Genomic DNA, 215,916 nt, shown 5'->3' on the forward strand with positions numbered 1-215,916 from the left:
TTAAGTAAATGAAACACCCATCTATGTTGTGGTCAGGGAGATATTACAAATTTCGTTGTAAAATATTTAGTTGTATTACGGCAGAACAAGCATGAGTGCGCGCTACACAGAAACCAAATACACAGACAGAACTGAATCATAAACTCAGAGGTCAGATCATTCGGTAGCGCTGCCTCATTCCACACTCAGATTAATACGGTCAACACTCTATATGTGATCGACCTGATAAACTCTATTCTTTACTGCACTCTTAAAATAATCATAAAAATCAAACAATGAGTTTTCAAATCTTTTAAATCATTCGAAAGTCAATTCAAGTCAAAATTCTAAAGAATGTTTAAAATAAGAACAAAATTACTTGAGTTTTTTTTTATTTTTATTTTTTATAAAATTAGCTTGTTTCCTTATGCACTTGCATGCTGGATTGATGTACTTTCACTGAACCAAAAATGACTCTAAAGTCTGTATAGGGCAAAAGTAACTCTACTAAAATGTGTGTAAAATGCAGATGGGTTACATTTGGGATCTAAATTACACTTTGTGAACTGAATAGTTCCAAAACACCTTGTAGTTTATTTCCACAGAAAGGGGAACTAAAGTAAATTTAGGGGAATTAAAGAATTTGACATGTTAGTTTGTGTAATCATGCTAAGTGGAGTTTATACCATCTGGCAAAACATATTCTTCTTTAGTATATTATAAAACAGGTTTAAAAGATCATTTTATTGCTGCCTTTTAAATTTCTTTATGTACCTTATATTGTTTGTTTCTGGTGTGCATTTTTTTTCACATGTTATTAACATATACATCATGTTAATTTAACTCTTTTTAGAGTTAAACTCTTTTTTTTATTAAACAAGCCCTTTTGGGTTTTCTGCATCTCCCAAAATAGTATCATCAATTTTCTTGCTTTTTATTTTATGTATTTTAAATTGTGCAAATAAACTAAACTGAAATAAAAGAATTTTATTCTAACCTTACATTTCATGTAATTTAACAATTAAATACTGTTAAAGTGCCTTTTTTTGCAGTAAAAAGAACAATCCATCTTATTCACAGTGAAAAGCTGTAAAATGGCACTTCCAGAATTCCCTGTGTGTGCCATGCTTCAGGTCCAATGAAGATGGTTATATTCACAAAATAAAGTAGCTATTTATTAAACAAAAGTCATGTTGAAGACAGCTGTGCTCGTTAAATTTATCGCCATTGATAACCGATAATGGTGGGAAACTAGAACAAAGGAAATACATGAAATTGGGGAATACAAACTAAGTTCATGAAAATGAAACTAACTAAAAACAAATGTTACAGGACGCCCCCTCCGGGAAGGAGTTGCCTCATGCTGAAAAAGGCCGAGGAAGTGGATCAGGGGACAAAGGGTTGGTGAAGGAGGAAACCCCGGTGAAAGGAACCAGGGTGAAGATAAGGGTGGTAGCATCCAGGGAAGCAAAGATGGGAGTGGGCAGGTGGTGACCCAAAGCACAGCCAGGATGAAAGCCTATGTAGGAGTCGATGGAGGGAGGAGTCAAGATGAAGTCTTAGCTGATGACATCCGGGGGAAGACAGACAGAGAAGAAGCTGACGGAGGTGGAGCCCAGGGCAAAGACGGAGAGCAGATGGGACCGGCCGACACGATTGTCCTGGAGGCCGAGGCGGAGCCACAGCAACGAGCATCCGAGGTGGAGCCAGAGTAGCTGAGGACTGAGGAAGAGGCAGAGGAAAGGCGGAGCCTGCAGGGGCCGAAGGGGTGGAGAGACAGAGCGCAGTGGATGGCTCACTAGTCCATGGCGCAGGCAGGGTGACGCCTGACCAAGGTGGAGTCGGAGGGACGATGAAGCCTGGTGGAGCCGTAAGGCCGGAGGTCTCTGGTGGAGCAGAAGGAGAGAGGCGCCTAGGGGGAGCCGGCAGGTCGACGGGCCGAGGTGGAGTAACATGCCAGGGCTAAGCTAGCGACCGCAAGACCAGAGGCTTATCCATACAGAAAGGCATTAGGGGAGAAGATGAGGAGCTGAAGGAACCTGAGGTGGGGCTGAAGACTTTTGCAGTGGATAAGGGAGGGGTCAGCGATGATAACCATGTCCGTACAGGGTGATAAAACCATCTTTATGCTGGGTAGGACCAGCGGTGATGAGGGCACAGATGATTCAGGGCTGGGTCGAAGTACTTGCATGCATAATACAACGTTTTTAGTTTTTTCCGCAGATCTGTGTGAATGGGAAATAATTTTTATAACGTTTTCATCTCTACAGGGGAAAAAAACCTTGCCGTGTCGGTGAGGCCTTCACAATGGATAGTCTAGTTGATACGGTCTCTGCTGACACTTCAGGGAAGTGTTGTGGTCGTGTCCAGGCGCAGGTCCTTCTTCTGATCTGGATACAGCCCTGATCCGCTGATTGCGGTAAACCTCGTGATAAACAGAGAGACTAATATTAGCGCAGATCCCATCGCTCTTATGATGTGACGAGTACATCAGGTGTTATGGGAAGTATTCCTGGTTCCGGCTAACCTAATTTATGCAGCCTAATAATCAATTTTACATGATTTGAATTATAAAAATTGATCATGTGTTATGTGTATGCCATGGTTAAAGAGATGTGTTTTAGTCTAGATTTAAACTGACAGAGTGTGTCTGCTTCCAGAACAATGCTACCGCCAGCAGTTGATTTTGATATTCTAGGTATTATCAACTGGCCAGAACTTTGAGATTACAATAGACGTGAAGGACTATAATGCGTAAGAGCTTGCTCAAGTACTGAAGGAGCTAAACTATGTAATGCTTTGCAAGTAATTAGCAAGATCTTAAAATGTAAAGGATGTTTACTTGGGACCCAATGCAGTGTTTACAGAACCGGGCTAATAATATGGTCATACTTCCTGGTTCTGGTAAGAAATCTAGCGGCTGCGTTTGGACCACCTGGAGTTTGTTTATTAAGCATGCAGGGCGAATGCTCCCCGTCCGCGGTGGGTTCTGGTTTGTGATCTGTTATCAGCGTGGGAGGTTGTTGGCTGGTCTCTGGGCCTAACTGCGTGACATGTGTGAGATGGGGCTGGACAATGGCGATGGTCTCCTCTGCTTTACCCACAGTGAATGAGGAACCATCAATCCATAGCATGAAGTATATGTGTTCTCCTCCTGCCTCCAACAGGGGTCTCCTCAAGGCAAGACAAATCGTACCTCATCATCCAGCCTGCTTTGGTGCAGGCTAATCTCTTCATTAGGGTGAGGTCATCACAGGCAGCGTGGCGGCAGATGTTAATAAACTCCTCTACATACCTCCCCAGACAACAGCCACCCTGAAAAATAAAAAATAATCCTTCCATTTTTCTGCCCTTTAAAGTTGATAGGTGGAACATTGATGGACACTGTATATCCATCTTCTTCTCTGGTTCCAGTATTCTGTCACACTTCAATTAACACAAAAAAAGTAGATATTTATTAAACAAAAGTCAGGTAGCTTCCAAACACAACAGGCAGCGTGTATCAAACATAACACGAACAATACTGGACAAGGATTGAAACAAACTGAGGGACTTTGAATCGCCATGATAACAGATAATGGTGGGAAACTAGAGCAAAGGAAACACAGGAAACAGGTAGCCGAGGAATACAAACTAAAAGTCCATGAAAATGAGTAGTAATTTTAATATATGTTAAAAGTACAAAACAGATTTAAGCAGCAACATGGTCTTGCTAATTCAGAAGAAAGTGCTGTTTGATTTACCGGCTTTGTGTGTGTAAATTACAGTTTTAAACGGGTAAAATTTACAAAAATAAATGTAAATATGTTTACATTTTTACTGTATTTTTTACTGAAAGAATATTCTGTAAAACCGACAGACACTTTTAACAGTGAACCTATTGTGTGTGTTTTTTTTTACACCATTTTTCCCCCCCTGTTTTACATGGTTAGATAGTACCAGAAGCTTCAGAAAGTTTGAGTCTGTGGCAAGAAGTATGTTTTCATCACAGGCTGTGACTGGCTTCAGAACGCCATCTGGACACGAGCGGAGCCTGTTCTGCGGCAGCATGCCTGAGAGGAGGAGCTGGGACAATCATATTCATCAAGAGTGTCATAAATCCATCTGGAGAACATGAAATGTGAGAGCATTGATAAAGCATACACTTTGTTTAAGAACTTGGTAATAAAGGCAAAAGTTTGGTGTCGGTAAGATTTTGTAAATGTATTTTGAAAGCTATTATGCTCATATGCTCAACAAAGCTGCATTTGTTTAATCAAAAATACAATTAAAACAGTAATATTGTGAATTATTATTACAGTTTAAAATAATATATTTTAAAATGTAATTTATTAATTTGATGGCAAAGTTGAAAAAGTCAATTCATTCTAATGTGCTGATTTTGTGCTCAAGAAATGGACAGTTGGAAATAGTTTACCTGCTTTTATATATTGTATATAGTGTATAATATATATATATATATATATATATTGGAAACCGAAACCTTTTTTTTCCGGTTTCTTTAATGAATGGAAAGTTCAAAGGAAAGTTTATTTTAAACAATGAAAAAAAAGTCTTTACTGTCACTTTTAATCAATTTAATGTGTCCTTGCTGAATAAAATTAATATGTCCTGCTGACCCTAGACATTTGAACGGTATGTATATTGTGACCAGGTATTAGATTAATTTTTTTTTTTTAAAAACATTCGATTGTGATTAATTTTAAGATAGTTTTAATGATCAATTAATGACTAGCTTCCTGCAAAAATCAAATTTCTTAATGGTAGGCCTACATTATTTAGATTTCATGGGTAAATAGTTTATCTTTATTTTTTTATTCTGTTATCTTTTAAGAGGGAGCATAATATTCATTCTAGTATTACGTTCTTGTGCATGAACCAGGATTCTTCCAGATTACTGTGAGTGTGGAAGATTTTCACATAGGAAGCATATTATTTTTTACATTTCTGCATTGTCCTTGTGTTGTACGTATTGTGAACACCTTCCAATGTGTTTAATCTTTGGAAAGGTTATGAAAGCGAATTTCTCAGATGCCAGATGGTGAACTGCGATGTGGATTGAACATGCCGGCTCAGCTGTGCAGCTCGTACCTGTTACTCCCCAGGGTGAGATGCACAATTCACACCTGCATCTCTGACTGTCTAGGCTACTGCTAAAAGTGCTGTTGTAACAATTACACTGAGGGAGTACAGTATTGAGTACAAAGTTCCAGATTAAAGCCAATAATTTCAAAGACTATAGACTGAAGATGTTTCAGTTAATACATGCATATCGTTTTGACCGAGGTCATTCTCATATGATCAACACCAACTGCTGATTTAGAATATGATTTGATTTTGACAGCAGCAACATTCCCGCTTGTAGGGCAATGGCTCCATCATGTGGCCAGTTGTTAATTTGGCTCATGGTACAGTCAGTATCTACCAATTTGAGCTCTGCTAGGACATCAGATCCAAATTTAGATTGTAGCACCAAAACTTTTGCAAACAGGGAGAATGTGACTTTAGCAGAATATCCACAGTCAATTTCAAAGGCCTTGCTATTTAAAATACATCTATGAAGAGGCTGCTAAATCTACAGACTTGAATTGCTGAAATTGTGGTAGTTGTTCTAAACATCTCCATTCGGAATATTTTATGAGCGAGAAGATTTAACACTAAATGCTGATACATTATCAGTTATGTCAAACACCAAAAATATACCATTGTGCGAAAAGGTGTGGTAAGATATTAGTCTAACAGTGTTATAAGCGTTTACCTGCCCTGCCAACTATTCTCGAATATTTCATGGTATCCCATTTGTCCCAGAATCAGAGATAAATTGTCCCACCTTTACGAGAATGGTATTCTAAGGATAATGAAAATGGTCCATTTTTTTAACCGTAAATAACTGTTTATTCCAACGTTTAATTCAGCAGCTGCTCTTTAAATTGAATATATTGTGAGAATATGAAGCTCATTGTCATTTAGATGGCCAGAGTACAATTAAATAGCTTGTTATTTTTTATAAGTGTAACAGACTATTTACATAATATGCATATAAATACCAGTTGTCATTCGGTTTCCCAATGTCCCAGCTCAGGACAACACATGATTGAGATATGAACATGTAAAATATTAACACTTTTCTTATGCAGACTTAAGGACAAGTTCGGTATTTTACAATTAAAGCCCTGTTTTTAAGATCGTTTCTGATGAAATAGAACGGTTAAAAATTGAAATTTGGACACATGCTGCTGTCCCGAGAATTTTCAGTTTCTGTGTTAAGCACCCTCCCACCTCCATAATGGTTTCATAGGGGCAGTGAACAATCATTCATAAAACATGTTAAACTTTAGTGCTTTAGTTAAAATCGATTTTTGTGTGAGCATATCAGTGAACACCCCAGACCACTCGGTGAGTTTCACGTCTTTGTAAACTAAAGTTTAATGCGTTTTATGAATATTGTTCCAGCTGCACCTATGAAACCATTGTGGAGGGGGGTGCTACCACAGAAACCTAAAATTCTCGGGACAGAAGCATTTGTCCAAATTTCAATCTTAACAATTCTATTTCATCAGAAACGATCTTAAAAACAGGGCTTTTTAACAGACCCTTTTAACAAAACTAATGATTTTTAGAGGGCTTAGAAATGGTAGGTTTATAGGACAAGTCAACTTCTTAAAATTAAACAAAAATAGACAAAGAAACAGATCACGGTAAGACAGTTTTATTTCCATCATTAAATATAACTTCAGAAATGACCAGCGATAAAGATACAATTTGTTTTTTGAATGTGACGTTACAAACCAAGTGCTTCTCCCTTTCATTCAACCTGTCCTGACACATTTAAACAGACTCATTTACGAATGCTCCTCAGCCAGTTTCTCTGCCTTCAGGACGACCTCCTCGATGGGGCCCACCATGTAGAAGGCCTGCTCGGGCAAAGGATCATACTCACCTAGGAAAAAACAAACACTATGAGCAACACTGAATAAAAACAGTATTATAAATCTACATTTTCTTTATAGGTACCTTATGACACCTTACAAACTATAATACAATCAACAAATACTCATTACAGCCTGGATATATTCCCAAAAGAGACTAATAAAAACAGCCAAGACAAACGGAAGGACCTGACTTACCATTCAGAATGGCCTTGAAGCCCTTGATGGTGTCTTTCAGGGGCACCAGCTTGCCCATGTGTCCAGTGAAGACCTCAGCGACTTGGAAGGGCTGGGACAGGAACCTCTGGATCTTACGTGCACGAGCCACTGTGAGTTTATCCTCCTCAGACAACTCATCCATACCCAGAATAGCAATGATATCCTGCAGGGACTTGTAGTCCTACACAGAGAAGAGCAGGAACAAGGTCAGGGGTTGGAATTCAAAATGGAGTGAAGTGCTCCGATGAAGCCTTTACTCGTTGGCGCTCACCTGAAGGATCTTCTGGACACCACGGGCTACATCATAATGCTCAGATCCCACAATGTTGGGGTCCATGATACGGGAGGTGGAGTCCAGTGGATCCACGGCGGGGTAGATGCCCAGCTCAGCAATGGCACGGGACAACACAGTGGTGGCATCCAAGTGAGCGAATGTGGTGGCAGGAGCAGGATCAGTCAAGTCATCAGCAGGCACATAGATGGCCTATGAGAAACAATGACATTGAAGACCATGAAGAGATCTAGGAAGCGGGAGTGTGTGCTGTGCAAACAAAAGGAGGCATACCTGCACAGATGTGATTGAACCCTTCTTGGTTGTGGTGATTCTTTCCTGCATGGTACCCATGTCAGTGGCCAGAGTTGGCTGATAACCCACAGCAGAGGGGATACGACCCAGCAGGGCAGACACCTATGAGAACAGAAATAAAACCCAATCTATAAAACGCTCATTTCAGACTAACAAAATGAAAGTTTAAACCTCAAAACAATCCCAACACTGACCTCTGATCCAGCCTGGGTGAAGCGGAAAATGTTGTCGATGAAGAGCAGCACATCCTGCCCCTCCTGGTCACGGAAATACTCTGCAACGGTCAGTCCAGTCAGAGCCACACGGGCACGGGCACCTGGGGGCTCGTTCATCTGTCCGTACACCAGCGCCACCTAGCGGGAACCAAGACCACCTCATAACTTAGTTCTCAAGATGGACCAAATTTAACTACAGTATCAGAGGATATTTATATCTACAAGTTACCTTTGAGGTGGTGTCCTTCAGGTTGATGACACCAGACTCAATCATCTCATGGTAAAGATCGTTTCCCTCACGGGTTCTCTCTCCCACCCCAGCAAACACGGAGTAACCACCATGAGCCTTGGCAACATTGTTGATCAGCTCCATAATCAATACAGTCTTTCCCACACCAGCTCCACCAAAAAGACCTGAAAAAACGAGAGGGTGCCTTTAGTCCAAAATCATAAAACAAACATCTTCTGCCACAATATGAATAAAAAAAAAAAACACATTCAAAAGTTTGGGGTCAGTAAGATCTTAAAGGTTTGGAAAAAAATAGAGATGCATTTAAATAAAGATGAAAATCACAACATTGTGAAATTTTACTACAACTTAAAATAACTTAATATCTTAAAATTAATTTATTCCTGTAATAAAGCTGAATTTTAAGCATCATTACTCCAGTCAGTGTCACATGATTCTTCAGAAATCATTCTAATATGCTGATTTGCTGCTCAATAAATGCTTCTCAATGTTGATAGCGGTTTCCACTTAATTTTGTGGAAACGGTGATACTTTTCTCATGATTATTTGACAAGAAAATCTTTTGTAAAGTTTCATTAATAACTTTACTCTCACTTTTGATCAATTTCATGCATCCTTGTTGAATAAGTCACTTTAAGAAAAACAAATACACCTTGCAGACCCCAAACTTTTGTATGATAGTGTAAATATACACATACCAATCTTGCCACCCTTGGCATAGGGGGCCAGCAGGTCTACAACCTTGATTCCTGTGACCAGAATCTCCTGTTCGACACTCATGTCTGTGAATTCTGGTGCCTCAGCATGGATGGGGGCAGTCCTGAAGAATAGATCACAATATTAAACTTTTAAAGACATTGCCACAAATAGATCAGCATCTATTTGAATGGACAAATTATACACTTTACAAGAGGCATAACAGCCATAAAATTAGCTTGCAAAAACAATGAGGTTGCTTTAGTGCTCTTCATTAATACTCACTGTTTTGTGGAAATTGGTCCTCTTTCATCAATGGGCTCACCAATGACATTCATAATCCTGCCAAGCGTCTCAGGTCCCACAGGGATTCTGATGGGGGCACCAGTGTCCAGAACCTTCTGACCACGCACCAGTCCCTCAGTACCATCCATAGCGATGGTACGAACAGTGCTCTCCCCTAAAGAACAGCAAAAACTATAATTTGCATGTACAAATTCATCATGACATTCATATTTTAGCATTGAACGATCAGTTTCAGTCAAGCTTTAGGCATGTTACCCAGATGCTGAGCGACCTCCAGGACTAGCCTGCTGTCACGGCCAGCAACTTCCAGGGCATTGAGAATGGGGGGCAGACCCTCGTCGAACTGGACGTCCACTACGGCACCGATGACCGCAACGATACGCCCGCTGGCGGTGGCAGCAGCAGCGGCAGGAGCAGCATAATCCCTGCCTGAAGGGGAGGAACAGAAACAAATGACATAGAAAGTTACCCATTTGTAATTGAAACCCAAATTACAACAAAAAAAGCTCTTCTGAAAGTCGTGTCGATGTAGTTTTTGTTTATTGGCCTGAGAAATCAAAACAGGCAAATGAATGCACCTAAACAAGTCGATGTTCTAGAGATAAAGCCGTTAAAAATCTGCTGGGACCCGCCTCCAATATGCACTTAAAACTAGTGAAGGGTCATATATGATATTGCATTAACTCGTGATCTTATTCCACGTTTATCTGAGCCATGACCTCGCGAGCTGCGAACACTAGCAGCGCGAGCCTCCTCTCCATGACACATAAAGGTCATTCCTGTTTTCCTACCAATCAGAATTAGTTGTTATCATTAAATGGAGTATTCCATTATAGCAGCATATATCTACCACAAATCAACTTACATGCAGAGCATCAGGCGAGAGCAATTATTGAAAATATTCCAGTAAAAACTTTGCGGCCTGCACTTGCTGTCCGCATGCTGCCATTTAGCAGTCTCGCGCTGGCGGTGACGTTTGCTGTCAGAAGAGCTGCGTTAAAAATAACCATTCTAAGAAACAATTATTTCTACTTACGAGAAAATAGTGCTGCTGGAGCTCCGTTGAGGGCCTTCAGGGGGGTCACCCCGGGCTTAAGAGCTTGCAAAGCCCCGGTGCAGCAGCGTCCCACAGCTCCCAACATCGTTAAAATGGCTGAAGGTGGAATGGGGCAGAGGCTCGCGAGTTTATATACGGTGCCGCTTGCGCCTCACACTGCGCATGCGTTTTAGACATGGCGACAAGGGAACTGAGCGTCTACGCATGCGTCAGTGCTGAAGGACAGACTGGGCATCGTTACAATGAACAGAATTAGCATTACACTGTATGTGTGTAGTGCATGGTGTAGTGGGGAACCATTGAGCAATGATTTGGAACATTTTGGCCAAATGTAGTACCGTAGAAGCCTATAAATATATAAGAGTGCATTTACACAAAATAAGGGATCAATAACAGACCGCCTTGGTATTATTATTATGATCTAGAATGCGTTTGTTTAAGACTTAATATCCACAAGTCTGTTTGCGTGCTCCACCCACATCTGTTTTAGAGCACAATAAACATGCAATGCTTTTGAGCAGATTATATATAACCGTAAATCGAAATATCAGTTTCTTACATACACACGTCAGTGACGATTCATAGCCTATGTTAGCTAGCTTGTGGCCTCTAGATGTCGTTGTTGTGTAACTTAAACGTTTATCGACTGAACAGTTTTTAGAAATTTTGTCAGAAGTTGTGTATGAGTGACAGTTGCTGTCTTATTAGTATGTGAATGGCCAATAAGCCCATTATGATTTGTTCTGACAACAAAATAAAACTATAACATAAAATATGGGAATTTAAACATTTTATAAAATAATTTTTGGTTCGATTAGATAAAAAAATATCTAATCTGCAATGCATGACTCAGGGTAGTTAACCCTTATTCATATCAAGGGGAAAAGAGGGTTACAAAAAAGTATTACAAAAATGTGAACATTTAGAATGTTACCTAATTAGGTAAGTGTACACTTAAGTGTAATGTTTAACGATAGCTTAACCTGACAGACAGGACAGACCTTCTGTGAGCTACAGTAGGCTACGATGTTTTATGGATATGTTTTTATTGAAGTCATCAATCCACCTCTTCAAACTTAAATATTTGTATGCACATTTTGCAATACACGCAAAATATGTTTATTTCTGTAGCTATACACAATCAGCATCTTCAAAGTCATTTTAATTAGATTATGTCACTCACAATGCTTTGTGGGTTTGTTCCATCATAAAAGCAGTACAAAGTTACAAAGTATTTTTTTTCAGTTCAGTGTTGCTCACAGTTTTGTACGTTTTGTCTTTTTTTTTTTTTTCGATTTGCATATACTTTTTTTGGCTTCAAATAATTATTATTTATTTTATTTTTTACAGAACACAAAAATCCTATGGTAAAAAAACGAATCACGCATGCGCTCGTTGAAGGCTGTAAAGTTTTTGCTGTCAATAAATGGTACTTTGGTTAACTTTGGTACCATTTATGTCTAAAATACTAGAAAAAGTTGTGTCCGCTTAATTTGGCTCTTTTTTGCAAGAAAATTATATCTATGAAACATTTCAGTCAGGATTCAGACCGCATCATAGCACAGATACTGCGCTAGTTAAAATTACAAATGATTTACTTTTAGCTTCTGACCAAGGCTGTATCTCAATACTAGTTCTACTCGATCTTAGCGCTGCGTTCGACACTATAGATCATAAAATACTCTTAGATCGACTACAAAACTACACTGGTGTTCAGGGACAGGCATTAAGCTGGTTTACATTGTACTTATCAGACCGTTATCATTTTGTCTGTTTAAATGGGGAAAAATAGCGTCAGTAGACTATGGAGTGCCGCAAGGATCGGTGTTAGGTCCTCTGCTATTCTCAGTATATATGCTGCCACTTGGTAATATTATAAGAAAACATGGAATTAATTTCCACTGTTATGCTGATGATACTCAATTATATATTTCATCACGGCCAGATGAAAACACTAACTCATCTAAATTGACAGAGTGTCTCAAAGATATAAAATGCTGGATGACGTGTAATTTCCTGCTATTAAATTCAGATAAAACGGAGGTATTACTTATTGGTCCAAAAAACTACCCACAAAACCTCGTACAATACAACTTTAATTTAGAAGGATGTCCTGTTACTTTTTCCACTACAGTAAAAGACCTGGGTGTTATACTAGACCGCAACTTGTCTTTCGAAAATCATATTTCATATGTTACAAGAACAGCCTTTTTCCACCTTAGAAACATTGCTAAGCTACGCAACATGCTATCTGTTTCTGATGCAGGAAAGTTAGTTCATGCATTCATGACCTCGAGACTAGATTACTGTAATGCTTTATTAGCTGGCTGTCCTGCATCCTCAATAAACAAGCTACAGTTAGTGCAAAATGCAGCTGCTAGAGTTCTTACTAGGTCAAGAAAATATGATAATATAACACCAATTTTATCATCTCTGCACTGGTTACCTATTAAGTTCCGTATCAATTACAAAGTACTATTACTGACCTATAAAGCCCTAAATGGTCTAGCTCCTGTGTATTTAATGGACTATTAAATTCTATCGCCCTACAATCCATGGCGTTCTTTAAGATCACTAAATTCGAGGCTTCTGGTCATTCCTAGGATATCTAAGTCCACTAAAGACTAAAGGAGGGAGGGCGTTCTCGCATTTAGCTCCTAAACTCTGGAACAGCCTTCCTGATATTGTCCGAGACTCAGACTCGCTGTCCCAGTTTAAATCTAGATTAAAGACGCATCTCTTTAGCCAAGCATTCACTTAATGCTTAACTTTTATACCACTGTTGAATCAGATCGAATGCATTAATATTATGAACAGCAGCTATGATAATTATTTCCCATTTGCTTTTCTGCTGTTATCTCGGGACGCTAGTCCCGAGGTAAATGGCGTTCGTCAGCTCCAGTTTGTATCCAGCCTCTCACGGAGACTTCAGATCCCCCAACGCCTGCGATGAGAAGACTAAACGCCTGTGAAGAGACGACTCAATGCCTGTGAAGAGACGACTCAACGCCGGCGATATGTTATGCCCTAAATTAATACATGATTAGCTAACTGTATTTTTCTATGTACATTTCTGAAATGCACTTTCTGTAAAGCTGCTTTGAAACAATATGTATTGTGAAAAGCGCTATACAAATAAATTTGAATTGAATTGAATTAACTAAATATACGGAAGAATTTACTGTATGTTCGTTGAAGGCTTGATTTCAAAGATAATGATGGCGAGACGGAAAATATGAATCATTTAAATTAATTTATTCATAGCCTACTGTTTATGAAAAAATATTATTATTGCAAGATTATTAATATAACACTAACAATGTTTTTAGAAGAGGAGTAAAAATGTATAAATAATATTGTTGTTGATTCAAATCCAATAACTGTATGAATGCTGTAAATCGCTTCAGGACTCAAGCTCGAGTCATCAGGTGAGTTAAAACGCTGAACTGTGCAGTTATGCGACCACAACTAATTTCGAAAAATAAATAGAATAGTCTCTGTGCGCTTTTTAATTAACCCAACCAGCAGTATACCTCCGATAATAACATAGACCATGAATAATAATGTTTCCAAAAACTTTTCCAAATACATTCACAGTATGACAGCATATTGTAAACATCCGAGTATAACTTACATCTGCAAACAAATGAAGTGAATGCAAGTAATTTAATAATGTTTTTAATTAAACATACAAATGATCTTAGGCCTATAAAAATAATTGTGTTTGTATTTGTGCACACTATACACATATACATATAAAAGTGCATATAGCTTATTGTCACGGTGTGGGTTCATGTCTTGTTCCTGTCTGTTCTGTGTGTCCCTTGTCTTGTGTGAACTTTAGTTATTTCCTGTGCTGTGTCATTTTTTGTAGTCCTTTGTAGTTTTTCTAGTTTATAAGTATCCCCAGGTGTTTCTGATTAACCACGCCCTCTTGTTAGCTCGTTTACCCCTTTATTTAAGCCCTGTGTTTCAGCCCTGTCTTTGTGAGTTGTTTTGATGTTGCTGGTAGCTGTTCCGTGTTCCTGTCCTGAGTCCATTGGATTACCTGTTTGTTTTATTGAAGTGCTTGCATTTGGATGCAACAGAAAAACTACAAAACATGAGACAGCACAGGAAATAACTAAAGTTCACACAAGACAAGGGAAACACAGGACAGACAGGAAAGAGACATGAACCCACAGACACTTTTATTCATATAAAGTCTAGTCATGTCTTTATTGTCTTTCTCTGTCCTTCTAGATGTCTGTTTTCTTTTCTTTTTTTTCTTTTTTTTTTTAGATGTCTGTTTTCTAAGTCATTCTGTAGCATCCATTTACATCAGTAATGACAGGTAAGTGGTGCTCTACACTCTGCTCTTTTTCTCACTGAAGAAAGGTTGATGATTTCTTAACACAAGTTTTCCTATTCTAAACTCTTTGATAACCAATTAATTGAACATTCTATGCATTGCTGGTAGATCACAACCAGGAAAAGCTGCAGGTCGATATAATGTTTAAATCTGAGTGCTGAATCCAGATTGTGAGTCTAGCAGAGACATTGAGGGGATAGTTTAGTAAAAAAAAAAAAAAAATCCTTATTTACCCACCCTAATATCATTCTCATGTATGACTTTCTTTCTTATGCTGAGCTCAAAAAATATTTTTGGAAGAATGTTTCAGCTATTTTTGTCCACACATTGAAAGTCTAAGAGGTCCAAAACAACATAAGACCACTTTGACTCAATATGGACAGTGTTGGGTGACTGATCCGTTTGTATATTGTCTTTTATCTTGATTCATAAAAATATATAAAATATTATCAGACATTAGAAACCATACTCAGAAAAATAATTTTAATAGCCTACAATTTACATTTTTATTATTTTATTATATATGCAGTCAAATAACGACACTCTAGCAACCCACAACACAGGGCTTTTATAGTTTAACTTCTGATATTGTCAATATTTGGCAATATTATTGACTTGAATGCACTGACACAATTGGATGAGAACTGATCTGACACCACGGTTTTCTCCAGAGCTGCTCTATAGCTGAATTGAACTCATTCCATAATTGAAGAATTGTACAGAGTTATTGAACCGAACTGAATCAACAGTTAACTGATTGCAGATGAATAATGACTGTCTACTATTGTATTTTAGAGCAGCTTTACAGCAGAAATGAAGTCTGTATGCATCACTGAATTTTCCTGTTATCACTGTAAAGCTGCTTTGAAACAATCTGTATTGTATAAAGTGCTATCTAAATAAAGGTGACTTGACTGTAGATTTTTTTGCCTGAGATAAGAAGTGATTTATCACACACATACAAGAATATTATATAATATAATATAATTACAGATTCTTCAAATTTGGTTGGATGAACGCTGTTACAAGTTGAAGAACGAATGCAGCCTTGTTGTACACCTTTACTAACATTAAACCAACCTGTGTTTCTACTTTCTTTTCAAAGGGTTGCTTCTATCAATCCATCAATGGCTTCCACTTATATAATCAGACAGAATTTTCTTCAATTTAGGTAATTCTGATGTTGTCATCACAAGCCTGTGATCTTCTGCCAGGAACATCAGGCCAATCTGCTGCTGTCAAGAATCAGGTGGTTTTGTCTTTTGTCATTCAGTAGCAGTAATACAGGTGTACACTACACTGATTTCTACTCGCATAGACAAATTTCTTCTAAACTTTCTTAACAACCTATTAATTTTACGGTCTATTCAAAACTGGTAGATCATGACCCTGAAAATCGATTGCAGGTCGATTATCATGGTCAAAACTGGCTGCTGAATCTAGTTTGTGAATCAATAGCAGACCACTCTTTAAACTGGTCTTCAGGAAATCAAGGTCACAGACATTAAAGGGATAGTTCAGGCAAAAATTTAAATTCTGTCATTATCAACTTACCCACATGTCGATTCAAACTTGTATGTCTTTGGGGCTTTTCACATTTGTTCCATAGGCTATGCAGGGACAGACAGTCACAGAGCACCGCAATCGAACAGCAGCTGTCTTTACAGTTCCTCCTTAACCAAAACAACAAGCTCATGATGCTTTCACGCCATGTCGTAATTACCGTGGTTAAGAGATGAAAACCTGTGACGTTCTACACGGAGCTGTTCACGTCCCCAGACTCGAAATTACGCATTTCTATGGCAACACTATCAATGGCGAAATTAATCTGTAGCAGTCAGGTGGTACAAGTCAGAGCTCTAAGTTGTTTACTTTCATTATTGTAATGTTATGTGCTTTGAGACGTGAGGTATTTTAACACAGTCTCTCGTGATGCTTTGCAGACTCTGCTGTGCTGTCATGTTTAGGAGGTGTGGTTTTGGAGACGCTCTGAAGGGAGGGTGGGATCTTATGCTTTCAAAGCTAACATTAGCTTGCTATTGCTAGCCTCTCCAAAGTTGACTATCCTGCAATACTTTTAGGCCGTGTGTCCACCAAAGCGTTTTTAGCCAGCTGAAAATGCTAGGTGCTTTGTTGAAAACACCTAGCTGTGGGCGCTTGAGAGCGTTTTGGCAGCGCAGCGTTTTTTTCAGTTGAGACTCTTTGCTTTCTATGATACTGAATATCCGCAAAAGTGTTACTAGTAGTATTTGATTTCACATAGTTTGTTTCTGTGTTGCTTCTATATAAAAATGTCGATACATTGTAAAGTATTTGCTTTGGCTATTTTAAATGATTTCGTTCTGTTTTTAAGCTTGTTGTCATCTGACGTTGTACATGCAGAATGTGACGATTGGTTGGTGTGGTATTTTTACCCCTCCTCCACTGTGATTGGGCGGTTGGGTAAAAAGTGACAGTGATGAGCGCTGTGTTTTACCCAAAGTTAAACTTTCTTCAACTCTCTGCGACCGATAAAAAAGTGCCCTGTTACACATTGAAAACAATTGGAAAAATACGCCTGAAAAAACGCATTGGTGGACACAGGGCCTTAATATGGACAGAAAAAATACAATTTTGTGTTGTCTTTTGTGTTGGGGAAACGATCCCAACCTGACTAAAATTTTTTATAATATTTAATATATTATATTAATACATATTTTATCATATTTATAATTTTGTTCAATTCCTCAACAACATAACGCTTTGGCAACCCACAACACAAGGTTATTAAAGTTTTAAGCTTCTGATGTGGTTTATATAGTTTTCGTAGTGTGATTTGTTTGTTTTGGTTTAGTTTTTTTCAGTGTTTCATAGTTTAATTTTTTCCAATATATTTTGTATTAAAATGATTTCCATTACACAAGAGTAGAATTTAAAACTTCATGCTGATTTGTACTCGGCTTTCGCCAAGATAAGCACCAACTAAGACGTAGCTTTACAGTAACCTATGCTTCTCCATCCATTTACGCTTTCCATATGGTGATGTGAATCTTCTTCTGTCTGGTGTTAATAGCTGCAGTGTATTTTACGCGTCAGCAAACACAACGGCTGCAACCACAGTGCGGTCTCCCCATGACAACCGTCTGGATTGAGCTGAGTAGGGAACATCTCTAGGGTCTTCAAGTGGGCACCTTCCGTCCTCAGTGTTTCGTCGACTAGCCCACGACACCTCAAGAGGGCTCGACAGTGACTCTGGCGTCCAAGAGTCACCCCCCTCCGTCCCCCATTCAACTCAGCCCAGCTTACTGACCTTTACATCCCTCCTGCTGCTGAGGTTACTCCTTCCTCGTAGTTCACATGTGATCAAACCACAATCTCTCCGCAACCCGACCATACGCCCCAACCCGTTTGACTTAGGCTGTCGAGCCCCACTGCCGACGTTAAAGCAGGTCAGTGGCAAGGGTTCCGTATGGCATACTACCGCAAAATCTATCCAAACACCAATTCTCATTCACGCAAAATAAACAGGAACGTAATAACTGTAATAACTATGAAAACTATGCAAACTATACAAATAAACCAACAGACTTTCAAGTTTTTCAAGAATTCTTCGAAACCGTAGCGTGGCGGCCTGTACACTGCCAGCCAGAATCTTTCCGTCTCAACCACAGCCAGTTGCTGTTCCTTTCTGCTGCTTCAGATAAGTTCTTTACTGTGCGACGTAACTCTTGGCCACTGAATCCGACGTCTCTGGGGAACCGGGTTGTGGAGTGTGAGTCCTCCGACAACCCACTTCCACTGTATAAACCCGGAATCTCCATCCTCGCTGTTCTGCTTCAGTGGCCAGCTAAGCATACCACAGTTTCTTCCTCTCATATGCCTCATCTACAGCATCCTCCCATGGCACTGTTAACTCTATCTGTTGAACAATGCGTGCTGATCCAGACCACAAAACAATATCTGGTCGGAGGTTAGTGGTGGCAATCTCAGGTGGAAAAATAAGCCGTTGATCAGGATCAGCCAGCATCTTCCAGTCCCTAGCAGCTTCCAGTTGTCCTGGGCAAAATTGGTTTTAACACCTTTTCTTGGTGGTTGCTCGCCTGGGAGGAGGAATATTGTCTTCTGTGTGTAATGTTTTGATAGTACAGGTGGCAACATATTGGTCATGTTACGCTTGTCTTCCAATGCTAAAGCCAAACAACGGAGTACTTGGCCATGGCGACAAGTAAACCAACCTTGGCTAAGAGCCACCTTACATCCTGTCAAAATGTGCCTTAATGTGGCAGGTGATGAACACAAAGGACAAGAGGGATACTCTCCTACCCAGAGGTTTAGGTTCTGCGGTGATGGGAGAACATCATATGTTGACCTAATAAGGAAACTGATCCTACTCTCTTCCATTGACCAAAGGTCTTGCCAGCCCATCTTGCGTTGTTCCACACTCTACCATCTCATCCACTCTCCGTGCTTGGCCTGGGAAATGGCCTTTATACACCTCATCCTCTCCTCCTGCTTTCGCACCTCATTGACTACCAGCTTCCACCTTTGAGCTGGGACTGCCTTGTGCCATTTAGGAGGAGCTAAACTGAGCCCAAAACCCCCTCTTCCATGCTGTACCTGTCCCACGATATCACCAATTTGAAGGGCAGCCTTTGCCTCTTCCACAGATTTCTTTGCTGACCACTTTCTACCAGTTTTTAACACAGGTGCTGCCTCCCTTACACATTTGTCGCGTGATTCTACTAAGGTCATTTCCAGTCTGACCTTGGCACACTTAAACTCCTTGGTTAAAGAAGAGAATGGCAGCTGCAATATTCTTATACTGTAATGTCCCACTCTGCTGAGGCAGCATGGAACTCCCAACCATTTCCTGATATATGAACTTATTAACGCTTTCAGCTTATCCACTGTTGTCAAAGAAACCTCGTACACAGTCAGTGGCCACAGCAACCTCGGCAGTAGACCAAACTGAAAGTACCAGAGTTTTAGTTTGCCTGGTAGAGGCAGCTGTTTACGCAGCTGTTTATGCTTTTCAACCCTTCCACTGCTTGTCGTCTAAATTCTCCCACTTGAACTGTGTCCTTTAGATCCCCATAGTTTTAGCAAGGCTTTTAGGTTATGTACAAAAGTATATAGAGATTCTGATTCAGCACTTTCAAAATCTGCAATTAATCATGGTGAATTATTATACAAGCATTTAAAAAATATATAATATAATTACTGGTCTTCAGATTTGATTGACTGAATGCTATTACAAAAATACTGAAAAACAAATGCAGCCTTGTCGTACACCTTTGCATGCAGGAATATGTAATAACCATTCTTGTTACCTCGTTATGTTTGAACGGTTGCTTCCATCCATCGATGACTTCCACACATAACCAGTTTGAATTTTCTTCCATTTAGATAATTCTGTTGTTGTTGTTTTCACATGCCAGTGACTGGCAAGAGGCAGGAACATCAGACCAATCTGCTGCTTCCATCCATCGATGACTTCCACACATAACCAGTTTGAATTTTCTTCCATTTAGATAATTCTGTTGTTGTTGTTTTCACATGCCAGTGACTGGCAAGAGGCAGGAACATCAGACCAATCTGCTGCTGTCCAGAATCAGGTGGTCTGTCTTCGTCTGGCATCTCAGCTGAGACCTGTCCAGTATGGGTGACCCTACCACTAGTTGTGAAGTACCAGTGGCGTAGCTCTCAGCATCACCGATACACTCAAGCCCTCACAGCACGTCAAGTTGCAAACCATGTGAGGGACCTTAACCTATCCTAACCCAACTGCTTAATAGCAAATGCATTTCAACAAACCATTCAAGACATCCTAACAACCACATTGCATTGCATGAAAAACCACTCAGAAGAGTCCTGCAACCACAGAGAGGTTAACAACCTCGCAGAAAACCTTGGCAAACAAGCCAACACACGGGAACCACCTAAAACATACTGAAAACCACGTAGCAAGCACTAGAAACCACTCAGAACAACCTAGGAACTGCAAATCAATGCAGTGACAATCACTAACAACATCCTAACAACCACACCGCAATGTGCGAAACACTTAACGTTACTCAACAAAATAAACACTTAACGTTACTCAACAAAATAAACATTATACTCTATAATTATAAGCTTACTCTATAACAGTGGTTTTCAATCCTAGTCCTGGGGACCCACAGCTCTGCACAGTTTGTATGTCTCTCTCATTTAACACACCTGATTCAGATCATCAGCTTGTTAGGAAAGAGCTCTATGAACTGAACTGGGTGTGTCAGATAAAGGAGACATAAAATGTGCAGAGCTGTGGGTCCCCAGGACCAGGATTGAAAACCACTGCTCTATAACTATATACAGTATTTACATAGACCTACGTAGGTCCCGCTGTGTGGTACTCCGGGCTCTACGTGACACTAATGCCTCAGTGTCTGTGCTTCTTTCTTCTGGGTTCCTCTGGCATGGGCTCTTCACTGATGTCCACGTGGATGCGAGGTGCGAAGCTTCTGCTGGTTGTGGAGAAGCTCTCGGTGATCAGACGCGTCCGTCTCCACCAGTGAAGGGCAGTTGAGTGTCTCCCACAGCCGCTGCTTGGTCTTCAGTCCAAGTGTAAGGCTGTAGGGACGGTGCCGACCACAGCGTGTCTTTATCATGGGCTCAGCCACAGAACGGTAAACGTCCCGGTAGCCCTGAACGCTGCAGCCGTGGATGAAGACAGTCTCTTCCTGCTGACACAGAGGTGCCGGATACACATTCGAGACTGTGGCTGCTGGAAGAATGTTGGGAAGGAGAGTAGCGTTTTTCAGGTAGCGCTCTTCCAAACCGTTGGGTCGTTGAGCTTTCTCAGAGATACAGCTGTAAGTGTGATCCAACCTGATTACACTTGCCAGCTGTGAAAGCTCACACTGGTCTTGAATGGAAGAGATGCCCTCCACCAAGAATCCTCTCAGGTGTGAGGGAAGAGCCCTGGTTCTTCTCGGGCGACGCTGCTCCATGATGGCGACTGGAGAAACACTTTCCAAATAGGACAAATTGATAAAACTTGTCAAATTGTACAGTTGTGAAGAGCTTGTATGTGATCAGGATTCAGGGATAGATGTGTTGATTTCAAATATCAACTCAAGCTGCAGTACTGACATAGAATGCTGAGGCTCATTTAAATGTAAACAACACTTGATATCAGCACTAAGTCAATTAGAGCAGCATGAACTCTGTTACATGTACTGTACTATATGCTTTTCTATTACCATTATCATCTTCATTCATTTATATATTTCTCATCTGTGTCTGGATATAGTGGTGTCTGTTAAGGCCAGCATCACTGATAGGAACTGCTATATTAGTGGTTCATAAATGAATCTGTGTGTTGAAAGAATCTTTTAAGGGTACGAATCATTCTTCCACTGATTCATATCTTTTGTTCCCTGATGTCTCTTCCATTCGAAGTGCACAACTGCTTTGGTGTCTTTTCCTGACTACAGCACAAGCCGGAGTGCGGCCTCTGAAGCATTTCAGGCTGTGAATCTACTAAACCAAACTGTGTTTGTCTGAATTAATCTCGCTTGTCAATAAATATACATATGCACATACATATTTGTTTACATTTAAAAAATGAAAATTCTTGTACTTCCTTTCTGTCCTTTTTCTAGCTTGGTTTAAAAAAAATTGTCTGAAAAAACAACAACAGATCTGCTCATATTATGTAATTAATTCTGTTTTTAACTTGTCTTGATTTTTGTAGTTGCAGACACCAAGGATGAAAAGTAGCATGAGGTTGTGAACAGCTTGAAGAAACTTTAAGTTATGAACTAAATGCATTGAGCTGCTGAAAAGAAGAAAGCCAAGTCAAGTGACCTTTATTTATATAGCTTTTTTTTTTTACAATACAGATCGTTTAAATACAGCTTTACATTGATAACAGATAAATAATGATTCTATGATGCAAACAGAGTTCAATTAGGCAGTAAAACAGCTCTAAAAAGAAAAAAGTGTCACTGTTCAGATGAAGTCACTTTTGTTTTATATGGGAGAGAAGTACCAACTTGGTGCCCTAAAACAGCTCGCTCGCAGGAGCCAACTGAATTTAATGAACATTGCGTATGAGTGAAGACGGGGCGCAAACCCCACCATGAACCTCCGCTCCCAAAGCACCAGACGTGGCAGGGGACGTGCTTTGCTTCCGGCTGTTAAAGGAGTAAATGTTAAAATTGAGTGTTATGTTTTTGTTTACTCAAAATTAATATAGGGGGTGATCTGTTAGCTTAATGTTCTGTTATTCTTTAATTTAAAAGGGTTTCTGTTATGTCTGAATTTTGGGACATTAGCATTGTGGAGAAGAGTAAATGACCAAAGGCACACATACAGAGAAGCCTGTTACATTGTGTGTACCCTGATGTGGAAGTAGCAAATGCTGAGGTGTCTCAGCAGCAGCAGTAATTGTGTTGTGTGCACAGATGGTACAGCAGTGCAACTGAACAAACACGCCTGAGCTGTTGCTAGAGCTGCCTGTACATGTTTGCCCTGTACGATAAGAGATTTCTGTAATCTGTGTGATATAAATCCAACTTGCTCAGATTGGCCTTGATCAATCACTAGTGTATCTGAGGCAGATTTTTACAGTGTTGTTGTGATTTGTAGCTCTTGGACCAGTGTGAGGGGTTTTGTCTGTTGTTATCAGGAGGAACAGACTGTTGAAAAGCAGGACAAATTATGCTGTTTGGAAAGTGTTGACAGGAAGTTGTCGTATTCTTTCCTCATTTAACATTGTAAATATTTGCGCTAATTTTTGAATGTGCTTGTCATTTCCCTCCTCACAGACTGTTCAATCAAATTTTGCTATTGATGTCACGAATGAGACTCATTTTCCACAATTACTGACGTCAACTAACAGACAAGAAGAACAGAGAATATGGAGATGAACGTGCCATCATACAGACACAGTAAAACAATAACTTAATGCTAACTTAATCTCTAAAAAAATTATTAATTTAATAACTCTGTTAAATGTCATCTTTAGTGAATCTCAAAAGCAATGTGCATTTTTTAAATTACAATGTTGTGATGCTTAAATTCACTTCTGTCATGACAACTCTGAGTGCTTTGGCATGGTAATGGGAATAACAATGTTGATATATTTGGTGTTGGAATAGGAATAGATAGATATAATAGATCTGCAACGCTGCTGCTGCAGAGCAAGGGACTTACTAGTCGTGTTATACACGACACGATGCTGTGCGCCAGTTGGACATGCTGCTGCTGTACAAAATAGTGTACATGAATGACCCGTTGCAGATCTATATAAGTGGAGCTGGGGAAGGTGGAGGGTTTCTGAAAGTGTTCTGCACTGCTACAATAAATTCTGACCTATTCGAAGTTTGAGCCGCGAGCTCATTGGCTGCTGATAAAACACGAACCAATCAGCTGTGCCCTATAGAGAATAATGTGATTGCAAGCAGGTTGAGTTGAGGACCTATAAGCCTACGCCATCTTGAGATTCACGATAGAAATTTGGATTTGTGGCATTTTAAATGATTGATATTAGTAACTCTTTTATTTTTAATTTATTAAGACTAAACAGTATATACATTTTATATAACATCACTGTAACATGAAAATAATTAGCAACCTATGCTAGGTATCTGCCAAAAATTGAATATCTATGCATCTAGTTTTATGCGTTTATGGATATACTAATATGATAATTATGTAATATGTACGACTAAACATTTTTAATGTCAAAAACAACCCAATCAGACCACAGATAATAACATTCTTGAACAGAGACTCAACAACGTGCGATACACATTGCAAATAAAAAGGTTTCACGTCTGAAGATTGTATTAAATAAGTTACATTTTAAAAACTGTAATAATAATAATTTCCACTGCAGTCTTTCAGAGTAAGGTTGATCTTTTTCTGCATGAACAAAATTCATCCTTCACCAGTCAAAATTGTCCAAGATTTTCTATTTCTATCTTCAGCTCAGACAATTTGCCAGATTTGATTTGCCAGAAAGGACTGGAGCGCTGGATAAAACACTTTCAAATTGATCCTGCATTAATCCTGTATTCTTCCTTTTCATGTTATTCTGAGCCTGAGATGATGAAATGATGATGTGCTTTTTTATATTTCACCACCAGTCTTATGCCAAAGGTCGGACTGACCCTGTCAGCTGATGGCAAGCTGAAATTCGTCCGTGGTCTATTACATGTCTGCTCATGAAACTTCTTATTTAAAGACCTTGGTGTGACTGTGGATGTTTGCAGAGTCAGACAGGCAGTTTGGAGGGTTGAAGGGTTTGATTTAGCACAGCATGGTCCAAACTATGAGTTCTCTCATCATTTCCCTTGGAGAACTCATTGGTTATTGAAGGGTGGAGTGGAGCACCGGGAAGGTGGGCGGGGCTGCAGCGGTGCGAGGAGCTTGGGGAGTTTGTTGGACTGAGCTGAATGGCTGTTGTGTCCTGAAGAGTGTGCTCGCTGGTCTCCATCTCGATCACGGCTCCGCCCATCCTCATCAATGGCCAGCGGTCCCGTCCGGATGACAGCCGAGAAGTTTGTCCGATAGGTCGTCGACTGCAGATGCAACACGCTCCAAAAAATGAAAAGGCCACCAAGAGGAGGATGGGTCCGATGATGATGGGAGGGTTGTTTAAGGGGAGGAGTTTAGTAAAGGCAAGAGCACCAACCAGGGTGATGTTAATGCCCGCCAACATGATACAGAGCCCGCAGGCGCAGCAAAGAGCCGGGGACGGCAACCCTGGAGAGCGGAGCGCCCTCCTCTCACCTGACTTCTTAAGTCCAGTGCGGTCATGTTCATTACTGAAAATCATCCTCCAATACCGTTGACCTTCTCAGCCACTGCATAAAAAGGAGAAATGAGAGAGAGAGAGAGAGAGCAGTAATGAGTATTATAGCAATGTGCTGGTCCTCAAACATCCGCCTGCCTGTTTGTGTGTCATGTCAGTACCATGGCTCTGGGCCGAGCCAATTCAATTAGTGCCGTCAAGACCATAGAGTCTGATGATGTGAAAGCTTTGGCTGTGAGGAAATTACACTGCCATATAACTTTATTACTCAAGACATGTTAATGTTTGCATGACAAGACTTAACGGTTATGCAAATGTTTTAATAGGCTATGTTATCTGCATAAGGAATTTAATCTTGAACATCATATACATATTCCACAATTACAATTTCATAAAGTAAACATTCTTATACATTTATGCTTTAAACTGATATAATAATTTAATTTAAATTTTGAATATGACTATCCATATCTATCCATCCATATATCTGTCACTCAGTTGCTTTAGACGTTCAGATGTATATAAAGCAGTGACCTACTTTATATACATTTAATCTAAAACAACCTATTATATTCAATCTATATACAAACATATTTAAAGTCAGTAATTTAACTGCGGGCTGTATTACTCTCGTTTATCTTGCATATTGAGCATGAACGATTCCCAGCTCTTCAGGTCAAAATAAGTTCGGCTGACTTTAAACTCACCAGAAGATGAGATTTCGAAGGGTTGCCCGGGGTTTTCCTGTATTTTAATGAATCTTCATGAGTTTCAGGTAATGTTATTTCGCTCTTCGAATACTATTGACCGCTGGAGGAGCGCATCGCTTGGCTCTTGGAGGTTTGTGATGGAGCGACTAGGCTGAGCACTTCACAACCGAGTCATTCCGCTCACCACCGCACGGGGCGCTCTCGAGCTCCTCATCATGATTACTCTAAAGACGATAGGCTACATGAAACCTGTTATTCTCCTCCTCCTCCATATTAATCTTCAACGCTTTCAGGTTTGGCTGAAACATTACAACTTACATGATGCATTATGTCTGCTCAAACACGACTAGTAGAATATAATTCACTTGGAAACAAACGTTTCAACTCGAGGTATCGTGATTGACACTTGTATTCAAGGACTCACATCGGTCTTCATCTCCACATGGCAGATGAGAAATGATGAGAACACGCTCTTTTCAGTGCAAGAAAGCCTTGAGGAAAGGTTTAAAGACAGTTTACTCCTTTGTCTTCTGTGCTTTTCTTCATTGGGTTTATTTGCTTTCAGGTGCTAACAGTGAAAATAGCAGTGACTGTTCATTCAGTTCATTTACATTAGGTACATTTTGCAGGGAATCATTTAAAATAATTTACAAGAAGGACCATAATGGTCTCTGGCCCTGTTATTGAATCTAAAAATTGGACAAACTTATTCCATAGAAGTACACACTTAAAATCCATCATCATATTTTTATACTTTAAAAAGAACCAAATGTTTGCAAAGTTGACAAAGTTTTGAGCAATTAATTTTTCCATGAGACTTGTGATTTCTGGATGGTGATTTTTAAAAATCATTTCATTGAAAGCAAGTGTGACATACTATATCTATCTAAGGCCCAGTTTCACATACAGGGCTTATATTACGCCAGGACATTTTAGTAGCTTTTATAAATGTGCCTTAGGAAGAAAAAAAAACGTATTTGTGTTGTGTGTCTTGAGATGTCTATTTCAAGTTGCTTTCAGTTAAAACAGCTTAAACATGCATTTTAGTCTGGACTAGGCTTAAGCCTTGTCCGTGAAACTTGGGGCATAACTATTTTAAACAGCATTTTGTTTCGCTAATGGTGATGGACAACAATCATCTTTTATAATAATATGTAAAACGAACTAGTGGTGGCAAAAAGTGATTCGGTATGGTAAAAGAAACGATTAACAGTTACAAGGTCTAACAAACACTTTCCTTTACAAAAAAAGAAAAGAAAAAGATTTTAACCTTAAATCTTCATGATTGCCAGCTTTTATCAGTGTAACCAGTATCATCAAATTCAAAATAAACTATTTCTATTGCTATCCACCCTACAGTGTTTAGCACCCCACATAAAAGCAGTTAAGTGATCATTACAGTGTAAAGTAAGCGGGTGTATGACATCTTAAAGACTCGAGTATTAGCCAGGTTTCAGTGCAAACTGCTTTATTTCTCAAAATTGGAAAACCAAATGAACGCCTCAGATCTGTTCCAGAGTTCTTAGGGTTTAAATGGCCATTCCATAGACATCTGAATTTAGACTAAGAAACTACATTACAGTATCATACAAGCACAGAGTACTGAGAACATGGCCATTAATATGAGGTAGCGCCCTCTGGTGTCATCCCTGTAAATGTTTCCCAACACATACTCATAAATCTACATGCATGGATAAAGACAACGGAGAGGTCATTTAGTTATTTTGCGAATTAGGAGCTCTGCCCAAAATGGCACAATTTCCACTGAATGCAAACTAAAAATATAAAACTTACTCCACCTAATAATGGAGTCGGCTGCAGAATGGGCTCATTGCCCTGATGCATAGAAAAATACTTCACATATTCAACAAAATAACGTTTCAACACTGTAATGTAAAAGACACAAGAACCATGCAAAAATATACATTAAATGAAAAAATATAATCATCTGAAAAGACAAAAATACAGTGCAATATTAACTAACCGTTTGAGCTGAAAGTAACTGGTCAAACGTCTATAATACCTCATCAGCACCCTCATTAAAGCAGCATACCTCTCGATGGTGTTTCCATACATAATGATACACTTCATAATGTATTTCTAAGATATGTTACTGTCAGGCAGCATGGCTTTACATAGCTCAAATAAACCAAAACATTATTCACTCAACAATAACTATAAACGCTAGACTTTTGATAACACAAAAAAACAAACAGATAGAAAATAATAGCAAAAAGTGGCAAAGCAAGAGGTCCAGTGCGTTAGAGTAACTTAAGTGTTTTTTAAAAAAAATGTTAAAATTAATGCTAATATAGATTAAAAAGCCTCACTGATGTTGTTACATTAAAATTAAAACATCTGTTAAATCCCTAAGAGCTGATCACCCTCTTTATATCTAACTAAAACACCACCAGCCATAAATATTGGGTAATAAATATTTAAAAAAAACAAATTCTGATGCTTCAAACATTCAAAACTCACATTACACAGAAAGACAATCAACCCGAGCTGTAAATTAATTAGAAACATTTGCATGTTTTTGGTTTGTATACTTAAGGTTAGTCTGTTCCTGTGCTACAGGTTGATAGCACTGAGCTTGTGGTGCATACACACGTGCGTTTGCTTTACGGTTCGTTCAAGAACCCATTCCGTCTGCCAGAGAATGTACTTGTATGAAAGGTTGTAACGCCGGAGCACCTGTGGAGTGGGAAGGCATCAGGTGTTGGTGCGTAGTGCTTGAGACTGTGCTCGGCGACGGGCTAATCTGGAGTTGGAGGGAGGAGAGAGCCTCATGGAGCAGACGACGGCACAGAAGTCCTCCTGCTCTTCCTCCTGCTGGGACAGTTGTCGATTGAATGCGATGGCTTCAGCCGCGAACTGTGTCAGGTCTTTAGTGCTGCAGTTCCTATGGGATTCCAACCAGAGCAATGGTTAGAAACATTACAGAAACTGAAAAATATACTTCAAATCAAATCAAATACGGTACCTTTGTAGAACACGAGGAGTTGAAAGAACTCTTTCAGGTGCATTCTGTAAAATAAAATACATAAAATATTATAATTTGCATATTGTTACATTTTGTTTGTATAATATACACTAGTTTAAAAGTTTGTGGATGGTAAGAATTATATTAACACTTTACAATAAGGTTCATTAGTTAACATTAGTGCGTTAACTAATGTTAACAACCTTTGATTTTAATGTATTAGTACATGTTGAAATGAATATTAACCAAGATTAATAAATGCTATAAAAGTATTGTTCATTCTTGGTTCATGTTAACTAAGGTAGTTAATGAACCGTATTGTAAAATGTTACCAAGTTATGTTTTTGAAAGAAGTCTCTTTTGCTCACCAAAACTCAATTTATTTGATTAAAAATACAGTAAAAACAGTAATAGTGAAAAATGAATAACTATTTCTATTTTAAAATATATATGTGTATAATATAATATAATATATGTATATACATGTGTGTGTGTGTGTGTGTGTGGAATTTATTCATGTGATGGCAAAGCTGAATTTTTTCATCATTACTACATTTCCTTCAGAAATCATTCTAATATGCTGATTTGGTGCTCTAGAAACATTACTTATTATCATCAATGTTGACAGTTTCTTATATTAGAGTCAATGTTGACAATTAAACAGTTGTGCAGCTTAATATTTTGGTTAAAACGGCAATGAATTATTTTAAGAAAGTTCAAAAGCATTTATTTTAAATAGATTTTTTTGTTACAATGAAAAAGTCCCAATTTTGATTAATTTAATATGTGGCCTTTCAGAATAAATGTATTAATTTCTTCTTTTTTTAAAACTTCTATTTATTATTTATTTCATTTAATAGGTTACAATGGACAAAAGTAAAATGATTGTATACCACACACAAATTCCATATTGTTCATGCCCATTTAAGTTCAAAATCAAAAAGGCTTCAAGAAAAATGAAGAGAGCAGAAGACTCACCCCCTGCACCCAGGGATGCTTCAGGACCTGGGCGGCACTCAGTCGCAGAGTGGCATCTCGCACCAGCAGCCGCGAGATCAGATCTTTGGCACTGGCTGAGATCTGAGCCCAGACTCCATCCCCAAATTCATATTTCCCCTCGTGAATCCGCTCAAAAAGGTTGTTCTGAACGGGAGAGAACAACACTTCAAAGGTCTCTACATGGATAAAGTGAATTCTGTACATATATTGCAATTAGCGTGTGCCTTACCTGGCAGGCACGACACGTCTCTCCACGTTCCCAGCCGCAGTTGGTGCCGCAGTGGCCAGTGAAGGGGGGGCTCCCACTAAGCAGGATGTAGAGAATGACCCCAAGGCTCCAGAGGTCACAGCGTTTATCATAGAAAGAAGCCTCATCCGTAAAGACCTCAACCACCTCAGGAGCCATGTATTCTGCGGAGCCACACTGAAGCAGAAAACACACCTCTCAAACAGTGCTACTCATAACACTACTATAACACAGTTCCAGCATGCTAAAAGCATTGAGAACAAATCTGATGTTGTTTACTGGTGTGGTGAGCTCAGGGGTGGTTATTGGGGTACAGGCACTGTTCAGCTTTACTCCACTCCCAAGGTCAAAATCACAAATCTTCACAGGAGAAACCTGAATGGAAGCAACAAACTCATTACAATTAAGATTTTAAACATACATATGCTACCGTTCAAAAGATTGGGGTCAGTATAAAAAATAAAAAAAGACAATACTTTTATTTAGCTGCGATGCACTAAAATTCAAAAGTGACAGTAAAGACATTTATAATGTTACAAAAAGTTCTTTTGAACTTTCCATTCATCAAAAAAATCCTAAAAAAAAAGCATCACGGTTTCCACAAAAATGTATTTCAACATTGATAATAATGAGAAATGTTTCTTGAGCACCAGATCAGCACATTAGAATGATTTCCGAAGGATTGTGACACTGAAGACTGGAGTAATGCTGACAACAGGAATAAAATACAAATATATATTCAATTAGAATACAGTTAATTTAAATTGTAATGTTTTACTGTGTTTTTTATTAAATAAATGCAGACTTGCTGAAAGCATTCAATTGTACTGACCTCAAACATTTGAACAGTTTGATGTAAAATAATGCATTCACTAGTCTCTGTAAGAGAAGTATTATTTTCCTGTGTATTCAACGAATGCTACTGCTTATACATGATTCATTTAGCATGAGGTACAGATATTTCCTTAAATAACTTTTTAATCATGAAAGATACACGGCTTGACATATACGCATATATTTATATGTTAAATCAATATTTTGAATGTATTGAATATTGCTACTCAATATATAATGCATTTGAAAAGAGAGATTAGGGGAGAAGGACAAAGTAAATGTTTCTAGAGATTGTTAACTGCTTTTTAAGAATGTAAGAGGACGAACTGAAGGTTTCAGGCAGGTCTCTGCTCAACAGAGGTCATGTAGATTTTGACTGATAAGCTGTTTATCTGAGGCACTCAAATGCAAGGCCGTAGATAACTACTGAACACAGGCACCCTCTTTTCATCATACTCTTGGTAGAAGAAAAAAATGTTCTCTCTTATGATTCAAGTTTAATCTGCAAATGCTGTGAGAAGTTGTATATATTGCTTCTTTCTACAGTCAAGGTCGGTAGGCCTGGGAAGAGTCTAGGGAGTCAGATAAAATGTTTCCAATTAAAAATTATTTACGCATGTAAGGTAACCATATTATGGGATGAGGAAGAACAATTTGAATGAATATGAGCCGGAAAGCCTTATGACAATCTGTTCATTTATCCAATCAACGTTGAAAGTCTTTGTTCTATGATAAATGAATGATTTTACTGAATAAATACTCTTTTATGCTTAGAGATACTTGTTTTTGTGGCTCTCTGAGGTATGTTTCGCTTGTAAGAGAGACTGCCCTGGATCGCGATTTCTGAATTTTACCATTGAGAGGCCTGACTTTAAATTTTACTGTTGAATTTGCACCACATCTCTCAGGATTCTCCAAACCCTAACGTAGCCCTGCAGACTATACAAGAGGGCTTTGTCATACTGCACTTAACCTCGGGTCATCGTCGATCTAAGCCCTGACTATAACCCCGGGTAAAGGAACGTTTTACATTTCTAATTTAGAAGCGGGGTTAGCACTGCTTTTTCAGTTCACACATTGTCGTTCACACAAGTTTGGCACTGCACGACGATGTGTGAAACGATGCAGCAATAGAATATTACAACTAGATGCTTAACAACAGACACCCATCACATGCCTCATATTCACATGCTTTGGACAGTCACAGAAACACTGCGTGTTGTATAAACCGTTTCAGAGTTTGAGGGGAAACATGTCAAATGGAGTGAATAAGAGACTGTATCACTGTTACAGTCTGAAAAGTCCATTCAGGAAAAACTTGATAGTAGTCTGCAATATATAATGAAGATGCGCAATGCTAGAGCCTTTATTTAAACGGGTCGAGTGCAGCGTCCGTCCAATCAATGACACTGACACCGCAAATAAAAAATAAGGATGTTAACCCAGGGTTTAGAAATGTATGTATAAGTGTCATCTTATAAAGAACCAGAATTAATTGTAAACCCTGGGAACATTTCGAGCAGATAATAGGATAACCCAGGGTCTGTTTACCCGGGGTTTAGAAGACAAAATGGATGCATTACCTTATCAGTATATTCACACAGGATATTTTCAGGCTTAAGGTCCCGGTGAGCGATTCCTGTGGAAAAACAGAAACATGTCTGAAGTAAACCGATTCGCACGAGTCATGGTCAGTGGGCCGCAGAGAAAATCTATAGTATTTACCTTTGTTGTGCAGAAAGTCCAGTGCATGTACTATATCCCTGACCACATGACTAGCCTCTCTCTCATCAAAGTATTTTCGTCTCTGGATGTGTGTTAAAATGGAACCTGAGAGGAAAAGAGAAAAATAATCAGAAAAAAAAAAACTAACTGAGAATGAGACTGCATTTGTATTTCTCTACAATATAACTGTACCTCCACGTAACTTCTCAAACACCAGATAAAAACAGCTGTCCTCTTCAAAAAACTGAATTAGCTCCAGAATGTTCCTGTAGAACATACAATGGATGCAGTTGTGCAATTGTGTATACTAATAACTACAATCAAGTATTTATACAGTAATTTTAATATAAAGTACAGTATTTTCTTTTTAAGTATAATGACTATCCACTTGTTAAATCTGACACCACTGTTTCCGAGAAAAAAAGGCTTCAGATTCCAAAAGCAAACACAAAACGTGCTAATATACACTCAAGGCATGCTGTAATACTATGGGAAAACTCATGATCCTAACCTTTATCTCCATAGATCTTATTCACAGCAGCACCATCTTTGATTTTTTACGGGAATGAAAGTGCGGCTGCGAGGGATAGACATACATCTCTACAGTGGGTTGCACTGTTATTTAATGTGTTTTTGGAATGTTCTGCTGACGAAACACTGCAAAAATATCTTTCCAAGAAATTTCAGTAGACAAAAAAAACTCAACACAACATGAGCTGTGGATCTAGGAGCTTTATACATCGGCAAGTCTATCCCTCACAGCCTCACATTGCTTAAATTTATGATTTATGTATGAATAGTGCTCATAAATGGCTGTTGAGAGTGATCTCACTTGAAATGGAGAGAATTAGAGAATTGGATACGTCAAGAATTAACAAGCGAATAGTGGAATATGATCTTACTTATTTCCTTGACACTGGTAAAGCGTCTCCACCTCTCTGAAAACTCGGCTGCGACTGTGACCAGCTTTCTTCTCAATTATCTAAGAAACATAACCACACAAGGTTAATTATGTTTTTTTGACATTGAACTAATGCAATATTTTTTTTTTTTTAAATCCTCTCACCTTCACAGCATATTCATTGCCATTCTGTAAACACACACAGCCCTGGACTTTAGCATAAGCGCCCTGACCCAGCAGCTCATCCGTCAGCCTATACAGATCTACAACACACACACTTCTGAGTTGACTCATACCTTACCCAATCAGGAAATGTAGTCAGGAAATGCAATCAAACATCCTGAAGTTATGATGATTCATGATAATTTTTAAATATTGAATAATGCTGAGAGTAAACCAAATAAAGACCAGGAACACAATATGAGGAGTAATACTTTTTTTTGGTAACGTTCTTATATGGTAATGGTGGTATAATACCGCTAAATTTGCCTGTGAAACTGTCCGCGGCCCGAGTTCTGCGTTTCTTCTTCCGGCGTGTAGCCGCGTCTGTGATGTTGATTGCCTGACTGATCTCCATACCTAATCCTAAAGTAAAAAACACAAAACCGCAGATGTTAAATGACAGATCTTGGGCACTCTGCTAGAATTTTCTTTTTGAAATGATTTCAAGATTTGAAGGATATGTTTTTAAATGTTTAGCCGTAAGCAGCTGTACCTGCGGGGTTTTGGGAGGCACTGTTGGGGGCATGAGAAAGCGGACCACGGTTCTCCACTAGGCCAGATGCCAGAGTGCTATTGGTTATCTGAGAGAAAGGAGAGAGAAATTTAAAGAGTAAAAAGTGAAAGTACACAACAGCAATGTTCCAGTGCTTCTAGAGACAAAGTGCATTTCACACACTTTTTCATTATTAAAAATTCAATAAGCCAAATTATTCATTCTGTTTAAAAAATACATCCTATAAATCTTCAACAGGCAATTTTTGGTCCATTTATTTTGCTTTACAAATTCAGTGGTTCAAATCCGACAAAAAATTCATCATTTCACATCCGGGAACTGCAGGAATAGCAGTAGAGTGGCGACGCATAATCTCCATCTGCTGTTAGTCGACCTCACCAGAAGGTCCGGAAGTAAAAATCCCATTCATTTTCTCTATAGCGGAATTCATTTTGAACGATAACAGACCTATTGTGAGCTACACGGCGGCTAATCAATGATATATGCTTTTGTTGAAGCCATTAGTCTGCATTATTTCAACTTATTTATTCATGCTTATCAGTGGAATCCTGTAAATAAATCTGCACCAATCAGAGAATGAGCAAATCATGCCAAAAAATAACTCTTTAGCACCTATCCAATCCAATGAAGCACTATGATTGACGCAATCGAGTCAGTCTCTCTACACTCTCAAACTACTTACATTTTTGCGTGCATAAACGCATATTTGCAAAAAACATGAAATGTATTGGTTTTAATTTGATTATGTTGTTTGCAATGGTTCATGGGACTGTAGTTATTTCCCTGCTGTTATAGTAAAAATGTCCATTTTCAAATATTGTTTTGCCTTGGTTTAGTTTAGTTGGAGTGAACAAGAGCCAGAGTTTATCATTGACAAACATGCATGACAATGTGTGCGCCGATCTTCTTTTTTTGCTTTATATGCTCCTCCACAAATATTTAATGTGTATGACTAAATTATTATATATTAAAGTAAGTATGAAACTATTGTGACGTATATCCGAGTAAACCAGCTTCTCAAACAGGAAATAATTTAGGGAGGGCTTGATTTTGTCCATAGAGAATTGATTGAATCATTTGATTGTGGTTAGCTGTCATTGCAAGAGGAAGTGGGAAGCTATTTTGCTTAAGGATTATGAGGGCACATGTTTTTTTGTTGTTGTTTTTTTATTATTATGATGTGAACGGATAAATCATAATAAATACTGGAATATTCCAAAAAAAAAAAGAAAGAAAAGAATTGTTCATTTTAATTTCATGGTGACTTTAAGTTCACTTCTATCTTCTATCATTGAAAGGAAGTGAACCCAAGCTCTAACACTTCAGTGTGCTCTTATCAGATTTCTCACTCTGAACAAGCCTCGCATGACTAATGCGTTCCTAAACATCTCCCCATTTCCACGACTACGAAATACATGTGCAGGCTCTGCTTTACAGTTTGAGACTCACAAACAAGTCAAAAAGCCCGTTTTAAGGTAAGTCGCGATACTTGTCAGTACCTGGCGGGAGTAGTGGAGCGCCTGAAGGTCCGCGAGCTGAAGGAAAAAACAGACACGATCATTCCAGAAGCCGCGCGAGACGGAGCCGTGACAGCGCTCGCGCCGCAGTGAAAACTCGTGACGTCAGCTGTCCATCGTCAGCAGAGTGCCACATACTGAGGCGTACGTTTTTCTTCTAAGTAGTTGTGTGAAATCATGTCAAAGATATTAGTGTCGTGACATGTGGTCAAGTTCTTATCATCTGGCAGCTGAGTGGGAAATCCAGCAAACTTAACATGATATATTAATTGTATTACATAAATACAGAGAAATAATGAGAATAAAGGAGTATTAAATTATATTGCATATATACGAAATTATATTAAATAACGCTGATTGGGTAATAGGCGGGAGTATTGATTAGAGTAGCAGCGGGCTGGAAAAATTTGCATATTTAAAGCAACAGTAGCTGCTAGTCAAGGCATATTGATCGTTCATTCAAAAATTCTAGCAAATCCTTATGACTTTCTTCTGTATTGCAAAATAGTAGGTAGTATTATAACATTGATCACCATTCACTGACATTGTTTGGAAAAGAGATGCAATGAAAGTGAGTCTGAGGTTAACGTTACCTTTATGTTCCACGGAGAGTCAGTTTGTGTGAGCATGAGGGTGAATAAATTGACAAATTTCGTTTTTTGAGTGAACTAGATCCCTTTAAGAGAAGAAGAACATGAACTAAAATGAGTGTCGAAAACAAGCAACAAGTGTCAGAGAACTGAAATAATGCAGCAATGTAAGCAGAATTGTGACAGTGCTAAGTTAACCGCAGAAATGTTCTTTTTGAGTAACTGAAAATAATAGTTTTAATACATATAACTCGCCCTAACGATACAAACGTTTGTTTTTGCGACCTGGCGCGAACCGAGCGACCCAATCGATGAAGCCGCTTTATCACATGACCCTAGATAAAACACCATCCATTTATATACATATATATTATTTATATTTAAAAAAAGATTCAAACCTGAAGATTGCGGCCGAATGAGTCTAACGTTGGCTGTTCAATGAGTGCCTCCCCGCTGTACAACAGCAGCAGTGAGAGTGAGTGAGTGAGGAAGAGGTGGAGGAGGAGGACAACACAGAAACCACAACAGCACCACCCCAATCGCGCCAAACTGCCCTCCTACTGATGGTCACTGAGTGAGCCTGCGTTGCATTTGCGAATCACATGGTGACGGGTTGGGTCATGAATATTAATCAGGTTGCGTGACTGGACGAGCGAGGGAGATTACGAGATGACGCAAGCATGAATGAATATATTCATATGCTACGTTGCTGCCACCAGAGGGCTACCGCGAACCTGATTTAAGAGTTTTGTGGGAGTATTACAGGACTTGTGTCGGACAAATTAAATAATTAGACTCATACAGTGAAGTGAATAAAACTATTTTAATGTAAATGCTGACTACCGTGTCCGTAGGAGAGAGTCACCATAAAGGAGTTATATAGCATAATTGGATGACCTGGGGGATTTATTTATTAATGTTTATCTGAATTCTCTGCCGTGAATGTTTCCCACTAGGGAGTTTGTCAGCCGTGATTTCCTTTTTACAGTGTTAATTTATAAATAATTCAGTTCTTTTTAATCCTAACCCTGCATATATCAGGGTTGCCACAGGCTAATCAGAAACCTGGATATAGCCTATCAGTGAAATAGCCGAAGCCTGGAAAATAGGCTACATGGAATTTATGAATATTTTATTAATTCATAAAATGTTATACGGAATATAGCAAGCAATAGTGAATTGTCATTTGTAACTCGGCTCTTTTTGATGAATCGGTCAAACCTTACTCGTACAATTGTACTTTAATTGGCAAGTATTTTCATATTTCAACCAGTCTATAATTGAATGGATATTGTGATGAGGATGATATAAGTGAAAATAAGCAGTAGCCTATACTAAAGCTAAGTATAAGGAATGTCTGAAAATGATATTTCATTGTTTTGAGAAACTTCTGGTTTGTATTTTCCCAACCAGTTTAAAAAGAAAAGAAAAAGAAGAGAGTAATTTAAAATGTTTGTATTTTAAACTTGCATGCAAAAATACAAAAGCAAAAACAGCACATGTCCTGAAATAAGAACTACTGTGGAGTAGCCTACTATTCCTCATCATTCACCAGATATGGTAGTTTCTTTTTACTGCACATGCCCTGGTTAAATAAAAATACTAGCAAAGGCTTCCGCCCCTGCACACTGGCACAAACTCGACAGAGCAATGTAACATCTCAAGCTCAGTCAGCAGAAGTTTAAGACATGCCATTTCAAGACAAGTTTCCCTCAGGGACAAATATTTTTAAAGTATCGTTGAAGTCACATTGCGAAATGCTCAAAACTGTATGCATACCACTAAGCAATCAATGCATCATTTCATATCAATACTGCACAATCTGAGATATATAATTTAAACATGTACTGTCTCTAGAACATGTATTGAATTGCTGGACCCATATTTCAGAAATATTGAAATATTGAAGCAAGTTGCATTGCAGTTTAGCACATTTGTGGGTCTCAGATCTCGCCTGATCTTAGATCAGTAAATAATACATAATTATTTTGGACTGAATGATTGAAGTTTTTTGTGCTTTTGGATGCACATCCATTCTCAACATCTTTCAATGGCAGATCCTCTCTGTCATTTCTTTCTGTAAAGACAGAAAAAACACAATTATCAGGACAAACATACCACATTTGCAATGTGCTGTCACAGCATGCAGTTGTTCATTAAACTCACCAGTTAATTGCCACCAGTGTTGGGAATTTTTTTTCTTTTTTAATACGTTAATATTGTGTTACTCCCTAAAAAAAAAGTAACTAATTGCGTTAATGACTTTTTATGGAAAGTAATGTGTTATGTTACTTTTGTGTTACTTTTCTTACCTGGGCTGGGCTTGTTTGGGTTTTTTTTTTACAACAAAAGCAAAAGTTCTATTTTTTTGCAAATGTAAAAAACCATAAGTGAAATGAATAAGCCTCAGGCTGAAGGAAATGCAAAATCACAACTGTACAGTAGAGGTCGCAGCTCAAACTTTTCAACTGTGCTGCCATTATGGATCACAGAATGATGCAAGAGAAGAAGAGGAAAAAAAGGAACACAAATGTGATGTTTCTCTAAAGTATTTTTTTTTTACCTATTGGTACGGTTTCATTGGATCATTAAAGGTCAGTAGCAAAGACATTGGTTAATAAAGTGAGACTAAATACTTATTGGTGTAATTTAACATTAACTATTGTAGGTTTGCATAATTCTCTGCATTTCACTGTTTTTATTCATTTTAAGGGATACTGAATCTGTTTTTGTACATGATGAGTAACTGCCTGCTCACATTTAGTCTAGAACTACAATAACCATCACGTTTACACATCTGCATTTGTAGTAAGTAACTTGGGTTTCTTATTTGAACAAGTGACTGCATTTGAGAAAGTAACTGCATTACTCATTACTTGAAAAAAGTAATCTGATTACATAAATCGAGTTACTTGTATGTGCCACTACCTCATTTATTATTTTGTGTATAATAATATTTATTATTACTACATTGAGAGCCAGTTCATAACAATAATGCCCCTCTGCTCTATAACAGTAATGAAAGCACAGCTCTCTCACCAGTGGCTCCAGCTCCGAGTGGTCGATAAGGCTGAACTCAGAGATGAAGAAATAGTAGTGTTTGTAGCAGGTGTTGATGTGAGCCTCAGCCCCCATACTACAGATCATGTCAAAGTGATGGATGTACACATGTACAAACACCCGAAACAACCGACTCAGAATCTTTTTGCACACCTGCTGAAAGTTCTTTGGAAAAGGGACTCCTAGAAACAGAAGAAAACCAGTGTCACCCTTATCACATTGTATGATAAACACATTTCAAAATGGTAGACTTGAGCTGCATGATTTTCTTCCATGTGAAAATTCAAATGGTATTTAAGGAGAAAAAGCCTACTGAGTATTTCTCAAGGGTTTTAGCAAATAGGTCAGCCTTTGGAATTATGAATTGTTGGCAGTGCTAGTATAGCTTCTGTAACTCTATCCAGCAATCTTTTTTTTCAGACAGAAGTATGTGTCTAGTGTTCCCTGGCCCCAAAGCATACAGGAATTCCTGAGAAACCTAACTGGATATTTCGGCCTAAATATTTTTGTCCTATTTCTTTTCATTCGCATACTCATTTATTAATACGCAAAGGTTTTCAAAGCTTCTTACTGAAACAATAAAAAGGTCATAAATGCAGGAGTCTGAAAAGATAGGAAAACCTTGTAAAAATCTAGTTTAAAACACAAAGAAATGTACTCTTGGTATTCATGTTGGTTTCATATTTTGAAAAGTTTTATGACTCTGAAAATGTGGTTTAACCATAAAGAAGTAATAACATATTTTCCCATACTGCGAATAAATGTGATGCATATATTTTAGGGTATTTTTATAAAACGAAATATTAATTCATAAAAATATCATTATGTTAGGGTCATTAAAAAGGTTGAATAATTTTGAGGGACTTTGATCTTTTTATGTTTTTTTTTCCTGAAAATGTTTGCATGTTGGTTGCACTATAACTCAAAGGTTTTTCAAATATATTAATAAGCAGTGAAGCAGTGATGAATTATTTCTAATAAATAATAATAATTGATAATGCCAAACTAAACCAAAAGGTTTTATTTTCAAGAATTTCATTGTTTTAATGTCATGTTTCCTCATTATGATATTAGGACAGTTATGCACCCTGATATTTGTTGTACTTTATGCCCCCTAAAAATATATCAAATGATTAATTTGGCAATTAACAAAAAAATAAATTAGCATCACGTCATTAACAGACTGCACTAGTAGCCCTATCCCAGCAACGAAGATGTCAGGAAAACACATTTGACATCACAGACCTACTCGTGTAGGAAAGATGTCCTCATTATTGATGAGTGACTCGATCCAGTTCATCAGGAGGTTCATGTATATAAGAGCGGGCAGTTTGGTGGGCCTCTTGTATTGATCCCCATCCTGCCACCTGTACTCATAACGTGGCCCTCCAGACATGATGGGACAGCTCTTCTCAGTGCAGAACTCGCTCACAGTCCCGTAGATGAGATTGATTCGATTGAAGAAATCCACCACGTGCACAGCTATCCAGTCATTAATGTTCTCCCCATCGGGAAGCTGCACCACTTTCCTCAGGTCAAGGCCTGATTTCAGAGATGCTTGGGCTCTTTTGTACAGCTCAAAACGCTGGGTCCCAGGTTCAAAACGCTTTCGAGGCCGGAATGTTTTGTCTTTGCTGAAAACCTGACCCAAGCACAGAGCCATTGCTGAACTGAGCAGGGTGACGGAGGAGTCAGATCCAGCCAGGATCCGGACAGTTGGGAATGTTGACTCTTATGATTCCCTGGGCCCTCGTCCCATCCGATAAGGAAGTTTCTAGAGAGAAGAAGAAAGTAAAGCAATGCCTCTCTTATACAGCTCTGGAAAAAATTAAGAGGCCACTGCAAAATTAGCCGTTTCTCTGGATTCATTATTTGAGTAAAATTAACATTTTTGATTTATCCACAAACTACTGACAACATTTGTCATTGTCATTTAGAGCATTTATATGGAGAAAATGCAGAAACTGGTCAAAATTACAAAAAAAGATACCATGTTTTCAGACCGTGAATCATGCAAAGAAAACAAGTTTATATTCATTTTTAAACAACACAATACTAATGTTTTAACTTAGGAATAGTTCAGAATTAACATTTTTAAAAGCTTCCATGCGTCTTTGGTAGCGAATCTAGCGATTGCATCGTCATCTACATTAGCGCAGCTGATTGGTTGCTCTTGCATCAGCGGCAAATGAGCTGCAGCTCAACATTAAAACAAATACCGGTAGTGTTGCTGTTAGCAGTCTGCAGAGCCTTTACAGAAACCCTCCACCTTCCCCAGCTCCACCTGTATAGATCGGCTATGGGTAATTTATTCTATATTATACAGCAACGTGTCGTGTATGCATCGGCATATGCAGCGTAGCAGATCTATTCCACCAAGACCAAATACATTAACATCGCCGTATCCATTACCATGCCGATCTCTCCGAGTTGTCATGACAGAACAGCATTTATTTGAAATAGACATCTTTTATAACATTATAAAAGTCTTTACTGTCACTTTTAATCAATTGAATCCTTGTTGAACAAAAGTATCAATTTCTTTTCTTTTTTAAACGTACTGACCCCAAACTTTTTAATGGTAATGCATATAAACTCCATAAATGGACCACTACAAGCAAACAATTCATTTATAATTCTCTCTATGCATTAAGTTTCCATCTGCCTTGTTTTATCCACATCACCATTTTCATAACTTCCTGTGTTTGTTCGAAGTGGCTGAAATGAGATGCGTTTTGGAGGGATTTTAAAGTGTCTCTTCAGCCGTACAACCAAACCCTGCCTGTTTTCATTTAACGTCCCGGCTGAGTATCCATGTTTGAGTCCATCCTTTTTTTGTCTATTTTTGATAAGTCTTGTTTTTCTTTCCCTCTCTCTTTCTCTCTCCTCCCATAAATGTATTCACAGAAAGCCTGGTTACAAGATAAACTGTTAAAGTTCTCATAGCCCATGTTGAGATATATTTTGCAGGAACATTTGAGTTCTCATAAGTCTGTTTCTGCCATTTGTTGCAGCTGATAATAGATATCACAGTATTTTCACACAATTAAAAGGCACTTAAAATAATATTTTTCAATTCTATAAAATAGGCATATCCCCGTTTCTAACCAACGTGTTATATATCCTTTCACTTTCTCAAGTAAAGTAAAGACTTTATAATAGACACAAAAGTACTCAGTTGTGGAGGTTGGATTGAACTCAAGTCATTCAATATGGAACCAAAGGACAGAGGAGTTATTTGTCCACCCCTCCAACAATCACGTCAAACACTGACGTGCCTGATCACGCTTTCTCTGAGCCCCCACGGCACATGAGCTCTGACATTACTACATTAAGATCATGAAAACAAAAGTAGCATCTTACTAATGAAAAGAAGTTTTGAGGTCCCTACCTAAAGAATCTGTCTTTAGTCCCGCTGTAGACACTTGGAATGTTGTTTCCCTTTCAGACTCATCAGCCGGTCTTATCCCTGCAAAACTCAGTTAAGAATACAGTATAGAGTAAAATCAACAAGCTGAAAAGTTACTTGGCTTGCCTTCCTGTGTATGATGTCATATCCTGATTTTGTCTGGTAGGCGCTGTTGTCTGTTTTTGTGTGCCTGTGTGTGTGTGTGTGTGCGTGTCATGTGTGCTCAGGGGCAGTGTGAAGTTAAAAGGAAAGATTTCATTGGTGGTGGGAGGAGTATCAGTCTGTGAAGTCCAGTCCCACATCAAGCCACATCCTTTTCCCTGGCCAGCACCACACCCCCCAAACTCCATTGTGCTTGAAACTTCAAACAAGAGGACTGTAACTTCACACTTTCTCAGAACATCTTAATAGAACATTTGGACCATATTTTTCACAAACTCACAATATATTTTAAAAATATTCAAAAAAACTCAATGTAAGTTTAATATTACATTTGTTCATAATAGTTTTTTTTTTAAATGTCTAAAAGTTTGGAATTCATTGTGAAGACGCCAAATTTAAGACGGCAAGTTTGCTGCAGATAATTAGGTTTTATCTTTAGATTTTTTTTTTTTACTTAAAATTGATAAATAAATAAAATCAGTTCTGGGTGGATTACTTACAAATTGTCTATAACTAAATACAAAATGATAAAAATTGTAATTGTAAAATGTAATCTATTATGTACATTACACATTTTTAGGTAATGTAATCTGACTACTATATCGATTACTTTTAGATTAATTTTGACCTAACTTGTTTATAACATTGATATGAATTGTCCAACTATGGATAAAAAAATACAAAGAGAAAGAAAAATTATTCACTTTTTTGTCATCAACAACATGAATTGCATTAGATATTACATTACATCAGGAACTGCAGAGGGATTATACATTGATTTAAAAAGCTAATAATTCATTAAATCGTACTTTTATAATATAAACAATCAAAATAAAACACTAACTAACAAAAAGATTAAATATTTTATTTGTTGATGCTGTGTGGCCTGACTAGTCTGTGTGTGCAATTCCACAAAACTGGAAGACTTTCTGAACATATATAAGCAAAAGTTTATATATATATATATATATATATATATATATATATATATATATATATATATATATATATATATATATTTGTTTGTTTTTTAAATATATATTTTCTTTAAAAAATTTTTTTATAAAAGAACATTTAATAGAGATAAAAACAACAATTAGGGAGAATAAAAGGTAAATGTCTTAAAACATAATATAATCTAATTACAATAATTTAATGTTTGAAATCTGATTACGTAATCCAGATTACATATAATCAGTTACTATTAGAACTAACTAAAAACTGAGCACAATTGTGATGTAATTACTATTAGTGACCACTAGATGGAAATAAATCTTTTACAAATTATTAAGTGGCAAAATCATTGACGTTGGGTTTAATTTCTTTTAAAGTATAAAGTAAAAAAATAAAAATAAAATAAACATATATTATGAAACTGATTAGAATGGCTTTTTAAATAACTTGGAGTACCTTTATCTCTTAAGTAATGAAAATAATTGGGATATGCTTGATGAATATGATTCATGGAAATATACATTAAAAATGTTTGTGTGTTTTTGTTTATGCCTATATGAGAGTAGTTGTTTTGCAATTGTTTTTCAAAAAAGTAAATAAAGTACAATGTTTTCACATTTACTGAGGCATATAATTTGTTTTATTGGTTGCTTTTCTAAATCTATTAGCAAATTATATTTCTACAATTTACTGAGTTTTTTCAACAGTGTTGTTTGTATTTGTGTAATAACTGTGTTGTTTGTATTTGAAATATTTATGTTACAGATCAAAAACTAGATCTTCAAGAAATCTGTGCCAGTGACTTTTGCAACGTTTGCAATATTTATATGCATGTTTGTGACGTAGGCAGAAAGTTCTTTGTTCTTTCTTTTCAAGACACCCTAAACTGAGCCATAGCTGGACAATTTATGACCTGAAAGCAGATGTTTCAACTAAAACTTCTTTCATCAAATGTTCAATAAACTGGGCTGGGCTTTGGTCGCCAGGGCATCATTGTCATGAAATAACTGCCCCTGAGGCTATAGGTTAATTTTTAGTTTTTAAAATGTACAAATTATACAGTTTGTCAACTTGTGGGGTTTATTTTGCAATATTACTTGAATATGAACAAGTACAAATATTTTACTTTTTTGGGTGAATTTAAATAAAAATGAAAGGAATTACAGTTTAATTAAACAGGCCCCTGAATGATGTCGGTTTATTGGCCTGTGTTATCCTGCTTAATTCAACTATTGCCCCAACATCGTTTCAAGTGTCTTATCTGTGCTGTTCATCGTACTTGTCATACATAGCAATTACCCAGCTTGTGTATGCAGTTTTGGATATTTTGTCTATGTAACATGAATGACAATAATAAAGTTAGAAAAAGACACATGTTTTACCAATCATGAAGAAAGTGTACTTTGTGGTATAGCCTAAATTAGATTTAATCAGGGAATAAAGAGCAAAGCAGTGAATATAGTGAAAATAGTGAATGTCTAATGTTCCACTAATGTATATTTCATTTTCATATCAGCTGCAGACATTGTGTACCACAGCTTTCAGTAATACTCGAGAATGTGACTCAGTGCCTTAAGGAACGAATAGATGGACAGGACAGATGGAAAGAACAGACAGATACAGGTCAAGCCTGAAAGTAGATAGATAGATAGATAGATAGATAGATAGATAGATAGATAGATAGATAGATAGATAGATAGATAGATAGATAGATAGATAGATAGAATCTATAAATATAATTTCACTCACCTAGTAACGTTACTTGAAGCAAAAAAATCCATTCTACTGTCCTTTTAAATGTCCGTATTAAAATAGTACGTTTTTCCGTTAAGTGAAGCTCATTTCTGTAGCATATGGACAGTTAGGCATGGTGTCTTCATTTTTAATTTGTAGTTTCTGCTCAAATTTAAATATTCAAATTCAATATCTCTACTCTCCATCAGCGCTGGAAGTTCAAACTATTATCACGTAGTTTACGTCTCTACAATGATTGGTTGAAATACCAAGGGAGGCAAGCCTCCTCTGTCATGTGTTTTTCTCAACACTCTAACCGCTGAAAGTGGAATACTCGATGGTGATTGGATGATGTTATCAACAACGGAGGCTCTGGATTTGCATCCCCTCCCTCTCCTGCTCCTCAGACTCGCTTTATGCTGGGTACACATAGACAGTAGGGTACACACACACAAAATATTTTTTACATCTTATAAGATTTTCAAAAAGTGATAGACCACAAACATGAGGACAAAAAATCCTAGATTTAACCGTTTTGCTCCTAGTGTGTGGTGTGCCATGATGATGGTGTGACAAAGACAGCACACCAGACATTAACAGATTTTCAAACAGAGGCTAGACTGTGAACACAGGAAATCTCGCGAGAATTCAGAATAAGCATTGCGGACGATATGTAGGAAGAAATTGCGATGATAGTGTTTGGAATGATTTTGATGGAAAAAAAGTAAAGGGTTTGGGTGAAGTCGTGGAGATAGCAGGAATTTAGTGAACTTCTCAGATATAGACTGGTAATGCACACACGCTGGCCCTGTCTCTCTCCCCTTACGAAAAATTGTTTTTTTACTACATTTTTTTTTACTGTTTTTTTACTACAAATAAAAAATAAAACATGGATATTGGAGTTAAACCATGATAACACAAATGAACCATAGTTTAGCTAAAAAAATCTAAATATAGTATCTATTTGGTTATACAAATGTTCAATACGCCTATAATACAACCACAGTTAATTTTCCGTCTCTTTCTCTCTCACACACTCATCATGTGTACTGGTACACCTATCCTTATATGGAATGGTTTTTATACTGAGCTAATTACATTTTCTAAGCCACAAATCAACAAGCTGATCCTCCATCTTTGCTGTCCACATCAATTCAATTTCACTTTGTGCCGCGCCATGACTGCGTTTGTTATGCTTCCGTCTTCCATCATCTCGCTTTCTGATTGGATATTGTTTCGTTTCACGTGATAATCTCCAAAGCGTGCGCGCGTTTATCCTCGGGGTTCCCCCCACACATAAGGATTTCTGATTGTAAATATTCAATATGTTGATAATAATAACTGGGAGTTTTATTAACTTTAAATGGTTTTTCTCCCATTGCCGCCCCTCACGAGCCGCCACTTATGGATAGATATTCAATGTAATCTATATTTATAATGTAGACATACTTAGCCTGTATATTAAGAGAGTGAGAGTGACATGATAGTTAATCTCACTGTCTTGCCACTGTATGGTTGTGTCTCAAAACCTTGTGCCGCCTACCTAGACCGAAAGAGACGATGCCCAAAAATTCCAGTCCAGTCAGTAACTTTGGTCTTCAGCATGCGCTCTCTCTCTCTCTCTCTCTCTCTCTCTCTCTCTCAGAGGGCTGGGTGGAACACCTGAGGGAAAACACGAAAGTAAGTGGTTTTCGAGAGCAGGGCAGGTCGATAGAAACATCATCCCCACCTGAAGAGGACTGTAGCCCTGCTTCATCATTTCAAAGGGTGGTCGGTCTCGAGATATGTATTTAGAGAAGGATGGGAAAATTAGTTTAAAAATCCCACCCCCCTTTAATTCGTGCAATTGACGTTTCGGTTCCCACGTGGTTTGACGCAGAACAGTGACATTTTGAAGAAGTAACGTTACAGCAACTTCTGTTTACTCCGCCTCTGAAAGGCTGCCATTGGTTTAATTTCAGCTTCGCGTTGTTTCCTGTCTTTTGTTCAAGGTGTGTCGCAAGAAATCGAGATCCGAAGAGCCAAAAGCGTTTAAACGATCTGCTTTTAGAGCCCGAGCACTGAACCCGTTACAGGTGAGTCTTTCCATACTTCAATTCTACTAAACCACATTTGTTTTGCCAGCATAACTTCGTACGGTGTCAAATTATGCAATGTAATAATATCAGTGCATATATAAATAAGTAATATTATTATTTAAGTAATATATTATTAAAACAATAAAGTAACAGTGTAGAGCACTGAGAAAGGAGCAATTCAATTTTAACAAAACAAATAAATTGCAGTAGTAATATCAAGAAAGATAAATGATGAAGTCTTAATGTACTAAAGTGGTTTAGTGATGGAGACAGACTCAAGTTTATTCACCATTCATCATGTTCGCAGACTGACTCAAACATGATCAAATAAGTAGTGTTTCAGTTTATTCATATCCACATTTTTTTTCCAAAGGTGTTTGTGTATATTGTGCATTCTGTCAAACCATAGTCTTGATTTTACTGTGATCGCAGAGTGGACACAAGCTGACTTCCTGTGGTGGCCTTGCTCTCCTGTGTCTGCTTGTTTCTACAGGGATTGTGTTTTTTGAGTCTGTATTTTGTCAAGCTTCCTGTCAGTTTTTATCTGAAGCGACATACAGTGCATTCGAAAGTATACATTATAATGTGTTCCCTGGAAATCAATCCCCCTTACTAGACCCATACGGTTGAGCTACAGAAACAAGCACATATGTTTTGTTTGAAACTGATATTAGTGAAACAAAGACACTAAATCACTCTTCTTTCAGTTCTCCTAAAGTTGCTTGCATCAAAACAATAGACTGTTTAAACAGATTACAAGTTCAATTTTAAAGGGATAGTTCACCCCAAAAATAATCATTTACTTAGGCTCATGTCATTCCAAACCTAAATGACCAAATTTAATTTTTGGGGGTGAACTATCTATTAAAGCACCACTTGTGTGTATTGTAATAAATGATTTATTCTACATCCGTAGAGGTGGCATACTTTTCCTCTTGTTTACTTTTCTGTAGACATTGGTGATCTCCCTTTCAGAAATGTTTAACCTTGGGCAAAGGCAAGTGAAGGTGACCTGTGAGTGTCCCTCATGGTAATGCTATGTAATGTTAAAATAAGAAGCTTGTTTACTGACTTGTTTACAGTGTAAACTTAGGTGTTAACTATACAGATAAGTGCTGTGCCTTGTAACACAATGCATGTTTAGTTTAGTTTAGTTTTCCATTGAATTGCTTAATGAATGAACTGTTAGACCCCGTACACTGCTGTATTCTCCTTCGAACTGCTGATAATATTTTAATCGAACCTAAGAGAAGAGCTCCATCTTAGCTGTTAGTGTGTTGAAAGATTGTTTCTCTTGCTAAGTGTTATGCAAGTTTCCTCTTCAGAGTTCTGTTAGTTTCCGCCGAGGAGATGAATGACACCTTGCCAAGTTTGTATGATCAGTAAACACCCATTAACCTTTTGCATTCTCTTTGTGGGCTGGTAGGCGTTCGGTTGTTATAAGAGGAAAGATCACTTAGGAACACCTATATTAGTCAAGTTTCACTTGATGGTTTACTGTTGTATGCATTGTTGGTCAATGACATAAATTAACTTTGATAAGACTCACTAGAGTTTTTTGGAACATTGTGTGTAAGGAATGCAATTAGTTCATAAGATTAATCTTTAAAGTCGGCATGAAATGAATGTTTGTTCACCCTGTCGGTTTTCTAAATTCATATTATAAGTCTTATTGTTAATGATTCAGCAATGCATGTGTTTCATTCATTTAATAATGTCTCATAGAATTGTCATACCTGGCCCTTCCAGTGAAACAACATACACTCTGGTGGCGTATGCAGGACTACTTCAGTCATTTAGTCAAATTTTTTGATAATCCATTACACTCGGATGTACGTCACATTACGGAAGAGAATTTCTGACGCTTCTTCCGTTGCATTGCAGTTTTAATGCAAAATCCCAACTTCTCTTTTTTTGCCAATAGTTCACAGAATAGAGAGAGTGGGAAGTTCTGGTTTGTAATGATTGTAATGAGATTTTGGATAGTTTTGTGTGATACAAAATCTAATTTAAACCTTGCAACAGAGAAGTTTTTAGAATTGTGCAGAAGTGCACAAAGTCATGTTTTAAAGTTGATTATCCAAAATGAATAAGAAATATTTAAGATTCTGTACAGTTTCTAGATCAAATAAGTAAAACTGTGACATTGACCATGTGAATTCCTTTGTTTGTACAAAAGACCAGATTTTCTTCAATTGAAGCACAAGATTCTCTTAGAATCATTTTGAAAATTATGCTGGAGAACATTATCAGCAGCTTTTAGACTTAGAGTTCATCCACTGTGAGAGAAATTACCTTAATTAATTTTCACACAAATTATGTTGTTGATAATTTATAATGATTTTTGTTTTATTAAATTAAAAATATGCTAAATATGAGCATTTTTACTAGTGGTCTCAGACGTTTTAACCTCATTGTATATGTATTTTGAATGTGTAATTTGATTTCAAATGAGACTATTAGCATTGTCATTGTGACAATCATTAATTGAAAATTTATGTATTTGCCAACCTGAAGTGACATTGCTGTAATATTTTGTGGTAAAGAAATAAGCTTATTTAAGAGAGCAGTGTGAATGTTTGGTGCATGCGTTATTGACAGTGTTTCAATGCGTGAGGTGTAAACGCTGACTCTCTACACTCCAAACACATCAGTCAGCCTTGCTGAATCAAACAATCACATTGTAGTTTAATTCCATTCATTCCTGAAACGAGGCATTCCCCTGTGACATACTCGTTCCTCACTCATTCCTCTCGTAAAACAGCGCTGAGTAATGCGCACCAGAGCTCGTATCTGATGTGACAGCTCGCACACTTCTTTTCAATTAGTTTTTCAATAGTCTCCACCAGTAGTCTGGAATCTAGATTATTTCAGGAAGAGCACCTGTTTAAATATTCGTGAGTAGTTTTACTGATTTGATTGATACAGATAATCAAAATACTTCCTTTTAAAATAAACAACCTTAATAATTTGGCTTCAGTTGTAAAGGAAAATGGTCATTTCGTTTAAAGGCATAGTTCACCCAGAAATGAAATGTTTTTCAAAATCCTATGTCTGACTGACTTCTGTGGAAAACAAATGCAAATTTATCGCAAAATGTCCAAGCTGCCCTTTCCCATACAATGAAAGTGAATGATCACTGTGGCTGTCAATATCCTTTTTGGGGAATAACTTAAACTTAAATCTGTTCCTTGCACAAATCTATTCATATATTCATTGGCTTCAGAAGACTTTGATATATCAAATCAATCAGCTCTCTAGCTTCCTAGGTCATGAATCAGTATATTGTGTACATGAATTCGGGCACTGATAAGGCTCACTAGATGGGCACACTGATCAGATTGGGACACTGATGACTGTATATTCGGCGAAGTGTTAACATCTCTATTATACAACATCACTACTGGAACAACAGCAGAACTGAAATCTTTCTAAAAGGGAAACTGTTGAGACACACCCTTGGAATATATAGGGCCCTATTCACGTTCATTGTCCGCACTGCATTAAATAAATAAATAAATATTAAATAATAAATAAAAAGTCAAAACACATTTAGGGTGAGTAAATGATCACAATTTTAATTTTGGGTCAAGTATGCATTTAAGCTTCCATTACCAAAAAAGAGGGTATTGCACTGGCTGTTGGATTGAGCGCCTGTCTTGACAGATTCGTTTTGTGTTTTGGAGGCCTGACAGGGGCCATGTATCGTACTGGTTAGGCACTGGGTTATTTTGGTAGAGTGATGAAGTTTAAATGATGTTTTTTTTCTTGTGTACCGCAGAAAACGAAGAAATAGCTGTTTGCAAACACTCTTGGCGCTGTATATGTTCATATACCTGCCACTGACAGGCTAATTTAACCTTCTTAATGCAACAATCTTTTTTGAAATGTCACCAGACCCTTCATTGCCAAGATTACAATAAACTTTTGTATCTTGGCATTAGCATTATTCAGGGGTTGCCATGGTTCCACGGAGCATTGTTATTAGATGAGCCATTTGTTGTAAAAGCCCTCAGTTAGGTACAAAGGGAGTTTGTGAAATGTGATAGCATTTTTTCCCCTGGTTGCTGGATTGAGACAAACACACGTTCTTAACCTCTTTTAAACCAGCCTAAATTGTTCTATCTGGTCACCCAGCATGGATTTACCATGTGTTCCTCTGGTTTAAGCTGGCCTGGCCTGTGTGGTCCATGATGTATGGTTTACAGAATAACATTGGCTTGATTCTTTCCAAAACGAGACAGAAAATTTCCGAAACCTGAGCTACAGGAAGCTGAATGGGGTCTTTGATGATGCCATTTTGTGCGAGTGCACAAGTATTTACTGTACTCACGTTTTTTTGCCGTATAAGCAGTCAGGCCTTTTTTTCCACCTCCCCCTGTCCTGAACATTGTCCTGTAGAGCAGCACATACTGAAATAACTTATTACAATTACCTCAACAACACCATCTTATATTTATTAACCACTCTGTAATCACACACTCATGCAGTGTGTGGATTATTCAGTGTCCTTCAGAGCAGCTGACATTTTAATCGACTCTTTGTCATTAATTTTGCAGAGCATTCGTTAGTGGTTAACCTCTATTTAGGGCTACTTGATTTATGGATTTTTAAAAAACAGTTGTGATAATGATTTTAAACTAATTTTTTTTAATCTCTAGGTTTGCTGTACTTGTATTAATAATAATTATAATATAATAAGGTAACAATTTATTTTACAGTGTTACATATGTTACATGTACTTACCGTAGTAATAACCGTAAATTATGCATAATTACATGCAACTAACCCTCAACCAAACCCTAATCCTACCCTAACCCTATAGTAAGTACATGTAATTAATTATTATTACTCAGTACTTAAATATATATAATTACACTGTAACAATGACACCTTAAAATAAAGTGTAACCTGTAATAATAATAATTGTAGTATAAAGTTTTATTGAAGTATTTTTTATTATTAAAACAAATTATAATAATAATCATTGTAGTATAAAATAATAACAACACTTTTTATACCACAATGTAACACACACCGTGTAACGCCGGTAACACCCGACTATCGCAGCAAGCCTAGAATGTAGGAAAAGTGAAAGTTTCCCAAAATAAAAGTTCTCTGACAAAGTACAGATACTTAAATGTAACCCATTAAAAATGATTTGCTACTGTCGTCCACTGTTACTGTTACTGTCGACAACATACAATACTGTTCCTAACGGAAAACAACTGTACAGTATTTTGCTTAAGTCCTCAGGTTACTCCTCAGGTGAAGTTCACAGAAACCACACCCTCACCACAGCAGATCTCTCAACACAGAGGACATTTGTAATAAGAGAGTCCCAGATTTCCATTCATTCCGAGTAAGAGAACATGAGTGGAAGGCTGGGAGTGTTTGTGTTTCGAAAGTTTGTATGGAACAGTTTCTAGTTGGCCTAGTTGAGCTAAAAAAAGGAATTTACAGATTGACAAACTTGTCATTTACCGGCAATAATAAGCCAAGTGCGTAAGCTGAGAAAAAAACCTGAGTAATGTCTTTTCTGTCAAGCATGTTAAGTTTTTGGTCTTGACTAGCTGGAATGAAAGTAATTTCCTTGTCTGTGTACGTTGTTACTGATGTGGCTCTTGATTTACTTCTTTGAAGAAGAGCTGTTCTGTCTTGTTCTTTCTCGCAGATCGAATATCTGATAGAAGTTTTTGGATTGTTTTGTTCAAAAGATGAAACTTGTAATTGTTGTAACTTATTATCAGGGTTTGATTTGAGATGTCCAGGAGGGTGTAGAATTCCTATAATTCCATATAGTAGTTTTGCAGAATTTGTGCCTCACTGAGACTGCATTTATTCAATCAAAAATACAGTAAAAACTGTAATAATGTGAAATATTATTTCAATTGAAATAACTGCTTTCTATTTTAATATATTTTAAAAATTGTAAATGGCGAGCTGAATTTTCAGCAGTTATTACTCCAGTCTTCAGTGTCATATCATCCAGAAAGCATTCTAATTATGCGGATTTGGTGATCTAGTAACATTTCTTAATTTGAAAAAAATTATAATATGATGTTGATAAAACTTGATGTTACTGCGTTTTGCTTTTCTAGGGCAGAATATATATCTTTATCACTACTGACTATACTGTAGTAAATATCAGGTTTCTCTCTTATCAGATGCATTGCTTTTGAGATGCTCGTGAGCAGAATTTACCAATTAATATTGTGTCATATGAACAGATCGTTCAAATAAAGTTGTTTGCAGTGTGCATACATCTGTGGATGCATCGGTGTTTGTGTGCCAGTTACAGTAGATATAAAAATAGGGTAATAAGAAATCAGGACAGACCCAAGAAAAGAGAAAAAATTAAATGCTTAAACCTTATCGTTCTTCTTGTGGCCTAGTTCTGTTCTGCTTCAATTCACACACTCTCAGCAGTGCCAGTGAGGCGAATTGACCACGTTTTAGGACTTCTCTGAATTGACTCTTAATGAAAGTCATGTCCAGGACTCCAGGTGCGGAGGTGGTTAAATTCCATTTGTTGTGTTAACATCTCGTCTCTTCTCTCATCAGCATTTAACAGCAGGAGGACCACAAATAACAGGAGGACCACATTTTTTCACATCTCCTTAACTCTTAGCAGTCAGATTACACAACCAAGTGAATTTTTTATATAAAAAGAAAAGAAAAAAAAAACTCACCATTGTTTTATTTAAATAGTCTATTTCAGTGTTCGCTTTAAGCTTGTTCTGCGGAGCACTATCAAAAAAACCTCCACCTCCCCAGCTTCACCTGTTTAGATCTGCTAAATTATTGAACCCCTTCTGACCTGCAAGACATTCTGGTTTTGTAAACAAAAACACTTCAACTTAGGTATCAGTAAACCATCATATAAAGTTTATTAATACACATTTGAGTGATTCTGAGAGTTACTGAAAAAATCAAATTGGCTCTAAACATCCATGTACAAAGTTATGCAACACTCAAGAATCAAATTTTGTTGAGAATTCTTTACTCTTCATAACCTCAAATAAACATTGCCTGTAAGTGCTCACAAGCTGCTGACACTTTCTACTGGAATATTAGGCCATTCCTTGTGTGCAGAACTTTCCAACTTATTATATTCTTTGGTTTCCGTGCTCACTCTGTTTCTTTCAAATCTCACCAAAGATTTACAAGCAAAAATAAATCTGGTAACTCAAGAACATTCAGAACTGATCCCTTAACCAAGCTTTGAGAGATTTGGATGTATATTTGGGATCATTGTCCTGCTGTAAAGTCCAGTGATCCAGTAAAGCTTTAGTTTACACACTGAAGGCATCATAATCTTTGCCAAAATGGCCTGATACTTAAAAAAAAACCATGACGCCGGTCATATGGTCAAGATTTTCACTTCCTGCTGCAGCAAAGCTTATGATCAAATCTTATTCCCCTTGATGAAATTACAAACACACACTCACGCACTCACGCACGCACGCACACACGCACACACGCACGCGCAGGCGCACACACACCCACACACCCACACACACACACACACACACACACACACACACACACACACACACACACACACACACACACACACACACACACACACACACACACATATATATACACTGAACAAAATTATAAATTACACTTGTTTTTGCCCCCATTTTTTATGAGCTGAACTCAAAGATCTAATACTTTTTCTATGCACACAAAAGGCCTATTCTCTCAAACATTGTTCACAAATCTGTCTGAATCTGTGTTAGTGAGCACTTCTCCTTTGCTGAGATAATCCATCCACCTCACAGGTGTGGCATATCAAGATGCTGATTAGAAAGCATGATTATTGCACAGGTGTGCCTTAGGCTGGCCACAATAAAAGGCCACTCTAAAATGTGCAGTTTTATCACACAGCACAATGCCACAAATGTCGCAAGTTTTGAGGGAGCATTCAGTTGGCATATTGACTGCAGGAATGTCCACCAGAGCTGTTGCCCTTGAATTGAATGTTTATTTCTCCAACATAAGCCGTTTCAGAGAATTTGGCAGTACATCCAACCGGCCTCACAATCGCAGACCATGTGTAACCACACCAGCCCAGGACCTCCAAATCCATCATATAATAATGATAATAATAGATATATATGATAATATTATTATTATTTTGTTTTATTATTATTATTTTAAGGTTTTAAAAGAAGTCTCTTCTGCTCACCAAGGCTGCATTTATTTAATTAAAAAAAATGTAATATTGTAAAATATTATTACATTTTAAAACAGCTGTTTTCTATGTGAATATATAGTAAAGTGTAATTTATTCCTATGATCGAAGCTGAATTTTCAGCATCATTACTCCAATCTTCAGTGTCACATGATCCTTCAGAAATCATTCTTATATGCTGATTTGATGCTCAAGAAACATTATCATTCTTATCAATGTTGAAAACAGTTATTTACATTTTTATTTCAGGATTCTTTGAGTAGAAAGTTCAAAAGAACAGCATTTATCTGAAATGGAAAGTTTTTGTAACATTAAACACTACTGTTCATAAGTTTGGGGTCAGTAAGAATTTTTTTTATTTTTGGGAAAGAAATAAAATAAATCAATACTTTTATTCATCAAGGATGCAACGATTGCAGTCTAATCGTCAACTGTGCAAATGTGAAAATAATGCGTAACTGCATTCCCAAATGCATGCTAAAATCAGCACATGTGTTTACTCTATGGTGTGTAGCAGCATTGGTTGCTATAGGATTGACTTGGGTGTTAGTGGGTTTTTTTTTTCACCATTATAACTGTGCCATGCTGGTGGAAAGCTGAGAGTAGAGATTGTATGTACTGTAGATCATCTAATTCTTTCCAATTATTTCATGTGGTTTATAATGCGAAATATGCATCACTTCATAAATGACAAAAAAAAAAAAAACATGCATAATTATGCGTTTGATCAAATTTGGTTTCTACACTGTAAAAAATGATTGTCGGTAAAAGATTGTAAAAATACGATTAAAAACAACATAACAACTTTGTATTACATAAAAAAACCATAATTTACATAACTAGTTATTTCTATGAAAATACATCAAATGTGAAGTGTCACCCAGGGAATTCTGGGAATGTCAATGTACTGTTTTTCACTTTCAAATTATACAGTGACTACATTAACTAAATGTAACAGTAATTTTACTCTAAAATTAAATTAAATATAGGGTTAGATATATTAGTTATTTACTGTGTAAGGAATTATATGAATTACTGTAATAGATCTAACCTTACATTTACACCAAACCTAACCTTACTCCAAAATGGTGTTTAAACGTAACACTTCAAACTTATAAAAAGTATTGTAGAAGTGTTTAACTTTAAATTTTATTTTAATATTTTAAACAAATTTAAATATTTAATATATATTTAAACAATGATTTAGGATGTTTACACTAATAAAATGTTTTTTTTTTACTTGATTGTTGCACCACCTTTTCAAAAGGTTGTTTTAAGGGAAAATGTATTTAAACACATGTCCAAACAAAGTGTTAATGGTGTATAGTGGTACTTCAGGTGCTGTCAGTGAATCCACTTTGGTTTTGAACAACCTATACCACAAATGTTAGCTTGAGGAGCCCTGTTGAGTTTCTCTACCAGCTTAGAGTTGCTTTTTTTTATTATTAATATCCTCGCAGCTTTACTAGTATTCACTGGAGCACGCCATCCATTTATAAATCTTTGCATGAACTAAAAAAATAAAGTATGTTTGACATTTTCTAATGATCTGTCCAAATCATTGGTTTATGTGTCACAGTTTATGCAGATTTCTTTTTGACTGGACATAGTAGTTTACATTATTTGCATGAACATGACAGCTTAGCTTTTAGATTTAGGTTATGCAAAAAGAACACAGGGTGTTTTTAATATGTGTATGGTCACTGAGGCCTGTGCTCTTGTTGGTCTGGAGGAGGTTTTTGTATTTATGAGGGTTAGTGATGTTATAGATGCTGGCTTTGTGTGGCAGGGTGTGTTTCTCTGTTGTCCTTCTGGTAAGAGCGGGTGGCGTACAACAATAGCCCCCTTCATCATTACGGAGTTGCACTGATTTCTCGCCTCGGCTTGTGAATAATATTATAAATGCAGGCCGGGAGGTTCAGTTTTCAGTTCTAGAATAAACACACTATATCGTATATTCAGAAGGATTTTACTAGTGATAATAGGGTTGAAAATAATTCATGATTTTCTTAGCCATTGGCTTTCCCAAAAAGCGGGTCAGGTAACAAGTTTTTTTTTTTGTCTTGTGCAACTCTCAATGAAAATGAATGATGTCTGGTCACTTTTTTGCTGCTAATCACTGTGTGTGAACCCCCTTAAAACACTTCTTTAAAGTTCAATAGTGAAATTAAATCAGCAGTAAGGGCTGTTCACACCAAGGATGACAACTATGACAATAAAGATATTCAAAGATTTTTCATTGAGTTTGACCTGCCGATACTGATTTCAGCCGATTCCTTTTTTCATTTTTTTCTATCCACTTTACAGCACAAACAAATATTTATTTTCTCGCTTTTCTTTAGTAGAACATTTTACATAGAACATTTTTTGAACAGTAATCGCTATAAAATAGAACTATATAAATGACTCCTGGTGTGGGAAATTCACACACATCTAAAGTGCAGTGTTATGCAAGAACCATTCCCTTCTTTTCACATCCAATATCCAACTAAAACAATTTGTTCATTTCAAAAAGAAAATTAATTTTCTTTTCTGACATAGCCTACTCCAGTTCTTGTTAAAACACACCAGCCATGCAGATTCTGTGCATTTTGGGAACTTTTTGTGTGAAATCATATTTATTTTGTCCATCAAAAGTGTGCTTTCACTTTAATTGAGCGTGAGCAGTGCAGCAGAAATAGACTTTGCACAGAAACTCCCTCTTCACTGCTGCTCACGTGACGCTCCTGCTCGATGCTCATGCTCTGCTCCTGCTCCCGGTGTGAATGCACTCATTGATTAACATGCACGCCGGAAAAAATTTGTGAAACGGCCGTAATCCACGCGGTTTCCTACATGTGCGTTCCGTGTGCACGTGTGATGCTGATGTTGCGCGATGTTAATCATGCGGCGCCAGAGTGCATTTGACTTGCATAAAATCGGCATATGTAAGACTGACCGGCTGGTCGCCGGTCATGGCCGATCACGTGAGAATCGGCCAATTCCGGTCCCCAGCCGATCAATCGGTGCATCTCTAGACGTGACATCTCTGTTCCCTCCTTCAGTCCAGGGTTTGTACGGGTGCTTGAAATCCTTGAAAATTCTTGAATTTTGATGTTGTGTTTTCAAGGTTTTGAATTTTAGATAAAATGCTTGAAAATGCTTGAAATTGTAACTGTATTTCTTTCACAACAAATACCTATCTGATTAAATAGTTTGTTTATTAAATGGAGAAATAAAATGTAGCCCTTCAGATACAGAGCAATTTGCGGTACGCTGGCCAGAGCAAAAGTAGGTGGAGTTTTCATTTTGATTTCCGCGCATGTTTGGATGCCACGTTTTTATTGGCCGCGCAGGTAATCATCACAGAGCGCTGTGGCAAAAGTTGAACTATTTTTCACTTTGACCGCAGTGTGCGCTCGAGCTCACTAAATGCTGCGTACCGTTTTGGTCGACTCGGCAACAAAACGTCCTTGCGGGGCGCAAGCCATTGAAATAAATGGGTTCCACAGCGCAGCGCATTCCGCCTCCTGTCTGAAAGGGCCATTAGTGAATGAAAGTACTTGGTGTGATAATGTAATGTTAGTATTGCATGTCCGTTATGGCATGTTCATTTGTGGAATATGCAGTGAACATAATCAAAGTTACAGCACAGTAACTGTAACGTTAACTACCCGCAAATTAAAACCTGCAAACGTTAGCCCAGTGCACAACAACAATCGTTATTGCTGAACAGTAATCGTGTCAGATGGAGTGTCATGCAAGTAGCCTACTGTAAGATTGAGAATGGCCTTATGCAATATTTACACTGCTCTATTCCAGTAGATAAATATATGTCTTGGCAATGAAATACTTTTTTTCTTTTCTTCAATTAATATTGGCCATTTATCAGGCAGGTGCCTGTGCACTGTCATAGTCTTCTGAGTTAAAATTTAATTACAGGTTGTTGTTGCACTGATCTCAGATTTTGTTCAAACCTTGTCTAGCTATATCAAGAATGTGTCCCAAAACCAAGGCCTGTAAAATATTTCTGTTCAAATTCTGTCTTCATATTTTCAGCCCTTGAAATTTCTTCAGTTTTACAGACTGAAAATCATATTATCTTGGAAGCCATATTTGTACATTAATATAATGAAAAGTATTATTCATAGGCATTATCTACTTAGACAGTGATACATTTTGAAAAATAAAACTTAAATATCTGGTCCTTCTGCTATTACGAAACACAATTTTGCCTGTTTATAGCATTATCTCTTTTAATGTGATAAAAACACTAAATAATAAATTTGACTATGTATTGGTATGTAATTTACGGTGGTGTAAGGTGCTGGAAAAAGCTTTAAAATGGACCTTGAAAGTGCTTGAAAATTGCTTGAATTTGACCTTGGAAAAGGTGTACGAACTCTGTCAGTCAGTGAGGGTTACACATGTAACCGCGAGGTGACGTCTCCATTCCCTCATTCAAGGAAACAAGGATTACGGGTTACATACGTAACCGAAACGTTCCCTTTCAGTCACGCCGTCGTACCGACGAATTGGGATTCCTGACAAAGCGCCACTATTGCTGCCCCTTTCAGCACCCTCCTGGGGCAGAAGTTGGAACAGGGCTTACGCAGAGAAGGTCAATCATTGGTGTTCTGCATGGCCCATACAGCGAGACTATTGGATTACACTGGGAAAGCTTACCCATTCAAGTTTTGGAAAAGGACGCTGCGGAATCCACATCCTACCCATAAGGATGGCAATTAGGGCAGTACCACATATGGAAGGTCTCTGATGTAGCTCCGGCCTAGTTGGGGGGAATCGATACCCAGTCAGAGCCAGATAAGTGGACTCTGCCAAGGGAAAGACACAGGCTCGCCGTTAGGGGAATACACATATGGGATCAACGTAGGGATCAGAAGTCAACCAATGGGGTTACTTATGAGTCCTAGGCCTGGCTTCGGACGCTCCGCCAAGTCTGACGGCCGAAGGTGGTGGTAGAGGAACTCAACAGGGCTCGTCAACTGGGGAACTCTACTGGAGCAGAATAGTGCACGCATTTGGTCCTAAGGAGGGGAATGGTGCAGCAAGCTGACACTTAAGCGGGGTCTCCGGTGTTACTGGCTATGGGAAGCGAGCACATGGGAGGATACTGGCTCTACACAAAGGCTATAGAACCTCGCAAATTATTTGGGTGTCACCCAGCTTGCAGCTCTACATATATCTGTCATCGAGGTGCCGTGCAGGTTCAACACACCTGGTTCCTGTAAGGAGTTGTGGAAAGCTTGGGCAAATATCCGGGCTGGGGTCTCAGGATAACGTGAGAGTGGCCGGCCCATATTCCAGGCACGCTTTGTCGACCAGAAATGCTTGCATGTCCCCTACCCTCTTGATGTAAGCCAGAGCAGTCAGGAGCACTGTCTTCATCTACAGGATTTTTAACTCGGCCGACTGCATTAGTTCAAAGGGGGCTCTCTGCAATGCCGTAAGAACCAATGAGAGATCCCAAGAAGGTACAGAGTGAAAGCGAGGAGGAATTAGCCTCGCTGACCAGGTCATGCTTACCCACTGATTTACCATTTACTGCATTGTGACGTGCTGCAATCGCGACAACATACACTTTCAGTATAGAGAGAGACAGCCTTTGTTCCAACCCTTCCTGCCAGAAGAAAAGCACGGATCTGATCAGGCATCTCTGGGTGTCTTCCCGACGAGAAGAACACCATTCAACAAAGAGGTTTCATTTCAGGGCGTAAGCACTCCAGGTAGAGGGGGCTCTCACCGAAGTAATGGTGTCAACATCCGCTTGGGGTAGATCAGCTAAATCCTCTACGTCTTGTCCAGAGGCCAGACATGGAAGTTCCAGAGGTCTGGCCGCGGGTGCCATAGGGTGCGCCATCTCTAAGAAAGCAGGTCCTTCCTCAGAGGAATGCACCAGGGAGGGGCTGTCGTGAGGAGCATGAGTTCTGGGAACCAGGTCCAGTTGGTCCAATTCAAGGCAACTAGCAAGACGTGCTCCTCATCCTCCCTGACTTTGACAGTGAGATGTTGATGGCAGAAGAGGCTGAGACTGGTTTCTGGCAGAAAAAGGTGCCGTCCACGATCTGGTGACCTCTTCATGCACTTCCGGAAACAAAGGTGCAAGGGCGTGTGCTGAAAACCAGCACGAGCCGCCCCAAGAATCAATCGTCCAACCTTGAGGGTTTAGGACACGGTGGAGGCCTTAACTCGAACCCAACTCTCTCTCCCGGGTAAGCATAGCCGTCAGTTCTGGGTCAGGCACGGGCAACGCTACTCTCCCCGTAGGGGGCAATGTTGCTGAGTTTTCATCCCCGGAGGACTCAAGCTCACCCTCCGATGCAGCAATCGACATCTGATCGTCCAGCGGAGCCCCGAATGAGACGACTGGCCCCCCATAGTAAGGACTGGAGGCTCCACATCTTGCCCTTACTGTGGACCTCAGGTCACCCTGGCTATTCTGAAATATATTGCTCTTTCAGGGAAATTTAGCTCCCTGTAAAGCGCTGAAGTGCACAGGGGACATGGCCACGGCACAACTAGCAGGAAATAGTGCAGCCTGCAGTGTGTACTCAAGGGCAACCTCTCTCAAGCTGAATGAACAGCACTCTCATGTAAGGCACAGCGCTTTCAAAAGCTTTGAAAACAGCCGTTTAAATGCTCTCCGAGATCGCGACCACTGCTGTTGCGCCGTCACACCAAGAAAGGGACAGAGGCTTCTTCCCGATAATCTAGATAATCTAATTAGATGCAAATCTTGCATGCCAATGTCCATTGGCTCGTTTAGTTTACATTCAAAGGTGATTGGGCTCTCTGGCAAGATCCCAATTCGTGGGAAACATCATTGGAATCACTTTGAGAGATTTTTTTTTCCCAGCTGATGAACAATAAAATCAGTGACAGCCAATCAGAATTCATTCCACTTTAAATAGCTTGAGCATTTCTTGATTTGACACATACATGAAATCAGATAGATAGTTATTTATGCGTTTTTGGCGTGCTGTCCGGGAGAGGGCTACAAGCTGGGAATTTGGCCCGAACCCAGAGTACTCCTCCCTTTTGACTGGGATAGAAAACCAGTCAAGAGTGAGGTGATTGGCTGGTGGATGGATGCTCTGACACTTACATGGGACAGAGGTGAGAGAAGGCTACATTTGTACCAGCTTCTTCTTGTGCTGATTGGTTGATTACCTGAACGTGCTCCTCCCGAACTTTGTTGCATGAAACTTAGTAGACAACCAAAACTGCAGTATGTGCTAAGAAAAAACAGCGTTATTGTTTATTGGTGTAGATGCTAATGTAGTTATTGTTATGGTTATCTTTATAGTTGTCGTTCTTGGTGTGAACTGGCCTTTACCGTTGATATGTTTCATTTATGTCGGTGAGTCAGTTCAAATTGTCTGATTCAAATATTTGTTTGCATCCTCACTCAGAAAAGTTAATTATATGTCCTGATCGGTAGTCAGTAGGTTAGGTCGATCTCACGAACCCATCGCAATTTGATGACTTAAAAACCGTAAAAAGTTTACAGATGAGGCTTTTGCACCACATTCTGCTTTTTAATTTTGAAAAACATTACTAAACCATAGTAAATCGCACAGCTTTATTTAGAGCAGGTTGTATCGATTCAAACAAGCCCACGCATAATATAACATGATGCGTAGATCTTGAGAAAATTCTCACAGTATTACATTACATGCCGCTTGGCTAAAGCTATAGGACTTCCGGGATCCGATCGTGACGCAATTATTACACAGTGACATCCAACGTCATTTGGAAATGCAGCCAATGAAAACTGGATCTTAGGTATGTTGAAAACTGGAGGTGTGTATATTGGGTGGGGACAATTGCCCTCATTTATCATTCTTGCGTAGAAACGGGCCTATATGTTGGCGTAAGATTATGCTTACACTCCTCTCACCGCCTGATTTATGAAGCTGTGCGTACCTTTGAAATCCAGGTGTACGCAATACCTGCCCATGATAAATGCCGCGGCTGAAAACGATCGTCATTAGAATAACACGCCCCTATATATTCAAGTCTCCGCTTCCCCCACGCCCTCATTTTACGCCATGAACACACGGAAGACGGCAAAGAAGTTAAACTTCTCCGACGTGGAGATCGAGGCCGTTTCTCAATACCAAGTACGCAAACTTCGGACTTGCGTCCTTGGTAGTTCAGACTTGCGAAGTTCGACTCAGGAGAACGAACTCCCGAGGACGAGAGGACGCAAGTCCGGTTATTCTGCAAATGCAACAGCGGCGTTCTTGATCGCGTCACTCAGCACGCTCTGGCTACTCTTATCTCTTTATGTATATTTTAGGCAACAATAAAACGAAATATGGTATAATACAACTCTGCCTCTTTTCATCAACAATAAAACAAAATATGTAATAAAACACCACTCTGCCTCTTTGCATTTAAAAAAAATCTTAAACATATTAATGGCCACACAAATGTGGTTCAGGCAACGTATATATTTATAACAACACGAAATATAAAACACAACCCTGCTTCTTTTTGTTTTCATTTTAAAAATATTAAACATTTATCATTAAAACTGACATCTAACTAACAGAGACAGGGTTGTGTCATTTTATTTGATTATACATGTAGGCTACATTGAAGAGAATGTATAGTAAAATATATATAAAAAATATTCTTTATATTTTAGAATATATAAATTTACACAACCCTGTCTCTTTTTGTTAAATGTCAGAGGAGCCAGAGTCAGACTGGGGGTGTCAGGGTTATATCATCCAGATCACCATCTCCGCCCACTCGTTCCCTTTCACCCAACCAGACTTTTCCCCGTTCATTATCCCCTGAGTACTAATCACCGTCACCTGTGTCCCATCAACCATATGGACTATAAAACACTCACCTTCACTGCAGTCACTTGTCTGGTCTCGTCTTTCCATGGCTCACAGACTTCCCGATCACTTACCTTCTACTTACCGTCGCTTCACTCATCTTGGATCAACCCATCCGTACCAGCCATCGCCACGCCACCTGCAAGAGAGGGAAAGAAAGAGAGAGACTTAAAACCACAGCTAAGCTTCATTGAACTTTCTATGTTACTTCTTCTCCCCTGTTATCTCCGACCGCAATCCTTCTGCAAAATAAACACTGATAACTTACCATCTTGTCTGATTCCTCTGTGATCCGTGACAGAAGACCAGACCACAGAAAGGAGTAATTATGCAGAATCAGTCGGATTTAGAAGAGGATTCCTCAGCGGCTAATCCTCCGGTCGCCGCGGCACTCTTTCCACCACCTCCACTTCCGCAACCTCCCGCTGCTTCGTTCACTGCCTCTGCGAGTCCCATGGCCCGGCCAGCGCCCTACTCTGGTGAGGCGGAAAACTGCAGTGGGTTTCTTCTCCAGGTATCCTTGTATATCTCCATGAATGAGCATCAGTTCCGTAGTGATACCGCCCAGGTGGCTTTCATTATCTCACTGTTATCTGGTCAAGCACTTCGATGGGCACAGTCATTGTGGGATTCAGATGCCCCGGTGGTCAAATCCTTCTCAAGTTTTAAACAGCACTTTAAAGAGGTTTTTGGGCAAACAATATCAGAACTGTCCATTCACGACCAACTCTATTACCTCCGTCAAGGAAATTCTTCAGTGAGTTCGTATACGCTTCAGTTCCGCACACTAGCCGCAGCTAGCGGCTGGAATGAAACCGCCCTGATCACCGCCTTTCGTCATGGTTTGAATTCCAACGTCCGCCAGCTGTTGGTGGTGTATGAGGACAGCATGGGGTTAGAGAATCTGATCCAGCAGACAATCCGTACAGCCCAGCGTCTCACCGCTTGTGATAGGTTTGTACCCACTGTAAGTTCTCCGCCTCCGGCGCCTTCAGTCACTCCTCCAGCACCAGTTCCAATGGAAGTAGACTCCACCCACCTTTCTACAGCTGAACGCCAGCGCAGATTTCAACATTCCCTCTGTCTATACTGTGCTTCCGACAAGCATCTCCTCAGTTCTTGCCCTGTACGACCTCCGCGACAGGCGGTAAGTGCCATTCAACTCTCCCCGAAGATTGAGCCTCTCACACGTACCAGAGTACATGTATTAACCTCCAGTGTTTGTCTCCCAGCGCAAGCCCTCATTGACTCCGGGTCTGCGGGGAACTTCATATCCACCCAGTTTCTCCAAAAGTTGAATATTCGGCGACGCCGTCTGTGCCGAGATCTTCCCGTCCAAACCATACAAGGCAAGCCATTAGGTCGTGGTCGAATTCGCCATTATACACCCACTCTAACTCTTCGTATCGGCTGTTTACACTCTGAGGAAATTTCTCTTATGGTGCTGGAGGAGTCCACCGCGGATATCATCCTGGGACGTCCCTGGTTAGTACAACATCAGCCGGTACTCCACTGGGGAACTGGAGAGGTACTCCGTTGGGGTGAAGATTGCCATAGATCCTGCCTCAGTTCCATCCAGAAGGTTCATTCTTCGTCCCGTTCCAAGTCACCCGCGGGGGAAACTAGAGTTCCTGTCTGTTCTACTTCGGTGGAAAGCCCTGAAGTCCAAGTTCAAGGCGAAATCCCAGTGGAGTACCAGGCGTTCCAGGACGTATTCAGTAAGGAACTGGCAACCAAACTACCTCCACACCGGCCATGGGACTGCGCCATCGACTTGCTACCCGGAGCCACCCTTCGCAAAGGTCGTATATATCCTCTGTCCATCCCGGAACAGAAGGCCATGGAGGAGTATGTGAAGGAAGCTTTACATCAGCAGTTTATTCGACCATCTACCTCCCCTGCCGCTTCGAGCTTCTTCTTTGTGGCCAAAAAGGACGGAGGCTTGCGGCCCTGTATCGATTACCGTCATCTTAACTCTCAGACTGTCAAATTCAGCTATCCCCTTCCTCTGGTACCTGCCGCCCTGGAACAGCTGCGTGGTGCACACATTTTCTCCAAACTGGACCTTAGAAGTGCTTATAATCTGATCCGAATCCGGCATGGAGATGAGTGGAAAACTGCCTTTGTGACCCCCTCGGGCCACTACTAGTATCAGGTCATGCCTTTCGGACTGTCCAACGCTCCTGCCGTCTTCCAAGGTCATATGAATGAAGTCCTTCGAGAGTTCCTCAACCGTTTTGTAATCGTCTACATTGATGATATACTCATATACTCTTCTTCTATGTCTGAGCACCATCAACATGTCATCCAGGTCCTCGAGAAGCTGAGAGCACACAGGTTATATCTGAAGCTGGAGAAGTGCGAATTTCAAACCTCTACCGTTCACTTCCTGGGTTATGTCATCAACCAACAGGGCATCCAAATGGACCAGAGGAAGGTGGAAACTATCCAGAACTGGCCACAACCCTCCTCCGTAAAGGAACTGCAACGATTCCTGGGGTTCGCGAACTTCTATAGACGATTCATCCGGAACTACAGTCATATCAGTGCTCCCCTCACTTCTTCCCTCAAGGGACGGCCCAAGTCTCTGTCCCTATCTCCCTCCGCAGTACAGGCCTTCCAGCGTTTAAAGGAAACTTTCATCACTGCTCCCATCCTCATTCATCCAAACCCGGACCTTCCGTTTGTGGTAGAGGTAGATGCCTCATCTACTGGAGTAGGAGCAGTTCTCTCTCAGCGGCAGGGTGAGCCACCCAAACTCCTTCCATGCGCCTTCTTCTCCAAGAAATTAGCCCCGGCGGAGCGAAACTATGACGTCGGTAACCGAGAGCTGCTGGCCATCAAACTGGCCCTTGAGGAGTGGAGGCACTGGCTGGAGGGAGCTAAACATCAATTCACAGTAATCACCGATCATCGCAACTTGGAGTACTTAAGGGAGGCTAAAAGACTGAACCCTAGACAAGCCCGCTGGGCTCTATTCTTCACACGCTTCAACTTTGTGGTGTCATATCGTCCCGGGAGTAAGAATTGCAAGGCTGATGCACTTTCACGACTCCATCACACCTCTGTTGAAGATCTTCATCCCGAACCTATCCTCCCTCCAGCCGTAATCCTCAGTCCAATCGTCTGGGAGGTTGACCAACAGATCGCCCAGGAACTGACACGTCAACCCGCTCCGCCGGGAGGTCCAGAAGGGCGTATTTTCGTACCTCCACATCTATGTACTCCCCTTCTGGACTCCGCTCACTCCCTTCCGGGCTCTGGACATCCGGGTAGCAATCGTACCCTCTCGCTCCTCAGTCAACGGTACTGGTGGCCGTCCATCTCCAGAGATGTCTCCAGGTTCATCCGCGGTTGTTCAGTCTGTGCCATCACCAACACCCCGAGGAGAGTCCCAGAAGGCAAGCTCGTGCCGTTACCTCTTCCCAGGCGACCATGGTCACACATTGGTGTCGATTTCATGACTGATCTACCCAATTCAGAAGGCTTTACCTGCGTATTCGTTGTTGTGGACAGGTTCTCTAAAGGTTGTAAGCTGATTCCCTTACCTGGTCTTCCCACTGCGTTACAAGCAGCTGAAGCTCTATTCCACAACGTCTTTAGGAACTTCGGCCTCCCAGAGGATATCGTCTCGGATCGGGGACCTCAGTTCATCTCAAGAGTATGGCAAGCCTTCTTCAAACTCCTCGGGGTCACCATCAGCCTTTCCTCAGGCTACCATCCGCAGACTAACGGCCAGACTGAGCGGAAGATTCAGGAGATTGGACGTTACCTGCGGACGTACTGCCATCAGTACCAGGACAGCTGGAACCGTTACCTCCCATGGGCTGAGTATGCCCAAAACTCTCTGCGGCAGAACACCACCGGGCTCACCCCCTTCCAGTGTATCCTTGGTTACCAGCCTCCACTCTTTCCTTGGTCGGGTGAGCCCTCGGAGGTTCCAGCTGTCGACTTCTGGTTCCATCAGAGCGAGGGGGTATGGGACTCAGCTCATGTGCATCTACAGCAGGCAGTACGGAGACACAAGGAACAAGCGGACCGTCACCGACTCGACACCCCTCAGTATCAGCCAGGTCAAAAGGTGTGGTTGTCGACTCGAGACATCCGTCTCCGTCTACCTTGCCGTAAGCTGAGTCCTCGATTCATCGGACCATTCACCATCCAGAGGCAGTTGAACGAAGTGACCTACAGGCTCAATCTTCCCCCTCATTTCAGGATTGCTCCTTCATTCCATGTTTCCTTACTTAAACCCTTCACTGACCCTGTCACCCCTGTTCCCTCAGATAACCTTCCCACTGACGTACCTCCTCCCGTTCCCGTTGAAGAGGAGCCCATTTATCGAGTCCGCTCTATCATGGATTCTCGGCGGCGAGGTCCTCGGCTGGAGTACCTGGTGGACTGGGAGGACTACGGACCAGAGGAACGTTCCTGGGTCCTGCGAGATGACATCTTGGATCCAACGCTACTCACCCAGTTCCACAGTGATCATCCGGATCGTCCGGCTCCCAGGGGTCGTGGTCGACCTCGCCGCCGGCAGCGCCCGTCTCAGGCGTCAAGAGCCGCCTCGGGAGGGGGGGGGTACTGTCAGGGTTATATCATCCAGATCACCATCTCCGCCCACTCGTTCCCTTTCACCCAACCAGACTTTTCCCCGTTCATTATCCCCTGAGTACTAATCACCGTCACCTGTGTCCCATCAACCATATGGACTATAAAACACTCACCTTCACTGCAGTCACTTGTCTGGTCTCGTCATTCCATGGCTCACAGACTTCCCGATCACTTACCTTCTACTTACCGTCGCTTCACTCATCTTGGATCAACCCATCCGTACCAGCCATCGCCACGCCACCTGCAAGAGAGGGAAAGAAAGAGAGAGACTTAAAACCACAGCTAAGCTTCATTGAACTTTCTATGTTACTTCTTCTCACCTGTTATCTCCGACCGCAATCCTTCTGCAAAATAAACACTGATAACTTACCATCTTGTCTGATTCCTCTGTGATCCGTGACAGGGGGAGGCCCCCCGGATCCAAGCCTCCAGCTGACACCGAACGAGGAGAATATTATTATGATTTTTATTATTATTGTTATTTAGAAGAAGAATGTCGTTATTATTATTATTTGTATTATTATTATTATTTAAAAGAAGAATGTCATTTTGAAACGTCAGGTAAAGCGCACAGACTCGCAACTGAAGGAATACATAGGCCTATGCCTTCAAATCAAATGCTTTGGTAAAGTCACACAAATTAAACATTGAAGTCCATGTTGCACAAAAATAAACACTGAAGTTTATAATTACTATGTTGTTGTTTTTTTTCACAGTGGGTCATAATATGTCATATCTTTTAGTTTGTCAGTGCGTTTTGTGGTGTTAGGAATTGTTTTTCTGCGCATTTCCGCACTAACTCAAAACGTGCGTACATGTACACCACCTCCTGAGCTGGCGTAGGATTTGAGCGTGCCGTACGCCAAAGTCCATATTGATAAATCTCAAAGTCACCGTGGTTTTGGGTGTACGCTAGGTGTACGCTGGAAATTTGGTGTACGCACTTTTGATAAATGAGGGCCAATGTGTTGAGACCAATCTCAACTCAAAGTAAAACATTGTTTTACACTGACCTCGTTTGGACTGGATTGATCGTTCAGATTGACAGGTATACTTCTGTTGGAAGATCATCACTCATCAACCAGGATCTTAGTACTTGTGACTCATTCTAAATATGTTTATGATTTGTGGCGTAACATGTAGGTAGTTCTTATGTTCATTAACTCTCTGATCACTTGTTTGGAGAGGTTTTTGGACTTTTGATAAAAAGTCTACCATGGTTCAAAATGCCATAACTTTTGATTGCTTTGAGATATCAACAACATTTATCTCAGTTGCAGATGCAGTTGGCATGCTTGTGAACAAGTCAAAACTTGATTTTATGACCTGTCATATATACTTTCTAATAGTCATCATGTAAATCATGAACAATAACAATATAAATCAATAAATTGCATCACTCTTTCAGGGGTTTTCCCAGCAGTGGTGTAACATAACCTCCAAACAGGATCAAAATCAATTTTCTTTAAAATTGTATTTTATTGTATTCTTGTATTCTATCAATTAAGAAAATGTACTTGATACCTTTGCTTGTTTTTTTGTATAATAATATGTATAAAATTACTAAATGTACTAAAAAATACCATTATTTTTAAGTATGCCACTTGAAATCACGTATAAGCATTCAAAATGCCTTCAGGGTTAACATTGACAGTCAACAGATAGCTTACATAACATTTATATTAAGCTTGAATGATCTGGATAAGGATCAGTAATGGCCGATCATGATAAAAAAAAATTGGTTGTCGGAATCGGCTGAAAAAATCCTGATCGGTATTGTGGAAAACATTCCTTAATTATTTTTGGCTTCTTTTTTCTTTTCTTATATACACTCACCTAAAGGATTATTAGGAACACCATACTAATACCCAGTTTGACCCCCTTTCGCCTTCAGAACTGCCTTAATTCTACGTGGCATTGATTCAACAAGGTGGTGAAAGCATTCTTTAGAAATGTTGGCCCATATTGATAGGATAGCATCTTGCAGTTGATGGAGATTTGTGGGATGCACATCCAGGGCACGAAGCTCCCGTTCCACCACATCCCAAAGATGCTCTATTGGGTTGAGATCTGTTGACTGTGGTTTGGGGGCCATTTTAGTACAGTGAACTCATTGTCATGTTCAAGAAACCAATTTGAAATGATTGGAGCTTTGTGACATGGTGCATTATCCTGCTGGAAGTAGCCATCAGAGGATGGGTACCCGGTGGTCATAAAGGGATGGACATGGTCAGAAACAATGCTCAGGTAGGCCGTGGCATTTAAACGATGCCCAATTGGCCCTGAGGGGCCTTAAGTGTGTCAAGAAAACATCCCCCACACCATTACACCACCACCACCAGCCTGCACAGTGGTAACAAGGCATGATGGATCCATGTTCTCATTCTGTTTACGCCAAATTCTGACTCTACCATCTGAATGTCTCAACAGAAATCGAGACTCATCAGACCAGGCAACATTATTCCAGTCTTCAACTGTCCAATTTTGGTGAGCTCTTGCAAATTGTAGCCTCTTTTTCCTATTTGTAGTAGAGATGAGTGGTACCCGATGGGGTCTTCTGCTGTTGTAGCCCATCCGCCTCAAGGTTGTGCGTGTTGTGGCTTCACAAATGCTTTGCTGCATACCTTGGTTGTAACAAGTGGTTATTTCAGTCAAAGTTGCTCTTCTATCAGCTTGAATCAGTCGGCCCATTCTCCTCTGACCTCTAGCATCAACAAGGCATTTTCGCCCACAGGACTGCCACATACTGGATGTTTTTCCCTTTTCACACCATTCTTTGTAAACCCTAGAAATGGTTGTGCGTGAAAATCCCAGTAACTGAGCAAATTGTGAAATACTCAGACCGGCCCGTCCGGCACCAACAACCATGCCACGCTCAAAATTGCTTAAATCACCTTTCTTTCCCATTCTGACATTCAGTTTTGAGTTCAGGAGATTGTCTTGACCAGGACTACACCCCTAAATGCATTGAAGCAACTGCCATGTGATTGGTTGATTAGATAATTGCATTAATGAGAAACTGAACAGGTGTTCCTAATAATCCTTTAGGTGAGTGTGTGTGTGTGTGTATATATATATATATATATATATATATATAAGATCAAATAAATAAAGCCTTAGTGAGCAGAAGAGACTTCTTTTAAAACATAAAAAAATCGTACAGTTCTAAGATTACATTCATACACAGCGGTGGCCAAAATGATAAGAAGGGTACGATTTTTTTAGTGCTGTTCTTTTGAACTTTCTATTCATCAAATAATCTTGAAAAAAATTGTACACAACTGTTTTCAACATTTGATAATAATTTTTTCTTGAGCAGTAATTATGTAATTAGTAATTTCTTGACTGGAGTAATTATGCTGAAAATTCAGCTTTACCAACACAGGAATAAATTACATTTGAAAATATATTCAAATGGAAAACAGTTATTTTAAATAGTAAAAATATTTCACAATATTACTGTTTTTGCTGTATTTTGGATCAAATAAAGGAAGCCTTAGTGAGTAGAAGAGACAACTTCTAATAAGTTCTAATAATTTTGTCTACCACTGTGTATGTGTGTATGTGTGTATGTGTGTATGTGTGTGTGTGTGTGTGTGTGTGTGTGTGTGTGTATATATATATATATATATTTATTATTATTAGTATTATTATTATGATTAATACATGTATATGTATTAAACTAAAATCTACTCTGGTACAAAAACACCCTTTAAGCCACTTCAGTAGAATATATTATGGTATTAGATATGTTAGAAATTAGATATTTTCAAAGGGGCGAAAATAGGTTAATTCATGTTATACACTATACTGTACAGTGACAGTAAATAAATTTATATTGTTAAGAAAGATTTCTATTTCAAATAAATGCTTTCCATTTGAAATTTCTAAACCAGTTATTTTAAATTGTAATAATATTTTACAATATTTGAGTTTTTACTATACTTTTTTTATCAAATAAATGCAACTTGGTGAGCATAATTGACTTTAAAAAAAAAAAGTAGACTCCCAATTTTTGAACGGTAGTGTGAATAATATTTTTTCAATCTAATACGCTTCTCCAGTTCTTGAGCAAATAAATAAAAAGGTTGGTTGACCTAGGGCGATTATGAAAATAGGCCTATGATAATTGAAATAATCATCTTGGGGGGCCCCTCTATTTCATCCAAGGGGATGAAATCTTGTAACGTGACTCGTGATGAGGACAAAGGAAAAAGATTTTCCTTAAAGCGCGAAATAACTCCCTTTTTCCTCAGGCAGCTCTCTGTGTGTGCTCTGTGTGGAACACGGACAAGCAAAGTGAACTTTGGGCTTCGGGTTCCTGCCTAAACGGTCAAATACACACAAAATATGTCAAAATGCAAGGTTTGGCAAGTATTCACGTAAACCTAGTCGGTTATGTCACAAGTAAACGTGAACAGTTGGGAGAAAATAGAATGCGTATCAGTTAGGGCTGCACAATTAATCGGTATGAAAACACTCGCGATTTGGCAAAGGTTTCGATTATTTTATGCGCAGTTTGTCAGTGCAGTGCAGCTGATCGGTAGTAAATGCTGCTCCATCTGAAAGCCAGTCTCAGGCATACTCTCCAAATATGCCCCGCCGCAGAAGTAGATAACGTACATCATTCCAGGAAATCCCTATCGGGCATCATCGCTGTAGCTGAATAAACAGAAGATTGTAATGCTTTGATTGATTAAACATGACTTATAAACACACGACTGCCTTATTCTGTGTAAAAAGCCACATCATCTCACAGAAGGAAACTCAACTGTCGTTATGAAGTGAGTTTGGGAGTAAAAGCATGCTATTAAATGTTGTATTTTGTTGGACAAGAGGTTCATAAATGCTTCTCATGATTGGAAAGATGTTTGACGCGTATTGCTTTTTCAAATGCACGATATAAGTGACTCAAACTCAGTGCTTTTAGAAGGAGCAGCGTTTACTGAGCCGTACATCAATGACAAGCTGCGCATAAAAAATAATCGCAGCCTTTGCGATTTCAAAATCGCGATAAGCCAAATCGGTTTAGGTGCGACTACATGGCAATTGCGATTAATCGTAATACTTTGCCCTAGTATCAGTATATTGGATTTGTGCATTCTGTCTTAAATGACTGCGGACTAAAATGTTACTAACTTAAGAAAATGAGAAAATCACTCGCTGCTCTCGACCAAATTACTTGCTTTTAATAAGAGTCAAAGCTAGTGTAATTCTTACAGTGAAGACTATGCTGTTTTATTTTACATTCGATTTTTACATTTCTCCAGTAGGTTATTAGCTGAATATTTAAAGACTTGCATGAAAAAAAATTAAAGAACTGTTTGTTTCATTTTTATAATTTTTCTATTGTATCTGTCCTATTGTTTGTACTTTACTTTTTTGTTTTTATTGTATTACTGACTGATAACTTATTTTCAGTATTTTTTGAGGACATTTTTACTTACATTAGTTAGCCTAGTAGTCTGCTGTGAAATTGAAAATTTGAAATCGGTAAAATAAATTTCTTGCATATGGTTTTGTTCATATGGCCCACTCATCCTGTTAAATAATCGTGATTACAATGTTGACCAAAATAATTATGATTTATAATTTTTGCCATAATTGAGCAGCCCTAGGTTGACTTACAACTTTCATACAGTAACAGAATCCTTGCCGCTCACTGACCACTAACCATGTCGCCACAGCTGTTAAACTGCAGGTCAATAGTTCTAACTTACTCGCCCTTTAGTCAAACATACACAGACTCTCTCTCTCTTTCTCTGTCCTACTCCCATTTTCAGTCTCTATCCTTCAGTGTGCTGTCTCAGAGCCAGTTATTCATCCACAGAGTGAGTCAGGGTGGGAGGGACCAGGAGGCCAGCCGTACCAGTCACAACGTCATTTCTCTAACACACACACTTATACTCTGTCTCTTTCCTTCCACTACTCCTTCTCTTTTCCTGCCCTCTCTCTCCCTCACTCTCTCTCTCCACTACCGCTGTCCTGGTTTCTTCCTCTATCAGCAGTGAGAGGGCAGACGCCGAAGGAGAAGATAAGAGTTGGGCTGCGAGCACTGATCGGGAATCTCAGAGGAGGCAGGAGTTTGTAAGGTGAGCCGTTCGTTTTGTTTAGACTTTTTCCATAAGTCCTTTTCCTGCCCTTCCTATGCAGACTGCTTTTAATTATTATAAAGTGTGTTAAAGTGGAGATGTCGCCTCTCCAAACAGCTTTTATACTGTGATTCTTAACTTCCGTTTATTGTAAATTCTAAACATGTTCCCTTTTTTCGCCGCATGATTCATTCACAGGATGCCTGTTGCCGCAGCCTGTGTGTGTAACCCCACCCTTATCATTCTCTCTCCCGGCAGCTAACTGTCACTCGAGCTTCACTTTGAGTACTTAAAACTTTCCCTATTGCTCATAAATGGAAGTGTTACTTTGAAGTACACTTGTTTTGGAGTCGTATTCTTTGCTCAAAGAGTGATTTGTGCTCTACTGTCTAGGAAAGGTAAAACAGATTATTCAGTTAATAGGGATTTTCTGCTGTCTTTAGATGTATTTTTCTGCCTGTGGCTTTTGAGCTGATGAGGTCTGGTCACATGACAGGTGGGCTGAGAGCAGGGTGGTTCCCCGTCTCTGCTAGCAACCGTGTCATTTGACGCCTGCCCGCTAATTCTCACAGAGCAGACTTAAAGGGCCGGATTTGGCTTTATGTTTTCCTTATGTTGAGAGATGGACGGAGGGAGGGAGCGGGGGAAGTGTGATAGAGTAGAGGAGGAAGAGGGACTAGACCTCTGTGAAACTAAACGCTAACATATGATGGAATGATTTATTTTTCCATTTAAAGGGCTTTGATGAGGGTGTTGTTTCCATAAATGGTCATTGTGTTAGTATCTTTTTCCGGTCTAATCTTTAGAGACCAATGCTGCATTATGTTCAGGTTTGACTTTCACTCAATGACTAGGTGATTATAATCTGATTTTCTTTTCTTTTATGTATTCAGGTTCAGTACAGAATGACAATCAGTTTGAGAGTTGGTCTATAAGCTGAATAACACTGGTCATTTCTGAAGTGAAACAATTAAGCTTATTTTACGCTAAATTTACTCATTATCGTAATGGAAAAATCTCATTATTGTTACTACTAGGGGTGTGAAGAAGATGCACCCTATTGAGTTCACGTGATTGAGACGATATATTAACACTTTTTAAGAAATCTTCAATGACAAATTATATGACTGAAAGTCACAAAATGCAAAGTAATTCATGTGCATATTGAAATGTTTTAACTAATCTAGGGCTGTCACTAATGATTTTTTGAGTAATCAATCAAATATTCTGACGATTAATCGAGTAAATATAAACATAATCAACTGCAAAAGCCTGCAGAAGGGTGCCAATTGTCTGCTGATTGTTGTTACACTTTACAGCATAACCAAATACTCGTTTAATATTGGCCAAACAATATTTGCTACAAATGCTACAACCACTTTAATTTCTTAAAATATTAGAATTTCTTAGAACATCTAGATATCATGCAAACTAAGAGTGAGGGTTTAAACCTTTATTTTGAAATCTCAATGAACAATGTGCATATTTAGAAACATATTGATGTATTCTTCTGTTCTGGTGTAGGCTTAAAATGATTTATGTTACTAATCTGGTGAGATGGTGAATGTTGCGTTTCCAGATGAACATTATAAGTAGAGATGGAGTTGAATAACCGAGCAGCTAAGACGTGCTCCACCTATGTATGATAAAAGTGCAACACTTAGCTATCAAAACGCATCAGACTTTGTATCATGCATTTCCAAATACACGTTATTGGAAACATGCATAGAGTTTATGTGGAGCTGAGCAGCATTTACTGTGAACAGAGCAGCTCTGAGAAACATGAAACCTGCACGCATAAAATTAAAGTGTCGCACTTCAGCTGCAGCACATATTAAATTAAATCACAGCGTTAGTGATTTCAGTTTTTAAAATAGTTTAATATGCTGATATCGCGAGACAGCTTTACACCTCAACAAGAAATATCGACACATTTTAATATCGCGAGATCTTGTCGCACAAGATTTCGTCACACGCCTAGAGAATAACATTAGAAGAATTTGTTCAGACAATTTTTTTTTGTAAAACATTGTATCCATTTTCCAATTGCTTCATCATGTCTACTGGGTAGTTCTGCATGTTTTTATTCCCGTATTACTAAAAAATCTGTAGAAGAACTTTGCATTTCTGATGATGACACATATTTGCACCCTTTTACAGAATTCTTAAACTCACCGACTTTTTCTTCTGTAAATTAGAGGTTTAGCATCATGGGCACGGACTCATAGTGTTGTCATTCTGAAATGTGCATCCCTTCCAAGAAGTGTAAAGTTTCATCAGGACAGTCAATCCAGAGGCAAATCCAAATACAACCCACTGAGACATAAACACCAATTAGACCTGGTCAAGTCAAAGCTCTTTTGTGTGTCTAGATGTGGCTTCCATGAGTTTCCACTGTTGGAGAATTTAGTTCCTGAGGCATGTGTTCCATCAGCCATGCCAAAACTTCACAATACATCCACACAGCCATTAACAATCCTGAGACGTCTTACAGATGCCTCTCATATCTTGCACAATTAGATTTCCCCCACATTGGCAACCGTGATCAGACACTGCTTGCATTGAGGGTTTTTTTTACCATGTAAACGTAGGGTTCAAACTTACAAGACGACACTGGGCCTATTTACATTTAGTCGCTTCATGCATTTTTATTGAGTGTACATGAGGATGACATCGCTTTCTGTGTTCAAAACTAGTTTGCACCATATTCCGTTTCTCCTTGTTCATTTGATCCTTAAAGGATCTCCCTACAGAACAAGATTGTACAAGTTCATGTGAACTGAATGTTCAACCTCTGTCACACCTGGCTGGATTAAGGCTTGTTCTGAGAAACTCCCGCTAATTCTTGACTATTGTGAAAACTCCAATGAGCTTTTTCCTATGAATTGCAAAGAATATGCAAAGTCTGAAAGGAAGGAATATTTCCGATAACAGTCGGTCAGTTCAAATGCATTTGTGTGTACATTCAAGCTGTGTTTCCTTTTGCTTAAGTCAGTGTTTCACTTATCTTATCTCTGGTCTCCGGACTTCCACTTGCTGGTCAATATGATGGCGTAGTTTGAATTCTTAGATTTTACTCACAAAGCAAAGGAATTTTATCACCTTTTTACAATCACACAGTCTCCTTGAGCGATAGCTACCAGAAAGCGGTTGAACCTGAAGGCCGTAGTGTGTTTCCTATAAACGTCTCTGTGTGCTGACGTAAAATGGTCCATGATTCTGATTAGTCCTTCAGTCTGTGAATGTGCTTGCTAGCCCATAGTGGCTCTCCCTCTATCACTAGCATCTCAAATGACATCTGTGTGCCCCAATCCAGGGATCTACAGAGAGAATATGTGAGAGAACCAGTCTGGGTTTGTCAGTTTTCACTCTGAACTTGCTATTTAAGAGAAGTTTCCATCGTAGAGCAGATGTTGGGTGGCGGGGAAGGCAGAGCTGTTTGTTCATGTGAGTGGAGCCCTTGGAAGGTAAAGACAGCATTTATTGACCCTTTATACATTGTTCCCTCTCGTTGCTATAACTGCCCTTTAGATGAAGTCATTATTTTGACCAATGAGAGCCAGTCAGTCTGTGTGTGTATGTTATCAGAAGGACAGTGGAGTCGTTGGGTCATATATTTCCCAGCTGATACGGGCACATCATTGTATCAAGGCTGTAAATGAGTAATTTACTGCTAATCTTATCTAAATATATGGTTATAAAAAATATATCCTCATATGCCTGACTACTGAATGGGTCAGTGGATTACATTTGGCTGTAGTTTTGAGTGACACTTTTTTTTGTATACACATATATCTATATAATTAATATATAATTCATTTTAAAATATTTATATGTAAAATCTGTTATCTTTGTGTATATATAAACACACCTAAACTTAACTTTTTGCCACATCTGCCAATGGCTGGTGATTTAAGAAAATTTACCGGCCATAAATATTTTTTATCATGCTAAACTGTTTTTGCAAAATTCACAATTCTCTAATCCAAATTTTGTTCACCATTATTAAAGACATACGAACAGTCAGTAATTGCACAAACAAATACAACAGAAAAAAGAAACAAAGTGCTTTTCAGGTACATTTTCAGGTAGCTCTACAGTAGTTTTCAGATACAGAAATGAAATAAATTAATCAAATGTAAAATAGCACTGCATAGTCTTAACTGTATAAGTTAAACACAGATGAATCGTGAATAAAGAAGTTATTCAGACAAGAGCAGTGAGTGATTTTTGTCTTTTGTTTTTGGTTGTTTGATTAACATTAATGACACAGAAAGCAGCGGGACTATTAGAACCTGCATGGATCCAATTTACAGATACTGTACACATGCGTTTTTTTCCTCAACTCTTTATGTTCACTCAAGACAACCAACTGTGTTTAATAGGATACTTTAAGTGAATTTGTCCTTTCAAGCGCAAAGAAGATGTGAAAGAGAGCACTGAATATTCCAGGCTGCGCCTATATGTGTGTGTGTGTATATATATATATGTATATATGTATAGTATTAATATCTCATAATGAGATGCCCATTCAATGCAGCAGAGCCAAGGTGAATTTTTACACCTGCATTTGTTAAAGCTGCAGTCTGTAACTTTTTACGCTTTAGCGGTTAATATGCATACGTCTTGCGGAAGAACATTGTAGCCGTAGCTACTTCTCTCTGATTGTCTATGACGAGTCACGCAGGTACTGGGTAGCGGGAGTTTGCTGTAGTGTTTTTTGTACCGTCTTTGTACAGTCCTTCCTCCCAGCTTTCTTTAGGAAGTTCTTTGTTTTATTGAAAAGAAAGACTTCAAACTAACGTGTGAGACACACCTGAATTCTTCCCATGTTTACCCAGAGTTCAGTTGGGATGAAGATCTGTGATAAGATCAGACTCCGCTTTCCTCTCTCTGTGTAGTCAGCTGTATGAATCCATTAATGTTTATTGTGTCAAAGCGCAAGCATTGACACATTTATGGTGGAGGTGACCGAGCGTTTCATGAAGGTTAAAATGAGGAAAGCATTACCTCACTTGTGCCGTTCCACTCCCTCCGGTGGCCACACCTCCCAACATCAGACCATATCAGCCACGAGAAAAAAGAAATGCATGGAGAGAAAGAGACAGATGGAAAGTGACAATGAATCGGAGAAATCAAATCAGGAATAAAATGAAATAAAATGTTTCGCTTTCCAACCGTTTTAAGTGATTATTTCAAATACAATACTTGTCTTTTTTTTTACGAACTCTAGTAGAGGTGGAGTAAGTGTTTCTGTAATTCACATTTGCAACTTAGAGACAAATTCAATGCAGCATCTGGCTAGACACGAGATGAAAATCACATGTTTCCAGTGTGTGGTTCAAGGTCTTTCATTTTTACTGGCTCAGCTGTTGAGGTCACCTGACAGTGAATTCATTCCATCCCTCACAAACATTAACTGCATTTTTTGTTTGGCATTTAACTCAATAAGGCTGACTGGTAGAAAACCCTGTGTGGAGATCAAGTACTGACTGAGGAATCGCTCTATTTGCACTCATGCCACGTGACATTATACTCTGAACTGACAACATCTCTGTTTGCCCTCACAGGTGCTTTTGTGTAGTCAAACGTGAAGCTGACGTCAGTGAAAATGCTGGAGATGGTGAAAGACAGAGTACTGGAGGTCTATGACAGCCTCTTAGCAGGAACAGGTAAAAATGCATGTTCATGAAATGATTACATAGATACATTAAGTAGTCCTGAAATTATCTGAATTAGTTTTCTTCAGACTAATGGTGAACCGATGTGACTTTCTTTCTTTTTTTTTCAATGGACTATGGTCTTGTATTATCTAGTTTACCAGGGATGCATACTTAAATTAGTTTTGTAATCTTACTGTTATTCTATAAAATAAAATGATGCTTAATTTTTAAAAGTCCCCCCGTAGTCAATCCCTTATCCCTTAAAACTCATCTGTGATCACCAAAATTGCATATGTAAACCTTTTTTTCCTTGAGAAAAACTTTCTACATGCCTTAAAATAGCTTGAATGTAACTCTACACCCTTGCCTCATTTAGCATACACTGTTCTATGCAAATTAGCCCCGCCTCCACTCACTCACAGCAGCTCAGAGATCCACTCATTTACGATCACAGGTTGATTGGTTGCATGATAGTTTGTGACGTCAGAGACTGTCTTTGGTTCACTGCAGTTTCGAAGAGAAAATACTCAGCAATGGTGTTGACTTATGAATTTGCACATGGTGTGTCTTTAAAGCATATTAAAAACACCACATAGACATATAAACAACATTAAAAGCTTGATTTACACCACAGGGGGACTATAAAATTGTGATCATTTAATAATACAAATATTTAAGAATAATTAGTAGTAGTAGTAGTAGTGGTATCAGTAGTATATATCTTTATTGAATGGGTTCCATAAAAACAATAGTCTAGAGTCTTAGAGTTTTTCCCTTTATTTTCTCATGCTGCATTTTTTAAAGCTATTTTTAAAGCTGATATTTTACGAATTTTCACCCCTGATGAGTTTGCATCCTTGGTATATACACAAAACAATTTGATAACAACAAATGCTAGCTGAAATAGCTATTAGAATTGCAACATTTTCAACAAGATTTCTAAACTGTTTCTCTGCCATGATATTAGTTCATGTGAAAGTGAAATTGACTGTAGTAAAAGCAACAAAGTTAACAAAGTGTTATTAGTTGTGGTCTGACACATTTCAGAATGGAATGCAACTTGCCATCTGGGAAATGCTAAATTCTAGAGACATTAGCATTTGCTTGTTTTGAGAGTGTGTACACAAAATATCTGAAATTAACATTTATTTTACACAATTTACTCAATTTACTATGTCAGAAGAATGTCAGTTACTGAAGTTAGAAATAGTTTATTATTCATTTACAAGGCTGTCAATAGATTCTTTTAGACTGATACAAGGAAAGCTAAAATTGCTAAAGCTAAAACTCAAAATCTCAGAATGTTGGCCTTGTCGATACATTTCTCCATCACTAATTAATAACGGTCAGATTTTTTTGGAGAAACCATTGTCATCCAGTTATAATATTTGAATAAAATGTAGTTTATATTTGTGTTTGTGAAATCTCTGTTAAGCTGTTGCTATATATAAAAGAGCTGTGTTTTTGTGTTCTCTCTCTCTCTCTCTCTCCTTCTAGACCCACGGTTGAAGGATTACCCCCTAATGGGGACTCCAGTCAATATGTCTGCTATTCTACTTGCTTATCTTTTCTTCGTACTGTACGCCGGCCCTAAGTTTATGGCCAACCGTAAACCCTTCCAGTTGAAAGAAGCTATGATAATTTACAACTTGTCCTTGGTTGTCCTGTCTGCATATATCGTATATGAGGTGAGAATCAGGAGATATGCATTCTGCTAGGTGGCGTGACTGCGCAGATGTGTTTGAACTTGAATACACGTTTGTTTTTCTGTATTGACACATAGAGAGGCGTGTTATAATTGATCTATTATGGAGATGCTATTCTGTTTTTTAATTGCTGCTCACTTCCTGTTCCTGAAGATAAATTCATACACTCTTCAATCTTTACTTGATGTGTAGTTCATGATGTCAGGGTGGGCAACAGGATACACGTGGAGATGTGACCCATGTGATTATTCAGACAGCCCCCAAGGACTCCGAGTAAGATCTGCTTTCTATACCCTCTATGCACAAACTGCAGTAATATTTATCAAATTCTCCATATTAAAGATGTCTTTTTTTCCTAGATGACAAGAGTCGCCTGGTTATTCCTGTTTTCGAAGTACATTGAGCTTATGGACACAGTAAGATTTAAACTACTCCTAAACTTATGGTTTTAAACTAGTATGGTTTTGAAGCATGTTGGTTCATGTATTGATGATTGATGTATTATTCTCAGGTATTTTTTGTGCTGCGCAAGAAACAAAGTCAGATCACCTTCCTGCACATCTTCCACCATTCCTTCATGCCCTGGACGTGGTGGTGGGGCGTGAGCTATGCACCAGGTGAGTCATTCTCCTTCCCATCTGGGTCAGTCAGCAGATATTTACATTATCAGCACATGCTGTTTCAGTTGACGTGACCTGTTAATGGACCCTGACAAATTTCTATTCCAGTCAGACATGCTTTTTCAGCAAGCCAGGAACTTTTGCATGTTCTAATGGTTTTTGTAAATAAATTTGTTGTTGTTGATGGTCATCAGAGTCTGTTGTTTTACTGCTTTAGCATATGTGACTATGTTTCTTGCAGGTGGAATGGGCTCCTTCCATGCCATGATCAACTCTTGTGTCCATGTGATCATGTACTCCTACTACGGCCTTTCTGCTGCCGGGCCTCGCTTCCAGAAGTTCCTCTGGTGGAAGAAATACATGACTGCAATTCAGCTGGTATGTTTATTCGATTTGTAGAGCAGTATAAAACTCGCCTGTGTGGATCTTGAAGGGATAGTTCACCCAAAAGTTTGTCATTATTTATTCACCTATATGCTTTGTTACACAAAAAGGATATATTTGAAGACTCCTCAAAATAAAGTGACCGTTCGTAGTGTCCATGACTGTCAAGCTTCAAAATGGACCAAAAAAAGGCCCATAAAAATGGTCTATTCAACTTCCGAAGTTGTGAGAAACAAAGTAATTATTCACTGATAATCCACTCAAGTGAGTTGGTCAGAGATCAAAGAATCTGATTCAGGAAAGAATCGTTCTTTTCAGTGAATCGGTTGATCCAATTTACTAATTCAGGCAACAGCTCACTGGATGGGAAGAAAAGCAGTGAAGGAGTTAAAAGTTTAATTCTGTTGAAAAATTCTGTCATCATTTACTCACCCTCGAGTTGTTTCAAACCTGCATGAATTTCTTTCTTCTGTTGAACACAAAAGAAGATATTTTGAAGAATGTCGGTTACCAAACAGTTGATGAGCCCAATTGAGTTCCATAGTGTGGAGGAGGAAAAAATACTATGGATGTCAATTGGGCTCATCAATTGTTTGGTTACCAACATTCTTCAAAATATCTTCTTTTGTGTTCAGCAGAAGAAAAATTCATACAGGTTTGGAACAACCTGCGGGTGAGTAAATGATGAGATCATTTTCATTTTTGGGTGAACTATCCCTTTAAGGGGAGTAAATGATGTCAGTTTTCTTTTGAGTAAAATAACCCTTTACATTTTAGAATGACTATTTCCGCCACAGAATAAAACATTTTAAAATATAATTGTGACTTTTTTCGTGCAATTGTGAGTTTATATTTCACAATTCTGACAAAAGTCGTTAAAATTGTGAGATATAAACTCACAATTGCAAGATATGAACTCAAAATTGCAAAAAATCAATTCTGACTTCATATCTCGCAATCCTGACTTTTCTCAGAAATGTGAGATGTAAACTCACAATTGCGAGAAAAAAGTCAGAATTGGTGGAACAAGCTTTGATAACTCTGAACTGGTGTTGTTTGGAAACAGCTGCATTAATATTACAAATTTATTTTTGTTTTCCACAAACTATCCCTTTAAAGATGTCTTCAAACTATACCCAAAAACTCAACTTCCTTACTCTTCTCAACAGATTCAGTTTGTGTTGGTGTCTCTTCATGTAACCCAGTGGTACTTCATGAAGAGCTGTGACTACCAGGTGCCTCTGTTCATTCACCTCATCTGGATGTACGGGACCTTCTTCTTCGTGCTATTCTCGAACTTCTGGTACCAGGCGTACGTGAAGGGCAAGAGGCTACCGAAGAACACTCAACAGCTCACCCAGAACGGCAAGGCTAATGGATCTACCACAGTGGCCAACGGCTCGTCGGTAGTTTCAAACGGCCATGGCGTACATGCAAACGGTCAGAGCAACGGGAAGAAACACCACGAGAACGGAAGCACTCTCAACGGCAAGATGAAGAATGCCTGAGAAGCTGAGCTCAGGAGAAGACCCAAAACAGATGACCAGGAGAACCTGCAGAATGGCACTAAGGAGTCCAAAGAGTGTTTTGGGACCTTTCATTTTCAAATCTTGTTTTTTTTTTATGTGTACATTAAATAAGTACATGGAGATATGAATGCCTTTAACCCCATTTGTATATTTTTTGTCATAAATTAATCTAAAGAATTATAATTGAGCAAAATGTATGAAGAGAAGAGGAAAAGGAAGAGTCCTGACTTGATGCACCCTCCGCTGATGTTGCTCAACAGAACGAATTCACAGATGGCCACACACACACACACAGATCTGTGTGTCTTTCATACTGCCCCCAATAGCAGACACTGTACAGTGAACATCAGTAAACTTGAATTACATCTGTAAATAGTTTTACCGTATAAACTAACGGCATTGATACATTACGTTAGATATTGTTACTATTGAAATAAATACAAAAAATAAATAATTTCCATTTTAAAATACACAGTTATCTGTTTATTTCATGTAAGTTATGCAGTTTAATGGCACATTGTAGTTCCTCCTCGAATAAAATCAGTGCAGGTCAATGGAATTTGACCTACAATTCCAGCGGACATTCCCATGTGGTATTTGGCATCTCCAATGCAAATGGTTGACATATTAAAATACTTTTTGTATAACATTGTAATCTACAAGAATGCAGGTGTTCACTCTCACGTTTTAGGATTCATCGGCCATTCGAGAGCAGACGGTTGGCTTCCATCAGATGTGGTTTATAAAGAAATGCAGTGTGTGTGCATGCCGCACTTCTTCATAATCTGCATTTGTCATCTCGAGTATGTGCAGCATGTTGGATGTAAACAAAAAGTCCATTCAGTTCCTGAAAAGCAACAGAGGAAGACCAGATGAGCAAGCGTCCTACGCCGTATGTGTGCGAGGGAGAAGAGAAGGTCACGTAGGAACAAATGACTTCAAGCTCACAGTGCACAAGAGTTTGCGCGTATAGTTTGCGCTCCTGTTTATCCAAGCTTCGCCTTTGTTTGGCTAAATTCCTTCCGTCTTTTTTCCCCCCAGCAGGTGTGTGGTAATGTAGGGCAGAGTTCAGGGCGCTCCTCTCTGCAAGCTGGGAGAACAGGGCGTTTACATGGGATTTGTACAGTGACTCAGAAGGATGTCATCCTCATGCCTATCTCGGGAATTACAACCGAGATCGTCATGGCTACATTGAGTCTTACATGTGGAAGACTGAAGATTCAGGAAAAGAAGAAACCAAGTCTCTCTCCAATATCAGGTCATGCTAATAAAAGTCATTTGCTCAATGATCATGTTTTATGTCGCACTTTGGTCCTCATTTACCAGAATCTAGCCTTAGGTTTCAATTTTTTTCTCAGACCGAGCCGAGGAGTTCAGACTACAGAATAAACTACAGACAGCTACTTCGATTTGTCACAGATGATCCGTTGATGATGACTAGAGGTCGACCGACAATAGGTTTTGCTGATACCCATAACTAAGAAATCAATTTTGAAAGGAAACTTAACATTTTTAGTTCATTTGTCTTTTTTCTTTTAAACTGTCACGATCCCGTATACGGGATATCTAACTTTACTTCGCTATATTACTATTAAATCCTAATCTAATTATGACAAACTATATATCGTTGGAAAGGTCTAAGACTCCTAAATAGATATTTTACCGCTGTTTTTTTCTTACAAATTATGATTGAACTGTAATATATGAATTTAGACAAGAGTGCGCCTCAGAAAAACTACGTCATTACAGGAGTTTCGGACGTTTGTCACAAAAAGTCGACGCACACACTTTTAATAATTGAAACTTTGTTTTTTTTATGCTAAAAGTTCATAATAAAACAATCTAGTATTTGTCAATAACAAAAGATAAAATTATATTTTAAAAAGTAAATTAAGAAGTCCTCTAAAAAGTATAATATATATTATATATATATAAATATTTTTTTATTATTATTAGTAGTTATAAATTAGGTATCATTTGAAAGCTTACGAACTCAGAATTCATCCGGTGAAAACCGTTTTGAAATTGGATGTTGCGTTACCATAGAAACTAATATTGACAAAACACATTGTCAGAAAGGTCTGAGTCTCAAGGTTCCATATTTAGCGACAGAAGTGATATTTGGATAGAAATTTATGAATTTGTTACAGCAGATTGCATACAATTAAATTCAATGGAATGCAATGGCACCCGGTGGCTATTTTTGGTACAACGCCTAAACAAAATCGCATGGGAACTTTAATTTTTGTGATATCAACTTGAAATTTGGAACACAACTTGGTTAGATATATAGCTTTCATTTCATAGTAATTTTATAGTAAAAAATATTTTGTAAAATATTTATTTTATATTAAAATATATATATTAATAAAGTATAGTTGATTTACTGTAAATTATAACTTCCATAACTTTTTCATACTCTAATTTATTGAAGTGCTTTCACTTCAGTAATAATCTGCTGATTGTTTTCTTTAAAACAAGACCAAACTTAGGTCTATATTCCTAAGCATTCTTGAATTACAACCATTTAAGTTTGTACTGTATAGTGCATTTTAATGTCAATTATCAAAGGGGGGGCGGGGGGTGACAGTTAAGGGGTTAATCCGATGAATGAATGTGAATAATATCTTTAACCAGTATAATTTATTGACTGGTTGAAGTCAGTACTGTTAGTACTGAAGTTAATAAAGTTGCAATTATTAGTAAAAAAGTCACAAGTGTGAGATACGAATTCGCAATTTATAAATTATTGCAATTATTCAAAAGTCACGAATGTGAGCTTTTTAAATGCGATTTTGAGCAATAAAGTCACAACTACAAGAAAGTTGCTACTGTGAGATATAAAGTCACCATAAAGACAAATAGTTGCAATAATGAAATATGAGTTCGCAGTTACTTTTTACCGTGAATACAAAGTCACAATTATGAGAAATGGTCACAACAGAAAGCTGCAATTACATGAAATATAGTCGCACACGTAAGCTTTAAAGTTACGATTACGAGAAAAATTACAAGAAAGCTGCAAAATCACAAGACAAATAGATGCAAAAACGTAATATGAGGCCGCAATTACGAGAAATTAAGTCAATTTAATGGAATAAAAAGTTGCAATTTTGAGAAATATTCACAATAGTGAGACATGAAGCTGCAATTACAAGAAGATAAGTTGCACGTGTGAGAAGTCGTCGTAGTTGTGAGATATAGTTACTATTAAGATAAAGTCGCAACTGCGAGATATAGTCACAATTAAGAGAATTTTGCAATAAGTTGTAATAGCCAGATATAAGGATGTGATAACGAGAAATAAAGTAGCAGTTACATTCTAATTTAATAACTTTGTGGTGGCAATGCGCTTCCATAAGAACCTTGTGGCACCTAATGAAATGTCAGTGTTCATTTTTGCCATTATATGATCATTCCAAGAGCTGTTACTGGTGTCGATCAATCAGCAAAAACGACATATCAGTCGACCTCCAGTGATGACTGAGAAATGTTAGCATTTTTTAAAGCCATTTGATGTTGTAACCCCGACCTTTTCACAGTGAGCAGAGGGGTATTGAATAAACTACTAAAATAAGCTGCCCCATGGGGACATCTACTACATTCCACTCTCAAATTATACTGAACTCAAAGGTTTCTGGGAGTGTTGGCACATGTGACAGTGGGTGGTCTGTCTCTATGACGTATCCTCCAGAATATAGAAGATGAGCTCTAGCTGGCAGGCGGCGAGACCCTGGTACTGAGAGTTACTCTGCACCACGGACATTAATGATTGGTTAAGACAGTCCTGGTACAGTGCTGGAAGGCGCTGACCGTTACCGCCTGCCAAAAACTCCATCTGAAAGATTAAAGAAATAAAAAAATGAAGATAACAGATTAAGATCCCCATAGATCTAATCAAATACAGCACTATTCAAATAAAGCAGAACACTGGGGAGAATGTCAGATACGTAATACTCACATGCTAGACTCCTGACCTGCCCTTACACAACACTGAACTACAGTCATTATAACAGCTCAAAGTGTACATGTTGAATCTAAGATTAAATATAAGATTGAAAAAATAGTTCTTAGTATGCTTAAAGGAGTAATAAAATTGGTAGTCGACTAGCAGACTTGGAAAAGTCAATAGATGAGGTACAGTATATGAAAAGAAATAGTTATTTTAAAGAATGAAGGTAGAAATTCTGTAAAAATAAATGATTATCAAGATTAACTAATTAACTAATTTAGTGTAAAAATCATTAAAAATATTATATAGTTTTTCCATTTTAATTCGACAATCATTTTAAATTATTTTTTACAATGAATAAATAGTTATTGTTGATATATATGAATGAATTAATAATTTTTTATTTCTTTTCTTTCTTTTTCCTCTTCAGAACACGATCATTAGTAACAGAACATATTTTAACAAGAAGATAAAAACAATCTCAGCATGTTGAAAAGAAAAGAAAAAATACAGAAAAAAAAGGAGAAGGAAGAAGCTAACTTATATTTACCTTCCCCTTTTACACATCTAGCCTTGGAACGGCTACTATATGTATATTGGTTTATTGTTTCTGTGTTTAATAAAATACCTCAGTGGGGATGGGAAATAATCGTTTGGCATCACAACTGTGGACATTATTATGGCCATCTCACCTTCTGGCCATCCAGAATTACTCTCAGTGCCAGTTTGGTCATGCCGTCCTCCTTCAGCAAACAGAGAGACTGGCACAGTGCCAAGCAGAACGCCCGTGCAAGACGTTCTGATAGACGGTTGTGGCTGGTGTGGTTATTAAGACCATTAGGATGTTGGTCTTTCAGCAAGTAAAACACCTGTGACATCAAAACATGAATTGACCAACTGTTGAAAGTGGTTCTCAAAAGCATTTTCAGGGAAAAAATTAAATCACATTCAGATAAATCCACTACGATGCAGCAAGCTCTTAGTCCATAACTATAAATCAAAATAAAAGGGGTATTGACATTATTTTGTTAGGAATATTTTGTTTATATATAATGGTTATATTCAGGGCTTGACATTAACTTTCTTGCTCACCAGCCACTGTGGCTAGTGGTTTCCAAAGTTACTAGCTAGTGAGCATTTTCACATGGCCACAATTTTGAGCCATATAGCTATTTTAAATATTAATCACAATTTGGCAGCAGGTATATTAAGCTTCTGTCACTTTAAGACCTGATGCACAGATCCATTATACTGTTTTATATAACAAACTAGTGTCTTTATGAGCACTCACTTTGGGTGTGAGCACAAAATCTGCGGGAATGAGTTTTTCATTCCTTTTAATTTTTCATTTAGGGGTAAAGAGAAGTTTGAAATACCATTGTAGCAATATACTGTAAGTGAACATCCCGCACCGCCCACGTTGCTGAGAGTGGTGTTTAGATAAATATGTGAATATTTGGTTCTCTCTTCTCAATAATAAAATGAACACCACAAAAATGATAGCAGTGAGAAAAGAGCAGTTAAGAAAGCATCTGGTAATAGTGATTTGGATGTTTGCAAGAGTTCAGCAATTCAACACGCCAGTCAACTAAAGTCACGTCACGTTTATTTATATAGCACTTCATATAATAGAATGCTTTAAAGGCACACTATGCAGGAATTCCGTTTTTGTCAAACAGCGACCCCTAGAGTCACTGTAGAGTATTTGTATTTAACGTTACTGTCATAAATACCACTCACGCAGAGTGTCTCTGCACTCACAGCCTCTGCACTTTATAATAATAAAGTAGCCTACCGCGTTGGATGGCTTATAACGTTTTTACATGATTGCAGCAACATTACAAGTAAATAGCCAATAGCCTAGGCCTACTGTATAATTTCATTTGTGTTTTGAAGGGTTTTGTAAACATTACAAAATGCCAGATGATATCAATAAAGTTACATGTAGGCCGCACTATTTCGTAACAATCTCCGTTATGTCGTTAGACGTGTGCAATTTATCATAATAGTTTGCAAATTGTGCTCATTTACACTATTTACAACGTGTAGGCTTATTTATGTCCTGATAATTATGTGAGATATTGACAACTGTTCTCATGATAATCGCAGGAATCAACTTTAAAGGGGAACTATGCAGTTTTTTTAGCATAACTGAACAGCTTCAGAGTTATTGGAAGGGTTATATGACTTTTTTCGGGTTAAATGGTGGTATAGCTCGGACCTGCGTTTTCAGAATGGCGGGGAAAAAACGTCTCCACCGTCGCGTTCCCGCCTTAAGGGTAAAAACGCAAATCTGCTCACGGTGGCTCTCGTCGCGTACGCGTTTAGATCACAGGCATGCGCCAGTACAGGAAAATAACAACCAACATTTCGGATTATTTCTTTAAGTCGGACCTTCAAGTTGCCCTAGCAGCTCTGATAAACGTACAAGGCTTTTTGCTGTTCGCTTCGCCATGTTTTGATTTCGCGCTACTAGGGAGAGAAGTAGAAGGAAGGTTGTACGCAGGCGAGCAGACTTGGTGTTGTTGTGTGGCAGTGCTTCACATTGCCACCTAGCCACCTGGAGTGCATACTACATCGAATTTCACACACTGTTGCACGCATATGCACGCAGATTTCCCCCTCCATAACGCTAGTCTAAACGCAGAATAAAAAGTGATAACGAAACGACCCTTTTGCGTTTTCTCTTCAGATCGTTTCCGTGTAAACATAGCCTTAGAAGCTCTATGATAAGAAGCAGAAAGCTAGGAAAGCATTGTCGGAGGAACAGAGAAAGAGGAAAGAGGAAACGGCAGACTGACCGAGCGAGGAGTCAGACACGAGTAAACATCAGACCTGCGTTTTTAGAATGGCGAAAAAAACGAAGAAAGCGCGGTCGGAAGAGTCTAGAAAATGGAAACGATAATCTGACAGTGTGAGGAACCGGACAAGAGTCCCACTCGGTCAGGCTTTTTACTGTTGAAGTTGATTCCTGCGATTATCAAGAGAACAGTTGTCAATATCTCACATAATTATCAGGACATAAATAAGCCTACACGTTGTAAATAGTGTAAATGAGCACAATTTGCAAACTATTATGATAAATTGCGATAATCCTGTCTAACGACATCATAACAGACATTGTTACGAATTAATGTGACATACATGTAACTTTGTTGATGTCATCTAGCATTTTGTAATGTTTACACACTCAAAACACAAATGCAATTATACAGTAGGCCTAGGCTACTTTATTATTATTAAGTGCAGAGACCGTGAGTGCAGAGACGTTCTGCCTGAGTGGTATTTACGACAGTAATGTTAAATATAAGTACTCTACAGTGACTCTAGGGGTCGCTGTTTGACAAAAACGGAATTCCTGCATAGTGTGCCTTTAACAGTGAAAGCCTGACCGAGTGGGACTCTTGTCCGGTTCCTCACGCTGTCAGATTCTCGTTTCCTTTTTCTAGACTCTTCCGACCTGGCTTTCTTCATTTTTTTTCGCCATTCTGAAAACGCAGGTCCGAGACGGCCACCATTCAACCCGAAAAAAGTCATATAACCATTCCAATAACTCCGAAGCTGTTCAGTTAAGCTAAAAAAACTGCATGGTTCCCCTTTAAACCAAACAGCCTTACAGTATTAAACATGAAAAAAAAAACCAGCATCTGTGTTGCTTTCAATTAGAATTACACTTCAATTTCTACAAAAAAAGCACCTCCCCAGTCTTTATGTTTTCACTCGCGGACGTCTGACCGACAGAGGAAATGATTTCCATGTGAAAAAGGGCAGAGTCCCAGAGCGCACATACTCACCACAGACTAATGGCAGCATCGGCAAGCTGTTTCAAACTCCCGAAACAAACTCCAACTGAACTTTGTTTTGGCCTGATTTAGTTCGAAATGACATCACACTAGTTTGTTCTTCGATTTCGCTTGCGCCTTTAAGGTCTTTTGAGCCCAGTTCTGTCAACACTGCATTGGCTCCCTGTTAAACATCGCATACATTTTAAAATCTTGATAATTACTAAATGTTTTAGTTCCCCAGTACTTGAGCGAGCTCTTAACGCTGACAAAAGTCCTTCACGTCTATTGCGATCGCAAAATTCGGTCCAGTTGATAATACATAGAATATCAAAATCAACCGCAGCGGGTAAATCCTTTACCTATTTAGCCCCAAAACTCTGGAATGGTCTTCCTAGCATTGTTCGGGTAGCAGACATACTCTGTCAGTATACGGTACTGTTACAGAAAGAACGCATGAACAGAAACGTTAAAATACTTATTCTGCTTAGAGCGAACCAATTGATCCCCGACCCCTGCCAAAACACAAACAGTCCACAAGTTACGCTCTGTGCATAAACATGTTCAGTGTTTACCTCTGTCCAGCGAATGAGCTTCCCATTGGCTTTGTATTCTATGCGCTGATGGGTCTTGATGTTTGTGAGAGATTCCATAGACTTCCCATCAATGGGGCTGATAATGCTGCGAGAAACAGGACAGAAAAAGTGAAAACCAGCACAGATTTAAACTTAATCTACTATATATATTTGTTATTATATTTTTTCTAACCCTTTATTAAAGCGCGGCTCTTCATCCTGCCACTGAATGTGCACATATTCCTGCCTCTCTTCAGGGTGGAGTTTTCCACAGGTGACTGTGAAGTCTTTCATCTCCCGTAGAGATCGGCGTAACTCGCTCATGGTCTCCATGGTTACCTGCACCATCAAGCCATCTGTAATGATAAACAGACGCATGGAATCTTAGCACATGCACAGCTAAACTTCTAGACATACGCATTCAAGTAAGATAAACATAGATAGAAATGCATTAACGTTGAAGTGAGAAACAAGATACAATAGGAACGAACAAATGAACAAACCTTCTACAATGCTGGACTTGGCCAAGTACCCTGATGAAGGTTTGAGCGCTCCACTGAACACAAAAAAACACGAGCCAGTGACTGAAAGGTGAACAGAAACAAAGATTTCAATTCAGTGAGAGAATTCCAGTCAACACAGAATACAACAAACGACTGAACACTTTCAAAGTGAACGCGCTTTCCAAGACTGCCAGACAGCGCCCTCAAGTGAGCGTTTAAGGAAAGACGCTAATGTATCAGTCCTTCGTTGATGCGGTTTTCATACAGTATGTGTACTTCACAAACGTTTTCTTAGTGTTTTCTCTTTTGTTTGGGTCATATTAAATAATTTGATGATATTAAATCGTTTATAAAGTTATTATTACACTACATTTTAGTGAATGTATGAAGTTCACACTGGTGTCCTAGCTGAGTAACCACAGGTATAGTCCATCATGTTGCCCTATTCAGACGGAAATGGTTTTTAACGGGGAAGTGAGGTCATTTCAACATTTACAGTGGCTAGTCTGTAATTTTAGCCCTGTCCTATTTTTCTCCACCACCCGTGAAACAATTCCCTGCCAAACAGCTACAAACACTAAGGTTTCATTGTAATTTAATTGCCGTCTGAATCTAAAGACAACATCAATTCAAAAATTCGTTTTGTAAATCCTTTTTGACCACTGCCCAGTACCGTACAGTATCTGCTGTGGTGATGTGCACGCACTTAAAATATGGAGCCTTTCATTATTCTGGAAACTTTTGAAATGGTCCATTATTAAAGTATGCAATACATTTTTTAAATATTTACTATATGTGACCCTGGATCACAAAACCAGTCTTAAGTAGCACGGGTATATTTCTGGGAATAGCCAACAATACATTGTATGGGTCAAAATTATCAATTTTTCTTTTATGCCAAAAATCATTAGCATATTAAGTAAAGATCATGTTCCATGAAGATATTTTGTAAATTTCCTGCCATAAATGTATAAAAAAAAAATTGTGAGTGAATGCAGCACAATCGCGAACATAAATGGACAACTTTATAGGCGATTTTCTCAATGTTTCGATTTTTCTGCACCCTCAGATTCCAGATTTTCAAATAGTTGTATCTCGGCCAAATATTGTCCTATCATACATCAATGGAAAGCTTATTTATTCAGCTTTCATGTGATGTGTAAATCTCAATTTCAGAAAAATGACCCATAAGAGTGGTTTTGTCATCCAGGGTCACATATTATATACTTTTTTTATAAATTAGGGATTGCACAACTCATTTTACTAGTCGAACAAATACCCAGGTCAGGTGTTTAGCTAGAGTTTACATTAACTTGTTTCTGCTAATTTCTTCTTTTTTTTAAATGACATCCATCATTTTGAGAGATAAAATGTAAGAGAAATCCATTAAAAAAAGCATGTCAATTTGAAAATAGGATATGTCAATAATTGTATGATAGGAAATTATTTTACTATTAATAAATGAAATATAAATGTATTAATTATTTGGTCCTTCACAAGAATAAATCGCCATCTGAAGATGCGTTCACGCCATGATGTAATTACCATAATGACAAGATTCACGTCCTTGTAGAAACCGTAATTACAAGTTGATGGCAAACAATTGCCGTCTGAATAGGGCTTAAGAGCATGTTCCACAAAGTCTGTGAAACCACAAACAGTATCATTTTATTATTTAAACTTCTTTTTGTGAAATGATTTGCTTGAAAAATGTGTTTGTGCTAACTTTCTTTCAAATAAATGCCACTACCGCTGTTGGTGCAAATAGTGTCCAGATACTTTTAGGGGCATTTAAATAGAGCCAACAGAAATTACAGACAGTGTTGGGATGTTCTCTCTCACCTCTGCGGGGTTGGCTGTGAATGCTGATGGCCTGGGTCTGGTACTGTCCATCAGCCGTCTGCACGCAAATGAGATGAGAGTCGGCCTGCTCATTAAAGCAGGCGCCCAGGGCCAGCACTCTTTCATTCGACTTATTCAGAGCCTTCAGCAGCTAAAACACCAGCAGAGACAAGATGCACATTATCCTGAGAAATTAAGGCATTACTACTGAGGAATTATTACCTCAGGTTTGCTTATCTATTGGACATCATTTATATGATAATCCTTCTGATACTCCAATATATTCTGACATTTAGTAAATATCATACTATTACCATCTACTGTCTTTGGACATGATACCATGGTACTCCTGATGCATTTTCTATTTTGAGCAGTTCATGGTTATGGTACCTCTGGATGACGTGTTTTAGGGATTCTTATACAGGTGCTTCTAGCCTCTAGATCAACCACGAGCCCCGGCACCGTTGGCAGCGTGTAACGGTGAAAACGGAAATCCTATGAAAGTCAAAACAGAATTAAAAAAGACATTTAAAAGACATCACACAAACTACATAAGCTGTATGACAGGATATAGTAAACGAAACAGGTCATAAGTCTCACCACTAAGAGCCTCATGATGCTGTTGTTGACGGGTCCAAAGAGAGGCTCTCTGAAGCGCACACTGAACAAGGGACAGGGATAAACTACAGGACAGAAGAGCAAATAAACAACTCAGTTAGTGTACTTCCTGAGGTCAAGTGTCATTAAAATGATGCGTACAGAGATTATGAATGATATTAGAGATTTTATGATCGTAGAGACTAACGCTGCATATCAATTAGCATATTATCCTCCCTAAATAGCATGTTAAATAAGTAGCTAATCCAAATCATAGTACACCACCATTCAAAAGTTTGGGGACGATATTTTTAAAACCTTTTTTAAAAAGAAGTCTCATTATGTTCACCAAGGCTGCATTTATTTGATTCAAAATACAGTAAAAACCTTGATATAGCAAAATATTATTACAATTTAAAATAACTGTTTTTTGTTAAATATATCTTGAAATATTTTAAAATGTAATTTATTCCAGTGATGGCAAGGCTGAATTTACAGCATGTTTACTCCAGTCTTCAGTGTCACATGATCCTTCAGAAATCATTATATTATGCTGATTTGATGCTCAAAAACATTTCTTATTATTATCACTATTATCAGTTGTGCTGCTTCGTATTTTGTTTCAGAATTCAGTGATGAATAGAAAGTTCAAAAGAACAGCATTTATTTGAAATAGAAATCTTTTGTAACATTATAAAAGTCTTTCATCAAAAGGTTTCAGTAAATTAATGAATCTTTGTTGAATAAAAGTATTATTATTATTATTTTAATCTTACTGATCCCAGAGTTTTGAACAAGACTGGAGTAATGGCTGGTGAAAATTCAGCTTTGCCATCACAGGAATAAATGACATTTTAAAATACATTAAAATAGAAAACAGTTATTTTAAATTTTAATACCTCACAATATTACTCTTTTTGTTGTTGTTGTGGTTTTATTTATCAAATAAATGCAGTTTTAGTTAGACTTCTTTAAAAAACAGTAAAAAAAAAAAGGTTACCCACAGCAAATTTTTGAACGCCAGTGTATATATTCATCTTATTTTGAGATGGTTTTCTTACATCTGTACTCCGCTCCTAAACGCAGCATGAGTCTCAGCGGAAAGGCTTTGGCCCATGAAGCCTCGGCACGGAGCATGAGGAGTCCGAACAGGAAGGGCGGCACAGGTAACGGCAGGCCCTCCAGAGACTGGAATGTCGGACGCACGTAAAGAAAGCCTGCATGCTCGTTATTACCCAGAAACCCCCGGGATACCAAAGAGTGACTTAGGTGATTCAGAAGCTTTCCTGCTGCTTGGAGAAACGGCAAAATCAAGATTTATCAAGTCATTGCTAATGTTTGATTAAGTTTTATGATCGAGTAACATCTGATACAAGTGTCACCTGTCTGGGCATCCCAGTAGATCTGAATGAAATGATTGAAAATATCTGTTGGGAATCTTTTCTCCTCAGGCAAACACTGCAGTAAAATGACCACCTCTGGCTGTCCAACAGCATGCATACCCTTCGACATAACACACCAGCACCGCCGGTTCACATCTACAGGAACACAAAATCACCACAGCGATCCACATGAATACACCAGCATAGTGTTATCAGATGTACAAAACATGCACACACATCCTGAGAACAGACGCACGCACACACACACACACTCGATGGTTTGGAAACGACTAACTACACAGACTACAACAGCTTCAATCACGATATAATATACCATACCGATTCGCACAGGTTCCACATGTCAAATCACCAAAAGCATAAATCCATCAAGTGTGGAGTGAGACATTGGGAACATACAGCTGACAATCTTCACCACGGCCAGCAGGTTGGCGTTGAGCACAAAGACGAGAGGCTCTGCAAGACCCCTCTCCAACTCCTCTAAGAGTGACGACTCTGTTCTCTTCTCCTCCAGAGTATAGTCTGCAGAGAAAACACAAGCACCTCCAAAACCTCAAAATCACTCACAAACCTTCACTCAAATACTTTAGAAGTAAGTTTCACAAGTAAGCTTGTGGTCCCACTGTATGCATTCATTATATGGAAAATCATTTTGTTCCACAGAAGAAAGTAATGAGGGTTTGGAAAATGTAGGGCTGCCCTCGACTAAAGGTTTTTCTAGTCAACTAGTAGATGTTCATTTAAGAGATTTGTTGACTAATCGCATGTGTATATAAAATAATGAGCCTTAAATTGACTATATATAATACATAGCATAATCAGCGCTCAAGCACACACATAAAGCTTGCCACAGCCCACAGGCAAAAGTAATGATTATGAATGTGTCATGAAAAAACAGCAAGGAGACTGTCTAAATGTTTTAATAATTTATAGATAATGTTTTCTGTGTTTTGGGCTGTCGACGATGCCGACTCAACATACTCGAAGTAGTGGACGCCTTTATGCACGTTTCATACAGATTACATAATCTGAGAATATTTGGTTTCCACTTGAATTGGTTAACAACCGCTTGACATTTCAAGCTTTCTATAGATATATTTCTCATGTCTGTGAGGCAATTTTTTTTAATGTGCTCAAGTTCACAGAGACTGAGATGGCAGAAAGTACATCTTGTTTGATTTATTTTACAAAGAAACAACGTTTTCTTGTTATTGTGAGTTTACACATAAAAGTAGACCCTTTAGAAGTTTTGTATGATGTATTACCAAAAAGAAGGAGTATTTTAAGTTGTTACTTCTGTTAGATCTTAATGCTTCATTCGAAACCATATGTCACAGCATATTATTGGACAGATTGCATTGGTGGTCAGGGATGATGTTGAACTGGTTTAAATCTTACCTCTCAGATCGCTCCCAATTTGTTTACCTTGGTACTAACAGATCTCAGACAGTGCCTTTGTCTCAGGGTGTCCCTCAGGGGTCAGTTTTGGGTCCTGTTTTATATGCTGCCTCTTGGGCAGGTCATTCAGAAGTATGGCCTGAGCTATCACTGTTATGCGGAGGACACCCAGATTTATATTATCTCTCAGCCTGATCTCAATTCTTCCTCTTCGAATCTGTTTGTTGGAAATCAAGGCGTGGATGAAAAACAACTTTCTTAAACTAAATTGTTCCAAAACTGACATTTTACTAATTGGCACTAAATCTAATATCAGTAAGTGTAATGATTTTAAACTTTCAGTAGACAATACCCTAACCCCTTCTGGCCAGGTGCATAACTTGGGTGTGATTTTTGATGCTCAGCTGACTTTTAATTCTCATTTTAAAACCTTAACAGAGGTTGCTTTTTTCCATCTGCCCTTTCTCTCCAGGCCTGATGCAGAGAGGCTTATTCATGCCTTCATCACATCGAGGCTTGTTTATTGTAATTCTCTCTGAATTACAGCAAGCTCTATTAAGAGGTCGCAATATATACAAAACTTAGCCGTACGTGTCTTGACTTATACATCTTTACGCCATCACATTACCCCCGTGCTCCAGCAATTCCATTGGCTTCCAGTTCAATCACGTATTGATTTTAGAATTCTGATTTTAACTTATAAAGCACTACATGGGTTGGCCCCGAACTACATCCATGATTTTGTTATTCCATCCATACCCGCTCACTCTCTCCGCTCTGCTGGCTCTCTCTCTCGTTGTAAATTAAGGCTTTTCCTATAATGCGCTTAAGTTATGGAACTCATTACCTGCATCTATTAGGAATGCTGCTTCTGTGGATTGTTTTAAGAAATTTCTTAAGACCCATCTTTTTAGTCAAGCTTTTAATTTATAAGTTATTACTGTGTATTTTTTAAATGTATTTTTTTCTCCTTGTTTGATTTATTTTATGTACATGCTGTAGCGCTTTGAGTGTGAGAAAGGCGCATTACAAATAAGATTTATTATTATTATTTATTGTTATAAGGAAAAAATGCAAGTGATCGCGCTTCCATGTCATGCAGTAAAACGCGTAATACTTTAGCTTCCACACGCCGCACACACACATGCGCCTAATAATAGCAGCGCACATTTAATTAGGTTGACGTTAGAGCAATCGGGCAAGTTACTTGATAAGCCATACACAAATAAGCCATATTTGGCATAGATCTGTCAAGGACTGCATAACTTCGCCACAAGGTTTTTTTTCTGCCACTAACTGACTAATGAAATGTTTGGTCAACTCTTCTAGACGAATATCGATTAGTTGAATATTAGGGGGAAGCCCTAGGAAAATGCTTTTCATTTTGGGGGGAATTATCCCTTTAAAGGGGACATATCATGAAAATCTTACTTTTTCTTTGTTTAAGTGCTATAATAGGGTCCCCTGTGCATCTACAAACTCTGAAAATGTGAAAAGTGACAACCCAGTGACTTTGTTTTGGTAAGCCTTTCCTCTGCAAGCATTTCAAACCTTAAGCTGATCTGATTTAGCTCCCCTTCTGACGTAGGAAGGGTATATTATTATAATGTTACCGCCCCTTAATCTGCACGTTTCCACCCACAGCGCCGCCAATTTGGTTTACGCATGCGACAACAGTGTAACTGCAGTTGCCACCCGTCCCTTAGAATACGGAATCGTCCCGTATTTGTGAAATAAACAGCGCGTCCCGTTTTGAATCAATACGGGACGCGGTTTGTCCCGTATTTCCGAGTTGTCTTACACGCATCATCCCATGGAAATCAATTTCCACCTGCATTCCGTGAAGACTCGTTCTATTCTACCCTTGATTGGGTAATACTCGCTGCCATTGTTGGTTTGATTGGTTTGTTTAATACCATCAGATTCAGGGCCAATCAGAGTCAGAGGAGGGCGGGACTTTTGGCAGAGAGTTGATAGCAATGCTAGAGCTCATAGAAATCAGAGAAGCACCGTCTCACAGTTCTTCATACCTCAAGCATCTCCCGAGGCAGTTTTTTAATCGGCTCAAAAATGTTCTGATTGATTACGTTTTCATATGCTGCCTATGCCCATTTGTTAAGAAATAATGTTACAATGTAAATGATTTATATCCATACATTATGGTTTGATTTGTTTATTACGGTTAAGGTACATAGTCAGACACAAGTCATGCATTTTTTAAATAAGAGAGATATATATTTAATACATATTTAATAATAAAAATGTGCATGTGTGAAGAAAATAAATTATGCTTAACAAATCTAGAGAATTTCATCCTTTAATACTATAGAATTAACAATAGGTCTGAATAAATAAATAAAATACATAAATAGATTTTCTTACCAATAATAAAAATAGTGTAATAATTAAATTTAGAAATGTATATTATAGGTTATTTATGTGCGGTATCACTGTTTGGATGGTGTTACATGTTTGAAAGACAAACATCTACTCAGTGCTGCACGGAGCGACAAGAAGTACACTTATAAAAAAAAGTAGGCCTCACATAGTCCAATACTGCACAGTACTACTTCTGGTCTACTGATGTTTTTGATGTTCAGGATCCTTTGCTAAAGTCTCCTGCAGTATATATATTTTTCCAATCAAATTTAGTATTTGTTTGAGTATCAACGCATTTGTTTAATTTATAGAGAATAAGTTATGGATCTGTTAATTTAATAAGTTAATAAAGTATGGTTAACATCTCACATACATCTCCGACGAAAGGCAAATTTTTTTGTGGTCTCATTGTCACACTTTGTTAACGTTGTTTGTAATAGAGAGTGATTGCATCTATCCACACTGATTTCAATAGCAGATAGCTTATTATAATGTCCATTGGTACTGATCTTATTACTTACCTGAAAATATGTTTTGAGTTATGATATACCACCATTGGCATACCGTCGGGTCTGTGGTCATTGTGGCACCGAGGGCTTTGGCCCCCACTGTGGCAGGCGTCCCTTATTTTTTTTTATTGAAGGTGGCAACCCTAAGTGCAACCAGTCTTAACGCAATGGCCAAAGTTTGAGCAAAGCATGTCGTTGGCTGCACAGAACACTATTTCAAAATGTCACAACAAAAAAAAGTCACAGCTGTCTTATAAAGACCTCAGGGAACTATCAACTTGAGTAAAAGTTAAACATGACAGTACATGCAAGTGATAAGATTAATCAATGTAAGTCATTACATTGATTAATCTCATCACTTGCATGTACTGTCATGTTTAACTTTTACACAAGTTGACAGTTCCCTGAGGTCTTTATAAGTCACAACAACTACATCCATGTATCTGTAAGAATTGATAAATTAGGAAATTCCAGACAGTCTGTTTCGGGGGTGACCAGACACTGAGAGGACAAAAGGACCTCTCTGGAGATTACCATTTGAACTGGCCTAAAGTCGGGTTTGCATCTTCTCTCTATTCCAGAGCATTTGATGTTTTGTATCGATTATCTTTGAATTGATTATGAAATTGGCATGATACATGTACCTGACATAATAAATTGTTACATTTGATTATTTCAACTGACTCTGACATTGTTTTCATTGAAGAGTTAAACGAAATAGTCAAACATTCGCTCACTTTTAGTGAGGCACAGATATTATTAAAACCTTTCATTTATGGAGTCAGATGAAGTAACGAGTAAATACATATGAGAAAATGTATTGCATTTAACCAAAAATACTTTGCCACGAGAAAAGACAGTAACACGCAGAGACCTTCACCGCTAATTCGAATACCGCCATTGGATCGAGTTAGACGGCCTTACATATCCTTTTACCATTAAGAAACGTCCAGGTGTGTCTAAAAGTTACAATCTCTTCCTGAGTCTCTCTGTAATGCTGCACTCCGCTACGGGTTATTTCGGAGATTTGACTGAAATTCGCGTTTGTTATTGCTGGAGTATCCGAAGCTCGTGTAAAAGATCGTCCCTCTTCTGAACGAAAGCGGGAACAGCAGCTCATTTGCATTTAAAGGGACACACACACAAACAGCACAATTTTGGTCACACCCTAAAATCTTGTGAAAAGGGGCATAAGATGTCACCTTTAAGCCTAATTTAAGCTAGAGCTAATGTCTTTATTAGCAGTCAGTGTGTGGGCACATTCATACCTCCTTTGACCCCTGTTGATGTCAGAATAGGGGGAAGGTCCTTTGGTGGAGTGGGTTTTGTAGCGTTACCTCTGACTTCATCTCCTGCTATAATGTCAGTCACTTCCTACAGCAAATAAATAAATAAATACAACTATATATAAAATAACTGTGCTATGAGAGATATATATATATATACAATTATTTAAAAGAAAAAAAAATCCTCTATATTATGTCCTTATAAGGAGTGTTGGGTGTAACGCATAACTAAGTAATTACTTACTGTAATTTAATTAATTTCTCCTTGAAAATGTAAAAGATGCCATTCCTCTTCAATTTTCTGTCATTTAATTACAGTTATTTCTAATGTAATTGCACTAAATACTGTGTATATTCTAGAACAATTCTATATAAAACAATAGTGGATTTAACATCAAAGTGTAACATCTAATGTTAAAATTTATCTTTTTAATGTAACATTGTCCCTTTAAATATTTTGGTCAGTTCAAGAATAATTTATGCAATTTTATATTATTTATTTAAGATAATTAAAAGAGCAGTTTGATGTCAACCCTTGTATTGCTTAACTGGTGGAGGTTGATATGGGATTTAGAAAATAATTAGTATTAAGTAATGCAATACTTTTTAGAGAGAGCAATTAGTACAGTAAACTAATTATACTGAAGATGTGATTAATGACTTCTTTTTAGAGTAACTTATCCGACACTAATAATAAGAGTGTAAAAGTGTTTAAAGTTGCTCTGAAAAATTTAAGAGAAAAAATAATAATAATATTAAAATAAAATAATCTCAACAAAATTATTATAAGAGTGTTTTAAAGTTACCGAACAAAGCTTACAGGGATGAAGATATTAAATAAAAATTAAGAATAAAATACAAATCTAAATAGGGTCATTGTAAGAGTGTTTTGAAAAAGTTACTTAAAAAATTAAGAGGAATAAATAAAATAAAATAAAGCAGAAAGATCTCCCATCATACCGCCTGAGCGAGCTCAGTCCTCTGTGTGTGAGACAAACTCCTGTGAATGGGAGAGCTGTTGGCACTTCTACTCTCAGACCGGGGAAGGAGATTATCTGCAAACCAAACCTTCTTTTGGTCCATCCGAAGAGTCCCTGGTAAAATTACATCATTATAACACTGTAATTAATGTGTAATAACAGTACATAAGCACCCACCACAACACTCACGGTCAATCAAAGTTGAATGACAGGTGACACAGACTCGCCCCTCCTTCCCACCGAGATGAGTCAGCTTAAATCTCAGGTCACAGCAAACCACACAAAAAACCTGCAAACCAAACAGACTTTTCATGTTTTGAAGGTAAACAACATTTTGGTCACAGAATCGCATGCATCTCTCACCTTCCCACATGCTCTGCAGTGATGACGTCTTTTGGTGAAGGAGAATTTGGATCCACATTTCATGCATGCTGGTGCTTGAGAATCAGGGACCCACTGAGGGGCCGTAGTGCCCAGGGAACTGCAGCGCTGCACAGGCAGGGCACCTAGAGAACCCTTCCTCCCCGCAGAGTCAGACACCAGTGACGCTTCCATACCACAACTCTTCTTACGGCCCTGGCATGACTCCAGCGTAGAGTCTGAGGGCTCCGTGCTCTCGGTGTCCTCCACAGGGGACGATGGGAGTCCCAGCACAGCCTCCAGGTGCTCCTGCTCATTCTCTGCCCGCTCTTTCTCTTCAATGACAGAGTCCTCTTTCAGACCAGGCCTCAGCTTGCGCTCGTCTAGCAGAGACTCGCTGGAGTCCTTGAGGGTGGAGTACCCAAAACGCCTCTCGCCCCACACAGACAGAGTGGCGGTCACTGCTTGCCTCATAGTCTCAGTGGAGGGAGCTCAACGCGAGAGGGTTGCTGATCATATTTTAGCCCACCCCGCGCTTTGTTCTATCCTCAAACCATCACGACATGGCTTGCACAAAGTCCTGCCAAAAGATGAGTCAAATGCATTAATTCCCAGCAGGTCAGTGGATTTGTCAGGAATGCTTGGCCTCTATTTTAACCCTATATAGCCTATCATATTTTATATACAAGTTTCTTTTAAATTATCAACATGATCAAACCGTTGCTAAATACCATATATACACACAATCTACTGCATGCCTTCTGTTTGATCAATATATTTTTAAAGCAAGTAAAAGGCCTTTTAGTATATTAGAAAAAATGTCCACCTTCAAGTCGTGGTACAAGTCTTTTTGATGTGAAATCATTAATGATTTTTATAAAGTAAACATAAGAATAACTTTTATATTGTTGGAAATATTTTTTTTTATTATTATTGTATGTATTATAAGCCTCCACAATAAAAACGACAGACCTTTGATCATAAAACTAAGCATTTAAATATCATCTTAAGAATATTATTTTTGCTTGGAGGTGTTTTTTCCTTCCCGGTCGTGAGCTTTATGAGAGTTTTTTTTAAATTACTGAAAAAAGATTACAGTGAAATTAATAATAAAAAATAAATCTCATTCTCATTTTATCCATATGATAAACTTGATTATCTACAGTATACTTTATATTATATGAGCCATAAAAGCCTGATGTATCAAATATGATACTCAAAATAAAATAAACTATTTTATTTTAATACATTAATTATGCAATTAATCCCAAAATCAGGAATAACGCAAATATTATGTCATTGCAGGCGACTGACCAGGGACGAGCCATTTTTTTAAATTGGAATTTCTCTAAAATTTAAAATCTTTGGGAACTTTTGGGATATTGTAAGTACACAACTGCAGGAAATATATCACGCTGTGCAAGTGATTTTTGGATATTTTATTACAAAAATCTTACATATTGTACATTTAAAGGGACTAAATGATTGAAGAAATCCTGCATAATTGCATATTAAATTGCGTTCAAATGCATCATTATGAATATGTATTCTGCATACACCAGAGAGAAATCTGTTGTTTTCACCGGACAATCCAGTTGTAAAATTGCTTACACTTTACATTGTCGTTTTATCTTTTAATATAAAACATATGCACGGATGAATTGTTTACAATTAGGTATATAACGTGCATTTAGAGATCAGACCAGCCTTTGAACCGTGTTCTGTATTTAATGCTGTGCCACTGTCTCAGACACAGATCCTGCATCACTATTTCACAGTGAGGATTTGCTGAGTGGACAGAATGACTCGTCTGCATGGGTGTATGCAGATACATATTCACAATGATGCATTTAAACACATTACAAACACTAACACATTTCAATGTGTATTCAATATACGAATTCAGAGACATAAATAAAACAACCGCTGCAAAAAGTGCTGAGCAGCAATGCTTTCTGATTTAGAGCCAGTTTGTCGCCTCACCCCAAACTAAACTACCAGCAACGCGACGCGACACACTAGAACGCGTCGCGCGTTTGCCGTTAAGAGAGCGTTCAAGTCTGCACGTCGCACTAAAGTGTCAAACCATTCTAGTTGTGAAATTGTTTTCCAAAAAGTTGGTGTAGCATCTGTTACCGCAGCAATGACTGAATGTGCGTTTGGTAATTCTCTCAGCACTGCATTGCAGACAAGCCGCCGCAACCTCCACACAAGATCTTCACGCCTTTGACATGGACACACGGTGCAGTGGTAGCTGTGTAATTCAGAATTTCTTCTGGTTATCAAACGCATGTTCATGGCTGATGCACATCACTCTCGCCTGTGGCAGTTGGTGAGTGACTACAGCAATGCGACAGTACCGTCAACAAGAGCCAATTACCACATCCTCACTTACAGTCATCAGCTCAGAATAAAACCCCGAAAACTCCCTCAGGAATTATAGAAATTATGTAGCGCTCGATACTGGTAGCCTAATCTAATGAAGAAATATAACGAATGTAAGTATTTACCAGGATCTCTGCATCCCATCGCCACCTCAGTGTGCTGTTGACTTGTGCTCGCCATCAGAGGTTTGAATGCGCGAGGCTAGCGGCGCTCGAGATGAACGCGCGTTCACAGGGGCGTCGCAATCACTTGAGAAGTCAAGACGTGCACACTGACGACTTATCTCCTTCTTTTCTTAATTATTAATATTGCCCATCTTGCTTTACTTGGGTAGACTATCCGATTCGATGACAGCTAGCTAGGTCTCATTATTGCAGATATTATTTTATTATTACAATATAGGCTATTATTACCAACCTTAAAGGTGCGGTCACATTGGGGAAATGTCGCATGCAAAAGTCACAGAAAAGAAAAGTCACTTTCAAACCAGCTTTCGGCTGGTACGTGCCGATTATCAACTTTGCGATTTTTTTTACCGATTGCGTGGATTCCTTTCGAATTAGACTACTGGATGAGCCCGCCAAAATTCGCCGAACGTGTAGGCAAATTTCAACTCACCATTCATGTTGACAATTGCAAATAAACAAATAAAGCATGTAAGGTAATGTTAATTGGTTATCAGAGAAATAAACCTTAAGGAAACAGTAAATCTTAGCTTCTCATTCTTAAATGAATTCCAAATTAGAAAATACATGTTTAAAGTGTGGTTACATTTACCGTCAGTCAGCGAACGTTCGTGGGTGAAATCCAGTCGTTTCAATAGAAAAATCCAAGCAATCTGGAATTTCTCAAGAGGGCGAAAGATTTCCGCACAGATTTTGCACTGGGTTGGTCACAAGTTCTCTGCATTTGCCAGGAGAAAATTTCTTTGTTTTCAAAGTGACTTCTGTCATCTCTAAACTTGACAATCAACCTTCTTTCCTTTACAGTATCACCGGAAGTAGCAGCTGCGGTGTGAATTTGCCACTTTAACAATCTTTATCCTCAGTTTAGGACTTTGCAAATACATTTAATATATATTTGCAGATTCCACCTGTTTGTCATACTGTATAATCATTAAAAAAAAATCATGACATTTAAATAGGCTTCACAGGATATTATTAATTGTACAACACCATTTTGGCCAAAAGTAGTAGCGATAGTGTTTTGCCATAACCCGTTTAGCAAATTCAATGGGAAAAATAATATCTCTTCAAGCTTCTATAAGAAAACTAAAGCACCATATAGAAAAGGTTTATGAGTATTATTTTTATTTAACAGAAAAAAATAATTAAGACACAACCGTCAAAACTAGCATTTCAACTAGCATTGTGGTTAAGATTTATAACCATGTAACCATCAGTCTTACAGTATAAATGCAGGAGAAAGGTCAGGGATGGATCTGAAACAGCCAATTCATGATATAAAAGTCTCTGGTTTCACTGGATAGTGTTGAAATGATATGTCTGTCACTCTAATTTAAAAATACTGCAGGAGACTTTGTCCTGAACAGGAGTTACTGAAGATCCAATGCTCAGTTTGCCTCATTCTTTGAAGCCTCGTCGAAGTTCTCTACAAGATCTGAGAAGAGAGAATAAAATGACTTAAATCGGCATCTTACCATTTACCGCTTGATCAAAAGAAACACTTCAAAACGTCATACCTGGGACATCATCATCTTCTTCATCAATATCTTCTGCTTTCGGAGCTTTGTTGTCGAGAACTTGAAATGAAACGACAACGTCAGTGTCTACTACACTAAACTGTAAATATTTCAAAAGCACCTCTTTACTCACCCTGTCTGGGGAACTGCTCGGCGAGTTTGCGCAGACTCGTGAGACTGTCAGCGCCGAGCTGACTGAGGATTCCTGGGAGCATTTCCGTGAGCTGTTTGGTCTCTGCGTGGCCCGTGATGGCGAACGTATTGGCAGACAGAGACGCCTGCACTTTGGGGTTATTGAAGTGAATGACTGTGCCATCATCTTTAATCATATTCACCTGTAAAAACAAGATCAAATTCTCAATGTTCTCTGAACGGGACTGAATGAGAAAAGAAAACAGGAGAGCTACTGCTCTACCTCTTCAATGCCAGCTATATTATTGACAGCAAGCTTTTTTAATGAACTCTGGAGTTTCTTGTCATCAGCTGTTGCTGTTCTGTGCACCACCTTCTTCTTCCTGCGTGCAGTGCCCTATAGAAAACAAATCAAGACTGAATAAAGACAGAAAAATAAAAACAGCGACACTATAATAAATGTCCAAAATCATTAATGTTCAGATTTCATTGACAATACTTCTTACCTTGCCCCCTATTCGGACCTGGGCTTGAAGTTTAGCCAATTTCTCTTGGTTCATACTGACTTCTGTAACAAACAGATGCTTCATTTTTTTATATATATACATACATACATACACACACACACACACACACACTTTTTTTTTAAGTTTCATACAATTAAAGTTATAACTTATATAACAATAACCCCTTCAGCCAAATAATAAACAAGTGTTAATATAACAATACAAATTGTAATAATATGTCAATAAAAATACAAAATAGGTTAATAAACTTTAAGACAATGCACACATTTACAAATGAACATAATATCCTCCCAAGAAAAGAAAGAACATTTAAATTAAATACAAAATACAAATCAAATCTTTGACATTTTCATGGTCTGTACATATTATATTACATGTAATATTATGACTATATCAAATCAAGCACAACACTGAGTGATTTAAGCATGATCACCTGTCTCTACAAACATAGTTATAATGATCAATTAAGGATGAAAGTCTTCACCTTCTCAAAATATGCAATCATGGGTTTCCAAGTCCTATAAAAGTTTTGGACAGATCCTTTCATTCAATATTCATTTTTCTTTCTAATTTTAAATATGACACAAGGTCACATTGAAGCTTTAGGAGGGTTTGTCAAATTCCAACAAACAGATGATTCATTATTCAAATGCTATAAGATCCATCCACCTTTCACTATAAAATGAATCTATCATCCACTTACCCTCACATCACTGGACATTTACCTAAATGTTTAGTTGTAATTTATACAACTAAAATACAAGGTGATGCGTTAAGTATCAATTTTGCCCAAAAAATAAATAAATGACTGCATATTTTGTTTAGTTTGGATTTCCCCTGCAGGCTAAATGGCCATCATCACTAGACCACCAATAAAGAAACAAAAATAAATAAATTTGATTATAATTTCTCCTTATATTCTATTTATCTTATATTCTTTTTAAACTATAGCACATGATAATTTCATAAAGCGTATTGAAAATGGCACATCATAAAAGTGTATACTCAAGGAAATGTCAATGACTTAAGATTTTAAGTTAAATAACTTAATAAAATGAATGAATAGAAACTCCAAGATGATTAAAGTGATTACTGATTATATATATATATATATATATATATATATATATATATATATATATATATATATATACACACACACACATATTTACACACACACATATTTACACAAACATATATATATATATATATATATATATATATATATATATATATATATATATATATATATGTGTTTAACTTTATCAGACCTTTTCATTATCTAAAGATCTCTTACAATATAATTTGTATGTTGTGTACAACATTTTACAAATGGCACGCAACACAAAGATAAACTACACATTGTAACTAACTAACCAAACAAACACACAATATATTGTGAAACTACTCTTCCTTTCAGAGTTGCAGAGTCAACTGTCTTTACAGAGAGAATTGCTGCCGATAAGCCTGTCAGGAAGCAACACAAAGCCCTTAGTCGAGATGGGAAAATTACGGCACATATTGAGACAGTGCATCGCGTTTAAAAAAGCTTACTCGTCGGTTTGAGGAATATTCCAGGCTTCTCTATCTTTAATACTGCCTCTGTTTCTAACACATGACGTGATGGCATACGCAGTGATGGAGAATAAAGACAAAACCTGACGGTGCATAATCTGTGTGAGTGCATCACTCCACCATAACACACATGCACACACAACTCTAACACGGAAATGAGCGACTTTAACACATATAACGCTTACAGCGAAGACATAGTGGTTGTAATATATTTAAAATAAACACGGAACGGTGTTCATTACTGACCTGATAAACTCAGCTGCTCAGAGAAGCATGCGTTGAATGAGCAGGGCGGAAGTGGTCAGACTAAAAAAGACGTCACGTTGTTTATGTTGTTGTAATGGCGAACAGCAGTGATGCTGCCGCCTAGCGGCTCGGGCTTAAATAATGGAAACGTGAAGCTAAGACATGCATGAACTTGTTGAATGCATGCCATGGTATAAATGTAGACATCTGCGGGAAATGATTACACGCAAAGCCCAATAAACTGCATGCCTTTTATATATATATTTAAAAAATAATAATAATACAAGTATGTGTTGGAGTGTGCTTAAGGGGAGACCGGAGATGAAAGAAAGGAACACCTTTTGTTTCAGCATCGTTAACTTAGTGGTTGTTTGAAATTGTGCTAGATGATCTCTCAAAATTTGATACATGGATGGTAGCCACATTTGTCTGCTACAAATATGACGCTCTTGGACGCACAACACAATCACAGATAATGTGAGTTAATGTCAAACACAAAGAGTTCCGTCACCCACTGGGTGAGTTGCAACTAGCTGGGGATAGATGTAACAATAATAGCTAATGTGCTGAAATAAGTACAATCAAAGTTCTTTAAGAACAAAGAATAATCATTTTTGAATAAAGCGAACGATTTAAAGTAACAAAAAACATTGTATTGTATTTCTTTAAGGATTGTAGGCTACATTTAGCACAAAACCAATTACCGTGTGTGTGCTGTGTTTGTTTGTCTATGTAGGCCTATTCTTGTCACATAACAGTCAGTCACTACTGGCTAAGTTGCCATCCACCTATTTTATGTGAATTTTTAGATTCACATAAATTCTACAAATGTGCACAAAAAAATTGTATGTGCTCAATTGGGGCAGTCGATGTTTGTATCCGATAAGACATAAACTATGATCTCACAAATTCCTCAATCTTAAACAAAAAACTTATGTTTTTGTCTTAACAGCAGATGTGATTTATATTTGGAATCATCATAAGGGGTTGGTTGTAATATTTTTTAATGAACTGTTATAACTGTCCTCACCCCTAACAGTCACAACTTATCTTACCATTTTAGCATGTGGGTTTGAAGTTAGAATGAATGCAAAGCATTAAATTAAACAAGAGAAACGGCTACTTTAGATTTTGAGATTTAGAGTTCAAATAACTGTATCTAAAATACAATGATTGCTATAGGTAAAAAAATAATCTTGATAAAATGTTTTACTTTCCTTCCTGAAAATGACCTTTTGGTCATAAAATGTACAATGTTGCTTACAGTAACATGCCACTTCTTCTGTGAGCTCAAATGTGATGCGAGTTTATGATATTGATGACATCACCTCAGCTCTTTTCTACTGACAGTGTTACAGCTGACCCTGTGTTACAACACTCCCCGGTCTCCCACTATTCCTTGAGTAAAATAATTACTTATAGAAATTTGCAAACAATAAAGCACATAATTTAATATATTTTATGTATAATTTAACATTTTTACAAACAGTTAGGAAAAGATAACCCAATAAATGCATGCATCTTGTTATCCTACTGGTCACAATGAGACAGAGTACATTTTATAATAATCTAATAACAGACCACATAAACATTATAGGTCCTAAATATGGTAGTGGGACATATTTATATTTGATAGATATTTGACACAGATTTATACAGCTCTGGTCATGTAAACATTTACAGCAGCCAAGCAAAATGTTTACCTTTTAAATCGAGACAATTTCATAAAAAATTCTAAAATCCATAAATATCATAAAATACAAACATCATGATGACATAAACCCACTATATCTTATTATGTAAATTACTTACATGCATAACACATTGGACAACGTTTTTGAAAAACAATTGCAGCATAACCAAGGCTACATTATATGCTTTAATTGAGAGACAAAGGAAACAGCACATAACATGACTGATACATTTAACCTTTTTTTTTCATGACGTTTCAAAACACTGTTAGTTGACACAACAGACTATAAAACCAAAGACATATATAGACCCTGCTATCCATTTGAACAAATGGCTTAAGTTACTTCTTTTTGGTCCCTATTTGAACTTTTCTGGCACATTGTACTACTCTGTGATTGACCTCAAATTGACTGAAATTTTAAATGAATGCAAATTTCTTCTACAAGAAATAAGGCATGGATCTCAGAAACAGTCTTTTCCGCTGTAATGATCCAATATCCGTGAATCGAGGTCTCATATCCCCCATTGTGGCTCAGGGGGGTGAGCTGATTGAATGGCAGTGTCTGGTGGAAAAGGTCCATCCAGGCAGATGAAGTCTGGTCTACTGATCACTGAGCTCCTGACCTCTATGGTGGAGCTCTCCTGAGTGATGCCCTGCCACTGGAGTTTAATTTTCAAGTGAGGACTGCAAAGTCTCAATGCCACCAGAAAAAGTCTCTTCAAAACAGCTTTGCGCAGGAGGATGTACACCCATGGATCGAGGATCTGGTTCCATGTTGCCATGCGTACAACCAGCAGCATATGAGTGTAAGATGCCTGATCCTCACCGTGATCCTGTAGGCTGAAGATGATGCCTGTTATCTGGGGATTCAATCATAAAAGCATTTGTCACTAAAATTATACGTCTGTGTGTGTAGCTCTAATCAGAAATAAATTATTTTTGTATATGCTCAACGAATTTTATGCATTTATTTAATATAAATTCATTTATATATTTTAAATAAAATAACATTAATTGAAAATTTAATTGTATCATTTATCTATTGAAGATAAAATTATATTTATATTCAATACATATACATTTTTATAAAATTAATAATAATACTTTAATATATATATAGGTTAAAATATAAAATATAACAGTATATATTTATATATGTAATAAATTTTTTTGTTAAATCCATATTTATTATTTTATTATTTTATTATATATATATATATATATATATATATATATATATATATATATATATATATATATATATATATATAATGTTTTGATCTATAAAAACCCACAAATTATAAATTGCAATTCTTACTTTTACCAGTAAATAATATAACTATAAATAATTAGATACTTTTATTTATTTATTATTGTTTTTTAGTAATTATAATAAAAACATAATATCATAATTAATTATAGTAATAATAATTATTATTATAGTTTTTAGTGAATTATAACAGTCTATCCCAAAAATTCAGTATCTTAACTGAGAACACAGAAAAAATATTTATTAATTTCGTTACTTAGCAATAACACAGTGTTTATTAAGCAATTTACCAGCCAGTGTGATAAATAAGAGTCATCTTCTCACCAAAATTGGCCCCCAGCACACACAGGAAACCAGCATGATTGCCAAAAGCTGGCAGACCATCTCAGAATGGTGTGATGTGTTACGACAATGGCGATGATAATCACGGTCAAGTTGTACCCTGCTTCGCAGGAGAGTGAGGAAAGTCATGGTATTGCACACTAGTGAGAGGAGGAGAGCCAGCAAACCCAGCACAGAGAACAATATGAGCAGAAGGACATCCAGCCAGTCACGCGGCCCCTGCAGGCGGAAGAAGCACCAGCTTCGTGAACGCTGCATCTGGTACGACCTCTGACACACAATGGGCAGCAGGGCCACCAGCAGACCTAGGAGCCAGGTCAGACCCAGCAGACTCTTGACATGATGGGACCCCAGCGCCGTGGTGTGAAAGAGAGGACGGGTCACTCCGATACAGCGCTCCACTGCCATCAAGCTCCCGAGCAGCAGAGGAGTCAAGCCGAAGAACGCCATACAAACTCCAAAGAAGTCACACAGAGACTTGTGAGGGTCAAATGTTTCCCAGTCTTTCTGTGAGGCGTAAACGTAGAGAGCCAAAGAGCCATTGATAAGGTGTCCCAAGAAGTCAGTCACCACCAGACCACTAGCAAACAGGAGGAAGGCTGCTTTAGACTTGAATCTGAACCTGCGGTAGGCTTTGATCAGGATACAGAGAGCCAGAGTGTTGGAGACGATGCCCACCGTCATTGAGATGGCAGTCGAGGTCACGGACACTTCTCTTTTGGTACAGCTCCTGTTACACACATCATCACTCGACACCAAACATCCAGCATTAGCTGATCCATTATAAGACATGATCGGCACTTCACACTGCAAACAGAGTATTAGTTCAAGTGATTTCGTTTATATTAAACAATGTCAGTGTCAAGATTTACTGTCATTTAGAAACCCAATTATGTGCAATTATAATACCTTCATTTTCTCAGTGCAGCCAGATCCCAAAATCAACACTAAACAAAATATGTGTAAATTTTTTTTAATGTTTTATTGCTACAAACATATTTTGTTCACTTGAAACAGCACATTTGTGAACATTTTTAAGCTATAGGCTACATTTGATCTAATTTAGGATCAATCTGTTGTTAAAAAACTACAATATAAAATATCTATCTATCTATCTATCTATCTATCTATCTATCTATCTATCTATCTATCTATCTATCTATCAATTTCTCTCTCTCTCTCTCTCTCTCTAAGTTTAACTTGGCTATAGCTTAACTTTTGTACAACATTTAGTCAACTATTGTTCATTGTTGTTACATGTAGAGTTTCCTGTTTAGACATATTCAGAAATAAAAATAAAATGATCTCCTAAATATAGCTATGATTAACGTAGCCTATATACAAAATAGCATTAGCTCATTCCAAAGCATTGAATAACTTCTTTAATTCTTCTTAAACAATTATCATAAATAACATAAGACTTGAGTTCAGATTTCCAATAAAATGCATTGTCATAATTTTAGCGCACAAATGCTTAAATCTGATCCACAGCTTTACAGCAATCACTATTAATGCTTCATGTTTCTAATCACTTGTTTCCAAATCAATTCTTTCAGTTTTACTCACCATAATCTGTTAATCAAACGAGTCTCAGGAGTCTAGGTTCATTCGGTCTCTCAGTGTGAATAACGGCTGCTGGGCAAATCCACTGACACTGAAATATCAGACTGATGCGCGCACTCTTTGCGCGCACTCACCACAGTTAACTGGCCAACGAGTTCTCCATCACGCATCAGTCTGCTCGAGATGTGGTTTGTTCAAAATTTCTTCAATATACTAGACAGTCCTATGTTTTGTGGTCCATCGTTATAATATAATAAATAATTTCATCTGATTATATAATCCATTACTCTAACATATATTACAACAGTTTATTTTCACTCCTACCTGGGCCAGTAAGAGCGGAACACCCGCTGCGCGTGCCAAATAGTGCCATTACGCACAGGATGTGCCTGCTTCTTCTTCTAAAAATTCTATAAATTCTATAATAAAATAACATTTAAGTGTTAATGGCTAAATTGCATTGTGCCGAATTCTATGTCGATGTCATTATGACAGTTTTTATTTATTTAATATTTACAAGGGGAAATGTGATGGTTGACGCAGAGGCTGTGAGTGAAGACACAGTAATAAATGGAACACTTTACAATAAGGTCCCATTAGTTAACATTGCATTAACTAACACAGATCAATAGATTTGGCCCCACTTATATTAGGTGTCTTTACAAACATTGAAATGATTAATTTTATTACATATGGCACATGTATCTACACGCAAGCACTTGGATTTGGAAGCACATAGTGTGGTCATAATTTTTATACATAATATATATGAGGACACAAATGTGATTAAAAATGTGCTTAAATTCATTTAGAAAGGAAACACAACTCAACCTTTTACTTCAAAAGTAAAACATAATATATTACATTTTATATGTTTTTTAACATGCACAGCAGGATATAGAGTTTACATCATACAAAGGATTTGCATGAAGTTAACATGCACAGCAGGATATAGTGTTTACATCATACAAAGGATTTGCATGAAGTACAGCATGAATTAAATTTTTCAATTAGTGGGTCTGTTTATGTGTAGAGACTAAACTTCACCACCACTGTTCTTTGAAGTAGTCAAACAGCAGTAATTTATAAAATTGAAACAGATGAGGAGGCTTAATATAAAGCTCTAAAAAATATTTGCAAAGCAACAAAATAACCCTTCTTGTCATTTATTGGCAAAGAGACAAACCCCATAAGGTCTTGCTCTGGGTCAAGTCCTCTAGAGCCAAGTTTTTTTTTTTTAAAGGGTCCACAAATGTATAGTAATTTCCATAACACTTCAATAAGGTCTCATTTGTTAACATTAGTTAATGCATTAACTAACACAAACTAACAATAAGCAATATCTTCTTACAGCATTTATTAACCTTTGTTAATCTCAATTAATAAAAATGCATACTCATGTTATAGTTCACAGTGCATTAGGCATGTTAACAGATACAATTTTGATCTTAAAAATGTATTATTAAATGTTGAGATTAAAATCCGCTATAAGATTAATAAATGCTTTAGTTCAGTGTTAGTTTATGTTAAAGGTGCTCTAAGCGATGTCGGGTGACGTCACTTCTTGTTGACGTTTAACACTAGGACTCCCGGAATTCTATAACTACTATAATGGCCATAGCAGTCATTCTGACTGCTCATACATTATTTGCATATAATTTCAATAAGCTATATCAAATCTAAGAATAAATGGATCTGTAATGTTAGGATAGGTAATAATAAACATCAGAACACTACATTTTAATTATGATGTATGTAGAAATGTATTAGTTAACCAACAACCACTCAGCCTCATCAAGGCTCTGAAGCATGGCTAAAGCCTCTGTGGCAGTCATTCTTCTTGCTGATATTGTTCTGATATTCTCCTTTCAATATTTCAATTTGGTTTTAGCTCGAAGCTAAAGCTAGATTTCAGCTTTGCAATAGACTAAACAAACAACAAGCGAAATTGTTGCTAGTCAACGGTGATGGATCTTCAAGAGCGGAAAAAGGAGCAACCGACACACGGTCTGTGCATACTGTCTGTATGACTTTTATGGCCATTCAATGTAGAAATACTCAAAACTCTTTTGTGCCTTGTAATTTTAATAAAATAACAATGATAGAATAAAATATAGGCACATTTAGGAAAAGTTAGGGTCCTATAGTTACATGGGTTTTATTTCAACATAGTTATTACATTGCAAAATTTTAAAACAGTCAAAATGACTGCCTTGGGAGTTCTAGTGTTAAAGTATTGTCAAACAAAACGGAGGCTAGCTAGACCCTCCCTCCTCCTCATCAGCGCACTAACCCCCCAAACCCAACCCCCAAATCCTTCTTGTCGGTTATTGGCCGGAACAGTTTGTTATGTTCCGTGGTGTTAGATAGCCCAGTTTGTTTTTGTTGCCGTTTGTGGTGCCTGGGGTGTCTGCAGAGACCGTGTATTTTTTACACTGTGTTCAGGGGACAGGCAGCTAGTGGATAGTGAGGAGATGTTTGCTGTATGTGATAAAAAATGTTTTGGCCTAAAAAACGTGTGGCATCGCTTAGAGCACCTTTAATAAATGAAATCCTGTTGTCACAAGTGCTTTGTGTCTGTCCTTGGACTTTTATTAGTTTTGAGCTTCAAACACTGGGCAATATAGTAATGGGATGAATCCAGGACATGGCAAAGATAGTCTAAACTATAGTTTAGCAATAGCATGATGCTTAAACTTGCATTTAACAGATGATGTTGTAAATGAAAGCTGTGCATATCAGCATGCATAGTATAAGCATGTGCAGTTTCCTATGAACAGATTTGGTGTTATAGCTCCGCTCTGATGTTTTTGATGTTTTCAATTAAAGGAATTAATAAATGAAAGGATCGACTGGTCTGAAAAAATTGACAACCCCTGCTCTAAACTTCACTTAAAAACCTTTAGAGTCTAAAGGTTTTTGAAGTGAACAGCAGCAAATCTGACGACTTACATTACTGTGGTTAAAATGCCTTTTTATTACTAACAATATAACGAGAATTTAGAGAATGTTTTTCTATTAATTAACACCAGATTAGATTATTATTGATTGACTGCACTGACACTATTGGATGAGAACTGGACTGAGCTGCATGATGACATCACAGTTTTCTCCAGAGCTGCTTTGTAGATGAATTGAACTCATTCCATAATTGATGGACGTGAAGGACTAAAATGTGTTAAGAGTTCGCTCAAGTACAGGGAAGCTAAACAATTTGGTGCTTTGTAAGTAATCAGCAATACTTTTAAATTCTACAGATGTTTAGGGAGCCAATGCAGTGTTACCAGAACCAGGCTAATATGGTCATACTTCCTGGTTCTGGTAAGAACTCTAGCTGCTGCATTTTGGACCAGCTGTAGTTTATGTATTAGGCGTGCAGGGCAACCACCCAGTAGAGCATTACAGTAATCTAGCCTTGATGTCATGAACGCATGAACCAATTGTTCTGCATTTTTCATTGAGAGCATATGACGTAATTTAGGCTAGATTTTTAAGATGAAAATATGCAGTTTTACAGATACTAGACACGTGACTTTCTAATTAAAGATTGGTATCAAAGAGCATACCCAGGTTCCTAACCGACGACGAGGACTTGACAGAGCAGCCATCAAGTGTTAGACAGTATTCTCGGGTTATTCCGTGACAAAGTTGACAAAGACTTGCCGACTGGCCAAGGTAAAATGACTCAGAGGGTCTGGGAAGAGTTATAGGGTTGATACTCTAAGGCTGAGCTGGCGAACTAACACTCCAAGGTGGATCCTCGAGGCACCGAGCAGGCATTATAAGAGGAGACCAATGGCTAATTAGAGGCAGTGAAGACAAGGCTGAAGGACTGGGTAGTACAGGCAGGGGGTTCATAAATGGCCTTCCGATACTGAACACACATATTTATCAGGAACAGCCCTTTTGGCCGACGTGGAACAGGCACAGTTTTCAGGATTGTTCTGTGGTCAGGAATCTGTTACGCGTCAGAGGTGGTAGGAGTGGGAGGCAGGGCAGGAACATCAACGACTTCAATAACTAGCTGCTGGGCTACGAAACAGGCTCGGTGCAGGGCAACGAAACAGGCATAAGGCTCTCTTCATGCTCCTCCAAGATTATTAAGGGTGCTAAGTTCTGTGCAATTACATCCGCCTTGGCTGATGGTACAGGGCTTCACTCCATCCCCTCATATTCCCCAAGTGTTCCTTCGGGAACAAACAATGTTGCCGGCTCATGCAGCTGTTCAAACGTCTTGCTGGGCTCAGGCTCTGGGACAATTGTTTGCACTGGCTCCGGCTCTGGCATAGAAATCATGGCAGGCTCAGACTCAGGCTTCATGTCTGTGGTGGACTCTGGCTTTCTCCCTGCTGGGCTAGTTCCTGTGGATGTAGCAGGTGCTGTGTGCACTGCAGGTGCGCTGGATGACTCCTCTCTCTTGCAGATGGTAAAGGGGGAACCATTGTGTAGAAGCACCTATTCTACATACTCCATAAACGTCCCTTGAGACCGTCTCTAGGCAGCCAAGCTCTAGTCTCCGTGTTGAAACCTGACCGGAAAACACACACAGGCTATTGTTGTTGTAGTGGACTAGATGGTATAAATCCAAGAAGTCCTGTGTGTCATTCTCGGGGAACGTTCCCCTGTGAGGGGAAGAGGATTTGTATTGCCGCCTGATCCATTAGAGCGGTCCATTCAGCTGTCACGGGCGGTTGCAGAAAAGAGGTAGGAGGCAGGATCCAATCATAGGCAGTAACAGGCAGTAAACTTTACCACACAAACAAACAAGCAAAACACTGGGCAAAAACAGGAACAGAACAACCGAGAACAATGTGACTTGAACGGACAATGAACAGAACAAACACAGAGTTTGAATACACAAGGAAAAATAATCAACGAAACAAGTTATAGGTGTATAACTTAATCAATCAATAAAAAACCATAGAAACAAACTGTAACACAGGACTGAACTAAAACACATTTCAAATCCACCCAAAACAGAAATAGTCAATGATTACCTGTAACATTATGGTTGTCTTTATAGAGCTGCTTTACAGAAGAATTGAACTCTTTGAAGAATTGAATCATATAAATAAAGGTGACTGACTTCACTAGAAAAAAAATATTTTAATAGCATGAGCAAATGTTTGAAAACTAATCTTCTTCTAGAACAACAGGTGTATCCAAGGACACAGCATGTACCGGAAAGGCCATTATGTCCGCATGAAAAGTAACAACTTGTTTAACCCCCTGCTTCAAGTGAACAGTGCAGCCTTTAAAATACACCAAAGTCAAAAAACTTAATTCTAACTTATTCTTATTCAAATTTGTATGATTACACCAGAGAAACCTGAGTTGTAAATTGTTTTAATGACAACATTTATGATAACAAATCAGCCTGATGGGTTCAAAGCAGGACAATCTCAGACAAAAGGTTGGACTAAAAAATATATTTAATTCATGACAGGTTGTACTAATTGGAAAAGGCTTCTAAGTGGCCTAAAGAAAATATAAAACCATAAAAATACATCTACGGGTGCCTCTTATCTTGTGAATGTAAGTTAATTTTAAAACATTAACATGATTGCAAAAACAGTGTGGCCAAAAACACAATAAAGAAGCGGGGGAAAAATTATGCAATATTAGGAAAAAAAAGAGACCTCTGGCTCAGAAATACAGATGTCTAGCACAGATTTGCACTATAATAGAGACCGAAAAAGAGAAAGGAGAGAGAAGGTACTTGTGCCTTAGCAGAGAACAAGGTTTGTAATACTAAAATGGATTACGACCTGCACGTCTCCAGGCTTCGAAAGTGAGAATGAAGAGTGTATCTCTTTAGTGTGTAGCGAGGACATCTTTCCAAGGGCAGGTCAGAAAGAATCTCTTTTTATAAGTACAGACTGAGATGTGCTGCATTACTCTTTGTATCACATAAAAAGGAAAAATGGTGTGTGGTTTTATGGTGTTCATTTCTCCCGACTCTAGTACTTTTGGTCCAGCAACCATTGGGCCCTGTTTCTGTCATGACCCATTGGTCAGCTGCAGCTCATCTCTGCTCAGTGGTCTGTGATTTCACAGGTTCTCTTAATCACTCTGAAAGGAAATTACTTACTGAATTACCACAACTTAAATAAATGCATGGTTTCAAGTTAAAACATCTTATATATCATTTGGATTAAACCTTTTAATTTCCAAATGTTACCACTGTGCTGAAGAATAGTGCTCATGGTTAGGTTGTAAGTGGCTACATAAAGATATATATTATTTTGACTATATGAACAATGACTGTGCTAATACTAATTACAAATAATTACTGACAGCAGGGGTTTCAAAACTCAGTTCCTGGAGGGCCACAGAACTGCGGAGTTTAGTTCCAACCCTGCTCCAACACACATAACTGAAGTTCCCTTTCAGTCGCTTACAGTCGGCGTAACGTCGACCTGATGGCGTAATTGGGATCACTTCAGGGAGCCCTATCATCTTCGAGTGTCTACAGAACGAGCCAATGAATGTTTGTGTGCGTAAATCGCGTCACACGCCCCGCCCCGCAGCGCAGGTATAAACAGGAAACGGGCACACGCACACATTGTCTTTCACTTCAGAGCCGATCTAACGTTGACTCTGAGTTCTGCAGACTGCTGCTACGTTGAAGACTCCAGAAAGAAGAAAAAACTCTGTATCCAGTGCTGGTGTGACGGCGCGATCAGCGGTGGCCGCGAGCATTTACAGCTCACAACTGCTGTTTTCACAGCATTGCTTGTGTGTGTGTGTCGGTCTCGTGGGCGTTCCTCTTTGAGTGTGTACCCCGATTACACCGCGGCTATCCCTGGGTGCTTCAGCACTGAAAGAGTTTTTTATTTTCTGTTTTTTTTGTTTTCACTAAAAAGAGAAACACAAGCGTGACCCTGCGTCCTTGTCAGGATGTCATTCTGCTTGTGCGTTTCTGGGTGCGGTCGTTCCCTGGCCCCAGCAGACGGCCACAATAGTTGCCTCTCGTGTTTGGGCATTCAGCATGCTGAGGCAGCTTTTGTGAATAGTTTGTGTTCCCATTGCGGGAATATGACTATGATAGCGCTAGGATCGAGACTCGCTTACCTCAGGGGAGGTGCAGTCCCCTTGCCTATGCCCCGATCTAGCATCTATTCTGGACCTCAGAATAGGCCTACTTCCGTGCATGGCCAGAGTGGCTAGGGTGATCTGAGGATTACCGTGAAGGTTTCCCCGCCGAGGCAATCTCTGTGGGGCCCAGCGCTACCGCCGTTGGAGCCCCCAAAGGAACGTGCTGGTCCTTCTCTTGGACGACCAGCCGTGTCCTTTAGGGCTCCGCCTGACGATCAGATGTCGATCGCAGCTTCGGAGGAGGAGCTCCAGTCCTCTGGAGATAAAGATTTGGCTGCGTTACCCCCTTCGGGGAGTGTAGTCGTTGCCCGAGTCCGATCCTGAATGGGCGGCTATGCTTTCCCAGGCCGCCGAGAAGGTCGGGCTTGTGTGGAACCCTCCACCACATCCTGAACCTTCCCGGTTGGACGATTGGTTTCTCTGGGCGGGCCGTGCTGGTTCTCAGCGTGCCGCCCCGGTACCATTCTTTCCGGAAGTGCATGAGGAGCTCACTAGAACGTGGATGGCGCCGTATAGTGCCAGAAGCCGTCCTAGTGCCTGGCTCCTCCCTCCTCACCACCCTCGACGGCGGGGCAGCTAAGGGGTACGTGGATATCCCGCCAGTGGAGCGTGCCGTTGCAATGCAGCTGTGTCCAGCGTCCGCTTCCTCTTGGCGGGGGAATCCATGCCTCCCGTCCAAGGCCTGTAAGTTTTCGTCCGGTCTTTCGGCGAAAGCTTATAAAGCCTGTGGACAGGCTGCTTCCGCCCTTGCAGGTCGACCAGGCCCAGGCGCTCATGGACATGAACGAGGGTTGTTCTGACCCAGAGCTCTTCCGGGAGCTCCGTGTGGCAACTGACCTCGCTCTCCGGGCGACGAAGGAAACCGCATGTTTCGTTGGTCAGGCGATGTCCGCCTTGGTGGTCCAGAAGCACCACCTTTGGCTCAACCTGGCCGATATGAGGGACACCGATAAGTATCGGTTCCTGAATGCCTCTCTGTCCCCAGTTGGGATATTCTGTGACGTGATCGAGAGCTTTGCCCAACAGTTCTCAGCCGCCCAGAAGCAGACGGAGGCCATCCGACACATCCTGCCCCACATACCCCACATACCCCACATACACATACGGGATATCCACATACCCCTTAGCTGCCCCGCCGTCGAGGGTGGTGAGGAGGGAGGAGCCAGGCACTAGGACGGCTTCTGGCACTATACGGCGCCATCCACGTTCTCCCACCCGTCCGCAGGCTGCAGATCCTCTATTCGCTCGTCGCCGAGGTCAACCTCCTGCAGCGTCCTCCGCTCCCGCGAAGCCTCAGCAGCAACCCCCATTCCAGGCCTCAGCGTGGAGCAAGCCGCAGGAAGTCGACCACGCCCGTCCAGGCCACTGCCAAACCAAGAGGCTCAGATGGGCGACCCAAAGGTGGATCAAATTGCATTCCGTCACTGCATTCCGCCATGCTGCCCCACCCCGGGTACGTCTGTGGTGCCGCTGGTCCTGCTTGCACGGTGTCTGGGAGCCTGGCTAGAGCTTCCCAGTCCATCTCGCTGGCTCATCCGTACTGTCAGACTCGGCTATGCAATTCAGTTCGCCCGGCGTCCCCCAACTTACAGGGGCATTCAGTTCACCAGTGTTCTGGCGGACAGTGCCCCTGTGCTCAGGGTGGAGATCTGTGTCCTACTGGCGAAGGACGCGATCGAGCCGGTCCCTCCAGCCGATATGAAGACCGGCTTCTACAGCCCGTACGTCATTGTACCCATGAAAGGCGGTGGGTTACGACAAATCTTGGACCTGCGTGTCCTGAACCGGTCGCTTCACAGGTTACCGTTCAAGATGCTTATGCAGAAATGCATTTTCAAATGCATCCGTACCCAAGATTGGTTTGCAGCGATCGACTTGAAGGATGCGTAGTTTCATGTCTCGATTCTCCCTCAACACAGAGCGTTTCTTAGCTTTGCGTTCGAGGGACAGGCATATCAGTACAAAGTCTTACCCTTCGGGCTGGCCCTGTCGCCCCGTGTTTTCACGAAAGTCGCGGAGGCGGCCATTGCTCCCATGTGTGAGCGTGGTGTTCACATTCTCAACTACCTCGACGACAGGCTTATTCTTGCCCAGTCGAGAGAGCAGTTGTGCAAATACAGGGACATGGTGTTCAGTCACCTCAGCCACTTAGGGCTTTGGGTCAATTGGGAAAAGAGCAAACTCGGGCAGAGGATCTCTTTTCTCTGTATGGAGTTGGACTCGATCAACATGACAGCGCACCTCACCGAGGCCCGCGTCCAGTCAGTGTTGAAATGCGTGAGCACGCTCAGACACAGAACAGCGGCACCACTGAAACTGTTTCAGTGGCTCCTGGGGCATATGGCATCTGCAGCCGCGGTAATGCAAGGCAAGGCACTTTTATTTATAGAGCACGTTTAAAACAGCCACTGCTGACCATAGGGCTGTACAATCACTTCAGACAATAAAATACATAAATACATAATCAAACAGGAAAACACACACAAATTCATAAAAATACATTGAACCAAAAGCCAGAGATAAAAAATAAGTCTTTAGTGAGGATTTAAACCTATTAACATTGGAAGACAGCCTTAAGTGTTCCGGCAAAACATTCCACAGACGTGGAGCAGCAACATCCCTTTATTTTCAATCTAGATCGCGGCACAGTCAGCATCAACTTGTTTGAAGACCTTAGGGGGCTAGAACATTTCCGGTGGAGAAGAAAATCTGTAATGTAGTGAGGAGCCTGGCCATTTAAACCCTTATACACATACAACAAGACCTTGAACTTAACATGGTATTCGACCGGCAACCAATGAAGCGAAGCAAGAACAGGCGAAATATGTTCCCTCTTTCTAGATCCAGTAAGAAGCCTGGTGGTTTTGTACCATTTGTAGGCGGGATAAGGAGGACTTAGCCACACCAAGGTACAGTGAGTAACAATAATCCAGCTGGGAGGAAATAAATGCATGAATCACTGCCTCCAAATCATTTACTGTAAAAAATGCTTTTAATTTCGCAGTGGATCTGAGATGATAAAAGCTACTCTTCACTACTGAATTGATTTGTTTGTCGAATTTAAGGCCGTTATCAAAAATCACTCCCAAATTTTTGGCATAAGCATGAGATGTCCCAGTTAAAGGACCCAGATGGTTATTTATCTGTATAATAGAATCTTGTGGTCCAAAACCTACAATTTCGGTTTTAGAGTCATTCAGTGTTAGACAATTAGCTGCCAGTCAGAGTCCTACCTCCTCAAGACAGTTCAACAGAGAGTGTATGTCATAATTATCCCCATTTTCAAAATGGTATGGAATGTTGTGCTTTTGAAAATTCAAGCCTAAAGGGAGCTAATACAGCGCAAACAACAGCGGGCCCAAGATAGACCCCTGAGGTACACCACAAGTTAATGGTACAGAAGAGGAAGAAAAATTCCCAACCTCCACAGAAAATTTTCTATTAGAAAGATACAATTTAAACCAATTCAAGCCAACAGAAGATCATTTAACACCTTCAGCAAAGCTGACTCTGTACTATGATGTTGTCTGAAACCAGACTGAAACTTATCAAATTATCTAATAAACGCCGCTCGGATTGCTTCATATGAGGCCGCTCCAACACTGGCTGGCTCCACGATCAAGTCCCGAAATGGGCGTGGCAGAGTGGCTCGTGCCGGGTCGAAGTAACCCCGCACTGTCGCCAAACTCTCAGCTTGTGGTCGGAGCCTTCATTCCTGCGGGCAGGTGTTCCCCTAGAACAAGTGTCCAGGCACTCTGTGGTCACCACGGATGCCTCTGCCACCGGCCTCTACTGCATTGGCACATCAACTGCCTAGAGTTGTTAGCAGTACATCTTGCGCTGGGCCGCTTCAAAACGCTGCTACTAGGGAAGCATGTACTGGTCCGTACGGACAGCACTGCAACCGTTGCGTACATCAACCGCCATGGTGGTCTGGGTTCCATATGTGGTGATCCCTGCGGCGATCCCATTTGAGTATTCTTCCACGACCAGCTCCCTGCGGTGAGTCCGTGTCTTTCCCTTGGCAGAGTCTGCTCTGGTGTCACTGTCTGGTGTCTCCCTTCTCAGGCTGGAGCCACCCCAGTGACATTCCATATGTTGCACTGCCCTCTACGGCCAGACCATATATGTATTTACACATGTTACCTCCCTTCGGGCAGGATGTGGCTTCTGCAGCGTCCCTCTCCCCTGGAAAGACACGCTTTCCCAGTGTTATCCAAGAGTTCCACTGTGTGGGGTATAACGGAACAGCAGTTCGAACTCCCTCTACGCAGACCAGTTGGGGGTCTGAGGGCCAGATGTTTGTACATTTGCGAACGCAGCGTTAATAGCGCCATGGCCAAGACGCAGAATGCGCTTGATGTGAAACCACAGTGTGCGTGTTATGTACCAAACCTGCAGTTCATCAGGTAATCAGCACCTGTCCCCACCCACTATACCGTAAATTGCGCGTATTTAAACGCAGACTGCGATATTCTCACTGCTGAAGCTATGACTGTTTGAAAAGATCTTGATGCAAATAATTGTAATGTAGCGAGGAGTTTAACAACTGCTGGAATAGAATGTGAACGCTGAGTCGGAGATTCGATGTCATCTTTGATTTCTTCCAGTAACTCTAATATTGCGTAGCTGCTTAATCTGTAACGCTTAATGATTTAGTTTTCACTCAACTGAAAAAGTGTGATTCTTGTGGCAAAAATCTTTTCAGCTCGTCTCCTTAGCCTATGTCTTTGCCTTGCTCGGATTACTGTAGCCATTTCACCAGGAGGCATATGCCAGGAAACCCGCTTCCTAGGTTACACCTGCTTTTAAGAGGCGAGAATTTTCAGTGCAAAATAGAGGTGCGCTTTCACTGGCTTTTTCTGTACATAACGCGGAATACATAATTAGGCGCAGTTTACGTTTCCCCTCTCATCTCTTTATGTGACACTCCCACTTTCCCCTTGACCATCCCATGAATGCATATGCATGACACAAAAAGCGCATTTTGCCATTTTCAGTTCCCGCGACAGGCAGTCTGCGCTTTCATTTCGGTGCATCCCGTTCGTACATACCTTGCCATGGTTTTATGCGCACTTTGCAAAACAAATACGCCTGAACATGGCGCAAAAGAGTTAGTACATCTGGCCCTGAGAGTCTTGCGTAGGGTGCTGGATGTGGCAGCAACCGTGGCGTTTTCCATGGGATCCCATTTACGTCGTCATGTCGACGTTACGTTGAATGTGAGCGACTGAAAGGGAACGTCTCGGTTACTAATATAACCCTCGTTCCCTGAAGGAGGGAACGGGAGACGTAACGTCCCATCGCCACCTTTGCTGACTATCGCTGTCACGATCTCGGCTCCTCAGCGAAAAACTATGTGTGCGTACTCCCGCTTCCGGTTTATAATCGTGCTGTGGGGCGGGGCGCGATTCACGCACGCCAAAGTTCATTGTCTCGTTCTGTAGACACTCGAAGATGATAGGGCTCCCTGAAGTGATCCCAGTTACGTCGTCACGTCGACTTTTGCTCAAGGATTTTTTCCTTGAGGAAAAATTTGATTCATTCATTGCTATAGGAGAGGAAGAATTTTCTAAACTTGTTAAATCATCTAAATCGACAACATGTATGTTAGACCCTATGTCGACTAAGCTATTGAAAGAGATGCGTCCATAGGTCATAGATCCTCTTCTTAATATCATCAATTCATCTTTGTCATCTTTGGATACGTACCAAAAACTTTTAAGCTGGCTATGATTAAACCGGTTATTATCTTATTATTAGGTTATTAAAAAAACGCAACTTGATCCTACAGAATTAGTCAATTACAGGCCGATCTCGAAATCTACCTTTTCTGTCAAAGATATTAGAAAAAGCAGTATCCTCACAACAATGTTCCTTTTTAGAAAGAAATGGTATCTGCGAGGATTTCCAGTCAGGATTTAGACCGTACCATAGTACTGAGACAGCTCTCATTAGAGTCACAAATGATTTGCTCTTATCATCCGATCGTGGTTGTATCTCTCTATTAGTGTTACTTGATCTTAGTGCTGCATTTGATACTATTGACCACAACATTCTTTTAAATAGACTCGAAAATGATGTTGGCATTAGTGGAATTGCATAAGCATGGTTTAAATCATACTTATCTGACCGTTATCAGTTTGTAGTAGTAAATGAAGAGATGTCTTATCGATCAAAAGTTCAGTATGGCGTACCACAAGTCTGAAAATGTACCAAAATGTGAAAATGTTGTACGTTGTTATAGGAAACATGCTGAAAGTCACTGCAGTACAGTACATTCAAGTTATAAATAAGACAAGATCTGTATTGTAAACCCCTCCATGTTGCGGTGCTTGTTTTTGGTGTATGCCTACCAACGCAATCACATTGCCATTGAAACCAATGCAGATATTTCGAAAAACAAAAGAGCGGCATGGACACACAAATCGGATCTGAATAGGTGCAAATGTGGATGTCAATAATTTTAGATCAGATTCCAATCGGATACTCAAAAAATCGGATTTAGACTGCAGATTTTTACAGATGCATCTTAGTCTGGACTCTCTGGCTGCTCAAATCGGATTTCAAATGCCGCAAGTATTCACACGTACGGTATTCAAACGCTATGTCCAAAGATTGCGGCCGTGACTACAGCATGGAACGTCACAGCACCAGTCTCCTCCGTAGCTGAGTTTTTCTTGTGGAATGGCGGAGTTCCCTGCACCGCCACTTGACAGGGCGCTTATTTGGAGAGCGAGATGATGAACCTCCATTTTTCTGTTTTGAAAGCCTCGTCCCATACATGGGTACATTGTTACCAAAGCAAACCATGCAGATTGGTTGGTTATGTCTGGACACACAAATCTTATTCGATCACTTGCAAATAATAGTGAGGACGTCTGCGTGAAAAGATAAGATTTGAGGAAAAAATCAGATTTGCCTGCAGTCTGAACATAGCCTAAGTACATGTCAACTTATTCTACTAACCCTAAACCTGCCACTATCAATACTCAACTAATAGATGAGAGTTAGTTTACATGTACTGTAGGTGCAACGTTACTTGTAGTCAACCGGTCTAAAGGAGACCATCAAAATAAAGTGTAACCAATTAAGTTTTTTTTTTTTTTTTTTTTATTACTGTATTTTTATTCTTTTCCTTTTGAAAAATAAAAAATACAAAATAAATTTAAATAAAAAACAGCCACAGCAACATACAATTGTACAGAACAATCGTTTGGTCACTCATACATTCTTGCATAAAACAAAATTAATGAAAGTATGTATGTCAGTATATACTCCAATACGTCAGTATATATGCTCAATAAACATGTCATGAATTCGTAAACACAATCCATCTTTCCCAATACTGCAAATACTTATCCATCTGTAGGTTTAAAGCGAAAGTCATCCTCTCCATATCTTGGATACTGGTCATAATGTCCAGCCATTCAGCCTTTGTTGGAGGTTCAAATTGTAGCCACTTTCGTGTTACAGCTTTCTTGCTGGCTGCTAGTAATATCTTTAGAAGGTACTTGTCTTTTATCATCAAATGAGCTGCTAAGTTTCCCAGATAAATTGTAGAGAATGAGCAGTCAATTCCATCACCGAAAATAAAATGTATTACTTGTATTACCTCCTGCCAGTATGACTGAATAGCTGGGCAGCTCCAGAATACATGAAAATGGTCTGCCAGCTGTTCCCCACATTTCCTCCAGCATAGACCACTTCCCTTCTCGCGAGACTGAATAGATTTTAACTTGGGGGTTACAAAGTATCTAATAAGATTCCGCCAACAGAATTCTCTCCACATACCCGAGCTGGTAGACGTCGCTTGTATAGAACAGATATTCAGCCAGTCTTCCTCTGAAATATATAGACCAGATTCTTTTTCCCATTTTAATCTAACCTTAGTTGTTGAATGTTTCTTTATGGATTGAATGGCTAGGTACAGTTTTGAAGTAAGTTTCCTATTATCTTTTTTTTTATACATGTCAATAAATAGGTCAATTAAATTGGTGTCATGCTCCTCCATGTATCGTATCTCTTTATTAAAATAAGTCCTTGTTTGTAAGTACCTAAAAAAATCTAGTTTTCCCAAACCATATTTATTAGAGATCTCCTGAAAGCTATATAATTCTCCCTTTGAATTTGAAATTGAACTAAAAGAGGTGATGCCAAGCCTATACCAGAGCTGAAATCTCCCATCAACCCTTGCTGGTTTAAAGTCGGGGTCAAAAGCAACCCATTTTAATAGTCTAGATTGTCTTTCAAGTAACGGAGATTTGCATTCTTTAAACCAGATTCTAGAAGGAACCTTAGTCCATTGATTTAAACTTTTAGAATACTGTTCATATAATAGTTTGCTACCCAGCACTGATTGCAATGGTACGGTCAGCTGCGAGATCTCCAAATCCTTCCACTTTGCTGTATACTCTGGATTACAGCAGCATGCTAAAGGTTTTAGCTGGGCTGCTTTGAAATAATCTGATAAACATGGCAGTGATCTTCCCCCTTTCTCTTTCGGTAGCTGCAGTGTTTTAAATTTAATTCTTGGCCTCCTACCCCCCCATATGAATCTTGAAATCCACTTATCCCATTCATTAAATTGTTTTAAAGGGACTTCGACTGGTAAGGATTGGAAGAGGTATAAAAGTCGGGGGAGCATGTTCATTTTCACTGTATCTATCCTGTTATGCATCTCGAAGGGCAGTTGGGACCACCTATCCATATCAGATTTAATGTTCTTACTTATAGGACCATAATTGCTATCAAACAATTTAGAAATATTCTTTGTTATTATAATCCCCAGGTACTTAATACTTGATGAATTCCAATTAAATTTGAATCTACTCAACGTGTCATTCTGAGGGGTATAGTTATAATTTAAGATTTGTGTTTTTTGAACATTTAATTTATATCCCGAGTAAGTGCCGAATTGCTTTAAGATGGACATCAACCTGGGGATACTAACCTCTGGTGTAGCAACAAACAACAAAACATCGTCTGCGTACAGACAAATCTTTTGTTCGAAACCTTGAACCATAATCCCCTTTATCTCCTGTTCGTCTCTAACTGCCTGTGCTATGGGCTCAATAAATAAAGCGAAAAGTGCGGGGCTGAGAGGACATCCCTGGCGGCAGCCTCTTTCCAGGTTAATACTCCGCGTGAGATGCCCGTTGATCCTTATTCTAGCCTTTGGTGAAGAATACAACATTTTAATGCATCTAATAAAGTCATCTTTAAAACCAAATCTTCTCAATGCCAGGTACAGGTACTCCCAGCGAACCGAGTCAAATGCCTTCTCGGCGTCTAAACTAATTACTACTGCTCTGATGTTTTCTTTAGTGACATGATCAATTACATGCAGCACCCGCCTAATATTATCTTGTGTCTGTCTGTCACGTACAAATCCTGTCTGGTCTGAATCCACTAATTCTGGTATTATATCTTCCAGTCTTTTAGCTAATATCGATGCATATAATTTATAATCCATGTTTAAAACCGAAATTGGCCTAAATGCACTACACTGCTTTTTGTCTTTACCCTCTTTAGGAATAACTGAAATTATTGCCTCACTCCATGTTCTTGGTGGCTCACCTCCTTTAAGTGTATAGTTAAAGCAATCAAAAAGTATAGGGACTAATTGATCTTTAAAAGCCTTATACCACTCGGTTGGAAAGCCATCTGTTCCCGGCGCTTTATTAACTTTTAATCTAGAGATTGCTTTCCTTATTTCTTCCTTTGTAATCTCTGCCATTAGGGCTTTATTTTGTACTTCACCTATGGAAGGTAAGTCAAGTGATTCTAAAAATAAATGTATTTCCTGTGAGCTGGTTGTATTTGGTTCCTTGTATAGATTTTTATAGTAATTTTCAAAAATATTGTGAATATCTTCTTGCTTATGACAGATTTTTTCAGTTTTGGGATCCCTAATTTCATATATTGTATTCTCAGCCTGTTGCTTCCTTAGCCTCCATGCCAACAGCTTCAAAGCCTTAGGTCCATTTTCATAATATCTCTGTCTAATGAATTTAGCTTTTTTCTCTAATTCTTCCTCATATAATTTATTTATTTCCTTTTTAACATTGTTTATTTGATTTAATATATATGGTTTCTTCTTCTCAACATGTTCTATCTCTAGGAGGTTCAGACTTTTTTGTAGTTCAAGCAGCCTTTTACTTCTTTCCTTTTTTCTATACGATGTGAGAGCTATGAGTTTTCCCCTGATCACTGATTTTAAGGCATCCCACAGGACACTTGGTGATACTTCCCTGTTATCGTTGTTATCCATATAGTCTCCCAGTTCTTTTTGGACATATTCCTTACATGTACTATCATTTAAAATGCTTGTATTAAGTCGCCATAACATATCCTTCTTTTTATTATCTAAATGCAGGGTCAAGTAGACAGCTGAGTGATCAGAGATATCTCTGACTCCTATCTTGCAATCTATAATTCTGTGCCTGTCTGATTTACAAATAAAAAAATAATCAATTCTTGAGTAAACATCTTGACTTGCAGAGTAGAATGTGAATTGTTTGTCTGTTGGGTGGAGATCCCTCCAGGCATCAATCAGTCCCAACTCCATCAAAAGTTTTTTCGTTATACTAGCTCTGGAAGTTAACCTCTTTAGTGTATTAGAAGAATCGAGTTTAGGCTGTATTTGGGTGTTCCAGTCTCCTCCACATATTAAGACCCCAGAGGATTCAGAAGCAATTAACTGAAAAATTTCTTTAATACAGGAATTGTCCAGCTCAGGGGCTATATACACATTAACTTGGGTAACTTCTTTCTGATCTAGAAATCCCTTAACTAAAACATAACGGCCCTCTTTATCAGTAAATTCAGAAACCACTTGAAAGTTCACACTATTAGAAATTAGTATTGCTACCCCTCTTCTTTTCCCTTTCTCATATGATGAGTAAAATACATTCTTAAACCCTAGTTTTTTTAATTTTTCGTGTTCTGCGCTGTTGAGATGAGTCTCCTGCCAAAATATGATATGTAACTTTTCCTTTTTCATCTTTGCAATAGCCTTGCTTCTCTTAATTGGATTGTGTAGACCATTTACGTTAAGGGTAATCACCCTATATTCCTGACATTGCATTTAAACCACAGCAAGACATTGTTTGTAACCCACATTATTGGTGACCAAACCTGAACTATATTCGAACTATATAACAAGAACAGAACATCACAACAACAAAAAATAAACCAACAAATCAAAAAACACAGATAGACCTCCATTATGAAGTAATAACCACTTCGTGATGTGGGGGAATAGTCCAGCAGCTAACCACCAGAGCCCCCCTTCAGTGCAACCTATAGTACACTCAAGAATGTACTGTATGCACTTAGAAGAGTCAAAAACAAATGTAGTACCCGTACTTGTCGGTCAGCTATATTCTCATTAAAGGCTAAGGGTGATTTTAATCAGTTAAGCTGGATATTTAAACTCGAAACAGAACTGGAGAATCAGCAATATATAGGCTATGTTAAATAGGGAAAATATAATGAATAAAGAATAACAGACTTGTGGGGATGTTACCATCAACTTAAAAGACTATAAGGTAATTTAACCTCGTCTTTAATCTCACACATTGAGGGCATTAAATCTAGGTGTAAATGTCATTAAAGCATTAATGTCCCTAAACAGACAACTGCCTCGTTTGCTCGATATTTTTCACTCTTATAATGTAGTCACTTAACGGCCTGTTGTCTTCCGATTCCATTACCTTAATGGTTCTAACGTTAGATCTATCTTGGCCGATGAAAACTCCGTAGCTTCTCCTTGATCCATTCCTGGCGGCTCTGCCGATTTGCCATGTTCGCGCTCGTTGATCGCTGCCAGCCGGCCTTCCGTGCTTTTCCGCAGACGCCTCAGCAGTTTTCTCCCACTCAATCGGGAACCCCCTCTTCTTCAGATCCTCTGCTGCTTCCACTGCGTTTCCATAAGTAATCGGCCCAGTTTCAAAAAAGACTCGCAGTTTCGCTGGTGGCGGTGTTTGAAACCGTATTCCCTTTTCTCTGAGAACCCTCCTGATCTGCGTATACGCCTTCCTTTTTGCTAGCGTTTCTGCAGGATAGTCATGATCGAAGTAGATCCTCCTGTCGCTGTGGTAAATCTCCTTTTTCTTCCACGCAGAATGCAGAACCATCTCTTTAATTTTAAACTGCTGGAAGTAGACGATCACCGATCTGGGTTGCGCTTCTCTAGGCGGTTTGGGGCCGAGCGCTCTGTGGCATCGTTGTATTCCAAGGTCAACATCAGCAAGGGGTTCCAGCTCTTTTCTAAGAAAGTTTTCTATGAATTGGAGGATATTGTTTCCCTCAGTTCCCTCCGGGATCCCATAAATGCGAACATTGTTACGCCTTGAGCGTGCTTCCAAGTCTGTTAGCTTTAACTGCAAACTTTCCTGAGCTTGTAATGACTGGCTCAGTGCCTCTCTAAAGTCCACGGACCACTCTTCAACTTCGGCTATGCGAGCCTCGGCCTCACTCACTCTGTCAGTAGTCGTTTTTAGATCGGTTGCGACCTCGTTAAGCTTCTGGTGAATTTCCTCTCGAAATTCCGCTAGCTCCTTCTTCAAGTCATCTCTGATTCTTTCTCGAAAATTACTCAGCTCAGTCTTCAACTCCGTTGACATCATCTTTATGTCTGCGCGGATGGCGGCGATGTTAACTTTCATATCCTCATCTGTTAGTTTAGCATTTTGTCCATGCGCTCCATTACTCTCTCCTTGTTCCTCGTCCATGACGCCCTCAGTCGTTATTTTCTCACTCTTCTCCGCTTTCCCAGTCTGTTTTCCCTTGCCTTTCCTGTGTTTTTCCCCTTCCATCATTAATTATACAAAGATCAAATCTTAATATTTTCGAATTGGGGAATAAACTCCGACCGAACGGGAGTGCGGGATTATGCGGCCATACGCTTCGAATTACCACCGGAAGTCACCAATTAAGTTTTTAATAAAAAAAAAAAAAGCGTTTACTACAAACTCTTAAAATCCCCCTGTAGTCAATGATTTTATCCCTAAAAAGTCATCTTTTATCAACAAAAAGACATATTTAAACGATTTTTCCTTGAAAATGTTTTACTTCATGCCTTAAAATAGCTTGAAAGTAACTCCACAACATTGCCATTAGTATACGGGGTTCTATGAATATGCAGATTAGCCAGCGAGATCCACTCGTTGATGATCACACGTACAAGGTATAGTTTGTGACGTCAGAAACACCAGCGATTTCTAATCGCATTTTTGAGACTGTCTTTGGTTCACAGTAGTTTTAAGGAGAAAATACTCAGCAATGGTGTTGACTAATGAATTTGCACATGGTTTGTCTTAAAGCATATTAAAAACACCACATACTGTAGACATATAAACAACATTAAAAGCTTGATTTACACCACAGGGGGACCTTAAGTTTTTCTAACTTAATGTAGATTTTAAAAAGGTTGATGCAAACTGCTGTTCTAATTTTCTTTAGTTAACTTCTATTTAGTAACTTTTTGAGATCAAACCTCAGATGAACTTCAGCATGCTGCTCTGAGTGCTGTCTGAAAGAATGAATATGACAGTAGTTATGGAATATTTTACATCTAATTATATCTCTGAATGTCTCTCTTTAAATTACACGGGATTGAGAGGTTCACAGTGGCAAAAAAGAAATGATGAGCTTCTTGAAAAGTACAATGACAGCAGTGTGATTTTACATGACTAGGGTGTCTACAGTAATACAGTAATATCTTACTGTATTTTTGAAAAAAAGATTGACTGCAGGAGTAATTTTTGAGGAGATATGTCCGTTTATCGATCTGCATTACACAAATCAGGTTCAACCCCAAATAGAATTTAAGAGTTACTGATCACCATACGCTGCTCTTTCATCACATATTATTTTGCACGGACACTTGCAGGAGGCATGTCACTTCGATTAAGGTGTTGTAAATCAAATGCTAAAATAACAAGCAGCTAAAAGTATAATGTGTGGTAATATCACATCAGTTTCATATTACTTCCAGAGTTCCAAGCAACCCTCAGTACGGTAAGGGTGTCAAGAGCCACTAGAGGGCAAAGTCTATCTATGCAACTTTCAAATACTTAGAAAATCAAACCTAAACCCATCTTGATCAAATTATCACCACAGCATTTTACACAGGTTTTGGATAGCATAACATACTAGTTCTGCAGTAGGCTATAATAATATAAATAATACATACTGAATGCATTGAATGCCAGTATGATCCACTACATTTGCCAATAAATAAAGTAGCTTATAAAGTGGTGCACACTGCATGACAAAATATATAAAAAATATCTTAGAAATCAACAAGCTAGTCTGGCCTTTTATTTAAAGTGTGCCAAATAAATGGAAACAATTACAGTTCTTCTTTTTCTTATTGCCGACTCATATTTTATTGGATCATTTTGCCAAAGACATTTTTTACACAAAATGCAATTAAAAAGATAGTTGGATACCACCATGCAATGTAGCATTCTATTATTTCAAGCATTTAGTATTGCATTCATATTTCTGCACTTACTAATTTTAAAAATGTAATAGACCATATGCAGTGTATACTGCATGTAGTATACATTAAGTTAGCAATGCACGGCAGATTACTTGCAAATTGTAGTCTGTAACACTGATTACAAATCACATAGTAACGTAATCTAGATTATTAATTTGAAGTAACCTATAATGTATTATGATTACTTTTTTGCTTACTTTTAGATTACTTTGTTTAAAATCTCATGGGTTTACAAGTGATTATTATAGGTCAAAGGGGTTTGTCTGACATAAAACGTTTGCGAATCCCTGCCTTACATCAACAATAATTTGTGAAGGTCACTGGATCTGATGAAGACACTGCGATATATCAGCAGTGTTTAGTAATTTGCATAATTATTCATCTCATGGTGTAAATGAGAGGTGTTTTTCCCCCGAAATTTAGAAGCATCACAAATTGATTTTTATGACATTTACAGTATACATGGCAATTCAATGTTGTAAATAGTCAAAGCTAAACGGACACACAATAGGATTTTGAAAGGAAAATTAAGAAAGTAAAAAGAAGAATTAGGGAGAATCAATAAATTATGAATAATTGACTGCCATTGTGTGAATGTAAACATGTAATCCATAAAAAAAGTAACAGTAATCTGATTATTAACATTTTAAAACGTTATACAATCTAATTACAAGGAATAAATGTTTGGAAGCGGATTACTTAATCCAGATTACATGTAAACAGTTACTTCCCAGAAGTGTAAAAAGATTCAGTGAACAGATTTAAGGGCTGATCAGACATAGAGTTTCATTTGTCCAGGAAATGAGGTGGTTCTTTACATTTGTATTTTCAGGATGAAATTTAAAGAGGATTTTGTGAAGATAAAAACAGAAGGGCTAAGTTGTGTAGAGCGAAAAATAAATGAGTTTATGTTTTAATAAAAGACTGACAAATCACAGTCATTGTCAGAAATATTCCAGCTGCTACCCTCAAATTCAGATCACAGTCAGAAAGGAAAAGAAAAGAATCTTACGCAGAGCACCTTGAGGTTTTATTATATGGCACAGTTTGAGAACTTATACCAAAAATGAAACAACAACATTCAATTTTGTCATTTAATTGGATCTAGCAGATAACCATATTGTCACGCATTCAATTTTGTTTGTTCATAGATCTGTTTTCATGGACATTTAGTTTGTTTTCATCAGTCACATGTGTTATTTGTCTTCGTTTCCTGCCGCTCATCTGTTTGCATGAAACATATAATAAGAACTCGTAACAATGAACTTTCAGAAGCAGCAGCGGTGTGGGATGTGCAGGTGTGATCTCGAGCAGATATTCCTCTAGATATTGCTTTTGTTAAAAATATGTCATACTTTTTGATCTGTGGGTGGCCAGGTCGTGTCCATATCTATTTCTGTTTCTTATTAGGGCGAGGAAAAAAAAGCACCTCTCTGAGACATCTGTCCCAGTTGTCAAAATCACAAGAGCAAAGATACAAGGTTCTGTAGAAAACACTGCTCAACCGATACCCTTCTCAGACCAAGCATCTTAAATCAGTCATCTTTCACTCTATCCTTATACTTCTCTCAGTCTGCATTTATCGCATTTGCTCTCTTTCTCTCTGTCTTCCTCTGTGTCTCTTTTTGTGTCACTTAACGCCCTTGCTGGGTCATCGCACCTCTATTGGAATCAGTTACATGAGAGCTCTGGTATTTGCTGACTATCGTCTGGCGGAATATTGGAGTCACTGACCCTGCAGATTCGCCAGAGGTCATCAGGAAAACCCAATGCTTTTTGTGTTTAAAAGGGCCAAAATACAATGTAGCTAGTTGTAATAAAAGGGTATTGATAATCTCTATAGTGTAGTTCATAACCACTGGCAGTTCATCCATCACAGATATCCTCAGGGTTGCAAATATTTTCATAATTTATTACTATAATTATATATAATTGATAATTAGTGGACTTTGATGGAGATACACTTTCCTTGCCTTTGGCCATTTTTATTTCAATTTTTCAGAATGGGATTCATGGCTGTAGACCAGAGCTACAGTCCAGGTGAGTTTGACAGATCCCAGCCATCTGGCACTCTAGCTTACTTGAAGTAGGAATAATAATAATAAAAAAATATGTATCATATAATGGTTCAGGAAGCAGTTTTAACTTCTAGTGAGTGTGTTTGATACATGGTTCTTTGTCAGATTTGACTTTAGAAGCCAGAATATTACATGATTTTCAACACAGTATAAAATCCTAAACAAATATTAAAGGCGCTATTTAGATGCAACTTGTTATGTGGATGCAGGAGGTGAACCCAAATGCAGACAGAGTGCGATGAACACAAGGTTTATTGGTAACAAACAAGAAAACAAAACCCACGAGGGGGCAAATAACGGACAGGACAGGGAAACTTAGACTGACAAGACTAGACTATGACTGTACGAAAACAAACTATACTACTAATAAAATGTTCACAACAACACGACCTTCCACAAAGTACTCACAGGTAAGATAAGCATGGAGAATGATACACACATTGTTTGACACAATGAACCGACACAGGACAGCAAACACAAGGGGATTGAATAGGGAACACTAATGACGAGGACAGGTGAAACTGACTAGACAATAAATGACAAGATGAGGATTACAAGGGGGCGGGGTTACGTAACGAGACAACACAAGCACATGGCCCAAGCAAAAGGCCATGTGCTTGTACATAAAACATGGGTCTGTCATGATTCTGCCACAAGACCAGAGAAATCAAAAGACATGATGGCAGAATCATGACACAACTTCTGTGCCCCTTCTGCAGTGCAAAGATGAATTTTGTTGTTAGTGTTTTCATTTGATTAGTAACAGATATAATGCCTTATTATTCTAATTGTATTTATCCAAAATAAAAGTTTGTTTACATAATATATGTTTGTGTAGGCCTACTGTGTATAATTATTTTGTGTATATATAAATACACACGTGTATGTATATGTTTAAGAAATATTTGCATACTGTATATATATATATATATATATATATATATATATTTATTTATTTATTTATTTATTTATTTATTTATTTATACATAATTTATATCATATATAAAAATAAAATAAATATATATATATATTTTTTAAAATATATACATGTATGTGTGTGTATTTATATATACAAAATAATTATACACGTACACACCAACACATATTATGTAAACACAAACTTTTATTTTTGGATGCGATTAATCATGATTAATCGTTGCCCAGCTTTAAAAATTGGCCACCTTTTACTCACTCGTACGAATTGGTCGTAAGATAGCGTTGTCTCAACACATCTTGGTCTTGATTTGGTATCGGTTTAGGTGGTCTTGACTACAACCCTATAGATTCTGTTCACGTTCTTTACCCAACTATGGAGACTTCCACTTATGAGAACCCCGGAAATCTGAAACGAGTCCATGGTTTACGTGAGTTTGGGGCAGGACTACATGTTATTTTGACCAATGAATGAATAAAAAAATTAATGACCCATAACAGACCGTTTTCCCTTTTTTTTTTTTTATTCTGTTTGGTGACTCCATTCACGTAAAAAGCACACGCTTCACCTTTAAAGAAAGCTTATTATAGATGGAGTGGGAGTTTGATTAAATGTAACCTTCAGTGTTAAGTCCCTGTTTGATCGAGAACTGTTAGACTCGGCAGTGATTTGTACGTTTGTGGGGTGACATCATGCTACTCACTGTGAAAATCCGTTTAGGCAACATGAAAAAGTCCAATCGCTCCCAATTATATATCCCAGTTTATCAAAAGTGACAAAGTGACATCTGTATGAAGATCCTAAATCCCATAATTTTGTTTGTTTGCACAGTCAAATCAGACAATGCTATTAATGACGTTTGTCAAGGTCTGGAAAACATCCAAACCCTACACGTCATAGTCTGACTGCTGGCAGCAGCTTCAGAAAGAGCCTCCTCATTTGATATTTGGGAATGCAGCTAAAGTTTCAAGCTAAAGGTCTTAAATCATGTATTCCTGCAATTATCACGGGTGTATTTTTAAAAGTCCCACTGGAACCTCAACCAACAACCTCATTAGTATTGCAGCAGGTGGCCATAATCTCATCATGGAGAGAGCAGGAGAAAGAAGAAAAAAATGTCTTGAATGCATTATATACTTATCAGTGTGTAAATGAAATGTAAGAATATCTACTGAACCTAAAGACCCCTTTCCATGCAGTGTCTTCTTTTTTTCAGCAGTTAAATGAAACAACAGCATAGGAAAAACAGATCAAAAGATTAGTCCTAAATAATGCGATTCTGATGAAATCCATTAGACAAATGTATTGTATGAACTGCTTAGAATAAAAGACAACCAAACACAATTATTCATTAATATATTGAGTGTTTCAGATTGTATCATAGGGCAGACAATTTCTATAAAGAAGCTCTTTCATTATTTAAAACAAAAGTCCTAGTAGCAATGTTTGATTGGCAGCTCTGTTATCATATAGATTTACAGATATCTGCGCCACTGTCTTTGTGTGTGTGTGGTTAAACTGCGGGGGGAGCGTTTAGAAATCTATTTGTTTGGTGTTAATCCCCATGTGGCAAGAGAAAAGATGAAAAAAAGGAGAGAGATGGTGTTTCAAAAGCGTAAAAACTCATTTGCATCTTAGCGAGAACAGAGGGACTGTTTCGACATAAAATCAATTTGGACTAGAAGGATTTATGTAGTTGAAATAACCTTTCACACTCAAGTATTTCAGGTTTCAGTGGAGTGTATTATTCCTTTAAACCAGTTGGAATTCTAAGAAATGTGCTCCTTGCATTCATGTTAGTTTCATATGGTTGCATGGAAAGGTTTCTTTAGGTTCAGGATAAACTTAGATTTCATTTGCACACTGATAGTCCTTCACTTCTACTGCGATCTCAAAATTCGGGCTAGTTGATAATATCGATCAAAATCAACCGCAGGTAGATCCTTTTCCAATTTAGCACCTAAACTCTGGAACAGTCTTCCTAGCCTGTTCGGGAAGCAGACACACTCTGTCAGTTTAAATCTAGACTAAAAACACATCTCTTTAACCTGGCATACACCTAACACGTTATCAATTTCTATAATTCAAATCATGTAAAATTATTATTAGGCTGCATAAATTAGGTCAGCCAGAACCGGGAACACTTCCCATAACACCTGATGTACTCGTTACATCATAAGAAGAATGGCATCTACGCTAATATTAGTCTCTCTATTTATCCCCAAGTTTACCGTAGTCAGCCGGATTCAGATCAGGGGAAGGACCTGCGCCTGCACACGACCACAACACAACGCTGAAGTGTCAGCAGAGACCGTGTCAGATAGACTATCCCCTGCGAAGGCCTCATCGACACAACAACAAAAAAATCCTCTGTACAGAGGAAAACGTTATAAAAAAGATTCCCTATCACACGGATCCGTGGAAACGACAAAAAAAGCTGTATTATGCATGCCAGACAAGCAATTGGCGATACCACTTTGTAAAGAAAGACTACGCGCTCGCGCACATACGCATTCAAACGCGCTCACCTATACACTAAACATGTAATACGCATGTGCATGCCATCACCGTTTTCACAGATTCACGTTTTTGAAGTTTACACAGAGATGATAATGGTATCGCTTTCAAAACCCTATTCAAAAACTTGCACTTTGAAACCTACTTCAAAGTTTATGTTCTCAGGCCACCAAAACGCTGTTGTCGTGTAAATGAACGGCCAGAACCAATTAAAAGTTTTCTGTTTTCAATTGAAAATGGTGTCATGTAAGCGATCCCTAAGTTAATAACTATTGATTTTTACAATGGAAATGAATCAATTAAAAACTTACTTAAAACCCCTTAAGTGTCACCCCCACATTTTTTGCATAGACATGAAAATGTACATTCTGAACTTAAATGGTTGTATTTTGTAGCACAATTGTAGCCATTGGTAGTGGTGTCTGAAACTGTAGTGGACATTATCGAATGCTCTCATTCAATCCCACAATGCGCTATATGCTCAATGGCCAGAGAGTACCCATAATGCATTGTGAGAGTCACACGCCACATGAATTACCACGCCTGTGCAGAAGATGCATTTTCCAAACCGCTGATCAATGTGGGTACAGCGTAATAGCACACAGATGAAAGTGGTAGTTCACTATTAACTAATCAATAACTACTATTTTTTTTAATGCTTCCCAGAGAACTACTGAAAAAGTTTCATAATTCATGCAAAACTAATCAATAACTAATGCAGGACAAATGACTAGCACTACATTAACATTTTAACTGCTACTGTAAACGAATACACAAGGTTTATCAATATGTAATAGCATAGCAGACTTATGATTTGGGAAATAATTAGCCTATGCTCTCTCCTAGAGAACTATTTATCAACTGAATAATTTTAAAGAAATGGATTTTTTAAATGCAGTTGTCGGGACTTTACTTGTCCTGTGGCCAATTTTCCGGCATTTCTCTGGACTGGCATTGAATCACTAGAGTCACGGTGACGACTGGAACATATTGAGTTATCAGCCATCCAAATACCATAAACAGTGATTTTATTATTTAACCTACCTCACACAAAAAAAATGTTTTTATGTATGTCTCCTAGCTCATATATGTGTGTGCAAATATCTTGTGAAGGATTAGAAGATTCTACACTTTAGGATTGGCTTTTCATTAGTAACTACTGTAAGAATCATGGTAACTAACTAGTAATGACTCAAGTGTTACTGCATACTTCTAAAGGAATTACTATTTAGAACTTCACCAAAAACTTCAAAAGCTTAAAATAATTAGTAATTCCTTTAGAAGTATGTAGTAACACTTGAATTATTTCTAGTTAGTTACCATGATCTTCACTTTAGAATACGGATCCAAATATTACTTTAGAAGTATGTAGTAACACTTTATCCTACATTAGTCATTAGCCTACTAGTTAGTTACCATGATTCTTACAGTAGTTCTCTGGGAAGCATAAAAAAAATAGTAGTTATTGATTAGTTAATAGTGAACTACCACTTTCATCTGTGTGCTATTGCTTACTAATTTGTTGATCAGAATTTCTTGTTAGTTAATAGTAGTTACTAAATTGTTAATATTGTATTACTCAGTAATTCCTGTGTAGTTATTCATTAACGAAGGAACCGTATTCTAAAGTGTTACCAATATCAATATGAATTCTGAGAAATTAAATAGATAAACATCCTTGAACAAGAGTGTATTCAAATCATTATATGTATGAATTGCATTTTTATATAAATTATAAAAATGTATACATGAAAATGTATGACTTTCGTTCCTCTGAAAAACACAAAAGAAGATATAGTTTGAAGAATGTTTTTGTCCAAAAGCCAATGTGGTCAAAAACAAAACTGACCTTTATAAACTTTAAAATTATATGGACAGAGACCTTATTCAGAATATCTTATTTTTTTTTCCACAGAGGACGTCATACAGGACGTTGACAAACGATGACAGAATTTGATCTTTATGGAAGACAGGACAAAAAAACAGGGTCATGTCATTGTCCCATACATTCATGAATCTAAGCATTGGCACACAGTATTGAGCGCTGCTGAGGTCAGAGGTCATATATGGGCTCAGATGTGCTGCTTGTATGTAATTCTGATTCCATGGCACAGAAATAACTGTGATGAATTATGGAGGGCTTATATGTGAACAGGTGTTGTGACTGGATACTAGCACCAGCACAGTATTGATCCACAATTAGATGTAGTTCAGTAAGTTCAATGTGAACATCACAATCAGGAATCCACTTGCTTTATGAGTGTTGCTGTATGTTTGGGCATGAATTCATCACATGAATAGCTTTTTATTAAACTCATATTTCTGTCTATTAAAGAACCATCGAATTGCTCTCTCTCTTATGTAATCCTGGTTAAAGTCATATCCGCCTATTGATCAGAGCTGAAATTATATTATATGGGGTTACGTTAGATAAGCATTCAGGGTGTGGACATTTTTGATTCAATAGGATGATATTGATTCTGAATGTCTGAGTTTAAGCATATATGAGTGTGTGTATCTGTGTGAATGAGGAAGAGAGAGAGACAGATGAGGAGAGTGAGACAATATCTCAGTCAGGTCTTTTCTCTCTGCACCTTAATGAAAGTCTGGATATTGCGATTCAAGGTTGAACTCATTCGCGTGGAGGACAACGTTCTCTGTGGGCATTTGCAAATGGCATCTGATGAAACAAATTATGAATGTTGATGACCGCAGCCACATTCACAGCCAGAAAATAGCTCTTCGCAGCTGGTTTGTGTCCAACAATTAGTGTTTGTAGGCAAACAAATAGGTTACATGGTCTTGCTACTAGGTAAAGTGATAAGTCAGCTGTAAGCTGTAAGGGGGAAAACATATCATATTGAGCATTTCGCATCTCCAAGATGTTTTATGTATGGCGAACATGTATTGTAAGCTCTCCATGCATGTCCAGTTCATATCTGTATTATTCATAAGGACATTTTGGGTCGTCCATGGCTGATTTATTGCCTCACCAGACAGATGGTTAATCAGTTTCTTGGATAAGCTCTTGGTGGATTGCAGGTGTGTGCTGGATTGGAAACAGCATGGATAAATATTTGATTTACTCTATTTTAAAATGCTAATCTATGCCTGATAGCAGCCTGAAGACATGCAAGTCTTGAGTGAAAAGAATTTCACTCAAGAATAAAATAGAATAAAACTATCCATTTAAGTCTGTATAACAGATAAATAAATGTTAACCACATAACAACACAAGACTCATCCTATTACAGAACCTGATTTCATCAAGTACAACATGTTCCTGGATCAACATCTTCGTTAATGCTGGAACAACATTCCAATCAACCAATCAGAATTACAGTTTACAGTTAATGTCAAGTTAAGACTTATAACCAGGGTTAGGTGCTTCTACATAAGAGTTATTCACCTAACATTTCCCACTGATTTAAGGGATAACTTATGGGTAGGGTTATAGGTTTAGGGGTAGGGATATGGTTAGGATTACATTTTCGGACAGGAACGTTGTTCCAGAATCAACAAAATGACCCAGGAATGCGTCTAACTCTGCAAAACCAGGACATGCCATCCAATCAGGGAAAAACGCTTAGACGGAGTGTCTCTTCTTGTAATTAATAAGCAGAAAGCATCCCGAGTTTGGCTGCCACTGCTCATCTGCACTGTTAGATCACTTCCAGACATATTTCAGTCTGTTTATGTCTCCTTGCCTTTGACTTTCCATCCTCTCTCTCTCTCTCTCTCTCTCTCTCTCTCTCTCTCTCTCTCTCTCTCTCTCTCTCTCTCTCTCTCTCTCTCTCTCTCTCTCTCTCTCTCTCTCTCTCTCTCTCTCTCTCTCTCTCTCTCTCACTCTCTCTCTCTCTTTCTTTCTCACCTGCTTGCTCTTTTGATCCTGTATTTTTGCTATCTTAAACTTCTTTAAAGGCTAAACAAAAAAAAACTGCATGGAAAATGCCATTAAAAACCGATCATGATCATAAATATATATCAAGCACTTTTAAATACGGCATTTGGCCACATCATTTTAAGAGTTTTGTCCTAAATCAATATCTTTCAGTCCTCTCTCTCTCTCTCTCTCTCTTTCTCTCTCTGTGACATTCTCATGTATAAGGCACAGCCTCGAGCGCATAACATCTACTCAGCGTAATAGGCAAAGATTGGAAGGTGGAGGGGCCGGAGAGGAAAGATACTGAGAGTGAAACAGCAAAACACACACACACACACACACACACAGAGGGAGAGAGAGAGAGAGAGAGAGAGAGAGAGAGAGAGAGAGAGAGAGAGAGAGAGAGAGAGAGAGAGAGAGAGAGAGAGAGAGAGAGAGAGAGAGGAAGGAGAGAAAGTGGGAGGAAAAGACTCTAATGACAGCTAGATATTCTGAGGGACTCCTCACTTTTCCAAAAGGTTTGGACACTGAGTGACTTTTTGTGGCTGTTTTCAGGAACTTTTTAAGTCAGTTTGCAGAGAGATGATCTACGGGTCTTTTTTTTTAAATATATACTTTTTGTCATATATTTTAGGCAACTGGACATTGTTATCCATTTTCTGAGTCAAAATTCTTGCAGATCACCAGAGTGGGATATCATCTGACATCAAGTGGACAAAATGAGAGCAGCGTGGAGTGTCTTCTTTCTTCTGTCTGTCTGTTTGGAGCTGGCATTTGGTAAAGTCTGACCCTCGGTTTAAATTTATTTGTAACTCGCTGTAGCTGTGCCCAGTTTCCTGTTTATGTATTGATGCAGCGTGAATGAGGGAGTGTAAGCTTTTCAGTCTTTTTGTTTTGTTTTGTCACAACATAGCATTTAATGGGTGCTCCTACAAAATCCATACACATTGCTAGAAAGAAATCTGTAACTAATAATTATGACAGTTATATTTATATTTACGTATACAGCACTGTTCAAAAGTCTTAGGCATGTTAGTATTTTCACCCCCCCAAAAAAGGTTTTAAGCCAGTTATTTGCATCTTTTGATGTATTGTGTCAGTAGGAAATATCAGTTTACATTTCCAAACATTCATTTAGCCATCATTAATTGTAATAATTGTGCACATCCTTGTACATACAAAAATCTCACTGGATTATTACAATCTGTCAAGGAACGTTTCCTCAAGTAAATTGGAGACGTTGTCACAGTTCTTCTGGATAAAGTCAGTCTCAGTTTTTTCTGTTTCTTCATGTATTCCCAGATGGACTCGATGATGGTGAGATCAGTTCTCCGTGTGGAGCACCGGCTGTTGTCAGACTCCGTGCGCATATAAAAATCTTACTGGATTATTACAATTAATGGCAAAAGGAATGTTTGGAAATGTAAACTGATATTTCCTACTGACACACTACATCAAAAGATATAAATAACTGGCTTTTTTGGCTGAAAATATTAACGTGCCTAAGACTTTTCCACAGTGTGTGTGTGTGTGTGTATATATATATATATATATATATATATATATATAATACAATTATGAATATTATTAATAATAATAAGAATAGTAACAAATAAATTATGTTTTATTAACAAAGTTTGGGAGGAGTTCGAATAATTGATCCAATTATCACATCATTTCAACCAGCTGTCGACAATCAGTAATCAACATGTCTATCCAATCAGCTTGAGTTGCAGACCTATATATACACACTCATTTAACTCACCAATGTTCCTTCAGTTTTCAGACAGTTTTTCAGCATCCCTCCACCACCCCGTCTCCTCACACTCGCCTGGTTACTTCTTAAACCAGCAATACGGGGGGAGTACTCTGGGTTCGGGCCAAATATCCAAACTCGGAGCCCTCTCCTCTGACAGCACGCCAAATATGCATACCATTTATTCTATCTAACTTATTTGTAAGTGTGAACTAGTGAACTGTAGGTTCTCAGTTTAAAAAGAATGTTGGTCTTTATTAAATGCTTTTACATTTGTACTAACATTTAAATCAATCATTTGATACATAGCACTTATTGTGTACATACATATTTTTACAATGTACTTATATTTAACATGCATGTAATTCATTTTTGTAATTACATAATTACACTGTTGACCCATCCCTTACCTTAACCTACCCTTAAACCTAAACATACTTCCAAACCAAAACGTACCCGTATCCCACCTCAGTGTTTTGCAATACAACATCAACACAATAAACATTGTACATAAAATGTATTTATTATGTAAGTAGTTAAAGACACCTAATATAAAGTGTGACCGGAATGCCTGAAATCATATTTATCATATTTGCATAGAATCAGTTTAACACTGTAATTGTCTCAGCAGTAAAAAAAATAAAAAATGTTTTAATCATTTTGGCAGTGTTTTCCATCAGTCCAGCTCGTGCCCATGCGGAGGAAAGACTCCTCCAATCTTTGTTCAGCAACTACAACAAGCTCTCTCGTCCTGTAGCAAACATCTCAGACGTGGTTCTGGTCCACTTTGGCCTGTCCATTGCTCAACTCATTGATGTGGTGAGTCTCAGATACACTCCAGTGCAGCAACATCTTGATTTAACAAAAATGTATGGACATCTGTCATTCAACTATAATGCATGAGGCAGTGAAATATGTCGTAATTTTTTTTTAAATGTGCAAGCATTTTCTTAATGCAGAGTCACCCCCTTTTCTTATTACTCTCTTTCACACGGGTATCCCACTATGCTTCATAATAAACCAGGATGAGAAGAATCAGATGATGACCACAAATGTCTGGGTGAAGCAGGTATGTTTTCATAAAAACAGCACATAATTGGGGATTAATGAGATTTTTAATTGGAACTGGGCTCTTGTTGCTTCACTCTCCACCCCTGTCATACCTGCTGGTTGTGAGCGGTGATGAGCGCACATGTTTCCCTGCAGGAGTGGAACGATTACAAGCTGCGCTGGAACCCAGAGGAGTATGAGAATGTCACCTCCATCAGGATCCCCTCCGAGATCATCTGGAGACCGGATATTGTGCTCTATAACAAGTGTGTAAGGCTTTTAACAATCCGGAATTCAGCCAAATCTATTTCTAAAAATCTATATCTTCAAAACACAGTTAACCTCCCACTGTTCCAGTACTGTAATGTGTTTGTGCTATTCTGTTTGATGGCAAGCTGCAGTTTGGGTAACTGTTAATGGCTCTCAGTTAGCTCTTTTCCTCAGGTTGACGTTGTGGTTCTTATATAGAGGAAATTGGTGCATGATATTTGTAATCTTTAATTCACTAAATGAACACAACACATGCATTAAGCTGTCCTCCATTATAGTGATTCATATGGGTATTGATCATTGGTCCCATATAGCCTGGTTAAAACCAGACCCTTCTCAGTCATAAGTCCATAACTGAGTTAGGGTCTGGGAAAGGTTCATTCACAGCTCACTTCCAAAGGGGCGTCACCAACGGACGTCACTCAAATGCCTCTGGGCGCAATTGGATAGACCTAAAACCAATCAGATTGATCGTGTTCTTGTAAAGCCCTCCTCAACGTTTGTGATTGGTGCCTCGTTTTGGAAAAATTGGATTTGAGCTTGAATGGGCTCTTCGCCAGACTAACTTGCAGAGCAAATCTAAATTTGCCGGAAGTTCATCTGGGTTTTCCCAGGCTACTGTCCCATAAGAGACCAGGTTGAAGACAGTGAAATTACAGACCATTCCTTTCAAGGTGCATTGTGTATTGTCTTTGCAGTAAAATAAACATTAGGTATAAAATGGAGTCATATTAATTATTGATCAGAGATTGAGCATAATCGGTTGCCAGGTTTTAAATTTACTGCTAAAACATACTTTAATGCTAAAAACATTCTTTGTCAATATTCAGATTTCAGATTTCAAACATTTCAGGTAATACAAGGATGTTTTATTTAACTTTCATAAAATTACTAGAATTATTACTTATTACTCAGCTTAATTCACTTTGGCTTTTGTTTACACAAAATTGAAAATTCTGTCATTGATTACTTACCCCTGTGTCGTTCCATAGGAGTGTGATTCCATGGAGAATCAGATAACATATACTGTGTAATGATCAGTCCATTTCACAAGCAAATGGCTCCTAGTGTATGAGCCATTTACTTTAAGGAATCTTTCAAAAAGAAAAAAGATCAGTGTGATTAATTTACTCACTGAATCTGAATCTGCAGTTCCTGAATCAACATCTGCCTCACTTCAAGTTATATCATTACTTTCATTGGTTATCGTGATTTTGCCAAGTAAGATGTCATATTGTTTTTGATCCTGGAACAACATTCCTGTCCAGGAATTAGTCCTAACCCTATACCAACCCCTTAACCTAATCCTACCCATAACTAACCCTACCACCTAACCCTGGTTGCAAGCCTGATCTTGACATAAACTGTAAACTTGTCCCTCAGTTCTGATTGGTTGAATTGAATGTTGTTCCACGATCAACAAAGATGTTGATCCAGGAACATGTTGTACTTGGTGAAATCATGTTTACCACTTTGGTCGATGTCTGTATTGTACTTAAGGTTTGTGAGACTTAAAAGCTTATCATTAATGGTTGATGTGTTGAAGATATTTTAATAATTAATTTTTATAAACAATATTTAAAAAAAAAACATTTTCAGTGACTAAAAACTCCTAACATTAGGATATTTTTTGTCTTTTGAAGCTTGAAGTAAACAATGACACAATTTTTGGTTGTATTTTTTCTTATACATGACCTCTGATTGAACAATTGTATTTTAAGTCAATACTGAAGCATATAAAAATGATAAGTTCTCTACCATTCTCTTGAACCAAGAGATTTGCTCTCTGGGGAATGAAGGTTCTGAGAGTTGCGAGTTTCTCTAAACCCAAGCGTGTCAAAGACGTCACGGGTTATTGATGGCTTGGCTCACACTGACACCTTAAGCTGTCTTTCACATTGCTTCACAGATATTTCATTGCAGGCACTGTCTGACAGAATTGTGTTTGATCTGCAGTGCGGACGGAGACTTTGCCGTGACTCACTTGACTAAAGCCCAGGTGTTTTACAATGGCAGGATAAAATGGAAACCACCTGCCATTTATAAAAGTTCCTGCAGCATCGATGTCACCTTCTTCCCCTTCGACCAGCAAAACTGCAAGATGAAATTCGGCTCTTGGACGTACGATCAGGCCAAGATTGACCTGGTCAGTATGGCCAGTGATGTAGACCAGATGGACTACTGGGAAAGTGGGGAATGGGTCATAATAAACGCCGTTGGCACTTACAACATCAAGAAGTACGAGTGCTGTACGGAAATATACCCAGACATCACCTACTACTTCATCATCAGACGTCTTCCACTGTTCTACACCATCAATCTAATCATCCCCTGCCTTCTTATATCCTGCCTGACTGTGCTGGTCTTCTACCTTCCCTCAGAGTGTGCAGAGAAAATCACGCTGTGTATCTCCGTCCTGCTCTCTTTAACCGTTTTCCTCTTGCTAATCACTGAAATTATCCCCTCAACCTCGCTGGTCATTCCGCTTATTGGGGAGTACCTACTCTTCACCATGATCTTCGTCACTCTCTCCATCATCATCACGGTGTTTGTGCTCAACGTACACCACCGTTCGTCCCGAACGCACAGCATGCCACACTGGGTTCGCCAGCTTTTTCTTCACCTGGTGCCCCGTTACCTGTTCATGAAGCGTCCACCTGCCTCAGGTAAGAGGAACTGTGGGAAACTGATTGAGATGATGCACAAACCAATGGAGGCACAGTCTCTGTTTCTACGGACCAACATTCTGGATATCTCCCCGCAAAGTCCGCTCCATCATTTGGTCACTTCGGTTAACACGTTGGATCAAATTCCGCAGGACTCTTCCCCCAAACCCATGTTTTTCTGCAGTTCTCCCAGCAGCGAGTATTCCATCCTAAAAGAAGAAACTTCCCAAACACCTCAAACGCCAGTCATCGGTTACACGTGTGCATACACAAACAGCATGTTCGCCTCCAGCACATCTTCATTTCCAGATAGTATCATCGGTACTCTGCTGCACACTATCCCGAAGGATGGAGCCGAGTGTACAGACTGTGACATCCAAGGCCACAGCGCTGAGAGTGTCGTCATGGAAGCTAAAGAGAGTGTTCAGGGAGCAGGGAGCTGTCAACACTGTCTTGCTTCTGAGGGGACGAGTCTGCAGAAGCTTGATCACGATGAAGTAGGCAGGTGTATCAGACATAACATGCCCAACGCTCAGATCTTCAGCTCTAGAAGGTACGGCACTACTGACCTGAATGCCGTGGAGCCGATGAGCAATCTGTCGCAGTCGCTTCGCAAAGCCTTAGAAGGAGTTCAGTACATTGCTGACCATCTCAGAGCAGAAGATTCAGACTTTTCTGTAAGTTTTAAAGGAGTGAAAAATGATTTACTCATCCTCATGTCATTCCAAACCCAATTGACGTTTTTTTCTTTCATTGGTGGAAGACAAAACGAAATGTTCATGCTGCTCTTTTCAACACAATAAAAGCAAACGGTGACCAAAGGCTGTAAAGACACAAATATTACATCATAAAAGTAGTTCATGACTGAAGATTGTTTGACAAAAATATGAACATTTAAGTAATTTTTACATTTATCATAAACCTTTTTATATTTATCACTGAAAGTAACTTATTAGTTAGTACACTGTAAAAAATTATATGATCAATAAGTTATGACATGTTTTTGCCTTGCTTTGACTCATCAAAATAGTTAAGCAATTGTCAACTTTTTTATGTTATACAAGATTCAACAGTTTTAAGTCAGTTTAATGTCATTTAAGTTGACATTACTTAAATATCCAATTTGGTTGTACTTCAAAATTTATTTATTTTTACAGTTGAGTGATTTATTGATTTAATTCAAGGTAATTGATTTAATTCTGGTAACGCCTCTTAACAAATCATTTAAAAAATCCAGCTCATAAGAATTTATTCTTGAATTGGAGTAATGCTCACATAGAATGTTTGCGTGCGCACAGGCCGCCAGGACAACTAAATAAAATACCTTTATTTGCAATTATTTCAAGGTATGCAGTCTATGTAACAACACAGACTACAAACCACATTCACAACTCAGGTAAAACAAACCAAAAAAAAGATTTCTTTAGTCATCCGTTGAAGATTGGCGAACATTATTTTGAATTCCTCAGTTTGTGTTTCTCGAAAGAAATAAAGTAATGGGTTTGGAATGACATGAGGTTAAGTAGGTTACGGTTTTATCTTTGGATGAAGTATTCCGGCAAAAATACTGTACAGATGAAAGTAAAAAATAAAAATAAAGAGCTCCAAAAGTAAACAGACTAAAACTGTAAAAAGAAATGTTTACCTGCAATAAGAACTTTAGAGTCCTCTTTAGCAAGAGATTCCCAAGTTCTTCTGAGGCACTTTGAACTGGCTTTTGATATTGGTATTATTATTTTTTTCACTGTTCTGCTATACTACTCAAACCAGAAAAAACTTTGGTCTCACAGGAAAGTAGTCATCCAAAAAATCAATTCTGAGAGGTAAAGACATGAGTGGAAAATATAACATGATATCTGAAACGAATCTTTTTTCCCCCACCAGGTGAGGGAAGACTGGAAATATGTTGCCATGGTGATTGATAGAATATTCCTCTGGATGTTTGTGCTGGTGTGCATTCTGGGGACGGTCGGACTGTTCCTCCCACCGTGGCTGGCTGGAATGATCTAGAACGTCGTGCGGAGTCTTTGATTGGCTCTGAGTGGGTGGGGAATGGCCTTGTCTATCACACTTGACTTCAGTGACCTCATTAAACTTCCGCTGTCATGGAAATTAAGTGATGTTTAATGTCAGTGCTTCTGAGTGCAACAGGAAGTTAGTATTGAGATTCTGTAAATGTAAAGGACTGTTTTGGGTTAAATGGAAGTTAATGAAAAATGAAATTAAATCAAATGAAACTGTGTTCGTTTACTCACAATCATTTCTTTTGAAATCTATAATTTTCTTTCATCTGTGGATTATCGAAAAAGTTTGATGACTGGTCACTCTTTTCAATCTAAATATAAGTTTTAAGACTTAAAAAAAGGACACAAAAGTGTCATAAAAGTTTGACATACTGTGTGCTATAGTCCAACTCTTCTGAGGTCATACGAGGTCATCAGTCTGTGTGCAGTAACTTTACTTGTATTTAAACCAGGAATATTTCTTTAAAGAAAGCTGGACGAGTTGATTCAGTGTGTTATCTTAAATACTGCAAGTGCAACTTTAGTGAATTCTAAACCCACTTATAAAAAAACACATCAACGATTAGAATAAATCTAACTTAATGTTTAACACTGAACAGATTTAAATATTTACATGAATAATTTTCCCTATTCTAAGTATTGCATCACAGCACATGGACTTCAGTATGTGAGAATGGCTCACAGGAGATTAAAGCTGTGAAAGGTAACACGGGTGACAGCAGATACAATTCTGAAATAGTGTGTTCAAGTCTGTCTCGAATGTGATAAGAATTCATAAAGAATTCATAATTTCTCAAGGTCTGCTTGCTTTCAGTTAATCACATTTTCAAACAATTAAATAAATCAAACTGAAGATGCCAAAAGAATCGGGTCCATCTTACACTATTTATGTCCAATAATGTTGCAAGATTATTTATTTTCAATAAATCAAATGTTTTGCAGGGGCTATTTATAGCAAGCGAAAAATGAATGTGTTTAAGATATTTACTAAACATAAGTGATGATTTAGTAACTGAATGTTAGGATGTCAATTGAAAAGCCATATGGATGAGTGATGAAACATCTTCAAACGAAAAGAAATAAGTCCAGTCATTGCAAATAAAAACCACATGAGATTTGTTTTTTAAATCTGCCTTTCGAGTATTTTGTGGATTTGATATTTTGCCATTAAATGCTGAAATTTCCCAATGACAGGTTTAGTAAGACATGCTCTGTTACCTTCAGAAATACCTGTCAGGGAAAATCTGCTATAATAGCTTTCTCTCCTCTCAAGTGCTGGATGAGTTGACCTACAAGAGAAGCGGTCACAGGTTGAGTTGAATCCGTGGCTCAGGGCAGATGGAAAGCTCAGGCTGTCAGAGTGAACCAATGCCATCGTCCACTTCAAGAGCATCACCTCACCAATCACACACTTAAAGCACCGATATTGGATTTCAGCATCCACAACAAAATGAAACCTGTCAAAAAGTTTTGGTTACCTTTGAAACATGTACTATTTATTATTCCTTTTTCTGTCTTTGGAAATAAATATTTGATTGTTCCGTGTGCACACACACACACACACACACACACACACACACACACACACACACACACACACACACACACACACACACACACACACACACACACACACACACACACACACACACACACACACACACACACACACACACACACACACACACACACACACATATGAATATATAACAAGACACAAAGTACTCAGCTTGTGCAACACGTCCTGCTTTGGTTCATACATATTTAAACTAATGTCCACCTGCCAAATATAAATATTCTGCAGAGTAGAATATTATTTCAAATAAAATCCCCATTAATTGTATATATTTGGTATGAAACAAAAGGTAATAATTTTATTCTAATGTCATGAAATAACTGGAAGTATGTGATGCTGAGATGTTCTGAATGTTGTTACTTATAATGCAATTTGGAAATAACTTCTCAGATTTGATTCTAGGAGCGCACTACCTGTAACCAGACTGGATAATCCTCAATTTCAAGAGGGGAATTCCCTTTACCCCGCTGAAAAGACCAGTCTGCTCTCTGTCATGTTTTGGATGAGGGGGTGCTGGTGTCTGACCTTTAGCTAGGCCAAGTTTCACTGGTTATTGTATGTTTTGCTAGTTAAAAGAAGGGCGCTGCTGGTCCACAAGGTAATATAATAATTTAAAAATGTGAAACCATATTTAGAAGATGTTACAAAAAAGTGGTATACAATATATCAAAAGCAATTTATCATAGAAGAGCCAAAAGCGTTACTGTGACAGGTTCATAAGATAAAGAAGAGCATAAATTAAAGAAATGTATGCTTAAATTATAGAACATTATTTTGCTATTTTAATGCATAAATTAGAGAAAAGAGAGAACAGGAAATTAGTAAAAGCTACACTCTCTAACTTTTGACCCTAGTGTCTTGCAGAAGAATATTGTTTAGGCTGTAATTCTACTCTGCTCTTCTATACACATAAATGGGGTTTGAGGCGCAGATGTACACAAATTCAGGACAGAGCGCATGAACAAATAAATGACAGTTTCCTTATTTTTACAACAAATTCCACGGAGGTTTGCCATTTTGAATGTCCCATGCATGGTCACATTTTCTTGTTTGTGACTATACATTTACATTTAATCATTTAGCAGAAGCTTTTATCCAAAGCGGCTTACAAATGAGAAGAGCTATAGAAGCAATTAAACTAACAATAAGACAACAATATGCAAGTGCGGTGGCCCTTCCCAGTTTAATCTAACGCAGTATACATAATAAAAAAATAAAATAAAATAGATGTAGAATAGAAGAGAAAAGAATAGGCCTATATACTCCCACACCATGTACGTGCTGACATGCACTTGCGAATCAACTACTGTAGGCTGTTACATTGTTCCGTTAAATCTGTCCCAACAGCTCTTAAATATAAATCATTATAGGTTTTTGAAAGTAATTTTGTTTTGGAAGATCGATTTTTTTGCACTCTTACATTCATTCATATTTTATTTTTTTATCAGCTTAAAGCTAAATAAAAAAAGTTTTAAAGGACAAGTTTGGTATTTTACACTTAAAGGTACAATATGCAGGATTTTTGCAGTAAAATATCCAAAAACCACTAGGCCAATGTTATATATTTTGTTTTGTTTATTACTTACAATATCCCAAATGTTTCCAACTATTTGTAAATCGTGATAAAATTGCGATTTTAACCAAGGAAACGGGACATGTGAGCAGGGGTGAGGAGTCGCCAGTCAATAGCGTCATATTCGTGTTAGCCTCGGTTTCCGCCAGGTTTCCGCTCGCACTTCGTAAGTAACCATGGCGACAGACGTTGTCAACCTGGTTATTGCCGTTATGCCTAGCAAGACGCTCACGCTGTTGTTGTTTTGTTTAAACATTATGGACCATGGCATGCAGACTTTGAGACAAAAAGAGGACTAAAACGAAGATCAACATCTTTCGAGATGCCGAGAGCTCCACGACCACGACTAACTTCGACTTGACAGAAATGCGATGTGTTGCATGTACTTTATTAGACAGGTGAGCAAATGTACATAAAACTAATTAACTGACCTGTGTGAGTATTAATTCAGCACTTGCGTGTAGTTCGATAGAATGAAATGTCCTAATTCTTTTATATCCGCGGGACTCGCGTTGTGTGTGGCGCTGGTAACATATGTCTGGCAATCGCGCCCTGCTTCCCACCACAGTCATGTTAAAAACATCAATGTATTCACTCATCCATAAAAGATCCATCAGCTTGACGACAAGATCCATAATCCAGCTTAATGTGTAATATACGTCATCAATATACATCTTTGTTATTTTAAGAGGTTAATGACCACTGGTGGAGAAAATTCCTGCATATTGTACCTTTAAAGCCCTGTTTTAAGATCGTTTCTGATTAAATAGAACGGTTAAGATTGAAATTTGGACAAATGCTGCTATCCCGAGAATTTTCGGTTTCTGTGTTAGTACGTAAATCTCTCCATCTTTCAAATGCCGAACCGATGTTGGTCCTAGTTTTATTACGGGCACTGTCGCTTTCTTTCGTTACTTCTTTCTTTTCAGCAGGTGTCCTCTTTTCCTGTGTTGTTTTTGACCTCCTAGCTTTTGAGGTTAACCGAGGAATTGGAATCTTTTCCGCCATCACTCTTCCTTACTGCGCAAACTTCAGGCGTGTGCATGTGATTGTAACGTGCGCGAACGATGGCGTGTGCACGAACTGTGATTGAAAGTCAGATCTCACACCCCCCTGCGCTGATTGGACCCGATGATCCGGGAGCGGTGGATTTTTTGCAAAACAAATAACACGCTCCAGGTGGAGTTAGAAGCTCGGTTTTTTTTTCTAAAACCACTTTATTAATGTTTTTCTGTTGAATTATAGTGTCGATTTCACTGAATATGATCAAAAAAATTTTGCCGACGGCAGCTTTAATTAAATTTCCTACTGTTTCGGAGAGAAATGTAGTAGGCCTATAGCACGTTAATCTGCCAGTCGTGGGTCTTTCATGCGGAGACTCTATTCATGTGCTTGCATAATGATGCATTTAAAAGGTGATGACCAAATGTATCATTACAAAAGGTCACAATTGGATAACATTGAATAAATATCTTTTCGTCAGGTTAGATACTGATAGTTAATCATTCATACCCCTTAATCTAAACCTCTCTACTTAACCTTCAGACTCGCATATCCGCCATGTTTGTAGTTTTGTAACACTTTTTATTTGTATTTGTAGTTCTAATGGAAACCTCGTCCAAGGCACATGGTAGTGGGCAATATAAGCCATTTGAGTGCGCACGGATCTCCACTTCAGATTCTAACTGGAAAAAGTAGACAATCCGGGTATCTTTGGAATACTCATTTCAACATACTACGATTTGGGACACACTAATTCTAATTTTGATTAGGCTAATATTTAAGACGGATAGTATATCCGAGTGAAATGGCTTCTCGAACAAGAAAAATGTAGAACAGGACTTAATTTTGTCGGGAATTGATTGGATCTTGTGGTTTGCTATTGCTGTGATCTCATGTGAGTGACAGCTTGTGTCCTCATGCCAGTAAACACGTCATCAGAGAGAAGAGATGTTTCTGCAATAGGGAGAGAAGTTGTTTTGATTAAAGGTTATAAGGGCACATGAATTTAAAAATAATAATAATAATAATTTTATATATAAACATGTATATATATATATATATATATATATATATATATATATATATATACACTGAACACAATTAGAAACACAACACTTTTGTTTTTGCCCCCATTTTTCATGAGCTGAACTCAAAGATCTAAGACTTTTTCTACATACACCACAAAAGGCCTATTTCTCTCAAGAATCTGCCAAGATAATCCATCCACCTCACAGGTGTGGCATATCAAGATGCTGATTAGACAGCATGATTATTGGACAGGTGTGCCTTAGGCTGGCCACAATAAAAGGCCAGGAATGAGACCATTGTCTGCAGGAATGTCCACCAAGGCTGTTGCCCGTGAATTGAATGTTCATTTCTCTACCATAAGCCGTCTCCAAAGGCGTTTCAGAGAATTTGGCAGTTCATCCCACCGGCCTCGCAACCGCAGACCACGTGTAACCAAACCAGCCCAGGACCTCCACATCCAGCATCTTCACCTCCAAGATCGTCTGAGACCAACCACTCGGACAGCCTTAGGCTGGCCTTTTATTCTGGCCAGCCTAAGGCACACCTGTGCAATAATCATGCTGTCTAATCAGCATCTTGATATGCCACACCTGTGAGGTGGGTGGATTATCTTGGCAAAGGAGAAGTGCTCACTAACACAGATTTAGACAGATTTGTGAACAATATTTGAGAAAAATAGGCCTTTTGTGTACATAGAAAAAGTCTTAATTCTTTGAGTTCAGCTCATACAAAATGGGGGCAAAAACAAAAGTGTTGCGTTTATAATTTTGTGTATATATATGTGTGTGCATGGATAAATCATTTATTATATCAAGGTGACTTTAAATCTAAAAATATTTTAGACATGTCTTCAGCTGTTTTCTTTGAGTTTGTGATATAGTCTCTTATATAAGCTTTTCCTACCACAGAGAGATTGAGAAGTGTAGAAAGCTACAATAACCAAATAACACATAACAGCCAAATATTTGTTATTCTTTCTGGGAGCCAGTACTTATCGAAATGCATTGATAATACAAATAGAGGTAGTGTTATTATAATTTTTCAGCATGCAAAAAAAGGGGAGCCCGTGAGACTCTAGTGTCTGCCAGTTTAATGAGTAGGAAAAATCTGCTTAAGCCTTATCACCAAGTTCAAGTTGCTGGGTCTCATTCTAATCTCACACTAATAATTGCATGGATTATTCTTATACGCACATTTATAAGCACTAATTCGCCACATGTGCATATGAGCGATTACTAATTTGATAAATAAAACATGCCCAAACTCTCTATATAAGGGCTTTCCGTAAAACCTTTCCTAGTTTCCCAGCTAACATTCTCAGAACTTTGGTTAATGTTCTTGAAAGGTTCTCTCAAAAATGAAAAAAACTTCTCTCAGTAACATTAATAGAATGTTGGTTAAAAGTTATCTGGTCTTTAATAATGTTCTCAAAACGGTAGCACAAAAACTTTATTCACACATTTCCTAAAATGTTTTATTTGGAGGCTCGTCCAGCGGTTTTTAACGTTACTGCTTAAGAACGTCCAGAGAACATTCAAAAGTAACATTACCATAATGTTTACAAAATTATAAAATTGAATGTTCCCTTAATGTTTTTAAAAACTGGATGTGTATAATGTTCAGAGAACATTCAGAAATAATGATTTGAAATAATGAACTGATTGATTTCACTTTTTTAACTTTAGTTAGTGTGTAATGTTGCTGTTTGAGCATAAACAACACCTGCAAAGTTACAACGCTCAAAGTTCAAGCCAGTTTATTCAAAGTATAAACAGCTTGTAGGGACTACAATGAGCTTCTTCAAGGGATATAACATCACTGACCCTAAAATTTACATACATCCTACCCCCGGGAACCCGATTTATTATCATGACGGAATATGCTAATCAATGAATAGAACAGTTAACTCCACATTAGCTACATAAATTCATCAACTAACCATTCATAAATGTCCTGTTGCATTCAACATGTTGTCACTTCTTGAGTTTCTCCATCTTTGTCCGACTCAGGTTTGAAGGTTTGAAAATGGCTCACACACACACACACACACACACACACACACACACACACACACACACACACACACACACACACACACACACACACACACACACACACACACACACACACACACACACACACACACACACACACACACACACACACACACACACACAGCAGCTCATTTGCATTTAAAAGGACACAAAAATACAGCGCATTTTTGCTCACCCTCAAAAAGTGACAATTTTAACATGCTATAAAAACATCACATTTTGAGCTAAAACTTCACATGCACACTCTGGGGACACAAGATACTTATTTTACATCTTGTGAAAAGGGCATTATAGGACCTCTTTAATGGTAATAACAATAACAATAACAAAACATCACATTTTTGTTTGCTTAGTTACAGCCTTTCTGTAAAGATATTACAAAGCAAAATCAAGTGTGGAATCTCCTCAAAACCAGTTCAAACACAATAAACACCTCTTATACAGACCCGGATTGCAGACCATGATTAGCCAGCTATGTATATATATATATGCATTTTCATGCCATTTTTAACCTTTCAGCTCTAGCTATAACACACCTTTTCTTACTTGTTTACTATTGTGAATGAGACTCACTATTATGGCATGTCAGTGTAAAGCTTTAAAGGTGTACATAGAAATATTTATGTTGCACTAGCCGATATGGTCATCTAAATAACATTCACAAATCCGGCACCGAGGCAACACCATGGACCCTGGGTGATCCCACAGCGGAAGACACGAGCCAGGACCAGACCAAGGACTTCCCCGCCCCTCCCGGTCTTCGAGATCTCCACCCGGAACCGCTTCTCCCCTCTTCGCGAGCCGGAACGTGACGCCGCCGTGATCATCGGCACTTTCATGGTCCGTCATGTCCGTGCTACCTCAGGTAAGCGTAAGGTGCGCACTCACTGCTTTCCTGGTGCTCGTGTTCTTGATGTCGCTGCACAGATTCCCGAGATCCTGAACGGTGACGAGCGCGTCAGAGCTGTGGTCCTACACGCGGGGACGAACGACATCAGGCTGCGGCAGACGGAGGTTCTGAAGAAGGACTACAGAAGCCTGATCGAGACGGTTCGCAGCACATCGCCTGAAGCAACGATCATCGTGTCTGGACCGCTTCCCACGTACCGACTAGGACAAGAAAGGTTCAGTAGATTATTTGCTCTAAATGAATGGTTAATGTCATGGTGTAATGAACAGAAACTGCTCTTTGTAAATAATTGGAATCTGTTCTGGGAGCGACCTAGGCTCTACCGTGCTGATGGCCTGCACCCCAGCAGAATCGGAGCGGCTGTTCTGTCGGACAACATCTCCTAGACGTTACACGCCATATGACTAGTAAGTCAAAGTCCAAATCACAGTCTTTGCTGTCCCAACTTAATTGATATAAGTAGTGTAGAACATTATATAGAAACTGTGTCTATTCCTCGCTTAGTGAGGCCAAACAATAAATCTAGTGTAGGATCTAGCAAAAATCTTATTGTAATTAAACCAGAAAATCTAAATATCAGTGAACAAAAACAATTTCTAAAGCTAGGTCTTCTAAACATTAGATCGCTCACACCTAAGGCGGTTATTGTAAATGAAATGGTCACAGATAATAGTTTCGATGTACTTTGCCTTACTGAAACCTGGCTTAAACCAAATGATTATTTCGGTCTAAATGAGTCTACTCCACCAGGATACTGTTATAAGCATGAGCCCCGTCTGATCGGTCGTGGCGACGGTGTTGCAACTATCTATAGAGATATTCTTAATGTTACTCAGAAAACAGGTCACAGGTTTAATTCGTTTGAAGTACTTGTGCTAAATGTTACGCTCTTAGATGCAAGAAACAAATCCATATTATCTCTAGCCTTGGCTACCCTATATAGACCTCCAGGGCCCTATGCTGACTTCCTAAAAGAGTTTGCATACTTTCTCTCAGATCTATTGGTCAATGTCGATAAAGCAATAATTGTTGGAGACTTTAACATACACGTAGATAATACAAATGATGCGTTAGGGACTGCGTTTACAGATTTATTAAACTCCTTTGGGGTCACGCAAAACGTCAGTGGTCCCACTCATCGTCTAAATCATACACTAGATTTAATTATATCATATGGAACCAATCCAACTGATATAAATATTATACCGCAAAGTGATGATCTCACTGATCATTACATGGTAACTTGTATAATACGTACTGCTGAAATTTGTCATGTTGCGCCACGTTATAGACCAGGCAGAACAATCCTTCCAACCACTATAGATAGATTCTCAAATAGCTTACCTGATCTATCTCAGCTGCGCAGTGCACCCAAACAAACAGATGAACTAGAGGAAATTACTAGCAGTTTGAGCACCATGTTCTCTAGTACACTAGATATTGTTGCACCAATTAGATTAAAAAAGGTTAGAGAGAAAACTAAAGCACCATGGTACAACAGTGCTACGCATGTTATCAAGAGAGAAACTCGTAACTTAGAGCGTAAATGGAAACAAACTAATTTAGAGGTCTTTAGAATCGCGTGGAAAGACAGTATGTCAGGTTATAAAAAGGCTCTAAAAGCAGCCAGGGCTGAGCATCTCCGCAAACTAATAGAAAATAACCAAAATAATCCAAGGTTTTTATTCAACACCGTGGCTAGACTAACAAATAAACAAATATCACCAGAGCAAAATATTCCATTACAATATAGTAGTAATGATTTTATGAATTACTTCAATGAGAAAATAGAAAGCATCCGAAACACAATTGTAAATATACAATCCTCTATGATGTCTTATGATTCAGCCTCAATTATGGCCCCTCTAGAACAACTACACCGCTTTACAACTATAGGACAGGAAGAGCTAAATAAACTTATCATTGCATCTAAACCAACAACATGTTTATTAGATCCAATACCCACTAAACTACTGAAAGAAGTGTTACCTGTAGTCGAAGAGCCTCTTCTTAATATTATTAACTCGTCTTTATTTTTAGGTCATGTTCCAAAAATATTCAAACTGGCAGTAATAAAACCTCTCATTAAGAAACCGCAATTAGATCCAAATAACTTAGCAAATTACAGACCCATCTCAAATCTTCCATTTATGTCTAAAATACTAGAAAAAATTGTGTCCGCTCAATTGTGCTCTTTCTTACAAGAAAATGATATCTATGAAAAATTCCAGTCGGGATTCAGAACGCATCATAGCACAGAAACTGCGCTAGTTAAAATTACAAATGATTTACTTTTAGCTTCTGACCATGGCTGTATCTCAATACTAGTTCTACTCGATCTTAGCGCTACGTTCGATACTATCGATCATAAAATACTCTTGGATCGACTACAAAACTACACTGGTGTTCAGGGACAGGCATTAAGCTGGTTTAGATCGTACTTATCAGACCGTTACCATTTTGTCTGTTTAAATGGGGAAAAATCAAAGATAACGTCAGTAGACTATGGAGTGCCGCAAGGATCGGTGTTAGGCCCTCTGCTATTCTCAATATATATGCTGCCACTTGGTAATATTATAAGAAAACATGGAATTAATTTCCACTGTTATGCTGATGACACTCAATTATATATCTCATCACGACCAGATGAAAACACTAACTTATCTAAATTGACAGAGTGTCTAAATGATATAAAATGCTGGATGACGTGTAATTTCCTGCTATTAAATTCAGATAAAACGGAGGTACTACTTATTGGTCCAAAAAACTACCCACAAAATCCCTTACAATACAACTTTAATTTAGAAGGATGTCCTGTTACTTTATCCACTACAGTAAAAGACCTGGGTGTTATACTAGACCGCAACTTGACTTTCGAAAATCATATTTCATATATTACAAGAACCGCCTTTTTCCACCTTAGAAACATTGCTAAGCTACGTAACATGCTATCTGTTTCTGATGCAGGAAAGTTAGTTCATGCATTCATGACCTCGAGACTAGATTACTGTAATGCTTTTTTAGCTGGCTGTCCTGCATCCTCAATAAACAAGCTACAGTTAGTGCAAAATGCAGCTGCTAGAGTTCTTACTAGATCAAGAAAATATGATCATATAACACCTATTTTATCATCTCTACACTGGTTACCTATTAAGTTACGTATCAATTACAAAGTATTCCTACTGACCTATAAAGCCCTAAATGGTCTAGCTCCTGTGTATTTAACAGACCTTGTATCGCCATACAATCCATCGCGCTCTTTAAGATCACTAAATTCGAGGCTTCTGGTCATTCCTAGGATATCTAAGTCCACTAAAGGAGGGAGGGCGTTCTCGGATTTAGCTCCTAAACTCTGGAATAGCCTTCCTGATATTGTACGAGACTCAGACTCGCTGTCCCAGTTTAAATCTAGATTAAAGACGCATCTCTTTAACCAAGCATTCACTTAATGCTTAACCTTTGATACTACTGCTGAATCAGTTCGAATGCATTAACATTATGAACAGCAGCTATGATAATTATTTCCCATCTGCCTTTCTGCTGTTATCTCGGGACGCTAGTCCCGAGGTAAATAGCGTTCGTCAGCTCCAGTTTGTATCCAGCCTCTCACGGAGACTTCAGATGCCCCAACGCCTGTGAAGAGACGACTCGACGCCTGTGAAGAGACGACTCAAAGCCGGCGATATGTTATGCCATAAATTAATACTTGATTAACTAACTGTATTTTTCTATGTACATTTCCGAAATGCAATTTCTGTAAAGCTGCTTTGAGACAATGTGTATTGTGAAAAGCGCTATACAAATAAATTTGAATTGAATTGAATTGAATTGAAATCCCAACTGGACACAAGACCTGCAATAACTATAAGACTTTGATCAGGTTTGAATGTGTATTAGCATAAATGAGATTTGAGACATACAGGAGACGTACAACATCCCAACACTTATTAATCTTTACTTTTTATTTTGGGGTGAGACATGACATGGACACTTTCTTGACAGACTTTGTGAGCTTCACCCACACACAGATATAAGGTGTTGAGGTATGAGGCTGTTATGAACACATGTGTCAGAGTCTTGAATTTGATGTTTTGAACTAAGCTAAAAGTGAGCAACCTTGGTTAAAACCAACTATATTGTTCAGTTCTTGCTTTATTTCGTAGTTAATTTCACACATACAATACAATTACAGAAAAAGTAAATACTACAACAACAAAAATATATGATATTATGAACAATAATTCTGCTAGACATTTCCACTTTTTCTCTAAAAGATTATTAAATTTCTTTCCCCTATCTGCAAGTTAAATATTTTGCTATAACCTTATAATATATAATTTGACTTTTTTTTCATAGAGCATAAGTCATTCCTTACAGGGTTTATTGTAAGAGAGTACTGGTTAACCTAACGCGCCGCATTGTGCAGAGCATTGGATCTAACCTTGTTGCAAGTGGAACATGTGTGATAATATTGTCATCAGAGAGACCCTGACCTTCATTTGCAGTTTGTCTGTCTACATACAGGGGGCAGTAGTACAGGGATGAGGAATTACAGCGTGAGCTTTTAGAAGAACAGATCCTGTCATGTTTGCTCTCTACAACACTGACCCAGAGGGGTGGGAAAGGTGAAAGTTTAGGGGACTCAGTGTCTGTAAGAACTCCAGAGCCTGGATCCCACAGCGCCCCCTGCAGCTCCAGTCCAGACAGACATATAGCACTTGGGGGTGGAGAGGATGGTGATACCGTATCATGTAGCACCTGTGTGAAAAAAAGAAGAAACAAGCTAGGTAAATCGTATGGCACTTTCAATGAATACAGTAACTTTGGTGTACTTTGGTTAGAGGCGAAGTTCTATGTTTGTTTGTTTTTTAGTCTTGAAGGAACTACAATCACCTGCCACTTTATTAGGTACAATTGTTCAACTGCTCGTAAACGCAATTATCTAATCAGTTAATCACATGGCAGCAAAGCAATTCAATGCATCATCAGATTAGTTATGTAGGCATGGTCAAGACGATCTGCTGAAGTTCTAACTGAGCATCAGAATGGGGAAGAAAGTTGGTTTATGCTGCAATCAAAACTTCCTACTTCCCACTTCTGAATTTATGGGTATGGGTTCAAGTTCAAGAGCTGGGATTGTTGTCGGAAACAGGGATCATGGAGGACACCAGATTTATTCTTGTTGGGAAAATCTTCTTAAAGCCAAAATTATATTTAGCGTTTCATTCATTGACAACCATATAAATATTCCGTACAATCTATAGTCAGCGTGCTAACTGTAATTTCGTGTCAAATACATGCTATTTTCACTATGTATAAAACATACAATACACTTCAAATGATTATTCATATATGTAAATATGCACTACTTTAACGACAAAACCAGGGAATGTAGCTGTTGTGGATCGTTCTCCCCTCTGCCAACTTGGGAACTTTGTTATAAAAATTATCCCAGAAGTTCCCAGTGCTAAATATGACTTGAGAGACATTTTCACTATGAAATTCACATTTAAGATAATTCCGATAGCACGTAAAGACAGCAGTGAGTGACTGAAACTCTGAGTTTCATAAACTGCTGATCTATTGGGATTTTCACACACAAACCTTCTCTAGGTTTTTCAGAGAATGGTCCGAACAAGAGTAAATATCCAGTGAGCGGCGAAAATGCCTTGTTGATGGCAGAGTTCAGAGAAGAATGATCAGACTGGTTTGAGCTGGTAGAAAGTCAACAGTAACTCAAATAACCACTCATTACAACTGAGGTCTGCAGAAGAGCATCTCTCTTGAATGCATAACATGTCATACTTTGACGCAGATGACTTACAGCAGCAGAAGAGGAGAAGCAGAAGGGAGATTCACATCATGGATATAGACCCGACAAATCTGCAGCAACTACGTGATGCTATCATGTCAGTATGGACCAAAATCTCCTAGTAATGTTTCCAGCACCTTGCTGAATCTATGCCACGAAGAATTAAGGCAGTTCTGAAGGAATAAGGGGGGCCAACTCAGTACTAGCAAGCTGTACATAATAAAGTGGCCGGTGAGTGTACAGTATATGTTTGATAAACTGTTAAATAACGTGAAATTAACCTAGCATAAAAAGTAGCTAGTTTTAAACAAATCCATTGTCTGAATTTTGCCATTTTCCATAATATTTTGTTCCATTTTTACACAAATTGAAGTGCTGACTCTATTCGTCCAAGTCATCGGTTACTTTAGTAACAACCCTGTTACTAAATTTGCTGTGAGGAAAAGTTATAAAACAAATATTTTTATTCAATTCATGGTAAATATAAGAATCAATAATTAAAAACGAATTCATTCCCAACTAGCTAGCCCTTATTGAGCGACAGCTTATTTTATGATAAATTTGTAACAATGTTTTTTAACCATGTTATACATTCTAGCATTTTTTATTAATAATATTTTAATTTGATCATTTTTAATTTTATTTTAAAAATCACACAAATCAGAGTAACAGAGTTGCAAAGATTGCTTACCTAAAAAAATAAAAAAATACTTTTAAATAATCAACATTTCAATCTCTAGGTTAAGCACCTCTGTTTACTGACAAAAAAACAACAACAACTCTTTTTAAAGAGTTTCCGATTCTATTTTGTACCCTATTTGTGGAATTTATCTGGGTGATTTTTCCAGACGGTGTTTGAAAAACTGAGATTTACCTTGAAATGCAAAGAGCAAAGACTGATATCCTTCTTTTGGATGTGGGCTGCATCTCTGATCAGCGCTACCAGAAAGCCTCTGGGATTGAGAAAGGCAGCCAGTCGATAAACATGAGGTGCAATACTGGATGACTTCTCCCACAGGTATGACCTGAGGAGGTCTGCTTGAGTCTCCAGACATGAGAGAGCTGATGATGTTAGATATGCAGCAGTGGAGCTTGTCATGTTATATTTAACTGGCTGAAAATTGTTTGAAAGAAGGGAAGACACCAGCGAATCCAGACGCTCCCACTCTTCCAGGAAGAAACAACGCAACGGACCAAGAGAAGCAGATTCCATTCCCATGCCAATGTCCATTTTCCTCAGCTTGTCTTGTAAAGATAGCAACCTTTCCCAAGCCATTCTATAGTCTGTAAGTTCTTGGGGTTGCATTAAAAGACTGGTGTCTCTGACATCAGCATAAATGTTCTGTGACTGATGCAGTATAATGTTGAGGGTATGACTTTTTAGCTTCACCAGTTCACCTGCCATACCTGGACTAAAGCCCAGAATCAATGGGTCCGTAGTGCTAGTGATACTTTGAATATGATGTCTCAAGTCTTTCAATAGGCCCCCATTTTCTGGGGAAAAAAATAAAAAAGTTGAATAAGATAAAAAGATAAATAAGTGAAGCATTTAAGAACCCATTAAATGTTTAATTATTATAGGGAACTTAAAAGTAGTGTATAACTGTGGTTCTCATTTAATTCTTTGACTCCAGGGCCCCACGAGTGTCCACAACAATATTCAAAGACCCCCTTCCCCTTTAGGCTGATAGGTTTCCTCTGGTACATCTATAGTATTGACAAAGTTTTGTTTTAAATTGAATTTAGAATAATTAAATGTCCGAATACGCAATGTTTTAAGAGCTTAATATAAACAAATGAATGTTTTTCAGCCAATTAATTTATATGACTTTTCCAGCTGTCTGTGATTTATTAGACAAGAATTAAGGATAAGGATTTTAAAATATATATTGTTTAACAATTTACTAGGAAAAAAATGTTTTAGATTTAAGATTTATTAATTTACATGACTTTCCCAGATCCAGAAATATCAAAATAACCCTATTTTCAGCCAGAAATGTCACGACCCCTATTGTAACCGCGAGATTCAACACTTTTTTACAACAACTCAACCAGACCTCAGATCTTTTTTTGTGTATGGCTTAGGCGGGATTTATTTAAATGAGGGATATTGTGACGTGTACGTTCCTGTAGGAAAAAACGAGGCCTACCTCGGTGGTGGGGGGTTTGCTGTTGGAAGCATGCCTACATGCTCATGTTTACCACCACGGGGCCCCCTAAAGTTGCACCGGTTTCACGGCCCTAGTTTCAAGGATTTCAGAAATAGTGCTTACTGATATAGAGAATAACTCCTTTTGAAATGGACTCCCTAGTGGGTCCCAGGCCCCCTAGCTAAGAACCACTGCTATATAGTTTTTGGAAATTTAAGTGATATTGTGTGCTTGCATACCAAATCTTCCTGTAAAGTTAATGATATCTGAAAGAATGTGTTGGCCACGTCCCCATGATGTAGACTGCTGACTTAGACATGCCCTAACCACACTCTGCACAGCTGCTAGATCAGCAAGGTCTGACATGTGGCTCCCATAAACCAGGTGACCTGTTGAGAGAACAGATCAACTAACATAATTTGTATTGAACCAAGAAAATGATTTTAAAGCATTTCATGTGCCAGCAGTACCTGCTATGTACTCTAATGCTTCAGTGGGATCACTACAGTGTTTGGTTATGCGGTGATGTGCATCAATCAGAGCAAGTAGATCTTCCTGAGTCCTATGAATGGAAGAAAGATTGAGTTAGAATGATTCATAATGTATTGTACAGTGATGTGAGTTCAAATCCTCACCAAAGGTAAAGCTGTCCTTGACCCAGGTGTTTGAATGTTTGTCTCTGCAGCAGGACAGAGTGCAGGATGGCACACTGAATGTGAACAGTGTCTTCAGGAGAGAAGAAGAGTGTCTGTTTTACTGAGGACCACAATTCATCCTTCAGGTCCCAGGAGGAATCACACACCACGTGTAGGGCTCTAATCCTAACAGCAGCTGTATCAGATAATAGATTATGTACATCAGAGAGCATTTGTATGCAGTATACTCCAGAACTGCAGAGCAATCAACCCATTTACTTTCTCTGAAAAGGAACACATGCCTCTTTTTTTTCTTTAGACCTGGGGTCTGTTCTTCGTACCTCGCTTAATACTTCTCAGATGATATGACAGATGCCAGATCTTCTAATCATGATAATTGATCTCTGGTTAATTTGGTTCTTCAAACAAATTTGTGGATTTGATTAAAATTAAAATGAAGTTGTGTGATATTTCTGCGTGTTCTTGTGTTCATTGGAAAGGGCAGATACAATATCAATACTCGAAACCATGATCAGCAATGCAGTGATTGACTGCTGTCAAGACTGTTGACTGTTGGACTCGGGCAGAAATCATGTACATGGATGAGATAATGTATTAAATTTGAACGAGTTTGCAGGAGCGAATACTAATGAAAGACATGATCTCTCTGATTATGCTATGTTAGCCACTTGACAAAACGGTCTCTGAGGCATGGTAAAAACATGGTACTCGCGGTTAATCAAGAAAACAACTGATTCAAACAATAAGACTATATAACAATGATTAGTTTTCTGTTGGTAAATTTATCCAAACAGTTGCTCACCTGTTTAATAAAACACGTAATATATTAAAGTGTCTTTGGTGATTCCAAGGTTTCTACGAAAGTAAAACGGGAAATAGAGGGAAACGCGGATATGATGTAATTGACAGGCGACGCATGGAAACAGTCCGTGTCCTGGTTAAAATGACTTATTACTCTGGATTTAAACACTGTTGGAAATGTTTGGGATACAAGTAAACAAAATATATAACATTGTTCTAGTGATTTTTGGATATTTTAATCTAATAATCTTACATATTGTGCCTTTAAGAAAATAAATATGGTTAGTTTTATTTTACATCGACCTTTTCATTACACCATGGTGCAGACATTTTACTGATTATGATGTGTAATGCCTACCTGGGACTGAGTGAGGTCTGTCACCTTTAGTTATGAGCCACAGTCTGAACTGGGGATGCACAAGTTTTTCTGCACTTTCACCGCTTGGAAGAAGCCCACCATCTGTCTCCAAATCTGTCAAATGCACAGGTGGTTTACAATGAGATAATGAAGTCTGTGTAGTTTGTAGGTGTAGTTTAAATGGTTATTAGAGTCACCTTTTGTAGTGCAGGACACTACTTGTGTTAACTTGTTCACAACTCTGACATCCCAACAGTCCAGAAGATGACAGTTGTTCAGGACTAACCAGTGGCCATTTTGGACAGCGCTGTCCAGTGCCAAAAGAACAGCGTCTCGATGACAACCAGATCCAAAAGAAATAACACTCAGCTTCACCTGTTGACAATAATGACAGGCTGAATAATGATCACCCCTTCTTGTATAATAGCATGCATGACCATGATAACCTAAAGATATATATTTTTCATGAGCCATTTTTCCACCGTCAACGGATCTAAGAACAGCAAGGAACGATTCCAATTATTTTTCTACTAGAGCTTGGTTCAGCAAGGCATGATTACAAACCCGGGACATAATTCTCAACACGGTTGGCTAACCGAAGTAATGTAGTGATGTCGCCACTCAGGATTGGTCACTTGTCTGTTGCCTGGCTACCAGTTTCTCTGTAACTTGCCAAGTGCACTATTTGAGCAACATAGACAAAAGTTAATAATAAAATTAAAAGAAATAACACCTCCATGACAGGTATGAAAGCGAGGCTGTGAGGGAGAAAACTTACCGTGTTTTCAATGGTATCCACAGTAAAAAGCTTTATAAAGCTTCTAGATCTCTTTTAATTTTCCACAGCTCATGTTGTCTGGAGTTTTTTTGTCTACTGAAATTTCTTGGAAATATATCTTTGCAGTGTTCCTTTAGCAGAACCATCCAAAAACACATTAAATAACAGTACAACCCACTAAAGAGACGAATGTTTATCCTCACAGCCTCGCTTTCATTCAAAGGTGGTGCTGCTGTGAATAAGGTCTATTTACAACTCATACCGTCTGTAAACTCTTGTTAACAAGTTAACAACTGACGCATTTGTATTACATTCCAAAAAGCTCTGTTATCACAGTGGATAATGAAACCCTACGGCACGGAATGGAACAGTTAAGCAATGAGAATGGTTTGGATCGACTGTAGAAATGGATAGGGAGAGAGAAAGGTCATGAACTGATGAGGAGAGGAGGGGAAATGTCACAAGTTGGATTGAGCAGCACAGAGCACATGAACTAACCACTAGGCCAAAGCTCTGACTTTTGAAAATAGATCTTTTTTATTTCCACATGACTATGCCAGTGAGATTTGTTTCCATGATATTCATAGAACAGTGCCATGACCTTTTTAGATTGACAATCCCCCTGGAGTAAGTACCTTGCTCAAGGACACAATGGGGGCTCCTTGAAGGAATCAAACCAGCAATTTTTGGCTATCAGCCATGAGCCTAAACCACTACACCATCCATGGTTATTTCTACTAACCAGTGCTATTTTTAGTAGTGCCTCGTTTTAGTGCGTAGCCTTTAGTAGTGCCTAGTTTTAAATTAAGTTACATTTTAATTTGCTTTTGTTCTTTTTTATATTATTTATAATTAATTTATTTTATTTTTTGTCATTTTAGTACTTAGCAGTTAGTTGGTTAACGTTAGTTGCCAAAGCATTGTCAAAATTTTTGTTTCAGTTAAGTTTTTCATCAGATATTTATATTTTATTTTATTTCAAACAACTTACCCCTTTGTTGTCCGCTTGGCACTGAGCAACTTGTTTAATCAAGTGGAGAGGGTAGATGCTTACTGGCACTTCATTTTTATCTGGTAAATGTACAACTACAGGACCTTCATTCTTGGACAAAAGGTTGGAGATCATTTCCACAGAGTCCATTGGAGTGTCCTCAGCAAATGAATGCAGCATATGTCCTTGCGCACAGGCCGTAAGGTCCTCTTCCACTGCTGCTAGCCAATGAGGACACATCGTCTTCCAGAGAATAGCCCTCTGCATTGTGGACAAATGAGAGTGAGACTGACAAGGGACTGGTCCAATCACTGTGGAGGAAGGAAACCGCACGTATTCCCGCCATAGCTTGGACGAATTTACCAGAGATGACACGAGACCCCTGAAGGGTGCAATCATCTCTAATAGATAGACATCATCTCGAGAGTGTGTTTGAATCCAGCCAGGCAGCTTGGGGATAGACTGTGTGGATGGTGATAAAAAACACTCTGAAGATTTCCAATTGCTTAATCCTCTGAGGAAAGTGACTCGTTCTACTTCAGGGCAGCCCTCATTGTGCACAATAACGGCAACAGATACCAATAATCTGAATAAAGCAGAATGGGTCTGGAACAAGCGGGGTTTATACTGAGAAAAGACATGAGACACAATCCTGTAGGTAATCTCTGATATGACAGCTCTGGGCTTCATCTCTCTGTGAAATCTCACGTCTGGGCTCTCAAGAGCTAAAGCTGACCGTAACGTGTGCAGGAATCCGTGAAGAGTGAAAAGATAACATGGTGAAAGTCTGGCCACGTCCTGGAGTGCGTTGTAAAGGGATGAGGTGAGCTCTGCTATTTGATAAAAATCATCCATCAAGGGTTTGTGCTGATCTATCTCTTGAGATAGCTCCTTGATTTCTGTCTCAAGATCAATAGAGACACTCTGACATGTATACACGTGTGGAAGGAACTCAGGGTCCTGGAGAAGTGATGCAGATGCATGCATGACATACTCCATCAAGGAAATCTGCGATCATAATAAAATTGAAGTTAGGACATGTGCTATTAAGAATATTTCATAAAGCTTAGCTTTCCAAAAAAGATCTTAACTTCTTGACCACCCAACCTTGTTTTGAAAAAGTTTATGCTGAAGCATCTGTTTTTTTGTCTGTATTTGGTGATGTTGTTTCCACAGTTCTGAACACTCAGTCTGCATCAGTTCTGTCAAAATAAGGTCCCGAACTTCAGATGTGCTTGGAGAAAGATCAATCATTTGAACCTCCTCCAGGAAAGAAATGGGAATTTCTAGCAGAAAATGTGGAAAAGAGTTGATTAAAAGGCAACACCTTACAACAGGGGTTTTCAAACTAGTTCATTGGAAACCCAAATTGGTGCTGGGGGGTCTATGTAAATATGTGAATGGGGGGGGGGGGGGGGGGGGGGGGATGACTTTTTTTGTTAGGGCTGTCAAAGTTAACATTTTCACTTAAGATATTAAAAAACATGATAAACAAATTAAAAAAATTAAATTAATATCAATTTATTCTATTGAGAACACTAGTTACTTAATAGTAAGAAATACATTTTGTAAAAAATAAATATTGCAACTATGGGATGAAAGGCAATATTCTCTGTAGAACTGATTTTTGGACTATATTTATTGTGAAAACACTACACAAATAATTCTGAATTAATCTAAATATGTTGCTTTTTAATAATTTAATTAATATAATATAATGAATATAATATAAGGTTTCACTTTATTTTGATGGTCCCATTAAAACATTCTCTTGACTATAAGTAACGTTGCACCTACATGTCTAATGTCTGTAACTCTCATTAGAGTATTTTATAGACTGGTAGGGTTAGGGTTACAATAAGCTGACATGCAGTTGCAAAGTTTCTTATAGTCAGTAGAATGTCTGTTGGGGGAGTATCACATCACTATATAGAGTTAGCAGATATTAAGCATACTACTAATACTCTAATGAGAGTTAGTTGACATGTAGTTGCAAAGTTACTTATAGTCAGCAGAATGTTCAAAAGGGACCATCAAAATAAAGTGTTACCAAATATAATATAATATAATATAATATAATTTAGAGTATATTTTTTTAATTTATATTAAATATAGAGATAAATGAAAATGTACATGGATGCCTTTATTTTTTAGGAAGGGGGTCCAACAATCATCATATTTGGGGGTTCATGGAAACTTCAGGGGGAACTTCAAAACGGAGAATTTTTGGAAAATCCCTAATTTAGAGACCTCTAAAAGCATCATACAATGAGTATCCTGTCTGAATCAACACGATATAGCACATCCTTAAAGGACAAGTTCGGTATTTTACACTTAAAGCCCTGTTTTAAGGTCGTTTCTGATGAAATAGAACGGTTAAGATTGAAATTTGGACACATGCTGCTGGCCTGAGAATTTTAGGTTTCTGTGGTAGCACCCCCCTCCACAATGGTTTCATAGGGGCACTGGAACAATCATTTATAAAACGCATTAAACTTTAGTTTACAAAGACGTGAAACTCACCGAGTGGTCTGGGATGTTCACTGATATGCTCACACAAAAATCGCTGCAAAAGATGCTTTCCAACAGGTTTTATCATAGTTTTTGTCCAACTCCATTGACTTGTATTGGATGTTCTGTGAGGTACGGTATTACTCCGCCGACGGAAACGGAAATGGGGTTGTTTGTATTCTTTCTGTAGTCTTATGCAGTCGCGGTATTGTAGGCTACGCTATCCAAACATTTTAAAAAAATCAAAGCTATACGTGTCAACTTGGAAATGGATTCCGAGACAGGTTGCTTTCAAATAAGACAGCGACCTTCTGCTTCTTTTCATTTAGCTGACGCTTTTATCCAAAGCAACTTACAATTGCTACGCCCCACACCCCAGACCACTCTGTGAGTTTCACGTCTATGTAAACTAAAGTTTAATGCGTTTTATGAATGATTGTTCCAGTGCACCTATGAAACCATTGTGGAGGTGGGAGGTGCTTAACACAGAAACCGAAAATTCTCAGGCCAGCAGCATGTGTCCAAATTTCAATCTTAACCGTTCTATTTCATAAAAAAACGATCTAAAACAGGGCTTTAAGTGTAAAATACCGAACTTGTCCTTTAATCACTAACCATGTATCAGAGTTCGAACTGGAAGGGAAGTGCTCATTACAAGGTGAAAGTCAGGATGAGCAGTTTTAACTGGGTGGCTCTGACCAGGAGAACTGGCTGGTGTAACAAACTCCTGAAGGATTTGTAGGTTTGATATTGCTCGTTCAATATGCGTCACCAATACTCTTAGACCTGCAGTGGATGAAAGCAAGGTGAGATTAAAATTATTCACAGTGTAGATTTAAAAATCAAACTGAAGATCAAAACGAAGACATCGCAGATGACTGACCTTTTTTTGCTCCGTGATTTAGTTTATCAAGTAACTCTGGATCATCAGCAGAAACTATAAGTCCATATTTATCCTCCTTATAACCTTTTTCTTCACCTCTTGTATATCGACCTAAAAATTAATTTCACTATAACTGAAAGATATTTTAAAGCAGTAAGACATATAAAAAAAAGACAGATTTTCATACTGACCAGGATAAAACCATGTCTGAGGTTCCTCATCTTTATGATGATCTGCTAGTAGAGGGCAGCGCTGAGCCCATGCAACTTTGTGCCCCCAGTGAAGAACACTTCGGACCAGATCAGAGGAATCTCCATGGATGCGATGCAGATCTAGTCCAAGTATTCGATTTAAAGCAATTTGAAATGTCTTACTGATGGGAATGGACACGTACTTTTCACAAGTTGAGATTGGGGCATCATTGAAAAGTGCTGCACTTGGGTATTCCTGTTTCATTTCAATTTTACCAGTCAGACAAAGTTTGTGCCACTTCTGGAGCAGCTCTTGACGAACATCAGGCCCGAACTGACCCAAGTAAGTAACAGCAGCTGCCAAAATCAGGGCGTCACCTGCAATGCATTGTTTAGCCAACTCTGCTTCCTGTAATACACCAAAATATTAAGTCAAATAATGTCTTGTCTAGTTTCATTTGATCAATATGCACATTGCTTGAAAAATTCTGTTGAAATACCCATCGGCAACTTTAGCTACCTTTCCTTCTGATGTCCAATATTTAATGTGATGTTCAACCAGTTTGAGAGCAGCACACGACTCTCTCTCTTGAGCCTCTGCGGTACTAAGCTGGGCCTTCAGCAACTCCATGTCTCGTCTGTTGAGCTCCAGTTGTCTCACCAATTCAACTAGTCTTTCCTGCTCTGACTCCTCCTGCAGCCTCGCAACCCTCAACCGCGCTAGACTCTCAGCCATGAGCTCATCTAAATTGCACTTTTTAGCCTTTTGAGGTGCCATGTGGCGCTGTACGCAAGCATACTTGTATACTGCTGTCACCCAGCGACACAAAGATTCACAAGCCCGGCTCACATCTCGCACAGAGCTTGGCTGAAAGGCTGGTGCCTGTGTTATATGACTCAACTTTTGAATCATCTCATCAGTTAATTTAGAGCAGTCGAAAAATTCCAGTTCCTGTTGGAGCACAAGAGGGAAATGATACAAATCTCAAAACAAGTATTGCTTCAAAGGGTTCAGTAAGGGATTCATTTTACCTGAAAGAAGCTGGATTGCACCAAAAGTTGTCTGCTACTGTCCCAGCCACATGGACGGTTGAATAACATGCATATAATGTCCATGACCATGACGACTCCATCAGGCGGCATCCTGTAGTGACGCATCTCATCCAAGTCAGACTGGCTCAAAGACTGCAATGCATTCACAGCTGCTCGGTACAGTGGACTCACCTGCACACAACCAGCAACAGTGAAAATCCAATTTCAGTGTTTCCATTGTGTGATTATAATAATTAAACCAGACCTGTTTAAAGGCATCTCGAACTTGTTGCTGAACTTGATGTGACTGATTCTCTAGATTGGAAAGCCACTCTTCTTCCCGCAAACTTTGGTGACGGATTTGTTTCGAGATTTTTTGTGACGCATCCACCGATCTCTGCAGTTGGTCTAGACACTGCAATGATACAAGAATGCATACTTTACAATAGTGAAAAAAGAACATCTGTTTTGGATCTGAGCTATTGACACAAAGGTTTCAGGTCCAACCACTGCTCCATTTTCTCAGAGAGCCTGAACAATGTAAAATCACTTTTTGAACCTCATTTACAACTACATCCTACTCCATTTAACCATTGCTGCTGATATGTACCTTCTGTTTTTCTTCCCATTTGGCCCTAAAGCTCAGAACATCCTGAGTGTCCCTTGCAGCTGTGTCGGTCATGACCTTCACATCTGCTAGCACTTTTGCCAACCTAATAAGTAAATAAAACAAAGAAACAAACACAATAATTTTTTTTCAAACATTTCATACATGAATATAATGTTAATTTTTTTTAAATAATGGTTTAAAAGAAGCCTCTTATGATCATGGCTGCATTTATTTAATACAAATACAGTAATATTGTGAAATATATTACATTGTAATGTATTGTAAAATGTAATTTATTCATGTGATGGCAACGCTGAATTTTCAGAAGACATTATTCCAGTCTTTAGTGTCACATGATCCTTCAGAAATATTTCTGTTTTGGTACTCAAGATACATCTTGTTATTATTCTTACCTTATCATTATCACAGTTGAAAAGAGTTGAGCTAATATTTTGGTGGAAACCATTATAGATTTTTTCCAGGATTATTTTATAAATAGAAAGCTCAAAAGAACAGCATTTATTTGAAATATTATACATGTCTTTACTGTCACATTTGATCAATTTAACGCAGCCTTGCTGAAGAAAAACAAACTGACCCCAAACTTTTGAACGGTAGTGTATGTGTTTAAATACAATAGCTGTACTAGCGGTCCTCTCACCGGTTGTACTGAACTCCGCTCTGCTCAAAGAGGTGGCGGCAGAGAAAGAAGAAGCGATCCATCAGCTCTATGTAGGACCGAGGGCCAAACGGTTGAAAATGAAGCAGTGTGACAGCGTATTTTGTAGCCAATAGATGTATTCCTGCCATCGCCTTAGAAATACTACAAGCTAAGCTATCCTTGGCAACTAGAAATGCAATAAAAAAAACACAAAAACTCTTTTCCAATTTTTCCAAAATTATCCATTTGTTAAAATTAGAAATATGATTATATTAAATATATTCACCTGTATTTTCTGTTCCGGGTATCTGCTCACTGGCTTTTAAATGATACAAGGCACTTTCAGCTAAAGACTTAGAGGTCCAAGGTTGATACACTTCTACACAACAGCAGAGACTCACAGCCTTGGTGACATGCGTCTCCAAATCAGAAAATGTTCCGGTTTGTCTTTCAAGATTGTCCGGGAGGAGAGGATAAAGAAGGAATATGTGCGTATTTCTTTGGATGTTTTTGAAAAATCTGCAAAAAAGGAAAATATAATACAATAACTTTACTTTCAATTAGGAATAAGGTATCGCTTGATACTGAATATTTAATTGTGCTTGTTCATTTCCCCTATTTTTACATTAAGATTACCTTTGGCGTTGTCAAATAATACATTGAGATTACTTTTAATGTCTGCTGACTGAAAGTTAATCTTTGAAAAAACTAATTCAAAAATACTGTTAAATGTATTTTTAGAATTTAGAATTCTTAAATAAAAATGTTCATACTATACATTATAATGTACTGAATATGTGAGGCCTAAAATCACCTGTAGAATTTAAAATGATTGATTTTAGTTTTTATTTATTTTTGTGATGTATTAATTTATTTTAAAAGAATAGCATATAACATAAACTTTGATACCAGTCATTTACTGGTTATCAGCCACAACATTAAAATAAGTATTAATTTGTCAGTATCTTCATGAATTTTAATATTGGTTCATCTTTACTTTCATTGTCTTGATCTGCTTCAAAATCACAAGAAATCCAAGTATGAAAATGCTAAAATATTTCAATAATGAGATACAAAACGATGAACACATAAATAAGCTTAGTTAAAGAATAAATTGAAACAACATCAGTATCTCAAATAAATGACATGAAATTATACTTATACCCTACATTTCAAGAGCTTGGTCATCCCTCAAATGACTCCGTGTTTTCATCCTTAGCTTCACATTCTTCAGTTCTTCATCTGAATACAGTCCAGGGAAGATTCCATTCGCCATCATTACCAGCAGTTCATCCTTAACAGCCTGGCTGGTGTTCTCGTGAACCAGTAAAACCAAATGTCCAGCATCCACTCCAATTCGGCTCCAAACCTCTTTCATCATTTCCCACAACTTGGTCTCATTTCCAGGATGAACCTCAATTAGTTGGTATCCTGTCAAAGCAGCTGCTAGACGAACAGTGGTCTTTCTACCTGCTTTCTTTGTTGCTCCAAACAGAGCCCCATGTCCACCAGGAATAAGAAAAGCTCGGATGACATGCACAAGCTGACGTATGTTCTGGTGATGCACAGCCCATTTAGGACTATAATAATCAGAAGTTTCCATTTTATTTTCCTCTCTGCTTTCAATAGTATGAACCAGTTGGTCCATCAACATATCTACATCTCTTTCGAGATACACACAGTTGCGTTTAAAATGATGATGCAGAAGAATGTTGTTCAATGGCACACAAAGTTCTGGACTGAAGATCACATTCTGGATGGAAGAAGTTGTTTCCTGTAGAAGCTGCAGAAACTCTTCACGTGCAGCTGGTTTTTGGTTTGTGTAGTCATATCTGATTTCACCAGATTCAGAATGAGAAGAAAACATCATTTGAAATGAACAACTTGAGGATTCAGTTGCAGATTCAGATTTACACTCTGATGTTCCTGATTCTCTCTCAACATGTCCATCATTTTTTACTTCATCTTTACTGCATGAGGATCCATCCTCACCAATTCCGGGGCTACACAAGCTGGAGTTGCTCTCTACAACATAGCTCTCTTCCCTCTCTGTCTGAACTTCTGTCATTCCAAGCAAGGGAATCACATTCTCTTCCAACTGGGAAGGGGTTGAATCCCGATGCTGGTTTCCATTATGTTTGTTTGACACAGATGATTGATCTGTAGGGCTTGATACATCTTCTGAAGGTGTTTGGGAATCAGCTGACAATATAGTGCCAAAATTCTTCTCAGAAACTTCAGCTAAAATTGAGAAGCATTTTCGGCATTCCTCCTCTGAAGCTAGGCGATCACCAAAAGTGCGCAAACACTCATGCATCCACAGACGGGCAATGTTGAGATCAAGAGCTACATGACCAACAACAGATGGAAAAAATACTTTTTTCTCAGCTGAAGAGAAACTCCTAAAACCCACACTACTCTGAAGAGCCTGCTGGGCATCAAGCCTTGGCCTCCAGAGGTACATCCCTTGAAACACTTTATGAATATCATGCAAAGAAAAGATGAAGTTTGAACAATGTGAAGCAGCATTAAAACATGCATGCACTGAAAAATACATGTCAAGAGTTGAGGTTATGATGGAGTTTGCTATATCTGCAACCCTCTGCATGGGTTGTATTTCTTTCAGCCATGTTTGCAATTTCGAGGAATGAATAGAAAACAGGATTTCAGAAGTCATGCTTGGGAGAGACAACGTGGTGAAGAGTCGAGAGAGCCGTGGAGACATCTGACTGTTCTTGCCTGCATTAAGAGCACTGCAAGTGCCTAGAAAATGAATTGCTCTTGATTGAAACAGCTTGAAGTGAGTGCCATCGGATATCAACACTTCACCTCTAGAAATACATTGACGCAATGTCTCTAGAGTCATCGATGTGTTTCCATAAGCATCTGCAAAAAAGAACAGAGACGCAAACTTAAGTGCATAAATATTTACCTTTTGTTAAAGTTTTTTTTTTGTCAATGAAGTTGGAAAATGTGCATCATGATGATGAATTGATGCTGTCTGAAATCCGATGAGAAGTACTACTAATTATGTTTTCAAGAAGAAAAATCTTGGTAACACTTTATATTACGACCCGCAAACAACTGCGTAAGTACACCGAAATTACGGTGTACGTTTCTGTAATTATAGTGTACTTCCGTGTTGGTATAAGGGAACAATATGTAAAGTTTTGGGTTATAAAGGGGTAACAAGCAGATATACAACCTGCAAAGAACTTCATAAGTAAACCGAAATTACGTGTACGTTTCTGTAATTATAGTGTACCTCCGTGTAGGTATAAGGGAACAATATGTTAAGTTTTGTGTAATTAAGGGGTACAACCAGATATTCAAGCAAATTATTTATAATGTAATTATTTTAAAACTAACAGGTACCTATTCTGTTAATATATTCCAGGCAAAAATTGTATGTCTGTTGTATATAAAAGTTTTTATCACATTTCTGGCAAAATATTCTTGTGCAATGTAGTTAGAGGGTAATTTTGACATCTGTGGATTGTAAATTAAACGTGTAAATATATATATATATATATATATATATATATATATATATATATATATGGCTGTATGTATGCACAGTATGATAAAAATTGAATGTATTGGCTTTCTTACTAAACTACTTAACGTTAAGCCAAAAAAAATAGTTTCTTCTATGATTTTAGTTTAGAACGTACCGTGTAGTACTTAGTACTTACCTTATCACATTATATTGCAATGACACTTAAATGTCAGGGCAAACATACTGTGTAATTAAAATGTTGTTTTGTTTTGTTTTAGTAGAGTACCTTTCTCTGTAATTACTGTGCAAATAGTGTTGTTTCGTATTGTAAAATAGTAAGTAGTGTTTCTTACCCGTTTCAACTGTGTTTTTACAGGGTAAGTGTAACTCCTGCGGGCTGTAAATGAAAGTGGCGCTTGTTACCCCCTTGTTCTGTGTAGTTACAGGGTAAGTGCAGTAAATATACAATAAAGGATCCCATTTAATTTCTGACTTTTATTTTACAAAAAAAATTCAAAACAAAATTTCAAAGTAAACCGCCACTTTAATTTACAGCCCGCAGGAGTTACACTTACCCTGTAAATACACAGTTGAAACGGGTAACAAACACTACTTACTATGTAACAAACAACACTATTTGCACAGTAATTACAGAGAAAGGTACTCTTATCAAGAAAACATATTTTGCCAGAAATGTGATAAAAATTGTACAACAGTACAATGTTTGCCTGGAATATATTAACAGAATAGGTACCTGTTAGTTTTAAAATAATTACATTATAAATAATTTGCTTGTATATCTGCTTGTTACCCCTTTATTACCCAAAACTTAACATATTGTTCCCTTATACCTACACGGAAGTAAACTATAATTACAGAAACGTACACCGTAATTTCGGAGTACTTACGCAGTTGTTTGCGGGTCGTAATATAAAGTGTTACCAAAATCTTTAAAGAATACAATATATGACATGATTACCATATTGTACTCGTTTATAATGTTATTTCAGGAGGTCAAGTAAATAAATAGAAAATAATGAAAGATATATATGGAGATTGAGATTTTGGTTTATTGAAACAGATGTTCCAGCAGCTGACTCAATGTAACTTTTTTAAAGACTCACCAAATGGTGCTTCATTAAGGTCATCAATGAACAGAAGAAGGTCTGGCTGCTTTAAGACCTTCATGTTGTTTATTTGAGTGTCCTGGTATCTAAATTTCTTGAGTGCCTTGCACAAGTCAGAACTGTGAAGGCCTGGACTGGCTTGTAAATGCATGTGTGGTCTTGCTCGTGATATTAGAGACTTGCACAGCATTGTTTTGCCAGAGCCAGACTCTCCCACAAGAAGTGCTGGCTGTTGAGCATCCAGAAGCATGTCCAGTATATATGCATGTATTTCATACTATATCAAGGGCAAGAAGTACAGATACAATTTAATCACCTGCTGAATGAGGAAAAATGTAATTTTTATGTTAATATGTACTCTATGGGATAAAAGGCAAACCTGAGGCACAGACGTGAAGAAGAGCTGTGGACTCTTACGCCTTCTGCAGTTGATGAAATTGGTCGTGTCTCTCATTTCACTGAATTCAAAGAAATGCTCAAATACTGTGCCTTCTGGTGGTGTCTCAACTTCACAATGGCTCTTATGTAGGGCCTCCCGTGCAAAAACATCAAAATGTGGCCAGTGTCTACAATGAGAACAGGCATATTCTTTTATATTCACTGTAACAAAACAAGGATTATTGGAGTATGGAGCAGGAACATACTATTTCAGTCTTTCACTTCAAAATGTCTCCTTTAAGTCAATGTGTTACATGACCTTTCTTTGTAATTATTTGTGAAATTTTCAACGTATATCCTACACCATTTCAGTGTATATCATAACTTCTAGAATTTAGTATCTTCACACATGAATTACATGTATACCTAGGGTGTAAATGTCCTCCAAATCCCCAAATGTAAGCTACAATGAAGAGGTTTCTTGCTTGCAAGCCCCATTGAGTAGAGGGAGCCATGGCATTACTGTACGGTGGCTGGACAACTTGTGCATTATCTAGTGAACAGAAAATGTGTAAGGGACATTTATATGCATTGTTAACAAAAATTATTTATACAAATGTGATGATCAGTGTCTTAATCAAGTAAACTTTTCAATAGGTCAAACAATCATATTCTCTGAACCTAGAAGTCTGTTCCTTCAACTATATAGACACCATAGTGGAGTTGTCTCTTAAAAAACACTTTTCTTACTCTCACTAGTTAAATTCATTTGATTTTGACAATTTAAAAGTAATAAAATAAATGAAAGCAAAAAAAAATTTCCAAATATGTTTTAATGTGATCTTCCTATAACAAAAATAAAGCAAAAATCTGTTTGTTTTAATAAAAATCAACCACCAGCTAAGTGTCCAAAGCTGAAGAATCAGCCATAATGCATAGATTTGTACAATTGATGAGATGAAATTGTGTGTGGAATTCTACCTGTTGTTTCTGTTTTCCTTGAAGTGTATTTCAAGTCTTCTGATTTTCCAGAATGCTCCAAAAGTACACGAAGAATCTTAGTAAAGGACATTATTTCCTGCAAACCATCAGTAATCCTAGATGAATGTCTGCCTTTACATCCATCACTGGCCAGTGCTGGAGAAAGTGCTCTGTCTTTGAGAAACGCTAGTGTGTCAGAGAAAAGGTCTTCAGCAAGGTGACTCCACATTTCCAGAGTAATCTGGTCCATATTATGCTCACTAGAGAGCACATCCATCTCACACTTCCACACAGATCTCCACAGGTTCTCTCCAGAAACATATACCAGACTACAGTGTGTCACTACAGAGGGGGTTGAATCACCAAGGTTTGTGACCTCAGCTAATATTTTCAATTTTGATGGCTCAATTTTCTCTCCTGATGAAAGGTAAAGATAAGGATGTTCAAGATTGCAAAGAGTAGTCAAAGAGTCCAACCAAGCAGGTCTGCCAAATGGATCACCATCCAACACAATCCATTTCACTCGCTGTATTTGCAAAGTTTTCTTTCTTTTTAAAGCGTCGATGGGCAATGGCTGCTCTGAGTGTCTTAATGCTTTAGTGAAAGCTCCATCAGACCAGGAGTTGTCCATGCCAAAATAACCACCAAAAAACTGTTTGTGGGACAAGGTATTGGGGAATATGACCTCAGTGCTCACAGAGGTCCAACATGACATAGACAAATGATGATAGATGTCCTTAAGATCTCCTTTAGGATCACCAGCAGATTCAACCCCCAGGTCCCTGGAAAGTTTTTGAAGTGCACTTACAAGAGCTTGATACAAAGTTGTTTTGCCACTACCTGCTGGTCCAATAAGCACTACAACATTGGAGAGCTTCAGAGCTTGATGCAGGATAAACACATTGTGAAGCATTTGTGTGTCTGCACAAAATCCTTGTTTATGCAACTCCTCTTTCACTGCATTTCTAAGCACACTTTGTTCCCCCTCATCAATGAACTGTTGTAGACTTGGAATGGACCTCACTGTTGGAAAGATTGCCTCAAATATGGTATAAAACGGTGATGCTCTCTTTGGATCTGACACAGTATACTGCATGACTGACAGAACTCCTTTGATTGCTGCTTGCTCTTCTAACTTCATATTCATAATTGCATTGGACTTGACCTTCTCTGGCACTGTTTCAAGATTTGTATTTTTAGATCCGGTTTCATTTTGACAAAAAAAATTACCTTTATTACTTTCTTTCAAATGACGAGAGAGGTGTAAATGTGCTCCAGAGGTAACAATCACATTTTTGAGAAGGACAAGCCAAGAGGTCTGATTTCCACTGACAAAATCAGGGAGGCAATGTGAATCCTTAGCAAGGCTAAAGAGAGAGTCCAGGCGACGACTTATGGTAGCTGCTTCAGAGAATCCGAATGACAACAACATCACTTCTGCAATGATTCTGTAGTGTGGCTGCCTCACTGCGACAGGTCTCATTGCAGCTCTCAAATTTTCTGGTATCTTAGTTGAGTAGCCATTAGCTGAGATTGTGATACATCCATAAGTTAGCTTGGCCCAAATATTTCTTCCAGCAATGTTACATTCAACCTCACTCACTGTACTGATGAATTCTTCACTGCTACACTTTCCAACAGTGGAGGACAACTCATGCCCATTCTCTTGTGCTTGTCTTTGAACTGCTGATAAATGTTGATGAATTTCGGTCAAATGTTGTCCCAGCTCAGACAATGTCCCTTGTCCCAACAAATCCACAGAATTAAGCACGACCCAAGCCCCAGTTTGAAAAGCACCTAGAAGCATTTGGAAAACAACTGAGGAACCAGTGCTTGAACAACACTTCAAGATGACCACTTGTCGACCCAAAGCATAACCCAATTGCACAGCGGCATGCTGTTTGCCTGACATGTGGGGTCCACTGATGAAAGCACACTTGAAGCTTGATAGGGCAAGAATTATGCTCATATAAGCTTGCTCAGTTGAAGGGGTAGTCACCATCGTCCAGTTCTCAGGTCCAATGTATTCATAGCCATATGGCAATTGGGTACTCAGAATATCAACACAGACAGACTGATCCTCTTGAGATGGAAGTAAATCAGAAGTCGTTGCATTAGGATTTGGGATGATGTAATATTTCATAAGCTTGTGCCATTCAAAAGAGGACTCCAAATCTCCTTTTACTTCAACAAGCCCATCGGTTTGGCCAGAGTGCTTCATGGACAGCAAAATCAAGACACGCAGAGCTGTAAAAGTGCGTAGGGATGGTTTCTCATTTGAATTTGCAGCTTGTTCTTTTAGAAGCTGGCACAAATACTGCAGTTTTGCTGCATTTTGGGACTTGATTCTCATCCACATGTCAGTAGTAGTACAATGTGATGACTTCTGGACCATACTACACCACAAAACCTCCTCTGCCAACAAAATACATTGCAAAGGAAACTGAGATATTAGATTCAAAAGTGAAGGAGGATCATGAGCTACTTCTGAACTGTTCCCCTTGCTATTCCCAATCAGGTCAGGGGTGCCAGGGAGCTTTTCGAGCTTTGAATTTTGCTGGACAGCTAAGCATTTCAGAAATGTCTTTCTCACTGCTTGATATAATTTTTGCTCAAAGAGACAAAGCCAAGCCACAGGACTGAGGTTTGACTCAAGAGGACAGACGAAGGGAACGTGTTCACCAAATTCTCCATATACACCATGAACCCACATTCGTTCATTACTAAGAACTGATAAATAATTGTCTCTGCAAACATCACCTTCAACTTGAACATCAAGCTGCTTTACTCCCTTGAAGCATTTCTGTACCAGAGGTAAAAGAGACGAAGGTGCTGGGAGCTGTAAAGAGAGAAGTTTCATCACTTCTCCATCACTGAGATAGTAGAGTCTAGGGAACTGGTTTCGTGGTGACTCTAATACGTAGAGTAAGTGACTGAAAATCTCCTCCATTGTTGTGAGTCCATTCATAAAGGCAGCATATAGACTCTGTCCTTGTAAACTGTCACTGGCCTTTGTTGTTTCACTCAGTCGAACAAAACTGGACACATTTGGGTCATTAACTGTGATCTCAATGATTTCACGAAATACCTTATCCACCGGGTGAAACTTCTTTTGCTAAAAAAGAAGAAAGCTTGATGAGTTAGAGAAAATTCTTTCACATAAACTGCATTAAACAAACTAAGCATTACATCAAAACATACCAAATCAGAGTTTTGGGAGTGCATTTCATTGAATGTTCTGCTTAAAAAGATCCATTTCTGCTGATATCGCTCAAATATATCAAGCAATTCATCTGTAGTTAAAGGCAAAAGAAAACAAGAAATGAACATTTCTTAACATCCTCTACTGCAATTTTTGACCCCTATGCTGACCTAATGAATATACCTAGCTTTTGTAAAAGCAGCAGCCAGTGTTCAACCTCTTTCTGAAACTCAGCAACATGTGGCGAACGCAGCATATCAGAAAAGTTCAGAATACTTTCCTTAGTCTGACCCAAAAGCGTCTCTAAACCTAAACGGATAAGCAAAGAAAAAGATCAAAAATTGTATGTATGTAACTGTACGTCTGTATTAATAGTTGAGATTAGCTGTATATATGGGAGTCTATATAACTAACCAATAATGGTGAAGGTTCCACCATCACTAATGTGATGCTTTGGTGCATTTTGAGGTGAGACATGGGAAATGAAATTATTTTTCTCCTTTACATCACCTAGTGGAGGACTCTGCTGTTGCTGGACAGTAATAATGAACCTGATATGATGGAATTCTGCCACTTCCCAGTGTCTCTGAAGTGCTCTGAATGTCTGTTCCATGTCTGCCTCAGCTTTGGCATCTAGATAGATCTGGAAGCAAATGCACATCCACACCCCATAGCTTATAATGATCGAAAAGGAGTTAATGTTAAGTCTTCACATTACATGTTTACCAGTGTAAACAAATGTTACTGAACCTTGTTGATTTTACTTTGATCCCTCTGTAGCTCTTTGGACATGAGATCAGCCACCGTTATTTTCCATTCCCAGTCATACGGCAGACCAACTCCTACAGAAATTTGATATTAAAGGTTCCTACTAATTAAAAACTATCTAAAACTAACCTGACACTTATGTATATCTCATTTACCCTTTGAGATGTTTCTCCAGTGCTTTTGCTTCAGCGTGGGGCTACTCAGCTTACTCAATACAGGGAGTAGCTGGTTGAACCCCTGCAGAATCTCTAGGGTTTTTTGTAGCAAAGGATCATGGGAGGGTATAACTTTTGCAAATGCCTCTGCCTGTTGTAGCCATTCACTAACCTTGTCTTGGGTTTTAGCAACCACAAACTGGAAAGATGTAAATGCAGGAAAAGTTATATAAATCCAGGCTCAAATGAACAGTTTGGTGTTAATAACTACATACCTTTCTGAACTTTAGTAGCTTCCACTCTTGGATTTTTGATGACGACATGCTCATTAGTTCCCAGAGCCCTTTCCTTGCTTCAATATTCTGCTGTGCTACACTCACAAAAGTGAGATCCAGTAGATGACCTGAAAGAATAAATAAAACCCCATGAAACCATTGCATTAAAACTACTGGAAAAGAGGTGTTTAAGATCCTGAGCGCATTATCTTACCTCTCAGAATTTCGCTGGCTCTGCTCTGATCATTTAACTGCTCAGCAATCATATAGAATTGACTGCACAATGGTTTCAGCTGGACAAGCATTTCTTTGCCATTCTGGTCAGGGTCGAGATATTGTCCAGAGGTGGCTCTGGAAACCAGGTTGTCTAATTTGTTCACTAATGAGGAAACATTACTGTCCAGTGTATCAAGCATAGACGGAAGCTGCTGGGTAACTATGTCTGCAGCTTGTTTCAGGAGTGGGCCAAACTGATTCCACAAGTCAACTATCTGCAGAAATAGTTGGTTGTTAGATTTTGCAACTCAGTGAAATCAATTAAATGAATTAAATATTTACATATGTACCTGCTTCAATGAGAGAACGTTGTTTGAAGCTATATGAATATAATTCCTTCTCACAGTTTCTTGTAGAGAGTGGAGGTCTTCCAGCCTCTGCTGCATATCTCCTGACATTCTCTCACTGCGCTTTACCTGCATAAATATAATCATGTTGAATTATTACTCCACAGTTTACACTGATTGATCAGTATGACACAGCAGTATGTAATACCATGTTTGAAAAAACTGTAAACTTGTGAAAAGTATTTGGCTGAGACTCCATGACTTCCACAGCTCTTTTCAGCTGAGAAGTGAGATTCTCAGAGCGTATCTGTAAATCTTCACACAGTAGCTTTAGCACATCCTTGTCAATGATGATTAACCTGGAACCTTAACACAAAAACAGGACAAGAAATTAACATATATATGCCTGATACCCATACATAATCGCTTTGTTTTTTAAACTGCACAAGAGATTAACATTTCTGTATAGAAAGATCACCATTCATTTTCTTTTTGAGAAATAGACTTTTAGCAATAACATATGAACCATTTGAGACAAACCTATCATGACCTCTGAGGATGTTATATGCTTCTATACCAAGCATACCAACCATGATCTTATTTTTAATCAATGATTTATAGTCAGTACTTTTATTAGTAGGCTATTATTGTGCCATTCACAATGCTTTGTGGAATGAGTAGCTAATTCTAAGTCTTAATAATAATAATCTTCAAACACTTTGTTGCAACAGATAAACTTTTGTGATTGTGGTGAAATAATGTTTTTTTTTATGAATTATGAAGTTTTAAGATAGTTTTATAGACTTTTCACTATACCTTTTTTTTTTTTTACTGAGTACTCGCAATGAATCCTGGGATTGCCTAATGTAACGGCTGTTACTACACCATTCATCTAGCTGTTTTATCATTACTTAACAAAAAATTATGCACAGAGATCACAAATTTCAGTGTATTATTGTAGATGTTTTGCAAATGACTGATTTTTAAAAGCATAAAATTGACAAGCCTATGATGCGGTAGGCATCTCAATTTGGTAATAAGAGAAAAAAAGAAAAGACATAATTGGATTTTAGACACTTGAAAACACACCGATATCCTTTTGGATGTTGGAGAACTCGACAGTGAACAACTTATTTGATGTAGTAAACAGCTGGGGCATGCTGTGAACTTTGTCCATCCAAAAATGTAGTTTCTTGATTAGCTCCTCATATTTCAGAGGGGAACATTCACGCAAGGTCTCTAGAGAGGCTGGACCCCACTGACTGGTGAACAAATGAACACCTATCAACCAAGAGTGGCTCTCACACAGCTGGTGCACCTCTATAATGGCATCCTACACAAGAGAATCATGGCATCAGAACTCCAATGTTTGTTTTGTGGAGTAGTAAAGCTTCTGGACATATTTGTACTCTTCTAGGCATGGTATTTATTTGAATTTAAAATGTCAAGATGGAAAAGTAAGAATACCTGTGCAATCTTTTCCTGCTCATTCTGAATCTCTTGTGTTCGGACGTGAGCTTTTAAGTTCCACTCCAGCAGTCTCTGTGGCAGAGGCTGATAATGGCCTTGCACTCTTTGTGCCTGAACTCTGAGAGAGTTCATTTTGACTGGCACTACAGTTCGGGGTGACATATCACGCTTCATTTGGGAGGAAATACTGTAAGGACCTGTTACTTCATAACATTTGGCTTTAAATTCTGAAAAGAGAATGGTAAATATGATAACGTTATGCTATATTTGTCGTACATGCTGATTGTTAAAGAAGAATGCTATTTTTGTTTATTTATTTAATGGTACATGCTCTGCTGAGTACCTGAAATCAGGTCTTCAACACAACTGTTGGGAAAACAGCTTTTAGAGTCACATGACAATCTGCAGGAGTCAAATACCTGTGTGGATCACATCACCAGTTTAGCATACCCTTGTGAAAAAGAAGTGTGCTTAATTGTATTAAATATGCACTTGTAGTGTACTTCAAATTATAAAAAAATATTTTTTTAAACTGTACTTGCAGATAATATATTAATAAAATAAAAGGCCACTTAAAGGATTAGTTCACCCAAAAATGAAAAGTCTGTCATTAATTACTCACCCTAATATTGTTCCAAAACCCATAAGACCTTCGTTCATCTTCTCGTCTCTTCATAATGTTAAGGCTGAACCACTGTAGTCACATGGACTATTTTAACAATATCTTTACAACCTTTCTGGGCCTTGAAAGTGGTTATTACATTGCAGTCTATGGGGGGGGGGGGGGGGGGGGGGGGGGGTGGGGGGGGGGGTCAGAAAGCTCTCGGATTTAATAAAAAATATCTTAATTCGTGTTCTGAAAATGAACAAAGGTCGTACGGGTTTGAAACGACATGAGGGTGAGTAATTAATGACAGAATTTCATTTTTGGATGAACTAACCATTTAAGTGTACTTAAAGAGAGTGAACTTTCAAATATTGCTGTGGACAATGGGGGCCCTTGAAGTAAAAAAAGTTGAGATCCACTGCCTTAAATACTTGTCAGTATATTCGGTAGTACACTTTAACCATATTTTCTAGAGGTAATTATTAACTAATATATGAAAAATTATTTAAGTGGGTAAAAAAACCCTCTAAATTCAGCTAATTGCATTTGATATAAGTTTAAACTACAATACATTTTCATTGAATTGCAATTAACATTTGTCAATTAACTGTACTAAAACATTACATTCAGTTGACCCTAAAGAATATTCTTTTAAAGTATATCTGTCAGGATTCTGTCACTTTCTGTCTAGTCTATTTCTTGGTTTTGTGACAGAGCCCTGACACTCCTGTTTTGTCTTGTACTGTGTAACACACAGCTTGTGTTTAACACTAGCTGTGTGCTTTTATGTTGTCATGTTTCGTGTGAACACGTGGCTTATGAGTGTTTCGTTAGTTGCGTGTTCATGTCTCGTTTTGTGTGAGCACATGGGTGGTGATTTGTTTTTGGCTTTTCATGTATGTTTCCTTGTCCCATGTGCTCTCCTGTCTGTCTAGTCCCTCCCATCTTGTTACCTGATTAATGATTAATTTGCCCCACCTGTCCTCCCCTGTTACCCTCTTTTGTTTGCTTCCCTATTTATTCTCCTTGTGTTTTCAATCTTGTGCTGTTTTGTCGTCGTCTGTACACTGTGTGTTTCCCTGCTGTGTGCTCTATGTCGAGTCGAGTCTTTCCCTCCTCGGGGTAGTTTTTGCTGTCTGTTTTTTTTTAATTATCATTTAAAACCCATCATCTCTGCAGCTGAGTCCTTGCTCCTTTCACCACCACCACACCTGACAATATCATATTAAGCACTTCGTTTTTACATGGGTAAACTTGTCAATACTTACATCAATGTGTTGAAAATAGTCCATATTTGTAGCAGTATACTAATACTAATAAAAAGGATTAACACTGCTAGCACAAAGGTTACAGATCAATTAATAAGATTGGGTATGAAAAACTTTAGTAGAATGAGAAATAAGTAAGTGTAAAATATGAGTTCTTTCCGCATTATAGCATTTTTTTTTTTTGACCAGCTAGTGACATCTCACCTGCAGGACAGAGTCTGCTACCGATAACACCGCTCCAAACAAAACCTCTTGAAACAAGTGAAATGGAGGAAAAACAGAAAGCTGATCATCTGCTCCAAATATAATCTCTGCCTGAAAGAGACCACCCTGTTGCTCCCGTTCTCTCTGAAAGGTTTAAAAGAGAGAACATTTGTAAAGGAGAAAAGTGATTCCTACATTACATAAAAAACAGACTACATTTATTTCTTAAATCAAATTCAGAATTAAATCCTTGTCACATACTTTTAAAACATTGTTTAGGAATGCTGTGATCTCACGCTTTGAGATGGTGACAAGGTTTTGAATAGTCATGTGGTCAGCTAGAGCAGCGAGGTTTCCCAGTGACTGTATGGCTTGCTCTGCCTTACTGAGTTCCTTCTGTAGGGTTTTAAAGTATGTGAGCTGAAAGTATAGGGATGGACTGCTCTGGTAGAGCTTTATGTGTTCCACTTTCATCTGGAGCTCCTGATGTGCTTGGTAATTCTTATCCTTCACCTGCAAGTAAATAATCATGTGCAAGAGCATATTATATTTATTACATTAAACTGGGATAGTTCACCCAATAATGAAAATTATGTCTTTATTTACTCACCCTCCTGTCGTTACAAACTCATCAGACTTTCGTTCATCTTTGGAACACAAATGAAGATATTTTTGATGAAATCTGAGAGATTTCTGTCCCTCCATTGACAGTCTACACAACTACTGATTTGATGCTTAAAAAATTTTCATAAAGAGATTGTAAAACGAATACATATGAATAAGGCAGTTTAGTCTAAATCTATATTGATAAATGTTCATAAGTGAATAAAAGTTTAATTTAAATCTGTTCATCATATAAAGCGATCGTGTCTCTTCAGAAAATAAGGACTAAAACGCTCAATTAACATGGCTTCGTTTTTTAACTTTTTGAAGTGGTAGTTGCGTAGGCTGTCAATGGAGGGAAGATAATCTCTCAGATTTGATTAAAAATATCCTTCATTTGTGTTCCGAAGAAGTCTTACGGGTTTGGAATGACATGAGGATGAGCAATTAATGACCGAATTTTTATTTTTGGTTGAACTGAAAATTGAAAGTTGAATTTCAACTCTGTCATTCTGAACCTGTGTGACTTTCTTTCATTTGGATAAAGACATGTTTACGCCAAGAACCATAACTATTCCATAACAATAAATATATTAGTGTCCACACCAGTGCACAATATTGTTATGTTTATTCTAAGCGTTTGCTGCAGTTATATGTCGTCTACTGTTTTAAATGCTCAAGCTCTTTAAAGCAGGATGAATTCTGACTGGCTGTCACTGTTTTTATCAATCATCAGCTGAGAAAAAATAGTTCTGAAAGTGATAACGACTCGGTTACTAACGTAACCTCGGTTCCCTGAGAGGAGGGAACGAGTATTGCGTAAGTAGCTTACGCTATGGGAAAACTCCTTTTCTCGAGAATATTGAAGTCTTTATGTAAAACGCATTGCAGCTGCACAGCTGACAGCAATGAACGAAGGCAGCTCGGTCATTGGCTGTGCTGCGGCAACTTGCTCGAACCAATGACGGGGCGACTCTGAATGCGCGACCAATGAGCGCGCTTCGCGCCCGCGCGCGTCAGAGCCCGCCAAGATGGGCGTGGCCAAGAGCTATATATATCTATATATTGGGCGCCCCGTCATGAGAGTTCTTTAGGTTAAAACGACTGAAGCGAACTAACCAAGCACAAGCACGGCAGCTTACGCTATACTCGTTCCCTCCTCTCAGGGAACCGAGGTTACGTTAGTAACCGAGTCGTTCCCTTTCGAGAGGTCTCTCCTATTGCGTAAGTAGCTTACGCTATGGGAACACCATGCAAAACGCCGTGCGTGCTGAACTTCGCCTTATGATAGCCAGAGGCAGGTGCCTGAGCTAAAAAAGCAAAGTTATCATCCAACTAGCCGGCAGAGGCGAGCTTTATATGTGGGAAAGAATACAGAGCGGCTAGAAGGCGCTCAGTGTGACACAAGCACATACATAATCTAGATACGAACTCGTAGTTCAACTAGCATCATGCTGATAGTACATTGGAATGCAGTGTCGGGACCTGTAGGTTGTAGAACCTGATAAATGTGGACGGTGAGGCCCAGCCTGCCGCCGCACAAATATCCTCGATCGGTATCCCGCTCGACCATGCCCAGGAAGAAGCCACACTCCTGGTGGAGTGTGCTTTGACTCCCCAGGGGCATTGAAGTCCCTTAGCTTCATAAGCCAGCGCTATAGCTTCAACTATCCAGTGAGAGATTCTCTGCTTTGAAACGGCGGAACCTTTCGTACGGCCGCCAAAGCATACAAACAGTTGTTCTGTCTGTCTGAATAGGGCAGAACGCTCCAAATACACTCTGAGAGCCCTAACGGGGCAGAGTAGATTAGCGTCGTGTTCGTCTGCTGGGGACGATAGCGCAGTTAGGGAGATAACCTGTGCTCTGAAGGGAGTGGTGAGCACTTTAGGAATATACCCATGTTTCGGTCTAAGGACGACCCTGCAGTCGTTAGGTCCGAATTCTAGGCAGGCAGCGCTTGTCGAAAGCGCGTGCAGGTCGCCCACTCTCTTGACCGAGGCGAGTGCCAGCAAGAGCGCAGTCTTGAGCGAGAGCTGTTTAAGGTGCACGGTTCGGAGTGGTTCGAACGGAGGCCCTTTAAGAGCGTCTAGGACAGTAGCTAGGTCCCAGATCGGCACTGAGGGGGGGCGTGAAGGGTTCATCCTCCTAGCGCCCCTTAGGAAACGAATAATTAGGTCGTTTCTTCCCAATGGACGTTCCATTACAGGGTCGTGTGATGCTGTGATGGCCGCCACATATACTTTGAGCGTGGAGGGGGCGCGGCCCGCCTCCAGAAGCCCTTGTAGAAAAGCGAGTACGTTCGTAATCTCGCATGTTTCAGGGTTCAGGCCCTTGGCATTACACCAGACACTGAACACTTTCCATTTCTGGGCATATAAGCGTCTCGTGGAGGGCGCCCGCGCCTCAGCGATGGTTTTTAGTTCTCCGCTCGTGAGGTTCCTGGGAACCCGTTGAGGGGCCATGCATGAAGGGCCCACAGATCGGGGCGGGGATGAAATATCATCCCGTTGGCCTGACTGAGGAGGTCTGGCCTCAGTGGAATCGGCCGTGGTGCAGATTGCATTTGCATCAGATCTGGAAACCATGTTTGGTTCTTCCAGAGTGGGGCTATCAGCAGCACTGCGTCTTTCTCCTCTCTGACCCGACTGATGACCTGCGGTAGCATCGCGATCGGGGGAAAGGCATATAAGGGACGGCTCGGCCAGCTCTGGGCGAGCGCATCCATGCTTTTCGTGAAGAAAAGAGGGCAGTGCGCGTTCTCCTTGGAGGCGAAGAGGTCGATCTCCGCTTTGCCAAAGGTTTTCCATAACCAGTGAGTCGTCAGCGGGTTGAGAGCCCATTCTCCTGGGAGAATTTTGTCTCTGGATAGCATGTCCGCCCCCTGGTTCAGGGCACCTGGCACATGCGCTGCTCTCAGCGAGCGCAAGTTGTGCTGGGACCATAAAATGAGTCTCCTGGCCATTGAATGCATGGAGCTCGACCTGAGTCCACCCTGGCGATTTATGTACGATACTACCGTCATGTTGTCCGTTCGGACCAAGACGTGTTCGTTTCTCAGCTGTGGGAGCAGGGCTCTGAGAGCCAAAGCGACCGCTTTCATTTCCAGACAGTTTATGTGTAGGCGCTTCTCCGGGTTTGACCAAAAGCCGGAGACAGGCCTGCCCTCGTAAAGGGCCCCCCAACCTATTTTGGAGGCATCTGTCGTTATCATCTTTCTCCTTGTGTTCACACCCAGACTCACGCCTGACTGGTACCAGTCGGCGGCTTTCCAGTGCGTCAGGGCTTTTATACAGCCGTGGTTCGCTCTGATTAAAAGGTGGCCCGAACGCCACGCGTGAGTAGGGACGCGGCTCTTGAGCCAGCGTTGGAGAGGGCGCATATGCAACAATCCTAGCTGGAGTACGGCCGATGCTGAGGCCATGAGACCGAGCATCCTCTGAAACCGCTTGACGGGGGCGAGCGCGCCCGCCCTGAATGATGTTGCAAGGCGCCGGATGGTGAGCGCGCGCTCTGATGAGAGACGCGCCGTCATTTGCATCGAGTCTAGAACTATTCCCAGGAAAGAAGTCCTCTGGCTGGGAGATAGTATGCTTTTTGCAAAATTGATTCTTAGACCCAGGCATTCTAAATGGCTGATAATCCAAGATCTGTGTGTTATTAACTGACTCTCTGATTGTGCTAGAATCAGCCAATCGTCGAGATAATTCAGTATTCGCACTCCCCTTCGCCTTAGGGGGGAAAGTGCTGCATCCATACATTTCGTGAATGTACGGGGAGCCAGGGACAGGCCGAACGGAAGTACTGTGTACTGGTACGACTGTCCCTCGAAAGCGAATCTCAGAAACGGCCTGTGATGAGGCGCTATTGGAATGTGAAAGTAAGCATCTTTCAGATCCACTGAGAGAAACCAATCTCCTGGGCGTACTTGCGCGAGGATATGCTTGGTTGTTAACATTCTGAACGAGCGAATCATTAGTGCTTTGTTCAGGTGTCTGAGATCTAGGATGGGGCGGAGACCGCCATCCTTTTTCGGGACGAGAAAATAGCGGCTGTAAAAACCTGCCTCGCTCAGAGAGGGGGGAACAGTTTCCACAGCGCCCTTTTCTATTAGTTTGCGCACCTCGGTGCGTAGAACATGTGAGCACTCTTTTCTCACTTTCGTCTCGACCACAGCCGTAAAACGTGGTGGTCTGCGAGCGAACTGGAGCGAGTATCCATGCTTTACTATATTCAATACCCATTTCGGCATATCTGGAATATTTTCCCATGCCGCTGCGTGTACAGATATGGGCTGAATACAGGCTAGGGGCGGGCCGCTGTGACGCAGGGACCCGGCCAGCGAATCGCCTGAGCTCATAGCTCTCAGAGGCGCGGGCGCGCGCTGAGCAGCTGAGTGAATGGGCGCGTGTGTGATTACAGCAGCGCGCGCTGTGTCTGTAAAACTCGCAGCCTGGGCTGGGGTTGTGTTTGACACTGTAAGGACAGTGTTTATAAGTGGGGGTGCATAAACAGTGGTAGGCACACGCGTCACTTTTATAATGTTTCCCGCTTTTACTGGGGATGAATTTATAACTGTGTGAACAGTGCTTGTGTGTAGTGGTGCGTACATGACCGTAGGCACGTGATCTACATTCATGGGGTGCGCAGCTTGAGCTGGGAATGAATTTGGCACTGTTTTGACAGTATCTGGGAATGCACACCTTGTGGACATGTGAACCCTTAGTGACACAGGCAGAAAAAGACTCTTTTTGTGTTTTCTGTGCGTCGCCGTAAAAACGGCGTTTGTTTGCAGGTGAGCGAGCTCTGTGACTGGCCCATTGACTGCTGTATGAACATATCCAGCCGCCTGTAAGGGGACTGGGTAATGCTTGAGCTTTTGCAGAGAGAGTGGTCCGGCTTTTGCGAGACACGCACTCTCTCTTTTCATTCTTGTGGCTAGGACGGCTTTCGAGGCTCGGGGTTCAGCACAATCTTGGGCCGAGGACCCCGTCGCTCAGAAGGCGGCTTGCGGTTGTGAGAGCGCGAGCGGCGTCGAGCGTCAGCCTGAGGCGCGGGCTGAGAGGCGGTGGGGGCTGTTCTAGCCCGCTGCGGCTGCGGCGGCCTCTGTCTGCTCTGCGATGAGCTGGAGCGCTTGGGCAGGAAATGCCGCATAGCTTGTGAAGCATTCTGGGCCTCAGTGAAGCGTTCGGCGAAACCCTTAACCGCCGGTCCAAACAGCCCGCTGGTGGAGATAGGCGCGTCGAGAAATGGCGCCTTATCCGCGTCCTTCATCTCAGTCAGAGTCAACCACAGATGGCGCTCGAGAACAGTCAAATTAGCCATGGCACGGCCAATAGACTGGGCGGTGGCCTTCGTGGCTCGCAGGGCTATGTCAGTCGCGCTGCGTAGGTCCTTAAAGGCTTCGGGTTCGGGGCCAGACTCGTCCATAGAGCGGAGAAGCTTGGCTTGGAACACTTGAAGTACCGCCATAGAGTGAAGCGCTGATGCAGCTTGGCCGGCGGCGGCGTAGGCGCGACCGGCGAGAGCTGAAGTAGTGCGGCAGGGCTTCGAGGGGTGGGAAGCTTTGGCTTTCCATCCGGTGGTGGAGGGCGGGCAGAGATGATTGGCCACGGCCTCCTCGAGGGGCGGTGTTCCCTCGTAGCCTCTTTCCTTTGCGCCGTCCACAGAGGAGAGCGAGGAAGAAAAAGAAGGCTTTAGGCGCGCAGAGTGGGGGGCTTTCCACGACTTGGTGAGTTCGTCGTGAACTTCCGGGAAGAAGGGAGAAGGCCTTTGCCGAGGGGCCTGCTGGCGCCCCTGCAGAAACCACTCATCCAGTCGGCTCCGGGTTGGTTCTTCGGGAGAAGACCAATCGAGCCCGAGGTCTTCCACGGCCTTAGAGAGAACGCGGATAATCTCGCTATCCATGGTGGAGCCCCCGCTCGCGCTAGCTAGCGTCGACGGGGCGGGGTCGAGAGTGGAGCCCGGCCAGTCGTCCGATGCAGCGTCGATTGACAAGCTGTCATCCATTCCCCCGTCGTCCTCGGACGCGCCGAAAGTCACAAGGCCCACCGCTCTGCTAGAGGGGTGTGGGTCCGGCTGGGTGAACTGAACCGGCGGTGGGGAAGGCAAGAGCGGCGGTGAAGCACGCGGAGACTGGCTCGGCGTGACGTCACTGAGCTCAGGTTCAGGAAGCCTCTGTGAGCGGTGCTTTTTCTTAGTGCGCGGCTCGAACAGAGGGATGGCGGCGATGGGCTCGCTCACGGCGAAAGCGGCGAGGCGAGCCCGCAGTGCGGAGAGACCCAGGTCGTCACATTCGGGGCATCCGCCCTTGGTCAAAGCAGCTTCTGCGTGGTCCCGGCCCAGGCAGCGAGCGCAGATGATGTGACGATCCCCGTCCGGGAGAAGGTCTCTGCACGACGCGCAGGAAGGCATTTGAAACAACGCCTTGGAAAATTTGCTCTTTTACAAGTGTCGCAGAGCGAACAGATGTAAATACTTGCGTGAGCAGTACGCCGGATGGCTCAGTAGGATCGCGTTAGAAGGCGGCTGAAGGTGCCGACGTCCTCGTAGCAAATCCCGCTGGTATGCTTTTCGACGGCGAAGCTTCAATAATCCGGAGGATCCAGCGAAGAAGGTGTTCGCTGAAGGAGATTAAATCTAAAGAACTCTCATGACGGGGCGCCCAATATATAGCTCTTGGCCACGCCCATCTTGGCGGGCTCTGACGCGCGCGGGCGCGAAGCGCGCTCATTAGTCGCGCATTCAGAGTCGCCCCGTCATTGGTTCGAGCAAGTTGCCGCAGCACAGCCAATGACCGAGCTGCCTTCGTTCATTGCTGTCAGCTGTGCAGCTGCAATGCGTTTTACATAAAGACTTCAATATTCTCGAGAAAAGGAGTTTTCCCATAGCGTAAGCTACTTACGCAATAGGAGAGACCTCTCGAAAGGGAACAATATTGTTGTCATCTTTACAGTTGTGGTGTGGACTCGATTTTTAGAACTATATCTTTATCATTATCGTTATAGTCCTTGGCGAGAATGGGCCTGAACACAAATGGTTCTAAATAATGTCCTATGACACATAACAATTTTGTTGTTCACAATTGTGAAAACAATTTTAAATCATTATTTAAAGAATATCTTACTTGACAGTTATGGGGGTTAAGGCTAGTTAAGTTACGGTTTTGAATGACATGAGGAAGAGTAAATTAGTGTAGTGCAACTGTTGTACCATACCATATCAAGAATTGCAGCACGACAATGTAGAAAACTATGTAAAGAAACTTGAGCCGTCTGATTCTTTTCCAGAAGTGCACTTTGGAAATCTAGGAGTGTGTAAGTCCTTAAATCATCTTGTGGCAGCCAATTGACTTGCTTTAGGTCTTCAATTAATCTAGGAAAAACAAAATGTGAATATTTATAGCAACCCAAATCTTTAATTGATTTTAATTTCACTTTTAATATGTCTTGGGGGGGGGGGGGGGGGGGGGGGAACCTGGAGATATGTAATAAGGCATCCCTGAACTGGGGCACTGCTATCAGCAGCTGAGATGGAAGGAAGTCAATCCTGCGTTTGACAGTAACCTTGTGTACATTTCTGTGCCATCTGAAAAAGTTGTCAAGTATACCGTTAGATAACTGCTTTTATAAAGGTCTGTATATCAGACATTCCAAAGTTAACATAACATTAAAGGGTTAGTTCACCCAAAAATGAAACTTCTGTCATTAATTACTCACCCTCAAGTCATTCCAAACCCGTGAGACTTTCGTTCATCTTTTTGATGAAATCTGAGACATTTCTGTCCCTCCATTGACAGCTACGCAACTACTACTCTGACACTTTAAAAAGTTCATAAAGAGATTGTAAAACAAATTCATATGAATTGAGCATGTTAGTCGAAGACTCGATTGCTTTATATGATGAACAGATTAATCTGAATACATTTGAAAAAGCCGTTTTCATTCAAAAACGCTCTCCGTCTACACTAGCGTTTTCAAGCGTTTACAAACGTTTCTCATCCACACGGAAATTTCGGAAACGCTAAATTTACCTCACTGCTCATGCGTTATCGCGCAATTCTTCTGGCAGGATAATTTTATTTAACAAAATATCTCACCATTCACCATTATACTGTATGTTTGGTGCTAAAACACAACTGATCATGTATTGCCGCAGGACAGCAAATGCAAGTACATTTTCTGTCATCTTTGCAGGACTGTGATATGAAGAGTGTACAAAGTAACATATTTTAGAAACTGTGTGAAAGTGAATAGCACATACCAGGCAAGATACTGGTATAAACATTAATATCTATTGGTTCCATGTGCGTCACATGACTTAACTTATGTCATCGTTTTTAAATACCTCGTTTTGACAGTCAAGACCACAATGCGTGAGAGAGTGTCTTTGGAAAGCGTTTTCAAAAAGCTTTGTTTTAATTAATGAAAAACGCTGTCTCAGTGTGGACGGAAGGCCAAAATGGAGAGAAAAAGATGCGTTTTCAAACGAAAACGTATTAGAGTGGACAAGACCTTAATTTAGGCTTTTATTCACATTTAAACTTTGATCACTGAACATAAACAGAAGCTCAACCAAACCTGCTTGGCACGCGAGAACAAAAGCTCAATGGTTCTTGAGGAAACTTAAACGTGCTGCGTAACACGAGAATGAACCTGATTGGTTTTCGCACCTCAAGCGAACATGCCTGAGCTTCCACAACTGATGTGTGAGTTGATGAATGTTTATGTGAATAAAAAATAAATTCATCATATAAAGCAGTTGTTATTCGTTTCACAATCACTCTATGAACTTTTTGAAGCGTCAAGGTGGTAGTTGCGTAGACAGTCAATAGAGGGACAGAAATCTCTCATATTTCATCAAAAAAAAAAAATTTCTTCATTTGTGTTCTGAAGATGAATGAAAGTCTTACAGGTTTGAAACAACATGAGGGCGAGTAATTAATGACCGTATTTTCATTTTTGGGTTAACTAACCCTTTAAACCTAAAGTTAAGTCACCGTTTGAAGGTCTTGCGCAGTAAAAAATCTCTGAGAAATGGGATGTCTCTCAAAGCTCTCCAGAGCACAGACTCTCGATACCACTCTGCCAAGGTCCAGAGTTCAACGCAGAAGCCATCCTGCATATGTATAACAGTTGTGGTGGAGAAGGTGTGGTAATCTGCACCCGCTGCACTGCGTGAGACCACTCGCAAGTCATATGGTCTGATAAAAAAGCACATTTATATATATTTATATCAAACTAAAATATTCTACTGCAGAAAAATACATTTTAAATAAAAACATTTTAAATAAAATAATGACTGGCACCTGTAAGGACCATCTTCAGAAGCCTTCAAATAGTAAAACTCACGTTCCCCCAGATGCTTTTTCTTGGCTAATATCTCAACTACCTCCGTTCCAGTGAGTGGTTTGTATTTGGGTTTGCAATTTTCCCCTGTTTTAGGGTTTTCCTTTGGGACTGCTGGCTTCTCATGTTCAACACTTGGAAAACAGACAAAATAATTACAATCTTCAAAGCAAAACAGAGAATAAGTGAATCAATGGAATGATTCGGCAATAGTCAACTTACCTGAATTGTCCGACACTTGAATGCTGAATTTCTTTGACAGGAGTTACAAAATGGGGTCCTTCGTTCCACACAGTCTCTCTGACTGATAGTCCACTGCCCATCTGTGATACCAGCTGAGGTAGTTTAACAACGGACGGATCATTTTGCGGTGGAGACAAGGTCCTAAAACTGGGGGTGTGAAAAGGTGACGGTTCTCGCTTAAATGCTGGTGTGGCAGAAAGAGATTCTCGACTTAACAGTCGAGGTTGAGAGGCTGCAGACCTGTTTCCTCTTTTGGTTTGGGTGATCGCAGGTCCTGAAAAGCCTTTTCCTTGAGGTTCTCTCTTCGGTGATGACATTACTGATTGCACATTGAGCTTGTAAGGAAGTCTTCTTCAAGCCCATCTTCTAAAAAAACAATCACTGTTTCATGTTGTCCTGGCAACATAAATCAAATAGTAGTAACACTATCTGTCCAGATAATGAGTTTACACTGACCACTTAATACTGCATTAGCCTATTACAAATAAAATTTCTATGACTACAGTACTATTAGCCTAGTAACTTATTTAGGCCCACAGTAGCCTACTTTTAGAGAAAATTTAAATTTGTCTAAAATAATTAAAATTGTGTAACCATGCATGTTTTAGGCTACTACAAATAAATCCAAAAAAAAAAACATGGTTAATATAGTTGGCCTAAACCATGGTAACCATAAAGTAACCATGGTTTTGCTACACTAACCATAGTTTAACCATGGAATTTGTAGTAAAACGATGGTTATAAATGGTAATCAATCAGCCAAAAAACATTGTTAGTTACTGCACTTTTAACGTTACTATAATAAACCACGGTTCATTGGAGTCCACAGGAACACATTACATTAACGTAAAATCATAGTACGGCATACACTATACTTGCGTTATATATATATAAGTTATATATATATATATATATGTATAACGTTATAGTAATTTTACAGTTTAAAGGCCTAACAGTTACTTTCATTTATATAACTTACCACTGAGGCAGTGTAGTATGTTGCTTGGATACAAAGAACGAGAAACAATCGCAAAGTTTGTTGACCAAAAGTTTGGTCAGACAAAAAGATAAACAACTCTGCCCCTTAGCCTGATTTGTGAAGAAAAATAACTATTCGACATCATTTAAAAATAACGTTACCTGTGATCAAATCTCAGCGCATCGGTTAGTAAGCACGTCTTGTTCCCATGGGAACAGCCCCAAACTCGCTACTCTGTATATGGACGGTGAAAATAAAAAACTTAATTGGCTTACTTAAAATACTTATCATCTAAGAATATGGAAAACAGATTTATACGGCAGGAAAATTAAAACTAACCTTCGGAAAAGCCCCATTTAAAGGGACCTTGGAGTCAATATGACAACACGAATGATAACGTGCTTAGAAAAGCTTTTAGGATTGGCTAAATAAATAATATTAATAAATATTATCTGTACAATGGTAGAGTCAAAAGACTCACCGTAATGTAGCCTACTATGCATACAGTTATTATCCCAATGGGAAATATACCTGGCTGCTTTAAGAGCGGTTTGGTGAGAGACCGATTTACCAGGTAGGCCTATCCATCAAACAAACATCATATGATATTATATATATTTTTTTGCCTGTTTAGTCTCTTTCACAAGGGATTTCTCTGTTAAGGCCTGTGGTGTCTGTTCCATTAAGCTTATTGATCAGCATTTTAGATGAATTAATAGTTTAACAATGGACTGCCCTTCATAGGTTAGTGGCTTAAGCTTTTCATTTTTGTAAATTCATGTCCCAGTTAAACTTAAGTCATATTTCCCTGCTTAAATAAACATTACATCACATCAAAAAAGAAACCGAATTCAATTCTATTTTTTGTATTGTTCAATTTATTAAAACCAAGTAGGTTAAATCTCATAAAACATGGTCACTCACAGACACGAAGATGTATCTTTAATTTCCCCAAGCTCTTTACCCATCATCATGTTTTCAGGTAATATCAAGATTGATTTTGACGTGACAAAGCGGTAATATCTAAGTGGCTGAGTTGTTTATGTTTTTAAATTAGTCTTCCCATAACACCATATCACTTTGTTCTTTCAACTGACAAACAGGATTTATCATAAAACCCAATCATATCCAATCATAGCACAATGAAGGCATTGCCTCCTCTCACGTGACTTATATTCATTCTCAATTACCCCTCACTAAACCCTCCGCTTGCTTTAGAGGGACTGTTAAAACTCAATGGGCTCAGGTGATGCACGGGAGACGAGGCGTCCCGCTGTAACTTTACCTACTAGTGTTGCAGTTGGACAGTGTGTTACTTTAGGAAAACGAGTGACTTGTACACTTTTTTAATGTAATACAATATTTTCATTGTTTTATTTTTATAAAATGGATTGGATTTATACAATGGCACTGTCTCCGTTGAAAATGCAATGATAAATATGTATTTCATCATCATGTAGAATTTCTTTTACTACCCAATAACTGTATTAATGTTTGAACACACTAAACAAAATTCCAAATAACGGTATAAAAAAAGACAGTAGATTTGTCAGAATTCAGTCATTTTCTTATGCGTGTCTGCTTTCTTTTGCTCTCTCTGGATGGATTGTTCCTGAGCCTTAAGCTGCTCCAGCAACTTGCGGGAAGCAGCGAGCTTCTCCTCCATTCGACTGACCAATGTAGCATCCCTGAGGACAGAGAGAAAGGAAAGACTTAAAGAAACTGAGAAAGAGACAAAAAATAACAGTGAGTGTTGGGGAATAAAACTGAAAGCAGCAATACAGCTAACTTCCCTTTTTCAGTAGTGTGACTATGGGTAATTAACAGCATTTCCACGATTTTTGGAAAACTATTATAAGAGCAGCTTTAAGGCAGAGCAAACGAAGGTATTCAAACATGCTCTCCAAAAAAAAATGGTTCTTAAGGCTCCGATTCATTTTAGTGGATTGGTTTGTTCAAACATTGTACAGCTGTTTGAGTATTTTCTCCAAATTCATTCAATATTGATGTATAGTCAACCAGTTTGTTTGAACTCATTTAAATGGTTTAATTAAAAAATGAATAGTCAAAATAATTAATCAAATTGATTCGTTTGAACAATTATTTAAATGGTCTACATTCAAAAATTTGTCGTCAGAAAGTCTGATGCTGCATTTGAAATTGCATACTTCCATACTGTATAGTAGGCAAAAAACAGTAAATGACAAAAGAAGTATTTCCGGCAAGATTTTGAATTCGAAACGATGGACACTTTAATGTCCCATGAAGCCACAGGCGGGGATTTGTGAATGACAGTGAAGCCACGCAACTGACGCTGGTAGGTCACATGATAATATGGCGAATGTAATGCGTCCGGATTACTTCCATCCTACACACATTCATACTATATAGAACGTCGTGTTTTAGCGGTTTTGGAGTAATTACTTATTCAAAATAAGTACCTACTCAAGAGTGTGCGATTTCAGACGCAGCCCGAGTCATCCAATCAATTTGTTTCTCTGTGGTGAAAATCAAGCTTTTAACGTTGTTTATATGTCTATGTGGTGTTTTTAATATGCTTTAAGACAAACCATGCGCAAATTCACAAGGCAACATCATTGCTGAGTAGTTTCTTCTTAAAACTGCAGTGAACCAAAGACAGTCTCATAAACATGGTTTGAAATCGCTGGTGTTTCTGACGTCACAAACTACCTTGTAACCAATCACGTCAACGTGTGATCGTCAATGAGTGAAATTCTGAGCTGGAGTGAGTGAGTGGAGGCGGGGCCAATTTGCATATTCATAGAACCGCTTATACAAAATGAGGCAAGGGTGTAGAGTTACATTCAGATCAAAGATGAGTTTTAAGGGATAAAATTGACAACAGGGGGACTTTAAATTAAAGAAATGAGTCGTCAAACAGTCATAAAATGGATTTATCTTATCGATTCATTTGGAAAACTCATTGAAATGTCTACATTAAAAATTAGTCATCAGAAAGTCTGATTCAGCCAATCGGTTTGTTCAGACAGCTCATTTAAATAATTTAAATTCAGTTTAATGCTGCTGTTAATCACTATTTTCAACTCAATTATATAAATATGGAGGTTTGGAATTATTTAAATCAAACTAAATGACTTGTTCAATTGAAATAAGCAAAATAATTTCTATGTCCATAAGTCTCCAAACAGCTTCAAATTCAAATTTTCAAGAGAAGACGGTAGTTGAACTGCTTCCGCACTGCTGATAAGGGTTATATTGAGAAAGAGGAAAGAAAATGAGGAAAGCATACCTTCCATTTCGTTTTCTAAGAGACTTAGTGAGTTGCTGGATCTCCCTCTCCACTTGAGTGACTTTCTCCGTGGCCTGGAACAGACGAACATTCAGTGAACGTTTGACGCTCTTTCCGCCCCTGTAGGCCTCTGCACCAGTGACGGATGAGCTTGATGAATGAGACGCAGGCTGAGATCCATCACCAAGCTTAGAGTTCAGGAAATCAAAAACATTGTGGCGTGTTGATGTGGAGGCCTTCCTCTTCCTCCGTTTAGCCTTCGGTTTATGTGAGGCTGGGTTATCCTTAGCGATAGCGGCTGCAGTCTTTCTCTGAGTGAGCTCAGCACATATGTCCAATGAGCGTCCTTTGGGAAGAACCACTGCCTGAACGGGCTCTACACGACCAGAGAGGGTTTTCCCCAAACCTATGCATACACAGAGACACTTTCTAGAAACGCATGCACAAGACAGAAATGTGTTCTGATGGTTTAGACTGACGTCTGTTATGGTCACCTACCTTTACCAAGCTCATAACCCATTTTCAGCATAAGCTTGGAGCCAATGCCACGTGTGTGAGCCTCCCAACCGCAAAACTCTGCACTGTTTACCTGGGCCATATCCTCCTCTATTGATACTGTAATGAGACACAAAGTCAACTTGATTTCAACAATACCCTGTAAATGTATTGAATAGCTCCAAATCTATGCATCTGTATTTGTGTATGGGCAGTGAGCCTGCACATCTGCTCTAAAAACTTTTAATCTGCATTTAGACGTGTTAAAGCTCCAGTAGGTAGCTTTTGTAAACAAATATTTGTTAAAACTGTCATTATGTCCTGACAGTAGAATATGAGACAGATAATCTGTGAAAAAAATCAAGCTCCTCTGGCTCCTCCCTGTGGTCCTATTGCCATTTGCAGAAATACACCGCTCCCGGTCAGAAACAACCAATCAGAGCCAGGAGGAATGTCTTAGCAGTGTCAATCACGCTCGTGTACGCGCTGATCACCCCTCTCTTGCACAGCGCGAGCGCGTACCGTCGTTTGTGACTCTCTTGTTCGAACTCGTTCATCCAAATGAACGAATCTTTTTTCGAGTCATTTCGTTCATTCAACGAACGAAATGACTCGAAAAAAGATTTGTTCATTTTGAACGAGTCTTTTTCTGAGTCATTTCGTTCATTCAACGAACGAAATGTCTCGGAAAAAAGATTTGTTCATTTTGATGAACGAGTTCGAACAGGATCAGGAACGTGCATCACAGAACAGAGCAAGGCGAGCATTTGTGCTTATAAAACTTAAAGTTTTTTTATTTATTTTTGAAATGACCGATCGTTTCGCTAGATAAGACCCTTACTTATCGTCTGGTATCGTTTAAAGCCCTTTGAAGCTGCACTGAAACTGTCATTTGATCCTTGAAACGTTTGTGTCCTACTGAAGTCCATTATATGGAGAAAAAGCCAGGAATGTTTTCATCAAAAACCTTAATTTCTTTTCGACTGAAGAAAGAAAGATTTGGACATCTTGGATGTAAATTATCAGCAAAAGTTTTTTTAAAAGTGAACTAATCCTTTAACGTTATCTTACTAGCTATTTATAACTTATAGAAAGAGTGCATGGTTAGAAAGTTAGCTGCTACATGTATTGCAAAATACATAATGATTTGAGGACCAAGTTTGTAGTCAAAGTATGAGCAGGCCATAGTCAACGTAAAGCATATTGTTGATGTTTCGTGCCTATTAGTGAATGTTCCATAACTGTTTATAATCCGCCGTCATCGGTGGTCCTGCTTACTAGCCTGCGCGTTCACGGCAGGCTCCGCTGTGGGGGAGGAGCTGTGGAGGGAGGGCTGTAGCGCAGCAGAGAGCAAGGGGGTTGGACCTGTAAGTTGTGCTTGTTCAAATTTTCAGGCTAAGTCAACATTTTCTCAAAACTCCCTACTGCTGCTTTAATGTGGGGTTAATTCATTTGACCCTTGAATTGAGCTGACTTTTTAAAAATTATTCAGCAAATGGTCCATGTTGCTTAACTGGAAACAGTTAACAGGCAGGCTGACATTCTTTTAAATGTAATCTGATCATAGATGGGTAGATCTCAATAATTAATAAATAATAAATCCAATTCATACTTTAAGGGAACATAACAATTAGAAATGATAATTTCCATAAATAAATTCTGATCACGGAGTCTTTAATGATGAGTTGAATAAGGTGTGATTAGGAAGGGTTTGAAAATGTTTAGTGTTGTTGTGCCTCTAGGAACAGGGTTGGGAAACACTGCTCAAGATAATGCGAATGCGTCGAATGTGTCTCTACGCTCACGGACAAATGAGTATACTTTGAAAGGCTTTGAACAGAGCAGAATGCGGAAAATTAAATATAGGAGTGTTGGATTTAAGCTTTGAATGTTTAAATATAGTTTAAGTGGAGCAAATTGTAATACTCTTAATGCACAAGTACCCTATAGTGTAACCATTTTTCCTATGTACCAAACTCGTATCGAACTGTGAACTGTCGCCTATTATTCAACTTTTGGCTTGCTTAGTTGGGGACATTAAATTTAACATTTAATTTAATATTCAACAACAATATTGATCTGCCTGCATTGACACCATTATATGAGATCTGAACTGAGCTGGACGTTGACATTACGGTTTTCTCCAGAGCGGCTATATATATATATAAATGAACTAAATTAATAACTTTTCTGCTTTGAAACAATCTGTATTGTAAAAAGCGATATAAATATAAATGTGACTGGAACCCAAAACCGAGGTACGTACCGAACCGTACCGTTACGCCCCAAATAAACACTTTAATTTAAATATACATTTTTCACATTACAGCATGATAACAATATTGCTTTAGCCTATATATTAAATTAATGAGAATTGAGGGGAATATGCTTATTTGTTATGAAAATTATGTCACAGTCAAAAACAGCTTGATGGTTTTAAAATATTATTTGTTTTTGTTGCTGTTAAGCAAAACATGATTTCTTTTGTTTTTGAAGAGAAATAAGAAAACCTGGACAGTTCTTTCAAGAGATTTGCACGGATATATTTTCCTCAGACTGTGCATTACAGTATATAATGTACATCCCAGGGAACGGTGTAATTACGCTTTAGCACCTTTAGCATAGCCGGCATCACACTGGTCAGTATCATCCTCAGAGTCCGATGAGGAAGAAGAGGAATAATCATCCTGACGAAGAGGAGGAATGATCCCATCAGCCTCCAGCACAGCCTCTTTCAACAGCAGCGAGTTAAATTTCACTGTGTAAAAACCTCCTTCAATCTCTGGAAACAGAGAAGCACAATGTATCATACACGCTTGGAATGTCTTGCACTTTTTTACCAGATCGAGGTATTAAATCCAATTTTCCATTAAATTTCCCCTTGGGGATCAATAAATATTCTCTTTCTGTCGTGTAAATTGTTGGGAATGGAACAAACAAATTATATCATGAAGCAATATCTGTTCTTCCTTTTTTTTTTTTTTTGCTGCGTACCTGATATTCTGGCTGGATACCAGATGCCATCTTCATGCTTGGCCAAACACGCAGAGCCCGACTCCATATTACTGATGTCAGCCTCAAGGAAGTCTCTGAGCTCTGATACACACACAACCTCACCATGAGAGAACCTGTTATACACACACTCTGGTCGTGACGTTGTCAAGATCAATACATTTCTTAAAATATCAGATAACATTTTATGAAAAGACAACTAGATTAGTGTTAAAATGTTATGTGGTGCTTCCCCCAAAACTATCATTTTTTGAACGCAAGTAATTGTTAAATGTATGATATTTATTTAAAAAAAAAAAAACTTTTACCTTGAAAATATAATTAAATTTTCATTTTTTTTTTATTTAGGTAATTATTACATGCATGCTATTTATGTATATAAAATATTTTTTACCTTGGAAATATAATTACTTTTTAATTTAAAATATTTTAATAAAAATATACGCTTTAGGTAAATATTAAATATATTATTAATAAAAAAAACTTTTACCTTGGAATTTATATATATATATATATATATATAAAAATGTATTAACATTTATGTTTAATTTATTTATGTAGGTTAATATGGTATTTAATATAATATTTTACTTTGAAAATATAATTAAAAAGTTTTATGAAAATAATTATTAATATGTGTGAACTCATGTATGTGTAAGGAAAACACAACGTTTTTTTTTTTATATAAAATGGGGACATTTCTATATCTGGCAGTAAAAAAAATCTAAAGTGACTCCACACATATACCAAGCTTACATTAAACATGAAAAAAAGTGTGTGTGTGTGTGTGTGTGTGTGTGTGGGAGGGGGGGGGGGGGGGGCATAAAATGCAGCACCTGCAGTTGTCCATGAAACGGCACTTTCCTTCAAGGTAGAAGCCGCAGGGTTTCATAGATTTGTGTGTGGGATGAAGGTAAAGCACCCGGACTCGAGCCTCTTCTTCTTCTTCTCGCTCTTCATGGCAAACCACCATGGCGTTATGGTATTCTAGGGTTCCCCATGAGGTACGGTAAGGCGCACATACCTTAGTTCCACTTATATCCTCCTCTTCAGGTTCAGGTTCAGTGTTTTGTTTTACCTCAGCAAAGTTCTCTGACAGTTCCGCATTGAAAGCTGCAAACTCATCATCCAAAGCCGTCTCCTGAGCAAGCGATGTGGGATTTTGGTTTGTCGAGTGCTCCTCCAGAGAGGCCAGCAGTTGGCTTTTTCTGACAGACAGCAGGCTGGATTCTGTGAGCTCAATGAGCTGCTGCAGGTCCTCCTTTAGCTTCAGCAGGTCAGCCTGCTCCGCTGAGCCCAACCCAGCAGATAAAGCCACCTCCACCTGCTGAAGCTGAGCGCTGTAGGTCTTGATGGCTTCTTCTAGACTGCTTTCATCCATGCTGAAGATCAGGTTCTTACATGACAGGAGCTCACTGTGGCAACACTGCAGGAATAGAGCAGGCAAAGAAAGGGATCGTTCAAACGTCACATTATGAAAAACTGCATACTTTTTACACATTTCAAAATCAGCTCCTAATTAAAAAAATATCTTGTGTTCATGTGTTATATATATATATATATATATATATATATATGGGATATCTCATGAGTGTGGTGTGGAGAAAATATAATAATGCCAGTTAGCTTTAAAGCTACGTTAGACAGCCCAATAGTTAGCACTCTCTAGCTAGTTTCTTTTCTGTCGTTATAATATATTACTTTACATTTGTACCTGCTACAATGGTTAAAAATCACAGACTTACATTTTAAATCTTCCGTTGATCGTGTTCATGGCATTGTTTTGTTTCTGTTTGGACAGAGACGGTGAAAATTTCTTCCACAGGGAGTCACTCAACTTTGACCTCACATACGTCATCAGTCAGCGCTACCTTCATCCTATTGCAAAGCAAACCAGCTTACCGGTATTTATGTTTTATAAAGGACTAAAAATTATACATAAACAAAATTAAAATTAAGCCGCGCCGTTTTTTAAATGCACTGAACCTCATGTATTCTTTTTTTCTTACTGATGGCTTATGTTGTTAAATATATGACTGTGTAATGCCTCTTGTTCTTGTGGCACTATCTTAAAAAAGAAAAAAAGTAGTGCATTTTGATTTAACTTTCCATTCAGTATTTTGCATTGATTGGCTCTATAAACGTACATTACTTACTGTGCTCAATAAAAAGTTCCTATAATATATATATTTTTTTAAACAAAATATTACTCATTCCCAGTGATTTGTCCTCAATTCATACAGTTTTATGTATTTAGTGTATACATTTACTACTTGAATAAAAACTTTTTAAAAACTGTATTTCCAATAAATTTTAACTTCTCAAATTTTAAAACATTTTTAGTAAATAAACTGTACAATATTAATATTGATATCATCTTAACATTGTACTTTGCATATTGTATATTTTCCTGGCAATAAAAAAAAAGTAATGA

The 215,916-nt window shown here is 38.8% G+C and overlaps 10 protein-coding genes across 23 annotated transcripts; 2 read left to right on the forward strand and 8 right to left on the reverse strand.

The window, feature by feature from the left end:
- Positions 1–6,672: 6,672 nt before the first annotated feature.
- On the reverse strand, positions 6,673–10,390 carry atp5f1b (ATP synthase F1 subunit beta). The gene is made up of 10 exons (XM_077202875.1): positions 10,217–10,390; positions 9,436–9,609; positions 9,160–9,334; positions 8,877–8,998; positions 8,158–8,342; positions 7,908–8,066; positions 7,693–7,815; positions 7,399–7,611; positions 7,107–7,308; positions 6,673–6,919 (listed from the first exon to the last, which is right to left on the reverse strand). Exons 1-10 carry the CDS (start codon positions 10,320–10,322, stop codon positions 6,822–6,824), a joined length of 1,557 nt encoding a protein of 518 aa, XP_077058990.1. The 5' UTR covers positions 10,323–10,390; the 3' UTR covers positions 6,673–6,821.
- Positions 10,391–27,532: 17,142 nt separating this feature from the next.
- On the reverse strand, positions 27,533–37,216 carry mknk1 (MAPK interacting serine/threonine kinase 1). 4 transcript variants are annotated; one of them, XM_077202876.1, is made up of 15 exons: positions 37,015–37,198; positions 36,620–36,702; positions 36,009–36,044; positions 34,489–34,576; positions 34,251–34,358; positions 33,939–34,036; positions 33,775–33,854; positions 33,065–33,138; positions 32,873–32,977; positions 32,731–32,786; positions 30,593–30,688; positions 30,296–30,490; positions 30,046–30,210; positions 29,068–29,111; positions 27,533–28,986 (listed from the first exon to the last, which is right to left on the reverse strand). In XM_077202876.1, the coding sequence occupies exons 2-15, from the start codon at positions 36,653–36,655 to the stop codon at positions 28,797–28,799; spliced, it is 1,371 nt and encodes a 456-aa protein (XP_077058991.1). In that variant the 5' UTR covers positions 36,656–36,702; positions 37,015–37,198; the 3' UTR covers positions 27,533–28,796. The 4 variants fall into 4 exon arrangements, with proteins under 4 accessions (XP_077058991.1, XP_077058992.1, XP_077058994.1 ...); XM_077202877.1 differs by having other exon boundaries at positions 36,009–36,180; positions 37,015–37,093; XM_077202879.1 differs by lacking the exon at positions 36,620–36,702 and having other exon boundaries at positions 37,015–37,216.
- An 839-nt stretch (positions 37,217–38,055) lies between these two features.
- On the reverse strand, positions 38,056–47,500 carry mob3c (MOB kinase activator 3C). 4 transcript variants are annotated; one of them, XM_077202940.1, is made up of 5 exons: positions 45,951–47,193; positions 43,068–43,145; positions 40,922–41,450; positions 39,656–39,858; positions 38,056–38,693 (listed from the first exon to the last, which is right to left on the reverse strand). In XM_077202940.1, the coding sequence occupies exons 3-5, from the start codon at positions 41,337–41,339 to the stop codon at positions 38,664–38,666; spliced, it is 651 nt and encodes a 216-aa protein (XP_077059055.1). In that variant the 5' UTR covers positions 41,340–41,450; positions 43,068–43,145; positions 45,951–47,193; the 3' UTR covers positions 38,056–38,663. The 4 variants fall into 4 exon arrangements, with proteins under 4 accessions (XP_077059055.1, XP_077059056.1, XP_077059054.1 ...); XM_077202941.1 differs by lacking the exons at positions 43,068–43,145; positions 45,951–47,193 and adding an exon at positions 47,479–47,500; XM_077202939.1 differs by lacking the exon at positions 43,068–43,145 and having other exon boundaries at positions 47,034–47,193.
- A 15-nt stretch (positions 47,501–47,515) lies between these two features.
- On the forward strand, positions 47,516–86,141 carry elovl1b (ELOVL fatty acid elongase 1b). Of its 7 annotated transcripts, none has more exons than XM_077202932.1 (10): positions 47,516–47,615; positions 47,927–48,010; positions 75,685–75,771; positions 81,342–81,443; positions 82,932–83,122; positions 83,333–83,413; positions 83,500–83,556; positions 83,652–83,757; positions 84,002–84,138; positions 85,314–86,141. In XM_077202932.1, the coding sequence occupies exons 4-10, from the start codon at positions 81,383–81,385 to the stop codon at positions 85,650–85,652; spliced, it is 972 nt and encodes a 323-aa protein (XP_077059047.1). In that variant the 5' UTR covers positions 47,516–47,615; positions 47,927–48,010; positions 75,685–75,771; positions 81,342–81,382; the 3' UTR covers positions 85,653–86,141. The 7 variants fall into 7 exon arrangements, with proteins under 7 accessions (XP_077059047.1, XP_077059051.1, XP_077059050.1 ...); XM_077202931.1 differs by having other exon boundaries at positions 47,597–47,834; XM_077202936.1 differs by lacking the exon at positions 75,685–75,771 and having other exon boundaries at positions 47,529–47,615.
- A 2,252-nt stretch (positions 86,142–88,393) lies between these two features.
- On the reverse strand, positions 88,394–108,472 carry zfyve9b (zinc finger, FYVE domain containing 9b). Of its 2 annotated transcripts, none has more exons than XM_077202880.1 (16): positions 107,747–107,839; positions 105,240–105,816; positions 105,066–105,165; positions 104,857–104,990; positions 103,879–103,984; positions 98,724–98,846; positions 98,307–98,462; positions 97,986–98,213; positions 96,928–97,010; positions 96,718–96,822; positions 96,328–96,478; positions 94,486–94,566; positions 94,176–94,338; positions 93,983–94,088; positions 90,318–90,494; positions 88,394–89,511 (listed from the first exon to the last, which is right to left on the reverse strand). In XM_077202880.1, exons 2-16 carry the CDS (start codon positions 105,708–105,710, stop codon positions 89,350–89,352), a joined length of 2,346 nt encoding a protein of 781 aa, XP_077058995.1. In that variant the 5' UTR covers positions 105,711–105,816; positions 107,747–107,839; the 3' UTR covers positions 88,394–89,349. The 2 variants fall into 2 exon arrangements, with proteins under 2 accessions (XP_077058995.1, XP_077058996.1); XM_077202881.1 differs by lacking the exon at positions 107,747–107,839 and adding an exon at positions 108,399–108,472 and having other exon boundaries at positions 89,231–89,511.
- A 438-nt stretch (positions 108,473–108,910) lies between these two features.
- On the reverse strand, positions 108,911–111,915 carry btf3l4 (basic transcription factor 3-like 4). Its single transcript, XM_077202882.1, has 6 exons — positions 111,804–111,915; positions 109,962–110,023; positions 109,739–109,852; positions 109,457–109,658; positions 109,324–109,383; positions 108,911–109,241 (listed from the first exon to the last, which is right to left on the reverse strand). Exons 2-6 carry the CDS (start codon positions 110,013–110,015, stop codon positions 109,195–109,197), a joined length of 477 nt encoding a protein of 158 aa, XP_077058997.1. The 5' UTR covers positions 110,016–110,023; positions 111,804–111,915; the 3' UTR covers positions 108,911–109,194.
- Positions 111,916–114,008: 2,093 nt separating this feature from the next.
- ptgfr (prostaglandin F receptor (FP)) lies at positions 114,009–115,900 on the reverse strand. The gene is made up of 2 exons (XM_077204284.1): positions 115,091–115,900; positions 114,009–114,356 (listed from the first exon to the last, which is right to left on the reverse strand). The coding sequence occupies exons 1-2, from the start codon at positions 115,898–115,900 to the stop codon at positions 114,009–114,011; spliced, it is 1,158 nt and encodes a 385-aa protein (XP_077060399.1).
- Positions 115,901–148,206: 32,306 nt separating this feature from the next.
- chrna4b (cholinergic receptor, nicotinic, alpha 4b) lies at positions 148,207–155,677 on the forward strand. The gene is made up of 6 exons (XM_077202883.1): positions 148,207–148,470; positions 150,117–150,268; positions 150,474–150,518; positions 150,656–150,765; positions 152,726–154,112; positions 155,320–155,677. Exons 1-6 carry the CDS (start codon positions 148,413–148,415, stop codon positions 155,443–155,445), a joined length of 1,878 nt encoding a protein of 625 aa, XP_077058998.1. The 5' UTR covers positions 148,207–148,412; the 3' UTR covers positions 155,446–155,677.
- An 11,869-nt stretch (positions 155,678–167,546) lies between these two features.
- On the reverse strand, positions 167,547–206,042 carry dnhd1 (dynein heavy chain domain 1). The gene is made up of 42 exons (XM_077202919.1): positions 205,705–206,042; positions 205,443–205,616; positions 205,134–205,337; positions 203,612–203,722; positions 203,353–203,509; positions 195,796–196,047; positions 195,535–195,678; positions 193,799–193,874; positions 193,453–193,682; positions 193,075–193,318; positions 192,194–192,351; positions 191,989–192,114; positions 191,637–191,913; positions 191,423–191,550; positions 191,148–191,346; positions 190,975–191,066; positions 190,639–190,867; positions 190,408–190,533; positions 190,224–190,315; positions 187,023–190,137; positions 186,468–186,594; positions 186,043–186,229; positions 185,661–185,940; positions 182,207–183,923; positions 181,324–181,556; positions 181,038–181,224; positions 180,377–180,479; positions 180,032–180,181; positions 179,767–179,958; positions 179,255–179,686; positions 178,735–179,143; positions 178,544–178,654; positions 178,276–178,446; positions 176,257–176,435; positions 175,150–176,157; positions 173,578–173,755; positions 173,381–173,494; positions 172,201–172,396; positions 172,036–172,127; positions 171,805–171,954; positions 170,290–170,909; positions 167,547–168,361 (listed from the first exon to the last, which is right to left on the reverse strand). Exons 1-42 carry the CDS (start codon positions 206,040–206,042, stop codon positions 167,984–167,986), a joined length of 13,686 nt encoding a protein of 4,561 aa, XP_077059034.1. The 3' UTR covers positions 167,547–167,983.
- Positions 206,043–208,046: 2,004 nt separating this feature from the next.
- Positions 208,047–215,341, reverse strand: zgpat (zinc finger, CCCH-type with G patch domain). Its single transcript, XM_077202884.1, has 7 exons — positions 215,228–215,341; positions 214,319–214,908; positions 213,465–213,598; positions 213,085–213,252; positions 210,474–210,590; positions 209,976–210,381; positions 208,047–208,392 (listed from the first exon to the last, which is right to left on the reverse strand). The coding sequence occupies exons 2-7, from the start codon at positions 214,861–214,863 to the stop codon at positions 208,254–208,256; spliced, it is 1,509 nt and encodes a 502-aa protein (XP_077058999.1). The 5' UTR covers positions 214,864–214,908; positions 215,228–215,341; the 3' UTR covers positions 208,047–208,253.
- Positions 215,342–215,916: the final 575 nt, after the last annotated feature.

The sequence above is a fragment of the Siphateles boraxobius genome, unplaced genomic scaffold, assembly GCF_051911475.1.
Source record: "Siphateles boraxobius isolate OS27281-9 unplaced genomic scaffold, OSU_SipBor_1 5, whole genome shotgun sequence".
NCBI classification, from domain to species: domain Eukaryota; kingdom Metazoa; phylum Chordata; class Actinopteri; order Cypriniformes; family Leuciscidae; genus Siphateles; species Siphateles boraxobius.

Excerpts from the sequence above, each read along its gene's own strand:
- mknk1 (XM_077202876.1), bottom strand. The coding sequence starts at position 36,655 with ATGCTCACACAAACTGACTCTCCGTGGAACATAAAG. Across the intron at positions 30,491-30,592 it reads CCCCTGAGCTCACCACACCA|TGTGGCTCCGCAGAATACAT; the intron begins GTAAACAACATC and ends TTTCTGCTTCAG. Across the intron at positions 30,211-30,295 it reads AGACGTGTCGTGCCTGCCAG|AACAACCTTTTTGAGCGGAT; the intron begins GTAAGGCACACG and ends TCTCCCGTTCAG.
- ptgfr (XM_077204284.1), bottom strand. The coding sequence starts at position 115,900 with ATGTCTTATAATGGATCAGCTAATGCTGGATGTTTGGTGTCGAGTGAT. Across the intron at positions 114,357-115,090 it reads TGTGCTGGGGGCCAATTTTG|ATAACAGGCATCATCTTCAG; the intron begins GTGAGAAGATGA and ends TTGAATCCCCAG.
- zfyve9b (XM_077202880.1), bottom strand. The coding sequence starts at position 105,710 with ATGAGGCAAGCAGTGACCGCCACTCTGTCTGTGTGGGGCGAGAGGCGT. Across the intron at positions 103,985-104,856 it reads GGACTGAGCTCGCTCAGGCG|GAAGTGACTGACATTATAGC; the intron begins GTATGATGGGAG and ends TATTTGCTGTAG. Across the intron at positions 98,847-103,878 it reads ATCAACAGGGGTCAAAGGAG|ACTATACTCTGGAGGAGAAG; the intron begins GTATGAATGTGC and ends TTTTCTCTGCAG.
- atp5f1b (XM_077202875.1), bottom strand. The coding sequence starts at position 10,322 with ATGTTGGGAGCTGTGGGACGCTGCTGCACCGGGGCTTTGCAAGCTCTT. Across the intron at positions 9,610-10,216 it reads TCCAGCAGCACTATTTTCTC|GCAGGGATTATGCTGCTCCT; the intron begins GTAAGTAGAAAT and ends CCTCCCCTTCAG. Across the intron at positions 7,816-7,907 it reads TCACCCAGGCTGGATCAGAG|GTGTCTGCCCTGCTGGGTCG; the intron begins GTCAGTGTTGGG and ends CTGTTCTCATAG.
- dnhd1 (XM_077202919.1), bottom strand. The coding sequence starts at position 206,042 with ATGTCATCACCGAAGAGAGAACCTCAAGGAAAAGGCTTTTCAGGACCT. Across the intron at positions 205,617-205,704 it reads TCAAGTGTCGGACAATTCAG|TGTTGAACATGAGAAGCCAG; the intron begins GTAAGTTGACTA and ends CTGTTTTCCAAG. Across the intron at positions 186,595-187,022 it reads AAGGAAAACAGAAACAACAG|ATAATGCACAAGTTGTCCAG; the intron begins GTAGAATTCCAC and ends TCTGTTCACTAG.
- mob3c (XM_077202941.1), bottom strand. The coding sequence starts at position 41,339 with ATGGCTCTGTGCTTGGGTCAGGTTTTCAGCAAAGACAAAACATTCCGG. Across the intron at positions 39,859-40,921 it reads CATCTTTCCTACACGAGTAG|GAGTCCCTTTTCCAAAGAAC; the intron begins GTCTGTGATGTC and ends TTCTGTTTCTAG. Across the intron at positions 38,694-39,655 it reads ACTCGGAGCTGGAGCCACTG|AAAGAAATGACAGAGAGGAT; the intron begins GTGAGAGAGCTG and ends CTGTCTTTACAG.
- btf3l4 (XM_077202882.1), bottom strand. The coding sequence starts at position 110,015 with ATGAACCAAGAGAAATTGGCTAAACTTCAAGCCCAGGTCCGAATAGGG. Across the intron at positions 109,853-109,961 it reads AGGTCCGAATAGGGGGCAAG|GGCACTGCACGCAGGAAGAA; the intron begins GTAAGAAGTATT and ends TGTTTTCTATAG. Across the intron at positions 109,659-109,738 it reads ATATAGCTGGCATTGAAGAG|GTGAATATGATTAAAGATGA; the intron begins GTAGAGCAGTAG and ends TTGTTTTTACAG.
- zgpat (XM_077202884.1), bottom strand. The coding sequence starts at position 214,863 with ATGGATGAAAGCAGTCTAGAAGAAGCCATCAAGACCTACAGCGCTCAG. Across the intron at positions 213,599-214,318 it reads CGTTTCATGGACAACTGCAG|GTTCTCTCATGGTGAGGTTG; the intron begins GTGCTGCATTTT and ends TGTGTATAACAG. Across the intron at positions 210,591-213,084 it reads TGATGCCGGCTATGCTAAAG|TATCAATAGAGGAGGATATG; the intron begins GTGCTAAAGCGT and ends GTCTCATTACAG.
- chrna4b (XM_077202883.1), top strand. The coding sequence starts at position 148,413 with ATGAGAGCAGCGTGGAGTGTCTTCTTTCTTCTGTCTGTCTGTTTGGAG. Across the intron at positions 150,269-150,473 it reads TTGCTCAACTCATTGATGTG|GATGAGAAGAATCAGATGAT; the intron begins GTGAGTCTCAGA and ends ATAATAAACCAG. Across the intron at positions 150,519-150,655 it reads CAAATGTCTGGGTGAAGCAG|GAGTGGAACGATTACAAGCT; the intron begins GTATGTTTTCAT and ends GTTTCCCTGCAG.
- elovl1b (XM_077202932.1), top strand. The coding sequence starts at position 81,383 with ATGCTGGAGATGGTGAAAGACAGAGTACTGGAGGTCTATGACAGCCTC. Across the intron at positions 83,123-83,332 it reads CTGCATATATCGTATATGAG|TTCATGATGTCAGGGTGGGC; the intron begins GTGAGAATCAGG and ends CTTGATGTGTAG. Across the intron at positions 84,139-85,313 it reads ACATGACTGCAATTCAGCTG|ATTCAGTTTGTGTTGGTGTC; the intron begins GTATGTTTATTC and ends TCTTCTCAACAG.